The sequence below is a fragment of the Nuphar pumila genome, chromosome 15 (genome assembly GCF_984573655.1).
Source record: "Nuphar pumila chromosome 15, dmNupPumi1.hap1.1, whole genome shotgun sequence".
Taxonomy (NCBI): Eukaryota; Viridiplantae; Streptophyta; class Magnoliopsida; order Nymphaeales; family Nymphaeaceae; genus Nuphar; species Nuphar pumila.
In genome coordinates, this window is record NC_143263.1 from 32,835,015 (window position 1) to 33,077,678 (window position 242,664).

At 38.0% G+C, this 242,664-nt stretch overlaps 4 protein-coding genes across 4 annotated transcripts; 3 read left to right on the forward strand and 1 right to left on the reverse strand.

Annotated features, from left to right (window-relative positions):
- Positions 1 to 17,391: 17,391 nt before the first annotated feature.
- LOC149815053 (calcineurin B-like protein 10) lies at positions 17,392 to 27,795 on the forward strand. Its single transcript, XM_089989677.1, has 9 exons — positions 17,392 to 17,685; positions 17,831 to 18,002; positions 18,138 to 18,220; positions 20,682 to 20,741; positions 22,763 to 22,871; positions 22,969 to 23,021; positions 26,382 to 26,462; positions 26,545 to 26,657; positions 27,295 to 27,795. The coding sequence occupies exons 1-9, from the start codon at positions 17,662 to 17,664 to the stop codon at positions 27,347 to 27,349; spliced, it is 750 nt and encodes a 249-aa protein (XP_089845803.1). The 5' UTR covers positions 17,392 to 17,661; the 3' UTR covers positions 27,350 to 27,795.
- A 38,190-nt stretch (positions 27,796 to 65,985) lies between these two features.
- LOC149815054 (serine/threonine-protein kinase EDR1-like) lies at positions 65,986 to 199,636 on the forward strand. The gene is made up of 14 exons (XM_089988684.1): positions 65,986 to 66,509; positions 68,223 to 68,663; positions 101,290 to 101,393; positions 106,103 to 106,674; positions 106,747 to 107,118; positions 145,116 to 145,156; positions 189,405 to 189,473; positions 189,694 to 189,794; positions 189,902 to 189,980; positions 190,069 to 190,167; positions 198,087 to 198,155; positions 198,517 to 198,566; positions 198,664 to 198,840; positions 198,995 to 199,636. The coding sequence occupies exons 1-14, from the start codon at positions 66,078 to 66,080 to the stop codon at positions 199,068 to 199,070; spliced, it is 2,682 nt and encodes an 893-aa protein (XP_089844810.1). The 5' UTR covers positions 65,986 to 66,077; the 3' UTR covers positions 199,071 to 199,636.
- Positions 94,484 to 95,642, reverse strand: LOC149815055 (uncharacterized). Its single transcript, XM_089988685.1, has 2 exons — positions 94,795 to 95,642; positions 94,484 to 94,704 (listed from the first exon to the last, which is right to left on the reverse strand). The coding sequence occupies exons 1-2, from the start codon at positions 95,628 to 95,630 to the stop codon at positions 94,569 to 94,571; spliced, it is 972 nt and encodes a 323-aa protein (XP_089844811.1). The 5' UTR covers positions 95,631 to 95,642; the 3' UTR covers positions 94,484 to 94,568.
- A 15,561-nt stretch (positions 199,637 to 215,197) lies between the features above and the next one.
- On the forward strand, positions 215,198 to 225,277 carry LOC149815056 (cytochrome P450 90D2-like). Its single transcript, XM_089990472.1, has 8 exons — positions 215,198 to 215,430; positions 216,046 to 216,370; positions 219,172 to 219,321; positions 221,907 to 222,152; positions 222,694 to 222,783; positions 223,280 to 223,465; positions 223,844 to 223,965; positions 225,160 to 225,277. The coding sequence occupies exons 1-8, from the start codon at positions 215,198 to 215,200 to the stop codon at positions 225,275 to 225,277; spliced, it is 1,470 nt and encodes a 489-aa protein (XP_089846598.1).
- The last annotated feature ends 17,387 nt before the right edge of the window (positions 225,278 to 242,664 follow it).

The window sequence follows — 242,664 nt, forward strand, 5'->3', positions numbered from 1 at the left end:
GTTGAGAAGCACCTCAGTAAGATCCTTCATCACAAAGTCAACTACTTGGGCGAAGTAAAGAAATATCTAGTGCTGTGAGAGGAAACAACAGAACCAACGTGGGAGCCTGCATTCTGAATGAACAGTCGCTACCCAACTGAAGTCAGGGCTTACCATGAAACATATGGCACCGAGGACGACGCATGATTTGAAAGGGGGAGCATGTTCCCTTGCGACTTACATTGTAAAGTTGTGCTTATAGTCTGTTTTGCTTTTGTTGAGTCTGATGTAAGCTGCTCAGTTCGGATGAATCAATACCTTGAAGGGGTAGCTCGTATACTTGAACTATAATAGCCCTCGGGCAAAATTGTGAATGAATTAAATGCATTAAGCTTTCTTTAATTTGTTCACCCTTGTTGTGATTGCAATTCTTCTCCCTCTATTCTCTATTGCTCTCTTGCACTCTGATTACAAGCTTTCGCAACTGGCAAACGAGTTAACAAGTAGGCTTGCGACGGTAAGGAATGACCATCGCGTCGTGCTGGCCCATTGAAGGAAATAGGCCTGTGACAGTCTGTGTGCATGGCATAAATAAAAAAAAGTTAACATAGAAACGAATTTAAATATCATAAAAAAAATTGTAAACAAATATGAAACTTAACCTATAACAATGGATGAGCAATCATCGGACATACATACACTGAGCGATCAGCCGTGGGTGCACATTTAACAAAAAAACAGACTTAGCGGCAGTTGCAACAGCTGCTAAATCCACTTTTTCTGTCCAGATCTTTAGTGGTGGTCAAGGACTGCCGCTAAAGACCCAAAATTCAAAAAGATCACCAAATGAGTGTGACGTCTACTGTTATGGGCAATCGTATGTGTGTATATATATATATATATATATATATATATATATATATATATATATATATGTATATAATGAGATTTTGTAATATATTAAAAAATAATTTTACATAATATTTTTAAAATAATTAAAACATATCATAATTGTCTTTGAAACTAATTTCATCTTGCATAATGGGTTTTTTAAAGGTAGATGTTAACTTTGTTCTCAAAAAAATTTTAATTACTGAATTTTGATATAAAATATAATTATTTGATTAACTACTATTTATTATATAGTCTTTTAATCATAGTTGAAAATTGATCTATTAAGGTTCGACAGATTATTTACAAATAATCACGATCTTTTATTTTGCCGATTAATCACAGTCTGTCAAGGTGTTCAAAGGGCAAGGTTGATCGATTATTTTTTTTTTTGCCGATTAATCATAATTTGTCGTTGAGATCACTTCTCAAGGAATTGCCGTGAGAGAGAGAGAGAATATGGTTTGCCCTACAGCCACTATCATCTTCACTGGGCAACTGACTCTCTCACTCCAAAAAAAGGCGCAGTGGCATAAATGGCATTAATGGGTGGTGACGGAGGTAATGGTAGGGCCTCCCATCTCTCTCTCTCTCTCTCTCTCTCTCTCTCTCTCTCTCTCTCTTATCAATTCACTGAATTCAGGACCAGGCGTGTATTTAAATATATTTGTTAAAAGAAAGTCATCAAATGTAATAATTGAAACATTAGATTGTTATTTGTAAATAACTGATTAATTAGGCACCTTTTTATAAATTGTTCCAATCAAAATTAAATTAGATTAGGATCTAAGATGGATTTTGTAGGTACGGTCATGGGGCGTTTGTTTGTCACTAACACATGTGTGCGTTTTAGCGGGACCTAAAATGTTGAAACAAACGTGGGACCACCGATTTCCATTTATGGGCATGTCAAAATGCACGCTGGACCATTCTTTTCTGCGGAAAGCTTTCCGTTGAAGGAGAGTTAGATTCTGTTTCCGTGGCAAAAGAATCCACGAAAGAAGTGCCACGTGGTTGGACCTTAGTTTTAGGATTCATTTTCGGAAGGCAAGAACCTGCTCAAGGCCTCTATAATCTCTTTGCGCAGAAGTTTAGAGTTGTTGAGCTATTTTTTTTAGCTCCTCTCTCTTTTTTGACCTTATATTCGGCATCACTTGTGAGTATGTGCTTGTGTAGTTGTTTCATGTTAGGAAAGTGAGTAATATTTTGAAGGAGCTGCCTTATCTTTATACTTTCCTTTTTTGTAATTTTCTGTTGGGTTTAGCCATATTCTTGGAAAGATATCCTTCTATATTTGTTGGAATATCGATCATATATTTTCCACCCATCCTATATCATTTGAGGTATTGTAACAGTAATGAAAAAATCTCCTACTCTCTCTCGTGGATGTAGGCACATTGCCGAACTACGTAACTGCTTGTGTGCTTTGCTTGATTTACAGTGAGTTTTTCTTACTTTCATGGTATCAGAGCCCGGTTATTCGATCCACTACAAGCATATGATGGATTGGTGCAATATCAGATTCTCATGGTAGCTGATTTCTCTACAACCATCTTGACGTTCTTTTGCAACATAAGACACTTCATCACGATTTGCAAGCAATATCGTGTAACGATTTACACGGTGTTGGGCAATATTGTATAGCAATTTTCAAGCAATATTGTGTAACGATTTACACGGTGTTGGGCAATATCGTATAACAATTTTCAAGCGATATTGTGTAACGATTTACACAGTGTTGGGCAATATCGTATAGCTTTTTAAGCAATATCGTGTAGCGATTTACACGGTGTTGTTGCTAGAATTGTTATGATTTGCCTTGGCTTGCTCTTGGCGTTCACTCATGGCGGACAGATTTCAAGCGCAAGGAGGCGGTTCAGCTGATTTCAATCAGCAACACGCCAACATGGTGGAGAGCGTGAATCCAGCCCTGAAAACCACTATAGAGCCTTTGAATGGCTACAACTATCTTATGTGGGCCAAGTCTGCAAAATTGTTCTTGAGCGGAAAGATCAAGCTCGGTCACGTGACCGACAGCAAGATCAGACCTCCTGATGGAGACCCGAAACTTGAAGAATGGGAGTCTAATGATCACATTGTGATGTCATTTTTACTAAACTCCGTGGACAAGAAAATCGTTCGAACGTTCTACTCTCTAGAAACTGCAAAAGAAGTTTGAGATGCGGCGAAGGAGATATTCGACCATCAATATAACGTGACAAGACGTTATCAAGTTATGTAGGAGATTAACAATCTCAAACAAGGTGAGAAACCGTTCACTGAATATATTGGGGAGTTGCAGGCTTTGTGGAACGATTGGGAGTCTTACACTCCGACGACCATGGATGTTGTGACTCACCAAAAGAACTGTGAGCATGACAAAATCTTTCAACTGTTGGTTGGGCTGAGACCTGAGTACGAGAATCTTCGCAGCCAGATTATCATGTCTTTAAATCTACTCAAGATAAATGAGGTTTGCACTATCATTATGCGTGAAGAATGCGAAAGACAAGTTATGAATCCTATATTAAAAATTAATGATTCAAATGAATCTCAAGATGCTCTCTTCTCCAAGCACAAAGAAGTTGTAACTTCGATCAATCCCCGCAAAAAATGGAAATTGTTTTGCATTTATTGCAAGAAGGAGAATCATACAAGAGATAGATGCTGGAAATTGAATAAAAGACCCAATAACAGTGGTGGCAGGAGACTTAAGGTTACTCAAGCATATCAAGAAGATCAAAAGGAGACTTCGGTTACTATGGAAAAGCTGGCTCAGATGTGCAAAAATTTCACTAAACAACATCTTGCTACTGTGGCATCGCGCGATAAGGACGATAACATAGGTAACTTTAGTTTTCTTTCTCAATTTGATGATAAATGTTGGATAGTCGACTGAGGAGCTTCGGACAACATGACTAGTGATAAATGCATAATATCTAACATCGAAACTAGTCCTAAAACCAGACTGTCACTATTGCTAATGGTGAAAAAATTCATGTTGAAGGGAAAGAGAAAAGTCGTTTACTTGAGAACTTAAAGCCTCTTGATGTTTTATACATGCCTAGTCTAACGTCTAATCTCATGTTTGTTAGTTGTGTGACTAGAGATTATAATTGCGATGTTATATTTTTTCCATCTAAGGTTGTTTTTCAGGATCGGAGCATGGGGGCGACGATTGGTGAAGGATCGAAGTTTAGAGGTCTTTATTACTTGAATAACAAGAATAAGGTGTTAGTCACCAACTTGAATAAGGATGAAGACGACTTGTGGCACTCAAGACTTGGTCATCCATCGAGTTATGTTTTGAGAATTTTAAAACCCAGAATGAATTTTGAATGTAATTCTTGTGAGATTTTTCGCTATACGAAATTTACTAGACCTTCATTCCCTTTATCTGAAAATATCTTTGAAAAACTGTTTGACCTGATTTATTCTAATGTCTAGGGGCCAGCACCTATTGATGCTTATAATGGATTTAAATATTATGTGACATTTATTGATGATTATTCTAAAGTCAGATGAATATATTTTCTGAGTAGAAAGGATGAAGTGTTTTCAAAGTTTGAAAATTTTCATAACATGGTCGTTACTCAATTTGAAAAATATGTGAAAGTGCTTTGCACTGATAATGGTACTGAATATTTAAATCAATAGTTCATCAACTTCACTAATAATATGGGAATTGATCACTAGACTACATGCAGAGAAACATCTCAACAAAATGGTGTCTCTGAACGAAGGAATCAATATTTGTTGGAAGTTGCTAGAGATCTACTTTTTCAAAATCATGTTCCTAGTCGATTCTGGAATGAGGATGTCTCTACTGCTAATTACATTACTAATCGTCTTTCAAAAAGAGTGTTTGATGAAAGGTCTCTGATAGAAGTCCTCAAAGGCAAGAAACACTCAATCAATCATCTCAAAAAATTTGGGTGTGTTGCCTATGTGTAGAAGTCTCCTAGGCATCGAAATAAACTTGAGACACGTGCAGTTAAAAGTATATTCTTTGGTTATTATCCTACCAAGAAAGGCTATCGGTGTTATGACCCGGTTTCTAGGAAAATGTTTGTTTCTCGGGATGTGCGATTTGATGAGTCACAGGCATATTATAAAAATCAACTTCAGGGGGAGTATCCTAGAGACGATTCAGGTGCTTTTCCTTTTCCAAACATTTCTCCCAGTGATGATGTAACGACTCAAAAGGAAAACATAAAGATCGAAGACGTCAATAGAGCTACTACTGGCGCTCATGACAATGTTGAAGGTGCTTCCTTGAGACGATCAGAAAGAACTCGACAATGCCCAGTAAGATACATGGATTATTGTATGATGAGCAATGCTAAATATCCCATTGAATCCTTTGTTACATATGATCATTTCTCTCATGATCATGCAACCTTTCTTATGAAACCTTCATATTACTCTAAGCCAAATACGTTTGAAGAAGCATATAAGGATCCTCATTGGCAAAAAGCTATTAATGAAGAGTTAAACGCTTTAGTGAGAAATAATATTTGGGAACTCAATCAACTTCCTGCTGATAAAAATCCCATCTCTTGCAAATGGGTGTTTAAACTGAAATTCAAAGGTGATGGTACCTTAGACAGATATAAAGCTCAGCTTGTAGCCCGAGGGTTCTCTCAGACAGAAGGAGTTGATTACATGAAGACCTTCGCTCCTGTAGCCAAGATGTCAACTCTCCAAGTGGTTTTATCCATAGTCTGCAATTTTAATTGGAAACTATGCCAACTAGATGTAAAGAATGTCTTTCTTCAAGGAGATCTACAAGAAGAAGTGTACATGAAAATTCCTCAAGGTCTCACTCATACCAATCGGGAAAATATGGTGTGTCGTCTAAAGAAGGCTATATATGGCCTTAAGCAGTCTCCTAGAGCGTGGTACTCAAAACTGAGTAGCGCCCTAATGGAGTTCAGATATAAGAGGTGTATCTCTGATAACTCTCTATTCGTTCACCAATCGAAAATGGGAACATGTCTAACATTGGTGTATGTTGATGACATTGTTGTGATAGGAGATAATAAAACTATGATTGAGAAGACGAAACAATATTTAATTGAGAAGTTTGACATCAAAGATCTAGGCAAACTAAAATATTTTTTGGGGATTGAAATTAACCACTCAAGGAAAGACCTATACTTATCATAGAGAAAGTATATCCTTGACCTTTTAAAGAGTATAGGAAAAATTGGAGCCAAACCGGTGGCTAATCCTATTGAAACCAATCTCAAGCTGGACACCGTTGAAGGAGACAGAATACAAGATATTCAACAATATCAAAGACTAGTTGGGAAGTTTATTTATCTCACTGTCATTCGTTCAGATATCACATATGCAGTTAGTGAGGTTACTAAGTACATGCATGCTCCTCAATAGGAGCATCTCAATGCAGTTAATCGAATTTTGAAGTACTTAAAATGAACTCTAGGGTATGGATTATTAATAAAAAGGAATGGCCACACAAGTGTAAAAGGATTTTCCGATGCAGATTGGGCAGGCAGTTCTTCTGACAGAAGGTCGACTACTGGATTTTGCGTTACCATTGGTGAAAATCTTGTTTCTTGGAAGAGTAAGAAACAAAAGGTTATATCGAGGTCTAGTGCTGAGGTCGAATACAGGGCGATGGCTAATGCAGTGGCTGAATTGACTTGGCTAAAAATGTTATTGAAGGAGATCGAGTTTGATCAGACTAATCCCATGAAGCTTCATTGCGATAATCAAGCTGCTATCCATATAGCAGCAAATTCAGTCTTTCATGAATGTACTAAACACATATAAATAGCCTGTCACTTTGCTCGTGACAAGGTTCAGAATAAAGAAATCGAGATTCCTTATGTGAAGAGTGAAGACCAATGTGCCGATATGTTCATCAAAGCAGTTACTGGCAAAAAATTATCTAAATTTATGAACAAGTTGGGAGTAGTGAACTTTCACTCCTCTCAGCTTGAAGGGGAGTGTTAGGAAAGTCGGTAATATTTTGGAGGAGCTGCCTTATCTTTAATCTTATCTTTATACTTTCCTCCTTTGTAATTTCCTCTTGGGTTTAGCCATATTCTTAGAAAGATAATCTTCCATATTTGTTGGGATATCGATCCTATATTTTTCGCCCATCCTGTATCATTTGGGGTATTATAACAGTAATGAAAGAAGCTCCTTTTCTCTCTCATGGATGTAGGTACATTGCCGAACCACGTAACTGCTTGTGTGCTTTGCTTGATTTATAGTGAGTTTTTCTTACTTTCATTCCACTAGCACTCTACACTATTACAAGGCGAATAGGGAGCTTCGTCTAGCTCAATGCTAGGTTACAAGGCTAGCAAAAGTAACACTAAGTTACACTTAAGAGTTGTCACACCTCTAGCTCAAGATTTTGGCCACAATCGGTCGGGCTGCATTCAGCCTACTCAATCACACTGTCATGCAAGACAGTTTCACAATTCTGCACACTAGAGTGCAAGGAGGTTCACAACCCCGAGATGATGTGCTGCAGATAGTTACTCAGATGTGCACTGGTGTAGGTAGTGTGCCAGAGAGTTGAGCGTTGTGCATGGGAGAAGATCATGTGGCAATGTTGATGTGCATGTGCGGTGGCGTGCACCGTAGATGTTGGTGTGTGCACGATGAAGGTATGCACGACAGTGCGGCGTGCACGTGGCGAAGACGTGCACGACAGTGCGACATGCGTGTGGTGAAGATGTGTGCGGCAGTGCGGCGGGCGCACGATAGAGACATGCACGGCAGGAGCGATGCGCACAGAAAGGTGTGCACGACAGAGAGACGAGTGTGTGGGGAGGTTTGCGCGGCAATAACAAGTGCACACAAGGAGATGTTCACTGCACGTGTTGCGATGCGTGTAGGAGGTAGAAGTTGCAGTGTGTGCAGGAGACAAGAGTTGCGGTGTATGCAGGTGATAGGAGCTGTGACGCATGCAGGCAATAGAGGATGTGGCACATGCAGGAAGCAAGGCCTCAGAATGTCCCAATCCTGGGACCTGTGAGTCTTCACTGCAGCGATGCCAACTCAAGACGATCAGTTATCTCTGTTTTCGGCAATAGATGCTCGCTAGCCAGAAAACCTCCCTCAGTCGATTAGAGATTATGAAAGATCTCTTAGGCCTCTGAAGTGTTCCTCGCGCGGCGCAGTTGAAGACAGCGATCCAGTAGGTGCGACACAAGTAAATGAACCAGTAGTAAATGCTTTGGCCAGATCAAACTGAAAATAAATGAGAGATGATCAACACTCACTGATTGCTCGAAGTGATGCAGACGATCTTGACATCTTCTCAACAACAGGAAACTCCAAAAGAATCTGCTATCTCATCGGACGTGTGATCATCGGATCTACGCTCGAAGCACTAGATCTAGAGTAATTCCAACTCAGTCACCCTTACACTAACTTGCATTGGCCCAAGGAATGATGCAGGCATCAATTCCCGAATTTCCTCAAAGCTGGAGAACCGAATGCACAAAGGCACCAAGAGAGGAAATATGTCCAAAGATCGAAGTCTGTTTTGTATTCCAAATTCAATATTTCAAAAGATACAGAATATGTTTACAAATGCCTTATTTATAGGCTGCCAAAAACCGAAAACCATGGCAGTATTCTAACTGCTGAAGTGGTCCCGTTTTCATCAAGTCAAGTGCATTGAACCTGTTCATCTGAGGTGGCGTGCATACACTGGTTCCGCCCAAGTGAAGAAGGTGCCCGAGGCTCCTGTTCACTGCGTCTGGACAAGTTGAGGTGGCTTACTCTCCATCATTCAAGTGACTAGCTGAGTCACTACTGAAGTGGCAGCTCAACCAATAATTGTACAAGCAACCAAATTCCATGTTGGCAAGTGCGGCCTTCCGTTGTTGCTGCGCTGGCATGGCAACGCCACTGAGACACCTGGATTACTCATATGTTCATGAGTTCTTTGTGGGTCACATCAGTCCACCATGCTCCGCCTACTCTTTGTCCTCAAAGCCATATTTATCTTCACCATGATTGTCATCCTCCATGCGCGATAGTGCATCGACTACCTTATTGCATGATCATTTTTTATATTCAATCTCAAAATCATAACTTTGTAGTTTTACAATCCATCTCTGTTGACTGACTGTAGTTATTTTTTGTTCTATCAGGTATTTAAGGTTGCGGTGGTCAGTTCTCACTTTGAATCTTCTTCCAAGAATGTATAGCCTCCATTTCTCAATTGCCAATACGATAGCAAGCATTTCCCTGTCATAGGCACTTATGGTGTTCACTTTTTTTTATATAGCTTTACTCATAAATGCAATAGGGCGTTCACTTTGTAGGAGGACTATCCCAATTTCATAGTCACTTGCATCAGTTTTGATTATAAACTCATTTGAAAAATCTAGCAACAATAAGACTGGAGCACTAGACATGGCTTCCTTCAGTAATTTGAATGCTTGGTTGACTTCTTCAATCCATTCGAATGCATTCTTCTTCAATAATTGTGTAAGAGGTGCGGCAATAGTTCCATAACCCTTGATGAATCTTCTATAATACCCCCATTAACTCGAGAAAGCCTCTCAACATTTTAACTGTCTTTGGTGCAGACCATTTTATCATGTTCTTTATTTTATTGGGATCCGGCATCACCCCATCCTTTGAAACAATATGTCCAAGATACAAAACTTGAGGTAACCCAAACTCGCATTTAGACATCTTAGCATATAGAGTGTTCTCCTTGAGGACCCTTAATGCCTCTTTAACGTGAATTAGATGTTCCTCTCAAGTTTTGTTGTAGATGAGAATATCATCAAAAAATGCCAAAATGAACTTCCTCAAGAATGATCTGAAGATATCATTCATTGTTCTTTGAAATGTTGCAGGAGCATTTGTAAGACCAAAAGGCATAACAAGGAACTCATACTGTTCATCATGAGTTCGAAAAGCGGTTTTGTAGATGTCATTTTCGGCCATTCTTATCTGATGATACCCAGCCCTTAAATCTAACTTGGATAAATGTTTTGTTCCATGCAATTCATCAAGCAATTCTTTAATAACCGGTATTGGATGTTTATCCTTAACTGTAATATTGTTGAGTGCTCGGTAATCAATGCAAAATCTCCATGTACTATCTTTTTTTTTTATTAATAACACTGGAGAATAAAATGGACTGGAGCTTGGACTAATAATTCTACTCTCAAGCATTTCTTTTACCATCTCTTCCATTGCCTCTTTTTGAGTAATCACATAACGATATGGTCGAACATTCACCGATTTGGAATTCTCATCTAGCACAATATGATGATCTTGGGACCTTGGTTGTGGCAATTCTTTAGGTTCCTTGAATACCATATGGAACTCTTCTAACACTTCAGTCAACTCACTCAGAATGTTTGTTTGGTTTCCTTTTGTTTCAATTTTTTTAACCAAACACAAAACGGCCCTCTTGGTTGACCTCAATGTTTGTAGTATTTCCTTACTTTCAATATCTTTTGAGTTACTTGCTTTTAGAATGCCACATTCATTACCCTTTTTATAACTCATTTTCATGTTACTGAAATCCTATGAGACCTTTCCCAACTGTTTAAGCCATGTGATCCCTAAGACCACATCCATCCCTTGTATTGGAAGTAGATAGAGATCTACTAAGAACTTGGATTGATCGAACATGAGTGGAGCATCTTGGCAAACATGAGTGCATTGTAGACTTCCACCATCACCAATGAAAACTTAGAACATTGGGTGTTCCTTGATTTGGCAACCCGTTTTCAAAGCCATTTTTTTCTCAATAAAACTGTGTGTTACCCTCGTGTTTACCAACACTTGAACTTTGTGCCCATTAAACTTTCCTTCAAGCTTCATTAAATTAGGACTAGCATTTCTTGATAGTGCATGATACCCCTCATTTTCTAGTGTTTCCTCTTCAGATTCTTTGCTCGCATCTTCCTCCTCTTGGATTTGGAGAATTTTTAAACTTTTACATGTGTGGCTTAGGTTTCACAATTCTCCGCATCGAAAACACTCTCCTTTTTTTCCCTTTTTTCTTCGAGTTGTGATTGAGTCACATACTCGATTTTAGGCTTAACCAAGCCTCCTCATTTGTCATCTTCTCTTGGATTTATTTTGACAAACTTGGGATTATCTTTACCTTTTCATTTGTGGATGGAAGCACTCAACTTGATTTTCTCTTCAAAGAGTTTGGCGACTTTGTAAGCTTCACGTGTAGTGTGCATATTAGCCGCGAGCACTTTTATTCTCAACTCATCTTTTTGACCCCTTACATAAGAACTAAACAAGGTTCCTTGGTCCATAGGTGGAAGCATTGAACATATATACTTCTTTAAATTCATTTTGATATTCATCTAGTGTTCCCTTTTGCTTGAGTTGTTTTAGGGATACACTATGATTGACCATAAGTGTAGGGCCCGATCTTTCTACTATTGCTTGTTGGAAAGTTGACCAATCTGGCTTTCCGTAAATAATTTCATATCAAGAATACCAAAACCGAAAACCATGGCAGTATTGTAATTGCTGAAGTGGTCCCGTTCAGATCAAGTCAAGTGCGCTGAACCTGTTCAGCTGAGGTAGCGCGCATACACTGGTTCCGCCCAAGTGAAGAAGGTGCCCGAGGCTCCTGTTCACTGCGTCTGGACAAGTTGAGGTGGCTTACTCTCCACCGTTCAAGTGACTAGTTGAGTCACTACTGAAGTGGTAGCTCAATTGGCAGCTCAACCAACAACTGTACAAGCAACCGAATTCTACGCTGGCAAGTATGGCCTTTCGATGTTGCTGCGTTGACGCCACTGAGACACCTGGCTTACTCATATGTGCATGAGTTCTTTGCGGGTCGCATCACACGGCACCCCGTTTCGTGACAAGCAAACGCACTCTTATTGTTAATTTTAGATCAATAAACATTTTACAAATACCTCGTATTGTGTGCTTAATATGTTTTTTTAGTACAATAATATTTAATTTTCTGGAAATAAATCATGCAATTATCAGAAATATGTTGCACAATTCAAATTTAACTTTATTTTATTAAAATAAAAATATTATAAGGTAAACAACATACAATAAATACTTTTTTACAATTTCAAAAAAATTTAAAAATGGTTCTGGGTAAAACAGTAAACTTGAACCTTAAAACAGTAAATACAAAACCTTCTGAGTTAAACTGAAAAGTTCAGGTGGTTTTCCAAAAAATTCAGAATAAGTGAACCTTTCTCAGGTATTTTCTAGAACATTCGGATGCGTTAAACAGACAGTGGGCCCACCCCCACCTCTCTCCTTAAGGCATGAGATCATGCATGGCCATACGGGTCATGTATACCCATATTTCCTACGTCTTTCCCACTTCCAAACGTGTTGTAAATCCAACTTTGATTTAGAAATGTCTTATATGATTGGTGATTCAAGTTGGATCTGGTTTGAATCTAGGGATGGCAGTGGGGCGGGGGACAAGGTTTCCACCCCCGCCTCAAAATTTTATCCTCCACCCCCGCCTCCATCCCCGGTCCAAACGGGGATGAGGCGGGGCGGGGCGGGGATATTGCGGGGAAAAGTGGTCGGGGCGGGGATTAGGCGGGGATCGTGGCGGGGACGGGGCGGGGAAAAGAGCACGTTCACCCCCGCCCCGCCTCCGCGGCGGGGATGGATTTTATCCTCCACCCCCACCTCCATCCCCGTTTCATACCCTTCATCCCCGGTCCAAACGGGGCAAGGCGGGGCGGGGCCCCGCTTTCCCCCGGTCCACTGCCATCCCTATTTGAATCCCCAACAATTGGACAAGCACAACCTGTTACTGAGGGATATTGGTATTAGCTGGCACGCATAAAGTCAACAGAACCAAACAAATTAACTAGCGTGAAAGTGTGATGTTCACTTGTTCACGAAGGAACCAGCCGAGAAAAAGCAAGGTCGGCCTTATTCCATGCTTTCAATTTGGGTTGGATATGGGTCCACATCAATTCTCATCCCGCTGGCACCAGGGTTACTAAAGTCAGCCATAGTCCATATCCTTGGATCTCTCTCTCTCTCTCTCTCTCTCTCTCTCTCTCTCTCGGATCTAAAATTCTTGAAATAAAGGAATTTGAGATCCTGCATTTGAATGTGTTTGGAACTTGGTATCGGCCCACATCACATCAGCACGCCCCACTCCAGCTCATGTCCTCGAATGTGAGATCCAAGGCATTCAAACATGCCCTTAGTTTCTTGAAAAGAAATCAGATTTAGTTAAAAACAACCGGGCCAGGGTCTACATGTGGCTGGCTTTGAGTCGCCAATAAGTGGTTGTTGAATAGACATGTTGGATCTTTCTCACTAGATCCAAATTTAACATTGATTTGTTTGGATGCAAAATATTGTTTTTTTTATGACGAGGACTGAAGCTAAGAAAACCCCGGGTGAGGCTCCACTACCGCCCTGCGTTACGTGTTTGGATCTGTGTCATCTATGTCCAACCGATTGGTGACGTATGCCGACTTCGTCGTCCTCAATGTTCAAACAGAGTCACATTATTGAGCTGGAACTTGTGGAGGAAAAAAAAGGGGCGTGTTACTCTAAGTCTTTTTTTTTTAAATCAAGCTGGGATTACTATGATCCCTACCAGTTTTACAAAGATATCATTGGGATTCGAACTTGCAAGGGCACAACACAATGTGACGTGCACTAGCTGCTCCTACCAGACAAGCGGAGCCCCCATTGGTGTGTTACTCTATATAGGGAAAAAACTCGTTATCGAGATTTCCTTTTCCAAAGAAAATCTGTGATAATTTTTAAAAAAGTGTTTCTAAAAAACAAAGTTGGTATATTTAAATTTTAAGAATACAGAAAAAAAAATATATATATATATATATAATATACCCAATCAACCCAAAACTAAATCCACATGAAAATGAAATCAATCTCACCGATAGAGAGTCGATTCCTCTTCAATCCATGATTTGATGCCAATTTCTTCAAATCTATCAATTTCTTCACAAACTTGAACGATCTACATGATTTTCAATGTTTAAGTTGTTGATCTGAATGTTATTGAGCAGATTTTCACTTTGAACTTGAAAATCACTCAATCAGCTACAAACAAATTTTTTTGGATTTTTAATATAAGATGGAGAGAACCATGTTCTGATACCAGAAATGATAGCTGATCATGAAGAATATGCAAGTAAGAAAATTATAAAGAAATTAAGAAAATAGAGAGGTCAACTATAGAAGAAATAATCTATGGAGGTGGCTTGGGAATGAAGAAAAAGAAATCTCACTAAAGAAAACCCTAATGAGCCAATTCTAAGCCTTAAGGGGCAAGAACCAATCCATTTTAAAACAAAGATGTTAAAATAAATAAAAAAATCATTAAAAATGGATAAGATACCTACATGGCATATATATATATATATATATATATATATATATATATATATATATATATAGAGAGAGAGAGAGAGAGAGAGAGAGAGAGAGAGAGCCCATGTAACTCAAAAAACTATAACACCTCTCACTAGAACCCCTGTAACCCCTACACCATTCATGGGTCTTTGGACCCAAATTACATATGTGAGAGGATCCAAACACATAAAGGACTTGACCCAAGCACACCCATAGCCTATTGTTATCCTATTTAAGTCTTGGATCCAAAACATGACACATGAGGGGACCCAAAATAGCACCCAATTACATGTCTTTCACAAGTAGATCCGATCCCAAAAAAATGGTATGCTATCAAAAACACTAAAAAGTAGTGGTGTTTGGGTTGAGTGTCCGTTATCTCATGAATGAACATCAACGTCTGGCAATATAAGTGATGGTGGTGTTTGTGCTACCGTAGGGTGTCATATATATAATGTGCATGTTATATATAATACATTTATATGCATATTTTATATAAAATATAAAATTGACATGGTTCGGCCGAGTCACGGGTCAACCTTATATAAAAATATACTTTTGTGAAAATATTATTAAAATATTAAAATAATATCCATTCTTGTGTATGTCCATATCATGGTATGATCGCATCTCAGTTCATGTGACATTTATGATCTGACCTTAGAGTTTACTGCAGTTCCATTTGGTCCAGACCCGACACAAGACTTGGGTAGAATGTACTCTAAATTGATGAGATTGACTCATATGGGTGTCTTGTCAAATTCGGTATTAGCTCGGAATCGATTTTCAAAATGATTCAGAGAATCAGCTGATTTAGACTCTGAACTCCATCGGACAATTTTTAACCAGTAGATGTGGATAGTGTAGTTAGAGATGACTCAGATTGTCAGACGGGCAGTTGGGGTTCGACTCCTGCTGGCACCCTTTGCTCAATACCGAGCCGAAACAAGCATAGACCCTAGGGTTGGGGGTCCCATCCCTGGCGTTTTACACCGTCAGGAAGGTGACAATGTCTCCTACCCCCAGCTAGGGATGGCAGTGGACCTGGGAAAGCGAAAGCCGGGCCTCACCCCGTTCGGAACCGGGATGAAGGGCATGAAACGGGGATGGAGGCGGGGACGAAGGTTGAAATTCATCCCCGTCCGGGGGTGGAGGCGGGGATGGACGTGCACTTTTCCCCACCCCGCACCGTCTCCGCCTCATCCCCACCCCGACCACTTTTCCCCGCAATATTCCCACCCCGCCCCGTCTCATCCCCGTTTGAACCGGGGATGGAGGACATGAAACGGGGATGAAGGCGGGGATGGAGGATAAAATCCATTCCCCATCGGGGATGGAGGCGGGGGTGGAGGATAAAATCTTGAGGCGGGGAGGGGGTGGAGACCTTGTCCCCCGCCCCACTGCCACCCTACCCCCAAACGTGGTTTCGCCGGGAGAAAGTTGTAAAAATTGGGCTCTAAAAATCATCTCAATATCACCAATGGGGTTCCGCGTGTCTGGTAAGAGCAGCTAGTGCATGTCACATTGTCTTGGGACGTAGTTCAAATCTCAATAGTATCGTTGTATAACTGGTAGGGATCTGCCTAACCCGAGCTTGCCTATCAAAAAAAAAATCATCTCAATATATCAGCCATTCAAGTACATCATCAAATGGTTAAGAATATTCTAAAAATGAGTCAAATATGTAAATTCTAATATGGAATCCATGTCACACTGGTAAAGGTATGACCCGATACTTGATGCGGGCACAACTTGAAGTTCAAAACCTTTTGGAATGTAAGTCACAAGGACATAGATTTTTTTTTTTAATCAATAAAAAGCTATTTAGATAGTTTAATATTACAAATACATTTTATTAACAATATTAAAATTGTTAAAAGTAATATTTATAATTGTCAATCTGTGGTAGCCCATCCGGTCGTGTCACTAAAGATGCACAACCAAAATGGTACTGTGTCCTTGTGATTGGAATAAGTCGAAAGATCGGAATATAGAGTCCGGATCAGGTGTCATATGATGGCACAATTTTTTGTGCCTTAGGCACATGATCGCCCTCCATCAGGTCTTGGGCCACACAACTGACAGGCCCTATTCCCAAAATGGAAGGCGATCAGACAAAAAGTTGTGCCATCATATGGCACCTGATCCTCACTCGTCCAACTAGACCCAACCATATTTGTTTGGAACTTTACCTTGATCTAGGCTTGTTTTATTTGTATTTGACAATACACATCTAGGTGGGGCGGGGCGGGGCACAAGGTCTCCACCCCTGCCCCGCCTTAAGATTTTATCCTCCACCCCCGCCTCCATCCCCGGCGGGGAATGGATTTTATCCTCCATCCCCGTTTCATGTCCTCCATCCCCGGTTCAAACGGGGATGAGGCAAGGCGGGGAATAGTGCATGTCCATCCCCGCCTCCACCCCTGGACGGGGATGGATTTTAACCTTCGTCCCCGCCTCCATCCCCGTTTCATACCCTTCATCCCCTGTCCAAACGGGGCGAGGCGGGGCAGGGCTCCGCACGTAAGAAAAAGCAGCTGAACCTTGGTAGACCCTCGTCATATAGAAACATAGAGGTGCTTTTTGCTCTTTTGTCTCTCTTGGTGCGTAGGGGTGGGCATGATTTTAAGCCCAATCCCGTTAGGTATGAAGCCTAAACCTGGCCCGTTATATATGTGGGCCTGGCTCCCAATTGGCTTGAGTTCTTTATTAATTTTTTTAATAATATAAAAATTTTAAAAATTAACCTGGCCAAACAGCCAACATGAGAATATTTTTCTTGTGTTACAGAAACATATCCATATCCACTAATGTCTTTGTGATGTATATTGAACCGAATGATTGGCTGTCATGTATGTATGTGTACGTCTGAACATGGGACGCTCGTTTATGTCAATTAATTCTGTTTGAATTCTAGTCACAAAATTTTACTTAAACAAAATTTTTGCGGGCTATAACAAAGACCTTGCAAGAGGTCCGCTGCTGACCATCCATCTCAACATTTCTTAAGATAAACACGACGCCCCACCTCCACGGACAGCCAAAATATGTGGCTGCCAAGCAGGTCACTGTATGCCCACCATGCAGCGGCACTGCATACACTGTGTTGTGTTCGCTTTTAAGATAAATAACAAACGAATCCCAATTCAAATTGGACAAAAAATCAACTCTGATACGGATCCTCTCGCGCGCCGTGCGATGCTTCACAGACGCATTCCTAGCCGTCATATTGCATTTCTCCTCTGTCATCCCTATTTAGACGCATACAAATATAAAAAGAACCGACTGCCGAGGCTTCATCCTCCTCTCCTCTCTCTCTCTCTCCTTATTCTTCTTCCGTCAGGGTTGCAGAAGAGAGTTAGAGGTAAGGGGGGGGGGGGGGGGGCGGTTTGGACGTTACTTCCTTCCTTCGTTCTCTGATCGATGGCTCCTCCGATGGCCTACTTGGTACGTGCGATTCGTTTTCCTTTCGTTCTTAGCATTCTTCTCTCCTTTTGGTGGGTTTTTCTTTCGGAATTTGATGGGTGTTGATCGAATTTAGGGTTTTGCGTGGTCTTCTTCCTCCCCTTCTTCTTCCTCTTGTTTCTTGCAGAGATCGAGCTCATTAACGTTCGGCGAGAAGCTCTGCGGGGCGCTGATTCCGATCGTCGCTATCCTCGACGTGATCATCTGCGCAATCTCCGCGTGCATCGAGCACCATTTCGTTCGGAGGGAGCCCCCCCGCGCTCTCAATGACGCCGCGCGGCTTGCTGAGAACACACCGTGTAATTCCCACTCTCGTTCCTTCTTCTTCTACGGAATTCGCCTTCGTTTTATGATCTTTCTGGCCCACCTTCCTTTCTGAGTCGATAGTCAAGATTTTTTTCATCCTTCGTTCCTGATCTCCGTAAAATTTTCAGTTAATGTGAACGAGATCGAGGCCCTGTATGAACTGTTTAAGAAGTTGAGCAACTCGTTGATTGCGGATGGATTGATACACAAGGTGCGGCTCTGGGCGAAACCTTCGTTCGGATTGTTGTTTTCTTTGATTGAATTGGTTTTTTAAGCTGCATAATAGAGATCCTGTAGACAATGCATTGCCCTGCAGTCCGTTTCTGTATTCCTGAATAAAGCAGGGATTTTGAAGTATGTGCGGGCAAGACGCCAAAAAGTATAAAGTCAATACTCAACCTCTTCAGTTGCCACAAATTTTTTGTTCAAAAAATTACATCGAAAATTTTCTTTTCCTTTTCTAATTCAGGCTTTAATGATCCAAAAAATGATAAGCGAAATGAAATTATAGGAAAAGGAGGGCACAGGGTCAATTGATGACTGAAAGAAAATTCTTTTGCTCAATATGTATGGAAATGAGAATTAAGAAGAGGGAGTGAACAGGCAGGGAAGAAGCGTCTGTAAAAAGTGGAAAGTTTTAGTGATGCCCAAATTAGATCAAGAAGACGCAAATGATTCAGGAAACCCATGGGTAATCTTGATAATGATGTGAGAGACAGACTTAGCAGTTGAATTTTCAGATTCAGAAACAAAGAAGATGCAGATTAAGATGGCTTTAAACTATCACATTCAAGAGAGAACCAACCCTTATACTTCTATGATATATACATATTGAAACTTTATTTTGTATACAAAGGCAAGATGCAAACTCTACAAATGTGCCGCCACATGTGTCTCCAATCAAAAGCACTTGTTTCATTTACGCCACCTTTCTTTTGTTAATTCTATATTCAAGCTACTATTACAAGTACTGTCTTTTATTTTTATTTTCTATTATTGCATCAAATTCTTATTCTTCTTACTCTTTTTTTCATCCTTTGCATTTATTCCATAGTGCAGAGTCTGCACACCACCTTTTGTAGCTGAAATTCACTACCACTAGGGATAGAATGAGCGAGGCTTCTCATGAGAAGCTTTGGCTCAGCTTGACGAAAGCTCATTCATTTAATAAACAAGCCAACCTCAAGCTTCAGTAAACATTTGTCTAGTTCAGTGTGCTGAACTTGAGCATAAGCTCATTTGAGTTTGTTAAAAATATAATACATATGTGCATATTTTCTTTCCTTGTTTGAACTGTAGAAACAAAAAAAGCAAAAAGAAAATCATTTTGTGTAGTGTTAGAGAACATTCCTTTCCAAAGAAAGATGATGAGTTTAAATTCTATCTCGTCCTTCATCATGAAGGCTTAAAAGTTAGCTTTATTGATTCAGCTCAGCTTGAGTCTAGACATGTTCAAGGCTACGGATCATGCACTAAGCAAACAATTGGCATAGCTTATGTGTAGCCTTAGCTTCCACTAAAATTTGGAAACTTCAAATACTAGAACTTTGAGTTTGACATCTTATATAATGCCACCATAATGCTACTGGAATCAGGGATTAATATAACTCATAAAAACAGTCTAAATTCCTTAATCCAAAATGTTTATATAGAAATTGTGGTTTGCGTTCAGATTGTTAGGTTTCTCAGGAAAGGCTCGTTACAGAAGAAAAAATGGCCAAGAAATAAAAAATGGTGAGAAAGGTTATATAGTTTTTTAATATATTGTTGCTGATGTCAGCATAAGAGGAACTTGAACATAAAGGAGCAATGGTTACATGATGCAGTAGAAGAATCTGGGTGTAGAGGTCCAGTGGCAGATGGTCACAAGATCTGCTCATTTGCAAGCTTTTAGAGGGGAACACCTTAGAACTTGGTTCCCCTTTGAATCATAAACAACGGAACGAGGAAAATACATGGTAAGGAATATCTTGTGTGTTCACATACCTAAAAGTTCTATACATGCTTAAATAAACAACTTGTGTGTGTGTGCAGATCAAATAGTTAGAAGGATTCCCATAGGTCCATGATGTCCCTAAAGTTATACCATGGAAGGCATTAAACAACTTACATGTAACAAATTCTTCTTTCATATATATTTCCCATTGCCTGTCATCTTTCCCTTGGGAGTAGATAAATTTGTCGACAAACAGAAAGGAAAATAATACTCTAGAATAATGTATTTGGAATGTTTTTTTATTGGGAATTGGATTATTATATTGTCTTAATGTAGTTCACTTTCCTTTTTCCCATATAATTTTGTGTTTGATGAGCTAACTTTTAGGGTATGTTTGGTTGCATTCAAATATGATTTGGAATCTCATGAAAATGAGAAACGGAATACGATTTGAAATCACATTTGAAGTGAATCTCATGTGATTCCAAATCATATGGTGGAATATGTGATTTGAAATCAATATAACTTCAAATCACATTTGATTCCATCTCATGTGATTCCAAATCACATGATATGCAACCAAACATACCCTAATTCTAACCCTAGATGGCTTAATACAAATGTGATTTTTGCTTGCATTTTATGATATACCATGGAGTATGAACTATGAAATCATTTTTTATGATATCAATGATATGCTTAGCGATTTGAAATAGTCCTTTTCCTTTTCCCCCAGGAAGAGCTTCTGTTGGCATTATTCAAAACTCCATCAGGCGAAAACCTTTTTGTTGACAGGGTAAGTAAATCTTTTGCTCTTTGTTAACATTCTTGGATTTTCTCTACAGAAATATTTGTTGATGGGATGCTGTATAGTTGAATACTATTGTAGATTTGATTGAGTAGGAAGACCCATAGGCTTTCAGCTTATGATTCAAATGGCTGGAAGATAGGGAAAGTTTGTAACTAGTTTAATTGCAAATAAAGAAACATTCTATGCAAAACATGAGAAAATTTTAGCTGATGTTGTTTGTGCCTGTAGTCTACGTTAGTGTAGTGAATTTATTTCTGGTTCTTTGGGCTTTTGATCCCTCTTTTTCTCTCTTTCTTATGTTACTGTAAATGTCCAAGGGTTTTTGGTTCTCTGGGCCACTATATATAAGGGCTTCAATTATCCCTGGTCCACAATTTATGTAAATTTTATGACTCAAAATTTTGTGATTTTATGTGTGGAAAGCATGATCCAAGGCACAACACCTTACAAACAAACCATGTTGCATCAATATTATAAAAATCATATCATATGGCATGGTGTATCATGGTATTGCTAGTTCATGTGATACTTTATAACCTTCCGAATAGGAAAACATGGCATATCACAATGTATCATACCGTATAGTATGATACATGCTGTATCATAAGATGCAACCATTTTTTTGTATTTTTTTATTGAAAACTTTTACGTAATTTCTTTTAGATCCTTTTTCATTTTCAATGGCACCTTTCTAAATCAAGAAGACTTTAATAGCTCTATTGACCTATTTCATATGATAAGAAAATAAAAAAAGAAAATTTCTTCTTAATTTATTGTGATTAGTGAACACTCGAAAGAGGAAAACTATTATGGAAAAAAATACTGATTATTTAATTTTTTATGTTTATTATGATTAATGCAAGTGATCAATGGAAGTCATTGTGAAACACTTTTCTAATACTTAATGTGTATCAATCCTTTGTTTTTCAAATAGTCTAATACTTTTAAAACTTTTAGTAAATATTTGATAGTCGATGATTTATTTAATTTTATGTATTGTAACATATTATTTTCTTTTATGTTTTTACTTTTTAATGTTTAACCTCAAACCTTTTTGGTCTATGTAATAGATATGCTTTTATGACATTGTGATTACTTTTATTTGGTAACTGTTACATATTTATTCATGTTCTATCCATTTCATGATTAAGTTTACTTAATATTGTAGGTTGGCTGCTCAAATGTGTTTTATTTCTCTTTGTAGTCGTCTTTTTCTTTTTCTTTTCTTTTTCTTTTTCTTTTTCTTTTTTTTTTGGGGGGGGGGGATTGTGGAGGGATGGTTATTTGATTTATTAATTGGACTCATGGATTGTTTAATGTTATGTTGATGTATTTAGGATTTAGACTTGTTAATGACTGGATGTGACTGTTGTTTCAATTGTCTTTCTTTTGTTAATTTTTAATTGTTACTTAACATGTTTTAGTAGTTTACATCTAGGTCTAATTGATGTTCTAGTAGTTTTCATGCATATTTTTTAAAATTTTATGAGTTTTTTATATTTTTCTTTATTGCAAAAATGTTTTCTTGTCGTATCGAATGATACAGTCTGATTTACCCATATCTTAGATCTTTTGGATAAGCTTTTCAATATGCTTTGTACAACATTCTACTAAATACATCTGTGGTCAAATTGGATTTGATATAACTTGCACCTATGATTTCCAGCTCAATTGTACAGTGCCTTAAATAATAGCAAATGTTTACCCTATATGTACAATTAACTTTACAAGGTATGCAAGCATAACAGAATAAAAAACATAACAAGGTACCCTCTAATAGACTAGTTATATGGAACATAAAAATGGTTTTGCGCTTATGATCCTTCATGAAAGATCTAGCTCGAAACTTCATATTAAACAACTTTTGGTTTTGGTATCTAGTTTACTCATTTTCTGAAAATTTTTTTGCTGTTTTTTCATATGTTAATAGGGGATAATATTTATTAAGCGCTAATGCATCAGGATTGGTCTAAATGAATTTAGTTCTTGTTCCTCTTATTTTATAGGTCTTTGATCTCTTTGATGAAAAAAGAAATGGTGTAATTGAATTTGAGGAGTTTGTTCACTCACTAAGTGTTTTCCACCCACATGCTCCAATCGAGGACAAAATTGATTGTAAGAAACCATGGACCTTATGGAACTCTTTTTTCTTTTTCTGTATTTTGTCTTAGATACTCATTGTGGAAACGTTTTCCTTTGAGATACTTTGCAGTTGCATTTAGGCTTTATGATCTCAGACAAACTGGGTATATAGAGCGTGAAGAAGTAAGTTTCTTCCATATTAATTTTCTTTTTCCCCTCTTTGACTTTAAAGTTTTAAACTCAATGTGATATTCTTCCATATTAATTTTCTTTTTCTCCTCTTTGACTTTAAAGTTTTAAACTCAATGTGATACTGCTAGAAGGATGTTCATTTGTAATGTAAACACTTCAATTAGCAGTAGTGTTCCTCCCTACTAAGAAAATGTGTTGCTTACCTTAATGCTTGTAATTATTGGATGTTCCTTATTTTTCTGTTGCATGTTTTGTCACAAATCATAATCTTTGAACAGTACAAGTTGCATATTAGATGTTTTATATAGATAATTGTTGAGATGCATTCTAATGGTTAACATGTGTGTTAATATTGTTTAGCTGTTCTTCTGTATCAATTTATGCTTAAATTGATAAGTGCAAAAGAGTGATGAATGGAAGGCAAAAGAAGTAGAGAGGATACTGAATCATTCTGGGCCAAGAAAGAAAGAACAATTCTAGCCCTTTGTATTTTACATATTTTCTAAAATGGAAACTTCCATAGTTTTTGTGCAAACTCTCATTATCATGTACAATGAATGTCAACCTCTTACACAAGAAACATATAAAAAGGACCATCAAAACCTTAATCTTCTAATACTCTCAAGTTTCTGAACATGTCAACCATCCCCAAGGTTTCATTAACTTCCTGTCTCTGCTTTGAACAAAAAAAAAATTGCATACTGATTCTGCGATCTTGTATATATGTTGAACAAGTTTTTATGCCCAACATGGCAATCTACCCTGATGTGGTTTTTCTTTTTCATGGTGATTGGGATTAAATTCCTGGCATTGTTGGTAAAAAATTAAAAAGCAGCTTAGAGCAATCTTCACATCAATTCTCTTCACTTTAGTTCCTATTTCTTCAAGAATGGCTATTTGTTTCCATGCTCAATCAAGTCAGTGCTAGACTTTCTCTGTTTTACTTTTTTTTTTTACCATGTCCTCTTGCTCCATAAATTCAGTTTGACTTGCACATTCTTGTTAACATTATATATATATATATATATATATATATATATATATATATATATATATATATTGTTAACGAGTAATGCATTTCTTAGGCCCCCTTTTTCGTTAGGTCTCATTAGGCCCGTTCAAACATAGTAGTTTTAAGTTTTTTTCTCACGTCTAACACCGTAGATGTGATCTATAGGTTTTGTTTAGTGGGAAACAGCTTTTGGATCTCCGGAATCTGACCTGTATACAGGTTTTTCTGGTGATCCAAAATCAATGGCTATGAAGGTACCAGTTTTTTTGGGCTCATAAAAACATGTTTTTTTGTCGAAAAAACATGATCCAAGAGTCGATTCCCACTAAATTAATCATGCTAAACACATCTAACGGTTCAGTTCGGGTCCGGTACGGGTAAACCCGACCCGTTGACACCCCTACTTCTAGCACTTCTCCCTCACCCCTCTGGCAACGCACCTTCGGTGAGCTGCTGTCCGGCGAGCCACCTTCTGGTATGTATATTCTCCTCTTCTTATTTTTCTCTTTCTCCATCTTCTCTTCTTTGTTGTCTTCTTCTTCTTCCCCTCTTTCTCATCTTCTTCTTCTCTTTCTTGCTCTTCTTCTTCTTGTCATCATCTTCTTCTCTTTCTTGTTCTTGTTTTTTTTTCTTCTTTTATTTTCTTTTTCTTCCCATCTTCTTCTTCTCTCCCGGTTTGACAAACAGCCAAAATATTTATTTTAATAGTTCAATTTTATTTATTTCTCTTAGTCTTTCTATGCCTTTTGGTTAATTTAATAAAATTTCCATTTCTGTCCCAAAAAATATGAGAGGATTGTTTTGTCATTTACTGATTTATGACTGTGTATGTGCGATAATGAGTGTGTGTGAGTTTGTATATAAAGACAGCCTTTATATATATATATATATATATATATATATATATATATATAGAGAGAGAGAGAGAGAGAGAGAGAGAGATGCATGTGTGTATGTTAAGTTTGATATAATATATGTATTACTATTTTGTATGCTACCCCTCTAGCTATGTATATGTACGTTTCATTCTTTTCAGGGCCATTCTTGTATTTTTTCATATTACTGGTATAGAGACAACTGTTTTAGTCTGCTAGTGTGGTAGAGGGGCCGTCTCCCTTTTATTGTTGTATCTCTCATTTTTAGAGCTAATGAAGTTTCTCTTCTCATCTTCTTCTTTGCTTTCTCTCTCTCATGGTCCGTCGTAGTCATATAGTGTATGAAATTGTTGTTATTTTTGTTAGCTTGTTTATGTCTTCAATAAAGCATTTCTTTTAAGTATGTGTTTTTTACAGAAATTTTTAAAATTTTTTAAATTTCTTTAAATGTGTGTTGTGTGGCTTATGCTTTATGCCTCGTTTCACATTTGGGTGGAGTGTCTCGCTACACTTCAATACTTTTAACAACAATGGCTTGAATATTTCAGATCTACTTGGATCTAACGATTTTGCCTTGAAAATATCTGCATGATCTAAGGTATTCTGTTTTAACATTTAAAATAATAAAATTGATCTGGCACTACTCATAGCCATTGTGATCTGATTTATCATTATACTCCATATAACGCTAAAAAGTTTGTGTTTCAATGTTATAAAACTTTCTTTACAATGTAATGTTAAATCTTATATGTAGATAGTAGATGCTAATATGATCTATGTGTTTCTTTTCGTGATATATATATATATATATATATATATATATATATATATATATATATATAGAAAAGGAAAATTGGCAGTTGCCTACCATTTTTCTGGCCTACTGACAACCTCCTACCTTGAGCGAACGGTTGTTTTCTGGTTTTTCGCAAATCTGACCCCAAAGATGCTTTCGGCTTGATCAATTTGCTAGGAAATAACACTTGGATCATGTTTTTTTTATAAAAAAAAAAAATATATCTTTTAGCCTTGAATATTTATGAAAATCTTGACCATCAATTTTTAAACCTTATAAAAACCTACCAGCCTGTTGGAATCAGACGATCCAAGAGTTGATTCCTATAAAATCAAGCATGTAGAACACATCTGTATAGTCAGATTTGAGGAAAGCATGGAAAAAACCTTTAAAAGCCTGGTAGGCTGGCGGTAGGCAGCTACCACCTATTCTCTCTCTCTCTCTCTCTCTCTCTCTCTCTCTCTCTCTCTCTCTCTCTCTATATATATATATATATATATATATATATATATATATATAGAGAGAGAGAGAGAGAGAGCTTCCTGGATTTGAACTTACATAATGCATCATAATTTATTGTTGACTGACATTTTGGTGGTGTACTGCCCCCTCACGCTATGTTTGATTGTCAACTGATTGATAAATGACACACTGAGCTCTTTTGGCAGGTAAAACAAATGATAGTCGCCATTCTGAATGAGTCAGATACGTTACTGTCAGATGAACTTCTTGAAACTATTATTAATAAGGTAGATACATAAATATGAGGCATATGGTCCATCGTTAAATATATAGAAGATGATGTATATCACCTGATCAATTTGTTTTCAGACATTTTTGGATGCTGATGCGGACATGGATGGAAAAATTAACAGAGAAGATTGGAAGAGTTTTGTTATGCAACGCCCTTCTCTTTTGAAGAACATGACTCTACCTCACTTAAAGTATGCTAATTTTCCTTCTTACTCTTCATTATTCCATGTGACAACAAATATCATCATATAAAGGATCCTTTATTCTGTTTTCTCATCAAATCTAAAGTGCCAATCTTTGCAGTTACTGTTAACTTCTGAATCAGGTTTTGTCTAGATTAAGCAGCCATTTGATAAAATTGAGCAACACCAAAGAGCGGTTTATTTCTTGGTTAAACTCATCCCTTATAGAAATTGAGATCATCCTAAATGCTTTGCAGATGATTGTAAATGGACTGCATAGTGTGAAATCTTGGTCAGGATGTGTTCCGCAGACATGGGCTAGGAATTGACATATACTTTTCTCCTTGTTGCTGAAATTGAACATAACTTATTGCCCATTGCTATCCCTGTTCTGATGAAAGGAGTCATCAAGTGATCTCTTCTTTCTTTCCTTCAGTAGTTATGTTCTTAAGAAAATGTTTGTTATTTATTATGTGGGGACTATGTGCTGTTTCTTAGTTCTGTAGTATCATAGGATGTGCTGTTGACCATCATTTGATTTTTATGCTAGCCATAAGAAACAAAAGTTTGCTATTATTTGCAATCAGATAAATTGATCAAGGCATTTGTATTAGCTGCTTGCTTATGTATGTGAGCATGCATGTAGGGACATCACTACCTCCTTCCCGAGTTTTATCTTCCACACTGAAGTTGATGACTAGAAGGACATCCACAGGTTCTGGAGGCTTCTAAGTGCTTGAAGGCAATGGATCATGATAACTTGAAACCAAATAGGCAGTAACACCCTGAGTGATGAAGGATGGCCATGCATTTTTCCCTGACACTGCTGTCGTTTGAATTGTGAAACTCAACTCCATATTGAATGGTGCTGCTGACAGGTGGCTGTTTTGCTTTTCAAGGTATCCCCGTTAATTTATTGGGGAGCATGTGCAATTTTGAGCCGTGTAATTCTGGTCAGCATGCCTTATTAAAATATGTACATTGTGAATATGGCTGCATTCTTTTTCCCAAGTATTCATTTTTTGGATCTCATTAGTTCTGCAGGAAGTACAGTCCTGGCCAATTTGTATCATGGTTTTGGATTCTTCAATTGTGCATTGCTTTCACCAAGGTAAATAAATAGTAGATCAGCATGACCTTTTGTCAATGTGGGATTTCTCAATTTATCATTTATTTGACAATTATGTGATTGTGCAATGTGAAAGCAGTCTTATCCATGTAAACAGACAATTAAGAATGACTGTTGTGATAAGCTATTTTAAGCATGTCAGCCCTCATACCTCATCGAGAGACTTATGGAAAATATGCATTTATAGATGAGCCGTGCTGCACATTTGTTGTATTTCGCACCCACAAACATGGCTGATATCCAAGTTTAGTTGCTCTGGTATGTTTTATGACCATTTTAATTGCAAAGTGCTTTCAAACTAGTGTTTGCTGCCCTCGATTAGCAATGACTGTTCTGTGTTTTGCAGATTATTTTGGAAATAGTAGCATTCAATGACGTGTTAAGAGCCTGTTAAGAACCTAGTCAAAATACTTCTCTTTTGTCTTCATAATCATTTATCTTCTGTTATTCTTATGTATTATTTTTCGATTTGCCTTTTTTAGTCTGTTGTTAGCGTTTTGCATTTGAGCCCATCAGATTTGTGTAATATTCTCTGATCTCTATGTTTGTAACTTTCGTTTATCATGATAGTGGTCCTTCCACATCTGGCAGTTTTATTCTGTTGTTTCACTTGGTCATGCCTATATTCAGATGGTAATTTTCACTAATTTTCCCCTTTGATGCTCGTCTCACTTAGGGGCCATTTGATTACATGCAGAAACTTGTCAAATGTAGAAGGTTTCCTTGAAAATAGGTAGGATCCTGCTAGTTCTCAGAACTCCGCAAAGAGGAAACGACTTTTCAAGAAAAAATTTGTATAAAAAACTAGCCTTGTTAGAGAAGACGGTCGGACTTTTTTCTCCAGAAAGCTCTCTTTGCACTCTTTGGAAGCATTATTTTTCTTTTACATCAGAACATAAGAAAGCTTGGATGAGAAAAAAAATTACTGGATAAACTTGTATCATGGACAAAATTCTGTGTTTATGATTGGACATCTTAATATTGATTTCGAGAAGAGACTAAGTTAAAATAAACAAAAGTATTCAATATTATGGAGAACAAGCTATAAGCTGATATTAGCTGATGCATGATAAGCATAATTATTACTCGAACTGTTACTACGATTTCGTATGATGGTATCGGAATGGGTTGACTTTTTCACCATGGCAAGGGAATTTCTGAAGAGGCCCAACTCAAAGGCTGCACATATCGAATAGAAGGCTTCCTCTCTTTATTGTGGCGGCTGCTATTCCTAGAAGTCTATCAACACCTGATGAATTTTGAACTCATTTGGATTGATAAGCCTCAAAGTTGGTGCCCCCTCTGCTAAACTGGTAATTTATTGGTAAATGTGAATAAATTTTTAAGGTACCTAAACATGAATAGAGGGTAGTGGAAAGCTACCCGACTGCATCCCTACCAGATATTACCCAATTGCTTGGGACCGTCAGTTTTCGGTGTTTTTTCCTTACAGGTGTGTGCAGCATGATTGATTTACTAGAAATTGAACACATCTCTAAGGACAGATTGGCTGCTGACCTTAAGCCATGTTGATGCAGAACCAAAGTAAGTGCTTGGCCGATTCTGAATCAGATTCACATGGGGCACCGGTTTACAATTTGATGCTCATCTTTTGAATGCGGTCTTGGGTGTTGATTCTGCCAGTTAATAGATTCCAAGCAAAAAAACTGAGCACGCGGATATGGACCAATGCTTCAAATAGCATCTTTGGGGTACATGACCATGCCATCATGAAGAGTAGCCGAGTAACATGAAGCAACCAATAAAGATCCGTTGCTGGAAAGGACCCATATGATAGTAGACAGTGGCTGAGCTTGCTTCACAAATTAAATGAAAAAATCAAAAACCCTGATCAAACCTTCCATATAACAGAAGGCTTCTCCATTTTTGTTGTGTGGGTCCAGCGAAGCGGCGATCCAAGCAATTGGTATTTACCTCTAATAAAGGAGGTCCAAGGTGCACCATCCGCAGCTAGGCACTACCACCATTTACAAAGAAGTGCCTTGTTGAGGGAAGAGAGTTTTTTAAGGTTCAATGGGGGAGTTGGGTAACATCCCAATTGACAAGAACTTTTTAAGGTCCCGATCCATTCCAAAGGAAGTGCTTGAGGATCTTGTTAATACTTGCTTCCACTTTCTTAGGCAAAGCGAAGACAACTTAAAACATGGCGAATGAGAATGGCCCTAGCCAGCTTTGATAGATTGGGAGCTGACCAAGAATTGATCTGATTTTGAAGCTGGTCTTCCACTTTTGACCAAATGAAATTGATGAGAAGGTGTATTCAAACAAACAAGCTTACATTTATTCTCACTTATAGTGAGGCCAGAGACTAATTGAAAGGCTTGAAGAAGCAAAGAGATACGGGCCATGTTAGATCTAGAAGCTGAACTGAAGACCAAAATATCATCTGCATATTGCAACATCGTGAAATCGGGTAAATTTGATATAGTCAATTACTCAATGAAACCGGACGATATTAAAAAGCAAGAATGAAAAAGGGTGTCCAGGGCCGATCTTTTGGAATAGGACATGCGCAGTGCGGAGCTCTACTAAGTGGAAAATGCATCGAGTGTAAGAACGCATGGTATGTGTTCGCTTGATCGGTGACGTGCGGTGGTAGCACGGCATGTGATAGGCATCGGTATAGTCATTAGTGTATCATTGTGTAGAGGCACATACGTGGAGCGTTGTTTGGTTAAGCAAATGCCAGCGGATCAGAGGATGTTGCCTTTGGAGATTTGGTTAAGGATCTCTCAGCTTGTAAAAGTTTCACACGTAACGGTTGAACGCACGGAGGTACGTGTGGGTTAGGTCTAATTTCTTCAAGGATCACCTTAGGTGATTCCAACAGAGTATGGTGGCTCGGGGCTAAGCGAGTGAATGCCTAGGCGCCAACGAATGAGTTTGGGTGGTGTTCTTTGTTATGATGTTCAATCATCAATTAGTCTTCGAACTGAGGGCCGCAAGGTCTTGTTTCTTCGGTGATGAGGTTTTGCTATGTCGTGCGCATGGAGCTGCAATACGCTTCATGGCATGCAGAGCTAAGGCAAGTGTGTGCCCCTTTCAGAAGTAATAGCTAGTATGGGACGGCTATGCACTAAGCGGCATTGAATGCACATTTAGAAATGTGCTTGATCAACTTTCGCTAGGTAGTTGTGCACGAGGTGGTGCGTGTGGCCAATGAAAATGGTTCAGCACATAGAAATGTGTTGTGTTGGTACGCAGCCTTTGGCCGCTCGGCTGGCTAGCTTGGGTAGCTTGGCACGTCACAGGTTTGCGAAACATTCTATGCTCGTGACAGAACGATAGAAAGGCTTACGGCAGTAAGGAAGGACTGTCGCACCGCATTGGCTTATTGAAAAAAACAAACCCGTGACAAAGAAAAACCTTGTCTTAAACCTCGTTCCATTCTATATGATTCACCTCTTTCACTATTGACCGATAGAGATATTTGCAAAGTCAAAAGCAATTCCATTATCCAATTGACAAAGACAGCGGAAAAAGCCATATATTGTCTTAGGAAAGACCGTCTTACTGAATCAAAAGTCTTAAAAAGATCCAGTTTAATGAGGAAGAAAGGTTTACCGCAACTGTTTAAAGAAACCACCCTTGGCATTTAAAAATAAATTATTGAAATAGGAGGTGAATTTACATCTTGCTGCCTCAGTTTTAAAATATTGAAGATAAATGTCTACCGACAAGTGATTTGGTTAGTAAGTGTCACTTGCCATGTTCAAGCTAACAACGATGGATTTTGGTTTGCTGGAGCATGCTCAATTCCTCCTCCTCGGTGCAAAATCTGTTTGGAATGCTTTAGCCTCTTCTTGAAATTGCTTAGACGACCATCTGAGTTACTTTTTTATATCACCCAACCTTAGTGAACTCTTCTTCTTTCTTTTTTTTTTTTGAGAGAGAGAGAGACATCCTTAGTGAACTCTTTTTTTTTGAGAGAGAGAGAGAGAGGGACATCCTTAGTGAACTCTTTAAAATGATACTTTTAACCTTTCTCTTTCTTTTTCATAACTTTAGTTATGGGTAAATAAACAATTTAAGGGTATTCCCAATTTTCCCTTTTTGGCCTAAGCAAAGAGAAAAACCTGGTTCTCATTGGCCGTGATTGGGATGAGTGTTAACACAGCCAGCTCTGGTGCAGGCCTCCATCGATCAAATCCTTGAGGTCCACCATGCCCCCTCATAGTACTCTTACCTTTAGCCTTACAGCAAAGGACGCATACCCTCCTTCAGATGCTTTTAAGCCAACCCACATAGTGAGATGCACGGACCCTTGGGCCTATAATCTTATGCATTAAAGGGTCATGGGTTTTTTTTCAATATTTCCTTCAAAAATATGTGTTGTTTTTATATTGCAAGCTGTATCACAAGACAGCCTTGTGGAATTGAACTACAAAAATGGAATCCAAGCCTAAACCAATGTTTTTATTAAAATGAGGTATCTGAAGTTTCAACCCTGAACTCAGAGGTAGATTTTTCAACTGGCTTCAAAAGTTTCTTGATTTTATTCAAATGGTAGAACACTTTATTCCAAGCAACAGATGATACGCCCCTACGAAGCCCAACATTTTGCAAAGTTAAATTTTTTTTACCACCAAGTGGGGTCCACACAAATTAATGCTAACAACAACCCTAATCCATTTGATAATTTGCCTGGTCAAAGTCCTCTCATGCAATCATATCCCTAGGGGCGTAAACTCTTTGGGTTCCAATCAGATATCTGACGGAATCCGAGTCCATTTAGGCTCTGTTTGGGAGCCAGCTCTCCATGGGCCCGCCTGGGCCAGTATATTCGGCCCTGGCTCGGCTAGGCCCTGCCTGGCCGGACACAAGCGGGGCCGCGAGCCAACATGGGTCGGCCCTGTCCAGCCCGTTATTATATATTATATATATAATAGGCCTGGCCCATGGGTCTAACGGGCGGGCCGTGGGCCAGGGTTTTCACGATAAGCCAGCCCAAACTGGGCCCCCATCATTGATGTGCTGAGTCGTTGACTGAGCTGACCCAATCAACAGCCCGATCCATTAGCGGACCGGGCCAGGCCGGCCCAATGCCCACTCCTATTAATTTTAATATTAATCTAAGATAAATCCAATACCTAATTATAAGCCAAAATCCAATCCCATATCTCATATCCAATTGTTTTTATGGGCAAGGCCCATTGAGGGCATGTCAATTGAACTTTGAACCTTAGACCTTGAATTTAACTTTAACTTTAAACTTGAACTTGGATTAATCTTTGGCTTTAGGTTTAGGTTTTAGTTCAGTTCAACTCAGTTTAGTTCACTCTTGGTCTTGATTAATCTTTGACCAATCTTTTTGGATCTTGGGACAATTTTACCCCCAAGACCTTTGAGCATCCACCTTATGAGTTTTGATTGATCGGTTTTGTCTTAGTCAACCCAACTGTTGGAGTCATCCTTGACCTGGTCTAACGTCGATGTATCTGACCATTTATGGTCAAATAATTTTCCAACCACCCTATTTAATCCTTGATTGTTTAACCACCTTTAACTTTGATTGGCACTTTAATTCTTGGACCTTTTTGGACATGCAAGGTTATTCATGACCATTGATTGCCCTTCTTGTCCGATGACTATGCTCAGTTGTAACCCCTCCTCTCTTAGTTGTTGGATCCTCTTGAAGGCCATTTATTTCTAACCATTGGGTCTTTTATGGGCTAATCGTTAGGTTTGAGGACTATATATACCCCAGCCCTCTCCCATTCTCTTTATGGCTCTCACAAGCTCTTCTCTCTCCTCTCCTCTCGCTTCCATGAGTCTACCTAGTAGAGTCTCGGGTGTGCCCAGTCCTAGTCAAGTCAAGAAGCTATTCAAGGTGGTATGTATTGAATTGCTTGGCCTCACCTAGTGCAGGGCACGAACCGGCCTTCAAGATTAGGCAAAAGTTCAGTTTATCTTGAGAGCGAGGTTGCACAAATATCCATTGCACCAAGGACATAATCCTAAGTGGGCAATTATCACTTTAAATATAGTGTGTCCAATGCAAGCCTCTGAGTTACCTAATTTAAGTTTAATTGCTATATTCACTTATTTTTCAACAATTTTAAAGCAATAGTTTGCAACGTAGCAACTACATCAAAGGTTGAAACAAATGGTGTGAGTTACACTTTTAATTTTATTCTAGTGTTGATCTTCAAATTTTGAAAACCAAAAAAAGGGTGTTATTCAAAAAAGACCTGGATTAAAAAAATTGGATCCGAAAATTAGAAATAAAAGATGTGGGTCCCACTCTTAAAGTTATGTGTCTTTCCTCATATATAGAGCAAGGATCAACCGAATCAGGAGCTCGAAATCTTCAATGCCAGACTTTTATCTTGCGATTGGCCATACCTCGTACATGGATCCTAAAAAAAGGTGAGGTTGATAGTATGGAACATTACCAATACTTGAAAAAACACAAAAACATGACAAATATGATGCTCATTAGAAAAATCCACACTTTTATAATAAAATAAATACAATAAAAAATGTAGAAAAACTGAATCTCACCTTTGGCTTAAGTAGCATTTTTTTATGACGATGTCAAATAGGGTGAAACTCATATAACACTTTGGCTACTTGCAAGCTCAAGGAGGTTAGGTAAGACAAGGAATCTAAATCTAAAATAGGCTTGGGTTAGCTCAGTTGGCCTGAACTCACGTTGGCAGAGCCTGGGTGATAGGCTCTAAGAAGCTCGGTAGGATGGTAGGTGAAACATAGTTTTTTTTACTTAGGTTCTAGATTTGAAATGGGGAGAGGGAGTCTTTATTTATAGATTTTGAGACAAGTATGAATCATACTCCTATGAATCTAAGATCTAAATATCCATACCCAACTTGCAAAAGCCTATTGGTTGGAGGTTTCTTTTTTGTTGGTTTTTGCTGCTAGGTTGAATCCTATTTGTTGGAGTTACCTAGATTAGGAGCTAAGCAACCTAAAAATAACCAAGTTCAATGAATCTAAGGTAAAAAAAATACCTAAGAGATTAGGAAGGCTTATTTCTAAGAGAAGGAAGAAGCTTCTAGGTGACTTCTAGGGTTTTATAATAAGATAAGATTTTATGGGTATAGATGAGACTTTCAGAAGTTTTATATGGATTAGATATAGGAGTTTTGGATCTTCACATTTTAAACTAGGTCATATTTTGGATCGATTATGATATGCTAACTTGTTTTAACCATAACTTCATATCTGAATGTCAGATCGAGGCACCGTTTGCAAGCCAACAATTTAATTGAACTTTTAGACAAAAATCTTGAGGGTGTAATTTTGGAAGCGAAAAATAAAGTTAAAATTAGAATAACTCTAAAATAAGCTAAAAATATTGAATTTATGTATGTAACTTCTTATGCGAAATCACTATCAAAATTAGGGCATCTACAAATGCCTATCTTTTTTTGTCAAGTGTACGAAGCTCAGTTGATAATGAAAAAAATAGACACACTGATTTTAAGAGACAAAATATTTACTTTGACACTAGTCTTTTCGAAAAAGGTCTTATGAAAAAGACAATTACACTGACAGCATGACATTGTAAGCTATAACTAAAGGCATGTATATAACTCAACATGAGGGTCATAATGATTGTCTATATAGGCAAAGAGGTCTTACCGAGAGAGGTCAGACCAAAGACTAAGTCAATACCTTGTTTCGCATAAGGGTTTCCCTTAAACTCAATATGATGAGTGAAAAGTCTTTGTTGAGTAAGGTTCGACGAAAGATGAAAAAGTGTCTTATCACATAATGTTGCACAAAAGATATCTGACAAGTTTTTTAAAAGACATAGACTTCTTAGAAAGACAAAGACAAAAAGAAACTTTTATGACAAAGACATCAAGATATGACATAAACACATTTTGTCTAAACATGCTTGGAGATAAAGACAGTTAAGGCACTTGCCAAATGGGTATCAGATTACTCTATTAATTTGTGGGGCAACTTATGGATCTAATGCCCATCTATCCACAGGATAATCTTAAGATAGGACTGTATAGGCTTTTTTTAATTGAACAATTGAGTTCTTAAGAATTATGTTAGTTAAAAGAAAACTTGTTCATAGCATGTAGAAAAATGCATATGCATGATAAATGCTCTGATTTGACCCATTTTGATCAAGGTGGTCACAAAGCAAGTTTTTGAGATGATTTTTCTAACTCATGAATGATTAACTTTTGAAAAAACAATGTAAAAATACTTGACCTTAGCTTGTTTGAGGTCATCTTTGATAAAAAAAAAATGATTGCTGACAAAATGCATTGGAAAAATGTTCCTCACTCCCAGTCGTTTAAAGTGGAAGGACCTTACCAATGACCAATTATCGATCTCAAGACAAAGTAGGAACTTTATTTTACTTGAGTGACTCTTCAGTGTAATGAGTAGTCATTTAAGGTGGGAGGTCTTGTCGACGTCTAACCATTGTTCTCAAGAAGAAACAACCAAGACAAAATACAGTAAAAGACATATTTTTAAAAATTAGCTCAAAATGACATTTTTTGCAAAAACTTTGACAATGATATATACATTATGAAAAACCCAATTTAGATAAAATCAACAAAAAATTACAAAAAAAAATTGTCAAAACAAATCTTGTTGTAGGATCAATTTTTAAACCTTTGTGGGTCAAATGAGGCAACCAAAAAATTGACAGCAATATGAATGTTATTGATGAAACAAACAAATCATGATGCTAAAGAACTTCGTAACAAACAAAAGACAAGACAAATATGACATTTATGGCTGATAAAGGTGCATGACACAATGTTGAGTGCCATAGTGAGTCTTATAAAATGCAATGAAAATGATAACCTAAGTCTAAGAATGACTACAATTTTTTTTCAAAGAAAAAGAAACTACCCCTTGATAAATTTCTTGAAAGTGAATGATATGAATAAAAAAATTTATCGCATGACTAGATGCTTGCCTTGAAAAGTGTTACAAACATGAGAAGAGTGAGTGCAAAATGAATGTATGCAACTTGCATTATTAAGCAAAAATTTGATTCTTTGCTAATGTTGATTTGACTTTACTTTCTAGTTTTTTGCCCCTAATTGAAGTCGTCATAAAATATAAAAATTGTTCTTCTTCACTAGAATAAATCTTCAGTTTGTCTATCAAATTTTGAAGCAACTAGTCATATAAGCTCATGTTTCAATAGTTGTCAATCTAATCTCACAAAGATTGAGACTCTAAAAACTTTTAAATGAGCAAGACTCCTTGGACATCTAGACCTGAAAATAAGAGCTTCAAAGTGCATGAAAGCTTGAGACTTTTCACTCTAATCCATTTTAACCTCTCCACTCTAAAGTTTGCATCAACTTTATCCATATTAAATATTTTCAAGTGACCAACCATTTTTCAAAGACTTTGAGAGAACAATAGGACATTGGTTATTGAATTATTAATAATAAAGATAAATGGTAACAATGGTAAGAGATGAAATGGTAATTTTTTTGAGGTAAATATACTTTTTTTTGAACTTTGGGTATCACAAAGCTCAAAGGTGTGAGTAACAAAGAAGGTTGGATATGACATGGCATTGTTGAATAGACATATCTTGTATTCTTATGACATTGCTTTCACTAGCTTCTACGTTAAACTTGTACTTCAAATATTTAATTCTTGTTCTACTAATTCTTAAGTTATTTTTATATGCTCTTCCAAAATTCTAGTTTTGTAGGTGCATCATCTATCTTAATTAATAACTACTATATCACCCTCTTTATAGACTAATATATGACCATATAAATGCACTCAACACGGTTTGTTTTCTAAGGATCAAACATGTAATATCTGATGATTTTTCTTGACTTTTGTAGTTTTTTGGAAAATGGCAATATATATAGATTTTTTTATAAAATTATCATATCTAGTTACGTTCTTACAAATTTTTTGAGAAGAATGGTCTTTATTTCATAATAAACGGAGTTATAATGAGTTTGCAGTGTGCCTGACAAGTTTTAGGGGTATTTCGATCATTTTCATATAGTTTTGAGGGTATTTTCATCCTCAAGGACATAGTTGTCCAACTCTAAGTTGACCAAGTCAGTCAACTATATGAGAGAAATATTTGGTATTATTTAAATTGGTTGAGTGGCATTCTTGTGATTTGTTTTGAGAAAATGGTTAGATTTGGGTTAAATGAGCACTTTTTTCTTTTTGAGGGCATTTTGATCTTTTTTTGCTAAGGCAACAGCTGCAGCTGCCATCCAGCTCAACCAACCCCAGCATGTCAGACTTGTCAGGCTAGTGGGCTAACTAGGAGCTCACGCCTTTTTATGGTTGGACCCTTTTAGATCCATCTTGCTCAAGTCCATACCCATGATGTGTGAAACCCTATAAGAACCCCTCTTAGGTACATATTCCTCTTTTCCTTGTCTTGTCTAGCCCTCTACCTCTCCCTTTATGACATATTCTCTCCTTCCAACACTCTCACCTTCTCCCTCTCTCGGTGGATGAACCACCAGCTTCACACCACCCTATGGTTGAGCTGCACCATTACTAGAGTTGCTGCAGTTTGAGCAGTCGTGTGGTAGCGCCCAATCCATGTTGGGGCATTGCTTTGGTGTAGGTGTTTTCCAAGCTCAAGTGTTGTGGTTGGGACAACACGAGCTTGAGTTTGTGTGTGAACCAAGGATAGTGCATTGGAGTGTTTGTGTTGCATTTTCTGTGGATTTATACATGTTGGAAATCGCATTGCAATGTAGGTACTTGATTTTCTATTTCGTAGGTAGTGAGCATGCTAGGACCGCAAGTAGATTTGTGGTGAATTTCGTAAAAAAACATGCTTGAATGTTTGGATGTGTTTTTATGGAGTAACATGCTTAGGATCCTGCTTAGAATGCTTTTAAATTGTTGAAAATTTTGTTGCCGATGTGTTTAGCATTTTGAAACACCCCTAGATGTGTTGGGGTTGAGTTTCAAGAGAGTTGGATGCTTCAAACCTCAAGTTTTCAGAGTTGCAGAAGTGTGAAACCGAACTAAAATGCTTTAGGGGTCAACTCTTGTATATTTTCATGTTTTGGTTAGCCCAAGAGTTGACTCCTTTGCGAAAGAGTTGACTCCTTCTGTAAAAGAGTTGACTCATTTTTGTAGTGAGTTGACTCCTTAAGTGGAGAGTCGACTCTTGAAATAGGTGAGTCAACTTATTTATGTCATTTATAGTGCAATTAGCCCAAGGGTCGACTCCTGAGTCAGAAGAGTTGACTCATGGTCATTGTTTATACTCAGTTTAGCCCAGAGTCGACTCTTGAGTAAATTTTGTTGTAAATATATGAATTATGTGCAATTTTTTTATTGTTATGCTTGGGTTTTGGTGAAACCAAGTACAAAGCATCTGTACATTAGTTAGTTGGACCAATGTTATTATATCTTTGATTTGCACTCATGTTTTTTATGGATTTTCATCTTAATTATGTGTTTTGATAAATCTCTCTTCGAGTTATCTTTTAAGAACAAAGAGATATGTTTTTGTAGCTATTGAGAAAAGTGTATATGCAAATCTGTATTAGTTGTTATTGTATAAAGTATTCACAAACTGACTTTTTGTAACAGCTTTATGAATTGAAATTTTTGTAGCTCTCTCTTGTTTCCAAAGTGTTTGTAAATATGATTATGTACATGTTAGATAAACAGAAATTTTTGTAGCTCGTTTCCTATTGCAACGTATGTTTGAAAATATGATTTTGTACCCAATATGTGAATTAAAACTTTGTTTTAACTTGATGCTTGTTTTCAAGAGTGTTTTATTTGAAATCAAGACTATTATTTTTAAGAAAAACTCATGTTTTAAAGATAAAGTAAATATGCAGCAGATTTCAGATTTCATGTGAGAATGAATGTTTGAGCATGTTTTTTGGTTTTACATGCTTCTAGCAGTGTTGATGTTGAGGCTTTTGGGTAAAAGTTATGCTGAATATGAATATTGGTTTGAAATATATATGCTTTAGCTTATGCAGCCCAAGTTCGTATTCATGTTTTGAATGTTTAAGAATTTGTTTTATGCTTGATATTTTATGAACGATACGTGTTTGATCATTTATTTTAACCCCTTAAATGTTGGGTTAGAGTTGTTGGGGTAGAACCACCTTTTTCTCTAGCATTTCTTAGCTCATAAATGAATTCTTAGGAGCTACCTGATTCAGAAAAGGGTAGGAGTGGACCCCCTGCTGAACAGAAAGTTGACCCATGTTCAGAGGAGTTGACTCTTATTTTGGAAGAGTAGAATCTCTCTTAGAGAGTTGACTCTCTTCAAAAGAAGAGCCAACCCATGTTTCTGTTTTAGCTGACTCTTTTCAGAAGAGCTAACTTTTGCTCCCTACAGATTTGACCCTTGTATATCAAAAGTCAACCCCTGCAATGGGAGAGTTGACTCTTTTCTAAAGAGAGTTGACCCATGCACCCTATCAATTGACTCTTAGACTAGGAGAGTCGACTACTAGGAGTTGTATTTGAGCCATTTGGCCTATGAGTCGACTCTTATACTCAAGTGAGTCAACTCATCTGCCCCATAATCTGATATATTGATATTTTAAGCTTAGGTAAATGTTGTTAAGCATGTGATTCAAGTGAATCATTTTGAGAACAGGTTGGTAAATCTATGTTTGTTGTATTTTTTTGAGCTTATTACACTGATATGTGTTGGGTGGTCCAAGGAGAGACATGATTTATGTTGAAATGCATGTGTGTTAGCATGCATGCATGAAAAAGTTGTACATGTATAAGCTCATGTTTTTTTCCTTTCAGTTTAACAGATAAGATTGGTTATAAGTACATGACAACATAACATTGTCTGGTTTGAGCATGCATGGTTTTGTTTGTCTCATATTTGCAAATGTTGCGATACGAAATTGTGGTGTTAATGTGGGCACTACATAGTTGTATGCATGACATGATGTTCATTGAGGTACAAAAGTAACCTCATACGTCCAAGGGTATTTGCATAAAAAGAATGCATATTGCATAATAAAATTATGTGTAGTTGGTTGGGCAAAGACTCAAGGTAATGGTATGGGTACCTAAATAACTTGCATTAATGCGCATGAACTAAATTTTAAACAAGTTATAAAAAGATTAACGGTTATGCCCTGAAAGATAGGGTGCCCTATAAATTGACTCGCTCTTTGAGCGAGTTAGCACCAACCCTGTCGGGTGTTGAGTTGTTGATGGAGTGCTCGCAGTGACTGCAGGTTTGTACCTCGTCTTGGTCACTGAGGGTGGACCAGTCAAGGAGGCCGAGCTATGTATGCTAGTGGTAGTGCACTACATCTTTTCCAAGGAAAGGAATCTTTGACAAAGGGTTCTGAACTTTTGGTGTCGGTGTAACAGTGTGCTCTTCTGGTTAATAAAATACTGAAATTACCTATGATTGAACATACACCCCCATATAGACCAGTGAGCTTATAGCGTCCAAGAGAGTGGTCCTCCTTTGACACAAGTAATTAATATCGAAACAAGTAATTGCATTTGCATTGTATATAAAGCAAAAAAAGAAAACTAAATAGAGGAAGTAATTAAAATATATGCATGCATTTAAGATTGTGCATGTCTTGGTTTGTGTGATCTATTGTTGGTGTTTTTCTCTAGACTTAGAGGATGTGTTTATGTGTTAAGTTTTTACACAAAAAAAAAGTGTTTGTATCACTTATAGTTGTACCTTGGCCCTTTGATAGGTTTTGTGTATTTTTAGACCTTGTCAAGTTCGCTATCATGAGACGAGAGGTCGAGTTACTTATTGAGACAGTGGTTGGACTCACCCTTGCTTACTTTTCTTTTTTTTTCAGGTGTCAATGGGTAGGTGTGCTTAGTGATGATAAATGTGAGGATCGAGTATCTCTAGAGTTGCATCATGGACCCTTCTAGTCTTGGGACCGTTGTGTGTTTTGAGACTTTCACGTGTTTTGAATTTTGACATTTTGTATATGCATATTTGTAGTTTATCGGATTTTGTAAATGAATTGTATATAGATGAACTTTCTTTTAAATGATAAAGAAAAGATAGTGGGTTTTCAATCTTGAGTTCAGTTCAATATTAAGAATATTTTTTTATTCGGTTTTCACAAACCAAGTTTTCTTTCGTTGTTTTTTATATTATTTAAAATATCATTTCAAAAAAAAAATGGTCAAATTTTTTGCAGATTTTAGAGTGTCACACATTGGATTATGTTTTTCTTAAATAAAAACATGTTTTTAATTCTTGATGTTGCCAATTAGATGATTCAAAAACAATTTCCTACTAAAAAATCGCATAGATCACTTCTTTTGCTTCTAATCTTTAATATATATATATATATATATATATATATATATATATATATATATATATATATATATATATATATATATATATATATATATAATTTCTACACTTTAGTTCCATACCTTCATTGGTATGAAATATTTACCCTCCTTAAATTTCCACAATTCTCGGTTAAAGAGGAAAAGTAGGATCATATAAGAAAGGGTTTGTTTGCAAATTAGTCCTTGCCTTATATCTAATTTGCAACAGTCCTTGCCTTATTTCATTTTGTAAATCAGTCCCTGCCTTTTCATTAACCCTAGCAATTCAGTACTTGAGGTTACCAGCTGTTAGTTTTCCTGATGGTAACTGTTAAGGGCAAATAAATTGACAGTTCTGCTCTTATTGGAGGAGCAACTAACTATCTGATGAAGTGCATCTTGGTGACCAGTTAACCATGGTCAAACTAACAGCTGTTGACAAAATGACCAGCTTGGAACAACGGTGAGAATGGAGAGGACTGATTTGCAAAATGGCATAAGGCAGGAACTATTTTGCAATTTGGTCACAAATTGGCTATAAGGCAGGGAACAATTTGCAAAAAACCCTAAAAGAAATTACTGTCTAAATTTGCCTGGTCTATACATATATATGGAGACTGCGTAACACTTGACCACAACTCCCAAGGGGAAAACCTTTCGCATATGTAGTGCAACTTTTTGTTTCCTGTTAATTAAACATAATTTTTTTTTAATCATTATAGTACATGGAAAGGGTTTACAATAATTTTTTTACATATGGAGACGGAGTAAGACTTGACCCCAACTCCCAAGGGGAAAACCTTTAGCATATGTAGTGCAACTTTTTTTTTCATGTTAATTAGTCATAGAATTTATTTATTTTCCAAATTATAGTACACGGAAAGTGTTAACAATAAATTTTTACATATGGAGAGTATTACTTGACCCCAACTCCCAAGTGCATACAAGATATAACTTAGCAACTCCATGAGAGAAGTGAGCAACACCAACTAAACATGGAGAATGTGTTCTCTCATGGCAATTTTTATGAAATAGGCTATGTGCCTCTACCAGTAGGGTTTTGTAAATGATTTTGTTTTCTTCTCAAATGAAAGAATACTGTAGTGCAAGCTGATCAAAATATACATTATTAGACTGAAAATATTCACATCTTCGTTCATTGGTAATTGATTTTACAGAAAGTGATTTTTTTTTAAAGCAAGCTGATGGATAACCACTGTAAGACTGGAACAGGAGACCACTTAGTTATGATAGTGCGACTAGGTATGTAAACAGGTCTGAATTGGTTCATATTCAAGCATTACTGAATCCAACCTAATCAGATTTTGTGTACCCGATTTGGACTCAGATTTGGATGGAAAAAGCAAAGCTCAACTTTGGATCCATATCTAGCCTAAATAGCTAATCTGATAAAATATTTTACATGTATTTGTGTTTAGATCTATGTTGGGTTCAGATTCTGATTCAGTTGTAATACTCTATAATGAATTTGGATCTGACTAATAAGAATCCAGCTTCTGCTACCGAATCTGACCAAATGAATTTGGATTCAATCAGATATCCCACCTGAATCCAAACCATTAACATCCCCAAGTGCAACCTAACCATCAACCATCTCATTTGACTCCAAAAGCCAGCGAACTTATCATAATCATAAAACGCCACCAACTATTTGGCTATTACATTTAACTATCTGTCCTTTTTATCTTTGTTTTAAAGACATTTTTTTGTTTTAAAATTATTTTTTTATCATTATTGTCAAACAATATTTATTTCTGTAATTAAAAAGATAGTTGATTTTATCAATAAAAGACAAACAAATAATTCTATATCTTGGATGGGTATTTGAAAAGCATTAAAAAAAACAAACGACTGAATGACATAACAAAAGATTAGGTGGTTCTTCACAAATATTGATAATTTGGTTTCTGTTTTTTAATCTTTCATAATTATTTCATTCTTAGCATTTTTAAAACTTCCGGCATAGGCAACCAGATGAGAGCTAATAGAAATCAAAATCGATCATGTATCAGCTGTAAGGTGATTGCACAAAAAAAATGTGTAAAAAAATGTGTTGCCCCATTTTTTTTAACGACACCTGTCCTGTTTACCCAAGAATCAAATGAATTTTTGTGAAGCACACAGCCTGAACTTGACAGGTGTAGCTTAAGGACATGGGGCAGCACATTTTTTTTTGTGCAATCACATTGCACCTGATCTCTGGGAATCAAAATCAGATATGTTTATGTGACAAAGCATACTCAAATAGCACAAGAGAAGCATTCATAACACCGTGATCCATATAATGAATGTAAATGAAAGCAATATTAATTGTATTAAATGAGCACCAACAACCCAATGTTACAGGAAGCTGCAAACGCAAATGTTCATGGACGCATTCAACAAGAAGATGTGGTTCAGATATTGGTACTCAGGATGAGGGGCCCCATCTCAACTAGGAAATTGTACAACACTTGATAGACATCAATTATAATCTGTGACAACATATAATATCCATGGCCCACAAGGGCTCCACTCATCTGGTAAAGTCGACTTGTGAAGGTCACCAAAATTTGATGAAATGTCACAAGTTCAAAACCCACAAGTCGCATCCAGGGTGTACTCCCCAGTCGATAGGGGGGACCGCAAGTGTTTTTACTAACCGAAGGCCAGCCAATCTGCATTCGGTGGTGGTTGTTTTTTTTGGAGGGGGCTTATTAAATGAAAAATGATTGTACTATACGATAAAAATGACGTGTTTCTCAAAATGCTCTATAATTTTTGAAATTTGCCCAATATCCAAAATTTCAAATGTATGGTTTTAAAAGCACCTTTTTACCTTTCTCAGCACCAAATTTCCTTCATATATGCAAACCTCCTCTCAAATATGAGAATATGTGAATTTTCTCTTAAATATGTGATTTTTTTTAAATATAAGAATTTTCTTTTAAAATATATAAATTTTCTCCTAAATATGTGATCTTTCTCTAAATATGTGAATTTATTCTTAAATACATGAATTTCTTTCTAAATATGTGATATTCATCCTAAAATCACAACAAAACAAGACATACAAACACATACTTTCGAATATCTTTTTGCATGTGTCTCTTATGTGATTTTATTAAAAGAATGCTCGCACATTTTAGGAACATTCATAACCATGAGTTGCAAAGGTCCCTAAAATGTATACACATTTTTTAATAAATACTCGAATTTGCAAATATCCTAACCTTCGCACGCGAATGTCTTCACACATTTGCATTGTGTGTGCTTCTTATGCGATTTTAGTAAAAAAAAAAGTTTGCACATTTTGAGGACCTTTGCAACTCATCGTTGTGAATGTCATAATATATTTATGAACGTCAGGACATGTCAAGCAAAGGGTATTCTGCTTGGTATTTGTAAAAGTGCCACTAAAGATAAAAAACTTTAGTGGTGCTTTAAAAGCACCGCTAAAGCCTCTAGTGATACCTTTCATCATGCACCAGTCTACCAGGTGAGTAGTAGGCAGCTCTCTCTCTCTCTCTCTCTCTCTCTCTCTCTCTCTCTCTCTCTCTCTCTCTCTCTCTCTCTCTCTATATATATATATATATATATATATATATATATGTGAAAAATATGTTAACCTCCTTTTACTAAATACTTTCACATTTGTAAATGTCCTCACATATGTGTGAACCCCCAAAAAAAATATTTATATATTCGCATATTTGATAGGAAATTCGTATATTTGAGAGAAAAATCGCACATTTAAGAACTTCATATATTTCAGAGAAAAATCACATATTCTCATATTTAGGAAGAAGTTTGCATATATAAAAGAAATTTGTTTGTGCAAAAGGTAAAAAAGTATTTTTAAAGCTAGAAATTTGTGAATTTTGACATCAGGCGGATTTCAAAAATTGTAAGGTATTTCAAAAAAATGGCATTTTTGGCTTACATATCATTTTTCATTATTCAATATATATATATATATATATATATATATATATAGTGAGTGGTAGTTGTGCAACCCTTAGGTGCATAGCTACAGACGAAATGCCTATGGCCGTCCATCAAAAAAAAACATAATAGACAACCATCAAAAAAATACAAAAAAGGTGCAAAATGCGCTATTTGCGTGTTTTTGCCCCTTTAGTGGCAGTTTTTTATTAAAGTGCCCAAATACCGTGTTTTTTGTGCTGGCCATCCATCAAGCCCTGCGATGGACGGTCAGTGCAATTGCGCAGTTAACTGCGCACCTAAGGATTGCACAGCTACCACTTATATATATATATATATATATATATATATATATATATATATATATATATGTGTGTGTGTGTGTGTGTGTGTGTGTGTGTGTGTGTGGCATATAGTTGAGATGTGAATGATGCAAAATTAGAAAAAGAAGAAAAATCTGAACTTTTATTTTCAAGTTCTATATCATGTAGCTTGCGAGGGCTCCCCACACGTGGTTAGGTGGATTGGCTCAAGGGGATCAAGTTGAAGGGCATTAGGAGTTTGATATTTGGAGTGTGTATCTTTTGACATAAGGTTGAAGCCGCAGGCTACCCGGTGGCAAGAGACACAACCTAGAGGCATTAACTGCTTGGAGAGAGTGTCAATCTTTCCCGAGCCTCACCTCTTGAACTGGGCTTTCTCTAGATAAATACAAAAAATTTAGTCATGTCATTGAGCTGAAGGCTTAATGAACTGTTGGGTACTTACGACTTGACTAACCCACATTGAGTAATTGTTAATTGGGTTTTATACCATCTTAAATAAACAGTTATACATTAGTATGTATGTGAAGATCCTTTACTTTGACCTATCAAAGAAAAAAAATAGATCCATTGCTTCCCAACCATTTTTGTTTTCGTACACAAACTAAGTTAGGTGTCTAAAAGACTATAAATCAATTGAGATTGTAGACATCCACATTTTGACCAAGGACGTTTAAAGGTGTTTGTTCTAATAGACTTTCATGTTATTAGGCAAACGCCCAAGTGGTTCAACCTCAAAATACCTACCTCTAAAAATTAAATATATTTTGCAGCTAAAAGATAAATATAGTCAAAATCAGTGAAATAGTCTTAATAAATAGATGGAAATGGAACACATATAGTCGACCAGCCCAATAACATTGCATTAAATGCACTGGTTCTAAAATCTTTCACACCTTTTGTCTTTAAGACAGGCGTTTAACAAGTTAAAGGCATTTAGAACTTCCCAATCAGCCGGTCTAATCTCCCTTCCCTATCTTAAAACGGATGAAACAATAGGAGGCCTGTATAAAGGTTAACCGTGGCTGAACCTATCTGAATATTTACATAAGGAAATCTCAAATCATCAATCCTCCTTCCTTTCACTACACTTCTCAGCCAAACCATCCAAGAATTGTTAGAAGCAAAAATCAAAATGATGGTATTATGAAAATCACAAATTTCCAACTCACTAAGAACTTCAGTTTCAGCATAAATAACCTCACTTCTGACAAAAAAGACACTAGCCTTTTAGTATAATCCATTGAGGTCTCACAAAGTATAAGCTAGCTTCGGACGACCACCCTGAGTCCAGGATGCAATTTGAATGTGTCTCAGCTCTCCACTTGGAGGCGGCCATGGCATCGGAATTATACCAGTGTGAGACCACAGCTTCAGAATCTGCCTTTCATCCCTGTCCCATTTAAATTTCCAAAAAATGTCAACACAATAGGACCAAATTTCCTTTTTAGTTCTGCACACATTATAACCTGTCACACCATGACAAACAGAATATCCAATGAACAAAATTCTCCAAATGACAGTGTGAAACACTTGTTTCCAACACTTAAAGGATCATGAAAACCACCATTTCAACTCTGCAGCAACATTGGAACGGGGGCTGCGTCTCTTATGGAACTTAGCAACAATAAATCTCTAAACAGCAGTTGTGAAAGGACAAGAAATAAAGAGATTGTTATGTGCAGCTGCCAGCAGTAAATAGAAAATTCACTCTAGTGAAGGCTTAAATTTCAATACAATAACGAGGATTACAACTAAAACAAGAATTAATAAGAAAAAACTAACAGAATTTTAACAATGTTAAACTCTCACACACAACTCATAAGGCTCTCAAAACCAATGTTGTAAGTATCAGTATCGGCCCTCAATAGTTGGGCCACTGATTCAGCTGTATCGGCTCCAGATACTCAACTGAATCGTTCTGTATCGGCCCAAAAATAATAATAAATTATTATGTGTCAATCATAAAGTGTCATGGTCGATGCCTGCTTGTTGAGGAAAGAAGGATATACAAGAAAATGATGCCATATGTCTTTTAAAACCGATTCTATTTTGAAATCAATTTTCAAAATCTCCTCTTAATTCTCTTAAAATTTTCGAATCCACTATCTACGTAGTTTAGAAACAAAAAAATGTTTCAACTCGTATGATTGTAATATGCATGCAAGTTTTTCAAGAGTTTCATAAAACAAGAGCCTTAATGCACCAAAAAATTTACGATATAAAAAGGTACATTTTCATATTGAAACAACATGATCAAAAGCGTGAACCCTAACATATAAACTATAATTAAAAATACATGTATGCAGTTAAATTTAGTAGATAAAGCTTGCACATGTAACTTTCAATTTCCAACAATTTAGGATGGATAGCTGTGTGTGTACACGGCTTGCGGACATGTTATGTATATGTTTGCCTTTTACTGTGAACTTTTATTATAGACAGCATAGTGGCTTCGCAAGTTGCTTAGATGTCCATAGTGAAGGCTTTGTACCTAGTTTCACTTCTTTCATTTATTCAAAAATCAAAATATCTTTCTTGTTGAACTTAAAGTTTTGGTTGGATAGAAGTTCATGGTTGCATGTCTCTTGTGCCTCAATGATATAGCCTTTCATGAATCGAAGCAGGTTATATGTCCCCCCCCCCCCCCCCGCGCGAACACGCAGGTGCATCTTCGGGGGTCCGAATGAGCACCATGTATGTAAGCACATAAGGCTTGTATTCCCGTGTGTGTTGGCATCAGTTAGCATCGGAGTTCGGTGCACTTGCAAAGACTTAAGTACCCTTTCTCGCCATTCCCGCCATGAAACGATGATTGTAAAAAAAGATAAAAATGTCCTTCATCCAGAAATAGGAGGATGATCTTAACTCTTTAAAGTTCAAATGTTATGTTTTCGCCCTAAGCAATAAACTCTTCTGTTGTAACAGAATTTCTTTATAATATTTCACCCTAAACGTTCCAGATCACCCTTTGACAATGCACCATCTGTTGGAACAAGAGCTCCCTTTGACGACGCACCATTTGTCATCGTCTGCTGCCATCGGAGCACCCTTTGTCGTCGTCTATTTTTGTCAGAGCACCCTTTTTCATCATCTACTCGTGAGAAATAATCGAACTACTATAAGAATCGACATTCTATCTATTGTTTATCATGATACCAGGGTGCAAGCGTCGAACTGAGTAGACAAAGAATAACGATTTATAGCAGAGATAATGGTGTCAGTGTCATACTAAGTAGACAGAGAGCAACGATTTACAACAAAGATCAGATCAGAGAGTAGCGATTTACAGTATAAATCAGATATGATAGCAGCGATTTACAGTAAAAATTATATCAGAGAGTATCGATTTACAGTAGAAATTAGATAAGTGAGTAGCAATTTATAGTAGAAATTAGATCAAAAAATAACAATTTACAGTAAAAATCATATCAGAGAGTAGCAATTCACAGTAGAAATCAGATTAGAGAGTAGCGATTTTCAGTAGAAATTAGATCAGAGAGTAGCAATTTATAGTAGAAATCATATTAGAGTAGCGATTTACAACAGAAATTAGATCAAAAAGTAGCAATTTACAATAGAAATTAGATAAAAGAGTAGCGATTTACAATAGAAATTAGATAAAAGAGTAGCGATTTACAGTAGAAATCAGATTAAAGAGTAGCGATTTATAGTAGAAATCATATCAGAGTGTATCCATTTATAGTAGAAATCAGATTAGAGAGTAGTGATTTATAGAAGAGATCAAAGAGTAGTGATTTACAGTAGAAATCAGATCGACGTTGTCACCATTATCTATGTTGTAAATCACTATTCTCTGTCTACTCAGTTTGACGTTTGCACCTTGGGATCATGATGAACAATAGAAAAAATGTTGATTCCTCTGGTAGTTCAACTATTTCTCATGAGCAAACGACGACAAAGGGTGCTCTGGCAGCAATAAACCACGACAAAGGGTGTTTCGGCTGCAGCAGACGACGACAAAGTGTGATCCGGTGGCAGCAGACGACGACAAAAGGTACATCATCAAAAGGATCTCCTGTTACAGCAGATAGTGCATTCTCAAAGGGTGATCCAGAATGTAGACTCGTGGGAATATGGACTCGCGAAAATGTGGAAAGCTATTTATAGGAGGACATTTCCGTCAAACGCATATCTAACTTTTAGAGACTCTCGTTTTTACAGAAGAGATCACCAAAACATTCATATCATTCATCATCGAGTTTATTTCCTGCTGCAAAGCGATTTTATGTGCAGTTGAGGATACATCCTCTCAAAGCAAACAAGCTCATTAGTAATGGTAGCCCACTGCACTATTTTCCTCGGACTGAGGTTGATTCTTAAAGACTCTAGCAATGGTGCACTCTTGAGAATATGCTTCACAAACTTTAGCTCAGGCACTGCCCCCTTGAAGGAGCCGATGAGCTACATGATAAATCACTTTTACGATATAGGAACAAACCCGAAAAATGTTTTGTAACACAAGGCAAGAACGAGAAGGCAGCAATGTATTATAACACAAGCTAAAAACCAAGGCAATGATAAGAGTTGCAGGAATGTGCAAAGCTATTTACAGGTGGACATTTCTGTCAAACGGATATCTATTTTATGAAAGGACATTTTCATCAAACACATGTCTACCTTTTTTATATGTTATTTTATTATAAAATTGCCATGGGTAACATTGGCATATGAATTATCGTGGGTCCCAAGATATTCCTCCATACACACCAGAACACGCAAATTTGTCTTCGAGGGAGAACACACAACACCCTCTCTTCATGAATACGATGCAGGAGAATGCTCTAGTATGCAAAGTGCACCTACTAGTTAAGCTACCAGTATGAAACCATGGTGTTAATCATTCTCAGGTAAGACAAGGTTCCACGTCCATACCAAGTAGTCATCTATTGTCCATCTACTGTGCAACCTACCAAGCTTAGGTCAAAGTGGTTATTGATATGTAAGGATGGCAATGTTTTTTACTAATCCAAGAGAAGGTGTTGACCCCTTCATCCTATGTTTCATTCTCAATGGGTATGCAGGTGCCTTGAGTGTCAGTGAGCCCACCCAGGGTTTACCTTGCAGGTGTTTAGACCCATTAAGTGACCTAGTTCTCAGCGAGAGTTCCTCGTCATAAAAAAAAAGAAGAAGAAGGAAAGGTCAGCATAACTCAATAGCTTTAGCATCATAGGAACACAGAAGTGGCACCCGCTAGCTACTTGTGTCACCTATCGTGTTGATGTTTTACAATAACCATGTAAAATGTCATTTTACCTTATATGTTCTCCTCTAGAAACCCTTGGGTGAGTTTTATTCAATCCAATGTTGTAAGTATCATACAATACATATTGTTATTGTGAGTGTTATGACACTACAACAAAGCAGCAGATTAGTGACAACCACAATCCGTCGCTAACGGGCGTAGCGACGGATTAGCGACAACGAGGCGACGGTATGCTTACGTCGTGAATATTTCGATGCTAACTGGCGACGGATTTATTCCGTCGCTAATTGCGATGGACTAACGAGCGTTGTATTCCGTCGCCAATCCGCCGGTACTAAACGGCGACCACGGCTTGGCGACGGATTTACTTCCGTCGCTATGCTGTCGCTAGATTTATATGAATAGCGACAGATGCTTCCGTCGCTAATCCGTCGCAAACACGAAAAAAAATTAAAAAATTTTATTTGAAAATTCAATACCGAGAACGGTACAATTTATATTTCTTGTACAATTTATATTTCCTGTAAATAAAAAACAAACCACACAAAAAATTCAATATAACAAGAATCTACAACAATTAATCGTTCCACCTTAAAATTAACAAGTTTAATTATTTACAATTCAACAATTACAATTAGGAAACATAAAAAAATAGAACTTCTTCAACACAGTTCTCTAATCATCGCCAAGATTTTGTGCGTCTTCTTGTTCATTGTCTTTATCTGTCCCTTCAGCTCCACTCGTTGATTATCGCTAGCAGCCTACACAAGAAAATAACAGTCAGTATTGATAAACAAAATATAATGAAATAAATTACATACTATATGTGATTTTATCATGTGCTCATGTGTGATCTAAGGCAATAAAAAAACTCTATATGTGATTCTATCATGCTCAAATGTGCTCTAAGGTAGGCAAAAAGTTATATATGTGATTCTATCATGCTCATATGTGTGCTAAGGCAGTCAAAAAATTGAATAATGATTATAGCATGTTCATATGTGTTCTAAGGCAGCTAGAAAAACTCTATATGTGATTCTATCATGCTCAGATGTGCTTTAAGGCAGGCAAAAAACTATATATGTGATTTGATCATGCTCGTATGTGTGCTAAGGCAGTCAAAAAATTGAATATGTGATTATAGCATGCTCATATGTGCTCTAAGGCAGGCAAAGCAAAAAAATTTATATGTGATTCTATCATAAATGATATATGTTCTAAGGCAGTAAAAAAACTCTATATGTGATTTGTGCATGCTCATATGTGTTTTAAGGTAGTCAAAAAACTGAATATGTGATTATAACATGCTCATATGTGTTCTTAGGCAGTCAAAAAACTGAATATGTGATTATAGCATGCTCATATGTGTTCTAAGGCAGTCAAAAAAACTTTATATGTGATTCTATCATGCTTATATTGTTCTAAGACAGTCAAAAAAACTTTATATATGATTCTATCATGCTCATATGTGTTCTTACGCAGTCAAAAAACTGAATATGTGATTATAGCATGCTCATATGTGCTCTAAGGCAGGCAAAAAATTTTATATGTGATTATAGCATGCTCATATGTGCTCTAAGGCAATAAAAAAACTCTATATGTTATTATAGCATGCTCATATGTGCTCTAAGGCAGGCAAAAAACTCTATATCTGATTCTATCATGCTCATATGTGCTCTAAGGCAGACAAAAAGTTATATATGTGATTTGATTATGCTCATATGTGTTCTAAGGCAGACAAAAAACTGAATATGTGATTATACCTGAGAGGGACCTGGAATCGAAGATCCCCTGTTCAGAACAAGATTGTTGATCTCATTTCGAAGAAAGGGGGCGACGGTGTCATGAAAGTAGTTATTCAGTGATTCCGTAACGATCTGGCGTACATCATCACCGGAAATAATAGTCTGCTTCTTGGAGCTTATGTCGGCGCAAGAAGTAGGTGAGCCGTAACTGGAAGAAGCAATAACTGGTGAAGTGTTCATATTACTCCCAAACCCGAACACGCGACCTTTTTTGGGTTCAACTGCTGCAGTCACCCATGCTGTAGGATCAAATGATGGATGCTGAGTAGCGTCATCGTCATATCACTCTACCATCTGTTGCTCATATGCCTCCTACAAAATAATGTTTAAAGTATTCATTAATAATTAATGATAACATTATGATAACTTGCATATATATTGCAATGATTATTAATAGAATTAATACATACCGTTGTCGTTCTCGTCTTCTCTAATACGAAGACTCCCGTGGTCTTCTGTTTATGTGTTTCAACAAACACATCCTTATATGGTACACTGCCTCCTTTTTCTGCTTCCTGTAAAGTTAAATGACAAAAGATTTAGTACACAAGTTTGCAACAATACTTATAAAATTAATATTATATATTAATGAGTTACCATTTTCTTCAGGTGGCTCCCAAATGTCTTAGATCCACCTGTGTGTAGATGGGCTTCAGGCATCTTCAATCGATTTTGTGCAGCCTTCGCAGAGCGATTTCTAAATGCATCTCCCGCCCACTTATCGCACATTTCATCCCAGTAATCTCTCCTGATAGTAATAGGACCATGGCCCTTCCACAGTAATGGATCATCTACTACGCCAGATGTTTTTTTTGCTGCAGTCTTCATAGTGTGCATCATGTCTGCAAATCGATTGGCAGCCACCTTCTGTCACACCTTCCTTGCATCATTTTCTTCCACCGTAGTTGCGAAGCGATTCGAAGACTACAAATATTTTCAGAAAGTTAGTAGACATTACTTAAATAAATTAAATATGAAACACATTAACTATGAGGAACAACTGTATACCATGAATGAGGACCACAATCTGTCTAACACCTTCATTTGAAACATGCTTTCAGTATACAATTTCACATGAAAGACATAATCAAATTGAAAGTAACTACATGCAAGCATTGATACAATCACATCAAACATTGCAATACATCGAAATAATTCATATCAAACAAATGTCAAACATGTACCTGCAACAAACACACTTCAATATCCCACTAACTACTACCATATCTAGCATGAACTCTGTACTCAAAAAATAAGAACACTTCCATATTCATACATTAAAATCATGCTCAGCATGATCTCCGAACTCCAACAAAGCAGTCCTAGATATCAACAACTAAGTGAGTGTGTGAACAATAAAGTGTTACATTCAATAAATTAAATAACATGTGATGCGCTTGCATCACTTACTCACCACGGGTATTTACCCGATTTGCATTGTTTTTGTCACTTACTTACCACGGGTGGCGGGGCACAAGCGAGTTCCGTTGAGAAATCTGCAAAAAATACTATGTTAAAATGAAGTCACCACCTGCCGAAAAAAAACAAGAGGCAGATGCAGTTTCACAGAACGCAGGGGGCGACCCCTTTGCCGAAAACGCAGGGGGGCGACCCCCTGCCGGAAATGCAGGGGGGGGGGGCAACCCCCTGCCTGCCAGAAATGCAGGGGGGGCGACCCCCTGCGACGTGCTGCCGGAAACGCAGGGGGGCGATGCGACCCCCTATTGCCGGAAACGCAGGGGGAGCGACCCCCTGCCAGAAACGCAAGGGGTCGGCCCCCTATCGAAAATGCAAGGGGGGCGACCCCCTGCTGCCGGAAATGCAGGGGGGTCGACCCCCTGCTGCCGTAAATGCAGGGAGGTCGACCCCCTGCCGAAAACACAAGGGGGTCGACCCCCTGCTGTCGGAAATGCAGGGGTCGACCCCCAGCCGAAAACACAAGGGGGGCGACCCCCTGCTGCCGGAAACGCAGGGGGGTCGACCCCCTTCTGCCAGAAATGCAGGGGGGTCGACCCCCTGCCGAAAACGCAGGGGGGTCGACCCCCTGCCGAAAATGCAGGGGGGTCGTCCCCCTGCTGCCGGAAATGATTACTTGCGCGGCGCCTGGCGGTGGCGGGAGGCTGACGGGGAGCGGCGGCTGGCGAGCGGTGGACAGTGGGGACCGGATAGAGGCCGACGGGCGGCGGGAGGGAGAGGGCGGCGGGCGGGAGCAAGACAGCGAAACAAGAAAAAGAGAAAGAGGGATGGGATTAAGGATTTACGCGACATTTAGCGACGGCTTAGCGACGAAATAATTCTGTCGCTAAGCCGTCGTAAATCAAAATACCAAAATAACGACGAAATATATTCTGTCGCTAATCCGTCGCTAATTAGCGACGGATTAGCGACAACACAATTCCCTCTTTAAATCCTTCGATAAAATGGTTTTCTTGTTTTAAGAATTAGCGACAAAAAATTAATGTCGCTAATTAGCGACGGATTAGCGATAAAAGTTGTTTCCTTGCTAATCCGTCGTGAATTAGCGACAGATTCATGAAGAAAGGTTTCTCTAGCTAATCTGTCGCTAATTAGCGACGGAAAAAATCCGTCGCAAATTTCCATCGCTAATTAACAATTTTCTTGTAGTGTGATATGATACACTTGTATCTCGATACAGATGTTTATCGTATTATACACTCTTGTATCTTACAATATGCCCTTGTATCTTACGATACACTTCGATACGGGGTGTGTCTTACAATATGCTATAAATGCATTTTAAATCTACATATTTCAATTTTTTTTCGAAAACATATAAGGCTCGTTGGGGCTAGTTCGTATTCATCCTTAAAAAGCTTAAGAGTGATTTAGAGAGATTTTTTTCAAAAAAAAAAGTTGATGTTGATGACACTCAATAATTGACGTTATCTAATTCATTTTTGTTTGAAATTTTTAAAAAATTAGTTTTGTAAAATTTGTAAGCATTAAAAAAATAATGTAAATCTTTTTGTTTATGTAAGCACATTATTATTAATCTTGTGACTTATTAACTTAGATTCATTATTTAATATGCATATTATTTCATAGTTTGCATTTTTTTGTGAGTTTGCCATTTATATCATATTATCTTTATTTAATGTTCAATGTCTTATGCATATCATTCATAGTACAAAATTGTTTTGATATGTAATATTATAGTTTTATCTTATATAATTTATTATTTTTTATGATGTCTTATGCAGCTCATAGAGACATAAATGCTTCATATGTGTTTTTATTATTGTATTTTATAAAATTTAGCATAATTTCATGTGTTATAATTTTTTAAAAAATTAAGTTTTATTTTTTATTTTTAAATTTTTAAAACAATTTTTATTAAGAATTTTTTACGATAAGATATGAATACATATCTAACTTTGGGTCCGACCAATACGGGTTGAAATACAATACTTACAACCTTTGTTCAATTTTTAATAAAACAAAGTAACTTTATGCCATTGACACAATACCACCCACTAAAGCCAAGTCATCAATAAACCAAGTTACACTAATAAAGTACAACCACTATTAAAGTAATTGGTTGATAGCCTTTCATGCTTCCTTTTCCACAAACCACGCGGATATGAGGACCCATATTCTCCAGTTTTAGGGCTCTCTTTCCCAAAACATCCCATGTGTCCCGTAATCTTTTCTCACTGCAGATTCTTGTACACCATGAAGACATGCCAACTACTATTTGTACGTTTAACAATGCAAGTGTATCACCTACTACCATTAAGAGGGCTGCCACAGGCCCACACGGACGGTTCGATCAGTGGGGATCGTACAACCTTAGCCAGGGGTCTTAATTCCCAATGCTGCCAACGACCTGTCACAGAGACACGCCACCAATGTTGAATGTACGTTGGTGACACGGAAGGATATGTTAAGGCATTCATGGCCATTATTTTCATAAATTTTAATGGTCTTTATTATTTTAATAAAAATTAATTTTATATATGAAAATATTTAAAAAGTTCTCGATTCAAAATTAAAAAAACTTGCGTCCCTGTATCCTGATTTTGAAAAAAATTATGAACTTGTGTCACATGTCTAGTCATGCCCATATCTTCGTAAGACAGCCAAGAACTATCCATTTATGGAGCGTGTCACCAGTCGTTATCGCACATTGACATGATTCTGATACGCATCAACATTATTTTAACGTTCTAAAATATTTTAATATTTTTAATGATATTTGAATAAAATAATTACTTATCAAATAATTAAAAAAATCCGTATCATCGTTCCTTTTGTTCAAAAAGTTTGTGAACTTGCATGTTGAGCTCGAGACTCTTGTATGAGTCGTACCCGTATTTTTGTAACATAGACCACTGCTGGTCTGCGAACCCTCTACAAAATGACCTCAAACCACGAGACTAGTAAATAAAGAATGGACATGCCTCTAATTCACAAGATTTGGGACTAAAACAAAATGGTAGAAAATGTTCGATGAGCTTAAGGGAACAATATCATTCAATCCTTACCTAAACTAAAAAGATTAAGTGTTTTCTTGGTTGTTTGGTTGTTGTGTGACAATGATGAGGAGTGGAGCAGGAGACCTAGGCCCATAAGGATTTATTTGGATCTAATTTATATTTTAAATTTTCATGAATATTTTTTATTAGTATTATTTTAGAATTTGGTTCATTTGTTAAGAATATTAGATTTACATATTAGATCCAAAATCCATACGGTAGAATAAGTTTTAGCCTTTTAGATGGTTATTGTAAGACCCGTAATTTTTTTAGTAAATTTTTTAATAAAAATAAGAAGTATTTTTACGTAATTTTATCACATTTGACCTGAAATGCAAAACAAAGAAATTTCGTAGAACCAATTATACTTAAGACGTATATATCCTCAGGGATATATGCTCAAACAATAAGGGAGTCATATCTCACTCACTATGAAAAATTAGAGAATTTCGCAAAGCCAATCCGCTTTGTCTTATCAAGACGAAGAGAATGACATACTCATTTTTTTTCATGAAAAATATCGACGAAACCCCAAAAATACGCGAGTTTTACAAAAATATCAAGCAAGCCTCACAAAAAGATCTTGTGGACCCAACATAAATATCTCATAAAAAAATCTAGCGGGGCCCACAAAGATATGGATGTCATTATGTTACTTTAGTCTTAAGTTTGGATCTGGATCAGATGGTCTGAATGGATTAGATCCAGTTTATACCCATATTCAAGATCCAAACTCAAGGCTATAAATAAGAGGAGACCTCCCTTTAGAAAAATCATCCCCCTCCCCTTTTCTCTTTACTTTCTCTCTCTAGCCTCTCTCTCTCCTCTTTCCTCTTTTTCTCTCATGGTTCAAGCCGGGACCAAGCCCACTAGAGGTGGACTTGCCTGACCTAGCCTGAGCCCACCTGGGCAAGTTCAGTTGACCTACCTGGTTAGCTTTTCTTTCTCTTCCTTTGTTTTTGGTTTTAGCTTGGGTCAAGCCCACATGACATAAACTGAACCCACTTGAGGTGAGCTTGGACCCACCTAACCTAGATTGAACACAATTGAGTCAAGACCCCTTGGCCCTGACAGCTTGACCTCCTCTATCTTTTCCTTGACCAGGTTCAACCCATCTGACCTAGTATAGTCCACTTGAGGTAGATTTGAACCCAGTTAGACCTAAACTAGGTTCAATCCATTTTTGGCATATACCTCTTTTTTTTGCCACACCGACAAGTTTTGCATGAGACACACTTGGCTGTGACCATACCAGATGTAAGGACGTGTCGGCTATGACTTAGGAGCGCTATGTTGTCGAGCCACTGTTGCCGAATTTTGATAGGTTTGCACATTGTTCTTTCTCTTTCAAGTTATTTGTTGAATTAACTGTCGTGTACGATAGATTTTTCCTTATTGTACACATTTCTAAAACAATACCTGGTCCTAGTCTTTGGTTCACATCCTCTAGAGTAGCGCAAGCTTGCTTCGATGTTCATGCGTTTATCCTTACAACTATCTCTCAATATTTATGGTGAAATATATGTTATAGGGTCTTAGTCCTTGGTTTACATGCTCTAGGCCACTACAAGCTTGCTTCGGTATCCACGAGTGTACCCATTGAGCCAAGGCCCCATGGCCCTGTCTGCTTGACCTCCTCTATCTTTTCCTTGACCAGGTTCAACCCATCTGACCTAGTATAGCCCACTTGAGGTAGATTTGAACCCAATTAGACCTAAACTAGGTTCAATCCATTTTTGGCATATACCTCTTTCTTTTGCCACACCGACAAGTTCTGCATGAGACACACTTGGTTATGATCGTACCAGACGTAAGGACGTAACGACTATGACTTAAGAGCGCTATGTTGTCGAGTCATTGTTGCCAAATTTTGATAGGTTTGCACGTTGTTCTTTCTCTTTAAGTTATTTGTTGAATTAACTGTCATGTACGATAGATTTTTCCTTATCGTACACATTTCTAAAACAATACCTGGTCCTAGTCTTTGGTTCACATCCTCTAGAGCATCACATGCTTGCTTCGATGTTCATGCATTTATCCTTGCAACTATCTCTCGATATTTATGGTGAAATATATGCTATAGGGTCTTAGTCCTTGGTTTACATGCTCTAGGCCACTACAAGCTTGCCTCGGTATCCACGAGTGTATCTATGCGACTATTTCTTTATTTGCTATATATATGTAAAAATATATATACATTGCTTTAGGCATTTTACTTAGCCTGATATATGATTTTATTCATCGGGTCCTACATTACGCACTTTACTTTATCGTTGCGTTGTTATGTGCACAAGCTCCACTTTACGTAATTTACTTAGCCCGATCCATTGTTTTATTCACTGAGCCCTGCTTACACACTTTACTTGGTCTGACATGTGATTTTATTCACTGGGTCTTGTTTTATTCACTTTACTTTCCCGTCACACTATTATGTGCACAGACTCCTGCTTTTACTAAATATAGTTGTGCTATAATAAGCATATAAATGATGACTAATCTCTATCGCCCAAAGCAATTCCAAATGCCTTGCCTCATTCAAAACATTGTTTGGTGAGGAAATACCTATTGGAAAGGTTTTGAATTTGTGTAAAATCATATTTACTTAAACATCTAAGTAACCAACGTAAAGCCTAACTGAGGCCTATGTTTCTAATAAACCATGGAAGATGCAACATACACACAATGGTTCACATCTATCCAAAAATGAATGTAATGATTTTTCTGTTAAACAAGGGGGACACTGCATAATTTTTTGACAAGGTGCTCTCTGAACTAATAAGGAATGTCATGTATTCCCCATTAAACAGGAGAGATGCTGCCAAATTTTTTGGCAAAATACTAACCTAAGCTAGTATGGATGACACGATGAAGCCCTCGTTGTTGAAACCCTATCTCGATGGCTCGTTCCATTTTTGCTTTCAAGAGCACCGTACTCGTAAGGGCCGATGCGTCAAAGTAGTCATTGCGCCTTATTAGATCAGTGTCATTGCGGCTAAATACGTCAAGTAGTCGATCCAAAGTGATCCTTGATTATGCATGTCTTTGTAAAATACTATAAAAGAATAATACTCGTAAGGGTCATCGTGCCAGAGTTAATTATCCACCCACAAGGGGTAAAATGCTCGTCAAGGCCGTAGATGCCAAGAGCGATGTTTGCATGCATATAAACAAAAAATATTAGTTAATGTCTGCACGAGAACCAACCCATGCTTCAAAAAACTAATTGAAGTTGGGTTTATACTTCCTTCGTGCAGAAAGCACTAGATTGCCAATGTTGCACTCGACTTTCTAATAAGAAAGATTATAATGTTGAACCCTTTCAGGACTTTATGCTCATCGAGGTAGATGATGATGGTACCACCTCGAGTGACATACATTATCTTATGAACCAAAGAGTTCAGGCAGTCTCCTTGTCACTCGGAGGTTTGGAGGCTAGATTATCCTTAAGATCTATGGATTCAAACCCACTACTACAGTAGAAGGATGCATTCGAAATGGCCTAGTGGGGTTTATCCTGACATGAAAATTGTTGCTCGACTACGAGCAGGGTCACTCAGGCCTCTTGGTATACAAAAATACATAACATAATAAACACATAGATGACTCTCTCATTCAAGTTGGATTGTATTTCAAAAAAAAATTTATTGTAATTTTTTACTTATTTTAAGTTAAAATTTCTGGGGTGTTACAGCTTTGATATTAGAGCAATGTTAAAAAATGGTTTATGGCCCGTCCAACATCGACATCGCACTGTAAGTATTATTAACTTTAAGTTTTTTACTTTATATCATGTGTTTAATAATGGTATAATACACATCCATAACTTAAAAAAATTGCTTATAAATAGATGTTGTGGAAACATAGATGCAATGAAATGCTAAGGGTACTTTAGGACTTAGATAGAGGCATAAATCACTTGAAGCTTGTAGTCCAGATAGTAGAGCATAGCCTCCATATACTTGAAACAAGTATGCTCGTTGAAGCTAAGGGATTGTCTCTTTTGTGGCGAAAGAGGACATGGTATAAAGACAAAAAGATGTAGGTTTACCTCATAAGTGACCTCGAAATGGAGTTTTTCGCTCATCCCACAATGTTTCCCAACATTCCTCGAAGGCAGAATCCCTGGCCTTCTGAGTCTCCCCCAGTACAGACCTCAACTACTCCACAAGGACGCTTAGATCTTCAATTTCCTCTATCAGCTCGGTCAAGGGACTCACCTGGAAGCATGCCATATGTTTGCCTCTCCTCCTCTTAAGGATTGCAGAAGGTCAATGTTAGCAAAAGCCAGATAGGTAGAAAAGTTAAGGTAAAAGAAAGGGATAGAATAAAAAAGAAAAAAGAAAAGAAGGATACCTCAATGCCCCGAGGTGGATGCTGAGTTAGGGCATCCTCAGTGTGGAGGTGTTGCCACCATCCTCCTTCGCATCGGTATGATGAGCACTTGCATCTTAGCGATCCTCCTCATATTCCTCCACTGAAAACATGGTCATATCCAAAAAGTCCTCTAATTGCACTCTCATGTCCCCAGAGCAGGGGCCTCACCATGTGCCTCTCTGGCTTACTGACCCTCTTGTGGCATCTCTATCCTTCAATTGTCTGTTCTCAAGACCTCAGTTGCTTCCCTAGAACCAACATTGACCACCCCTAGTCGAGATTGAAGTGGACCCATGTATAAAGTAGAGTACATCTCAGGTACTATGAAAATACCGAAGTTAAGTTCTTTTATGTACCAGGGGGTGAACTCGTAATTATCAAAACAATGCATTAGTTATAGGTATATCAATGAATGAATGAATATGCATAAGTGTTACTCAGGCATCACCTTGTGTAATGTACTGATCTCGATACATTGTTGGATCGATCAAGCAAAGGACTCAAATTGTATCTGTATAGCTAAGCTAGGCTCGACGAGCTCATGCTTCGATTCATGGAATACCGATATGCTAAGTCGTGAAGACTTGAGCTACGATAAATTCAACGGCAGCCATGAGCTGGCTTTTATGTCATCAACATATTACTTGTTAGAATTTGAATGCTTTTCTATCAGACCAAAAATGGTTTTGACATTGTTTTATGGAAGATAGAGGTACTAAACATGCAATGTGATATGTGAAGCAGTGCGGCATCAAGATCCAGAGTTTCTCCATATTGTGTTGGATATTTCGTTTACAAACTCAGTTTTATCTAGTATTGCTTTACCAAGCAATATTGTTTGTAATAAATAATTCGTTTTGGTTTGTTTAAATGAAATATTTTGGTGAATAATGAGTGATTGAAGATATACCTGTGACTAGGCTGACATTTTCTAAAATAAATGACTAACTATCATCTATTTTCGTTGTTAAAGCCTTTTCTAAATTTCACTGCAAATAAAAAAAAAAATCAATGAAATTTAGACAAAGTTTTGTTTTGAAAATTCATGGTGCTACAGTAATAAGGTAGTTTACTTATCTCAACTATTTATAAATAAAGAGATCTGTGTAAATGGACAGTAAAAAAGTAAAATTGAAATATAAAATTTAGTTATTTTTCTATTTTTTAATTATTTATTAATTTTTATAATTGATTAGCATAGTTTGGTATCTAATCCTTCAGAGTTCGGGAGCTATCCTCGTGTTCACTGCATCAGGCAATAACAAGATTAGATGGACAAGAGTGGAAGCCAAATATGAAATGTGAAATGAAGTCAACTCTCTCTCATGTATGCCATAATACGTTTGCATGTTTGTGCCGTAGGGCATATAAATAAAAAATTATGACCAAGTTAATAAAAGATGTCCCCACGAGCAATATAATACTTTTTTTCACAATGAGTAGGACAAAATTTAATCCTACTAAGAGTTTACTTATTTTGAGTCTAGATCAACATGAGATAATGCTTAATAAGAATTTTGCAAGTTGACGTGAACAGAATCATCCTCCATTCTCTCTCCGATTCGATCCCATCTGGTGAAAGTATACATCCAATTTACTAATCAATCACATCTCTTTAGGCCATGTCAAAGCAATTGGATAAAACCAAACCAATGCCTATAAGCCACAGCCCACAGTAAGGCCCACTAGGGGTGCATTTGCGTTGCGCAGAAAGTTGGTCGTTTTCTCGAAAATGCATGGAAAATGAGCCATTTCCTTGGGTTCCACTAAAGCAACCCAAACACGGTTGTTTTTGCGAAAAAAAACAAAATCAACACTTTGTACCCCTTTTCCATGGTAAGTATTTTCTTTACTCGGACCCACTTCTGCGGTCAAAGCATGAATGGTAGCCATGTTTGTACTTATGGACATGCATTAAAAATAAGAACAAGCTAGTTTATGACAGTTTAAGAGGTAATGGGAATAACTCGGATTCTTTATGGATCTAGTCAATACCAACCTATGGATGCAGTCAATACCAACCTCAGCTGGAGTTAGTGACCTCAATAGAGCCAAGTGTTCGCCGACATGGATATAGGAGCAATTTCAAACCTAATAAGGGTAATGATAGGGTTCAACACAACAAGAGATAACTGGATCCTTCTAGTGGTCCAATATATGCTTGGCTATTTTAACCGCCAAATATGGTTAAAATCAAATTGAGATTCACATGATATTTACGTGGGTCGGCCAATCTTTGCATAAATATCTTGCAAATCTATAAAAGATTAAAATCAATCAAAGGAGTTTCTTATGATATTTTCGTTGAGCTATCGACATTCACACAAAATATCGTGCAAACTTTTAAAAGATTAAAATTAAACTAAGGACATTCATATGATATTTACATGGACCTTTCAACATTCACACAAAATATTTTGTCACTTTACAGTCGCATGATTTCATACTCACGTAAATACTTGTACTTTTTTATAATTATGTTGTGATGTTTTTCGGTGATTTTAACTATATTCAGAGAGTCACAACATATTTGCATGAATGTGAGGATATCCGTGCAAATATGTTGTCAACCTCGGTGATTTTTTGGAGGTTCACAACATATTTGTCCGAAGATGAAGTTCATACAAATATATCATGAATTAACAATAGTTAGATGTTCACAATATATTTTAACATCTTATAGTTGCATGATTTCATACTCATAAATATTTGTGTTTTTTTACAATTATGTTGTGAATTTTTTTTGACGATTTTAATTATATTTAGAGTTTCACAACATATTTGTACGAACGTGAAGAGGTACACGCAAATATGTTATCAACCTCGATGATTTTAACCATATTTGGAGGTTCACAATATATTTGTCCGAACGTGAGGTTCGTATAAATATGTTGTGAGTTAACAATAGTCGGAGGTTCACAACATAACTTTGCGAACGTGAGGAAGTCACACAAATATGTTGCAAATCTCTTTAGTTTGATTTTAATTATATTTGGAGGTTCACAACATATTTGTGCGAATGTGAGAAAGTTGAATAAATATATTACAAATATCTTTAATTTGATTTTAAGCATATTTGGAGGTTCACAATATATTTGTGTGAACGTGAGGAAGTTTACACAAATATGTTGGGAATCTTCTTGATGATTTTAACCATAGTCGAAAGTTCGTAATATATTTGTGCAATCGTGAAGAAGAGATTCATACAAATATGTTGTGAATAACTTCGGTTACACAAATATATTATGAATATCCTTGGTGATTTTAATCCTATTTGAATTTTCACAGTATATTTGTAACAACGTGAAAAGGATCGTGCAAATATATTATGATTTTTTTGTAATTTTAACTATATTTATAGATTGGCAATATATTTGTGCTAATGCCAAGAAGTCTGTACCAATATAATATAAAAGGTAAAATAGTCTTAAAAACGTAAAAAATCAGTCATTTTGAACGTAAAAAATTTGACATATTCGTAGGTTTTTGGGAGAACCCACAAATTTTATAAGATAGTGCGGTCATTTTCCAAAAGGAAAAAGAAACAAATTTTACAAATAGGAGTTTTGAGGGAGGGAGATGGATAAAAAACACGGATCATTTAGAGCCAATTTCGTGAACGTTGATTGTTATCGTTGATTGTGATTGGTGAGTTGAAAATGGTAGGCTTCACCACAAATCTAACAATCTTTCTAGCGAGAGAAAATCCTAGAGAGAGAGGAATTCCTTGGAGTGGGGTCACACAGAGAACGGAAGCATATGTATAAACAATGGGTGGTGGTGGCCTCTGAGAACCTCTGAGGAGGAATTCTGGATCACCACCGTCACCTCCACCATCACCATGTCTAAGATGAAGCATCTCCTGAGGAAACTCCATATTGGGGGCAATTGTGAGGCCAACAATGACCGGCACGCCTCCTCTTCCTCTGCTTCTTCTTCTTCTTCTTCTGCTTCTGTTTCTGCCGATCATGGGAGATCACAGGAGCCGCCACCCAGACTGGGGGAGCACCGGAACTCGGATACCTCCCCGTCTTCGTCTTTGGGGCCGGCCAGATCCGGGGTTGATGGGGCTGACCTAAGGGATGATGCCCTAAATTTCAATCTTTTGGAGGAGGAGTACCAGGTACAGCTCGCGTTGGCGATCAGTGCGTCTGATCCCAACACTAATGAGGACCCTGAATCGATTCAGATTAAGGCAGTCAAGCGAATCAGTTTGGGGTGTTCACCGTCCCCAGGGAAGACGCTCGTCGAATTCCTGTCGCTTCGTTACTGGGTAGGTCATGAATTCACTTTAACTGTTCCGTTTTGGGGATGCTTCATACTTATGATATTGTCACAAATTTTAGGGTTTTGGTAAATTTCTTGTTTGGATGTCATGGCAACAAAAGATGGTCTTTTTCTGCTTCACTGCTTTTCTTAATATCATTTTTGTAGAATTGTCAGTTAATTAGATGTGTTGCTTTTATTTTTTTGCGTGAAACTTTTAATGTTTATGTTCTATTTTTTTTTCTTGAATTGAGAATGTCTCAAGCGAAGTTTGATCGTAAATGGCAGTATTCATGCGGATGAATGAAATTTCTACTGAATTTTCACATTTGCAAACCCTTCAATGGTTTTATTCATGGATGTTGAGCAGCTGGACTGTGATAACTGTCTCGGTTATAAGGATTTTGGACTTGAATAAAAACATAAGATTCTTATGATTAGTTTACTTTCTTTTTTCTTATCTGCTTTTATACTATGTTCTTTCTTGGAAGTAATAATGGTTGACCATTTTATTCACTCTTTAGGGAATTGTGTAATTAAAAAAAATTGGATGCTTCTAACTGGAATGGTATGGCTGTCTAGTATGCTCTTTCTCATTTGTTTTCATTACCTTTAGAAAAGTTGAAATCTGTTCCAGATATTAGCACGTAAAGTTGCTGCAAGGCGAAAAAAACTGCTGAGCCTTGCTTGATGAGAGTGCAGATCCAAGATTGTAAATGAGTCCTGAATCTATCATTTTGAGAGTTGGAAATAACACAAAGAGATCCCATCCTTAAATTTAGAAAAAGGCAGGCAATAAAAGTGAAAGAAACACCAAGACAGTGAATCTCAAGCTAAAAATTGGTAGAAATAACAAAACGATCTCTTAATATTAGAAAACTGTAACCTTGCTTTTTTCTGTAGGATAATTTTAATGCACATGCATTCCTATCACAACTAATAAAGTGATAGATTGTAGATTAAGACTGGACTACATTAAAATGCATGTTGGTTCATTTTTATCTTCTCATTTCTTCTCTAAACCCTTTTATGATATCAAAGCCTGTTGTGTCGACAAACAACCTTAAAAGATATAAACTAAGTCTTATCAAGCCTGACACATCAGAATATCCCTTATCAACAAGTCAATTCCAAGCCATCTTGTGCATCAGAATATCCCTTATCAAGAAGTCAACTCCAAACCATCTTGTACTTACTAGTTTGCTGGTTTTCTGCTGTCCTACACCATTACTTCTTCTGATGACAAATAGTTACCATCTTGATTTATCAACTGATAAAGGATCAATTAAGTCATCCTTTGTTGGACTAACACCATCTTGTCAATGTTACTTTGGCTTAAATGGTCATCCCATATACACTAGATTGATTCCTGTTCAATTCTGTTTTGGAATACTTGCATCTCTTCTTTGTACTCTTTTATATAGTTTGTTCATAGAATACCATTCTGAAGTGTGATAACATGCACCCATGATGAATTATAAGAATGTTACACCATTGTACCTATTTGGTTTTTTAAATTCCATATTGCATCCTTGTGAAAGTCCACATGCCTAATAATGGTATTATGAAATTGAGGTTGGCACATCATTGCAACTTGTTTTTCTTGATAAACATTGATGCTGGTGATTTGTGTGCCTCACATTTTCAACCTTAGGCCTGTCTGTTTTTGAATTGTCATTCTTGTCCCTAATTAAACAAATCTGTTTCCCTTTTTTGGCAGAAGTATAATGTTGTTAATTATGACGAGAAGGTGTCAGGTGGATTCTATGATGTCTTTGGTGTCATCCACGATCCAACCTTGCAAGGGAAGATTCCATCACTTACGGAACTTCAAGCAAAACCATTTGTAGATGGTATGAACTATGAAGTAGTTTTAGTAAATCGGATGATTGATCCTGACTTGGCAAGGCTCGAAGAAAGAGCAGCTTGTATTGCAGTCGAGTGCCAAGCATTGGAGCTTGGTCCCATGCTTAGTGGTCTAGTTCAAAAGATTGCTGACCTTGTCGTTGATAACATGGGTGGGCCAGTTAATGATGCAGATGTTATGGCAAAAAGGTGGACTGATAGAAGTTATCAGCTAAAAACCTCCTTGAATTCTATTGTTCTCCCCCTTGGCTGCTTGGGAGTTGGACTTTCACGCCACCGGGCATTACTTTTTAAGGTAAGAATCTTTTTATTTGCAACATTGTGGTTGTTCGTACTTCATATTTCATATGCAGCACATATAACAGTACATAAGAAAATGAACCACAGATCAAATATTTCTTGTGAGTTATGAATGTGTGATTTCATTTGCATTGGAAATATCTATCCATACTTTCACCTGTATTCAGTGAGCTGATCACATAGTCAAAGATTAAGTTAAAAGTAAGTGAATGATCTCTCTAACTCTCACTTTAATGTGTTTACATTCCTAGAAAGCACCAAAATACCCTTTATACATAAAGGTAATAAATGACATTATGAAAATAAGGTTTATGTACATCTTTTAAACTTTTTACAAAGCAACTCAAATTTGCACTAGTCTATCCTTACCTAAACATTAACGTGTTAAATGCTATGTCACAGGGATTCGGCTAACCAGGTGCCGCAAAAAAAAAATGAAAAAAGAAGAAGACCCAGGAAAGAGAGAGGCGACAGGGAGCTCACCTGAAAGGGGAGCGGAGACTGGTGTCGGGTGGCTCGTCGGACGTGGGGCTTGCCTACGTCAGGTGACCGGAAAACGAATGGGAGCCTGCGGCGGGGGGAGAAGGTGAGCGAGGAGAGAGAGTGAGCAGCGTGGGGAGGGGGAAGCAGATTAGGTTATGCTGCGTGGCCATCCGATTTGCATTTTAAAAAGCTAAAAAGTCAACAAACTACGTGGCATTCATCCAAAATGCAAACAGACGGCCGCCTATGTCACATGGGTGCGGGTGCGGGTGCGGATGCGGGGATTCAGCACTTCCAAAAAACCCAGGTGCGGGGGTGCGGCAGGGGAAAAAATGTAAATATATATATATATATATATATATATATATATATATATATATATATATATATATATATATATATATATAAAAGGGGGTCCGGGGGTTCCCCCGACGCGGGTTTTTTCAAATTTCATTTTATATACAGCTGCATGATAGCGCACGCATCTCGTCAGGAGAACAATGAATACTAATAGCCAGCAAGGCTACCACCATCATTATCATTTATTATGGAGAGAGAAAATCCTTTACGAAAAAGAAGGATCAGCAAGGCTACCACCATCATTATCATTTATTATGGAGAGAGAAAATCCTTTACGAAAAAGAAGGATCAGCAAGGCTACCACCATCATTATCATTTATTATGGAGAGAGAAAATCCTTTACGAAAAAGAATGATAGGATTGAAAAGGCAGGAGCAGCATCAACTGTCAGCAGATTTTTTTTTAAAAAAAAATCCGCAGCCCATTTCATAGGGCAAATTTAAAAAAAAAAAATCCAAAAAAAAATAGACCTAAATGATCCTGGGTGCGGTCAACGCACCCAGGATCGGGTTGACCGCACCTGATGCCGCACCTGCACCCGCGTCGAGTCGCGTCGACGCGGGTGCAGCACCCTGCTAGCCGAATCCCTGTGACATAGACGACCACGATGTGTGCATGAGCCAAAACACTCATGTTCAGCATGACCTGGTATGCTTCCATGTGGGAGAGGACCCTACCTGCGTGCTTTAAATAAGCACGGGTTTGGATCCGGGTCGGATCCGACCCAGGTCCGATTTTTTTTTGCCGCACCCCGCACCCATGTTTTTTTTAAGTGCCACATCCCGCACCCGCACCCGCACCCGCACCCGCACCCGCACCCGCACCTATGTGACATAGGTTAAATGGGAAGGGGTTTCCTTATTGTAAAACCTGTAATTTTTAAGGATTATTAATAAATAAAGAACTCATTTTTTTTATCGCCAAATTAGAAATGTGTTTCTAGCTTTTGAATTTTATTTATTTATTTATTATATATTCATTTGTTTATTCAAGTCAATCAAGGTATAATTTGCATTTATAGAACTATTTTAGGCTATAAATCACTATTTATATATATATATATTATATTTAAATATATTTTTGATGGAGTTTGTAAATTATTGAAGTGTATTTGTGTGTTATTTGACTCTTGGTAATGATTTATAGGGTAATTTGCTATTTTTGGCTAATGTTGTTATAATTGACATTTTTTGAGTTTTTGGCATTTGCGATCGCACACGAAGGGTTCGTTGTATTGCTTGGATAACGGTCTTTGCGGACTTCGAAACTCCTGAGTTTCGATTCATTGTTTTTCACATTATTAAGGTAATATTACCTTAACTGAACTTATAGAGAGCATGTTTAGGCACTAATTGTGTAAGCATGATGTTACACTGAATATCTAAATGAATTGCAAATACAAGTTATGCTCACACACTTCACTTAGTTGTGGATATCTAGGACTCTTGTGATTGTAGTTCGGAGATCATGCTTGTCATGATTGTAGTTAGCGAAATATGGAGTGTGTTTGCTGCAGGTACACCTGTGTGTGAGTTTGAATGCCTGTGCACTTATGAATGTATAATATGTACGCAATGTGTGCCATCATACTTTGGTTTGCGCATACTATGTTGCTTTGTGTGTTTGTATAAATTTGATACATGGTGCATATATAACTACTATGAATATGTATAAGTCGTGTTCGATGCATACTGTGGATGTTATATATATTGTCTTGTCATATGATGGACTTATTTATTCTTGTATAGAAGAATGCATGCAAATGTTATAAATTGTTTTGAACTTGTATGCCTTGTTTGCTTGAGAAATATATGCGTATGATGTACGGTAGGATGGTCAATGATATTTTGACCAACCCTTACACAATTATATCTAAGGTGATATATCGATTCATGTGGTGAAAAATGCATATGACTTTTATCGTGTGTGTAAATCTCGAACTACGTATGAGTTATGTATGGTGAGGTTTACTTGCTTCGTATTATAAAATGTGCATGTTCATGTATGCATGCATAGAACTCATGTTTTGTTTATGCATGCTTCGAGGTTCAATTTACAAAGTGTAATGTTCTTTGTGGCGATGATATGATGCGTAAGATAATATGCTTATGTATGATATGATTTAAATGACACGTGAAATGAAATTATGAATGCATGCGATAAATGTTTAAGTTCAATAGTGAAATTTGGTTCATGAAGCCTTATTGGTTAAATGCGTGATTTTATAATTTTAATGCCATATGAAGTGATACATGATGTGATGCTTTGATTGTATACATGCTTATGCCCTTGTTGATGACTATCGACTCTGAGAGTGGTCAATTGTATTGATGCATGTATCACAATAGTTTTCATTGGATATGATACCCATTGAAGAACTGTTTCCAGAGGATTCTCTGTGAGGGTGTGCATGACCATATCAGGTAATCCGGCTAGAGCGGTAAGTCTCTGTAAGGGAGTGCATTGTCGAAGAGCGGGTAGCTCGCGAAGACGGTATATTCATGTGAGTAAGTGCATTGTCTAAGACCAGGCAGACCATCCGTCTAGGGCGATAACTCCTTGTGAGGTTGTACATTTCCTAGACCAGGTGATCCGACGTGAATTTTGTAAATCTTTATTATGAATAAATGAAATGTTATGATGAATTGTGATGATCTTTTGAGTTGATTGAGATAACCAGTTATGAATCTCTAGATTTGACTTTTCTATTATAGCATGATTATATATTGAACTCAGATATGATAATCAGATCCTTATTGATTTTAGATTTTGATATAAGGTTATGATTGTGACGCTTATGTTAGCGTATAGGTGAATGACACATCATGCCTACAAATGACTAGTTTTGACTTATTAGGTGAATAATACATCACGCCTACATAGTTTCATTGCAAATGATTGCATTATGATTGTCTGAGTAAATATATCACACCTATGTATCATGATTGATATGTATTATGAATATCTAACTAAATTACTTATAAGGGATGTGCGTGTGTTTCACGTTGGAATAGTCAAATGTGATTTGACTTATTATTTATAAGAATTATGAATGCATATGAAAATGATGCAATGATCTGAATGTCTTATATATATATGTGATGACTTGTATGACTTGAATATATATAGATTATGCTTTATTACGTGAGTCAATGTTGAATAAAATATTAAGTGATGAAATACTTTTAAATGCTTTATGTTCGAATGCTTGAAATGAATGACTCATAGGACGTTGTTCCCTTGTTTATCACTTGACGATGAATGAATAATATATCTTTACCTTTAAATGCTTGATATGTTTTCTTTAAGTTTGAGTTTGTGTTGCTTTACCGAACTTTAGCGAGTCTGACCCCATTTTATGGGGGACAAGTAATGCAGGTAAAGTATGATGAGTAGTTGGAGTGAATGGCTGGTCGAGCTGCATCCTCGAGGGTCCACTCTTACCTTGTGATCTTGGTATTCATGATCTTTTCGTTTTAAGTATTTGATCATGTAGAGATTAAAGTATTATTTTCATACTCTGATTTGAAATGAAATTAAAACTCTTCATATTTCAGTCTTATATTGTACGTGGTTTGAAATGTGTATATTTCGTGTATTTTGATTTGATTGTTATCTTTAGTGTAACCACGCCCAAAGTCTTAATCGTTTTTAAAAATTGTTTCTGCATTATAAGATCTGATTTACTTATACTTATAAAAAAAAATTGGTCTCGAAATTTCAATATTTGAACTATAATTAAGGTTAAAATTTTTGGGGCGTTAGACTTATGTTAAATTATATGTTGATGTACATATATATATATGTTTATTTATTTCTATTCCATGTAAATTGAAATACCCATTAGGGGTATTTCAGTCATTTCACCCATGTAATAAGTGTCGGCCTATTAGAGGCTTGCTTTTTTTGTTTATTTTTTTTTTATTCTGTTTATAAATATGGCTATTGGGGCAGCCCAACTAGTCGTTGGGCTGTCCCCTTTCCCTCACTCTTGTATTAAAAATAAGGGTTCAACCCCTTTATCTTCAATGCTTTTCTAAGCATATTCAATTTAACTTATATTTATTTTAATTGTTCTTGTGTTTTTCTTTCTTTGTGAGGTGTTCTTGCCCATAAGTGGCTTATTGTATTTGGTCCATAAGTGACCTTTATGTGTGCACCTTTGTAGTCGTAACGCCCTCAAAATTTTAACCTTAATTATTGTTCAAATATTGAAATTTCGAGACCAAAATTGTTGTTTGATAAGTATAAGTAAATTAGATGTTATAATGTGGAAGCGATTTTAAAAAATGGTTGACTTTGGGCGGGGTTACACTAAAGATAACAATCAAATCAAAATGTACGGGATATACACATTTCAAACTACGTATAATATAAGACTGAAATATGAAGACTTTTAATTTCATTTTAAATCAGAGTATAAAACCAATAGTTTACTCCCAACATGATCGAGTACTTAAAACAAAAATATATGTCTACCAAGATCGCAAGGTAAAAGTTGCCCCTCGAGGATGCAGTTCGACCAATTTTTCGCTCCAACTACTTATCATACTTTACCTGCATTACCTGTCCCCCATAAAACGGGGTAAGACTCGCTAAAGTCTAGTAGAGCAACCCAAACTCAAACTTAAAAAAACATATCAAGCATCTAAAGGTAAAAACATGATATATTATTCATCAATCATCAAATGACAGACAACGAGACAACATCTCATAAGTCATCCATTCAAGCATTTAAACATAAGGCATTTAAAAACATTCTATCACTTAATATTTCATTCAACATGAACTCATATCATAAAGTATAATTCATATACATTCAAGAGATACAAGTCATTGCTTGAATATATACATGTATCTAAAACATTCAGGTCATTGCATCATTTTCATTTGCATTCATAATTCTTATAAATAATAGGTCAAATCATATTTGACCATCTAGCGTGAAACACACACATATTTTCTAAGTAAATTCGTTAGATATTTATAATACACATCAATCATGATAGATAAGTGTGATATATTCACTCAGACAATTATAATGCAATCATTTGTAATGAAACTATGTAGGCGTTAAGTGCCATTCACCTAATAAGTCAACCTAGTTGTTTGTAGGCGTGACGTGTCATTTACCTATACACTAACATAAGCGTCACAATCATAACCTCATGTCAAGATTTAAAATCAATAATGATCTGATTCTCATATTTGAGTTCAACATATAATTATGATACAACAGAAAAGCCAAATCTATAGAATCATAATTGACGATCTTAACCAACTCATAAGATCATCACAATTCATCATAACATTTTATTTAATCGTATAAATATTCACAAGATCCACGTCGGATCGCATGATCTGAGAAATGTACAACCTCACAAGGAGTTATCTCCCTAGACGGATGGTTTCCCTGGTCTTGGACAATGCACTTCCTCATAGGAATATACCGTCTTCGCGAGCTTCCTGTTCTTGGACAATGCACTTCCTCATAGAGACTTACCGCTTTAGCCGGATTACCTGATCTGGTCATGCATATCCTCACAGAGAATCCTTTGGGAACATTTCCTCAACAAGTACCATATCCAGTGAAAACTATTGTCATACATGCATCAATACAATTGACCACTTTCAGGATCTATAGCCACCAACACGGGCACAACCATGTATACAATCAAAATGCATCGCATCACATATCACTTCATATGATATCTAAATCATAAAATCACACATTTAATCAATAAGGTTTCATGAACCATAGTTTACTATTGAACTTAAACATTTATCTCATGTATTTATAATTTCACATCACGTGACATTTAAATCATATTATACAGAAGAATATTATCCTACGCATCATATCATTGCCACAAGGAACATTGTATTTTATAAATTAAATCTCGAAGCATGCGTAAACAAACATGAGTTCTATGCATGCATACGTGAATATGCATATTTCATAATATGAAGCAACTAAATCTCAACATATGTAGCTCTTGCGTAGTTCGAGTTATGCACACAGGATTCAAGTCATATATATATATTTTTTATCACACGAATCAATATATCACCTTAGATATAATTGCGTAAGAAAAGTAGGTTAAAATCTCATTGACCATCCCATTGCACATCATACACACATGTTTATCAAGCAAACAAGACATACAAGTTCAAAACAATTTATAACATTCGCATACATCCTTCCATACAAGAATAAATGAGTCCATCATATGACAAAACGATATATATAACATTCACAGTATGCATCGAACACGACTTATACATATCTATAATAGTTATATATGCACAATGTATCAAATTCATATTAACACACAAAACAACATATTATGCGCAAACCAAAGTATGATGACACACACTGCGTACTTATTATAAATTCATAAGTGCACGTGCATTCAAACTAACAGACAGATGTACCTGCAGCAAACACACCATATTCCGCTAACTACAATCATGACAAACATGATCTCCGAATTACAATCACAAGTCCTAGATATTCACAACTAAGTGAGGTGTATGATCATTAAGGTGTTGCATACTATAAAATAAATTTATTGGGTGATGCATTTGCACCACGTACTTACCATGGGCATTTACTCGATTTGCATTTCGCATTGCATTCAATGCACACTGGCTTATAACCGTTTTGATACTTAGCATAAGTATCACATTTATGGTATATCCTGCACTCAACTCAGTTAAACATATAGGGTAACTTATGCATACATAACAACTCTAGATATCTACAACTAAGTATGGTGTGTGCACGTAACTTGTATTTGCAATTTATTTAAAAATATAGCGCAACAATATCATGCTTACATAATTAGTGCCTAAAAATGTTCTCAGTTAAGGTATCTTACCTTAATAATGTAAAGAACAATGAATCAAAACCCAAAAGATCGAGGGGTTTCGAAGTCCGTAAAGACCGCTACCAAAGCAATACAATGAACTCTTCGTGTGCGATCGCAAATGCCAAAAACTCCAAAAATGCCAATTATACAAATATTAGCCAAAAATGACAAATTACCCTATAAACCACTACCAAAAGCCACATAACACACAAATACATTCTAATAATTTACAAACTCCATCAAAAATATATTTAAATATAATATATATATATATATATAAATAGTGATTTATAGCCCGAAATAGTTCTATAAATGCAAATTATGCTCTGATTGGCCAAAAATGAACAAATAAACATGTAATATATCAATAGATGAAATTCAAAAGCTAGAAACACATTTCTAATTTGGAGATAAAAAATGAGTTCTTTATTTATTAATAATCTTAAAAATTATGGGTTTTACGACAACCCTTTGTGGCATTGTATTTGTGCACGTGTTGCTTCATTACATTTCTATAGTTCTCTGTTGAGATTGTAATATACCTTGGTGTATTAGTGCTTGTGCACTTCTTTTATATTCTTGTTGACCCATATTGGGTCCTCTATTGTATTTTTGCGTGTTTGATTACATGGTATCAGAGCCTAAGGCTCTTGGGATTGTGTAAAGCTTCTCTAAAGTTCGTGATTGCAAAGGAAGGATCCTCCACAAGCAAAGTCTCTCTCTATCCAAATGGGCGAAAAAGAATCCATGAGAGTAATTGCCTTCAAGCTAAATGACTCCAACTATTTGATGTGGGCCGCCGCTATGGCACATCATATTAAGGAAAAGAAATTATGAGGGTATGTGAATGGTAGTACATGTGAACTACAACTCATAGTCACCAAAAAAGATGTTGACCAAGTTAAAGTTCTTAATGACGAAGAAAGAGAGATTGCACTAAAAGAACATTACATCAAGGTGGAAGATTGGGAAGCCAAAAATGCCCAAATTCTTTCTTGGTTCCTTAATAATATGAAACTCAAGGTTGCGGCAAGCATAATCAAATTTAAAAAGGTGAGTGATGCTTTGGATTTTTCTCAAGCATATGTTCGTGCAAAAGTATTTGGCACGAAAATATTTTCTACAAGAGAAAATTCAAAGTATTAAACAAGGAGATAGGAGTGTGAGAGATTACTATGGTACTCTCTCACCTTTTTAGGATGAATTAGCATTGCTTGAGCCTATTTGGGAAGGTCCCGCTATTGAAATGAGACAAAAGAAACTTGTGGAAGAATATTTGTTTTCTTTCCTATTCGGGTTAAGACCCGAGTTTGAGCAAGTTAGTTTCAATATCTTGCATATGACCGAAACCATCTCTCTTAATGATGCTCTTGGAGAGGTATACCATGCTAAGACCCGACTTGGCATTACTAAGGAAAGTGAGGAGATTCTTGCCGTATCAAGACCCAACAACAATGTCAAAGCGTATAAGCCTCCTCAAATTTGAAAAAATAACAATGGAGGAGGAACATATAACCATGGGGGATAAAGATTTATTTGTCACTTTTGCCAAGAAGTGGGACAAACTGGAGTGTCCCAAGCTCAAAAAAAGGTAGCAACTGTTGAAGAAACACCACCGTCTTTAATAAATATCGCGAGATTTATAAAAATCTCGCGATAATATCGCGAGAAATTGCCTGAAAGTTTTAAACGACAATTTCTCGTGAGATTTTCAATCCGTAATAAATATCGTGATATTTACCATTTTAGTAGAAATTTATTGCGAGATTTTCATTTTTAAATGCATTTTATTTATATTTTCCTATAAAAAATATTTTTTTATTTATTTTTTATTGCCAAGATTTTGCTGAAAAAATGTGAGATTTATGAAAAATTTCAAAATCTCCTGAGTTTTTGATTCTCGAGATTTTTCCATTTTTAACTTTTGTCACTATGATACCACCCCAAAAAGGTGGTGAAGGTATCATGAAAGGAGACTTTAAGGATTCTATTAAACATCTATCAGAGGCATTTCAATTACTCCATATATACTTTTGGTGCTGCCGTGTCTACTTCTTCACCTGCAAGTATGCTTTCTTGGATTTTTGACTCCGGTGCCTCTTTTCACATGTCTCCTTTAAAGTCCATCTTTTCCGAATGCACAAAATCTTTTTATAACTCATGTTTTTACGACCGATGGAATTAATCTAGAAATTAAAAGTATTGAAACATTTTCAAACATTTCAAAAATTTTTCAAGTACCTAAAGTTGAGTTGTTCCAAAGCTTAACTTAAATTTATTATCCGTCTCTCAAATTTTGGATTATGGGTATGAGGTCTCATTCTCATCAAAAAAATGTTGGGTGCAAGATCGCCAGTCAAGGAAGCTGCTTGCGGAAGACAATAGGAGGGAAAACCTCTACTACATGGATTTTCTTTATGTTCCCAAATAATCATTTTATAATTTTGTCAAAGAAAAAGATATTTCTTTATGGCATCAAAGATTAGGTCTAAGGTAACTCTTTTTCCATTTTTGAAAGACTTGTAATAAAGAGTTTATATGTAACAAATATATCATTGAAAAAATCAAGAAAATTTCTTTTGGTCCTAAAACTTTTATCTCTTCGAAACCCTTTAAATTTGTGCATCCAGATGTATGGGGACCTGCGCCAGTCATGTCAAAAGGAGGGCTCTCTTATTATGTTATATTTATTGATGATTACACTAGGTATACTTGGATCTATTTCCTTAAGCAAACATTTGAGATATTCTCATGTTTCAAAAAATTTCACAAAATTGTGCAAAACCAATTTCAAACCAATATTGTCATTTTTCGATCAGGTTCAGTGGGGAATACTTGTCTAATGATTTAAAAAATTATTTAAAACAAAATGAGATTTCAAATCAAAGATCTTATCCAAATACCCTTCAACAAAATGACTTGGTTGAGAGAAAGCATCATCATATCATTGAAACTACGAGAACTTTGCTTATCTCAAAATATGTTTCAAATTTTTTTTGGGCTAAAGGTGCTTTAACTGCGGTATACCTTATCAACCGAATACCTTCATCATCTTTACAAAACGTATCCCCAATTGAAAAATTATATCAAACTTCTCCAAATTCAAGAATCTTAAGAATCTTTGGATGTAAATGTTATGGACCTATTAATAAAAAAGACATTATCTCTCAAGGCCATTGAATTTGTTTTTCTTGATTATGCTAATAACCAAAAAGAGTATAGATGCTATGATAAAAAAATGACAAATTATATGCTTCAAGAAATGTTAACTTTCTCGAAAATGAAAATGGTTTTGACTTTGATAAGCCTAAGGATAATTTTAAGTATTCCTTTTTATTTGATTTATTGCCAAAAACCTCTGATGAAATTATGATGATAATGATCATGATGATATGCATATTGATGATTATGGTGTTCTCATAAAGGATACCCAGAATCGTAATATTCAAATTTATTCTAGAAGAACTCTTGAACATCCTCCATGTGCACTTGATAGGTATTCACGTAACCAAAATCTAGGAGAATCTAGTGTTAGTAAATCTAGTAGATCCTCTAGACATCCTGAAAGGTTTGTCATATAGGACATTTTAAGCTAGATATAGAGCTTGTCTTTTGTCTATTCACTCATTTTATGAACTCTCAACCGATAATGAGGTTAAAGAAATCCCGAATGGATTGATGCCATGAGCCTAGAACTAAGCACCCTCGAGAAAACCATGACTTGGGAAATCCAACCATTACCTATAGGGAAAAAGACCATAGAATGTAGATGTGTGTATAAGGTCAAAACCAGAGTTACCGGGAGCGCCTAGGGTAAAGGGGAAGCGCGAGGGGAAGCGTCCCCCTTTTTTGGAAGCGCGTTTCCCTTTTATGGGAAACACACTTCCCATTTATGGGAAGCACGCTTCCCCCATGCTTCCCCATTTTTTTCATTTTTTTCGCTTCCCCCTTGCTTCCGGTTCGCTTCCTAGGTCGCTTCCGAGACAGTTCATAATTTTCTTCTAAGTGGTCCCACGCTTCCTCGCTTCCTACATTTTTGAAAGTGCCTCGCTTCCCGCTCCCGCTTCCTCAACTGACAACTCTGGTCAAAACAAAAGGGGATGGATCTTTAGAAAGATATAAGGTTAAGTTAGTATCTTATTCTCGAGAGTATGAAATAGACTATGAAGAGACCTTTGCTCCTGTAGCCCATATGACTAGTGTAGCCCATATGACTAGTGTTAGAACACTCATTGCCTTAGCATCTATTAGAAAATGACCTATTTACCAACTTGATATTAAGAACACTATTTTGAATGGTGACCTAAATGAGAGTGTATATGGATCCTCCTCTCGGTCTTGAGATTGAGAGAAAAAAAGTTTGTCGGTTAAGGAAAGCTTTGTATGAGCTTAAGCAAGCTCCCAAAGCTTGATATGATAGGTTTAGCAATGTTATGTTAAACTTGGGTTATAAATTATGTTATAATGACATTGCTCTTTTTGTTAAAGGTATAAGTACTAATGTTGTCATACTTTTGTTATATGTTGATGATTAAAAATATTCTTAAAAAACATTTTGATATGTCCGACCTTGGCTTTCTAAGATATTTTCTAGTTATTGAAGTGGATTATTCACCTATAGGATATATATTCTCAAATGAAGCTTGCTGCATATATTATTGCCAAATATGGAATCTCTGATGATAAGAAGGTTGATACACTAGAAGTTGTAAATGCAAAATTAAGATTGGAAGATGAAATTCCACTTGAAGATCCATGAAACCTTGATCTACTTATCCATCACTAGACCAAACATCTCGCATGTGGTTCACTCAGTCAATTTCTGCATGTACCAACTACGGTGCATATGAGTGCTGTTCTAAGAATTATCAGATATATCAAGAATTTTACAAGTAAGGGGCTATTTCTATTCTTCTCTTCTTTAGAGTTAATTGCTTATACTGATGTAGATTGAGGAGGATACAAGTGCCAAAAAAAATGTCACAAAGTGACTACAAGTCCCAATCAGATAAAAGCACAATGTCTCTAAAGGACAAGATACAATATGCCACAAAGGTCCAAAACCACACACAAGAGAGAAAATAGAACTTCAAATAATAGTTGAACAATTATTGAAATGCTTGAAAAAGCATTAAGGAGAATAGGGGAGAAGTCCCCTTTGTATACACCCAAGAGGGGGCAAGGGAAGCTCCCAAATGAGTCGTTGGGAGCTTCCTAATGACTCTTAAGGGATCCCCCTTTTACCCCTTTAATTAACCAAAAATAAAAATATAAAAATACAAAAAATGTCCCTAATGGACATGTCTATTTACAAAATGATGAAAAGACCAAATTGCCCCTAGTGGGCATTACAAAAGATATATATATATATATATATATATATATATATATATATATATATATATATATATATATATATATATATAACATCCATATATTTTAAGACTCTCTCTCAAACCGACGATGAGATCACCGAGAGTTTGCTTAGGATAAAGTAGAAACGGGGTGATGGCAAAGTTTTGATAAAGAAATCCGCGAGCTGATACTCTGAAGTGATATATGGTAGTTGAATGGTACCCCGTAAAAATTCATCTCGAACATAATGGCAGTACATTTCGATGTGCTTTGTTCAATCATTAAAAGTATGATTGCTAGCAATGTAGATGACACTCTTATTGTCGCCACACAACTTTGAAGGAATAGAGATAATGACTCCCATATCTTTGTGTAACGATCTCAACTTATTCTCGTGAAAAGTGATTTTTTTTTTCTTTTAAAACAAATGCGGAAACCAAAACCCAATGATCTGGAGCCTCACAGACTTAACAACTACCAAAGCACAACTGATCTTACATTCAAATAACCAACGAATGACCAACTTTATTAATCAATAAATGAATGCCATAGACTAGGAATAAAATAAAGAATGTATTCCAGAGCCACACTGTCAAGAAATATCAGAAACTAGTCACGCGATCTCGCAGGCTCCATGTGACAACCACCCCATCATTGAGCTCCAAGTCCTGAGAAAAAACATTTCAAATTTCAGGTAAAAACCAGAGATTCTTTGTACGAATTCCTCTAATAATCCAAGCAGAAAAGAAAAGTATAAACCAAAATTTATACAAAGATTAAGAAAAAAGTAACAACAACAATTTCATAATCCATTTACCATTTAAGCATTTAAAAGCAAGTATCATGCAATAACAAATTTTCACATGAGATAGAACACGTATAAATGTATGAACTGATGCAGAAAAGTAAAGATGCATGATCTAATGCACATGCATGAATAAATTATTAAGTTATTATCAGAGTTCTCTTTTGCATTCATGCCCCTATTAAATGCATACAAGTTTAGTTTCACTTTTCATTAAATCTGCAAATACTCAAAACGAGCACAACAGTTCTCGAAGTCTAAGTTATATTCCCAATTGTAGCATAACATACAATTTGTATTTTATTACTGAGTTCCACACTTGTTCTTCGACCGATATCAAGAATCAACACCATTCATTGGAACATTAGAATCAACATCTAATGTCGAGACATAAGAAAAATTAGCATTCACTGATGCCACTTTTTTGGTATATCAATAACTGTGTCACAACACTACCCTCAGGCAAAGTGGCTGAAAACTCTCTAAAATCATGACCGAGAGGTGAACCACCATATTGGGTTTAGGGGCACAAACGCACACAGAGTTTTAGTATCCTCATAATCTTTTCAAAACTACCATCCAGGATTCCTACACTATGGAAGTGACATATGGGAAGAAAATTAATTACACTGTTTATCTCTTTTATCTTTTTAACAAAAGTCAAGTTCTTTACACAAGAACCGTTCTTCAAATCAACATGCAAAACCCAACACGGGACTTGGCCCGTCATATTTCAACAGTGCAACTAGAAAGCCAATTATTTCAGAATGAATTTTGTAATGCATAAAAACAAATCTTGGAACAACATATGCTCCTGACCCACATGGCCTACAGTGATTCATATCTGACCACCAATGCATTTTAAGCAAAATCCTTAGTGAATATGCACACACAGTTCAAAACATGTCCACAATACACATGCAATCATACACAGTAAGAATATACATATAAAACAATTTGCATATGCATATGAACAAATGCTTGTAACATACATTTTTTATGATCCATTTTATACATAAGCTCTCAAATATGCACTTGATCATATTCATGCATACAATGATTTTCATAATTTCATGCATATGACATACGCATTGCAATACGATAAATCAATGAATAACATATGCAACAAGTACTCTGAAATTCATACGGATTAGATCTGAACATGACTACATAGTTAATGAAGCATATCATAACCGCTGGTCATACCTATGCCACAACACATGCACAGGATAACATGCTGTCCCTGGCATTGGTATGCTATTGGCAGTATGTTTCTGCTGCAGAAACATGCAACCATTGCACAAAAATGTGCAGTATTGTTCTGCCCTACAACAACCCACATATATCACACATAGAACACATTTAACAATAACAGGATAACTCATTTGGCAGCATTTAGAACAAATAAAAATTCAGCCCGTTATGACAGCATGCAGGAAATATTTCAACAGCGTGCTATCAAGGATCAAAAATCATGATTTCAAGGCTGGTTCAATCCTAGCTCATGTGGCAGCATCCAACCAACATAATGACAGCTACATCATAGCCAAAAACAAATATAGACAACCTAATCAATTCCGCACATGGATCAGTTTAGGTAAAGTATGAAATGAATATCAAATAGTGAAGATCAACACTATTGGGTATAACATATTTCATTTTCTGCATAACAGCCAACCCATAGCTAGATTAAACTTCTGGACAGGCCTTACACATGTCAGCATAATGGCCAAGACAAAAACATGATTTTGCGAACTCGGTTTTGGAGAACCGACACACAAGGATAGTAGGCCAGCACAAAAAACAACAGCCCGGACAGATCTGGACCAGAGCTGTTCAAGCAAAATAAAATGACAGATCTGTCCACTAGCGAAGGCCTGCAAGTTTGTTCAGATTTACCTATGCAAACACAGTAAATCTGGACCAGATTTACCATATGTAGTTAACAATTTCTAGAATAAAACAAAAACTGCACTACAACAGATTTTAAGCCAAAATAAAAACTAGTTTTGAATCAACCTAACAGCATCCAAATACAGTTTTAAACACAAAAACAACTATGGCAGCCTACAAGCATCTTTAAATAATACATTGATGGTGCTGGAAAAATAATTCCGCTGTACATCTTAACAGAAAAATCGGCTCTAAACATTTTGTACATCCAATAGATTTTTAGTATAAGCAGATATGTTTGACAGTCGATCAAACACAGTCATATCAACAGTCAAGTGAAAGAAAAACAACATGCTGGAAAAATAAATCTGCTGCACAGTCATACCAGAAATTCAGTTCTATTATTTTTAACAGCCAACAGATTTTAGTGTACATACATATGCCTTAGTGGCAGTTTTAAAAAGATACATTCAATACGGCAGTAATAAAGACATGCTAGCAATCTGCAACAGGTCTAATCCAAACCAGACCACGATAGGTCAGCCAAATGCACGGACAATCCCGCCCACCCCCCATATATATATAGGTCCCTGCGGCAGGCCTGGTTTGGGGTCTAATCTGATTCCAAACCAGCACCTTTGATGAGTCATCCAAGCCTATGCTCGACCCCTGTATATATATAGATATAAACACATATGTATATACATATATATACGTATCCAACATGCTTTTGCTATATCAATAATTTAGACATGGATTTATAGAAACAAAACACGCTTTCATAAAAAAAATGAGTTACATACAACCGTGCATCGAGGCATGTGTTTGTATAAGCTTTAAAAATCAAATTTCTTATTTTCTAACTAAAATCTCACATAAACTTGATTTAGCCTATTTCTTCCCGTTCGAACCAAGAGAGGAACCCGTACCTTAGTTGGAACTGAAAAACAAACTGGAGAATCGTCGGATAATGGGTGGAAAATGTTAAAATATGTAATCTCATAGACCGCTCATATCTCATATGTAATCTCATAGAAAGCTCATGTAATCCCTTGTAATGTTTTTCTTTTTTTTAGTTAGTTTAGTTCTAGTTTAAACCCAACTAGAACTCACTTAAAATCTATTTTTAGGACACCTTTAGGCTTCACCTTTTTGACTAGTCAAAAAGGCCTTTTTGACCAAGTAAAAAAGGTGAAGCTCCAAGGGTCGTTGGGCTCCCAACAGCTCTAATAGAGCCGTTGGGAGTCCAATGACTCCCTTGTGGCTCCTCTCCCCTTCTTCTATAAATATGGGGCTGTTTCCCCTTGTAAAGCATTCGTTGTTCTTTATTTTTTTGTGGGAGTTCTCTCCCAAGTTTATGAAATCTTGTTCTTCATTTTATGTATACCCTCTTTTGGGTATTGTGTATGAGTGTGAGCTCTTTTGTGTAAATGCCTTTGTTTCATAAATCCTCTTTGTGAGTGTTGAAGAAACAATCCTTGTTAGGGATTGCTACATTCTTTCAGAAAAGACAGATCTTTCTCCTTTCTTCTTCCTCTTCCACTCTTTCTCTCTCTCTCCTTTTTTTTTCTCTTTCTTTTCCCTTCTTCCTTCTCTCTCTCCCTCTCTCTCTCTCTAGAAAATGAAATCTAGAGAGAGAGACGAGTTAGACCCTTTTATAAATTTTTTTTTGGTCTTTTAGAGAGAGGGTGACGTCCCCTCTAGAGTCCTTCTATAGAGGTATCTCTCTCTAACAAATCCTATTTATCCTCTTATTATCAGTTATTTTATTTTTTTCTATTAACTAATTTGGGATCTATCTAGAACACCTATCTAGGTAGAGTTCTACTCCACGTAGAACTCCACCTTATCTAGTTAAATAAAAATTCAAAATTTAATTAATTATTTAATATTAAATTATTAAACACTTATTTTTTAAAATATTCTAGAGGGTGTCTTTCCCCTCTGGGAGTCATCACAACATGAATTTATTACTCAATTTAACCTTTAGATTGAATTTTAAATTTTAAATTGGTTGAACTTAGATTTTAGATCTGGATCTAGATCCAAGATCCAAAATCCAAAATCCGTATGGATCCCAAATTGGACCAGATCTTAGTTAATATGGGTCTTGGATCGGGTCCAGATCCATATCAACTTGGATCAAACTGATCAGATCCGATCCGATCCGATCTGATCCAATCTAGAAAATGGTAAGATAGAGGCGAGTCATTTTTTGAAAAAATGTGATTTTTGCGTCAACCGTAGCCGGAATTCAGAAAAACAAAATATCAATGTTCTCAGAATTTCGAGACACATGTAATGATATACTACCTGATTTTCGCCTTCGAATTTCGCCTGAATTTAACTTGAATTTCGCTCATTTTTTATTGATTTTAAAGGTCAAAACCCAAAAAGGTTTGCAATTCTTATTTGCCTGGTTTTGGTCTTGTCAATGGGTCCTGGGCCACACCTAGACTCAGCTGGTGTCATCTAAAAAGGAAGATTTCTATCAACTTACAAAATACTTAGCCAAAATTTCAGAAATTTTAAAGTTTAAAATTATAGAAAAACACACGATATTACACTTTGAGCAGATTTCTTAACCAAACAAGTTCAGTTATAGCTGTGGCCATCGTCCTATACTCAGCTTTCGTGGAAGATAAAGATACATTTTGTTGTTTCTTACATCTCCAAGAGATTAATGATTCTTCAAGAAAAACACAATAACCTATGGTAGAAATACGATCATTGGGGTTACTACCCCAATCAGTGTCAGTATAAGCAATTAAATTAGGATATAAAGAAGAATATAAGAATAATCCTTTAGTTATGGATTCCTTCAAATTTCTGATAATTCGCATGACAACAACCATGTGAATAGTAGTAGGAGCATTTTAGAATTGACTTGCACTATGAACGACATGAGCAATATCTGGCTTGGTAATAGACAAATATGTTAGTGATCCAATTAATTAACAATAATGAGTGAGATCTTCTAAAGGAGTTCCATCATTGGCTCTCATCTTGGCGTTGATTATTTCTAGAGTCAACTTTCTTTTCGCCAGTTCAACCATATCTCTGAAGAGAATATGCAACTTCAATCCCTAAAAAATACCTTAGAAATCCAAGGTGAATCAAAATTGCTTTTAAGAATATTTTTAATAAACTGAATGCTCTTTTTATCATTACTAATGATGATCATGTCATCAACATATAACAATAAAATAGTTATGTGATCACCTGCATTCTTAACAAAAAGAACAATATCAATATAACAAGTGGTAAATCTATTATTAAGAACAACTTTATTAAAGTGATCATTCCAAGCTTTTGGAGCTTGTTTAAGACCAAAAAGAGCTTTATTGAGTTTAAGAATTTTTCCTTTCTCAATAACAAAGGTTCCCATTTTAAAAAGTATGTTTGATGTCTAATTGATAGATATGCCATTGTTTAATAGATGCTAAGGCTATTAAGGTTCTTACACTAGTCATCTTAGTAACCAGAGCAAAGGTTTTTTCATAATAAATTCCATATTCTTGTGCATACCCTTTAGCAATTAACCTAACTTTGTATTTTTCTAATGACCCATCACTCTTAGTTTTGACTTTATAAACCTATCTACATCCAATAGCCTTTTTTCTTAAAGGGAGACCTACAATTGTCCAAGTGTTGGCTTTGTTGAGTGTTTCTTATTCAAGTCTCGTACCATCAATCCAATGTGGATGTTGCATGACTTCCTTAAAGTTGGAAGGCTCGTAATAAAAATTGATCATCATTAGACAAGTTCTATAATTTGAGAAAAAAAAATCATATGACACAAATTTTTGAGGTCTACTATTCTTAAAAGATCACCTGGGTAGGGATTCTTCAACTTGGTCTTCTAAGGAAATGTTTTATGAATATATGTCGAAAGCATTTTGATGTTCATTTTCCTCTCACCATGTATACACATGTATATCATTGGGATTTTCATTTTGAGAATTATGATTTTGATAAAACAAATCATTACTTTGATGATAATTGTCATCACAAACATTATCACAAATAGTATCATTAAAATTTTTAGACTTATTTCTATGTAATAAGTCAAAGAGAAAAGAATAATCAACTTCTTCTATAGGTTTTTGAGATTCAAATCTATTTTTTTCTTCAAGAAAAGTCATATTTCTTGAAATATAAAGTTTGTTATTTTTAATATCATAACACCTATATTTCAATTGATTTTCACCATAGCCAATAAAAGCGCATTCAAGAGCTTTTGGTGAAAGTTTATCTTGTCCTTGAAAAAGAACAAAGCATTTACAACAAAAAATTCTTAATCTTTTAAAATTCAAAGACATTTTGAACAAATTTTCAATGGGAAAAACATTTTTTAAAAATGAGGATGGTATCCGATTTATAAGATAAATTGTGGAAAGAGCGGCTTCGACTCAAAAGTTCTTTGGAACATATTTAGAAACAAGAAGAGTTCTTGTTGTTTCAATAAGATACCTATGTTTTCTTTCAGCAAGTCCATTTTGTTGAGGAGTTTTAGGATCAGATCTTTGATGAATAATGCTGTTTTGTTTAAAGTAGTTTTGAAATTCATTTGACATGTATTTGTCTAAATGTATTCTTCAATCATTGTAATTATATATATTTTATATATACAAAGGATGATACATATACATATATGGTATATATGTATATGTATCTTCATAATTATATATATAAAATATATATTTCTCTATTATTAGCCGTAGGGGTAGGTTAGTCATTTCACTTATTTTTACGCATATTTCATTTGGAATATGATTGTAATTTTCTTTTTATTTTTCCTTTTTTATTTTTATGGTTTGCGCCGCCTAGGGAGGCTCCCCAAAAGAGTCGTTGGGGAGCCCCCAACAGTCACAAATGTGACCGTTGGGGGCTCCCAACGACTCCTTTGGGAGCCCCCTATGTGTCTCCTCTCTTGTTTATAAATAGGGGTCTCCCCTTTGTAATTCGACATTCTTGAGGGAGCTTTAGCTCCATTGTAAAATGGTTTTTACCCTATTTTTCATAATAAAGAGATATTCTTTTAACCTTTTGGCTTAACCCCTTTGTGTGTTTATGGGTTTAGCACTTTATGTGCTTTTGGTTGCCCCTTAGTGGGTTTGTGTATTTGCACCTTTAGTGTTCATTTATGGGTTCATTATCGAACCCGTTGTTTTCTAACATAGTATCAGAGCAAGGTTACGATCGGGTTGTCTTTTGGTGCATCGGAAAACGTGTCACTCAAGAAATGGTGAAGTATTCATTATTTTTCTCTTTTTTGAAGTTATTCGGTATGTATTCCTTTTCTTAAAGTATTATGCATTATGAAACTATTTTTCTTGCATATATTTTGTATATTTAGTGTTTATGATAGTTGAATCATTTCTTTTCACATTTCACGTTTCACGTGTTCGCATGTTTTAAAACATCTCCTTTTAAATTTGGCAAACTTGTTTGTTTTTCAAATATATGATTGCTTAAAAATGGGTCGTATATTATATTTTTAAATTTGATGTCAATCCTACTTGAACTCGTATGGCTTTAGGTGTTTTCTATTATGTTGACTTCAAGTATTAAAAGCTTGAAGTTCATATTTTCCATGTCTTTGTGCATGCGTATCCGTGCCTTTGTGCACTTGTGAGAGTTCTCCTTGTACCCTTGTGCACACTTCTTAGTATTGTGTTTATACACGAATATTTTCTAGAGATTTTTATATAAATGAGCGTACATGGTTGTGATAAAAATCTTTTGTATGTGTAATAAGTTCTTAAAGAAAGTTTGGATGAGATTGATTTTTTTTTTTGTATATGAACGATTGTGATAATTCACATACTTCTCTACACATTCATCGATTACCCATCACATATAATAGTAATTTATGTTTTTTAAAATTGTCTTCAATTATGTGAGATTTATGATTTTTTACATAATTGTTTCATGCTTGATCTATAAGTTAACTTCTAAAATTATATATGTTTTCTTGCTAAATTAATGATCTTTGCTTAAAAGGCTCTTGACACTCATATGAAGCCTAATTTGTTTGAAGGTCCTTTCTTGTTTATGGATTTTAGTGCATTTTTTGTGAAAAATTGATATAATTCTTGTATGAGAATTTCTCACATCTAAATCTTTGTTGTTCACTTTTTTATAAATCCTAAGTAGTTCTTGTTAATGATAACTATTTGTGAGAACTCCTAAAGGTCTTTCAATGTTTTTGGTTTATTTAAAGAATTTTGAATTTTTTTTGTGTTAAATATGTTGTATGAACCATTGTGTTCATTAAGAAAGATCTTTTAAAAGAACTTCCCACACTATATAGAATCTTAATATGCATAGTGTGTCTCTTTTGGTATAAAAAATTTCATTAGTTTTGTTTTTCTTCTAATGATGCAACTTTATAAACTTGTTTGTTTGTATTTTTTACATAAGATTTCAAAACCTCTTGATTGTATCTCTTCTTTTAAAGGATGCCTATGTTGGCCGTAATATGGTCTCCTTTGTCTTAAATTGCATTTGTTAAGATATAATTGCATAATTAAAACTTGAGAGTCTCAAGCATTGTTTTTTTATGAAGTGCATGCTTGCTCACGTTTGTGTATTTTACGTATTTTGTGCACATTTGTTTCTCAAGTATTTGCGCTTGTATGCATTCCTTCTTTTCTATGAAATACATGCCTTAGTGCATGTTTGCTATGTTTACGCCTTTGTGCGTATTTGTTCAAAGTGTTGTGTGAGTGCCTTCGTGCACATTTTTTGTAAAGCTTTTTGTGCTTGTATGTGTATTGTCTCTTCGTAGACATTTTTACATTGTGAAGCTTTTGTGCACATTTCTTTTTATGAAAGTGTAATGGACTTGGATATTGACTCTTTTGTTTAATCATTATAAGACATTGTAAGTACTTATAGCACTTTGTATGTTTCCGCATATCTCATCATAATCAAAGAATATTAAAACTTGTATGGGATTTAATCCCAATTTTATAAATTCTCAAGTATTTTTGAATATTCTTTCTTTGGGTATTGTGTTAAAGCTCTCTTTGTGAACCGTTATGGTTCTTGTGATTTCTTTGTTAAAAGTTTGGTTTTCTTCTCTTGATTATCCCAAGAATTTCTTTATATGTCATTATGTTTTTGAAAGAGTATTTTTGCCTTTTATGACACTTATTTTGTCCATCATAAGTTGTTATATGATGCATCAATCCTTTTTTGCTTTGTTATTATTATATTAAAGATGTTTATCGAGGTGAATTATAGACACCTCGTGTTATGTCATTTTAAATTGTTAACTTGTAGTTTGACTCTAAAATGACTTGTTTTGAGATCTCTAATTATGAGTGTGTCACTCATTTGTTTTTTGGCCGTTGTTTTTATGGACGTTTTTAATTATGTATACTTGTGATGAATGTCTAAAGTTTGAAACCTTAGTGTTTCAAGGTATATTGAGAAATTGATGTTCTTTAATTGTATTTCCATTACAAACTTTATTGCCTCAAGTGTCTTCTCCTTTTATGCCCCTTATCTAAGTGTCATCATATGTAGACAAGACATATTGTTCACACCTTTGTGTGTATTTTTAGCCCTTTGTTGGCTTTGTTCTCTTGGTCTAGTAGTTGAACACACTTGTCTTGAGTGTCATTATATGTAGACAAGGCACATTGACTCACACTATTGTGTGTGATTTTAGTCCATGTTGGCATTTGTGTCCTTGTTTTAGTCGCTAAAATGTGTGCCCATAGTTGACTTCTTTCACTCATGGTTGGCTTGGTACTCTTGTTCTAGTAGCTAAATATGCTTATTTTTTAGTGTTATTTTATGTAGACAAGAGATGTTTTTTTAGTCCATGTTGGCATTTATTCTCTTGTTCTAGTCGCTGATACACTCATTTCAAGTATTATTACATGTAGACAAGAGGTGTTTTGTACACACCTTTGTGTGTATCTTTGACCTTTAATGACATTATGATTATGTTCTTGTTCTTGTAGCTTATACACTTGATTTATGGGTTTTGGAGGACTAATGAGGTGGTTGCTTGTAGCGGATAAGCTATTGTTGAGATTTATAAAATTCTATATTTATGGGAATTTGAAATTTGGTTTTAATATGAGTTTTTCTACTCATATTCTTTTTATAGCACAGTTGTTATGTGCACATGTTCAAATCAAAGAATATATTTTGATTGTTTTGTCTCATAAGTAGACTTAAAACTTTTGAACTCTTGTGTTTTATACACTCTCTTTTATCACATGCTCTTGAGCATTTCTTTTGTGAAATCGCCTTCAAGAAAACTGCTCAAATCAATAACACTTGTTTTCCTATCTTGTAAGCTCAAGTAATATTACTTGATTAAAGTATGATTGAAGCATGTTCATTAATAACTCTCTTTTAAGTGTTGATTCAATATGCATATGCTCATAGTGTCTTTTTAAGCTCTCACTTGATTAAGATTCATATATTTTCTTATGAGTTGGCTCTTTGAAGGCTCTTTATGTTGTCCCTTCATGAACTATTTCAATATTCTTCATTGTGGCTTCTTGGTTGTTCGTTATTGAATTGTATGAATGCATTAAGTATTCTTATTATACATTTTCGCGTACACTTTAAAATTTTCTCATTACTTTTTAAGTATATAATTTTGAAAGTTGGTCTTCTAAAATCATGTTGCATGCATAAGTAATTATCTTGTCCCGACGAATCCTGTGTTTTAAATAAAATAGTTATGCTTTCATTATGATATAATATCTTTTTGCACTATTGTTTCTTGGATGATTTATCTTGTTTGGAATATTTCACTTGATTAAAGTGCAAAAATATCTTTTACTTCGACCTTTTCTTAGTTTGTTCCACAAGATTGTCAAGATGAGATGAAAAATAATGCCTTGCATAGATAATGAAAGATGCTCACCATTAAAGACAATTGGAGGAAAACATTTGCAAATTTCAATGACATCCTTACTGAAGACTCTTGGAGCCTTGAGTTTCTTCCTCTTATATTCTTCAATCTTTTCGTTCCCCCACGCAAAGTTTGAGGGGGGGTGTTAAAATGTATTCTTCAATCATTGTAATTATATATATATTTTATATATATAAAGGATGATACATGTACATATATGGTATATATGTATATGTATCTTTCTAATTATATATAAAATATATATTTTTCTATTATTAGCCGTAGGGGTAGTTTAGTCATTTCACTTATTTGGTCCATAAGTGAACCTTGTGCTTGTGCACCTTTGTAGCTCTTTGTGGCATTGTATTTGTGCAAGTGTTGCTTCATTACATTTCTATTGTTGTTCTCTCTTGAGATTGTAATATCCCTTGGTGGATTAGTGCTTGTGCACTTTTATATTCTTGTTGACCAATATTGGGTCCTGTGTTTCATTACAGGATGTGATCTATAAATTCTGACATTGAATCATGCACGTTTGTGACAAACAGTGCTACTGTTTTTTCTCCTCCTCTTGTTCATGTCATGTACATGTTGAAGTTTAAATTACACAACCATATTTACATAGATTATTCTTTGAATTTCTGTTTCCAAGTACATTATGATCCTTGATTTATGAGTGTTGGACTTCAGCTAATCTAGTTTTGAGAGAACTACCATATCAAGAAGGATTTAGAATTTCTGTTGCCCATTGCAAGTTGAGATTCGCGGCTCATGATTGTTACCTGAAGTTCTAGTTGTTGAAATGTATATGATTGTAAACTAGCCAACAGTTATATGTGGGGCAGGGAGTTGGAGAAGGACTAAAATGGATTGCCAGATGTTTCTGCTGCAAACTCCAAAGTCCAACTACAAATACTTTTCTTGGAATTAAATAGAAAAAGGGATGCTGGAAACGAAAAAGTTCCAAAAGATGAATTGAGTGAAAAGCTATGTCACATGGGTGCGGGTGCGGGTGCGGCGCAATTCCAAAAAATTTGGACACGTGGACTCGGCTATATATATATATTAAAAAATATATATTATAAATATATATATTTTAAATATATATAATTATATATAACAATAAATTAACACATAAAGATTGTAAATTTTAAAGCAAAAATAAAAAAACAATTCTTAACAACACAAACTTACCAAAATATAACACATAAAGAAGCTTGTGAGTGTGATAAACAACAAAACTTATCATAAATCTGCCTCATCGTCTGAATTAGAGGGAAGAACAAGATCGAGGTAGTCCATGTTGAGAGTATGTAAATTATGTTCTCCCTCCAAGTCAAAATCTTCTGGATTTACATCCCAATTCTTGGATGGTCCACAACTGCATCAAAAAATGACTATATTAGTATCTAACTTAAAACTTTGAATGCAAATATTTAAATACAAACTTTGAATACAAAAAAAAAAGTACCTATACTCTTCTTTGGTGCGGCGAGAAATTAATCGTAGATTTGAGTGAACATAAACCAAATCCTCTGCTCTTTTACTAGTGAGTTTGTTTCTTTTAATGTTGTGAATTTGAGCATATGTACTCCAATTTCTTTCACAACAAGATGATGTAGCAGGTTGGGATAACAACTTCATTGCAAGACGTTGCAAATTTGGTGTCTCTGATCCATATGTTGCCCACCAATTAAGGGAATCTTCCTCGTCCCTTGCCACAAGTGCTGCTAAAGAATCAAATCTCCCAGTAGAAAACTTGCCAAACTCACTATTTATAACCTTAAACATGTGAGGATCATTAAAAAGTCTTCCCAAATATATCATTCTATTTCTTGATATCTCAGGATCTTCAATTGGAGAAACACGACCAACACATGCTGTCAACCATTTTTTTGCGTAGTATTTTGGATTGAGAGAGTGTGCCATGCAATGCAAAGGTGTATTGCTTTTATCCCATCTTCTCACTAAAACTGAATGTACATGATTGTAAAATTCTGAATCATCAAGTGCAATATCTTTCTTCTCATGTTTAAAAATGATACTTTGAACTTTTTCAATCATATTGTCCCATATTTCATAAATTCTATGAAGCATGGGTACATCTCTGTCAACTTCTCTCAACATTTCCCAAATAGGCTCTGTAAATTCAACAAAATATGTAATTTTATCCCACCAAAAATCATCACAGATGCATTTTTTGATAGCTTGAGCCTTGACATCATCTTCAGTACGATAAAAATCCCAATCTTGATCAGCCACCATCATCATCAATGCATTCTTGAGTTGCTTAATTCTTTTTATCATAACAATGAGAGAAGCAAAACGAGTTTCAACAACTTTAAGTAACTTAAGATCAGAATGCCTATTAAATATAGAAAGGGCATGATGATGGTTTACTACAAAATTTCTAATATTTCGAACATCATGTTCTATTTCCTCAATCCATAAGCACATTTCATGTGCATGTGCATCATCTTTTGATGGATTGCATATACTCTTAAGTGCCAAATTTAAACTGTGTGCTGCACAAGGAGTGCAAAAAATATGTGAATATGTATCTTCACTTGCCAAATTCATTCCTGCACGACTGCAAACTGGAGCATTGTCAGTAATGATTTGCACCACACTTTCTTCACCCACTTCTTTTATCACTTCGACAAATAATCTCTTTAAATATTCAACATCTTTATACTCTCCAGATGCATCAACAATCTTCAAAAAGATTGGCCCATTAAGTGAGTAAGCAATGAAGTTTATCAGTGGTCGCCTTTGTATATCAGTCCACCCATCAGAAACAATCGACACTCCATGTCGTTTCTATGCAAATTTTTAAGTCTCTAACAAGTCTTCAATTCTATTTTTTTCCTCTGCAAGAATGACTGTTCTTAGTTTTTCTGAACTAGGAGGCACATAACCACTCAAATTGCAATTAGCCAAAGATGTAATCATATCTTTCCAGTATGGACTTCTAGCTACATTAAAAGGAATTGAGCTTGAGTAAAATAATCGACCAATCTTTTTATCAATTTCTGCTCTTGCCATGTTTTTGAATGACGCTTGTATTGTTTTATTGCTTTCCATCTTTCTTTTCTTTAAAAGCTCTTCTTGTATATCACTAGCAGTAGGAAAAGACAAATTAATCGAATCACTTCTCATCTCTGCAATTTTCTTCTTTTCAGCTTTCTCTTGTTTTTTTTTAATTGCTTTAACATGTCTTTGTCAACCCCAGAACATGCTCTAATTCCTTGACCACGAATATGCAAAAGATGTGCTTTCACACGCGTATAAGAACCTGTAAAAACAGTCTTACATAGATTACAATGAAACTGCACATTCCCACCACCACCACTACTAGCTTTTACCCCTTTTGTCACAAGCCTCCAAAGTGGTTGAGAAACTTCTAATTCAGGGTTAGAACTTGAACCAAATGTATTGACACTACTGCTAGAACTCGCCATTATATCTGAAAAGTGAAAACTGAAAAGAAAATAAGTAAATAAAATAAAGTTAATAAACACTTCAAAATGATAGTAATAAGAGCTACCCCTATCTAACGCAAAAAAGGAGGGGCAGGGCAAGCCCCTACTGAACCTTATCCGTGCCGGGGGCTTCGCCCTTGCCAAAAAGCCAAAGGCAGCAGGGGAAACGAGGAGGGGCCGAGCCCCTCCTCTGTGAATAGGAGGCAGAGAATTTTTAGAAAATCAACATAGTAGAGGTCTCTTCTCCTAGAGCCTTCCCCAATCAACTTCCCGGACTGACGATCCTGTATCCAACATTTATTAGAAGAGAATTTTATATCGCAACCATAGTCCGAGAGTTGAGAAACCGAGAGTAAATTTAAGTTTAGTTTTGGTATAAGACGAATTTTTGGAATAAAGAAGTCTTGCTTTTCAAAACTGCCCATTCCTTTAATTTCAAGAGGTGTTCCATCCGCCGTTGAGACAAAAGATGGAAGAGAATTTTTAGAAAAATCAGAAAGAAAACAAGAACTTGGAGTCATGTGAAATGATGCACCGGAATCTAGGAGCCAAGATGTCTTACCGAGAGAAGAGGAGGATGACATAGCGGCTCCGAAAATGCCTCCTTTGAGAAGAGGTTGAACAACATCCACAATTTGTTGAAGGGAAAGAAGCTCATTTGATGAAGAAGGTCGTTTCTGTGGTTGGGATGTCATAGCCGCGGCAAGAATTTTCTTCCATTTGGGGCAAATGGGTTTGATATGCCCGGGTTCTTTACAAAAATGGCAAGTTAATTTGCTATAGTCTCTTTTGCCATATCTATCATTTCCTCCTTGACCTTGATTTTTGAAATGAGGAGGTTTATAGGCCTTCATATTATTCCCGGGTCTTGACACAACATTAACCGCTTCATAATCATTTTGAGAAGGTGCAACAAGGATGCTAGGATTATTTTTACTAATCCCCATACGTGTTTCCTCACCACTTAGCTTAGTGATAACATCTTCAATAGAGGGAGATGTGAAGGCGGATAGAAGAGATGACTGAATTTGCTCAAATTCGGGTCTAAGTCCATTTAAAAAATTGAAGAATCGATCTTCCTCTAGTTGTTTGTGTCTTAACTCGATTGCTTCTCCGCTCCATTTTGGTTCGAGCATAGCAAGCTCGTCCCAAATAGATGATAGTTCGGCAAAATATTCTCGAATAGACAAATCGTTTTGTTGAAGGGTCAATGCTTTCTTTTGGAGGTAATATTTGTGAGATAAGTCCCTTGAAGTATATATTTTTTCAAGGTACAACCAAGTTTCAGAGGCCTTTTTGAACTTAATGATGTTGGCGTTGATCTTGGTTTCTACGGATGAAAAAATCCAAGACAAGATTTTGAAGTTCTTCATCTCTCACTCATCATGCCTTTTTGAATAATCTTCTAGGGATTTTTGTCTATCTTCACCTTCAAGAATCTTAATATCCCCTTTTTCTATGATTGTAAGTTTGGGTTCGGGTTCCGATATTGAACCTTGAACGTACCCCCAAAGACCTTTCCCTTTGATATGGGCTTCCATATTGCCGGCCCAAACATGATAGTTCGAACCACTAAGTTTAAAACCAAGGGAGAAGTGAGAGTCTTTTTCACCCATTAGAGAGGGAAGAAGATAGAAAATAACACGTACCTCAAATGATTTTCAAATCTTTCTTGACAAAAGATGCTTCTAAAATATTGCCCGAAGGAGATGATCCACTTCAAAACTTTAATAACTTGAAGGCACGTTTTTTGAGGCACTTCACAAATGAAGAGATGCACGATCCTCCTTCTTCAACGAAGCTCTGATACCATGTAAAAGTATCTCCAAACAAGATACTAGGATCAAGACCTTAATATTCTTGATAATAAACCCGGCTCACATGCACAATAAGAACACTTTAGAATACTTGTGCATAAGAGCACAACTCACAAAAACTCACAAATGCACAAAGGCATAAAAAATATTGGAATCACTTTATTGAGCACATGGGCTTTGACTCAAAGCCATAGAAAATACAAGAGGGGGAAGCCCCTATTTATAAGAAGCAAGGGAGCAACATAGGGGGCTTCCAAGAGAGTCGTTGGGAGCCCCCAATGGTCACATATGTGACCGTTGGAGGCTCCCCAACGACTCTTTGGGGAGCCTCCCTATGTGGCACAAAAAACAAAAGAGCAAAAAAAGAAAAAAGAAAAAAAAGGAAAAAGTAAAAAAGAAAAGGAAAAAGAAAAAGCAAAGTTACAAGCATATTCCAAAATGGAATATGCGTAAAACAGGAATTTACAGAAATACCCTTTTGGGTGGATAAGAAAATATATATATATATATATATATTTATATATATATATATATACATATAGATATATATACATATATACATAGTATATATGTATATGTATCTATATATATATATATATATATATATGAATATAAATATATATGAGATTACAAATATCAATACATAATTTAACATGGACATCTTACAAATTAAATGAAAAATATATCTTTGATGGACTCACCCTTGGACATCATTTACAATCAGCCTCCCTCAACCCATGTATGAAATGGGCAGCTTGTTCTTCAGGAACCAATATCTCGCCCTTGGTAACTCTTTTCATGAATATATGAATCATTTAATTCTCAAAACCAATAAATCTTTCATTTACTTTATCCTTTATCATTTTTCTTATGAAATGTTGATCAAGTTGAATATGTTTCATTTTTTTATGATATAATAGGTTAAGTGCTATTTTCATTGCACTTTGATTGTTGTAGAAACAATAGATATTTCCATAGTCTGGCTCATGGAGCTGAGTAAATGGCATATTTTACATGATTTTAGCTGCTAAAGATGCCATAGACTCGTCTGGACACTTGTACCTCAAAAACCAGTGTTGATAACACGTTCAGCAATGTCCGTGTCAATGTCGATGTCCAGCCTGTCCAACAGTGATACATTAGACATCTAGAAGTCTCTAGGTCATATACAATGGATATATTTAGAATTAATAAGCATGCTTTTCCTATTGATAAAAAATTAAAGAATATAGAAGGAGATAAATGTATAAATCTTAAGAGTTATAGTACTGTTGGGGCACTATAGCACTTGACATTTACATGACTGAATATTCCCCTCAGGTACTTTTTAATGGATAAGTGCAAACCGCTATGTGGTGAACCAAGTATCAGAAGTCATGCATGATCCTTGTGTCATATAGAAGCAGTGAAACATATTTTGTGTTGTATCAAGAGGACTATATATTGATAACAAGAAAAAAACAAAAAATTTCTGGCCATAGCAAGTTTCTATTATGTAGATTGGGTTGGAGATCCAGACTTGAAGAAGGCCTATATCAAGGTTACACATTCAAAAGAAGAAATATCATATCCCAGACTAGCAAAAAACAGAGGATTGTAGCTTAGATCTAGCATGTGTCCAACATAGGTCTTTTGGATACAAAGTGTCCAATTTAGAACACTTTTAGGTGTCTTGGACATGAAGTGTGCAGTTTAGGACATGAAGGTCTAGTTTGTATTGCTACGTCTTCATATTTCATGTAAATTACCAGTTGTCAAAATTTAGTGAAAAATGTGTGTATTTCATAATTGATTTAACACTCTTTTTTTCTATAGTTCTTTGCTTCTCTCTTTTTCTCACATATATATATATATATATATATATATATATAATGGTATCTTCGTTATTGAAAGGGATACCATCACTGATGCTTCCCTTGGACAAGGAAATATGTTGTGAGAGCTTGTTGATTTCTAGGGAAAGTTCCAATTCTTACAAATAAAGCAATACTGTCTTGATGTTGTTCTGATAAATGCATTTGAATTGGGAGATATCTTGAAAATATTGTGCTGTTCCTGCAAAGTCTTGATAAATATCTCGATAGTTTTGAAATTTTTGAGATGTTTATGGTGGGACGAAGATCAATGTGTACCCTTATTCTTTATCATGAAGTTCAATCCTTATGATTGATACTAATTATGCTACTATAACATATTCAATAGTATGCCGCCTATGTCACATGGGTGCGGGTGCGGGGGTGCGGCACTTTCAAACAAACTTGGGTGCGGGGGTGCGGCAAAAATATAAAATTATATATATATAAAATTATATATATATATATATATATATATATAAAGTCCAAAAGTTGGACATAAATGACCCTGTGTGCGTTGACTGCACCCAGGGTCAGGTTGACTGCATCGGGTGCGGGTGCGACGCGGGCGCGACACCTAGTTGAAGAGTCCCTGTGACATAGTATGCCGCTATAAAATCTTCTTAAACTGGCATGGTGGTCCTCAAGGATGCAGTAGCCATTCATTCTGCTATTTGTTCCTGATGCTTTCTGAATTCACTGTGCTTGTTGAGCTCATTTTCTATTTCTATATAAGAGGCTATTGCTATTTCAAATAGCGAAGTTCTTTGAGATGCATAAGTGCTGAAAGTGCTCTCTCAAATTTCGGTTATAGGTGTTTGCAGACAGGATCAACCTTCCTTGTAGGTTGGTAAAAGGGAGCTATTACACTGGTACTGATGAAGGGGCTGTGAATATGATCAAAATAGATCACCAAAGGTGATTGGATTTGGTTATTGCTATGCATGCATTTGTACTTTTACCTTTGTTGTGGCTGGCTCTCTGCAATTTTTTTGAATGTATATTCTTGACAACTAATGATGGAATTCCGGTGAATTAACTTGTTTGTGGTATTCATTCTTTCTCTCTTTATATACATGGTATGGTCAAGCAATCTCTTTATATGCATTCCTGCTTATGCCTTCATGAAATCTTATTTGATTCTCGTGATACAGGCATTTCTTTTTGAAACCATATGTTGATGGATGGCTCTAGAGACTTGCCCTTTCCTTGATAGTTCACTCCTTTCCCTTGTGCATGACAGTGAGGTGCAATGGCGTTTGAGACGTACCTCATGGGCCTTGAGGTGCATGCCCAGTCAAGGCTCTCATTTGATGAAAATAAATCTTTTTTTGTGTGCGTGCACACGTGTCGTGTGTGTGCATGCGTGCGTGCATGCACACACACGACACGTGTAAATTATAGAACTTCCCTTATATTGGTAATGTTTAGCATGACCTCGAAGTTGTACATCATGTTCAAACATGTATCTCTTATTTGTGTGTGTGTGTGTGTGTGTGTGTGTGTGTGTGTGTGTGTGTGTGTGTGTGTGTGAAATTATAGAACTTTCCTTCTATTGATAATGTTTAGCACAACCTTGAAGTTGTACATGTTCGAACATGTATAACTTGTCATTTAGAAATCAATATCTTATTGTTAGTGTGTATATGTGCACACATGCGTATGCGTGCCTGCATGTGTTTGGGTGAAATTATAGAAGTGTTTCTGTATTGATAATGTTTAGCATGCCTCTGAAGTCATACATATTCAAACATGTATAACCTGTCATTGAGAAATCGATATCTTATTGTATAATTGCTGTGTGTGTGTGTTTTTGTGTGTGTGTGTGTGTGCTTGCTTACATGCTGTAGGTGAAATTGTAGAACTGCTTCCTTTCAATAAAATATTAAATATCATAAATAAAGTATTTAAATGCAACATAGGTTTAGATAGAATCAAGAAATAAGACAAAAATTAAATTTTGAAATTCTCAATTTCATCCAATACATCACATTCTTTTAATATTAAAAATATATACAAAATTTAATTTTTTAAATAAGTAATTAAAATTTTGAATATCTCAGCTTTTTATTGAAAAAGAAATTTCTTATTTAAGAGAAACTAGCAAGAAATGCATGGAAAACAAGTTTCCTAAATGAGGGAAATGAGTTTCCTATACAAAGTAAGTTTCCCATGTGATGTGAAACATGTTTCCCATTCATTTTTAAAAGTTTCCCATAAGCTATGTCACTTGGGTACAGGTGTGGGTACGGGTGCAGAGGGTACAACACGACAATTCCAAAAAATGTGGGTACAGAGACACGGATATATATATTAAATATCACATAAATACAAAATAACTTCAAAATAAACTGAATATAATCTAAATATATATGCTATATCTAAAATATACTAAAAATATAATTATAAATTATAAATTATAAATTGAATAGAAACTTGTATGTATGGAGGGTAAAATGCCGTGTCTAGGTGTCAACGTGTGTCGACACGGGTATAGAGGAAAAAATGGAGTGCCCGTGTGACATAGCCCACAAGTTTCGGAAATACTAGGTTTCTGGTTTCGGAAACAGTTTCCCAGGAAACTGAGTTTCCCACATGTAAGTGGAGTTTCCGGTAACCCTGCCATAAACATCTTGATTCTCTCCCTAAAAATTTGGGTTCAATTTTTTTAAATATTATTTTTTGACAAACTAAAAATGTTTTGGTATATCATGAACGGCTGGATGCAAATCTAGCACCAAAGTTCACACTTATTTTCATAGTAAGCTATTGACCTTCGCTCCAATGGATTTTTAATTATTGGGAAGAGGAAGAAACAGATAGAGCACAAGCCTCCTCTTTCCGTCCGCTCTTGCCGAAGTGAGCAAATTGCATGTAGAGAGAATTGTAGGGGCTTATAGTTTAATTGGTTGAAACATACCGCTCATAACGGTTATATTGAATGTTCGAGCCCTACTAAGCCTATTCCTTTTTTCCCTTACATTACGGTCAAATCCCCCACCCAAACAATTCATCTCTTTGTCCACTTACGAAGCCTGGTAATCCTTTTCGTCAATTCATTCATGAGCTTTAAGGGCTTACGAATACATCCGGAAGTCCTCGATTTGGAATTATATTCCTATTCATTCTTTTCCTTATGTGAAGTGAAAAAAAACCTTCCTGGTTGTCAGGGCCCCTAATAAGCTAGTCGTACGACGTACCTTTTGCATGATGGGCCAACGAGGAAATGGGAACAATGGCTTAATCCATTAGGTGTAGGCGCTTTTCAGAGGTTGCAGGTGATAGTTGTTCCTATTTGACCCAGGGCACAAGCACTCGCAAAGCTTTGCGTCAGGGCTTTTCTAGTTGGTTCACAAACGACAGTGATTCGAAAGGCGTCTAGAAGAAATGAAACTTCTTTTTGTCTTTGTTCTCCTCTAATAAAGCCACCATGAGTGAAATTCTGTAGATAATCCATATGTTGCCTAACAACCTTTCTCCTTTGGTCAATTGGAGTCAACGTTTCGAAGGCCTTGACTTTTTACAGAAAGAAGGGGAAAACTAGTCATCAGATTTTTCATATAGAATCGGCCTCCCCGTACCACGACAAAAAAAGTTGGAATAATATGCAGAGCTTGAAAAAGAAGCAGGGTAGAGATCAAGGCACTCACAAAGCGAAGCGTTAGGGCTTTGCTCGTTGAGGAAAGAAAAAAAATCCTTTAGGATTTTGGTTTAGTTGTGGAATGCGATCTGACACCTCATCTCTAACAGAGGCTTGACTAGGCTAGAGGATTCTGTTTGCTCTTGCTCGGGCTTCTTATCCTGCATACAAGATGGTTTTATAGTGAACCTGAGAAAAAACCAGTGAAATCAGGAACAAAGGCAAGAGATAGATATTTCATCACTTTCGGAGATGGGATGGAAACAAATTCATGAGAAGAGATGGTAGGCTTGATACAGATACTGCAGCTTATAAGCCACCTTAGAATCAACCAGTTCAGTTCGACTATACCCGCCTTAAAGACCTCACGGTAAAGTACTTCCTAAGGATCTACCTTCTCTTCTTTTTCCAGTCCCAAATCACTGCCGTCTCATTCTGCATTAGTGTGCATGGCCTTATAGCTACAGTCTTTCCCTACAGGCACCTATATCACATAGGTGTGAGTGTGGGTGCCGATGCCGCTAAAAATACTTGGGTGCAGGGGTGCAGGGAGGGTGTATTTATATAATTTTTAACAGTTTTAAGTTGACACTAATGAAATAAATTTTTTTTCATATCATCAATTCATCATGCATAAATTCATGCAATAAATCAAATTAACAATCTACAATTGCTATTCCTCATCAATAAAAAATAACATCACACTAGTGGAGAGGTGCGTATATATATATATATATATATATATATATATATATATATATATATATATATATATATATATGTGTGTGTGTGTGTGTGTGTGTGTGTGTGCATTTATGTATTTATATATATAATATAGATAAAATTGAACTTGGTTAGGGTTAACTGAATCTACTTTTGGACAGAAATGGACCTCAGTGTGGTTGACTTTACCTGACACAAAGGAATCCAAGTCCAAGTGTCGCACCCGCATGGGTGCGGGTGCGACACGGGTGCGGTGCCCTGTTAGAAGAGTCCGTGTTACATAGACAGGCACCTTCATAATTTCCACTGTCCAAGTGATCAAGACTCTTCTTAAAGAGATGAACATGTTGTTTACTTACTTTCTAAGAAAAGAAAGGTACCGGGAGAAAAGACAATAGCCTTAAAACAACAAAAACTTTCCAGATCTGGGCCAAGATGAATTATTATAGGCGATTTATTAAAACCATTGAATTCAGAATATGGTAAAGTAGCTCCTGGATGGGGAACTACACCGACTGACCGACAGATGGACCACTAGTCAAATCGGATGTGAAGCCGCCCGTCGTAGTCGGAGGGAAGACACCCTACTTGATGGTGGAAAGTCGCCTTCCAGACTTCACAGAGAGTCATTTTACTCTATTTATTTGTTCACAATCAGCCGAAGCCAGTCCTTTATATCCAATCAAGTAGCGTACCCCTATGTGTAAGTTGTGGAATTAATGGGGAGATAATCTGCTTTCATTAAGTGATTTATTAGACAATCGAAAGCATCATTCCTACGATATTTCATTAAACCATGTATGTGCTATTGTTTTAATATGATTCCTGCAAGATCCTTGTAGTTTTGGTACTCAGTTTTGCTACACGTTATTTTTCTTTGTTTTCTGTTTTTTGAGGAAATTTATTTTTCTCAAAAATACACAATAGACAAAAATGCACTTTCTTCTTTCAGGATCTCCATCCCAAGCAACATCTAATAAGAAATTCATCATAGAAAGCCTTTTTGTCGAAGTCATTCAAGCTCTAGTCATTTCCACTTGTGTGCCTTATTTCTGCCTGTGTCCTATATGCATCTAGTATCCATGAATCATATCTTTGTCTACATAGCTATGTTTCATATGCTAATTCTTTGATTATGCCTGCTTGTTTTAGGTGATTTATAATAATCAAAGCAGCTGCGTTGTTGTCACTGTCCTTATCATTGTGCATTTTCAGTCTTTTTCCATGTTTGCATAAAAGCTGATACAGAGTTTCATTTTGTCAGTGAGTTTATTATTGATCTAATGGGAGCCCCAGGAACATTAATTCCAGCGGAAATTCCCAGTAACCATTCTCAAATATTTCAATCAGATATGATGTGCTCAGATACAGTTTCACAAACCATTAGGGATTTATGTTTGGCTCTTGACACCAATGGTTATCATTCAGGAAAGAAAAATGAAATACTCAAGACAAGCTCAATTGATTCAAATTTCTGCCCACCAGCAACAAATTCAGGTCCCTCTGAAAGTGTAGATGTTTCTGTTGAATCTGTGAGTAGAGCTGCGGATCTTGCTGAAACCAATCAAACTGAGAGATTTGAACGTGAATTTGGAAAGCTTCTTCCTTCCTTAAATGATTCTTGTAAAAGCTTAGCCAGAACAGAGGCTGAAACTCCTGCTCAACAGATGAAAGTTAAAGATGTTTCGAAGTATGTGATTAGTGCTGCTCAAAATCCTCAATTTGCACAAAAATTGCATGCTGTATTATTGGAGAGTGGGGCATCTCCTCCTCCAGATCTATTTTCTGATGTAAATCTATCTCAACTAGTGGGGCAAGAAGTACATCTTGAACACAGTAGGTCAACAGAAAGAATACAAAATTCACATCTTTTTGTGGGATTGGATCACAATATGCTTGTTGTTCCAGCTGTAGGCATAAAATCAGAAACAGATGGCCATGGAAATGATCAAAATCAATATTTGGATGGGATGAACCCGATGATACCTCAGATGGCTGATTCAAGAGCTGTTGTTCCTGCTTCCAACTTATGCCAAAGAAATCCTGACAATAACGTTACAACTGAGGACAGTGCACAAATGGGTAAAGATGATGAAACCGAAAAACATCCTTGCCTGCAAGGTAGTCATGAAAACATAAAAGACCATGTCATGAATGGCAGAGAAATAATCAAAGACAATCAGCGTGATGCTACCAGTTGTAATCGCAAAATAAGCCCAGTATTTGCAGAATGTGAGATCCCATGGGAAGATCTTCAAATTGGTGAAAGAATTGGACTTGGTAAGTAATTGATAAAACCTCAATGTTCATGATATAGTTTGCAAAGCACAGGACTTTTATCTTTGGTTTGTGTAACTGTTGGTTAGTTACAAAGCTGTTAAAACAATCTTCACCTATTTCTTTCTTGTACTTGAATTGTATATTATATTTACTGACACATTGTTTGGCCCTTGCCTTTATTTTGAACTTTGATTTTCTTCAATTATCAACTTATTCATACTTGCACAGAATCCTTGTTGGAGTTTCTTGAATAATTGTTTCAAAAATGCTTTTCATTGAAGGCTTGGTTTCTTTATCTGCTTCTGTTCTCTGTCTTGAATGACGACTCTATTACAGCATGATCTCTCATCATGTGGGAAACTTCTCATAACATGGTTATGCTACATCTTTCACTTTTACAAACTGATAAATTTCGGGGTAGATTAACTTTTGCGCATGAGGATATTTGACGGTGCAGAAATCCCTTTGATGGCTAATGCCACCAGGGAAGGAACTGCTGTGGAATGCGAGTCCAACGTTCCCTATCCTTTCTCCACTTAAATAGAGTGGAAGTGGTGATTGGAGCCATTTACTCTCATTTTTATGTTGGAGCCCACCATTGACATGTACTCCATCTCATCTTCTATTGTAATTCTCGTTACTGTATTAGAGCAGCCATGGTCCATTCAGGCAAGCCATTATCTGTCACTCCATTGTTTTCCATCCTTTTCCTTTTCTGTTCCTTGTCTGACCCTAATCTCTCCTTTTCCTTTGTTGTTTGCTTTCCTATTCTTTTTCATTTCTTATTGTATAATCCTTTTCAACAGGAAAAAAAATATAATGGTAAGGAAAAGATATTCATCAACATTTCTCTCATGCCTCATTCATCTGCATGTGTTCCACCGTACAAGTTCTTTTTCTGTGTTTGTGTGTCAAGCCACATTTTGTCATCTTTCTAATTGATTGTTTCACATAGAGTCTGTGTTAATCTAAGCATGTTGTTTCATTTTCTCATATAATACACCTATTTTATTTTACATGGCACTCCTCACCCTTTTTCCTTTTTGCTGCTACGCTTAAGCTTCCTTCATTTATGATCCTATCATTTTTGTAACCCCAGATATATGCCTTGGCATATTTTCTCTTTCACTGTATTTCTGTTGTCCAATATTTGACATTATATAACTGGGCTTGTCTTCTTTCAGCTTTATAAGATTGTCCCTTCAATTGGATGAGGACCTATTCGTCACAGAATACGCCTCTACTTCACAAAAATCCTTCTTGTTATATATCAATCTCACACTTGTATTTTATATCCAACATATGATATATAAGGCTTAATTGTATTCGGGGGTTATAAGATTTTATATTAACTGTAACATTGTTTTTCACTAACTTTTCCATCCATTTATTCTGGTTTAATTCTACTAACAATTAAACCTTTATTCTTCAAAGTTTTCTTTATAAATTATAGTTCTCATTTGGATCTTCTCTAGAATGGCCAATAAGTATTACAGAACTACAAACAGCATGCGCCATGGGACCTCTTTTCGTGTACGTGTCACTTCATTTATAATATGTGCGAACAGATTTGAGCTTGAATAGAAACACATTAATAGCCTATGGTCAGTTATTAAACTAGATTCGACCCCATTATATATCTTCACTGAGTTTTGATACAACAATCAAAATCATTTAAAAGATTTTCTTTCTCTTGTTGCCTTAATTAAAAAATAATTCTACTATTGACCTTCTTGGTGTGAAGCATTTGATTATCTTTTAGGATGTTACTCCATGATTCTCTTCCAAATTTTTACAGAATGACTATTGAGTTTAATGCTTAGTATGTTATACATGGATAAAGGTATTCTGGTAATCTTGTTCAAGTCTTAATGTGATTTTGTATTGATTACTAAGTGCGAGGTGTTACATCGTATTGGAAATCTCCTTGGATGCAAGGAATTATTTCTTGATTTATTGGTGAGATTTTTGTATCATAGGCATTTTGTGTGAAAGGATTTGATTTATTGGAGAAGACTTACATTTCAGAAGACGTATTGCCAGCTGGTTTAAGGCAGGAACAGTTGCACTGCATTTCATTCTAATGTACCCTAAGTCAAGAAACAGTAGCAGATGTTGCTACTGAATTTTGCCCCAGAAAACTCATGAATTGTAGAAAGCACAAAACAGAGGAAAGATGATGAATTAAAATAGCTTTCCGACGGTCTATGGCACACAAGAAATTGACAGACCGGTGCCGAGATGTGGCCCCAGAAGCGTTCCTAAAAACAAGTACTGAACAGGTGCTGCTGCCCATGTTCCATCTGTTTTAGCCTATTTTCCGGCCACCTACGCTGGAAATTCAGAAAAACAGCAGAAAGAATAGAGAAAGAGGAGTTTGTTATCTTTCCCATGCCACCAAAATCACAACGATTCGATAAACGGTTGGGGAGATAAGCCTCTGGGAACACAGACTAGTTGACTGTTTCATACTGCAGGGAAAATACTTGCGCCATATTTTGAATTGGGAAAATAAGCTGTCCAGATGAGTTTTCGTGTAATATCGCGTATTTTCATACTGAGTTAAATTTGATTTTTTGTCGAAAATTTGTCTAAGTCTGAAATAAAAATCGTTTGAGCCTCGATCTTAGACCGATGTTTTTGAGTTTGGGCTTGGCCCAGGTCTCATCGATTAGGTCGAGGTGAGCCAATCGAAGCGTAAGAAAGAGTTTCATTTTCGACCTTTAAATTCAGGCGAAATTTGAGCGAAATTTGAAATTTGATATTTGTGTAATATGTCGTTGGAAGCGTCTCGGAATTCTGAGCACAATGATATTTTATTTTTCTGAATTTGAGTTCCGGTTGGCCCGAAAATCGCATTTTTTCAAAAAATTGGCGGTTTGTCGAGCCGGATCCGAAGGGGATCGGATTGTATCCAATGCATATGATCCGAATTATTATGGATTTGGATCTTATTTAAGACCCATTTTAATATGGATTTAATCTAGATCTTGATCAAATTTCGTTTTGGGTATGGGTTTGGATTTTGGATTCGGATCTGGACCCAAATCCATGTTCAATAAAAATGTAGTTATAAATTCAATTTAAGGCTTTAATTTATAGCTAACTGGAGTTAAAAAGACTCCTAAGGTAATTAAACCAACTTTGGAAATTCATAATTATTTAATTAATTATTAAATAATTATTAAATAATTAAATAATTATTAATTAATTAATTAAATTATATTAATTCCGAAAATTTGATTTAGGGCTGAATAGGATTTCTTAAAAGAGTTCTCATACTTACCTAAGAAGACTCAAGAAGGATTAAGAAAGGATTTTAAAAATTTGGAAAGTTTTGAAAAGTCAACTTTAGAGTCCAAAATTTTTAAATTCTAAGAGAGAGTCCTAAATGGGACCTCTCTAGAGGTGCTGGAAATATAAGGGAGGTGTCCTCGCTATTTCTCTATAAATAGATCAAAGAAAAGAGAGATGAAAGAGAAAGAGAAAGTAAAAAAGAAAGATGAGAGAGAAGGAGAGGAAAAGAAAGGAAGGAGGAAGAAGAGGAAGAGTTTGGACTTCTCCAACCATCTACCCACATTTTTCAACTTTCACCATCATTTTTCTTCAAGTTTTTATTCATGGTATGAGTTTTCTCTCTTGAATCAAGTGAGAAATTGATATAGATTGGATTTCCATGTAATAATTTAATGGAAATCCATGGAAAATGTGTTTAAAACTATGTTTTTGTAAATACACATGAAGGAGGATGCATGGATCTTCTTCCATGATGGTATTCTTGAATTTTTCTATTCTTTCCATGATTTTCTTTTGTACATGATAAAACAAATTTTTTATTGGTAGTAGATGTGTTTATTTAGAGGTTTCTTTTGATGAGTATCGTCTTCCATGGATTTGTTTTTATGCACCTCTTCAAAAAGGAATTTCTGTGTATGTTTCTTTTTATGAAAAACAGAATTTTATTTCATGTTAAAATAGCCCAATGATTGCTTGTTCTATGTTAAACTTGATTCTCCATTGAACGAACTGTTGGATGTGATCTTGATCCTTTTTATCCTTTCAAAAAATAAAATAAAATTCTGTACATAATTATTTTTATGCTAAAACAAAATTTATTTAATGATAAAAGAATGGTTCGTTAAGTGGTCCCAGTAGGATATTATCTATTTTCATGGATGACCCATTTTAGGGACTGTGTAGGGGCATGTAAATATGTGAGGAAACAATATTGAATACATGCATTAGCATGCTTAATTGACCATGGATCTGTGCATACGTGAGTATGTTTACCTAACCATGCCTTTTGAAACATGAATTCATAAATCCTTGTATTTCTAATCTAAGAGCCTTATAACCATGCCCACTTATGTAAAGGACTGCATATGTTTTGGAGGTGGATTTAGGTATATGTACATCTGTGCGAAATTTAATTTTTTAACAGGCATGCAGTCTTGGATGTGGCCTCTTTTAATACATACATATTTGGTGAAATCAAGATTCTGGTCAGGCGCCTTATTGAAAAAAAAATTGGGATTTTATTGGGTTGCAGCCTGGTTGGTTGGGCAAACCTGGCAGTGCCTTGACAGGCCTACCAGGCCCAGCTGGCCTGGCCTGGCTTGCCAGGCCTGCCTAGCCAGATCTTTTAAATGCAAAAAATGGTCTGTTTGGGTTTTTAGCCAACTCAGTTGGCTGGACTGAACTAAGATAGTTCAGTCCCAGCCAACCAGGTTTGGCTGGGCTGGCCCCTGTTCAGTAGGACACAGACCCAGCTAGGTCGGTTGGGCCATGTTCAAAAAAAAAAAAAAAAATATATATATATATATATATATATATATATATATATATATATATATATATATATATAATATTCAGTCGCATGTGCAAACTTCCAGGTTGGGTTCAATGTAGGTAATTTGGTTTCATTACATGCTAATATGTCATTCCAAATTTGTTTCTAGTGCAGGTACATAAAAAAAATGAAAATGTGCAACTATATAATTAAATTTCTAGAATTTTGTTATTTTCACTGGACTTGGAAGATTCTTATATTGGCACTTAAGTAAAAATTCTGAAAAAAATCAATAAGGGTTCGATATGGCTGGCAGCCAGCCGAGTGGGTCTCGGTTGACTGCCTGGCCTTGGCAGCCTGTGACAGGCGATGCCCAGGCCCAATCTGGGCCATGTGGCACCCTGTCAGGCCCAGCCGACTGGGTCGGCTGGGTGCTGGCCTATTCATGTCACAAAAATATATATATTTTATTTTCAGGGTGCTGGCCTGTTTTATAAAAAAAAATGATGTACGAAATATAATTTCGAAAACAAAGTTTTTATAAATAAAAAGGACTTTGTTTTGGACAGGTGGGTGGCCTGTTTAAGTTCAGCCGGGTCGGGGTTGAACCCTAGTCAACGGTCTCGGCTAGGCTTGATAAGCCAACTTCAAGAAAAAATAATTATATTTAACACTTGATGTATTTAAATCTGAAATTAAACATTTAATATGCATGATAAATTTCAAGCTTTTGGTTATGTACATTTATGTGGGTTTAAATACACGTGAATGAAAACTTTCACATGCTTTGAATTGATGTGACATGATTAAGTATTATGCTACTTGAAGTTTGCTTCAAGTGCACGTGCATACATGAATTGATGTGTGTCTCTCATGTACATAAATGCATGAATTGTTCACTTGTCCAAATTGAAATGATTCATGAGTGTGCATGTGTGTGGAATGATTATGCACATGAATAGTGATCACATGCATATTAATGTGGTAGCTCATGCATATTGTTTAATTGACACATATGAATGTGCATTGGAAAATATGTTGACATCATTGTATATTTGACATGTTATGAGTTTTGCATATGATGCATCGATGATCAAAATGAATCATGGTGGGCCTGATGAGCCTCGAGCTTGGGTTGCTCCTTATTTACTTGCTTTTCATGCATCGCAAAAATCACATTAATATTGTTTTCTATATTGCACTGTTCTATATTTTCCACAGGGGGTGGTTCCGTGATGAGCCTCACATTTGGAAATGCGAATTTGTGATATTAATTTGGTATGCCGAATTGCAAATTAATGAAATGACTATTAATAATAACTTAAAGAAAAAGAATAGTGTAATGTACCTTCTGAGATGTCTCGTCGGGAGTATGAGACTCTTGGAGTTACGGTTTTGAGGAAACAAAAAAGATACAAAAACTTTGTGTGCATTGTTATTGCTCGTGAACCCGATATTTAGGTTCTTTCTCCTGACCATGGTTTTAGAGAGAGTCCACCACTTTGCCTGGGGGTGGTGTGTAGACATAACTGTTATTTTGGTATACCAAGAAAAGTGACACTTGTGGATGGGTGGTCCCTGGTGTCCCCGATATTAGATGGGTGGTCTAATGTTTCGAACGCTGTTTCGGCCTAGTGCTAAGTTTGGAACCCAGTAATAAAATACAAATTGTGTACTAAGCTACCCTGAGAACCTAACTTGACCTCAGAGATTTTACCCGTTTGGTGTATCCGTGAGAAATTAAAAAGCGAAACTTAAATTGTATGCATTTAATAGGGACATGCATATGAAAAAAAAAACTTGACTAAAGATAATAATGTGTTCATACATGTGTATTGAAATCATGTATATTTCTGCTATGCATTAGATTATGCATATTTACTTATTCCCTTAATTGTGATATATTGATGAATGCATGATGTTTCTTCCCTACTGCATGCTAAATGTCTATATTGCTTAACTTGTGGTTCCTGTTGATTATTAAGTTGTCCCTCATGCTTAACAATTGTTCCCTATTGCATAAATGATTAATTGAATTATGAATTTGTCACAAATGCATTCCTCTAAATTATTGCATGAATTGTATCTGGATTCTTTATGCTTATTTGTTTCATTAGAGGGATTCATACGCAGGATTCTTTGAATTCTGACACCCTACTTTTTGTGTTTTTCGCAGCTTCAGATGCCTAGTGAGGAGTGTTAAAATATGATATATATATATATATATCTATATATATAGATTACGACACATACACATATATATGATATATATATGTCTATGTGTCTATCTATATATATAAATATATATATTTATTTTGTAATACCCGATAGGGATAATTCTGTCATTTCACATGTACATGCATATCCTTGATATGCTTTCTTTTTCTTTTTCCTTTTATTTTCTTTTTTTACTTTTTTAGTTTTCCTTTTTTTATTGTTTGAGAGGGGTCCACATAGAGTCATTGGATCCCTCCAACGGTCATAAATATGACCGTTGGAGGGGCTCCAATGACTCTATGGGAGCCCCTCCTTGGGTCCCTTGCATTGTATAAATAAGGGGCATGACTCCATGTATTCTTCAAGCTTCTAGTGAAACATTCTATGAGTGAAATATATTTTTTTACCTCTTTGTGTGTTTGACCACTTTTGGTGGTTTATTTTGCCCATTAGTGGCCTCTTGTGTATGTGCGTGCTTTCTCTTGGAGACTTCGTCTCTCTCATTTGGCACTTCATTACATGGTATCAAAGCCTTGGTTGAGAAGGCTTCATCGGATCCTCTCTTGACAAGTAATACCTCTCCTCTCTCTTGTCTTCAAAATTCTTTTTCTATAAATGGCCAACAAAGATGCAAAAATCGATCTCTCATTCAAATTGGATGGGACCAATTGTAACGCCCCAAAATTTCGACTTGTGATTTCGAAAACATTATCGAAAAACCTTTCAAAGATTTAAAGTTTTTACTTAAAAAAAAAACAACAGAAGGCATTTGGAAAGGAGCACAAGTCAACAATCCTGGGTACGTTAGCTGAAAAACCATCACTCACATGAACAACCACTTAAATGAATTGAGGAAATAAGGTAATAGATTAAAAATCTGCAGTTTATTACATAATGAGCATTTTTCCAAAGTTTCATAATCTAAAGAAAAACTCTAAAACTCAGAGTCAAGCTGCCAGCAGAAAGAAAATAAATCTTGAGCCATATTGTACCACGCCATCGGCCGTCTGTGAAGTCCTACTCCTCACCTGCCCATGAAATGGGTCAGTTTCATAACAAACCAGTAGGTGCACGAATAGATAAGTAGAATGAAAATAAAGCAGGATATTCATGAGATAAGCAGTTGTTATATTAAAACAATCAATACAGTTGTAATCTATTCTAACAAATGTAATATGTGCAAAGAGCTATTGTTTGAAGCATTTCAAGCAGTGTAAGTCTCAACTATTCAAAAAGATAATCTTTAAGTTCTGATATTAACTGGCCTGTGGGTACGCAAAGACGCGAAACGTAGAAACAACCGAGACCGATCCGGGGGTTTATTATGTCAGGTGTTTTCATTAACCCGGATGACTGACTGAGTCCTCTCCTAAGGGGACGGTCAGTGACCAAGAGAGTAAATCCCCAAAGGCATTCGTGGCCCATGGATGCATCCAACTTCTGCAAAAGTACTTGGGAGTTACCACCTAGGATAATTTATGGTAATCCCATTTCCCCTAACTCTGATGACTGGGAAGCCGAGTCTTTTGCCTGTGGGGTGGTTGTTAACAACCTGTCCATCGGAGTTTTTGTACCATCCATCCTCTCCCTTGATGAACCGTGAAGGTCGAATGGGTACGACGGGGGTTTCTTAACCGCCGCCCCATCCTACTTGCTCTGGTCTATTAGACTCACTCGAGCATCTTGCCTGTGAAGACGAGTTATCACCATTTATGTGATCTCAGCATTATGCTAAATGCACGCATCGAGGTTGCTACAACCTCATCCTCCAACCATCGTAACCCACATGGGACGTACTTGTTCAAAAAGTACGATTGTACCTCCCTAGAGGTACGACTATGATGAGCTGGTAACAATTAATGTTTTATGATTCTTTTGTTTCATACATGACAAGTATTGCTCTTTGAGCAATTGACCTGTGGAGGCCGACATTATCTCATTAATATCTATAGGGTGTTGATTGCTCACTTCAGGGTACTTCATTACCTCTTGTAAACTTATACCGTTCCTGCCTTAAGGTCCGGTTACAATAGCAATTGCGGTGGGTTTCTATCTAGAAATGAGTCTATTTACAAAGTTTACATTAAGTATGCAATTTCAAAAGAATAAGCATGCAGAACAGACAATCACAAGTTAAGAAATCCTACAGGTAAGCAGGTATGCCAATTAAATTACTCGATTCTCTCTAGAATGAGTCTACCCATAGAGTTTACATTAAGCATGTAATTTCAAAAGAATCAGAACAAGTAAAACACTGACCAGCCAATCATAAATTAATTACTTCTTCAGATAAGCATGTATGTAAAATAATTATTCTATCTCAGAAGTTTGATTTTTATTTTATTCATCCAAAATCCTCGTCTGACTTTCCCCTACCTCGGGATGTCGTGCAACTGCGTGCGTTTACGGGTGTAGATGACACGAGGCTTAGGCCGCGGAGCCAGAGTGGGGTTCGATGCGAAGTCTGCAAAAGTGTGAGTATTATTATTATGACATAGCTGTCAAAAGAACAAAAGGGCAATGGTAAGACCCGCCCTGTCGGCGGAAACTGATGAGTGGCAGGGTCAAGGTTCCTACGTAACAGAAAAAGAAATTGAACGGTAGTGACCGACGATCTTGACCAAACGACGAACAACAGGGGCATCGACCCTTGCCACGAATGACAAGACAACGGATGGCAGGGGCATCTGCCCCTGCCAGCCTGACAAGCGGTGAATGGCAGGGGCCTCGGCCTCTGTTAGACACAACAGGCAACGGCAGGGGCCTCGGCCCCTCCCTCACAAGAGTAACAAAATGGCAGGGACCTCGGTCCCTGCCTGACAAAGCTGGATGACAGGGCCTCGACCCCTGCAACCCAATGAATGGCAGGGGCCTCAGTCCCTGCCAGTCAAAGCGGCAATCGGCAGGGACTGCAGCCCCTGCCTGACCCAACAAGGAACTGGCAGGGGCGAGGCCCCTGCCAGAAGAACGAATAATGGTAGGGGCCCTTTCCCCTGCCTGACAAAATAGGAAAATGGCAGGGCCTCGGCCCCTGCCTAGCGAAAATATAAACGGCAGGGCCTTGGCCCTTGCTCGTCTGAAAAGGAAATGGCAGGGGCCTCGGCCCCTGCCTGAAGAATCGACTAATGGCAGGGGTCTCAGCCCCTGCCTGACAGAGTCACGGCGACCCCAAAAAGGGGGAAAAAGGGTGCTGCAGGGGTGACTGGACCCCTGCCGGCTCTCTGACAGCCCCAAGAGGGAGGGAGAGACGAAGAGGGGGGGGGGAGAAGAGGGTGGAGACGACGTACCTGGGAGGCGGTGGTCGGCGTCGGCGTGGGTCGCAGCGACGGCGGCGCTGGTGGCATGCGCAGGGAAGGAGGAGAGGGCCGGCGCAAATGGGAGCAAAGAGCTTCGAGAGGGAGGAGAGGGTGGTGTGCCTCCCCCTCGCCCTCCTACGCTGGTCTTAAAGGGCTCAGGGGGGGGGGGGGGGGGCGATGAAAGGGGAAACCCCGATGGGTTTCCCATATCCTCCCGAAATCGCAGGTGGAGGGGGGGGGGGTGTTGCGGCGCTCGGGAAGTCCTGAGTCGGGTTATAAAACCCTATCGATGACGGGCCCGGGTCGGGTCCGGACTCGACCCGGCCTGGGTTTGATACAATTAAATTTTTTTTAAACTGTGGGTTTTACACCAATTACCGCATGTGGGCGGCCGCTATGGAAAATAATCTCAAAGGTAAAAAACTTTGGGGTTACGTATGTGAAACCATTCTGGAACCACAATTGAAGTTAACTAAGTTTGAAGGAGATGAGGAAAAAACATTGAACGAAGAAGAAAAAGAAAAGACTATTCTTGATTACTCTTCTAAAATGGAAGATTGGGAAAGTGAGCATGCTAAAATCTTAGCATGGTTCATGAATAATGTCGAATTGAAGATTTGTGCAAATCTTGCTAAATTCAAGAAGGCTAATGAAGTTTGGTTTTTTATGAAAGGCATGTACACCCAAAGAGACCTTGCTAGGCATTTTTTTCTACAAGAAAAGGTAAGAGCTACCAAGCAAGGTGTTATGAGTATTAGGGACTACTATAGTGCCCTATCCTCTTTATGGGATGAGCTTATTCTTCTCGAACCACAATGGGAAGGAAGTGCTATTGCCATGAGACAAGAGCAAATGAAAAAATAGAGGTTCTTTCAATTTATTCATGGGCTTCGTCCCGAATTTGAGCAACTTAGAGGATCTCTTCTTCATAGGGCCTCTACTCCTCTAAGTGATATTTTGGCTGACTTATGTCAAGAAGAAACCCGTTTGGCCTTGAAAAGAGATGTTGATGGAGTACATGCCGTGTCTAGACCCGGCAACAATGCAAGATCATATAAACCACCACATTTTTGGAAGAACAATGGTGGTGGAGGAAGAAGAATCATTTGTCATAATTGTAATGAACAGGGCCATATTCGTCCCGATTGCCCTAAATTCAAAAAGAAGGTGGCTTCCGTGGGTGAAACTCCTCCAATCATCAATGAAGATTCAAAGAAGGATGGTGACATAAAGGAGTCCATCGCTCATCTAACCGAAACTCTTCAACAATTTATAAAAATGAACTCCTCTACATCATCCTCTTCACCTTCTACTTCCAGTGCCGCCATCTCCTCCTTTCCAGGTATGACTTCTTGGATTCTTGACTCGGGTGCCTCTTTCCATATGACTCCAAATGCATCACTTTTGTCAAAACCAAGTCTCAATAAATTTAAATCATATGTATCCACCGCCGATGGAACATCCTTGAATGTTGAAGGCATTGGAAATCTTGAGAAAACTTATGACCAAAACAAAGGATTTTTTGTTCCCAATATCCGAATTATTCTAAAACTTAATCTAAACCTTTTTTCCGTTTCTCAAATTACCGATTTTGAGTGTAATGTCTCTTTTTCACCAACCCATTGCTATGTGCAGGATCTCCGGTCCGGGAAGCGGATTGGGCAAGGCCATAGAAGAGGGGACCTTTATTATATGGATTTTTTGTCTTTGCCATCCAAATCATTTTGTAATCATGTTCAATCTAAAGATATTGAGACTTGACATAAGAGACTTGGACACCCTAGTATTTCCAAGTTGTACCTCTTTTCGTTTTTGGAAAAATTTTGTAATACAAATATATTTACATGCAATGATTGTATTCTTGAGAAAATTCACTCTCTTCCATATTCACATAGTAATTTCGTGTCAAAAAGACCTTTTGAACTTGTGCATTCCGATGTATGGGGACCGACACCCGTTATGTCCAAAGGGGGCTATTCTTACTATGTTTCTTTTATTGATGACTTTACTAGATACATATGGGTTTACATTATTAAGAATAAATCCGATGTCTTCACTAATTTTAAAGAATTTCACGTTCTTGTTCAAAATCAATTTCAACACAATATAGCCATATTTAGATCTGACTCGGGAGGTGAGTACATGTCTAAAGATTTTCAAAATTATTTTAAAACAAATGGAATTTTGCACCAACGATCTTGTCCTAAAACTCCGCAACAAAATGGTCTTGCGGAAAGGAAACATAGACATTTAATCGAAACCACAAGAACTCTTCTTGTGTCTAAAAATGTTCCTAAAAAATTTTGGGCCGAAGCTCTTCTTACCGCAACATATATAGTAAATCGTATGCCCTCTTCTTCTTTAAAAAATGTTTCACCCTTTGAAAAATTATTTAAAATTACTCCAGATTTTAATAGACTAAAAATTTTTGGGTGCAAATGTTTTGTACTTAGTCAAGGACAAGATAAATTGTCACCTAAAGCTCTTGAATGTGTGTTTATTGGCTATGGTGAGAATAAAAAAAGCTATAGATGCTATGATGTTCGAAACAAAATGGTTTTGATATCCACACATCTAGGGAAGACATCGATTATTCTTTTCTATTTGACTTAGCTCCTAGAATTGAGTCCCCTGAGGCAATTATTTGTGATACTACTTGTGATGACATCTTACATTATAATGATATACCACAACATGATAATGTTTCCCAAAATGAAAACCTTAATGATATGAATGTATATACCCGGCGGTTAGGAAATGAACATCAACCTACTATTGACAGATACTCTCAAGACTTCTCCTTAGAAGAATCTATTGACAACGATCCACCTAGGAGATCTTCTCGTACTAGTAGGCCACCACAAAAATTTGTGTCTTGTGAATCCTTTTCTCTGAATTATAGGACTTGTCTCATGTTAATACATTCGTATCATGAGCCTACCTCATTCAAGGAAGCTAAAGATCATCCACATTGGATTGAAGCTATGAAAATCGAATTAGAGGCTCTTAACAAAGCCCAAACCTGGAGCATTATTCCTCAACCTTTAGGAAAAAAGGCAATTGGGTGTAGATGGGTATATAAAGTGAAAACCAAATGTGATGGGTCTCTAGAAAGATACAAAGCTCGATTGGTTGCAAAAGGCTATGCCCAAGAATATGAGATTGATTATGAAGAAACTTTTGCTCCTGTAGCCAGAATGACTAGCGTACGAACCTTAATTGCTTTAGCCTCCATCAAACAATGGCCGATATATCAACTTGATGTTAAAAATGCGTTCCTAAATGGAACTCTGTGTGGAGAAGTTCTTATGGACCCTCCGCCGGGTCTTGAAAAAGAAAATATTCTAAAATTGAACAAAGCTCTCTATGGTCTTAAACAAGCACCAAAAGCTTGGTATGATCTTTTCAGCAAAGTAGTTCTTGATAATGGTTTTTCCTCATGTTACATAGATACTGCTTTGTTTGTTAAATCTTCTAATGAATACATAACAATTTTGTTGTTATATGTTGATGACATGATTATCACAGGTAATGATAAGAAAGGTATTGATCTTATTAAAAATATTCTTAAGAAAAATTTTGATATGTCTGACCTGGGTTTTCTAAGGTATTTCTTAGGAATTGAAGTTGCATACTCCCCCAAGGGGTATGTCCTATATCAGATGAAGCTTGCCTCTGACATTATTGCTAGGTCTGGGCTGACAGATGACAAAAGGGTGGAGACTCCAAAAGTGATCAATGCCAAGATGAGAGCCAGTGATGGCACTCCTTTAGCAGACCCCACGCCTTACCGTCAATTGATTGGATCTCTAACATTTTTATCTATCACCAGACCCGACATTTCACATGCAGTTCATAGTGCAAGCCAATTTCAGACTGCTCCTACTATTCACATGGCAGCAGTAATGAGGATTATTAGATACTTAAAAAATTCCATAACTAAGGGAGTATTCTTATCCTCTTCTTCACCTCTTACTTTACTTGCGTATACTGACTCCTATTGGGGGGGGTAACCCCGATGATCGTATTTCTACCACAAGTTATTGTGTGTTTCTTGGTGAGTCACTTATCTCCTGGAGGTGTAAGAAGCAGCATAAAGTCTCTCTCTCGTCTACCGAAGCAGAATATCGTGCGATGGCCACTACCACAACTGAGATTATATGGTTAAAAAGCTTACTTAAAGATATGGGTGTCTCATTCTCAACTCCTTCAAAGCTGTGTTAAGACAAACAAGAGCTCTATCTATATTGCTAGCAATCACACCTTTCATGAACGAACAAAGCACATTGAGATGGACTGCCATTATGTTCGTGATGAGTTCTTACGGGGCACTATTCAACTCCCATATGTTCCTACCGAATATCAGTTGGTGGACTTCTTCACCAAAGCTTTGCCATCGTCTCACTTCTACTTCCTCCTTAGCAAACTCTCGGTGATTTCACCGTGTGTTTGAAGGGGGGTGTTAAAATATGATGTATATATATATCTATATATATAGATTACAACACATACACATATGTATGATATATATATGTCTATGTGTCTATCTACATATATAAATATATATTTATTTTGTAATACCCGATAGGGGTAATTCTGTCATTTCACCTGTACACGCATATCCTTGATATGCTTTCATTTTCTTTTTCCTTTTATTTTCTTTTTTTACTTTTTTAGTTTTCCTTTTTTTATTGTTTGAGAGGGGTCCACATAGAGTCGTTGGACCCCTCCAACGGTCATAAATATGACCGTTGGAGGGGCTCCAACGACTCTATGGGAGCCCCTCCTTGGGTCCCTTGCTGTGTATAAATAAAGGGCATGACCCCATGTATTCTTCAAGCTTCTAGTGAAGCATTCTATGAGTGAAATATATTTTTTTACCTCTTTGTGTGTTTGACCACTTTTGGTGGTTTATTTTGCCCATTAGTGGCCTCTTGTGTATGTGCGTGCTTCCGTGCTTTCTCTTGGAGACTTCGCCTCTCTCATTTGGCACTTCATTACAAGGAGGACTTGCTTTTGAGAGGATCTACGAAGGGACTACACGACTGTGTGACAAATTCTTTGGACGACGTGGCTCTTTCTTTTTGCTTTATTTACTTATGTCTCAAACTATATGCATTTTAATAAATAAAGTTTGTGTTGCTTTGGTCTGAAAGATGAGTATAAGATGCCTTGTGGTGGTGGTTGTTTTTAACTGTAAGGCTCCAGGTCTCTGGGATTGTTTTCACACTTGTTAAAAAAAACACACTTTTTAAGGGGTATGAGTTGGGGTCGTTACATTTCGGCTCTAGCTCAAAATGAAACAGACTTATATATGAGTCTCAACTTTCCAACGAGCCTGAAAACACGAGTTTTCGTTACTGGATCGCTGATATACGAATAAAATAATGTATTTTCTGTGAAAAAAGTCATCGAGATGACTGTTTTTTACTGTTTACGACTATTTTCAATTGCCGTGGAAACAGAATCTGAAAACGGGCCGAACATGTCAAACATAGTCATGTTTGTCTGCTTTCCAACGAATCTAAGAATGTGAAAAAGCGAGCTACGAGCGGAAAGATATGCCTCTGCCAAGGTGACAGTGCCAGAAAACAGAAAACAAAAAATATAGCAGGATTTGGATCTGAGATAGATCCAGATCATGTGCTTGTTTGAGAGCTTTGATAGCGCTGTTACGATATGCATATGGTTATATCGTATATATGTATATATATAATACATTGTAATAGGTAAATACCCATTAGGGGTAATTTTTTCTTTTCAGTCTTGTAATAAGTTGTGTCCATTAGGGGCACAACAATTTTTTATTTGTTTTTTGTATAAACTAGGAATTTAGTTTAATGTTGAGGGCATTATGGTAAAATCCATATAGAGTAGTTGGGACATCCCTAACGACTTTATTTCTAACCGTTGGGTTGGGGAATGTCCCAAGGGCTCTATGGCTCCTCTGATGTGTATAAATAGGGGCATTTTTCTTCTTGTAAAGTTAATGTTTTCTCAAGCATTTTGTTATACAAAATCCTATATTTTTAAGTGTGATCTTGGCCCTTGAGTGGCCTATGTATATGCACTTTTGTGTTGACCCATAAGTGATCTTGGTGTTATTTGATATTGTGTTCTTGTAAGCCCATAAGAGACATTCTCTTGCATTCTCTTTCTCATTTCATTACATAGTATCAGAGTCATTGATTAAGGAATTTGTTCATGTGGACGTGAGAGCATGAATCATGTGATCGTGGGATCTTGCTGTCCAAAGAATACTTCTCTTCCATTCTATCTTCTCTTTTTCTATTTGTTGAAGGATGGATGAGATGCACTGAACCCTAGGTAGTGAGAGAGAGGAGAAAGGAGAGAGGAGAAAGGAGAGAGGAGAGAGGAGAGAGGAGAGAGGAGAGAGGAGAGAGAGAGAGACGGCTGCACAGAAAACAAACTCATCAATCTTGATTAGGGCTAATCTCTATGTTAAATAGAGAGAGGCCAAAAATAGAAATTACACATAAGTCCCTCAATAAAATAAAATTCAAATAATCTTTAGATTAGAAAAACTTAACCATAAAACCTCTTAATCTCAACACTCCCCCTCAAGCTGGAGCATAGATATCGATCATGCTCAGCTTGTCACAACAATGGGAGAAACTAGGCCTCGCAAGGGCCTTGGTAAAGACATCAGCAACTTGATCTTCGGAAGATACATGATCTGTGCAAATATAACCAGCCTGAATCAAGTCACGTACGTAGTGACAGTCAACTTCAATATGTTTAGTCCTTTCATGAAAAACTGGGTTGTTGGCAATATATGTAGCAACCCTATTGTCACACACCATCACCATAGGTAGGGATACTTTCACCTGAAGTTCGGTCAAAACTGATTTTACCCACATGATCTCAGCTGCGGTCTGAGCCATAGCTCTGTATTCTGATTCAACACTCGACCTGGCTACAACAGTTTGTTTCTTACTCCTCCCGGTAACAAGATTTCCTCCCACAAAAACACAGAATCCAGTTGTTAATTTTCTATCTTCGATAGACCCCGCATAATCTGCGTCAGTGTAAGCAACAACGTCCAATGAAGGATTTTGTTTAAACAACAGTCCTTTACCAGGAGATGACTTTAAGTACCTGAGAACCATCATAGCTGCATCCCAGTGAGCTTTGGTAGGTTTATCCATGAATTGACTAATTTTACTCACGGCTAATGAAATGTCAGGTCTAGTAACGGTCACATATAACAACTTACCCACCAAGGATCTTGTTGATGTTCTGAAAATAAACACAGAAATCGGGGTAGAGAGAGAGAGAGAGAGAGAGAGAGAGAGAGAGAGAGAGAGAGAGAGAGAGAGAGAGAGAGAGAGCTGCTTAGAAAAAAGAAAACTCATTACTTTGGATTAGGGCTAATCTCTATATTAAATAGAGATAGTCCAAAGAACGAAATTACACCCAGGTCCCTCATTAAATATTAAGATTCAAATAACCTCTAGTTTAGAAAAACTTATTTACTAAAAACCTCTTAGTCTCAACACTCCCCCTCAAGCTGGAGCATAGATATCAATCATGCTCAGCTTGTCACAACATTTTGAAAAATTTAGTCTAGCAAGAGGCTTTGTAAACATATCTGCAACTTGATCTTCTGACTTTAGATATTTGGTAGTGATATGACCAACTTGCACCATATCTCTTACATAGTGGCAATCAGCTTCAATGTGCTTTGTTCTCTCATGAAAGACATGATTGTTCGCTATATATGTGGCAGCCTTGTTATCACACATCATGGTCATAGGAAAGGAAACCTTCACCTGAAGATCATGAAGAACAGTACGAACCCACATCAATTCAGCAGCTGTTTGGGCCATAGCCCGATATTCTGATTCTGCACTCGACCAAGACACCACATTTTGTTTTTTACTTCTCCAAGAAATCAGGTTGTTTCCCAGAAACACGCAAAATCCTGTGGTAGATTTTCTATCCACTACAGATCCTGCATAGTCAGCATCAGAATAGGCCACTATCTCCAGAGTTCCACTTTTCTTGAACAATAATCCCTTTACAGGAGAAAATTTTAGATATCTGAGAATCATTATAGCTGCATTCCAGTGTACCTCAGTTGGTTTGTCCATAAATTGGCAAACTTTGCTTACTGCTAAAGCAATATCCGGCCTGGTCACAGTTACATACAGTAGCTTCCCGACTAGGGAGCGATAGCTTTTGCTATCAACCGGTTTTGACCCTTCTTCAAACAACTGAACTTTCTGGTCCATGGGAATATTTGCTGGTTTAGCTCCTAACATTCCCGTTTCCTTTAATAAGTCAAGAACATACTTCCGTTGAGACAAAACCATCCCTTCACGGCTCCTAGCAACTTCTATACCCAGGAAATATCTTAGTGAACCAAGGTCTTTTGTAACAAAGTGTTTTTGAAGATGAGCCTTTTGTGGCTTCAATATCTTTCACATTGTCTCTTGTAAGAATGATGTCATCCACATATACTACCATAACAACTGTGCCTGAATTAGTTTTCTTGATAAACAGTGTATGATCTGCCGCTGACCTATTAAAGCCAAAGCGTGACATCACTTCAAACAACTTCTGAAACCATGCACGAGGACTTTGTTTCAAACCATAAATCACCTTTCTCAATCTACACACCTTCTGACACTCCCCCTCAACCTCGAATCCTGGAGGTTGTTGCATGTAAACAGTCTCAGATAGATCCCCATATAGAAAAACATTTTTCACATCTAATTGGCACAAGCTCCAACCATGCTGAACAACTACTGAGAGAACAAGACGAATGGTACCCATCCGAGCAACAAGAGAAAAGGTTTCAAAGAAATCAATACCATATGTCTGAGTATACCCTTTTGCTACTAATCTGGCCTTGTACCTTTCAATAGAACCATCAGATTTGTACTTTATTGTATACACCCATTTACATCCAACAATGTCAGCATTTGCTGGGGAATCAACTAGATCCCATGTATGCTGAGAGACTAAAGCATCCATTTCTTCTTGCATAGCCAGCTTCCAGCGGTTATCAAGTTCTTACTGTTGATAGTTCAGAGGAATAGTTTCAGCAGATAAGGCTGAAATAAACGTTTTCATCTGATTTCCAATTCTGGCATCAGAGACAAAATGAGATATGGGATATAAGGTACATTGTCGTGTCCCTTTGCGTAGAGCAATAGGCCTGTTATCATCATCATGAAGATCACTATTGTCAGTAGAACTTACCTCAAGGAAAGAAGAAGATGAAGGCACTTGCGGAGGTGGAGCTCTACGTACATATACCAATGGAGGATCATTAAATCTTGAAGAGGATGAAATTTGGTTTGGTAATGAGGGCACAGACTCCAAAGGAAAATGAGGTATAGGTAATGGAAAAGACTCAGTTGGATCAACCTGCAGCGGGGAACCGGTACTAGAGAAATATGGAGTGGATTCCAAGAAAGATACATCCGCACTGACATACTCTCGACGAGAAATAGGATCATAACATCTATATCTCTTTTGATTTTTGGGATAACCTATAAATATGCATTTGGTAGCTTGAGCAACTAATTTATCACGGCCAGGTCCAAGTTTGTGTACAAAACAAACACATCCAAATATTTTTGGCGAGAAAGAGAAGAGTGGGGCATTAGGTTTTAGGATATGTAATGGAATTTGATCACCCACAGATGATGAAGGCATGCGGTTGATCAAATAACAAGCAGTGGTAACTGCATCACCCCAGTATAACGCAGGAACATTGGATTGAATCATAATGGTCCGGGCAACATCAAGCAGATGCCGATGTTTTCGCTCAGCCACCCCATTTTGTTGAGATGAATAGGCACAGAAAGTTTGGGGTTGAATGCCATGATCTTGGTAAAATTGTAACAGAACTTTTGATTTAAACTCAAGAGCATTATCAGTGCGAACAATCTTGACAATATATTCAAATTGAGTTTTTATTTCAAGAATTAAGGATTTGATAATACTTGGAACTTCAGATTGTTCTTTTATTAAAAACACCCATGACAACTTAGAGAAATCATCAACAATAACAAGGTAATATCGACACTGAGTCCTAGTAGGAATCTTACTAGGACCCCATACATTTGCATGAAGAAGTTCAAAAACTTTATTACTAGACTGACTCTGACTCGAAGGGAACAAACTTCGATGATGCTTGCCCAGCTGACATGCTTCACACTGAAAGGATATAGTGGAAGGAATTTGAGGAAAGACAGACCGAAGCTTTGACAATGAAGGATGACCAAGTCGACGATGCCACTGAACAAGACTGAATGAGTGTTCTACTGCAGCATGAACATTACCCACTGGATGATGTAGGTAGTAGACTCTATTTTCTTCATAGCCTCCACCAATCTTCTTCCCCGTCAGCAAATCCTGAAAATGACAACCCATTGGATCAAATATTACTCTACAGTTTTGTTCTTTTGTAAGGCAACTAACAGAGAGTAGACTTTGAGGAAAGTTTGGAGCATGAAGAACATTTTTCAATTGTAAGGAGGAGGATATAAAAATATTTCCCTGACCAACAACCGGGGAGGAACTCCCATCAGCTAATGAGACTCCTCGATGAATAGTAATATCCTTTAGATCTGAAAAAACAAGTGAATTTCCACACAAGTGTCTGGATGCACCAGAGTCAATAATCCACTTACTGTCAGTCGGATGAAGATGATTTCCTGTTGAGTAGGCAACACCAGCTACAGGAGGAGTTGAACTCAAGGGGCAAAGAGCTATCAATTCATCATATTCAGCACGACTGAGGGTGATACTACTGTCACTTGCAGAGATATTATCCTGTACATTTGTTGCCTCGAGAGTAGTAACATTTGCTTTAGGAGCATAAGACTTTGATGAAGAAGAGGTTGGTCGACCATGCTTATCCCAGCAACGATTTTTAAATGTCCAGATTTTTCACAGAATGTACATTGAAGTTTTCCTCTGCCTCCCATACCTCGTCCACGACCTTGTCCTCTGATATTCTGAATATTTCCATGCCCATAACCAGACGAGACAACAAGAGCAGATGACTGAGTCATAGGCTGAGACTGTGGAAGAGAAATCGCAAGTCTACTCAGACGATTGTATGCATCAGCAAGAGTAGGTACATCTGATCCAGTCAACATCTGGACTTTTGCAACAAAAAATTATGAAGAGAGACCTGTAAGAAACCGAGCAACCATAGTTTGTTCTTGATGATCCTTTTGCTTCGAGCAACAAAGAGGCCTGTGAGCATTGAGTCTTTCAAATGCAGCTTTGATAGAGGCATAGTATTGGGCCAAGGTCTGATCTCCCTGATGCAAATTATATATTTCCTGTTCGACTTGCAGGATACGACTCACATTAGTCTCTTGTGAGTACGTATCTCGAAGATTATCCCACATCTGTTTGGCAGTATGATAGTAAATTAAACCATTTGCAATATGGGGTTCGACACTATTCATGATCCATGACATAACTATGTCATTATCTTCATCCCAAGTAACGTATTTTCCAACCTTTTCATTAGGTTCATCTTCCAACAAGATATGTTTTCTACGATGTCCAGATACAAACATCATAAAAGTTCTGGACCACCTGGCATAGTTAGTTTCATTCAACCTAACAGAGGAACCATACGAGAAGGGATTTGCAAAAGCCTTATATTCCCCAATATGTTCAATTTTGGAGTCACATTTCGAGGATTCACCCATACTGAATATTGAATCCTATTTCAGCTTAAAGAAAAATCAGACTTACTCACGTGAACAGTGTGTGTTATAACCCCACGTCAGGCAAGTCCACGACTACACAAGCTGTCACACCAGAAATGAAGTCTTGACAACAGTACTAATTGAAATGAATGTTTCCACACAGCAACAGTACTAATTGAAACAAAAAACTTTCCACAAGCCAATACTACGACTAGCAGCAGTACCAACAAAATTTCACAAGCAACATATGTTTCCACACATCAGGAATCACGCCTGCGGCTTTAAAAAAAAACTGCTGTTAACAATTTGTTTTTCACAGCACTCCTGCTACAACTGAAAAAAAAAAATATTTCACGACACAGCCTGCTGCTCACGCCTGCTGCTTCCACGAACAGAAATTGTTGTTAACATTCTCTTTTCACAGCACTCATGTTACGACTGGAAAAATAATCCATAACACAGTCCACGAACATAGAATTGATATTAACATTCAGTTCTGATCACGTCTGAAATCAAACAACTCGGTTCCACGAACATAGCCTGCTGTTTCCACGAACAGAAAACAAAAAAAAATTCCACGACACAGCAGAAATCACGACTGCTGATATTTATGTTCTAAGAAATGAACAACCAAATAAGATCTGAGAGGAACTCGACACTCAGATTCACTACCAACGACAACATGTTACGGCAAAAAAAATTATTTCACGATATAGTAGGGAATCACGTCTGAAATCAAACACCCAAATAGATTTTAAGGAGAACTCGGCACCTAGATTCACGACCCACGATAACATGCGCACGCAGATGCATAGAGATCACGACCGCTGCTCCCATATAGATCACGACATCCAGAACTTTTATTTTTTTTTTCGTTGGAAGAAGATTGATCACACTCCCAAGATCAACTACTCTGATACCATGTTGATGTTCTGAAAATAAACACAGAAATCGGGGTAGAGAGAGAGAGAGAGAGAGAGAGAGAGAGAGACGACTGCTTAGAAAAAAGAAAACTCGTTACTTTGGATTAGGGCTAATCTCTATATTAAATAGAGATAGTCCAAAGAACGAAATTACACCCAAGTCCCTCATTAAATATTAAGATTCAAATAACCTCTAGTTTAGAAAAACTTATTTACTAAAAACCTCTTAGTCTCAACAAATCTAAAACTGGTACTATCCACATATTCAGATTTCTCATCGAACATATGAGTTTTGGGATCCATAGGAATGTTAGCTGGCTTCGCTCCTAGCATTCCAGTCTCTTTTCATAGGTCCATCACATACTTTCTTTGTGACAACACTAAGCCCTCTTTGTTTCTTGCAGCCTCAATACCCAAAAAATATCGAAGGGAACCAAGATCTTTAGTAACAAAGTGTTTCTGAAGATGATCCTTTGTTGCGGAAATATCTTGGGTACTGCTTCCTGTTAATATGATGTCATCGACATATACCACCATAACCACAATTCCAGAACTAGTTTTCTTGATAAACAAGGAGTGGTCTGAGGCTGACCTGACAAATCCAAAATCCGACATTACCTTAAATAATTTTTGAAACCATGCCTGAGGACTCTGCTTCAGGCCATAAATAGCCTTCTTCAATTTGCACACTTTCTGACACTCCCCCTGAACCTCAAAGCCTGGGGGTTGTTGCATATAGATTGTTTCATGTAAATCTTCATACAAAAAGGCATTCTTGATATCCAACTGAGACAGGGGCCATCCATAGTGCACTGCAACAGAAGGAACAAGACGAATAGTGCCAAGACGAGCGATTGGGGAAAAAGTTTCAAAAAAGTCAACACCATAAGTCTGAGTATAGCCTTTTGCAACCAACCGGGCTTTGTACCGTTCAATTGACCCATTCGAGTTATATTTAATGGTATATACCCATTTGCAGCCAACAATATCTGCAACAGTTGGAGGATCAACCAAATCCCAAGTGCCCCTAGAACATAGGGCATCAATCTCATCCTGCATAGCCTGCATCCATTTGGGGTCGAATAGAGCCTGACTGTGATGAAGCGGAATAGAGGAGGTAGACAAAGCCGAGATAAAATTCTTCATAGAAGCTCCAAGATTAACTTCAGAAACAAACTGAGAAATGAGATGAAGGGTGCACTGTCTTTTCCCTTTTCGCAAAGCAATAGGAAGATCCTGATCAAGAGCAGAAACTTCAATATGCTCAGAGATATTTGCCTCAGGAGAAGGAGATAATGGGGGCATGGGGTTAGGTGGTAACCTGTGAGTATACACTATAGGAGGGTTTCTGTATTGAGACTCCCCAGAGGATGGAGCCACAGGCTTTGGACTGAACGACTCTAAAGGAAAAGGGGGAATTGGCAGAGGAAAGACATCACTCTGACTCTCATGTAACCTTGGAGTAGTATTCGTGAAATATGGAGTAGACTCAAGAAGGTAACATCCGCACTGACATACTCTTTATAGGATATAGGGTCATAGCAACGATATCCTTTTTGATTCTTATGATACCCAAGGAAAACACATTTAATAGATTGTGAAGCAAGTTTATCTCGTTCAGGACCCAGCTTATGTACAAAGCACACACATCCAAAAACTTTAAGGGGGATGAGAAAAAGAGGAACCTCAGGATGGAGAATTTAGATTGGGATCTGTTCTTCTACAGAACTTGAAGGCATGCGGTTTATAAGAAAACCAGCAGTCAAAACTGCATCTCCCCAGTATGACGCAGGCATATTGGATTGAATCATTAGGCACCGAGCGACATTGACAATTTGTCTATGTTTCCTCTCAGCCACACCATTTTGTTGGGATGTATGAGGACATGTAAATTGAGGTTGAATCCCTTTATCAGAATAGAATTGAAGCAAGTCTTTGGATTTGAATTCAAGAGCATTATTAGTGCGAACAATTCCAACACACACGTCAAATTGAGTTTTTATTTCAACAATCAAAGATTTAAGAATGACAGGGCCTTGAGACCGATCTTTTAACAAGAACACCCACGATAACCTTGAGAAGTCATCAACAATGACCAAATAATAACGACACTGAGATCTACTAGGAATCCTACTCGGACTCCATACATCGACATGAAGAAGTTCAAACAATCTTTGACTCGATGGACTTTGACTCGAGGGAAAAGAGCTTCGACAATGTTTTCCCAATTGACATGTTTCTCATTGAAAAGAAACTGAGGGAGGTATATGAGGAATGACTCGACGAAGTTTTGGCACTGGAAGATGACCCAGACGATGATGCCATAACAAAGGACTCGAGGAAGACATAACAACAGAATAGACAGAACCCTCTGGTTGATGTAGATAATACACACCACCTTCCTCATAGCCGCCACCTATCCTCTTCTCCGTAAGCAAGTCCTGAAAAATGCAACCCATAGGATAAAAAATTACCCTACAATTCAGCTCTTTTGTCATTCTACTGACAGATAATAAATTTTGTGGAAAAGAAGGAGCATGAAGAATATTTGATAGTTGAAGGGTAGGGGAAATAGACATGTTTCCCTGCCCTACAATTGGGGAAGAACTGCCATCAGCAAGGACTACCTCTTTTTGATCGGATACAGGATTTAAACTTAAAAAAGTTACTCGAATTTTCGCACAAGTGTCTGGATGCTCCAGAATCAATGATCCACTTACCACCTTGGCCAGATAGGCCATCACCTGCCAAGCACGCACCTTTAGCAACAAAAGACTTCGAAGAGGATGAGCATAAAGTAAGAAGCTTGTTATATTCAGCCTGGCTAAGGGTTATATAATCATTGGAGCAATCAGCATCAGATTTAACTACTTGAGCCATAAGGAAAAGAATGGGCTAAAAACGAACAGGTACTCAGATTGATGACACTAATTTGTCTCCACCACTAAAAAAAAACCCCACACTATGCAGGTCCACACAAAAAAAAAACTGTTACTCTGCTTCACGACGTCTGCGCAACATCCATACTGAATATTTAATTCTATTTCAGCCAAAAAAAAAAACTTTACCCACTTGAATAGCAGGTTTTATACTCCCAGCAGCCACACCAGGGATAACATCTTGACAGGCTTCAAGCAACACAGGGGATAGCGTGTGACACTCACACATCAACTGATACGACAACCAGCAGTTGTTCACACACAAAGAAAAGACCACGACAGTCATGAACAACAACCCTCAACAAGAATAAATTTTTTTCAGCACAGCAGGGCATCAAGCCTGCAGTTTTCACGACAGTAATGAACAACAACCACCAAACATGAATGATAATTTAAAAATTTTCAGCACAGCAGGGAATCACTCTTGCTGTTTCCATATTCTGAAATAAACTACCAACTGAAATGAAACAACCAACAAAGATCCAGTGAATCACGACCAACAATAATATGCAGACGCAAAAAATAAATCATGACAGTTGCTGCTCCCAGACAAATATAGCTCGACTGCCAACAAGAATACCAGTTCATCAAGGCACGGTTAAAACAAATCAGTCATTTTTTTTTCAATCACAAGCAACAACACAACAGGTGAGATTGCTGTTTCTCCCAAACAGGAGGAAATCACGAAGAAAAGAGTATCACGACAAATGGGATTGTTGTTGTGCCCAAACAGCAGGACATCACGGCAGGAGATCACGAGTGTTTGCGGCTTCCAAACAGCAGGAAATCACGACAGGAAAACTCGGCAACAGAAAAGCACGGCAGGAAATCCAGGAAATCACGGCAAGGCTTCTCCCAAACAACAGAAAATCACGGCAGGAACAAAACATCTGCTCCCTTAGATCTGATGACAGATCTGGGTCATCAAATCCCAGATCTCTTATCAGATCTTACCCAAAATAAGAACAGCTGACCTGATTTGAAGATATATTTTTTTTTTGTTGGTGTAGATCGTTCGAAGATTGATCACGATCGACGATCACGCTCCCACGATCGGCTGCTCTAATACCATGTTAAAGGATGGATGAGATGCACCAAACCCTAGGTAGTGAGAGAGAGAGAGAGGAGAGAGGAGAGAGGAGAGAGGAGAGAGAGAGAGAGACGGCTGCACAGAAAACAAACTCATCAATCTTGATTAGGGCTAATCTCTATGTTAAATAGAGAGAGGCCAAAAATAGAAATTACACATAAGTCCCTCAATAAAATAAAATTCAAATAACCTCTAGATTAGAAAAACTTAACCATAAAACCTCTTAATCTCAACACTATTTTATCCCTTCTTTGTAAAAATAGAGGAGGATAGAGAAGTTGCCATCTCCATTTCCATGAGACTCAATGATACAAACTATGTGATGTAGGCATCCATAGTAAAACATAAAATATTGGTTGATGGCACCGAAAGAGAACCAAAGCTCATGCTCACCAAGATCGAAAATGGCAAGGAAGTAGTGCTTCAAGGAGAAAAAATGTCTAAAGCTATTGCCGAATACGAAAAAAGATGGATGGAATAGAGGATGGGTCATTCCAAGATCATTGGATGACTCATCAATAGTGTTGATATCAAGAACTACTCGAGTTTGGCAAAATTCAATTTTACCAGTGATGCATTGAAGTATCTTAGAGATATATATTGTCTAAAAGACATAGCTCGTGTATGTAATGTGCAAAATAAAGTTTGAACTATAACCCAAGGAAAAATGAACATTAAGAAATATTATAATGTTCTTTCTCCTCTTTGGGATGAATTAACTCTTTTAGAGCCCAAGTGACATTGCTCTCAAGACGTAGAACTTCGTGAAAATCAAATTAAAATAGAGCATTTCTACTAATTTGTTAATGGGCTTAAAACCAAATTTGAAGGGACTAAATCAACCCTTCTTCATAGAGGTGTTCCTTCTATAGTTAAAACATTAGAAGAATTAACTATGGAAGAGAATAGATTAAAGAAACCCTTCTCTACTAAAGACGAAGAATCGGTGCTTGCTATGTCAAGGCCCGAAAATCGCACGAGGGTTTACAAGCCCCCTCATTTTGGTAAAAGCTCAAATGGCTATGGGAGAATGACTATGAATACAAGAAGAGTGGTAAATTAATGTCACTTTTGCAATGAGCCGGGTCACATCAAGCCATGTTGCGCAAAAAAAGACAAGAGAAGATCGAAAAGATGAAAAGAAAGCGACTTCCGTAGGGCCATCTTTTGAAAAGAACGGTGTAGATGAAAGCTCTAAAAGTGTTGGCTCAATGTTTCTAGCACAACTCATGGAGGCGCTACAACCAATGTTAAAAAATCATGCCTCTTTCTTCTCCAGTGCGACTGTATCCACATGTATTGATCACGGTAAGACTTCTTAAATTCTTGATTTAGGAGCTTCTTTCCATGACTCCAAATGAGTCTATCCTATCCGAATGCCATATTAACCCAATTGATTCTTATGTTTCAACCGCCGATGAAACTTTTTTGAAAATCAAAAGTTTTGAAACTTTGCAAAAACATCAAACTTTTCATATACCAAATGTTAGAATAGTACCAAAATTAAATTTAAATTTCCTATCGATTTCCCAAATTGCGGACCATGGGTGTAAGAATTCTTTCTTATCTAATGGTTGTGTGGTACAGGATCTCTAGTTCGGGAAGCCGATTGGGCGAGGCCATAAAAGAGATCTCTATTTTATGGATAAGCTTGAATTATCAAAACATATTTTTTGTAATTTTGTGAAAAAGAAAGATATAGAAAATTGTCATAAAAGGACTAGGACATCCTAGTATGTCAAAATTACATTTGTTTCTATTTTTTTGCAAATTATAAAGAAAATGATTTAGTTTGTGAAGATTGTTTTCTTGGTAAAATGAAATCCTTGCCATTTGAACCTAGTCATTTTATATCTAAAAAATCATTTGAGTTAGTGCGTTCGGATGTATAGGGACCGACTCCGATTGTGTCCAAAGGAGGAGTATCATACTATGTCATTTTTGTGGATGATTATAGTAGACATACTTGGATATATTTCTTTAAACACAAATCTGAAGTATTTGATTGTTTTAAAAAATTTCATCATTATGCAAAAACTCAATTTAAACATCACATTAAAATTTTCATATCCGATTATAGAGGAGATTTTTTATCAAATGACTTAAAAAATTATTCTTATTTACAATGAATTATCCATAAAAAATCTTATCCTTATACTCCTCAACAAAATGGACTAGCCGAAAGGAAACATAAACATATTGTTGACACTACTAAGACGCTTCTTATATCAAATTTTTTTTGGGCCAAAGTCGCTTTTACGGTGGTTTATTTGATTAATATAATGCTTTCAAATACTATTGAAAATTTTTCTCCTATTAAAAAATTATTTAAAACTCCTATCGACTATAAAAGGTTAAGAGTTTCTTGTTGTAAATGCTTTGTTTTTATTAACAAGAATAACAAACTTTCTGCTAAAGCTATTTCTTGTGTTTTCCTAGGATATGTTGAAAATAAAAAAGGGTATAAATTTTATGAAATTGGGAAAAAATAAACTATATGTTTCAAGAAATGTCACGTTCCTTGAAAACGAAAATGGATTTGATAAGGATAATTCCAAAGAGCATTATGAATATTCTTTTCTTTTTTATCTTGCTAATGAGCATGATAAAGTTGTTGATTATGATAGCATTTGTGAGAACAATAATGATGACATTCATGATGTGCATGAGAGTGACAATGAGGACACTCATGATTCACATGATAATTTGAGTGAAAGTCTTAATGCCATAAACCAATCACATAATGAAGTTCAAACTTATACTCGTCCTACCGAAGACCATCCTCCATATGCCTTAGAAAGATATTCCCAAAATAAAGACATAAATTTATTTGTGTCCTATGATTCCTTTGAACCCAAGTATAGAGCATGCCCTATGGGAACCATCCTCTTATATTGATGGTAAGAATCACCAAGAATGGATTAGAGCCATGAATGCTAAATTAGAAAAGGTAAAAACTTGAGAAATTCAAGCATTACCCAAAGGAAAGAAAATAATAAGGTGTAGATGTGTTTACATGATTAAAACCAAAAGTGATGGGACATTAGAGAGATATAAAGCTAGACTTGTAGGCAAATGATATAGTCAAGAGTACGAAATAGACTATGAGGAAACATTTACTCTAGTTGCTCGAATGACCACTATTAGAACTATTGTTTCTATAGTCTCGATTAAAAAATGACCCATCTTTCAAATGGACGTTAAAAATACTTTTTTGAATGTTAATCTTAATGAAGAAGTTTACATAGAACCTCCCCTAGGATTAGGGTTGGTGTTAAATTATGTAATCAAATCATGTAATGTTATATATATAAGGTAATACATATACATATATTAATATATATGTATATGTATCTACTTATTATATATATAAAATATATATTTCTATTATTTAGCCGTAGAGGTAGTTTAGTCTTTTTCTCATTTTTGAGCATATTCATTTCTTGAATATGTATTGCATTTTTCCCTTTTTTATTTTCCTCTTTTTTCTCCTTTTCTTTTTTGTACCCTTTGTACTTTGTACCTTGGGGGGCCCACCACTAGTCGTTGGGCCACTCCAACGGTCACATTTGTGACCGTTGGAGGGGCTCCAACGACTATGTGGGAGCCCCTCCAAGGGTCTCTCCAAGCCCTATATAAAGGGCTCTCCTCCATTGTATTTTTCAAGGCTTTGGGATTATAGCCCAAGCTTGTGTTAGTGGAACTTATGACTTTTGGGTTCGTATTTGTGCATTTGTGAGTTTGTGTTGTGCATTATGTGCACAAGTGTTTCAAGTGTTCTTGTTGGGCGTTTGTATACGCATTTATTTCCAAGAATATTGTAATATTGTTCGTAGTATCTTGTTGGAGATACTTTCAGATGGTATCAGAGCCTTGTTTGAAGGATGATCGTGCGTTTCTTCTCTTTTGAAGTGCCTCAAAAAAAGTGCCTTCAAGCTATTGGAGTTTGGAGTGGATCATCTCCTTCGAGCAATATTTTAGAAGCCTCTTTTGTCAAGAAAGAGTTGAAAAGCCTTTGAGGTATGTATTGTTTTTCATAATCTCTCCTCTCTAATGGGTGAAAAAGACTCCTATTTCTCTCTTGGGTTCAAACTTAATGGGTCCAACTATCATGTTTGGGCCGGTAACATGGAAGCTCACATCAAAGGAAAAGGGCTTTGGGTCTATGTCCAAGGCTCGATTCTCGAACCGGAACCCAAGATAACTTTAATAGAAGGAGGAAAGATAAAGATTCTTGAAGGAGATGAAAGAACCAAGGCCCTTGAAGAATATACGACAAAGCATGAAGAATGGGAAATGAGGAATTTTAAAATCCTCTATTGGATATTTTCATTCGTAGAAAAGAGAATCAATGCAAATATCGTAAAGTTCAAGAAGGCTTCTCAAGCATAGGAATATCTTGAGAAGATGTATACCTCTAGGGATTTATCCCATAAATACTATCTCCAAAAGAGGGCGCTGACGCTTCAACAAGGAGAAATGTCTATTAGAGAGTACTTTGTCGTGCTCTCTTGTATTTGGGATGAACTTGTTATGCTCGAACTCAAATGGAGTGGTAAAGCTATATAGCTTCGTCACAAACAATTGGAAGAATATAGATTTTTTAATTTTTTGAATGGGCTTAGGCCCGAATTCGAACAAATACGATCTTCTCTTTTATCCGCATTTTCTGTTTCCCCTCTTGAAGATGTATTAACTAAGTTAACTGGGGAAAAAACTCAGATGAGTATAAGCAAGAATACCCCAAGTGTATTAGCCACACCTTCAAATAATGAAGGTGTAAATGCCGTTTTAAGACCGGGAAACAACTTAAAGACATACAAGCCTCCTCATTTCAAAAACCAAAATCCAAGTGCACAAAGAGGAAGGAGGGACTATAGTAAGTTTACTTGCTACTTTTGTAAGGAACCGGGGCACATCAAACCCATGTGTCCAAAGTTAAAAAAGCTTCTTGCCATGGCCACTACATCTCAAGAAGGCCCATCATCTTCAAATGAAGCCCTCTCTCTTCAACAAATCGTAGATGCTCTTCAACCCCTTCTAAAAGGGGCCACTTCCGGTGCTGCCATGTCAACCTCCTCTCCCCCCGGTAAGACTTCTTGGCTTTTGGATTCGGGTGCTTCCTTTCATATGACTCCAAGTTTTAATTATTTTTCCAAGTATACAAAAAATTTCCTTCCATCCTTTGTTTCAACCGCGGATGGAACGTTTCTTGAAGTAAAAGGAATGGGTAACTTTGACAAACAAGGATTCTTTATTCCAAAAATTATATTTATACCCAAATTAAACTTAAATTTACTTTCCGTTTCTCAACTCTCGGATTATGGGTGTGATATAAAATTCTCATCTAACAAATGTTGGATACAGGATCGCCAGTCCGGGAGATTGATTGGGGAAGGCTCTAGGAAGGGTGATCTTTACTATGTCGATTCCCTTCAAGTTCCAAAGAATCCTTTTTGTAATGTTATCCAAAAAGATATTAATGCATGACACAAAAGACTTGGACATCTAAATATTGTAAAAATTTCCCATTTGCCTTTTGTCAAAAGTTTATACAAAAGTGATTTCACTTGTAATGATTGTATACTTGGGAAAATGAAAAAAATACCTTTCTTTCAAAGATCTATGTTTACAACTAGACCGCTTGAAATTGTCTATTCTGATGTATGGGGTCCGACACCAGTTTTATCAAAAGGTGGATTTGCTTATTATGTTATTTTTATTGACGATTATACGAGATATTGTTGGATTTATTTTCTTAAACACAAATATAAAGTTTTTTCAACTTTTAAAACCTATCATATGATGATTAAGAATCAGTTTAATGGGAATCTCAAAATTTTTAGAACTGACTCAGGTGGAGAACAACTTTCAAATGATTTCAAAAACTACATTGAAAATTATGGTATTCTCCACCAAAGATCTTGTCCAAAAACCCCTCAACAAAACAGGTTAGCCGAAAGAAAGCATAGACATATAATAAAGACAACCCGAACTTTGTTGGTCTCTCAAAACATCCCAAAAGGTTTTTGGGCTGAAGCTGCTCTTACATCTGTTTATCTGATAAATCGGCTACCCTCTAAAAACTTGAACAATATCTCGCATATTGAAAAACTCTATATTAAAGAACCTGACTATAGTCGATTAAGAATATTTGGTTGTAAATGCTTTGTTCTTACTGATAAGAACGATAAGCTCTCACCTAAAGCGATTCTCTGTGCTTTTCTTGGATATTCCGAAACCCCTCTTGTTATGATATCAAGAATGATAAGTTATATGTCTCCAGAAATGTGAGTTTTCTGAAAAATGTTAATGATTTTGAAAAAGGTGAATCTTGTGAAGATAACATGGATTATTCTTTCCTATTTGAAATGTTAGCTCATGATGATGACAATGAGGATAGTGATGATGGTTTTACTCCTAATGACATCAATGAAAATGAAGATAGTTTCCCTCCTCTTCCCTTGGTATCTCAACATAGTAATGAAGAAGATTTAAGAGAACCTATAACATATATCCATAGAGATAGAAGTAATTTCAGGAGTGCTATTGAAAAATACAGTGAACCTAGTAGTTCTAGTTCAACAAATGATGATCTACGAAGAACTGACAGAAGTAGAAGAGTACCCTCTAGGTTTGTCTTATTTGATTCTTTTTCACCCAGATATAGGGCTTGTCTTAGCGCTATTCACTCTTACTTTGAACCAAGGAATTTTGAGGAAGCTAAAAAATATATAGAATGGCAAGAAGCTATGCAAAATGAACTCACTGCTCTTAGGAAAGCAGAGACATGGGAATTTCAAACTCTACCTATTGAAAAGAAAACCATAGGCTGTCGTTGGGTATTTAAAGTTAAGACTAAGAGCATTGGATCTCTGGAGAGATACAAAGCTCGTTTAGTTGTTAAAGAGTATAGTCAAGAGTATGGGATTGATTATGAAGAAACTTTTGCGCTCGTTGCTCGAATGGTAATTGTCCGATGTTTCATCTCTGCTACTTCTATCAACAAATGAAACATCTATCAAATGAATGTTAAGAATGCTTTTCTGAATGGTGATTTGAATAAAGAGGTTTACATGGATGCTCCATCTGGAACGGAGACTCCCAAAGGGAAGGTGCTTCGCCTTAGGAAAGCCCTTTATGGCTTAAAACAAACCCCTAAGGCTTGGCATGATAGGTTTAACTCTGTAATGATAGAAAATGGGTTTTCATCTTGCTTTACTGATACTGCTTTATTTGTTAAGAAATCTAATGCCGGGATTGTTATTTTACTTCTATATGTGGATGATATGCTTATAACCGAAAGTGATTTTAAAAGGGTTAAAAGCATAAAATCAATTTTAAAGGATAAGTTTGAAATGTCTGACTTGAGTTTTCTAACTTATTTTTTTGGTATTGAAGTAGCTTACTCTCATAGAGGGTATTTTTTGTCTCAAACTAAGCTTGCGTCTGAGATTATTGATAGGTCAGGTATTACTGATAAGGTTTGTGAAACTCCTACTATAGTAGGAGCTAAAATGAAGATTAATGATGGTATTCTTCTCTCCGATCCTACTCCCTACAGACAACTTGTAGGATCCTTGATGTATCTGAGTATTACAAGACTAGATATAATTCATACGACAAGCCAGTTTCAGCATGCACCAACCTCCGCTCACATGAGTGCTATCTTACGAGTCGTAAGATACATAAAAGGCACTCTAAATAAGGGAGTTTTCTTGTCCTCTTCCTGTGATTTAAAATTAATTGCATATACTGACTCTGATTGGGGAGGTGATCCAAATAACCGTCACTCCACTACTGGTCTTTGTGTGTTTTTAGGAGATTCGCTGATTTCATGGAGATGTAAGAAGCAGCAAAATGTGTCTCTATCATCAACTGAAGCCGAATATCGTGCCATGACAACTATTACTATGAAAATTGTATGGATCCATCAGTTGCTGGAAGATATGGGGATCACAATATAAGGGCCCACCAAGTTATGATGTGACAACAAAAGTGCGATTTATATTGCTAAGAATCACACTTTCCATAAGCGAACTAAACACATAGAAATAGATTGTGATTATGTTCGTGAGGTGTATCTCAAAGGAGTCATTGACCTTCCATATGTCACATCAGAATATCAGTTGGCAGATTTCTTCACTAAAGCTTTGTGTGCTCTGCGCTTCAACTTCCTTCTTAGCAAACTTTCGGTCATCCTGCCCTAAGTTTGAGGGGGGGGGGGGTGTTAAATTATGTAATAAAATCATGTAATGTTATATATATATTATATATATATAAGGTAATACATATACATATATTAATATATATGTATATATATCTATATATATATAATATTTCTATTATTTAGCTGTAAGGGTAGTTTAATCTTTTTCTCATTTTTACGCATATTCATTTTTTGAATATGTATTGTATTTTTTCTCTTTTTTCTCCTTTTTCTTTTTTGTACCCTTTGTACTTTGTACCTTGGGAGGCCCTCCACTAGTCGTTGGGCCCCTCCAACGGTCACATTTGTGACCAATTATGTGGGAGCCCCTCCAAGCCCTATATAAAGGGCTCTCCTCCATTGTATTTTCCAAGGCTTTGGGATTATAGCCCAAGCTTGTGTTAGTGGAACTTATGACTTTTGGGTTCGTATTTGTGAGTTTGTGTTGTGCATTGTGTGCACAAGTGTTTCAAGTGTTCTTGTTGGGCGTTTGTATACACATTTATTTCCAAGAATATTGTAATATTGTTCGTAGTATCTTGTTGGAGATACTTTCACAGTTGACACATGAAAAAATACTTTGTCTGCGAAAGGCTTTGTATGGTCCTCAAACAAGCTTCTAAGGCTTAGTATGATCGATTCAGTAGTGTGATAACAACTTGATTTTAAATCTTGTTATAATGACACTGCATTGTTTGTTAAGTTTTCTAATTCAGGTATGGTGATATTACTTCTCTACGTAGATGACATGATTATCATAGGAGGTGATAAGCAGAGAGTTAGTCATATCAAAGATGTTCTCAAAGCTAACTTTGATATGATAGATCTTGGTTTTTTACATTATTTTCTTAGAATTGAAGTGACATACTTACCTCGTGGATATTATTTATCGCAAATTAAGTATGCAACAAAGATCATAGAATGATCAGGGCTTTCTGATAAAAAATGAGTTGATACTCTAGAGGTCATCAATGCCAAGATGAAAAAGGATGATGGAGAACCTCTAAAGGATCCAACTCCATACAGACATATGACTAGAGGTTTAACTCATCTCTCTATTACTCACCATTGCTCATGCTATTCACTCTCTTAGTCAATTCTAGCACTACGGTACGCGAGTGTTGTAATAAGGATTATTAGATACATAAAAAATACTATTAGTTATTGTTTGTTTTGTCATCCTCCTCCCTGTTAGAAGTTATTGCATATTTATACTTTGATTGGGGAGGAGATGTGAATGATCGTCGTTCAACTGCGGGTTTTTGTGTTTTTTTAGGTGATTCATTGATATCGTGAAAATGCAGTGTCATTGTCTTCTACATAAGCATAATATTGAGTAATAACAACCACTGCTTCTGAGTTGATATGGTTGAAACAATTATTAGAAGACTTTGGAGTTCACGTAGCAGAACCCTCATGGTTATGTCGTGACAACAAAAGTGTAGTTTACATCACAGGCAATCACACGTTTCATGAGTGTACTAAACACATCGAAATGGATTGCCATTATGTCAGAAAAATTCTTGAAGAAGACCATTACACTGCCATATGTACCATCCGAGTATCAATTGACAGACTTCTTCCCCAAAGCACTTCTGTCACCATGATTTCAATTCCTCTTTGGCAAACTCTCGGTTGTGGCACCGTGAGTTTGAGGGAGGGTGTTAAGATATGCATATATATTTATATATATATAATACATTGTAATAGGTAAATATCCATTAGGGGTAATTTTGTCTTTTCATAGTCTTTTAATAGGTTGTGTCCATTAGGGGCACAACAATCTTTTATTTATTTTTTTGTACAAACTAGGAATTTAGTTTAATGTCGAGGACATTGTGGTAAAAGCCACAGAGTCGCCTCCCCAATGATTCTATTTTTAGCTATTGGGGAGTGTCCCAAGGGCTCTATGGATCCTTTGATGTGTATAAATAGGGGTATTCACCTTCTTGTAAAGTTAAAAGTTATTGCTTTATCAAGCATTTTGTTATACAAAATCCTATATTTTTAAGTGTGCTCTTGGCCCTTTGAGTGGCCTACGTGTATGTGCTTTTGTGTTGACCCAGTCTTGGTGTTATTTGATATTGTGTTCATGTAACCTCTGCTCTCAAAACCTTTAGTCTTGTATGTCTTTAGATTGTTGGGACCTAAAACTTTTTATGAATGCTCTTTAAATTGGTTTATTTCCTTTCATTGGAGTTATGGTTATGGTTGGAGTTTTAAGGTTGCTTCATCTTAGCTGATGGTCTAGTGTCTGAATCCCATATGGCTATAACTCTACTGTTATGTATATAGGGGAACAGACATATTGACAATGAGGGTCTGTTTATCCCCATGGTTGGCAAAAGTTTCCTTTTGTAGCAAGGATTTTTTTCTAAATTATGATAAGCATGTGATGCCACAAGTTTCCCCCCTCGAGTTTCCAAATTATTTTTACTATGATAATCTTGTAGTGCCATTGCCCATGTAGTTTCCAAACCATCTTTACTATGATTCTCTTAGGTCTTTTTTGATCTCTTTGATTTCTAAAGCTTTTCTAGTTTTAGATGCACCTGATGTGGCATAGATTTACATAAGAGCCAAGCCTTTGAGTACCCAATGCATTACCCATCTTTGCCCACGTTTTGGAAATGTAACCTAGGGGAAGACTGTGTCTGTGCAACTGTCTTCTGTTGCTTTTACTTTATATTTGCCATCTCTTCATAAGTGTCACTGCATTCTACAAATTGATTTCACTGGCTTTACAAAATTGCGTTGCTTCCTCTTGATTCTGCTTATAGCGTGACTTGTTTATTTGACTACAGTTAATGCGATTTCCTGTGCATTCAGGTTCTTATGGAGAGGTTTATCATGCAGAGTGGAATGGCACTGTGAGTGATTTTCTTTATGTATTTAAAATTTATCATTCCCACCCAAGTGTTTGTTCTTTTATCATGTGCATACGTCTTTTTACTTCCTCTTGTTGATTCTGATTTTGTTTTCATGAATTGCACTGTTTGTATTCATGTAATTTTTGAAGTCCCTTTGCTTTGACATATTAACAAGCTGGTGAAGTATATTTTTTCACTACATCAATTGGTCCAATTTCTGGTATGTCTGAGGACAGAGCTTTAATTTATTATAATTGATGGGACTTCCAGCTCCAATTAATTGACTCTATTTATGTGTGAACAATATCACATCTATATGCAGTAGATATGGGGATATAACCATTTTGGCGAAGTTTCCCAATACAAGTAGCATTAAAGAGGACAATATGGGTGTAGAAATGGTGCATCCATGCAACATTGCAAACAAAAATTACATATCATTAGTACTTTGATCTTAAATTCAAAAATCACATCTGAATAAATTTAAATTAAATTGTCGAATGCATGCAAGATATGGAGAAATACTTTTCATTGATCATGTATTCCTCATGCTTATTAAGCTGCACATCTTGTATGAGTAAATTTCCCATTTCACACTGTTGTGCTTTCTTTTCTCAAAGTTTCTCACCTACTTCATTTGTTAGTCTTATTTACTATTTGAGTTATCATGTCCTAGTGAAGTTTGTTCATTAATAAATATATTTGCTGATAATATGCAAAAGATATGCCTGGTTAGATGTGTAGTACCTGAGTTGATATGGATGTGGATTTGGTCTGTAAATGGTTGCCAAATGTATATCGTATTTTAATCTAGCTATAACCTGGTCAGCTTTTATGTATTAATTTAATAAATAAATTAAACTCTATCAAACATTGATGTGTGGTATAAAGAATACATATGACGATACAAGTTTCTTTTGTTTGGAACATAGAATTTCCTAAGAGTTAACTGTGTTATTCTGATGTACTGTATATCAACAAACCATTTGAAATAGCGAATTCATTCATTTTTTAGCTGGGGATTTTATTCTTGTTATCAAAAAATGCCTGGATCATGTGTCTCTTTCTTTGAAGGTCATGATCCCATTTTTAATAGAATTTATGATGAGATCTCAGGACAGAATAAGGGATCTCATTGCCCATCAGGTTGGTACTTGCTAAGACCAAAGGAGAAAAGACTTATAAACCTTGTCAAGAAAGTTCAGTCTTCTTGTATCCTCCAAGAGACTGATGGTGTGGATTGTTTCTTCGCTAATTTCGAGAAGAGACTCTTGTGTCTCAGATGTAGCAGAAAGGTTGAAGCCTATAATCCCCATCTTGTGGCTTGCAATTGATGGGAGAATCTCAAAATATGTAAGTGTAAGGGGTCGAAGTTAAAACTTACTCTGTGTTTCCAAGGTTGCCAGTTCACCTGGATCAAGCAAGGATCCCCTGATGGAGCAGTCAAGAGGATGCAGTTGGGAACAAGACTTTTTGTAAAGCCCGTTAAAAAAAAAAAAATCGTGTCGGACTCGTGTCAGACACGTGCCCTGCACGTGTCAGACACGTGTCGGGGTCTGGGTCGCTTTGTCGGACCCGGATCCGAGCTGGACCCGGACCCGAGCTTAACCCGGACCCGGGTTCTCGAACTCTCAAGAACCTGCGTCTTTTAAAAAGACGCAGGCGTCTCGGGCGAGGGTTCAAAACCCTCGCCCCCCCCTCTCTCTCTCATCTGCTCCGATCTCCCCCCCCCCACGCCGTGGCCGCCGGTGACTGGAGACGCCGGTGCGCATCTCCGTCCGGCAGCCTCCCTGACGACCGACGATGCTCCCTGCGGCCTCCCGACGGTGCGAGCACTCCCCTCTTCGCCTCCCCTTTGAGTTCCGGCGACCCAGTGGCCTTCGAGCGCCGGCGACCTTCGACAGTCGGCAGCCTCAGCATCCCCCTTGTTCTGCTCCCTGCGCCGGCCACCGACGACCTTTTAGCTCCGGCAGAACCCCCCTTTTCGTTCCCTGTGTCGTGGGAGCCGCCGACGACCCCCCGAGCGCCGGTATCCTGCAAGCACGACCACCACCTCTTCGCCTCTCACCCTTCGAGCGAGGGTTCGTCGCCATCGGTCACCCCTCTGCTGTTCCTCCCTGCAGTCGCCGAGTGCGGGCGACTCGCCGTCGGTCGCCGCCCGTCCCCTTCTTGTCTGGCCATCGGTGGTGCCAGGGACCCCGTGTGCCGACGACAGCCTTCCAACTTTGGCAACACCACCACCCTCCGTTCGGTGACCTCAGTCGACGCCAGCCTCCGACGGCCCCGTTTGCTGCGATTTTTCGGAGGTATAACCCTCCCCTTTTTTTCTCCTTTGTGCAGGGTGGATCGACAGGGGGGCTGAGCCCCCTGTCGTCACCACTTGTTGGCAGGGGGTTAAAACCCCCTGCCTCCCTGTTTGCTGATGGTCGACAGGGGGTTGAGCCCCCTGTCGTTGACCCTTCTTGGCAGGGGGTTCCGCCCCCTGTCACTCTTTCTTTGTTCTCGGTAGGGGGCGCCCCCCCCTACCTTTGTGTTTGTTTCCCGGTAGGGGGCGAGCCCCCCCTGCACTCCTATCGTTTTCTGGTAGGGGGGGGGAGCTCCCCCTGCCCTTCGTTGCTTCTCGGTAGGGGGATCGCCACCCTGCCTCTTTTGCTTTGTCGGCAGGGGGCTCCGCTTCCCCCTGCCATCCTTGTTGTGCTGGTAGGGGGTTCCGTCCCCCCTGCCATTTGTTTTGTTGACAGGGGGTCCCTCCCCCCCTGTTCCTTTTTGTGTTTGCCTGCAGGGGGCGAGGCCCCCTGCATTTGTTTTCTGGCAGGGGGCGAGCCCCCCTGCTCCCTTGTTGTTTCTGGTGGGGGGAGAGGCTCCTCCCCTGCCTTCTGTTTTTCCTCAGCAGGGGTTGAAGCCCCCTGCTCTCCTGTTGTTTCCCCTGCAGGGGGCGGAGTCCCCCTGCACCCTCTGTTGCTCTTCGGCAAGGGGTTCTGTCCCCCTGCCTCCTGCATCATGCCAGCAGGGGGCGAAGCCCCCCCTGCTTCCCTGTGTGCATCTTTGTTCTCTGGCAAGGGGCTTTGCCCCCTTGCCTTGTTCTTGCTGCCGGCAGGGGGGCTGCGCCCCTGTCTCGTGTTCTGACAGGGGGTGTCCCCCTCCTGCCTTGTTGTGGCAGGTGTGGCAGGGAGCTTCTGCTCCCTCCCCTGCCTTTCTTTGTGTCCCCCTCCTGCCTTTCTTTGTGCTTGTTAGCTCGGTAGTTAGGTATTCTACTCGTTGAGCTAGGTACGCCTGTCGAGGCGTTACCCTTGTTGGTTATACTGCTTACGCAGTTCTTTGCTTGGTGATAACTAGCTTCTCATACTAGTTGATTGCTTATCCTGTGTAGCTTACAAATTGCTTGTGATGCAATAGCTTGTGCCTCACAATTAATGTAGCTGCTGGCCGATAGGCTGAACCATATAATGGTACTTGTATTTATTACGAATGTTGTTATGAATACCTTTCTTATGCAAATGCTTTTGCTTGGCTGGTGGATAGAGTTAGTTACTCTTCACCTATTATATTTATGAGATTGCTATAGTTATCTGTTCAGCACTCTGATCCTTCCTGCTCTTTTACGTAGCTGTTTGCTTTACTAGAGCTTTGCTTACTCCACAACACATTTGGTTAGATCTGCTAGTCTTGCTTGTTTCTGCTTGAGCTAGCGTTTATCTTACTTATTACAGCTTCTGCTCTTTCTTGTCCTTTGCACCCCTACTAGTCTGTTGTGTGACTGACCCATTTTAATGGGCAGGAGGTGAACAGGTTGAGACAGCTTGCGATGGCATGATGACGCGATGCATTCAAGGCAATGCCCTTTCCTGACGTTGCGCTCCTGGGGATACTTTTGATAGATGCGGTATAAGGTTTCTTTGAAAGCATCTCTTTTGATTATAACTCTGCATTTCTAAAACTGTATTACCAAAATGTGGTTCTTCTTTTCATTTCAATAAAATATATTTTTGAACTGCAAATCGGTTTGTAAGGGGGAATCTGCTTTTTGATTGTAATGTGCCCAAGGTCTAGGGACTTGTTGTTTCGAACCTGATCTTCCGCTGAACTCCTGTTTTAAACTCTGAAAAATGATTGATTTCAAAGCTTTCAACCTTTTCATAAAAGGTTTCAAGTCCACGATTTTGGGGCGTTACAACTTTTGGTATTAGAGCAACTGGGAAAGTGGTAATCCTTGATCATCCGCCATCTACATCACACTGTGAGTATCTATTTCTGTTAAATTGTTTTGTAGTTATTTTAATTAAAGAATGTGTTTTTGCTTAGATGTCATTCAATAAACTGATCAAATCTATATACGCATTGACCGGAGCTGTAACGCCCCAAAATTTCGACTTGTGATTTCGAAAACTTTATCGAAAAACCTTTCAAAGATTTAAAGTTTTAACTTTTAAAAATGACAGCGGAAGACATTTAGAAAGGAACACAAGTCAACAATTCTGGGTACGTTAGCTGAAAAACCATCATTTACATGTACAACAACTTAAAGGAATTTAAGAAATAAGGCAATCAATTAAAATATGCAGTTTATTACAAAATGAGCATTTTATTCCAAAGTTCAATAAATGTAAGAAAACTCCAAAAAGTCCCAGAGCCAAGCCGCCAGCAGAAAGAAGATGAATCTTGATCCACGTTGCACCACGCCATCGGCCGCCATTGAAGTCCTACTCCTCACCTGCCCATGAAATGGGTCAGTTTCATAACAAACCAGTAGGTGCACGAACATATAAGTAGAATGAAAATAAAACAGGACATTCATGAGATAAGCAGTTATGATATTTAAGCAATTAAAGCAACTGTAGTCTATTCTAACAGATGTAATAAGTGCAAAGAGTTGTTAGTTGACGCAGTGTAAGTCTTAGTCATCTACAACTATTCACGAATATATTCTTTAAGTTCTGATATTAACTGGCTTGTGGGTACGCAGAGACGCGAAACGTAGAAACAGCCGAGACCGATCTGGGGGTTTATTATGCCAGGTGTTTTCATTAACCCGGATGGCTGACTGAGTCCGCTCCTAAGGGGACGGTCAGTGACCAAGAGAGTAAATCCCCAAAGGCATTCGTGGCCCATGGATGCATCCAACTTCTGCAGAAGTGCCTGGGAATTACCACCTAGGATAATTTATGGTAATCCCAATTCTCCTAACTCCGATAACTGGGGAGAACCGAGTCTTTTGTCCGTGGGGTGGTTGTTAACAACCTGTCCATCGGAGTCTTTGTACCATCCATCCTCTTCCTTGATGAACCGTGAAGATCGGATGGGTACGACGGGGGTTTCTTAACCGCCGCCCCATCCTACATGCTCTGGTCCATTAGACCCACTCGAGCATCTTGCCTGTGAAGGCGAATGGTCACCCTTTTTATGTAATCTCAGCATTTTGCTAATTGCACTCATCGAGGTTGCCACAACCTCATTATCCCACCATCGTAACACACATGGGACGTACTTGTCCAAAAGTACGATCGTACCTTCCTAGAGGTACAACTACGATGAGAGGGCAACATAATGGTTTATGATTCTTTTGGTTCCTACATGACATGTTTTGCTTTTCTGAGCAATTGGCCTGTGGAGGCCGATATTACCACATCAAAATCAGTAAAGTATAAATTTCACACTCCAATACCCTTCATGATCTTACATAAAATTCATACCGTACCTGCCTTAAGGTTCGGTTATAATAGCAATTGCAGTGGTTTTGAGTCTCTTCACAAAGTCTATCTTAAGTATGCAATTTCAAAGGAATAAACATGCATAATAGACAATTATGAGTTAAGTAATCGTACACGTATACAAGCATGCCAAGTAAACTACTTGATTCTTTCTAGAATGAGTCTACCCAAAGAATTTACATTATGCAATTTCAAAAGAATCACAAAGAGTAAAACATTGATCAACCAGTACTTCTTCAGATACGCAAATATGCAAAAATAATTATTCTATCTCAGAAGTCTTATTTTATTTTGTTCATACACACTATTCGTGCGACTTTCCCCTACCTCGGGATGTCGTGCAACTGCGTGCTTCTACGCGTGTAGATGATACGAGGCTCGGGCCGCGGAGCCAGAACGGGGGTCCGATTCGAGGTCTGCAACAGTGCTACGATTATTATAATGCGGAGAAGTAGAAAAACAAGCCTGCCTATAGGAGAAAAAGAGAGGCACCAGGGGTGTGCCCCTGCTGGCCGAAAACCGAAACACGACAAGGGCGAGCCCTTGCCTGCAGACAGCTGCGGGGAGACAGGGCTGAGCCCTCTGTCAAAAACAAATAGCGTGGCGGCAGGGGAACAACCCCTGCCGACAGCCACCAAGTGGCAGGGGCTGAGCCCCTGCCGACAGCAAGAAGTGGCAGGGGCTCAGCCCCTGCCAACAGCACACAGTGGCAGGGGCTGAGCCCCTGCCGACAGCAATGGATAGCAGGGGGCCAGCCCCTGCCGGAAGCATAAGGATGGCAGGGGGCAACCCCTGCCGGAAGCACATGGATGGCAGGGGGCCAGCCCCTGCCGGAAGCACCAGACGGCAGGGGCCAACCCCTGCCGACAGCGAGAAGTGGCAGGGGCTGAGCCCCTGCCGACAGCACTGGACGGCAGGTGGGGGCCAGCCCCTGCCGAAACCACAGGTCGGCAGGGGCCAACCCCTGCCGACAGCACGAAGTGGCAGGGGCTGAGCCCCTGCTGACAACACAGGTCGGCAAGGGGCCACCCCTGCCGACAGCACTAGACGGCAGGTGGCCCCAGCCCCTGCCGAAAGCACAGGTCGGCAGGGGCCAACCCCTGCCGACAGCACGAAGTGGCAGGTGCTGAGCCCCTGCCGACAACACAGGTCGGCAAGGGGCCACCCCTGCCGACAGCACGAAATGGCAGGGGCTGAGCCCCTGCCGACAACACAGGTCGGCAAGGGGCCAAGCTTTGCCGAGAGCACTGGACGGCAGGGGGGCCAGCCCCTGCCGAAAGCCACAAGGTGGCAGCAAAAAGGGGTGTCGCAGGGGCCACCAGTCCCCTGCCGGCACTCCGGAGAATCGCAGAGGGAGAAGGGGACGACAGGGGCCGCGTAGGCCACCTATCGGGGCCCTGGTGACACAGGGAGGCGGTGGGAGGCCGCGGCAGTGGCTGTGAGCCGCCTGCCGGCCTCCCGGCGAGGTGACAGGGAGGGGGTGAGGAAGAAGAAGAGGGAGGAGAAGAGAAGAGGGAGGCTGATCGTACCTGGGAGCGGGGGCCGGCGTCGGCGATGTGCGCAACAAGGAGGAGGCCGGCGCGGAGGGGGGGGGGGGGGGCGAGGGCTGCGAGAGGGAGGCGAGACTCCCCTCGCCCTCCAACCTCTCTCTTAAAGGCGCAGGGGGGCACCCGAATGGGGAAACCCTCGATGGGTTTCCCTATCCAGCCCGGAAGCAAAAGGGGGAGAAGGGGGGGTTGCGGCGCCCGACTGCTCGGGTTTTTTTGAAAACCCTAAAATAAAAGGGGGCCCGGGTCGGGTCCGGACCCGACCCGGCCCGGGTCCAAACCGATTTTATTTTATTTTTTTTATTTTTTATGGGGTTTTTACATCCTACCCCTCTTAAAAGAATGTCGTCCGCGAAATATTTATTACCTTGAAGAATCAAAATACAGGTGAGGATATTTTTCCCTAATATCGCTCTCAGGTTCCCAAGTACATTCGTCAATTCCATGATGTTGCCACCGTACCTTTACAAAGGAAATAGTTTTTGATCTTAGCACTTGGTCACGACGGTCGACGATCTCCACTGGTCTTTTTTCGAACGTCAAGTCCCCTCTAATGTCCACATCATTATAATGAATTATATGCGATGGATCGTGAGCATACTTCCTCAACATGGATACGTGAAAAAAATTATGGATCTGAGCATACTGCGGAGGTAACGCCACGCGATAAGCTGCTTCTCCAATCCGCTCCAGGATTTCGAACGGTTCGACGTATCTAGGACTCAGCTTTCCCTTTTTCCCGAACCGAAATACGCTCTTCGTCGGAGATACCTTAACAAAAACCATCTCGCCAATATCGAAGGTAAGCTCTCGTCGGCGTCTATCTGCATAGTTTTTCTACCGACTCTGAGCGGTACGGAGTCGTTCTCGAATCATCTGCACTTGTTGAGTATAGTGTTGCAAAACTATAGGTGCCTCCAAACTTCGTTCGCCAACCTCGTCCCAGTAAACAAGTGAACGACATGGCCTCCCATACAAAGCTTCGTATGGGGCCATCCCGATGCTCGCATGATAGCTGTTGTTATACGCGAACTCCGCCAAACTGATGTGGGAATCCCACTCTCCCTTCCAGTCCATCATACAGGCTCGAAGCATGTCTTCCAAGGTTTGAATCGTACGCTCCGACTGCCTGTCCGTCTGAGGGTGAAACGCAGTACTAAACTTTAACTTTGTGCCCAACGCCAACTGAAGTTGTCCCCAAAACCTTGAAGTGAATCTAGGATCACGATCGGAGATAATCGAGACTGGAACACCGTGCAATCTCACAATCTCTCTAACATAGAGATCGGCGAGACTATCCAATGATTGGTTGAGACAGATAGGTAGGAAGTGGGCTGACTTGGTGAGTCTATCGACGATCACCCAAATCGCGTCATGCTTCCTCCGCGTCCTCGGAAGACCGACTATGAAGTCCATGGTAACATCTTCCCACTTCCATAGAGGAATCTCTATCTGCTGCATGACCCCACCGGGTCTCTGGTGCTCGATCTTGATTTGCTGACACGTTAAACACTTCGAGACATACTCAGCCACGTCTAGCTTCATACCGTTCCACCAATAACTGCGTTGTAGGTCCTTGAACATCTTCGTGCTACCTGGGTGAATTGTGTACCTAGACTTGTGGGCTTCCGCAAGAATTTCATCTCGAAGAACCGGGTCGTCGGGAACCCAGAGGCGCTCCTTCAACCATATACTTCCATCCTCCTTCAGACGTAAAGGTGTCTCTGCCAATATCGCTTGAGCCTTCAACTTTTCGTAGCGTGCATCAGCTTTCTGCCCATTGATGATCCTCGCAAGCAGCTCAGGTTGAGCAACAAGGTGAGATAAGCCGATTGAACCTTGAGTGATCGCGAAAGGTTCCCATGAGGCTAGGTCTTCGACCAACCTCCATCCAGCAAATAAAGCATTTATCGAAATTTCCGGTGCTTTGCGGCTGAGAGCGTCAGCCACGACGTTCGCCTTTCCTGGGTGGTAGGAGAGGGTGAAGTCGTAATCCTTGAGGAATTCAAGCCAACGCCGTTGTCTCATGTTCAATTCTTTCTGCGAAAATAGATACTTAAGGCTCTTATGATCGGTGAATGCCTCAAATTGCTCCCCATACAAGTAATGTCTCCATATCTTCAGTGCGAACACCACTGCAGCTAACTTTAAATCGTGAGTTGGGTAGTTCTTCTCGTGAATTTTAAGTTGTCGAGAAGCGTACGCGATCACTTTCCCATTCTGCATCCGCACAGCCCCTAGGCCTGACCCAGAGGCATCGGTATAAATCACGAATCCGCCTTTACCAGAAGGTAAGGTCAAAATAGGAGCACTGGTAAGTCGCTCCTTCAATAATTGAAAACTCGCCTCGCACTTCTCGTCCCATAAGAATTTAGCCTCTTTCTTCAGTAACTTTGTCAGGGGTAACGCAATTTTAGAAAAATCCTGAATGAATCTTCTGTAGTAACCCGCTAGTCCAAGGAAACTTCTGATATCACGCGCGTTCTTTGGTTGATGCCAACTAAGCACAGCCTCAACCTTCGCAGGGTCCACGGACACTCCTTCCTTAGAAATAACGTGTCCCAAAAACATAACTTCTTCGAGCCAGAATTCACATTTAGAGAACTTGGCATACAAACGTTCTTTTCGCAAGGTTTCCAACACAATTTTTAGGTGCTCCCGATGTTGCTCTCGATTTTCTGAGTACACCAAGATGTCGTCGATCAACACGATCACGAAGGTGTCCAAAAATGGCTTGAACACCCTATTCATTAAGTCCATAAAAGCTGCGGGGGCATTGGTTAGTCCGAACGGCATGACTGTGAACTCGTAATGTCTGTATCTCGTCCGAAAGGCCGTCTTAGGAATATCCTCATTCCTAATTCTGAGCTGATGGTATCCAGACCTAAGATCGATTTTTGAGAAAACCTTGGCCTTCTGCAACTGATCGAACAAGTCTTCGATACGCGGCAAAGGGTACTTGTTTTTTATTGTGGCCTGGTTGAGCATTCGATAGTCGATGCACAACCGCAAGGTCCCGTCCTTCTTCACGAAGAGCACAGGAGCTCCCCAAGGAGAAACGCTGGGGCGAATGAATCCCTGATCCAACAACTCCTGCAACTGCTTCTTCAGCTCCTCAAGCTCAGCTGGCGCCATTCTGTAGGGTGCTTTGGAGATTGGTGTCGTACCTGGTAGCAATTCAATATTTAATTCCACCTCACGAGACGGGGGAAGTCTCGACAGCTCTTTAGGAAAAACGTCGGGATAATCGCGAACAACATCCAGCTCACCGATGGGAATAGGCATTGGATCTGACTGGATAACACTAACCAAAAAGGCAGTGCATCCCTTCCGCAAAAAGTTCTGCGCCTTAAGCGCCGAGATCATCCGGCTTGCTCGAACGGGTCTGGGAATTCTGAATTCTACTCTCGAAGAGCCTGGAGGTGACAAAACGATCTTGCCCTCACGGCAAAAGATCTTGGCATGATACTTGTGCAGCCAATCCATGCCTAGGATGACGTCAAATTCGGTCATCTTCAGCAGGATAGCACAAGCAGGCAAGTGCCGCTCTGCCACAACTACGTCCAATTCAGGTATGAAAGTGGTGCAAATAGTGTTCTTCCCAACGGGGTTATACACGTCTAAAGCATTATCAAGCGTTTTTACCGTTATATGCAATTGTTTTACGAATTTTTCTGACACAAACGAGTGTGTAGCACCACAATCAAAGAGTGCAAAAGCTGCTTGATCAGCAACAAGAATGGTACCTTGAACGAGATCCCCTTTGGTCAATTGATCGACCGTGGCTGCATAAACTCGACCCGGCTCTCTGCCACTGCTTGGTTGTGCTCGCTGTTGCTGCTGATGAGGTGGTCGAGGAGGCTGAGATACGTTGCCGGTTCGCTTGAGGTCATCTGCTGCTTTCTTCCGGCAGTTGCGTATGAAATGGCCCATCTTGCCACAGTACAGGCATCCGCCGGTGTCCCGCGGACAAGATTATCCCACATGAGGCCTCTTGCACCTGGGGCAGTTATCACTAGACGGCTGCCTGGACGGTGGGTTGCCCTGCTGTCGTTAGCGCTTTGCTGGAGGAAACTGTTTCTTCCCTCCTTCAGTCTTCACTGGAAAAGGTGGTCGTTGCCCTGTGCCGCCGGAAAAGGTCTTCTTCTGCTCACCACCTGACGCGGTTGACTTCTTGGCTTGCACACTTTTTGAACGCTCCCAATCCTCGTTCAGTAGGGTGGCTGCTGCTACTGCTGCAGAAAAAGTCGCGGGCATACTGGTGAGAACCCTATGCCTGAGTCCTTCCTTCAGTCCGCGAATAAACTTCCCGGCCCGCTCATGATCATCCTCGAATAGGTGAGAACAATAGCGCTCCAACCGTTGAAATTTGGCGATATATTCGTTCAAACTTAAGCTTCCTTGGCACAGTTCCAGAAATTCCACCTTCTTCTTTTCCCTCGCATGAGGAGGGAAATAGTTTCTGAGAAAAACCCTTCGGAAGGCCTCCCACAGAATCACTTCAGCACCCAGAAACTGCACCTCCCGCGTAGTGTCCCACCATTCGCGAGCGTCGTCCTTCAAACGAAAGGACCCGAACATTGTCTTCTTATCATCAGGAACGGACAACACTTTGAACACCCGTTCCACCTCTTTAACCCAACTCTCCGCCAAGTCAGGATCAACCTTGCCAGAGAAAGTAGGAGGGTCCAACTTCAGAAATTTTTCATAGGTGGCGGTTGGTGCATTCCCAACAAGGGAACCTGGCTCTGATACCAAGTTGTAACGCCCCAAAATTTCGACTTGTGATTTCGAAAACTTTATCGAAAAACCTTTCAAAGATTTAAAGTTTTAACTTTTAAAAATGACAGCGGAAGACATTTAGAAAGGAACACAAGTCAACAATTCTGGGTACGTTAGCTGAAAAACCATCATTTACATGTACAACAACTTAAAGGAATTTAAGAAATAAGGCAATCAATTAAAATATGCAGTTTATTACAAAATGAGCATTTTATTCCAAAGTTCAATAAATGTAAGAAAACTCCAAAAAGTCCCAGAGACAAGCCGCCAGCAGAAAGAAGATGAATCTTGATCCACGTTGCACCACGCCATCGGCCGCCAGTGAAGTCCTACTCCTCACCTGCCCATGAAATGGGTCAGTTTCATAACAAACCAGTAGGTGCACGAACAGATAAGTAGAATGAAAATAAAACAGGACATTCATGAGATAAGCAGTTATGATATTTAAGCAATTAAAGCAACTGTAGTCTATTCTAACAGATGTAATAAGTGCAAAGAGTTGTTAGTTGACGCAGTGTAAGTCTTAGTCATCTACAACTATTCACGAATATATTCTTTAAGTTCTGATATTAACTGGCTTGTGGGTACGCACAGACGCGAAACGTAGAAACAGCCGAGACCGATCCGGGGGTTTATTATGCCAGGTGTTTTCATTAACCCGGATGGCTGACTGAGTCCGCTCCTAAGGGGACGGTCAGTGACCAAGAGAGTAAATCCCCAAAGGCATTCGTGGCCCATGGATGCATCCAACTTCTGCAGAAGTGCCTGGGAATTACCACCTAGGATAATTTATGGTAATCCCAATTCTCCTAACTCTGATGACTGGGGAGAACCGAGTCTTTTGTCCGTGGGGTGGTTGTTAACAACCTGTCCATCGGAGTCTTTGTACCATCCATCCTCTTCCTTGATGAACCGTGAAGATCGGATGGGTACGACGGGGGTTTCTTAACCGCCGCTCCATCCTACATGCTCTGGTCCATTAGACCCACTCGAGCATCTTGCCTGTGAAGGCGAATGGTCACCCTTTTTATGTAATCTCAGCATTTTGCTAATTGCACTCATCGAGGTTGCCACAACCTCATTATCCCACCATCGTAACCCACATGGGACGTACTTGTCCAAAAGTACGATCGTACCTTCCTAGAGGTACAACTACGATGAGAGGGCAACATAATGGTTTATGATTCTTTTGGTTCCTACATGACATGTTTTGCTTTTCTGAGCAATTGGCCTGTGGAGGCCGATATTACCACATCAAAATCAGTAAAGTATAGATTTCACACTCCAATACCCTTCATGATCTTACATAAAATTCATACCGTACCTGCCTTAAGGTTCGGTTATAATAGCAATTGCAGTGGTTTTGAGTCTCTTCACAAAGTCTATCTTAAGTATGCAGTTTCAAAGGAATAAGCATGCATAATAGACAATTATGAGTTAAGTAATCGTACACGTATACAAGCATGCCAAGTAAACTACTTGATTCTTTCTAGAATGAGTCTACCCAAAGAATTTACATTATGCAATTTCAAAAGAATCACAAAGAGTAAAACATTGATCAACCAATACTTCTTCAGATACGCAAATATGCAAAAATAATTATTCTATCTCCGAAGTCTTATTTTATTTTGTTCATACACACTATTCGTGCGACTTTCCCCTACCTCGGGATGTCGTGCAGCTGCGTGCGTCTACGTGTGTAGATGATACGAGGCTCGGGCCGCGGAGCCAGAGCGGGGGTCCGATGCGAGGTCTGCAACAGTGCTACGTTAATTATAATGCCGAGAAGTAGAAAAACAAGCCTTCCTATAGGAGAAAAAGAGAGGCAGCAGGGGTGTGCCCCTGCTGGCCGAAAACCGAAACACGACAAGGGCGAGCCCTTGCCTGTAGACAGCCGCGGGGAGACAGGGCTGAGCCCTCTGTAAAAAACAAATAGCGTGGCGGCAGGGGAACAACCCCTGCCGACAGCCACCAAGTGGCAGGGGCTGAGCCCCTGCCGACAACAAGAAGTGGCAGGGGCTGAGCCCCTGCCGACAGCAAGAAGTGGCAGGGGCTGAGCCCCTGCCGACAGCAATGGATGGCAGGGGGCTAGCCCCTGCCGGAAGCATAAGGATGGCAGGGGGGCCAACCCCTGCTGGAAGCACGTGGATGGCAGGGGGCCAGCCCCTGCCGGAAGCACCAGACGGCAGGGGCCAACCCCTGCCGACAGCAAGAAGTGGCAGGGGCTGAGCCCCTGCCGACATCACTGGACGGCAGGGGGGGCCCAGCCCCTACCGAAAGCACAGGTCGGCATGCGCCAACCCCTGCCGACAGCACGAAGTGGCAGGGGCTGAGCCCCTGCCGACAGCACTAGACGGCAGGGGGGCCCAGCCCCTGCCGAAAGCACAGGTCGGCAGGGGCCAACCCCTGCCGACAACACAGGTCGGCAAGGGGCCAACCCTTGCCGACAGCACTGGACGGCAGGGGGGCCAGCCCCTGTCGAAAGCCACAAGGTGGCAGCAAAAAGGGGTGCCGCAGGGGCCACCGGTCCCCTGCCGGCACTCCGGAGAATCGCAGAGGGAGAAGGGGACGACAGGGGCCGCGTAGGCCACCTGTCGGGGCCCTGGTGACACAGGGAGGCGGTGGGAGGCCGCGGCAGTGGCTGTGAGCCACCTGCGGGCCTCCCGGCGAGGTGACAGGGAGGGGGTGAGGAAGAAGAAGAGGGAGGAGAAGAGAAGAGGGAGGCTGAGCGTACCTGGGAGCGGGGGCCGGCGTCGGCGATGTGCGCAGCAAGGAGGAGGCCGGCGCGGAGGGGGGGGGGGGGGCGAGGGCTGCGAGAGGGAGGCGAGACTCCCCTCGCCCTCCAACCTCTCTCTTAAAGGCGCAGGGGGGCACCCGAATGGGGAAACCCTCGATGGGTTTCCCTATCCAGCCCGGAAGCAAAAGGGGGAGAAGGGGGGGTTGCGGCGCCCGACTGCTCGGGTTTTTTTGAAAACCCTAAAATAAAAGGGGGCCCGGGTCGGGTCCGGACCCGACCCGGCCCGGGTCCAAGCCGATTTTTTTTTTATGGGGTTTTTACAGGAGCAGTTGAGCAGCTCCAAGCGATGGTCCAGAACCTGGATCATAAGGTTGATAAGTTGGTTTGCAAGAACACCAATCTAGAGCGATGTGTCAGCCCTCATGTTTTGTCCGATCCTATGTGCCTTCGGAACCCCGACGATTGTCACTTTTGCAGAAAGATGGGGCATTCTGCTGAAGAATGCCACTTTAACCAACGGCGCGATCGAAAGTCTGCCGAAGATAGTGCTGACAACAAGCGTCGACCTGCTAAAAGACAGAAACTAAGTGAAGAAAACGAGCCTCAACGATCGTTAAACCCAAAGTGTCTGAGATGCGATCGTGTTCACCGGGGACAGGCATGTCCCCGAGCCTCTAGTTGCTGTTTTTATTGTGGCAAAGTGGGCCACTTTATCCGTGATTGTCGCATAAAGAAGGTCGATGACCTTCGGCGAGTGGGCAGTACGCCCCAACCTTCTCAGTAGTAGCAACAGAACACATAGGAATCGTCGAGTAGACACTTTTGTTAGTCTTAGTTTTAGACTTTTTGTGTATTTTGTTGCGTATTTTTGTTAAGTCAAAGATTTCAATGGGAATTTCGTGTGACTTTGGTGTCTTTGTGATCTTAATGATTGTGATGCTTATTAGGTGAATGATGTGATACGCCTACAACTGATTAACTTTTAGGTGGTTGACTTGTACGCCTACAAATCATTAGTTTAGATCACTTAGATATATGACACCTCACGACTACAAATGATTAGTAGTTTGATGATACATCACGCCTACCTAACTGTGTTGCAGGGTTTCACATTATGATTGATTGTGTGATTATATCATCCTTGAATAGCATGATTTATGAATATCATGGGTATTGGACTAGGGATGTCTTGCAGATATGTGCGTGTGTTTCACGTTGAAGTGATCGAATGCGAGGTGCTTCGAGGTAAGAATTGTGGATGCATATGATGGTGCAAAGATTTGAATTGTCTTATTTGCACATACAACTTGAATCTTGTGAATTTATTGGATTACATAGGAATTACGTAAGTTGAAGTTTAGTTGATTCATAATATATTATTTGCGTATTTTCTGTGTATAGAATTTATGCTTTGATTGCGCATGCTTTGAGGTCCTATTTGAGGATATAATGTTTCTTGTGGCATTGATGAGTTGCGTAGTTTAAATCTTCTATGTGATGTGATTGATATGCCACGTGATAAGAATTGTTGAGAGCATGCAATGAATAATTATATTCGATATTTGGTTATGGTTCGTGGAACCTTGTTGGAAGAATGTGTGATTTTGTGATTTGTTCTGCCATGAGAAGTGATACGATGCATATTGCTGGTATTTATGCTTATGCCCATCTTGGTGGCTTCTGACCCTGTGTGCGGTCAATTATTTTGATCAGTCGATTGTTTTGATGCATGTATCACTGTGTATGGCGCCTGTTGAGGATCTGATCTCCAATGGATTATCTGCGAGGGGGTGTATGACCAAGATCAGGTGACCCACTAGAGTGGTAGATTTCTGTGAGGACGTGCACTGTCCAAGACCGGGTAGCCGCGACGACGGTGAACTGTGAGGAAGTGTATGGTCCAAGACCAAGTATACCATCTAGGGCGGTAATTCCTTGTGAGGTCGTACATTTTCCATACCAGGTGATTCGGCGTAGATCTTGTCGATTATTAGTGGCTGTCGACCCAGTGAGCGGTCATTTGTGCTGATTCGTGTATCGCAGTGATTTTCTTTGTTTATGGCATTTGTTGAGGATTGGGTTCCCAAGGGTTTTCTGTGAGGGTTCGTATGACCAAGATCTGGTAACCCGACTAGAGTGGTAGAATCTCTGTGAGGATATACACTGTCCAGGAGCGGGTAGCCGCGGAGACGGTGAACTGTGAGGAAGTGTACTGTCCAAGACCAGGTATACCATGTAGAGCGGTAATCCCTTGTGAGGTCTTACGTTTCTCAGGCGGGGAACTTGTGTGACTTTGATTTCCATGAAAGGCTATGGTGAGTTGTATTGATCTTCTGATATTGATGAGTATGGCCAGTTGTGAATCTATAGATTTGGCTTTCTGTTTTAGCATGATTATATGCTCAGCTCAGATGTGAGAATTAGATCTGTATTGATTTTTAGATTTTAATCATGTTTTTGACCCTCTATTGGAAGGGTGAGCTTTTATGTCGCCTTAAGTGAGTCTTGATAGGTGGCAGTTGGCCGCACAAGGCCTTGAGAGAGTATAGATTGTGGTTATTCTTGACACAGAGTTTGTTAGAGTTTGCGAGTGTGACACACGACGTCTTGACGATGATTTAGAGACCCTGTTCAAGGAACGCAAGCTAGAGCAATGTCTCGTTTTGTCTCTTCATCCCTTATCGCGTCTAGTAGAAGTTAATGTTTAACCTTCCTTTTGGTCTTCTACTAGACTCGTTTTCTTTGATGACTCGTCGTGTCTCTTCACCCTTGAAGATAACGAATAAGCATTCTTATAGCCTTCTGCTAAACTCCTCCTTTTATGACTCTCTATGAACTCTTGCGAAGACAAGTTTATAATGAATTCACACATATGTTTTGTTCGATCAAGTTTTTGATTTCGAACCTTTCTTTGGGACTCATTATGTGTTGTCCTGATCCCTTCAGAAAGCTTGTGTGTTTGGGAGCTCGTGTGCGCTCGTGCATCCTAATCTACCTAGTTCCCTTAGGCTGCGGTCTAGGCAGATCACCTTCCTACGAAATTTCGAGGACGAAATTCTTTTAAGGGAGGTAGGATGTAAAGCCCGTTAAAAAAAAAAAAATCGTGTCGGACTCGTGTCAGACACGTACCCTGCACGTGTCAGACACGTGTCGGGGTCTGGGTCGCTTTGTCGGACCCGGATCCGAGCTGGACCCGGACCCGAGCTTAACCCGGACCCGGGTTCTCGAACTCTCGAGAACCTGCGTCTTTTAAAAAGGCGCAGGCGTCTCGGGCGAGGGTTCAAAACCCTCGCCCCCCTCTCTCTCTCATCTGCTCCGATCTCCCCCCCTCGCGCCGCGGCCGCCGGTGACTGGAGACGCCGGTGCGCATCTCCGTCCGGCAGCCTCCCTGACGACCGACGATCCTCCCTGCGGCCTCCCGACGGTGCGAGCACTCCCCTCTTCGCCTCCCCTTTGAGTTCCGGCGACCCAGTGGCCTTCGAGCGCCGGCGACCTTCGACACTCGGCAACCTCAGCATCCCCCTTGTTCTGCTCCCTGCGTCGGCCACCGACGGTCTTTTAGCTCCGGCAGAACCCCCCTTTTCGTTCCCTGTGTCGTGGGAGCCGCCGACGACCCCCCGAGCGCCGGTATCCTGCAAGCACGGCCACCACCTCTTCGCCTCTCACCCTTCGAGCGAGGGTTCGTCGCCATCGGTCACCCCTCTGTTGTTCCTCCCTGCAGTCGCCGAGTGCCGGCGACTCGTCGGTGGTCGCCGCCCGTCCCCTCCTTGTCTGGCCATCGGTGGTGCCAGGGACCCCGTGTGCCGGCGACAGCCTTCCGACTTCGGCAACACCACCACCCTCCGTTCGGTGACCTCAGTCGACGCCAGCCTCTGACGGCCCCGTTTGCTGCGATTTTTCGGAGGTATAACCCTCCCCTTTTTTTCTCCTTTGTGCAGGGTGGATCGACAGGGGGGCTGAGCCCCCTGTCGTCACCACTTGTTGGCAGGGGGTTAAAACCCCCCTGCCTCCCTGTTTGCTGATGGTCGACAGGGGGTTGAGCCCCCTGTCGTTGACCCTTCTTGGCAGGGGGTTCCGCCCCCTGTCACTCTTTCTTTGTTCTCGGTAGGGGGCGCCCCCCCCCTACCTTTGTGTTTGTTTCCCGGTAGGGGGCGAGCCCCCCCTGCACTCCTATCGTTTTCTGGTAGGGGGGGGGGAGCTCCCCCTGCCCTCCGTTGCTTCTCGGTAGGGGGATCGGCCCCCTGCCTCTTTTGCTTTGTCGGCAGGGGGCTTCGCTTCCCCCTACCATCCTTGTTGTGCTGGTAGGGGGTTTCGTCCCCCCTGCCATTTGTTTTGTTGACAGGGGGTCCCTCCCCCCCTGTTCCTTTTTGTGTTTGCCTGCAGGGGGCGAGGCCCCCTGCATTTGTTTTCTGGCAGGGGGCGAGCCCCCCTGCTCCCTTGTTGTTTCTGGTGGGGGGAGAGGCTCCTCCTCTGCCTTCTGTTTTTCCTCAGCAGGGGTTGAAGCCCCCTGCTCTCCTGTTGTTTCCCCTGCAGGGGGCGGAGTCCCCCTGCACCCTCTGTTGCTCTTCGGCAGGGGGTTCTATCCCCCTGCCTCCTGCATCATGCCAGCAGGGGGCGAAGCCCCCCCTGCTTCCCTGTGTGCATCTTTGTTCTCTGGCAAGGGGCTTTGCCCCCTTGCCTTGTTCTTGCTGCCGGCAGGGGGGCTGCGCCCCTGTCTCGTGTTCTGACAGGGGATGTCCCCCCCTGCCTTGTTGTGGCAGGTGTGGCAGGGAGCTTCTGCTCCCTCCCCTGCCTTTCTTTGTGCTGGCAGACAGGGAGCTCCTGCTCCCTGCCTCTGCAGCTTTTGCCAAGCAGGGCTGAGGCCCCTGCCTCTGGCACCCTTGTCTGCAGGATGCAGAGTTTCTGCATCTGCCTCCTGCCGGCAAGGAGGCCTTGCTGCCTTGTGTTGCTTGTTTATTTCGGCATATGCTAACTATCTAAGCTCTCCAGGTTGAACGGAGGATCTAGCTCGCCCTCTGTGGCTCGAGCTCTTGTTTGCCTACGCTGCATGCGTACGAGGACCCGCAGCCCCTTAAGGTAGGGGATTTTTGCGTGAAAGGACAATGAACTGATAAATGCTAAAATAAGAAAGATAACTAAAAGAGGATGATATATGTATACGTATAATATATATATACGTATGTCTTTACCTTCAAGGACGCGGTTTCGCGATCCTTGTCCTCTTTACTTTCTTGCACTTTCCTTTCTGTCGCTGTCGCGCTATATGTGCCTAGGCTTTTCATTTCTGTCTTTACATTTCATGTCTCTTAACTCAAGGACGCGGTTTCGCGATCCTTGTCGTTCCTACTTTCTCGCACTTTACTTTCCTGCTGCCCCGCGCTTTGCGCCTTGGCATTTACTTGCTTATGTTTGCCTTGTTCTCCAGGATGCCTGGTCCTCCTTTACGTTCTTGCACTTTACTTCTTGTATTTACTTGTTGCCCCGCACTTTATGCGCCATGGCTTTGCTTCTGCTTTACTCTTCGTATTTTATTTTCCTGTGCTGCCGTGCTTGCTCTTGCACTTACCTTTTGTATGTATTCGTCCTTACTTTGTTGCTACGCTTCGTGCATATGCCTTGTTCGTGCATGTATCATATCTTTGTCGCATGCTCCTTTTCCTACTTGCGCTTATTGATCTATCGAGGTGCAACCCCATGCCTCGTGAGTCGTCCTTTACACTCGCGTGGTCAGTATAGGATCCCTTACCTCACGAGTTGTTTACGTGTTTGCCTGCTTGTGCGTTACGATGATCGAGGTATGATCTCATACCTCGTGTGGAGCTTTAGCGTTCTACCCTCGCGGTACGGTTTCGCCCACTGCGTCTTGTCCCTCGTTTTGTCTTTGTATTAGTATGTGCATGCGTTTGCCTCTTGTCAGCTTGCACTCCCTACGTGCAACTTCGAATGTATAGTGTATATCGTTTCACTTGGCTTACAAGCCATGACACGCGCTTATGCACTTCAGTTCTCAAAAGACATCGTCTTAGGTGCGATCCTATTTTCAGGAATGTATAGCTTGTAAAGTGATAGCGGCCAGATCTCCCAAACCGATGCATTCGGGATAGGTGTGTTACAACCTTAGTTCACCTATTCGATATGACTCAGATAGCCTGGTTTAGAAGCCTGTGCACGAGTAGGGTCGGGAATCCTAGCAAGGTACTTGCGCCATCACTAGATCGGCGTTACCTCACCTCTGATACAAGACCTAGTTTCTAGGCCTTTCTGGTTCAACCGAGATTGTAGTGCCTTCCTTTGTGAAGGTATTGTTGGATCTCTTACGAAGGATCCATGTTCCTCCTCTTGTAGTTGTACCCTTAGTCACATACGATATGTTTGGGCTACGAGAACAGAACGAGAGGTCTACAGTAACCTCTAAGCGTGTATTGACACATTAAGCTAATCCTGTTATGTTGCTTTCGCCTAATAGGCGGGTTGCTCGCAATTGTCTAAAGGACCCGAGCACGATCAGTTGGAACTGGAATGAGTTCACTGCGGGTTTCTATAAAGTAGGAGCTTTGGGATTTCCTGCGAGAGATCCATACCCCTCTTATCGTGGTTGTACTTTTGAACAGGTACGTTGCGTACTACGATGAGTAGGATGAGAGGCCTATGTCTGCCTCGAACATGCAATGGCATGTGTTTGAGATCACAAGAGTGATGTTTCTACCCTCACTGAGGATTGACCCCCTTTTCATCGTGATTGTATATGTGAATAGTTACGATGCGTACTGCTGTGAGTAAGATGTGAATTGTGTGCTTGTCTCGAACGCGCAATGGCTTGTATAACTCACCTAAATAATAATCATGCGCCTTCACAGGCAAGATGCTCGATTGGGTTGAAAGACCAGAGCATGAGAATGGGACGACGGTTAAGAAACCCTCCGTCGTGCTCATTCGGAACGGTTCATCAAGAGAGAGGATGGATGGTACAAAACTCTGATGGACAGTCATATATGGCAATCTCGGGCAAAGATCCGACCTTCCCCAGTCATCGGAGGTTAGGGGAAATCCTTTGGGCCACTTCTGCAGAAGTACGGATGTGCATCCATTGGGCCTTTGTTTGCCTTTGGAGATTTACTCTCTTGGTCACAGACCGTCCCCTTAGGAAGCGGACTCAGTCAGTCATTCGGGGTATAATAAAATACATAGCATAATGGACCCCCGAATCGATCTCGGCTGTTTCTACGTGTTGCCTTGTGCGTACCCACAACGGCCTGCTCAGTAATGAGACAAGATATAACTTATACACATGATCATGAGATATGCATGTTGTGACGTGCATTGCTTGCTTGCTTGTTAGCTCGGTAGTTAGGTATTCTACTCGTTGAGCTAGGTACGCCTGTCGAGGCGTTACCCTTGTTGGTTATACTGCTTACGCAGTTCTTTGCTTGGTGATAACTAGCTTCTCATACTAGTTGATTGCTTATCCTGTGTAGCTTACAAATTGCTTGTGATGCAATAGCTTGTGCCTCACAATTAATGTAGCTGCTGGCCGATAGGCTGAACCATATAATGGTACTTGTATTTATTACGAATGTTGTTATGAATACCTTTCTTATGCAAATGCTTTTGCTTGGCTGGTGGATAGAGTTAGTTACTCTTCACCTATTATATTTATGAGATTGCTATAGTTATCTGTTCAGCACTCTGATCCTTCCTGCTCTTTTACGTAGCTGTTTGCTTTACTAGAGCTTTGCTTACTCCACAACACATTTGGTTAGATCTGCTAGTCTTGCTTGTTTCTGCTTGAGCTAGCGTTTATCTTACTTATTACAGCTTCTGCTCTTTCTTGTCCTTTGCACCCCTACTAGTCTGTTGTGTGACTGACCCATTTTAATGGGCAGGAGGTGAACAGGTTGAGACAGCTTGCGATGGCATGATGACGCGATGCATTCAAGGCAATGCCCTTTCCTGACGTTGCGCTCCTGGGGATACTTTTGATAGATGCGGTATAAGGTTTCTTTGAAAGCATCTCTTTTGATTATAACTCTGCATTTCTAAAACTGTATTACCAAAATGTGGTTCTTCTTTTCATTTCAATAAAATATATTTTTGAACTGCAAATCGGTTTGTAAGGGGGAATCTGCTTTTTGATTGTAATGTGCCCAAGGTCTAGGGACTTGTTGTTTCGAACCTGATCTTCCGCTGAACTCCTGTTTTAAACTCTGAAAAATGATTGATTTCAAAGCTTTCAACCTTTTCATAAAAGGTTTCAAGTCCACGATTTTGGGGCGTTACACTTTTAATCCCCTGAGATGTATCCCAAATATCCATGTGACGCCCCAAAAATTTAGAATTTCTTTTATATCCTTTTTCTAACTCTTTTCAAACACAACAAACGTCTTTTTAAATTCGAACCTACCCTAACCTTGGGCATGCTACAAATTTCAAGTAAAAACCATAAGAACCATTTACAATTCAAACAAAAATAACTTCATTCATTTCATTAAATGAAATATCAGAGCTTCACAACAAAAAATAACAGTAGATTTTCAGATGTGGTTCAGTCCATTCCAAATATATCCCTGAATCCCGTGTACTGCGATATTCGTCTGCCTACTCCTGTGAGCCTGTAAAACAATAAGGTAAAGAAGCGTGAGACAACTTAATGTCTCAGTATAATCCGGCAGACCTTTACCAGGTCTCTAATACTGTAATATTGTCTATAATATTAAATTCTGAAACTTCATAAAATTTGGCTAAGTGTTTCGTAAAGTCGATAGAAATCTTCGATTTTAGGTGGAGTCAGCTGAGTCTGGGCTTGGCCCAGGACCCATTGACAAGACCTAAAGGAGCCAATTAAGATTTGGTAAAACTTTTTATTTTTTACCTTTAAAATCGAGTGAAATTCGGGTTAAATTTAGCCGAAATTTGGAGGCGAAATTCAGGTAATATATTGTTAGATGTGTCTCAAAATTCTGAAAACATTGATATTTTGTTTTCCTGAATTCGGGCTACGGTTGGCCCAAAAATCACATTTTTAAAAAAATGACCTGTCTCGATGTGACCGGTTCTGGATTGGATTGGATCGGATTCGATTCGTTTGACCCAAGTTAATATGGATCTGGACCTAGTCCAAGTTGGTGTTACACACACCCACAAATTGGTATTGTTGAGAAAGTTTTAAGTATATCCGAATGTAAAGATGGTTTATTATGGTTCTTTTACTGTAGATTATGCTTTGGATTAGAAATTTTAAATTATATTTTGAAGGAAAAAAATTGCTCTCCCAAAAAGAGGAGGAAAAAATGGATGGTCTAAATTGCTTAAAAGATCACTATAAAAAAATGACTTTTCACACACAAATTGTTGGAAGATTCAGTGCATTCAAGATGAATTATGATAAACCCATGCATATGGTCTGAATCTACTTAATAATGCACAAGTAGGCAAGGATCTACTTATTAATACAGGATGTGTTAAAATACATGTATTTTATATATATATATATATATTTATATATATATATATATGTAATTGTCTAAAATACCCGATAGGGGTATTTTAGTCATTTCACAAGTACCCGATAGGGGTACTTGTTTTTCTTCTTTTATTTTCCTGTTTATTTTTTGTAAATTATATTTTTAATTTTTATGTTTTTTGCTCACACAAAAGGGGCCCCACCATGTAGTCGATGGGGCCCCCAACGGTCACATTTGTGACCGTTGGGGGCTCCCAACGACTAAATGGGGAGCCCCTAGGTGGCTCTCCTTTTAAGGCCTCTTGGCCATCCCCCCTCTCCTTCTCTTGTGTATAAATAGGGGTGAACCCCTCTTGTATTTTTCACTCAAGAGAGCTCTCTCTCTTTTCAATAAGAGACTTTTATATTTTTATGTTGTGTTGTCTCTTGTGGGTTTGGGTGTTAGCCCTTTTGTTTATTCCTTAGTGGATGTTGTAAGTGCTTAATGCACTCTTTGCTTTTCCGCATATTTCATTACATGGTATCAGAGCCTTGTTTATGCTCTTCTTCTTAATATAGCTAGTCGTATTGCTATTTTTTTTTCTCTTGTTGTTTCTCTCTCCATTTACCCTCTTGTGAGTGTTTGAAATGGAAGGAGAACAAAAGATTGATCTCTCTTTCAAGCTCAATGGCTCCAACTACATGATGTGGGCCGCCGCTATGGAGAACAACCTCAAAGGTAAGAAACTTTGGGGATACGTTATGGGCACCATTCCGGAACCACAACTCCAACTAACTAAGATGGATGGTGATCAAGAAAAACTCTTGAAGGCATTGCCCGCATGAAGGCCATTGAAGATCACCAATCTAAAGTGGAAGATTGGGAAAGCAAGCATGCCAAGATTCTTGCTTGGTTCATGAACAATGTGGAGCTCAAAATTTGCGCCAACATGGCCAAGTTTCGGATGGCGAATGAAGCATGGTTCTTTATGAGGTACTTTTATGAAAGGATGCGAATTCCTTATGTATTTATAGTTTAATTCCTAATTTCGTGATATGAATTAAGAAATTTTGATGTGTTTGTATAATTATATTTATTGCAAATGTTCAAGATCAATTCTAAGGGGGTAGGATTGATCAATGTATGACGCTCTAAAAATTTTCATGTTTTAGATGTATACCTACATTTATTCAGTATGTTCTAATTTCGTGGACAAAATTCTTTTAAGGTTGTAGAGATGTAATATCACGTATTTTCACACTTAGTTAAATTTGAGATTTTGCGAAAATTTTGCTAAGTATAAAAAGAAAATCGTTTGATTCTCGATTTTAGGCCGATACTTTGGAATTTGGGCTTGGCCTAAGTCTCATTGTCAAGGCCTAAGCGACCCAATCGAAACGTGAGATTTTTTTTTTATTTTGACCTTTAAATTCAAGCGAAATTCGAGCGAAATTCGAGCGAAATTCAGGTTATTTTTAGGCGAATTTTGAAAGCGAAATTTAAGTTATATGTTGTTGGATGCATCTTGAAATTCTGAGCGTAACAATATTTTATTTTTCTTGATTCGGGCTACGGTTGACCCGAAAATCATATTTTTTTCAAAAATTATGCTGTTTGTTGGTTCAGATCCGGATTTGGATCGGACCGGATCTGATGGATTTGATCCAAATTGATATAGATTTGGACTCTATCCAAGACCTATATTAATCTGGATTTGATCTAGCTCATGACCCATTTTGATTCTTTAGATGGATTTGGGTCGCAGATTCGGATCCAGCTTCAAATCCATGCCTAACGATTTTTTCAACTTTAAATGCATTACAAACCTTTAAATTAGAGTTAAGTAATGTTAAGAAGCCTCCCAAGTTAATTTGATAATTTTTGGAAGCTTCTAGAAATTTATTTATTATTTAATATTAAATAAATAATTAATTAATGTAATTTCGAAAATTTAATTTGACAATTGTTTAGGACTCTAATTGGAGCCCTTAAACCCATATAAAATCACTTTCGAAGTGTTCTAGTTCAATAATATAATTTTTGGAAGCTTCTAGGTATTTATTTATTAATAATTAATTAATTAATTTCAAATTTTATTTTTTTAGAGTATTTAGTACTCTTAATAGAGCCCTTAAAAACACCTAGAAGCATCTACAAAGGTTTAAGAAACATGGAGTTCAAAATGAAATAAAACTTTGAAAAAGTCAACTTGGAGAGTTTTGAAATTTTCGAAACTCCAAGAGAGAAGAGAGTTTCAGCTGAGGCTGCGCTCTTTTATCCAGCCCATCTAGAGCTCTATAAATAGATCAAAAGAGAGAGAGAGAGAGAGAGAGAAGGAAAAAAGGAGAGGAAAAGAGAGGAAGAGGAATAAGAAGAGGGCTATCTTCTTCGATCGTCCGGCATTTTCCACCATTAATCTTGTTTCTTTTTCGATTTACGGTCAAGGTACGGGTTTCTTCCTTGTTTCGAATGAGAAAAAGAACATGGATTTGTATTCCATGCAATGTTTTGGTAAAAATACATGGGAAATGAGTAAAATCTAGATATTTACTCCAATAAGAGTTTGATTTCTCTCTTTTTTGAAGTTTATATTGGAAAATATATACATAAGGATGCTTGTATTTGTGGATCCCTAAATTGGGACAAATTTTCCATGTTTATGACATGCGCAAATCTGGTCCAGGTTCAGTGCATGTATAATCTTGGTAACGGGGAGCAATAATAAGTAGTTATATGTATTCATGTAATTTGATTTGTTGAAAGATGCATGTCTAATCGGAAAATCTGTAAAACTGGACTTGCTTGTTGTGAATCATGCATAATTGAATAGATATATGCATGCTCATGCATACTTGATATATGAATCTGTGCAAGCATGCAAAACCGAGTGGAATCATGTATTTATATGCATACTTGAGCGATGGAACTCCATATGCATGCAGCCTAAGTTGAAAGTGCATATGCATGCATCATTGAATCTAAAGATGTGTGATTTTGCATGTTATATACATATATTTTGTATATTTTCCTTTTTAAAATAATTTTTTTGAAATGCCTGCCCAGCCGAGCCTACAAGGATGGGCTTGATGTCTTGGTAGGCCTGGCAGTTCTGTCAATGCCTGGCAGATCTGCCAGTACTGCTCAGCATGACGCCAACTAAAAAAAATATACCCTCTTCATGACTGGACATTCACATCGAGGTTTTAGCAGGCATAGGAAGACAGATTCATATTCAAACCAATGAAATTAATTCTCATATAAGCATGAATAACTACGGTTTCAAGCCAAAAACCAACTATACATGTATAATCTGAGAACATATCACCGACTATATATGTGGAATCAAATATATATATATATTTGATAGGCATAGGTTTGGGTTTAAATAAGTATGCATATGCATCTTATCATTTTGGTAAACATGTATAACATAACTACAAAAAAAATACACACTTAGGCGTAATTTCTTCCATTAAATACACAGAACCATTACGTTCTGGTTTGCCATGAACCGTGCATCTAAGCATCGTGCCTTTATTATATTTTATTTGTCAAAACAAAATCCTATTTGAAGGCTTTGAGTGCACCAAATCTGGACCAGATTTGCACATGCTTTATATATATATATATATATATATATATATATATATATATATATATATATATATATATATATATATATTTTAAAAAGGAAAATATACAAAGTATATGTATATAACATGCAAAATCACACATCTTTAGATTCAATGGTGCATGGATATGCACGTTCAACGTAGGCTGCATGCATATGGAGTTCCATCGCTCAAGTATGCATATAAATACATGATTCCACTCGGTTTTGCATGCTTCCACAGATTCATATATCAAGTATGCATGAGCATGCATATATCTATTCAATTATGCATGATTCACAACAAGCAAGTCCGGTTTTACAGATTTTCCGATTAGGCATGCATCTTTCAACAAATCAAATTACATGAATACATATAACTATTTATTATTGCTCCCCGTTACCAAGATTATACATGCACTGAACCTGAACCAGATTTGCGCATGTCATAGACATGGCAAATCTGTCCCGATTTAGGGATCCACAAATACAAGCGTCATTATGTATATATTTTCCAATATAAACTTCGAAAAAGAGAGAAATCAAACTCTTATTGGAATAAATATCTAGATTTACTCCTTTCCTATGTATTTTTACCAAAAATTGCATGGAATATAAATCCATGTTCTTTTTCTCATTCGAAACAAGAGAGAAACCCGTACCTTGACCGTAGATTGAAAAAGAAACAAGATTAATGGTGGAAAATGTCGGACGATCGAAGAAGATAGCCCTCTTCTTCTTCTTCTCTTTTCCTCTCATTTTTTCCTTCTCTTTCTCTGTCTTTTTTTTTATCTATTTATAGAGATCTAGATGGGCTGGAGAAGAGAGTGCAGCTCCAGCTGGAACTCTCTTCCCTCTTAGAGTTCCGAAAATTTCGAAACTCTCCAAGTTGACTTTCAAAGTTTTATTTCATTTGAAACTCCATGTTTCTTAAACCTTAGATGCTTCTAGGTGTGTTTAAGGGCTCTACTAAGAGTCCTAAACACTCTAAAAAATAAACCTTGGAATTAATTAAAACTATTTATTTATTTCTTTATTTAATTATTATGTATTAATAAATAAATACCTAGAAGCTTCCAAAAATTATATTATTGAACTAGAACACTTCTAAAATGATTTTATATGGGTTGAAGGGTTCTACTTAGAGTCCTAAACAATTGTCAAATTAAATTTTCTGAATTATATTAATTAATTAATTATTTATTTAATATTAAATAATAAATAAATTTTCAGAAGCTTCCAAAAATTATCAAATTAACTTGGGAGGCTTATGAACATTAATTAATTCCAATTTAAAGGTTTCTAATTCATTTAAAGTTAGAAAAATCGTTGGGCATGGATTTGGATCCATATTCAAGATCCAAATCCATCTAAAAAATCCAAATGGGTCTTGAGCTGGATCAAATCCAGATTAATATGGGTCTTGGATAGAGTCCAAATCCATATTAATTTGGTCCATCAGATTTGGTCCAATCCAAATCCGGATCTGAACCGATAAACTGCTCAATTTTTAAAAAAATACGATTTTCGGGCCAACCGTAGCCCGAATCGAGGAAAATAAAATATTGTTACGCTCATAATTTTGAGACGCATCCAACAATATATAACTCGAATTTCGCTCGAAAATAACCCGAATTTCGCTTGAATTTAAATGTAAAAAATAAAACTCTTCTTCACTTTTCGATTGGCTCGTCGCAACCTCGTCGATGAGACCTAGGCCAAGCCCAGACTCAAAAGCATCGACCTAAAATCTAGAATCTACCAATTTTTCTTCTATACTTAGCCAAATTTTCGAAAATCTCAAATTTAACTAAGTGTGAAAATACGCGATATTACACTTACGTATTTCGTAAACAAGCCAAAACTATAATTATTTACTTTTAATCACATATGCAATTTGCTCAAATGACTTATGGTATTGTATCTTCGATTATTTCAGGTTAGAAAATGGAGGGTATTACAATCCATGTGTTTATGATGGAGATACTCAATGATATTCACTCCTACATTAGCTTTTGGGAACTTTGTGCCGGAAAATGTCAAAATAAGAGGAAACATTGCCTTCTAGTCCTCTTTTTGAGTTGGAGAAAAGGGAGTTTTGTCTCATTGATTCATATTTCTTGGTTGTCGGAGTTTCTGTTGGCTCCATTGATGCTAAGAAGTAAAGCTTCGTAATGACGGGCCTTGATCAAGTTTAGTAGGAGCTTCCTTGGAAATAAATGAAGTTGGCCTTGGTAGAGGCAACATGATCATGGTTTTGCTTTATTTCAATGCTAATTGGGCAGTGACTCCTGTTTAGTTGGGTAGACCATCTAATATATTGACATGGAAAAGATTGGATCATTGGTAATGTTTGTATTTAAGTTCTCTAAATCTTGATCTACCAATTGGACCTAGATCTAAAACCCAACCTGAACCAATTGGGTGAGATGGATCTTTTGACGTTTTATCTTTGTGAAGGGTTTGACTATATCCCTATCATGTCCAATCCCTTAGACATTCCTTTTAACATTAAAAAGGATGACTTGGTACTTTTTATTGGGCAAGAAAGTTCTAGACCAGGGATGCTAGAGGCTGTGAAATGGGGAGTCTTTGTGGAATGATGCATTGAGGCCGAAAGCAAAGGAGTTGTCTACCTAGGTATGTAATAGATGACCAACCAATTTATGATCTTTTTGTGGACTAGGGCCAGGCACGCTACAAGAATGGTCGATCTTGCTATTTAGCCCTCAATGAGATGCCCTCCCTCAATGTCATCAACTCTCCCATTTAAAGATCAAGTGAAGGCCTTGAAGGTTGTGCCTAAGAATGGACATATTGGGGGCCCTTGAGACTAGAGAAATTTGGTTGCCAATATTTCTAACTAATCAAATCATCAAGAAGGAAGGGGTACTCTCTCTCATGGGAAATGCCTTTGAATAAAGAGTTGAAACCTTCGCTTAGACACAATTATCCTTCAGTGGGTATGCTATGACCAAACTGTGAAAATCTCTATAAAAAGAGATTTTGTGTATAAACACAATTCTAGACGCACGAAGTGCACAAAGACACAAAGGAGAACTCTCACAAGTGCACAAAGGCACATATACAAATGCACAAAGCATAAAATAATATCAACTTCAATATATTGGGTCCCAAGAGGGCTTTACAAAAAGCATAAAAAAACTAGAAGGGAAGCACCCCTTTATATACATGTTGGAGGAAGGGGTGTAACGACCCCAACTCATACCCTTTGAAAATGCATTTTTTTTTTTTAAAACAATGCGGAAAACTTTCCAGAGACCCGGGGTCCTCACAGTTCCAATTCCAACTGGATAGCCAAACACCACAAACAAACTTACAATCATCATCCACAAGAACCAAAACTAATTCTTTATTAATGAATCAAGAATCAATCTCAAAGACAGTGTTCTACTCAACGGAAAGTAACGTAACAACTGACTGAGACAAGTAAATGAAAGGAACACTAGAACTGAAAGACCAAAAAGAAAGAGTCACTCTGTCCACCAATGAAGCTGTCAAAACCCAGTGTGACTCTCGCGCCTTCGCAGTAGCCGTCGACTTCACTGATCACCTGTTCTTACGAAAAACCAATAAAGTAGGGTGTCAGAATCGAAATCCTGAGCACGATTACTTCTTGGTGAAACAAGTGAGACAAAGAGTTAAGACAAGATATCATACAACATTTGAAGGAAATACATATATGATAGTTTATAGCATTTAAGAAATTTCCATGCAACAATTATAATGCTAATCATGTAGAAACATTAAAGCAGTACCAAATGATAAAACTTCAGTATGCAATAAGAAGTAAACATTTCATATTCACCGTGTATTGATTGATGGAATAATTAAAATATGCATGAGCTAATGCACAACAGGAAAATGCATGACTTCTGTGCAATACATGATTCATTTTGTTATCTTTCATTTAAATTTTTTTTCCATATGCATGCCCTATTAAATACATACAACTTTAAGTTTCTCTTTTTTATTACCGTTGTCCGCAGATACGCCAAACGGGTAAAATCCCCGAGGTCAAGTTAGGTTCCCAGGGTAGCTTAGCACACAATTTGTAATTTATTAATGGGTTCCAAACATAGCCCTCGACCGAATCACCTTCGGAATATTAGACCTCCACATCTAATGTCGGAGACACAAGGGACACCCCACGCCCACATGTGCCACTTTCTTGGTACCAAAAACAACAATTGTGTCAAAACACATCACCCTCAGGTAAAGTGGCGGACTCTCTCTAAAACCGTGGCTAGGAGAAGGAACCTCAATATCGGGTTCAGGGGACAAAATAAAGCACACAGAGTTTTTGTATCCTCACAGTCTCCCCAAGACCATTCTCAAGATGAGTGATTCTAGAATGTATATTACACTGTTCTTTATTATTATCTTTTATTAAAAATCAATTCCTTAAGTTTTGTAACACCATATGCAAAAATAAAGGTAAAAACTCACATCTACCTCGCGAGAGCCATCACAGGACTCCGGCCCGTGGAAACAAATAGAACAATGCAATAAAATGAAATATTAATTAAACATGATTTTTGTGATGCATTGAAATGAATAAAGAAAAACAATCCCACAGCTCGGGCTTACCAAACCCTCGATGATTCATTTTGATCACCGAAGCACCAAATGCAAGAATCATAACCACATGTAATGTATGCAATGATATCAACATGCTTCCAAAGTACAGTCATATATGTACCAAATTAATCCATTAACAATGAGCATGAAATATGACATTCCCATATGCAAATTGAACCGCGCATGTTATACCCTTTTCATGTGCATATGCTTGGTATGCACATGCATGCATCTTTATGCGACCATTGCCAAACATGCTCCTAACCATGAATCACATTGGGATGGACAAGAGAGCATTCATGTATTTATGTATATGCAACAACACACGTCAAGTCCATCTATGTGCAAGCACTTGAAACAAACTTTATCATGGAATAATGTTTAAGCATGTTCCAACAAACATATAAACAACTTCAAATCCTAACATATAGGGAAATCAAAGTGCAAGTACATAACTCATTCTCGAAATTTATCATGCATCGAGAGATTAGAATTCCAGATTTCACTAATCACATGACCAGACCTGTTTACATGAGCTAACAACATTATGTCATTAACATAATATGATTCCAATATAAGATGATTCTTTTAATTGGACTAATATAAAGGTGGGTGTGTTGTCAATGTGTTTATCAATACTAAATAAAAAATTGCAGGGTATTGGACCTAGTAATAAAACCCTCCTTTTTTTTTTCTATTTAACAGCCCAGCCCAACCGACAGGGTCGGCTGGGTCTGACAGCATATACACAGGCCCCAATCTGGGCCTGTGTATGCTGTCCGGAAACATACAACATAGAGAGGAACCATAGAGACTTTAGTATTTTATTTTTTTTTGTATTACATCACCTACAACACATGCCAGTACCCAGCCGACTGGATCAGTTGGGCCTGTCTCGACCCTGTCATAGGCTCGCCTAGCACTGGGTGCTGGGCCTGGCTCACCCTGCCAGCATGCTGGCAGTCAGCCGAGTGCTACTCGGCTGGGTGCCAGTCAGCCAACAGTAACCCAGAAGAAAAAAAACTTTTTGTTAATATATATTTTTTTTGAAAAGAACAGGCCTGTTGGCTGGGTCCAAAAGCATTTACACAGACCCAGTTTGGGCCTGTGTATGCTGTCAGGGAACAACAACAATAAGGATAAAAAAGCTATTTACTCATTATGCTATATACCCATTTTTTTTTTTTTTGAAAAGAATACACCCAGCCTAGCCGACCCTGTCGGCTGGGTCCAACAACATATACACAGGCCCAGTTTGGGCCTGTGTATGCTGTCAGAAACGACAACATAAGTGTCAACGCAATCACTTTGTCATATTTATTATTATTTACCTTTTTTTTTTTTGAAAAACAATGAAAATACTGAATATACAAATGGGTAACGGTGGAAATCGTGGATCCACTGCTCCTCCATGGATTTCCATCAAAAGATGCATGGAAATTCAATCTCCACCCGATTTCTCATTCGTTTCAAGAAGAGGTACCCGTACCTTTAGGAGAAAATACGAAAAGAGGGCTCTGGAAGGTGCTTGGCTGAGCAACAATGCCTCCACCCTTCTTCTTCTACCTCTTTCTCTCCTTCTTTCTCCCTTTTCCCTTTCCTCTCTCTCTCTCTCTCTCTCCTTTCCTGTTTCTTTTTTTTTCTAATGCAAATGAGGGAGAAGGGCTGCCGCCCCCCCTCCCCTCTCTTTTAATAGCTTTTCTAGAATTAGGTCTCTCTCAAGGGAGTTTCCAGATTCTATGAAACTCCCTTCCCTTTTTGTTTGACTTTTGACTTTTTAAGGAATTGGAAACCTCTAGTCTCCTAATTAACTAAGGAAGAGGGTTAACCCTAAACCCCTTAAACCAAATCCCGAAATTTGCAAAAATTAATAAATCAATTAATTTATTTTTTTTGAATTTATTTATTCTTAAATGTTTAAAAGCTTCCAAAATTGGTCATATTGACCATGGAGACTTTTTATATGAGATTAACCTCAATTTAAAGCTCCTAGCTGAATTTAAAGTCATAAAACCATTGGGCTTGGATTTGGATCTTGGATCCAGATCCAAGATCCAAACCCATACCCATACAAAAATTTGGAGCAAGACTCGGATCTAGTCCAGATTTCTATAGGACCTAAGTAGGACCCAAATCCATAAAAATTTGGATCCTAGGCCTTGGATCCAATCCGATCCAATTCCGGATCCGTTTCGACAAACTGCTAAAATTTTAGAAAAACGCGATTTTTGGGCCAACCAGAACTCAAATTTAGAAAAGTAAAATACCATCGCACTCAGAATTTCGAGACGCATCCAACAATATATTACACGAATACCAAACTCTGAATTTCGCTCGAATTTCGCTTGAATTTAAAAGTCAAAATTAAAATTGTTTACTACGTTTCGATTAGCTGGTCTCGACCTTGTCGATGAGACTTGGGTCAAACCCAAACTCTAAGACGTTGGTCTAAAACTCGATCCTCAAACGATTTTCCTACCGGACTTAGCCAAATTTCGAAAATTTCATGAATTGAGTGAGAACCAAAACACGTGATCTTACAAAGAGGGGGGGGGTCCAACATATACGTTGGAGCCCCTCCAACGGTTATAAATATAACCGTTGGAGGGGGCTCCAACATATGTGTTGTGCCCCCACCCCCATTATAAAAGATAAAAAACAAAAAAATAAAAAAGGAAAAACTAAAAGAAATAAAATTATGAAGAAATACAGTCATATTCTCAAATGAGAATATGTGCAAAATGAGAAATGATCAAAATACCCTTTACCGGGTTTGAAAAATATATTTTTATATATATACTTAGATAGATACATATACACATATATATTATATATGTATATGTATCTCTCCATATATATATAATAATATATATAACAAGAACGTTACATTTTAACACCCCCCCTCAAACTTAAGGTGACATAACCAAAAGTTTGATAAGAAGGAAGTGAAATCTTGGAGAGCACAACGCTTTGGTGAAGAAGTCTACCTGCTGGTATTCTGATGTAACATATGGAAGGTCTATGATTCTTCTTAAGTATTCTTCACGAACATAGTGGCAGTCCATCTCAATATGCTCCGTGCGCTCATGAAACGTGTGTTTTTTGGCAATATAAATTGCACTTTTATTATCAAAACATAGTTTTGTGGGCACTTGAACTTGAATATTCATATCTTCCAACAAGCTGCGAATCCAAACAATCTCCATGGTAGTAGATGCCATGGCTCTGTATTCGGCTTCTGTCGATGAAAGTGAGACCTGTTGTTTCTTGCATCTTCAAGAAATTAAAGATTTCCCCCCAAAAAATGCAGAAACCAGTGGTGGAGTGACGGTTATTCGGGTCACCTCCTCAATCAGAGTCAGTATAAGCAATTAAATTTAATTAAGAAGAAGATACAAATACCCCCTTGTTTATTGTACCCTTTATGTATCTGATGATGTGTAAAATGACGCTCATATGAACTGTAGTAGGTGCATGTTGAAATTGACAAGCAACATGTACTGCATGAGAAATAGCATGCCTCGTAATGCTGCGATACGTTAAAGATCCAACTAGTTGCCGGTAAGGTGTGAGATCTTTTAGGAGAATCCCATCATCAGTTTTCATCTTCGAACCTACTATTTTAGGAGTTTCAGAGACCTTGTCATCTGTGGTTCCTGATCTGTCAAGAATCTCACAAGAAAGTTTAGTTTGAGACAAAAAATAGCCTCTGTGAGAATAGGCAACCTCAATTCCTCAAAAATATGTCAGAAATTCTAAGTCCGACATTTCAAATTTTGAAGTCAAGATAGATTTAATACTCTTGATTCCTTTGATATCATCACCCGTTATTAACATATCATCAACATATAACAGTAATATAACAATCCCTGCATCAGATTTCTTAACAAACAATGCAATGTCAGTATAGCATGAAGAGAAACCATTTTCAGTCATTACATTGTTAAACCTATCGTGCCAAGCTTTGGGAGCTTGTTTCAAGCCATAAAGAGCTTTACGAAGACGAAAAACTTTATTTTTAAGAATTTTCATACCAGGTGGAGCATCCATGTAGACTTCTTCATTAAGATCACCATTTAAAAAGGCATTTTTGACATCCATTTGGTAAATATTTCATTTTCTAATAGAAGCAATGGTGATGAGACATCTGATAGTAACCATACGAGCTACTGGAGCAAATGTCTCTTTATAGTCAATCCCGTATTCTTGACTATACTCTTAAGCTACTAGACGAGCTTTATACCTTTCAAGAGATCCATCACTTTTGGTTTTGACTTTAAACACCTATCGACATCCTATAGTTTTCTTTCCACTGGGAAGCGTTTGAAATTCCCAAGTGTTGGCTTTCCTAAGCGCTTTGAGTTCACTCTCCATGGCTTCTTTCCATTCAATACACCGTTTGGCTTCTTCAAAAATTTTTGGTTCAAAATATAAGTGAATGTCACTTAAGCAAGCCCGATATTTAGGAGAGAGAATCAAATGATACGAATATAGAGGAAGTTCTTCTAGTTCTTTCGGTTCTTCTAGGGTTTGAATCATGTGTGAAAATAGATTCACTAGGTTCACTATATTGCTCAATAGTACTTTTAAAGGTGCGTCTATCTCTATGAGTATAGGTGATAGGGTCTCTAGTTATATGTTCTTCTTGAGAGGTAATAGGGTTAGAGTTATTGTTGATTTCAACCACTTCATTGTCACTGTTATATATTGATTTATCATCACTAGAGATATAATCATTTTTAGATAATAGATCAAAAAGAAAGGAATAGTTGGCATTTTCTAAATGAGATTCATTTTTTTCAAAACCACTATCATTTTCCAAAAATGTTACATTCCTTGAGACATAACTTATCATTTTTAGTATCATAATATCGAAACCCTTTTTGGGTTTCGGAATAGCCAAGAAAAGCACACAGAATGGCTTTTGGTGAGAGTTTATCATTTTATCTGTAAGGACAAAACACTTACAACAAAAAACTCTCAATCTATTCTAATCGGGTTCTTTTTTATATAGAGTTTCAAAAGGAGAGATTTTATCTAAATTTTTGGATGGAAGACGATTAATAAGATAAACGGAGGCAAGAGCCGCCTCGACCCAATTTTTTTTTGGAATATTTTGGGAAATAAGAAGAGTTCTAGTGGTTTCAATGATATGCCTATGCTTCCTTTCGGCCAAACCATTTTGTTGTGGGGTCTTAGGTCACGATCTTTGATGGACAATACCATAGTCTTCAAGGTATTTATTAAATTCATTAGATAAATATTCACCTCCGGAATCGGTCCTAAATATCTTTAAATTACTATTAAATTGATTTTTGATTATCATATGATATGATTTAAAACATGTAAAGACTTCATGCTTATGTTTGAAAAAATATATTAAACAAAATCATGAAAAGTCATCCACAAAAGTCACATAATAGGCAAAACCTTCCTTGGATATAACGGGTGTCGGTCCCCAAACATCCGAATGAACAATTTCAAAGGGTTTAGTGGTAAACATAGATCTTTGTTCAAAAGGCATACTTCTCATTTTTTCAAGAATACAATCATTACACGAGAAAATCATTACAAGAGAAAGTACTTTTACAAAGATTTTTAGCAAAGTCCAAATAGGATAACTTGGTGATATTGGGATGACCAAGTCTTTTGTGCCAAACATTTATGTCTTTATGTTGGGCCACATTACAAAAGGGGGTATTAGGAATTTGAAGAGAGTCCACATAGTATAAGTCTCCCTTTCTAGAGCCTTCCCCAATCAACCTCCCGGACCTGTGATCCTGTATTAAACATTTATTAGATGAGAATTGAATGTCACACCCAAGGTCCGAGAGTTGAGAGACGAAAAGTAAGTTCAAATTCAATTTTGGTATAAATCTAATTTTAGGAATAAAGAAGTTTTGGGTTTTAAAATTTTCAATTCCCTTAATTTCAAGAGAAGTGCCATCCGCGGTTGAAACAAAAGATGGAGACGAACTTTCAAAATATTCGAAAAGAGAGGAAATATTTGGAGACATATGAAATGAAGCACCAGAATCCAAAAGCCAAGAAGTTTTACCTAGAGGAGAAGTAGACACAGCGGCACCGAAGATAGCTCTCTTAAGAAGGGGTTGAAGAGCTTTCACAATTTGATTTAGAGATAGAGCTTCATTTATAGATTCCTCTTTTTGTGGTTAAGATGTGGTGGCCATTGTGAGTAATTTCTTCCTCTTAGGACAAACCGGTTTGATATGACCCGGCTCTTTGCAAAAGTGATACACAATTTTGCTATAGTCCTTCCTTCCCCCTTGACCACCTTGATTTTGACTTTTGAAATGAGGAGGTTTATATGTCCTCAAGTTGTTTTCGGTCCTAGAAACGACATTTGCTCCATTACACTCATCTTGATTTATGGGCATTGCAAGAACACTTGGATTTTGCTTATCAATGTCTATATGTGTTTCCTCTCCACTTAATTTGGTAATGACGTCTTCAAGAGGGGAGAGGTGAAGGGGGATAGGAGATAAGATCTAATTTGCTCAAACTCGGGCCTTATCCTATTCAAAAAGTTGAAAAATCGATCTTCTTCAAGTTGTTTATGACAAAGCTCTATGGTTCTTCCACTCCACTTAGGTTCGAGCATAGCAAGCTCATCCCAAATGGAAGAGACAACAACAACAACAACAACTACGCCTTCATCCCAAAACAATTGGGGTCGGCGATATGAACCAAAAAAAAAATCATTCTTGGTCTTTCACATGAATCCTTCTCCTCCAATCATTTCTATCCAATGCCATGTCCTCGGTGAGGTTCAAAGCATTCATATCCTTTCCTATCACCTCCATCCATGTCTTCCTAGGCCTACCCCGACCTACAACAAACAACAACAACAACTACGCCTTCATCCCAAAACAATTGGGGTCAGCGATATGAACCAAAAAAGAAATTCATTTCGGGTCTTCCACATGAATCCTTTTCCTCCAATCATTTCTATCCAATGCCATGTCCTCGGTGAGGTTCAAAGCATTCATATCCTTTCCTATCATCTCCATCCAAGTCTTCCTAGGCCTACCTCGACCTCTTTTAACTAATATATTTTCCCATTTCTCCAACCTTCTTACTGGAGCATCATTAGGCCTTCGCCGAATATGTCCAAACCACCGTAAACGATTCTCTCGCATCTTATTTTCAATGGGTGCAACACCTACCTTCTTACGTATCTCCTCGTTCCGAATCTTATCTTTTATTGTATTTCCACACATCCATCAAAGCATCCGCATCTCAGCTACACTCATTTTTTGAATATGATGACTTTTGGCAGCCCAACATTCCGTACCATATAGTAAAGCGGGTCTAATAGTCGTCCTATAAAACTTTCCCTTCAACCGTAATGGCATTCTACGATCGCACAACACTCCAGTTGCACTTTTCCATTTCATCCACCCAACCTTTATCCTATGATTTACATCTCCATCAATTTCTCCATACTTTTGAATGATGGATCCCAAATATTTGAAATAATCATTCACCGGTATTTCTTGCTCACCAAGCTTCACTACACTCCCATCACTACTTCGTTGCTTACTAAACCGACATTCCATATATTCAGTCTTACTCTTACTCAACTTAAAACCTCTAGCTTCCAATGTCTGTCTCCATAATTCTAACTTAGCATTAACCCCAGCTCTAGACTCATCAATCAAAACAATATCATCAGCAAACAACATACACCACGGTACATTTTCTTGAATTGATCTCGTAAGCTCATCCATCACTATCGCAAATAGGAAAGGGCTTAAAGCAGATCCTTGATGTAACCCAACCGTTATCGGAAAATTGGTTGTCACCCCTCCACAAGTGCGGACATTGGTTACTACTCCTTCATACATATCTTTTAACTAATATATTTTCCCATTTCTCCATCCTTCTAACTGGAGCATCATTAGGTCTTCGCCGAATATGTCCAAACCACCGTAAACGATTCTCTCTCATCTTATTTTCAATGGGTGCAACGCCTACTTTCTTACGTATCTCCTCGTTCTGAATCTTATCTTTTATTGTATTTCCACACATCCATCTCAGCATACGCATCTCAGCTACACTCATTTTTTGAATATGATGTCTCTTGGCAGCCCAACATTCCGTACCATATAGTAAAGCGGGCCTAATAGTCGTCCTATAAAACTTTCCCTTCAACCGCAATGGCATTCTACGATTGCACAACACTCCAATTGCACTTTTTCATTTCATCCACCCAACCTTTATCCTATGATTTACATCTCCATCAATTTCTCCATACTTTTGAATGATAGATCCCAAATATTTGAAACAATCATCCACTGGTATTTCTTGCTCACCAAGCTTCACTACACTCCCATCACTACTTCGTTGCTTACTAAACCGACATTCCATGTATTCTGTCTTACTCTTACTCAACTTAAAACCTCTTGCTTCCAATGTCTGTCTCCATAATTCTAACTTAGCATTAACCCCAGCTCTAGACTCATCAATCAAAACAATATCATCAGCAAACAACATACACCATGGCACATTTTCTTGAATTGATCTCGTAAGCTCATCCATCACTATAGCAAATAGGAAAGGGCTTAAAGCAGATCATTGATGTAACCCAACCGTTATAGGAAAATTGGTTGTCACCCCTCCACAAGTGCGCACATTGGTTACTACTCCTTCATACATATCCTTAATTATACTAATGTACTTGAGAAAAACACCTTTCTTCATCATTGTCCACCAGAGAACGTCTCTAGGTAACTCTATCGTATGCCTTCTCCAAATCAATAAAAACCATATGCAAATCTTTGTTCCTCTCTCTATTTCTCTCAATAAGTTGTCTAAGAAGATGTATAGCTTCCATAGTTGATCTTCCAGGCATAAAACCAAATTGATTCTTCGATATCATGACAACCTTCCTCAACCTAGACTCAATCACCCTCTCCCAAAGTTTCATAGTATGACTCATGAGTTTTATACCACGATAGTTTGTGCAATCTATAGTTATCTCCCCTTGAAGAAGTGTTAGCGCTCTCTTTTGGAGGTAATACTTATGGGATAAGTTTCTAGAAGTGTAGATCTTCTCAAGCTACTCCCACGCTTGAGAAGCCTTTTTAAACTTTATAATATTGGTGTTGATTCTAGTTTCAACGGAGGAGAAGATCCACGACAAGATCTTGAAGTTCTTCATTTCCCACTGCTCATGTTTTTTGCTATATTTTTCAAGAGCCTTGGTTCTTTCATCTCCTTCAAGAATTTTGATTTCTCCTCTTTCAACCAAAATAATTTTAGGCTCCGGTTCCGGAATTGAGCCTTGAGCATAACCCCAAGGCCCTTTTCCTTTAATATAGGCTTTCATATTTTCGTCCCACACGTGATAATTGGAGCCATTGAGCTTAAAGCTAAGATAGAAATGAGAGTCATTTTCAGCCATTAGAGAGATAAGATGAGAGAAAAGAATACGTACCATAATGAGATTTTAAATCTTGTTGTAATCTTCTAAAATATTGGACGAAGAGAAGTCTTCATGCCAATCACAAGAAAGTTGAAGGCATGCTTTTCAAGGCACTCAATATTGTGAATAACCGCAAGATTTTCTTTCCCAAGCAACCTTTCTCTGATACCATGTGAAAATCTCTATAAAAAGAGATTTTGTGTATTAACACAATGCTAGAAGCACGAAGTGCACAAAGGCATGGATACAAATGCACAAGAGCATAAAAAAATATCAACTTCAATATATTGGGTCCCAAGAGGGGCTTTATAAAAAGCATCAGAAAACTAGAAGGGGAGCACCCCTTTATATACATGTTGGAGGAATTGGGTTGGGGGGGGGGGGTGCGCTCCAACATATATGTTGGAGGGGGCTCCAACGTATGTGTTGTGGGCCCCCCAAAATTATAAAAGATAGAAAACAAAAAACTAAAAAAGGAAAAACTAAAAGAAATAAAATTATGAAAAAATACAGTCATATTCTCAAATGAGAATATGCGCAAAATGAGAAATGACCAAAATACCCTTTACCGGGTTTGAAAAATATATATATATATAAGAATATATATATAACAAGAATGTTACATTTTAACACAAACCTCATTCTCTAAATTAGAGCTTGAAAATATTAGGTCTGAGTAGAGATGACGGAAGTCTCATGATGGCAGGAGCTCATGCTAGAAGCAGCAAGGAGGCGGATTCCAAAGGTTCTTTGAGAAGGGCATGTTTCACTCTAGGACCATTTCCTGCAGTAGCCGAGTGGTGTGGAACTTTATGGACCCATGCACATGGAGGGGTCTGTGGTGACAAACAAAGCAAAAGGAGTGGATACAGTAAATAATGAAGAGGAGCAACCTTGCTGAAGGAAGCTTCAGCATATTGGGTATTCACTAGGGCCAATCAAGCGCCCTATTCCTTGACGACCTAAAGCAACATGTTTCTTTGTTGGAGATTGAAGTTGAACAGGAGGCAGTAGTTAAGAGGTGCCACTTTCAGTATTGGCTTTTTCTTAAGGCGATCATCATTTGTGGAATGCTATTGCTGCCTCTCCATGGAATTGCTTTCCATATTAGATATCAGTTTTTTTTGGCAGTATGAGAAAATTTCATAAAGCTCTGTCTATTGGTATCATTCAGTCTATCTGGGTAAACATAAACAATGCTTTGGTGGTGACTTAATCTTTGAAGATAAATGGCGTTCCACAGTGAAGGAAAGATATGCTATTGATGTCTCTCTTTTCAACTGGTATTGGAGAGCTCAATGAAAAAACAGCTCGGCTCAATGAAAAAACAGCTCGGATATTTGGAATTGGTGGATTAAAACTCTAGAAGAATTTAAGGACAGAAGTGTTGTCAAATTAGGCAATGGTGATAAAGGTGCAAACTGTTGGTTTGATAGCAGTGTTTTATCCAAAATGAGAGTTTGATCAATGGAGAGTTTCATCTTTTTAGGCATATACTTCTGGTTCCTTGGGTAAAGAGGAAGGGTAAGAGGTGGAATCAGGTCTGGAAATGGTGGCTTTTTATTGCATGGTGGAAAGGATCAGAAGATCTGAAGACAAGATAAATGGTTCATTTTTCACAGAATTATGCTGTATCGTCTTGTTTGCTTGGGACAAGTGGGATTAGCTGGATTGTTAGTATTTAAATTAGGGCAGCAAGACATCCTTTTTTGATCTTTTTTGTGCCCTTTCTGCTATATTTGCTTTGATGACCTCTCAACATTCTTTCAATGAAAGTTTAACATTCCTTTCTGAAAAAAAAAGGAATGACCTAGTTAGTTGTGGATTCACATATGAGTTGCATCAGTTTTGTCATTAGTAAGTTGCCTGTATTTTAACCAACCTCATCTTAGGATCAACCTAAGACCAAACTTATAACCATGTTCGACCATTGATGCATGTGGAAGAAACCTTGAAAATATTGGAGGCATAAAGATTTGGAGGGAGGCACTAAGTGGATATATAAAAGATTATGGTGTGATTTAGTGTCTAGTGCAATTAAATGCATGTGTGTGTGCATGCACATGCACATTTGGAGACATTGCGTTCGCAAACATTGCCATATGATTGGTTCTCTTTACTGATTTCAGCTTCGTTCTGTAAAATTTTAAACAGATTATAATTCTTTTTTTCACTTCCTGTTGTGCATAATTTAAAATCATGCTCTCCTACTTACCGAGTTTACTTTCCCTTTTTATCCAGTCTGGACCCTTGCACTGTTCTTTATCATAGTTATCCCAAGAATTAGTTCTTACTCCTTCGTGTTGCATATTATGTACTTTTGATCACTTGGAAATTGGAACTTTTTAAGTTTGATGTAATATGACTGTCGCAGGAGGTTGCTGTTAAGAAATTCCTGGACCAAGATTTGTCAGGAGATGCAATTCAGCAATTTAAATGCGAAGTAAGGTTCCAATGAAACATTGACTCATATGCTTTATCTGACATTATGCTTATGCAACACATCATTTTGGTGTTCTTGTTTTATGGCTAATTATAAAAAAAAGAGGCAAGATAATTAGTGCTGCAACATGGTCTATTGGTGCTATGTCTTACCTTGTGATACAGCAAAAGATGCATGTGCTTCCATCTTGAGCCCTATAAGTGCAACTGGTATTTTGCAGGTGGAAATCATGCTAAGGATGAGGCATCCAAATGTTGTACTTTTTATGGGGGCAGTAACTCATCCTCCAAATTTATCAATATTAACTGAATTTCTACCAAGGTATTTACCGTCTTTTGATTTGCATCATTTTTTTTGCCTTATTTTGAAATAGAAAAGTTTGAATTAATATATTGCTTAACCATGAAAATTATGCCATTTTTATGCAGGGGGAGCTTGTTCAGGTTTTTACACCGTCCAAATGTTCAAATTGATAAAAAATGCCGTTTGAAAATGGCTCTTGATGTGGTATAATAGAGTTGTAGGATTTACTACTTCTGATTGATTCATAGGATTATTTAAGTTCATGCCTGACTTTTAGGTATTCTTTTTGCAGGCCAAGGGAATGAATTACTTGCACACAAGCCATCCTACAATTGTGCATCGGGATCTGAAGTCACCAAATCTTCTTGTTGATAAGAATTGGGTGGTTAAGGTGGGTCCCTACCTAGGCATTGGAAGCTAAAAATTAACCTCATGTTGTACAATGATCAATGTCCTATTTTATCCTTTACAATTCACAGAATGTCTTGTCTAACAATGTTATATATACTTTCTTAGTGTGAAATCTACAGTTTAAGTCCCAAACTTTTACTCCTAATGAATGTCTTCCAAACTTTTCTGACTTTTCAAATACCTCACAAACTTTAGCCTGGGTTAAACATGTTAAAATATGTGTACTCATACACATATATGTATGTTGAAATATAATCCTTAAATGTACATATATATATTTATATATATATATAAAGATACGTATACATACATATATATATATATATATATGTATACGTATCTCTATTTATATATATATATATATATAAATATATATATTTTCTCTTCCTAAAATACCCTCAAGGGTATTTCTGTAATTTGTTATTTTACGCATATTCCAATTGGAATATGCATTGTAATTTCTTTTATTTTTGTTTTTTTTTTTCGGTTTTTGTACCATATTGGGGGCCTCCCAATAGAGACGTTGGGATCCCCCAACGGTCACAAATGTGACCGTTGGGGGCTCTCCAACGTCTCCTTTGGGAGCCCCCAAGGTGGTCCCTTTGAGAGTGTATATTAGGGGCTCTCCCCTTTGTATTTGGTACTCCTTGTAGGAGCTTATGCTCCATTGTATAGGGTTATTACCCTCTTCTTCCTTTTTCCTCAATAATATTCAACTTATGACTTTAAGTCATATTTACCCCTTTTATGGGTTTATGTATTAGCACATGATGTGCTTGTGTTGTTCCATTGAGTGGGTATATTCGCACTTCGTGTGCATGTGTATGGGTTCATTATTGAACCTAATGTATTCAAAGTCACTTTCTAATATGGTATCAGAGCTCGGTTGAGATCGAGTTGCTCTTTGGTGCATCGGGAAGCGTGGTATTCAAGAAATTTTTAAAGAAAAATGGTGAAGTATTCATTTCTTTCTCTTTTCTTTCTTAAAGTTATTCGGTATGCATTCTATTTCTTTAAGTATTGTATGAAGAATTTAATATGTTCTTTTTTTATGTGTACTCTTTGTCATTATGTCTTTTTATAAAAATTTGAGTTACTTGATACTCTATTGAATCTTTTTCGTATACATACTTTTTCGTATGTTTTTCTTTGAAAAATTTTAAATGATAACTTGTTTGGCGAAAAATTAGATATATGATTGCTCAAAACTTGCTTTAATGAGTCGGTAAAAATTTATGACCATTGGAGCTTTGAATTTATATTTTAAACCTAACTTTGTTTATAAGAATACCTTTTATATGAATGGTAAGTCTTTAAAGAAAGGTATGTTAAGATTAAAATGTTTGTGAGGTGTAGTTTTTTTGAAAATTGCTTGACATATATGAAAAATTCCTTAATAAGTTTTGATTCACTTTCCTAATGTGTCCTTTTTATATGAGCAACATTTAATTAAGAAGGTTTTTTTTCCAGTTGAATTAAGTTTTAAAATGGTCTTATGGAATATGGTGATTTTCTTTGCATCTTTATACTCTTAAAAGATTTTTCAATTTGATTTAAAGAGCTTGTCTCATTTTAAAATTTATGGTCTTCACTAATGTTTGTTGCGTACTTATTGCATTAGGAGTTGGTAATAATCTATTAAGTCATGTTTTTTGATAAAACTTAAGAGTTTTGAATTTTTCCTCGATAAATGTTTAATTTTATAGATTTATGCCATAATACAATCTTACTTTATCATAAGGTTTTTTAATAAATCTATTATTCTTCTTTGTTGGGATTTCTCCCACTTTAGTGGAGTTTCCCCCTTCTTTGGGAATTTTGTGTGTTTTTTGAGCTCTCTTTAAGGAGCCTTTCGGTCCTTATAATCTTCTTGTGAGTATATACTTTTTTATGAAGATTTTATGGTTGTTGTGAGAAGATTGGTTGTGAGCATCATTTTTAAGTTACATTAGTGGATTTCATAAGATTTTCAAACTTCACCATCTTTATGAATGCCTATATTGGCCTAAGTTTGTTATTTGCTTATTCAAGATTATTGTCATTTAAAAATCTTGCATTGCATAAAAGTGTATCTATTATCATTTGGTGTGCATTTAATTGCACTTTATATCTATCATAGTTGAGGCTTGTTTTTGACTTTTTGATTATTCCAAATCGGTTCTTACGCATGATGTTGCTTAATATTTCATAAATTGTGTTAGTTGCATAATAAGTCTTTTTTGTATAAATGACTTCTTTTGAAGATTAAGCATAATTCGGATTTATGCAAAATTGTTGTTATAAAGCATATTATTGTGATTGATTATATTGGACCTTTGATTCAATTTTTAATCGGTCCTCTTTTCTTTGAAAAATGATTCCTAAAGTGTTTATTGCCTTTTTGTGGCATTTATATTTGTCCATCACATGTTATTTAATGCATCATTTGTTTGGCCTTATTATTGTTTTATTAGAGATGTTTGTTGAGGTGAGTTATGGGCACCTCGTGTTATATCATTCTAGATTGTCCACTTGTCATATTATAGATGGTTGTTGAGGTGAGTTATGGGCACCTTGGGACTCTAAAATGATTTGTTATATGATCTCTAATTATGAGTGTGTCACTCATTTTTTCTTTTTTGGCCATTGATCTAATGGATGCTCTCATTTATATGTAAATGTGATGGATATATGGTGTTTAAAACCTTAAATGTTTTAAGGTATATTAAAATCAAGGTTTTGGGGATTATTGCCCAACCTTTTATTGTTTATGAATCATATGAGTACATTTGCACATTTATGTTTTGTGCTTTTGTGCACAAGTGTTCTTGGTGTGTGTATATTTACACATTTATTCCAAAATGATATTGTTATGGGTATTCTTTTTGAAGAATATTGTTTCAAGGTTTTATTTATATGTTTGTCATTACAAGTTTTATTGCCTCAAAAGTCTTCTCTTTTTATGCCCCTTATCTAAGTGTCATCATATATAGACAAGAATTTTATTACACCTTCGTGTGTTGGTAGCCCTTTGTTGGCTTTTGCTCTCTTGGTCTAGTAGCTGAACACACTTGTCTTGAGTGTTATTTTATGTAGACAAGGCACGTTGATTCACACCATGGTGTGTAATTTTAGTCCATGTTGGCGTTTGTGTCCTTGTTCTAGTCGCTGAGATGTATGCCCATGGTTGACTTATTTCACTCATTTCAAGTGTCATCTTATGTAGACAAGAGATGTATTGTGTTTTAGCCCATGGTTGGCTTGTTACTCTTGTTCTAGTAGCTGAACATACTTGGTTTTGAGTGTATTTTTACGTAGACAAGAGATGCTTTTGGTCCATGTTGGCGTGTATTCTCTTGTTCTTGTCGTAGATGCACTCATTTCAAGTATTATTATATGTAGACAAGAGGTTCTTTTGCACACCTTTGTGTGTGTTTTTGGCCTTTAATGGCATTTTTTTTATTCTTGATCTAGTAGCTTATACACTTGATTTATGGGTTTTGGAGGACTAATGAGGTAGTTGTTTGTAATGGATGAACTATTATTGAAATTTGCAAAATTTCATTCATGACTTGTGTTTTAAGATATTCAAGTGAATCATATTTTTGATATGCATATTTTTAAAATCAAGTTGATTTTTTGGCATTTAATCTATATATTAAGTGCTTATGGTTTTTTGGCCACTTTTGTATGCAAAATGTGTTTTTTGTCAATTGAGTGAGATTTTCCTAAATGGGTAAGATTCTCTACTCAAATAACACTCTTCGTTTTGCCTCGTAAATGGATTTAAAACCTTGTGAACTCTTTGTGTTTATTTTGTCTAAAGTTTGCTTGGAGACTTCGTTTCTCTTGTTTGGCACTTCATTACATGTTTGAAGCATGTTCATTAATGATTTCTTTAAGTATTAATTCATTTCATGATAATATATGCATATGCTCTTTATAGCCTTTTAGGATCTCATTCAATAAAGCATATGTAGCTTATGCCTCTTCGTAGGCTTACTGTGGTGTCCCTTACGGGACCATTATGTTATTCCCCATTATGGGGTTATGTTTGTCTAATGTTGGACCTTATGAATGCATTATGCATTCTTGCAATTCATTTCCGTATAATTTGCTTTCGCTCACTCTTTAACATGATGTATGATTTTGAAACTTTGGTTTTCTAAATTTACTTTTCATGCTAAAATAATTATCCTATCATGTGCTTCAAATTTCTATGCATAAGTTATATTTTTGCACCATTGTTTTGCGGATGTGTCATCCGATATGGTTTCAATTAAGCTTGTTAGAAATGTTCCATTTGAGTAAAGTGCAAAGATATGTTTTACTTGTTTCTTTGATGTTATTCCATAGGACCTTGGAGATAGGATAAAAGGAAGTACCCTAGATGGATCAGGAAATGAGTTCACCATTAGAAGGCAATTGGAGGAAGGCATTTACAAGATTCAATAGCATCCTTACCGAAGCCTCTTGGAGTCTTAACTCTTTTTTCAATCTTTTCGTTTCTCCACGCAAAGCTTGAGGGGGGGTGTTAAAATATGTGTACTCATACACATATATGTATGTTGAAATATAATCCTTAAATGTACATATATATATTTATATATATATATATATAAAGATACGTATACATACATATATATATATATGTATACGTATCTCTATTTATATATATATATATATATATAAATATATATATTTTATCTTCCTAAAATACCCTCAAGGGTATTTCTGTAATTTGTTATTTTACGCATATTCCAATTGGAATATGCATTGTAATTTCTTTTATTTTTGTTTTTTTTTTATTTTCGGTTTTTGTACCATATTGGGGGCCTCCCAATAGAGACGTTGGGAGCCCCCAACGGTCACAAATGTGACCGTTGGGGGCTCTCCAACGTCTCCTTTGGGAGCCCCCAAGGTGGTCCCTTTGAGAGTGTATATTAGGGGCTCTCCCCTTTGTATTTGGTACTCCTTGTAGGAGCTTATGCTCCATTGTATAGGGTTTTTACCCTCTTCTTCCTTTTTCCTCAATAATATTCAACTTATGACTTTAAGTCATATTTATCCCTTTTATGGGTTTATGTATTAGCACATGATGTGCTTGTGTTGTTCCATTGAGTGGGTATATTCGCACTTCGTGTGCATGTGTATGGGTTCATTATTGAACCTAATGTATTCAAAGTCACTTTCTAACAAAACACATATCCCCATAGAGCAGCTTCCTTAAATCTTTATATCGAAAGATAAAAATAAATAATATACCTATTTCAAATTCTATCCTTTTATATGACCCTATTTTTACTTCCTGATTGTGAAGAGTAAACCATCAGCAAGTAAATACCTTCCCCTATATGATGCCCTTTGGCACTCAGAAACAATGAAATACCAGTATGAAAAACAATTTCCTGTTGATATATGCACCTCTGTTGCAAAGTTATTTTTTGTATGCTTCACATGTTAATTTTTTCACACATTCAATCCTGAGCTTCATAATTGCCTATTATGGAACATATATATGACAAGGGACAATTCAGCACTGGTTCTTGGATCTCTTTAGTAGTTCACATTAATTTTATGAAAATCCTTTTCTAGGGACACCTCATCTTGGATCCATCTGACTCATACCCAATCTCTGGAGGATTGTAGGCTCGTAGAAATAAACAACAAACATCAGGATGTTGTGTGCTATATCTGGTAGTCTTATTCCATGGATAAACAAGAAACTAAATTACCATAGATATGTCCAAACACTAGCAGAAGCTGTGGATGTGTAGATTATGTGGACTGACTTATTTTCAAGTCCACGCCAGTAGCTATGTCACATGGGTGCGGATGCGGCTGCGGCTGCGGCTGCGGCTGCGGCTGCGGCTGCGGGGATGCGGCACTTCCAAAAAACCCGGGTGCGGGGGTGCGGCAAAATTAAAAAAATAAAAAATAATATATATATATATATAACCAGTTTTTTTTTTGCTGGTGTGTTTGTTTGAAGACTTGTTACCCACAGTTCTGCTTGTTGTTTACTTTGGCGCAACGGGACAAAATTGATGAACCGAAAGGATTGGCAATCTGATCCACCCAGCCTGCTGCGTTCTGCTGACTGTCATGATTCAATCATGTCTGAAACTCCCTGGTCTTCACGAAAAAAAATATAAGCGAAAGGTTTGATGTGGTTTGTTGGAGAGAGAGTCTGGCCTACGACTCCACCGCCACTGCCACGCCACTGCCTAGGGTTCTTCAAATTTCATTTTATATACAGTTGCACACAGATCTCCGGTCTGGACTTTGGATGACAGCTAAAAGAAATTTATTGGATTTGACATGGAAAAGAGACGTCTACACCAGGCTACGGCTAGAGCACCCATCTCGTCAGGAGAAAAGTGAATACTTATAGCCAAGGCTACCACCACCATTATCATTTATTATGGAGATAGAAAATCCTTGACGAAGAAAGATCTAGATGGTTGAAGGATAAAGACTTCAAAAGGCTCTTGAATTTTGGTTTTAATTTTTGAGGAAGATGGATCATCATTTCCAAGTTAACAATATGTTTTCCAACGCTGCGAATTCATTGTTTGGAGGCAGGAATAGCATGGGATGCCAACAAATCTCGTCAGATGTTGTGGACACGAGTGCCCCTTTATAAAACAAGAGCAGCAGCAACAAGCAGGCATCCACGCTTCGGCTGTTCCGTCCTTTCATTCTCTCGTCACTACCTGCAGGGATCCAGCAAGGGGTGGGGAGAGGTGAAGAATTTGAAAGTCCTCGTCAGGGAATAGGCAACTCTAAAGAGACCGAAGCTATCAAGGCCAAAATCAAAATCAAAATCCAGCAAGGGGTGGGTCCCGCTGCACGGTCAGCTGTCAGCAGATTTTTTTTTAAATTCCGCAGCCCATTTCATAGGACAAAATTAAAAAACAAAAATCAAGAAATTGGACCAAAATGACCCTGGGTGCGGTCAATGCACCCAGGCTCGGGTTGACCGCACCCGCATCGCGTCGCGTCGCGTCGACGCGGGTGCAGCACCTATCTGGCCAAATCCCTCTGACATAGGCCAGTAGGGATTTCATAGAGATATCTTCTACTTGAATGCTCTCTTGAAACAATCAGTTATCTAATTCTTGATTTTCACCTATGTCACATGGGTGCGGCGTAATTTCAAAATTTTTAGACACGGGGACTCGGCTATATATATATATATATATATTAAATATATATATATATAATTATATATATAACAATAAATTAATAAGATAGCACTGGCCATATGACTGTGCAGACAGTCTGGCTATATATATATATATATATATATATATATATATATATATTAAAAAAATATAAAAATTTGTTTTTTTTAGTTTTTTGCCCTAAAAATGGACGAATATAGACTCGGTCAAAGTTGACTGAGTCTATAAAGTGGATGGACTCGGCCCAGGTGCGTTGACCGAGTCCGACACCTGTTGATCGAGTCCGCCCCGTGTCCGAAGCTGCACCCGTGTCTGCACCCGTGTCAGGGCGTGTCGACGCGGGTGCATCGACACGCTAGCCGAGTCCGTGTGACAGATTTTCACCTTTTTTTTTGAAAAAAAATTAATACACCTTTAAATTTACACATTGAATCAGCTTCAAGAAATCACAATTTCCCTTCTATTATCAAAACAGAATGTCTGCTAGGTTTTTACCTGAAGTCATTTTATGTCCATGTTATTTCTGGTTCATCAGTTGGTATAGATCAAACTGATACTTTTCTAATCCATCTAGCAATTGTTCCTTGCTTTCTGCTGCATATGAATCCTAATTAGAACCAAGATACACATGATACCAATCAAATTGATTTGTGGAATCTAAAAGTTCGATTTTGGTGGCTGATACATGCTATGAATAACTTTATTTTCTGTTCAAATTTTTTAACATGTGCAGGTCTGTGACTTTGGCTTATCACGTCTAAAGCACCATACATTTCTATCCTCAAAATCTACAGCTGGAACAGTACGTGTTTCTTCAAACATTAGCATCATTTTTACTTTGATCTTCAGTATGCGCTTTGTTGGGCATCATACTAAAATTCTGAGGCTCTATGAATTAAATTTGTACCTATTGGAGAATGAGCATGGTCTGTCACCACGGTTAATTTGTTTGAATCTGTCATGGTACATAATTTTGGTTTATTGAGCATTTTCTCACTGCAACTGTTGGAATATGAACATGAGGAACTGCACTGAGCTTTCCTTTTGCACATCTGCTTTTCTGCTCCTGCAAGTGTGCTTTATAGATTTTTAATATGTTAGGATTTCACTTTTCCATAAACTTAACAATACTGGAAGTTGAAATCTTCACTGTTAAACTGCAGCCTGAGTGGATGGCACCAGAGGTGTTACGGAATGAACCATCCAATGAAAAGTGAGTGAAACAACCAGGATATTAATAAATTCATTTATTTGAGTTTGAGATTATATTTTTCTTTTTAAGAGCCATGATTGAGCCTTTGTCTTCTCAGATGTGATGTCTATAGCTTTGGTGTGATATTATGGGAGTTGGCTACGTTGCGTATTCCATGGAGTGGGATGAACCCAATGCAGGTTGTTGGTGCTGTTGGATTTCAAAACAGACGCCTCAATATTCCAGAAGATGTCCACCCAATGGTTGCAAACATAATACGTGATTGTTGGCAAAGGTATGTTAGGTTTGTGTAGATGGAATATATCACTGCCTGAATATATATAGTAGAGTGAGAGATAGAGTTGTGGCAATTTTTGTAAATTATTTTCAATGCTTGATCCTTTAATGGAGTGCGTGATCTGTTAAATAATTTAGTTCTGTTTTTGTAGTGATCCAAGTTTGCGCCCTTCCTTTGCCCAGCTTCTGGCTCCTCTTAAGCATCTTCAACAGCTAGTTGTAGAATAGTTAGCTGTGCACTGTGCAGTTGGCTTAGAGAAGGGGCGTGTTGTCACTTGACTCTGCGTGGATTTCGATGCAGTAAGGAATCCAAATAATCTCAAGAGGTTTTAGCAGATCACATAGGAGCTGATGCTTGAAAAGCATGTCTGCATCACCATCAAGATTCAACTGTTGCAGATGGTTCTGTTTTTTTTACCACTGTGCGAAGCATGGTGGAACAGTGAAACATGATTGCTAGAGTGATGTAAAAAGTGGTGGACGCAACACTAACAAAAAATAATAATAATAAATAAAATGTAGTGGTGGGAGGAAAAGAGACATGGATCAGAGAAATTGAGAGGAAAAAAAAAACGAGGAAAAAAATGATGGAGCCAGAGAGCTTCAAAGTGTATACAGGTCAATCATGGGTATTTATTTTCTTGAAAATTAGCAGAGGAATGCATAAGTAGCATCCCTATGCTTCAAATATTTATTCAAGGTATCAGATCACAGTATGTACAGTTCAAATGTGATTATTGTTTTCATGAAAAATAGCATAGGAATGCATAAGTAGCAGTCCTATGTTATAGATATTTATTGTGTAAATCTCTCTCTCTCTCCCTTTGTGACAGGAATTGCATCCAGAAAATTTTGCATTATAATTGATGGTTGCTGGATACTTATCACATCTCAGAAGCTCACTTCTTAGAAAAGTTTGTTTCGGTAGCATGAAACTGCATTTCGAAGGTTTATGAGAGGTTCTTTATCAAAAGAACACCTTGCTTTTTTCTGAATGAAAAGTAACTTCCTTTATATTAAAAGTGTTTTCTCACGTTAAGGACTTGTATTTTTATTTTTGTTTGAATTTATATTTTTCTAATGTTATTTTTTGAAAAAAGCTTAAAATTCATTGAAGTTTCTAATGTTATTTAAAAAAAACTTAATATCCATATTAGTAACCAAAAAGCAAAACTTCCAAGAAAGAAGAGCCTAGTGATGTTGATTTGATAAGTAATTAAGTTGTCAAATAAGGGCATTTCATATTGAACAGCACACTTTCAAAAACTGCATACTTGGGCAACAAAAAAGTTGAAAAAGTTGTGTTCTTAAGACTGGGTATCATGATTAAAAAACAAAAACTATTGGATCTTCTAAATGCTAGTGAGTTTTAAAAACAAGTCCCAAAGTCTGCCGCAATGCATAATGAAATAACCTAGCTGTTAGTGAGTTTAAAACAAATACCAAAGTACCATGCATAAAGAAATAATAAGGGAAATTTTCAAAAAAACACTATCTTTGAGCAATAATAAAAACACACTGAGTTTTCAATATTGTTACAAACACACCTAAACTTTACATGGTTAATTAAAAAAACCTAGGGTTTACTTCCATCAAAGTTGCCATTAAATGGTAAGGTATGTTTTTATATTATCCCAAAACCTAAGGTATGTTTTTAATTTTTTTTTGGAAAAAAATGTTGTTTTAAGGTAAACCAGTAACTTTATCCGATTAACTCAACATAAGTTAATGATAACCTAAGTTAAATTGATGGAAATGTCTTATCAATTAATGGAGCAAAAGTTTAGGTGTTTAACAATATAAAAAATTAGGTTTGATTTTTTATTAACGATAAAATTTTAAGTGTTTTTTTTAAGTTTCCATACAAATAATTTTGGATCCAAAATCCTTATCCATCCTGTTGATCTCAGAAAAAGGAAAGGGCCTTTATTTGGTGCAAAGACAACATGACATAATTTTCCATTCTTGGTCATTATACTAAAAAAACTGAGATTTCTTAACGTGAATATATTCCAGATTTTGTCTTGTTGAAAATCCATGCAAATGAAGCAGAGGTGGATGACAGAGGAATGAAACTAAGCTACTGGATAATAGCAAATCTCCTGTTTGAAGCCATCTGTCTAGACTGTTGTGTGCATCAAGGCACAGTACAGCATGTGCACTACATGGCATGTAGCAGAGATCATTGCTTGGAAACCGTCGTTACCTATAGTATCTAATGTCTATCTTTTCTTATTCTGTTCTGTAATTTTGATAATTAATTGTGGTTGCAGCTTTTCATACATAGATCAATATCATGCTGACATTTTCGTGTGAAAATAGCTTCCTTCCCGTGAATCAAAGGGGCCTTGGATTAAATTTTTTCTGGGAGCCACTTTTAGTAGCCATAGAAGAGAACAGATATTTCATTGCAAACTCTTGAAACAAAATCTTTTAACTTCTATAGCGATCATGACCCTTCTTTGGAACAGAGAGAGAGAGAGAGAGGCACAAAGAATGCTTTTATTATTTTGTACTGGGTAAATTGTTTTTTTCCAACAGTAGGATTTGAAAAACCACTTGCCTATAAAATTGTCATCTAACAATATCTGCAATATGACAGATTCCACACTTTTCGTATCAAAAGGTCTAAAAGGATGTCCTTGCTGAACTTACAAACAGTAGGCCAGCTGCTGCAAAAGTCCCTTTCATTCTTTCATCAAAGAGAGTTAGATTTGAGCGAAGGACGGAGAACACGAGAAGTCAAGCATCAATCCATTCCCATCCATGCCAAACAGCCAAATTCACTAACCTTGGGAAAATACAAATGAAGCCTCCGAATGATGACACCCCTCCTCATCCAAACCGATACTGCGCGCGCGCGTGCGCGCGAGAGAGAGAGAGAGAGAGAGAGAGAGAGAGAGAGAGAGAGTGAGAGAGACGAACGAAACATCAACATTACTAAGACAAAGGGTCAACAAACGTTGAGCCCACGAGCAAACAAACAGCATACCCAAACCAAGAGCCAAAAACACGAAAGCAAAAACAGAAAAACATAAGGACAAAAGGCCAAAAAAGAACTAAATTCTGACAAATTCAGCCAGGGTCAGGAGGAAGAGAGGGCGACTGAAGGTGGTGGAGACCAGGGCAACAAAAGCGCAAAATTGCATACACATCAGCCAAGATGCAATGCACGAGCTTATTGAAAACAACCAGAGTTTGACATAATATCACATTGTTGCGGGTCATCCAAACAGCCCACTAGGTAGTGAGGAGCCAAGTTCTCCAGATCAACCGCCATCTCTTGCACCTGCGCACCTGTGGCGAGCCCCACAAAAGATCGAGCACAAAGGAATCCTGTCGCACGTTGACATCAGGTTTGTTCCACGTACTCTTGAAGAGATCCACAAAGATGGGGCAGGCCCAAAACAAATTATAAGTGGATTCTTCCGCCGCATTGCACAGGATTCACCGACTTGGAAGCTGAAAACTCACTCTTTTGAGGAAGTTGTCTGTCTGGACCTGATCATGCAGAATCAACCAAGCTAAGAACCGAGAATGCGGAGTTGGGCCTTTAGCCCATAACAAATGCTCAGGTAGCCAGTCAGCTCCAGAAGGAAGACGAGACCGATAAAGAGATTTGGTGTAGAAAGCGTCGCTTGGCGCAATTGCCCGATGCACAAGCTGGGCGGCAGGGTCAGGATTACCCTCATTCATGAGGACGAAAGACATGGCTTTAAGCCACATGCGATGCAGGTGTGAAGTAGGAAGCCTGTGATGATGACGATAAAAAAAGAATGACTCAGGAGAGCCATATTTAGCATGCAGTAAGGGAGTGCACAGATTGCCAGGACGGTGCGCCATCCAACATTTCTTCACGACGAGAGCAATACTTCTAAGTCTCGGAGCAAGAATCCTCAGGCCTGCCATACACCTAGGGAGCAACAGAGAATTTCAACCCACCAGATGATGCTTAGTCAGAGGATGGCAGCCAGACCAGAGGAAATCTGCCATCAAATGAGAGAATTTCTTCTCCACGCCCATGGGCATCAAGAACATGGACATAAAGAATTTCAGGATAAAGGATAAGACGCACTTGATGAGGGTAAGCCTATCTGCGATGGAAAGGTATGAAGTCTACCAGAAAAATTTTTTGGTCTGAACTTTTTGAAGAGTGGCATTCCAAGCGGTTGAGGGGATGCACATAAGTTGCAAAGGGAGACCCAGAGAGGAAATAGGAGGGTCCGAAGTAGCGCAACCAAAAATTTGTTGTCCAATGGCCAACAAGGAAGGGGGGGGGCATTAAACATAGACATACAATATTTACTGTCGTTTAGAGATAAACCCGATAAAGAGAGGAAAAACTAAAGGATGAGCTTGAATCTCAATATTTGTTGCATGGAGGCTCGACTGAAGAGGATCATATCGTCAGCGTAGGTGAGAATATGATGGGGGAATTCCTGGATGCCGAGGAGATCAAGAAAGCCAGAATCCATAGCCCTCTTGAACAAAACCACGAGGCCCTCAGCAACGGTGTTAAATAACAAAGGAGAAAGAGGGCAACCTTGTCGAATACCTCACCCAAGATTGAACTGCGAGCCTCTAGCTCCGTTGATCTTAATCATAGTTAGAGCATTTGTAACCAACTCGCGCACCCATCGAGAGAAACGACGGCCGATATCGAAGTTGTCAAGCATATGGAATAAGAAAGGCCAATGAACCGAGTCGAAGGCTTTATGGAAGTTGAGCTTGAGAGAGAAAAAAGGTTGATTGTTGATATTCAAAGAGTGCACGACTTTTGAGGCTAGGCTGAAGAAGTGATGAATCCGCCTAAGGGGGATAAAAGTGAACTGAGAATCCAAGAAAATTTGAGAAGCGACGACTCTGTGCCTGTTAGTCAAAACCTTAGCAATAATATGGTAGAGCCCCCCCCAAAAAAAAATTAAAAAAATTAAAAAATTAAAAAATTAAAAATTAAAAAATTAAAAATTAAAAAAGGACAGAATCTTGAGATATCAGAAGATGTCACACCCTTAGAGATGAGAGAGACAATGGCTAAGTGTGTGTGGACCAGCAACCAACAATTGCGATGGAACTCAGCGAAGACTTTGATAACGTCATTCTTAGTACAAGACCAAAAGATACAAAAGAAGACCATAGGAAAGTCGTCAAAGCCAAGAGCTTTCCAACTTGACAGGTCCTTAATAGCCGAAAAGATCTCATCATTAGCGAACAAAGATTGCATGGATCTGGATTGGGCTAGGTCAATAGTCCGAATGAGGAGAGGACCGATAGAGCCGCCGACGAAGGGTTGGGCAACATAAAGGGCCTTGAAGTAGAGAGAAACTGCAAGGATGATATTGTCAGCAGAATAGGTTACTCTCTCAATGGAGATAGATGAGATAACATGCCTCCTACGTCGGTGCAAAATGAAGGAGTGAAAAAATCTGGTGTTGTCGTCACCAGCGGCAAGCCAATGCACTTTGATCGCTGCTTCCATTAAATTTCATCCTTGATCCGCCAGGATTGCAAAAGTAGTAAAAACTCAACAGATTTGGCTTTTAAGCTTTGAATAGAGGATTCAAAAAGAGAGTCCGAGAATGACAAAGTTTGATGAACGACATACAACTCTTGTTCCCAGGCATCCAGTTGTTGGAATTTGCTGATACTATTAGACCGGAGCCAAGCTTTTATGTCGCGGGACAGGCGGAAGAGCTTCACAAGGCAACGAGCGGCAACTCTAACCGCATTGGAAGGTCTGTTCTACGAACGAAAGACCACAAATTCAAAATTCGGCTCTTTCAGCCACCACTGTTAAAAGATGAAAGATCTAGTAGAGGAAAACCCTTCTCCTCAATGAGTAATGACCTGACTATGGTCAAAGACAAAAGGAGGAAGAAGAAAGCAGGTGATGTCGAGAAGGATCACCAGAAGATCTGGGGAGACGAGCTCACGGTCTAGCAGTCTGCAGCATAGACGAGATCGTCTCACTGGTGGGACGAACAGGGTAGAGCTCGTGCAGTTGGACAAAATCCTGGAAACCCTGCATAGATGCCGATGAAGAAACAAGAAGGTTGGAATCATAGATGGACAACAAGCAGTTAAAGTCCCCCATAAGAAGGTGCAACTCTCCAAAAGAACCAAGAACTCTGCTCAAATCAGTTCAAAAAATGGAGCGAAGGTGGGGACGGTTGGGATCGTAGACAAAAGTGACCACAGCATGGGAAACCCCCGCTTTCATGGGGAGAGCAAACGATAGAGAGAACAAGCCTTCGTCAACTTGGGAGATACTCAGAGAAGGCTTACCGAGGATAAGAAGACCACAAATGTAGTGGACTGCGGGCTTAAAAAAGAAATCGGCCCCTCTTCAAATTTTAACAACAGATCGAGAAACCACGACCATTTTGGTTTCGCATAGGGCAATGAGATCTGTTTTTTCTTGGCAAATCTAGCTTGCCAAGAACAGACGCCTGTCAGGACAGTTCAATCCCCTGATATTCAAGCACAACACCTTCATAGCTAGAAGCCAACAAAACTCTGAGGGGTGCGAGCTCTCTCAAAACGTCTAGACTAATAATCAGCAAGGGAGGTCGAGCATTGCGAGAAGCGACGGTCCCCACGGCGGGCAGAACAGCAGCGCCTCGGGGAGGAAACAACTCGAGCACCTGGTGAAGGAGACGAGGAGGCAGTCGGGCGACCAAGAACGGTCTCCGCTTCGAGAGTCACATAGGAAGGCAGAAAGTCAGAGATTGCAGCAACAAAAGCTAGCATGGCATCAGAAATATGAATGGGTTGCAGCTGAGGAAGAGAGACTTTGAGCAGCCGGGCAATGTCATCCACGTCGATGCCTAGAGGTGAGGAGGGAAGACTGAGCCCTATAGGTGGGTGAGCACCTGCAGAAGAAGAAATGCCAGAGGAAGCAATGTCGGGCTTGCAAGGCGAACCTTGGTCAACCGACATAAACAAAAAAGAACAACGAAAAATGAAAAGCGCAAGGGGGGGGGGAACCTGCATGGGGATCACCATGCTAATGGTGGCGTGACAAGAAATAGTATTGAAAATCATCACATGAACTGAAGGGCCGTCAAAATGTCTGCATGGGGGAAAGGATCAGGAGCGAATCCCCACATTGAGACTTATGAAGGTTGCATACGACTCTAGAAGTAATCGAAAAACCTTGCAAAATGGTGGCCTGGGGGAGAACATGGGCTAATGATGGTTCAGCGACTCTGAGAGGGGTGAATAAGGAGACTTGAGCCTGGGGGAGCGAGCAGGTGGCAGACGGCTAAGCAAAAGAGCTATCATCAAAGGACAGGAACCCAGAAGCCTAAAAAATACCAGTCGCGGAGGCTCTTGGCAGCTGAAAGGAGTGATAACCAAGAAACCTTTAGAGCAAGAAAAGGAGCGATGGTGGATACCAAAGCAAATGAAAATCGATAATACCACCAACCACACCATGAGCCACCAAAGCACCTCGGGAAGGGGCTCCAGAAGATAAATGCGAAGAGGATTGAGGATGCCAAGAAATTCCTTGCAAACCACGAGCATTGGGAGATGAAAGGAGAGAGGACGACTTCACAGAAAAGCAATCATAGATGGGAGGAATTCCAATACACTTGGGAGCATCAATTCGAGATAGAGATGGTGGCTGAGAAGAGCAGGAACCGAGGAGACCACCAAGCAAGCGAGAGCTGCTGACGAAGAAGGACTCGCCAAAGACCGCACAAAGGATTTTTCAATGAACGACATTGTCAATGCAAGCGACTAACATGTCGAAACCCAGAAAGAACCGATTTTGATAGCCAAAAAGGATGACATGGGTTCAAGCAGCTTGCCAACCTGCACCCAAGGCGAAAAAGAGGCGCAACGTCAGGGCTTCTAAGAATGCCCAGGACTCTGGCTGGATATCGACTTCTATCGCAAGGAGAGAGAGGGAGGACTATTGGCACAATGACGCTTCCAAACATGATGCCATCAGGAGCGGAAAGAGGAGGCACAACAGTGACAGGCGGTGCACTTTTGAAAGTTAAGGGAGAAACACTCAGCACACCACCAGTCGCCAGGCTTCGCGCGGTGCAACTTAGCCCGAGAGAGAACACCTGAGAAAGAGCGTTGTCAGGAGGGCTTAACAACATGCCAACCCTGGACAGTGCCCTAACAAGGGGAAACCCAAAATAAAAATGGCTCACGCAGCAAAGCTCCCGCCGAGCAACTCTGAAGAGGCTCCCTCCTGATGGCACAAATGAAGTACCAGATGTCCAGGGGGAGAAGTGAGCCGGAGGCCAGACAAGAAGAGAACATGATCGAAAGGGATGAGAATAGCTTGAATGATAGATAGAACGAAAGGGCAACATAAAAACCCCACCGACGTAGGGCAAAAGCAGCACCCCAGTCATTCAAAGCATCTTGAATGGATAAAAGGGCTTGCTAGTTGACGTGCAGAGGATGGTTGGAGCCGATACCCTAGAAGAAACATGGTGAGGAAGACATGGAGAGAGAGAGAGAGAGAGCTCCCCACTTTGGAGGACCAGTGCAACTTCCAAGCAGAGTGAGTGAACTCCGGCCAATGAATTACTAATCCAAGTGACTAGGTTGATTGAAGTAAGACTTAATTAGGCTTATTGAGGCAACACTTGGGCTCAAATGAAAACCAGATTGTTGTTGCTTCTGCACAAGATATGCACATATGAGAAACCCAAAAGTCATCTCTTAAGCATGTAAAGACTAGTATTGTTGACATTAATTAACCATTGTTAGAAAGATAATTACAATATGAACCTTCGGATATAGTTGCTTTAATTGCTGAAAGCAAGTCTTGCTGAAGTATCTAGCAAAAAAATTAGCAAGCATAAATGAAAATCTTTCTTTGGCATGTTTGTCTTGAATAGCAATAGATACCGCAGTATTTGAGCAGTGTAGTTAATAGAATCCCCAATTCTTCAAGCAACACTATACTGGATGCCAATCAACTCAAGCAACAAAGAATTGGACCATACAAAAAGTGAATAATGTACATGACAAATTTCAGTAGATCAGGCGTGTTCATCTATCTTAAAGCCAAATATAACGATGATATAGTTGTCATCTAAATCTCAGATCAAATGGAAAAGATAAAAGCAAAATTAAGAAGCAAGAGTAGAATTGAGAAAATTTTCTATACATCATACAAAATACAGTGGCAACTAGATCCTTCTCATTAAATAGTTTCGACTTAAATCTTCAAAGTATCTTGGAGAAAAAAGCCAAGAGTAGCAGAGGCAAATAAGTCAACATTAACAGAAGCCACTTCTTCTGCAAAGGAAGTTCTTGTGTCTGATCTCCAACAGTTGAAGGCAACATGATGAGCTTCATAGTAGACCTGTTCAATCTTGCACACCAAACAGTGTTTAATAAGGAATGTTGAAGTCTTCTATCAGGAATGAAGGCGAACTGAGCATCTGAAAAAATCGTAGGAGCAATTGATCGCATCCTGTTAGCTAAGACCTTGGCGATAATGCGATATAAACTCCCTAACACTGATATAGGTCTAAACCGCGAGATATCCGATGTGGCTTCCTCCTTAGGAATAAGCGACACAATTGCTAGGTGAGAATGAACCAGCAATCGGCCATTTCGATGAAACTCGGCGAAGACACTAAGAATGTCACTTTTAACGCATTGTCAGAATATGCGAAAGAAATCCATAGGATACCCATCAAATTCTGGAGCTTTCCACCCAGACGACTCCCGCACCGCCGAGATGATTTCTTCTTCGGTGAACAACCCCTGAATCGAGTTGGCTAGCGCTCGATCCATGGACAAAAATAAAGTTGAACCCATATTGCCACCTACAGCTTGGTTGCAGGAATACATGTTAGAAAAATAGTTGGAGACAGCATTGATTACCTGGTCGCCCGAAAAGGAGACACCATTGATATACAGAGTGTGAATCGCATGTCTTCGATGCATGTGAGATGCTAAAGAATGAAAGAACCTTGTATTCCCGTCACCCGCTTTAAGCCAATTCACCCTTGACCGCTGCTTCCAACGAATTTCATCCTTTAGACGCCACGATTGCACTAGAAGAGTCAGCTCGGCCGATCTAGCATTGAGACATTCAATATGTGATGCATTCATATAGGACGTATCCAAGAGAGACTGATTGATAGAAGCCAGCTCTCGCTCCCAATCCCCCAGATTTTGGAATTTACTTATTCTATTGGAGATAAGCCAAGATTTGATATCGCGGGATAGACGAAAAAGCTTAACCATGCATCTTGTAGCCGCCCGGACTGCAAAGCAAGGTCTACTCCAAGATTGATGGACTAACGACTCGAAGCCCGCCTCCTTAAGCCACCATTGCTCAAATCTAAAGGATCTATCGCCGGTGAAGCCTTGACCCCATCGGATAACAATCTGACTATGGTCTGAGACAGATGGTGGCAGAAGACAACAAGAGATGTCATTAATAGAACTCAGCAGCTCTGACGAAACGAGCACCCTGTCTAGCAGACGGAAGCACGGTGTAGATCGTCGATTTGACCACGAGAAAGCTTCACCAACATGGGGAACGTGGTACAACCGGTTCATCTGAATAAAGTTTTGGAAGCCCCTCATTGAAGTCGAGAAATTAACCGGAAAGCTAGAATCGATAGGAGACATAAGGCAGTTGAAATCTCCCATGATAATATGCTGGTCCCCGAATGAAGCAATTACCCTATTTAAGTCCAACCAAAACTCCTCCCGACGGCTTTGACGGTGGGGACCATACACCATAGTGACCACAGCTGGAATAGTCTGAGTAGGTAAGGGAAGAGTGATGGATATGAAAAACGTACCTTCGTCCACCTGTTGTAAGGCTAGAGAATGCTTCCCGATGATGAGGATGCCTCCCGCATATTGAGTTGCAGGCTTGAAGAAGGAATCTGCACCACGCCAAAATTCGGAGACGACGGAGCTCGAGATATCTGCCATCTTCGTTTCACAAAGAGTAATAAGATCGGGCTTTTCTTGACGGATCCAACTCGCCAGGAAAAGACGTTTGGTGGGGCAATTCAGTGCCCGAATATTCCAACACAAGATCTTCATAACTGAAAGTCCGGAAATACCCGAGTGCGGATCCTCACAGACCGCCTAGGAGAGACCCCAGACTCGCCGGATGGAGATAGCGAAGGTCGACGACGTCTCCTAATAGAGAGACCACCCCACCCAGGAGAGAGAGAGAGAGAGAGAGAGGAATCCACCGAAGCAGTCTCCTGGATCTCGATGACAGAGAGTTCTGGTTGTCGTGAAAGTTCTTGATAGACAAGATGGGGTTATTGGAGAACAAGCTCCCCTACGAGTTCCCTTACGCCAAATCGTCGCTTATTGGCAACATGGCTTGTGAGAAGATCCACCTATTGGCAAAAACCATAAAGGTTCAGGCATACTTTACTGTTCCATCTTAAATTTCTAACAAACTAGATTGCTAGACATGTATAGAATCGGTATGGCATTTCTAGGGTATGCAAAAAAAACAAGGGAAACCCATCTAGAATTTCTGTCATTCACAGAGTTAATCTAGGAAAAGAGAGATTTCTTGGTGTTGCTCTGTTTTTTCTTTTCAAGGAAGGGAGCATGGGGACCTGAACCAACTGCCCTAGTTCCTTCTAAGGAATGGAAGAGCAAAATCACCTAAACCATCATCTCAAATTTGATCATGTTTATTTTTTTTTTTATGACGAGGAACCCTTACCCACGCGAGGGAAAATTGATCATGCCTGTATTGTTGAGAGAATAAGAAGAGACCAAAAAGGCTTTCAGAGATTAACTTGTCCAAATCTTATTTTGCATTTATTTAATATCCAGTCTTTTTGTAGACCAGAGATTTTTTTTTTTTTTTTGGAATCTATCTTGGTACTTTCACCGTTAGCTTTTTTCTCTACTATGGGGCATCTTTCATCAATGATTGATCAAAAACATCATTGATGATGACTCATAGTTGTCGTATCCATTGAATACTAGTGAAGCATCTCTTTCACTATGTTGCTTGTACTATAAAATATTGCATGCCATAAGGAAATCTATGCTAAAATATGATCTGCCCCGTTATTGTCTATCAGATAAAGATTGGTCAAATCCTCATTGATAGAGAAACAAGATTTCCAACTAATACCAACGGGGTGCTCCGCTTGTTCGGTAGGAGCAGGTAGTGCAGGTCACCTTTGTGTTGGGACGTTGCAGGTTCAAAACCGGATGTCGTTCAACATGAAAATGAGCTGAATACAGCACTTACCAAACGCACCCCTGCTTTGGACTATTTTCAGCCGTCTATTTCTGTGTCCTTGATGCAGGTTCATTTACAAAGTTAATGGCATCAGGGGCCCCATCTAGGAAAAGACTGTCCATGATGGGTGGTGTTCATTTCCATGATGTACGGCATCTAAAGAGCCTTCGACAGTTTTCCGTCCAAGGCTCTTGGACCTGACCCCTTGAGAGAGGTACTCAGTCCAATCACTGACAGCCACACCGAATCCTGCTTAATAAGGTCTGTCTTAATCAGATTTGGATGACAAAAGGTAGAACCGAATCTGGATCCTACTAGTCCCAAACCTGATATTTATACTTAATCGGATTCAGATCTTAGTCAGATTCGGATTTGGATTTCAATTAAAAATTAATACCAAATCCAACTTATAATCGGATTCGAATTCGAGTAAGATATCGGGTTACAACCGACCTGTTGACATCCCTAGTGGCTGTCAATGGTTGGACCAAGGTACTCAGATCCGATCACTATAACATCCCACGCGCACATTCATCGTAAAAAGAAAAGAGATGTTGGTCATTTATAGTTATCGATCAAACAGCAGAAAGAAAGAAAACGTATCACCCTTTTTAAATTGTCTTTTGGGATAAGTTCAGTAAAATATCAGCTAATTAAAAATTCAAAAACTTAACAGAATATATGAAAAATTGAAAAAAAATACAGTAAAAAAAAAGGAACTAGTGTCGTGAAATATTATGTTCTCTTAAAAATAAGAAATTATTTGAAAATATTGTAATTTAATGAGGATTTTCATCCTTTTTTTTACAGATACCGTGATATTTTCAAATAAATATATACTCGTGACTCTGTTGCATGTCCTCTTATCCAAATTGCTAGAACACTTAAGATGTAATTTCTGGTTATTGTATATGCAAGTACATTAAGAAGCAGGGGATGTCTGCATATTCGATGCAAACAAAACTGAAGGGAAAATAACAAAAATAAATTCAGTGACTACCTTTGACTATACGTTCTCTCTCTCTCTCTCTCTGCTTTATGATGCTTGCAGTTATAATTATATATATATATGCAATACGTTTTCAAGATGGTGTTCATCATGAGAGAGAGAGAGAGAGAGTTTCAGGTATCGACCTGTAAAGCAAGCGTCTTTTGACCAAACCTTTTAGAAAATAACCAAGTTGGGCCAAACTAAGTTTGCACAAGGCGCAAAAGAGAAGTAAAAAGAAGGTAGCATTAAAAAAAAGAGGCACACATATAAAACTACAACTACAGGAATGAAAAGCAAACGCTAAATGCAATCTCTCTCTCTCTCTCTCTCTCTCTCTCTCTCTCTCTTTCTCTCTATGTATATAGTATTTATATTTGGTACAATCCTTTATACCTAAAATCTAGTTTGAATCTCACGACGCAAGTTGTTCCGAGACATTCTAACTTCATAGATGTGTTCAGCATGCTCAATTTAGTAAGAATCAAATCTCGGATCATGTTTTTTTTACAAGAAAGCATGTTTTTATGAGCTGAAAAAATTGATGCCATCAAAGCTATTGATTTTTGGATCACCCAAAAAAACTTTATATAAGTCAGATTCCGGAGATTTAAAAGTTCGTTCCTACTAAACAAAACATATAGATCATGGTGTTAGATGTGAGAAAAAAAATCTAAACAAGAGTGTTTCACCCCATTTGCTAAGTAGTTTGTATGTACAGACGATGGTAGCAAACCTTAATCCATATATATATATAGGAAAATGAAAACCTACCCAATAGAAAATGTTTTTCCAAAATTCTGACCTTACAAATGTGATCCATGTGCTTGTTTTTATAGGAATCAGTTCTTGGAGCATTTGATTTCGATGCATTGGTATGTTTTTATAAGGTTTCAAAAATCAACGGTCTACAATTTTATAAATTTTTGAGGCTCTAAATACCATTTTTTCATCCAAAATGCATGATTAAAGTGTTAATTTTTAGCGAATCAATCATGCTGAACACATCTGTAAGGTCAGAATTTCGAAAAAAAAAATACTGAAAATCTGATAAATGTTTCTTATTGGGTAGGTTTGAGAGGTTTTTTATTAGGTAAGTCTCTCTCTCTCTCTCTCTCTCTCTCTATATATATATATATATATATATATATATATATATATGTGTGTGTGTGTGTGTGTGTGTGTGTGTGTGTGTGTGTGTGGAATAGGGTATTAGTGGACTCCCAAAACGTCAGACGTGGGATTGAACGCACTGGGTGAATACCGTTGCTATATTTTTCCCCTTTAATGTGCGTCTGCTGCTGATCGCGTTTAGGATGAACAAAAACCTTATCTACTGTTACTCACATATATATATATATATATATGAGAGAGAGAGAGAGAGAGGGGGAGAGGTCCAACTTTGATTTTTGTTTCAATTAATAAGCATCTAAAATCTTGGGAACTGTCCCATTGACAGTTGAATGCCTTGATGCGGCGTGCACGCTATGTGCACTTTGTGCCATCGGTTAGCAACTCACGCAAATTATGCAGATTTGGATGTGCCAAAGTATTTTTCTTTTAAAGAAGAATCTTTAGAAAAGTTATATAGACTATTTTACATCTCTTCTATTATAATATTGAACACGAAAGTTCTTACCCATAACAGCTAGTCCACTCATGTTTAAAATAGATTAGCTATTGCAAAAGCAGATTAAAGATCATCTAATATATATATATATATATATATATATATATATATATATATATATATATATATATATGTGTGTGTGTGTGTGTGTGTGAGAGAGAGAGAGAGAGAGAGTTTTTATGCACCTCCCTATGTGATATAAATGTTAAGTTTAGTAGAAACTGACCTTACAATCATCTTTTTCTAAGCTATATGTCTGATTTTAGGAGGGTTGGAAAATCAACAGCCTACAATATAATAAATTTTCAAACCTCAAAAAAAAAAAATATTTTTATGTTAAAAAACTATGATTCAAGAGTTGATTTCTACCTGTTGAAAACATCCATGATGTCAGATTTGGTGGAAAAAACCTCCTCCATTAAGTTCTAACTAAGGAGTTCCTTTAGCCCCCCTTTTTAGTTAGAAATGGGGCCTAATGTTAAGTTCTCATATATATATATATATATATATATATATATATATATATATATATATATATATATATATATATATATATATATATAGAGAGAGAGAGAGAGAGAGAGGTGTGCTTGTTAGGAATTGATTCCTCCTAACTGTTTATATAATATGGAAAGTACTGACAAATCTGATGATACAGATGTGTTCAGCATGATATTTGCCATGAATTTATTACGGAAACAAGTTTTTTTTAACGAAAAACTATGGTTTTATGAGTTTTAAAATTTATAAGTTCTAAACCATTGATTTAAAAACCTTATTTTTACCCGTTCGCATGTGATAATCAGTTTATTCAAAAGCTGATTCCTACTAAACAAGCTACTTGTTGAGATATGTGAGGTTAGACTCCAAAAAAACAATAGAAATTTGAAAAGTTTAGACAATCCACACCCTTCTACTCTTAGGAGGAACCAATCTCTCTCTCTCTCTCTCTCTCTCTCTCTCTCTCTCTCTATATATATATATATATATATATATATATATATATATATATATATATATATATATATATATATATATAGCTGTTTGTGAAACACCATGCAGGATGTGACATGTGTCATTGTCGCATCCAAAGTAGCTAGTAGGCCCCAGTACATAGGATGTGTCTATTCGGTCTTGATCGTTTTACCACAAACATTTTTACCTGATCGGTTCTCCGGGGTATGTGGGTAAGGGTGAGTGGACTACATAGATGAGGGGAGCAGTTTGTACTGGACGAGCAGACTGTGCCATAAGGCAATCATGGGCGTGGAGGCGCACTGGAACAATAAAAAAGTATGTAATCGATACTTTTTTTCTGAAACCGTGCTTGTCTTCTTTCCCATCTTCTCCCTCCTCACCCCCTGTATACAACAATTCACCAGAACGTTTTCCATTGTCTAATGTCCAATATTCCATCAAGACAGCCACCAGTTCATTCTTCACCACTTTAACCCAATAAAGGAGGCTTTCAAGATCGATCAAGAAGAGAAGAGGAAGATTGGAATACAAGGGAGATGCAAGGCTTTGATTGCTTAGGAAACCATATGGCCGGAGCAGGCTTCCTCTGTTCCATCTTCCTGGCTATTACAATTCTTTGCTTTCGATGGGTAAGATTAAGGAGCAGTAGAACTAAAGGAAAGGTTCCTCAGGGGACAATGGGATGGCCATTCATCGGTGAGACTCCAGAATTCATTCTTTGTGCATACTCACCTCGCCCTGAGAGCTTCATGGACAAGCGAAGAAAAAGGTAATAAAGCGATTTCTCTCCCACCAACCTCTTCGCTTTGTGCATTATATCACTGTCCATGCATAATGATATTGCTAGAAATGCACATGCGTAATGTTTGTTGATAACCCATGGGCAAGAGCTCCGCGCACCTGGTTAGGTGGGTGGAAAACCAGTGATCCTATAGAAAATTATTCCTATTGGGCAAGGGGAGTACTCATGGAGTTTTCCACTGCGGACACCTAAACAGGGCCTTGGTAAACAAGGAACCCCCTGGCCCTATAACAAGATGTCTAAACCATGACAGTGGTTTCTCCTCGTTTTATATATATATATATATATATATATATATATATATATATATATATATATATATATATATATATATATATATATATATATATATATATATATATATATATGTGTGTGTGTAATAGCTCTCTTCTTTCTCCTCTTCGGTTCTCTCCAAGGGATTCACTTAATTCTACGCTCAATGACATAAGGGTGTGAATGACCCATATGTTGTTTCTCATACCAACACCATGTGAATGTCACATGGGAAAAGAAGCAATATTGGAAATTTCAATATGAAGAATCTCTCTCTCTCTATCTCTCTATGATTGTTCGAGTGTGTAGGTACGGGAAGGTGTTCAAGACTCATATTTTTGGGAGCCCAACAATTGTGTCGACGGATGCAGAGTTGAGCAAGGCAGTCCTGCAGAATGATGGCAGTGCATTTGTTCCCTTCTATCCGGAGTCGATCACTCAGCTTATGGGCAACTCCTCCATACTTCTCATCAATGGAAGCCTGCACAAAAGGATTCACGGCCTCGTGGGTGGTTTCCTGAAATTACCACATCTCAAGGCTCAAATAACTCAAGACATTGAGAATTATGTCAGTGTCACCATGAAAAGCTGGGAAGATGCCCAGTTAGTTTACATCCAAGATGAAGCAAAACATGTGAGCCTCTCTCTCTGTCTCTCTCTCATTTGATATATATAACAGTTATATATCCCAAATGTTCTTAACACATCAAAAAAAGTCATAGGTATTTTTTGCTTAATCTTAACCTTAGATGCATTTAGTGCTATTTATTTATTAGAAATCACGACTTTGTACTAATCTAATAAAAAAAATTCAACTTCTTGATCATCAAGTTTTAGTGTTACATGAGCTGTTCATTTTATAGCTCTAAACATATTTAATCTTTAAAAGTACCTCTTCTAAAGTATGTTTTTTAGCAAGTTAATTGCATGAAACACCTGTAAACACAAATGCATATCCTTTCTGCATTTTAGTACATTAAAGGATATAAAACTCTTTGGTTAGAGAGAGAGAGAGGAAGGAATTGTTTATTTTATGAAGGACGGGGAAATCACTCTCAGGAGTAGAGCTCTAGTTGAACTGGCTAAGCCTGTCATACTTACAGTCGCTTTCCTGACTGTGTAAACCCGTGGTGCACTACTTGCCCCAAGGGAGTAGCCCGGCTTCGGCTGATCAATGGCTATTCCTTGCTCTCATTAATGCAAGGGGTTTGACACTCACGGGAATATAATATTTATTCTTACCATCTATGTAGTGTGGACAGTACTAATTTTCAAAGTTCTAAGCCATGTTTTAAAAATCTAACAATACAGATGTATTCAGCTTGAATCATTTGCTAGGAATTTGCTGTTGGGTCATATTTTTTCATTGGAAACATATGGTTTTATGAGCCGTGAAATTTATAAAAAGTCTAGGCCATTGATTTTTGAAGCCTTGTAAAAACCTCCTCAAAGGTCATAATCAGATGATCTGAAAGCTGGTTCCTACTAAAAAAGCCATGTTGATCGGATCTGTTATGTCAGATTCCGAAAACAGAACCAAAAAGTTGAAAATTTTGAAAAATTAAAACAGTCCACATCATATGAATAGGTAAGATGAACTATATATATATATATATATATATATATAGTGAGAGAGAGAGGAAAATATTAGCTACTCTAGAAACCGGCTGTTTAATATCTCACAATTTCTTTTATTTTTTCCACGGAATGAAGCCCCAGAAATATAATCTACACGGTTAATTTATTCACTCAAAAACAAGTTTTAGATCATCCAATTGTGTTGCAAAATTATTTTTTTTTAAATCTTCAAAAATTTAAAGCATATAATGCATCAAAACTTTATAATTGAAAAAAATCATGCTTTTATATCTAAAGCACTCCATACAGCAGTTCTTAATAAATAGTCTATAATGAACACATACATGAGGTCAGATTGATCATAGGAAGATTTCACCTGTGAGTTTCAGCTAGAGAATATGGTACTTCTATGTGACCTCTCTCTCTCCACACACACACACAAAAAAATAATAATAATAGAAACCCTAGTCTTACAGCGGGATCTTGTATAAGATCCTAAATGCCAAAGATCCAAAAAGTCCAAACCAAAACCAAAACCACCTTACGAACTACAGATCCAAATGGATCTTGGATACCTAAACTGCCTCATCCTTTATTTTCTCTTCTTCTTTGAACCCTCGTTAGGTGCCACGATTAGGCTCAGTTTTGCCAGCTCTGCAAAATATATATATATATATATATATATATATATATATATATATATATATATATATATATATATATATATATATATATATATATATAAAGGAATGAAAACCTACCAATTGGGACAGTCAATTTTCATGTTTTTTTGAAATTCTGACCTTACAGATGTGTTCAGCATAATTGATTTACTATAAATTGACACTTGGATAATTTGATTCAAATGCATGGATAGGTTTATATAAGGTTCAAAAATGGTACTTGAAACCTAAAAAATCTATTAAAATTATAGGCCGTTAATTTTTAAACCTTATAAATGGTCAAAAGCCTAAGAACCAGCACTTGGACAAAGTTATTTTTATTGCATAAATAGGATTTTTATAGTCTCAAAAAAATTAAAAAAAAAATTAATTGTTGATTTTTAGCACATTATAAAACCCCATTTACAGGTCAAAAAAAGCTTGATCGTCCTTGGGCTTTTTTATCATGTGGATCACAACTGTGTACTTAATCTGCAAAAAAAAAAAAAACATGTAAAATTAATTTTTGAAAGTGGTTTGTACCTTCCTTGGCTTCGACGGTCTTCCTTTATATATATATATATATATATATATATATATATATATATATATATATATATATATATATATATATATATATATATATATATATATATATATATATATATATATATATATATATATCTTTTATTACTTTGGATTGGAGCATCACACCTGGGATTGATTGCGAGGATCCAAGAATCCAATATACCATAACTACTTGTGACTTGTGAGATGTCAACCGACAATAGGATAAGGGCTAGGGATGGCAGTGGGGTGGGGCAGGGCGGGGGACAAGGTCTCCACCCCCGCCCCGCCTCAAGATTAGAACCTCCCTCCACGGCCGGGATGGATTTTAACCTCCATCCCCGTTTCATGTCCTCCATCCCTGGTTCAAACAGGGATGAGGCGGGGCGGGGCGGGGATATTGCGGGGACTTTCGTGGCGGGGATGAGGCGGGGATGGATTTTAAACTTCGTCCCCGCCTCCATCCCCGTTTCATACCCTTCATCCCCGGTCCAAACGGGGCGAGGCAGGGCGGGGCACCGCTTTCCCCCAGTCCACTGTCATCCCTAATAAGGGCATACATTGTCGTTATCGTTTATTCAGATTCCATTTAGTTTCTGACTTTGTGATTTGTCTATTACCTTATCAGGTATCATTCCAGGTATTGGTGAAGGCACTGATCAGCCTTAGCCCTGGGGAAGATATGGATTTCCTAAAGCAACAGTATAGAGAATTCATAGCTGGGTTGATCTCCCTACCATTGAATCTACCAGGGACCACACTCTACAGATCATTGCAGGCAAGTCTCACACAATTTTTTCCAAAGAAACCAATTTTCTTTTCTTTTTTTAATGAGAAAAAATTTATTAAACTGATCACATAATGGGAGGGGCCACAAATCCTTCGTAAACCATTAGGCCAATTAATCCCTTTATGACACATGATCTCATCACCATAGTGACAAAATTACGCTTCAAGTGTCTTGGCAGCCAAAAACTTGTGAGAAACTGAAAATATTTATAAATCTAACGTTTTTTGGCAACATATCGACATCAATAAACAAATTTAAAACTAAAAGATAGTTTTATGAATAAATAAAAAATACATAGAAAATAAAATCACGTGTTTTTTTTAAGAAAAACAGCCATTAAAAACACTATATTAGAATTTTATGAAAAACTCTTGATATTTTTATTATCTAGCAAAAAATTGGCCATTTAAAACATTTTGTCAATTTCTCACATTTTTCATGATTTTTTTTTTCAAAAGATCAGTGATATTTGTCACGTTACTCATCACAACAACTTGCCTAAAGGTTAGTAGGTCTAATGACCCACCAGAAAGTGACCTTAATTGTGGGCATTCCCCCCACCCCACCATGTATAAGTGTAGTCGGACCTTGTTTTTTCATAGATGTGAACCCGGTCCCACTAATAAAAGTGTGGGTGCCGATGTCCATTTAGACCGTTGTTTGGGGTCAGGGCATGAACAACGGATGCCACTCAATATTTCAGTTGCCTAATTCTTTTTTTTTTTATGACGAGTTACCCGAAGCGAGGAAAACCCTGGGTGGGGCCCACAACCACCCCCACCTTACGTGGCCCCACCTCTGAATCGGTTGCCTAATTCTTTTCGAATCTAATGAAAAATAAGCAATAATTAAAGAAATTCATAAATTAACCACAATCTCCAATAGTTCAAATGTTCAATCATCCAATCATCTACAAAGCTCACATGACAAATAAGAAAATAATAGAAACCTTAATCTTGCAGCGGGATCTTGTCTAAATGTTAAAGATCCAAAAAGTCCAAAACAAAACCAAAACCAACTTACGAACTACAGGTCCAAATGGATCTTGGATACCTAAACTGCCTCATCCTTTATTTTTCTCTTCTTCTTTGAACCCTCGTTAGGTGCCACGATTAGGCTAGTTTTGCCAACTCCGCAATATCAATATCAATATATATATATATATATATATATATGGGAATGAAAACCTACCAATTGGGACAGTCAATTTTCGTGTTTTTTTTAAATTCTGACCTTACAGAGATTGATTTACTAGAAATTGACACTTGGATAATTTGATTCCGATATGCATGGATAGGTCTATATAAGGTTCAAAAATCAACGGGCTAAAATTTTCATAAATTCTTTAAGCTTCAAAAACCATTTTTTTCATCCAAAATGCATGATACAAGTGTCAATTTTCTAGTAAATCAATCATGCTAAACACATCTGAAAGGTCAGAATTTTGAAAAAATACTAAAAAAATTCTTAGTGGGTAGGGTTGGTATAATTTAGTTTCTATATGGTAGGTCTCTCTCTCTCTCTCTCTCTCTCTCTCTCTCTCTCTCTCTCTCTCTCTCTCTCTATATATATATATATATATATATATATATATGTGTGAGAATCTTCGTGACTACATCTATGCCCGACCATACGAGATGGGTTTTTTTTTAAATGGTGTTTTTTTTAAAAAAAAAATCTAACATTACAGATGTGTTCTATAAATTCTGATAAGCGGCATTAATCAAATTCACCTTTTCTTGTTCTATCTCAAAGTATCCATTCACTCAAAACTCCTCCGCTTCCCTTTCCACTTTCCGTAAGCGCGTTTGTGCTTTTTCAACAGATAGTTTTTCTGAATTGTGAATAGTACTTAAGATCCTCTGCTTTTGATTATCTAATAAATCACTTAATGCAAGTAGATTATCTCTCCATTAATTCTACAACTTTAGCAATCTCTTCCCGAATCGAACATGAATCTTTCGATTCATTTGGCTCTCACGCTCAATTAAATTACTTTACTTTTACTTATGGGTATTCCCATATCTCTTTCTTAATGAGTGCTTGTTTTCATATGAATTGGGTCTTGGATCATTTGATTTTGATGCTTGGATAGGTTTTTATAAGATTCAACGTTCTACAATTTTTTAAAACTCTTGAGGCTCCAAAATCCATTTTTTCATCCAAAATGCATGATCCAATAGTCGATTTCTAGTGAATGGATCATGCAGAACACATTTGTAAGGTCAGATTTTCAAAAAAAAAAATCCATCGGGTACGGGTGGGGGCAGAGATGGGGGGTATATATATAGGCCCTCACATTCATGGATATCCGTAACCAACATATAGGTGTTGTCATTATGTGTGTATTTTAGTGAGATAGTTGCTTAACCCTGGTAGGCTGGAGTGGTGGACCATAAAGCAAGATGTCATTTTCTCCTTGGACCCACCACCTGAACCAGGGTTTCCCCTCATGAAGTATCCAAAGAGCCTCTAAAATATACGACCACCCCACACTAAAATCAGGCTCTTTTCAGGTGTAGCTCAAGGTATACATATGCTTATGTCTGGCTTTTGTTTGATGCTTTGTGCAGGCAAAGAAAAGGATGGCAAATTTGATGCATAGAATAATTGAAGACAAGAGAAAAAGCAGCAACAGATCTAACCAAAGAGATGTGCTTGATGTACTTTTGGGTGACACAAGTCTGCAATTATCTAACCAAATGATATCTGATAATTTGATAGACATGATGATACCAGGAGAGGACTCGGTGCCCATTCTTATCACTCTGGCCATTAAGTACATCAGTGCGGACCCACTTGTTTATCAAGCCGTGCTAGTAAGTTCACCCCCAAGATGCCTGTAACAAAATAGGCTTCTTTATTGCACTAAAAACATGAAATGAAAAGAAAAAAAAAAAAGGTCTGTTATAATGGGGACATTGACCATGGCTTCTTGCAATGATAGGTACAACTTGCTAGGGGTTTCAACATTTCTGTTTTAGACTTTGGACTGGACCTGGTTCGGAGCCGTGTAGCCGATAGACGGGCGATCTAAACCCAAGTCCTATAACCTTCAAGCTTTAAGCATGGGAGTCAGACTTGGGTTGGATCCAATTTCAGGTTAGGGTCTGGTTGGGTTCTGGTTTGGATATGCACAAGCTAGTCCTTTGTTCCACTAGGATTCAGGTCCTACCAATTTGACCTGATATGCCAAAAGACTCACTTGGGCCAGGCCCAGCTTGGTGTCAGCCTTATTAGCTTGCCCAGTAATCAAGAGCACTTTATCAAAATGTCCAAGCATGTTGGGTGCCCTAGAAAGTGACTCTTAACACAAATTTCAGTCTATGCGTGTCTTCATTGAGCTCATTGTTCTTGTAGGAGGAGAATTTGAAGCTAAAGAAATCAAAAGAGAAGCTGGGGGGACAGTTCCATTGGAGTGACTACTTGTCTTTGCCATTTACACAGAATGTGAGTTAAGAAATCATTCATGTACTAGATAGTCAACAATCTTGTTATCAGGATTTTCTCGTAGGAAAAATCTCATGATAAAAAAAAATTTATTTTTCAAGGGAAAATATAGGTGTATTTAAAAGGTTTTTGAAAATCTCACGATATTTTCAAAAGAATGGCCGATATTCATGAATATGGTTAGGAACAAACCTTGAGTCAGGTTGGACCCTAATGGTTTCATGACTGGGTCAGCTGAGCTAGCCATTTGTCCTGAACTTACACGGGCCCATATGGTTGGATCTAGCTAGAAACAAAACTTCATTGTAACATAGATAAGTTATCTCTTTTGCAAGTACAATGTCAAAATCTTTAGATTCTAGTTGACCAGACTAGGAAGTTGACCAACTCAAAGGAGCTTTGTGTAGGACATAAGCAGGGCATACTTTTTTTCCTTGACACTAATTTATTAACCTAATTAGTGGCGGTTGTTGTTTATTATGGTTTTGATTATCAGGTAATTACTGAGACCCTTAGGATGGGGAACATCATCATTGGAGTCATGCGCAGAGCTATTAAAGATGTTGACATTAAGGGATATTTTATACCAAAAGGTTGGTGCGTTTTTCCATATTTTAGATCAGTTCACCTTGATGGACAGAACTACCAGGATGCCTACAAATTCAATCCCTGGAGATGGAAGGTAAAACATAAAAAATCACAATTGTTTTCTCTTCTTTTTGTTTTTTTAATGACAAGAAACTAGGGATGCAAACGGGTCAGACCCGGAACCGTTAAATACATGGAGAGTCGGATATGGATTGGACCCAAAACAGCCAAAAAATTTAAAACCTTCATATTTGACGGATCCATTTGCACCCCTACGAAACCCACTAAAATTGAGCCTTAATTGGCCTCAACCTATAATGGTAAATCCTGGGAGATTGGACCAGCCCCATAATTTTTTGCTTTGTTTCATTCTTAGGTAAAATAAATTTTATAAAACTGATGGTGTTTTCTTATTTCATGTCTTAAAATAATCTCTCTCTCTCTCTCTCTCTCTCTCTCTCTCTCTCAACAGGACAAGCACACGACAAGTAATAAGTTCACCCCTTTTGGAGGCGGCCATAGATTGTGCCCTGGTGTGGACCTAGCCAGACTAGAAGCATCAATTTTCCTACACCATTTGGTGACAAATTATAGGTAAAACAATTAAACATAGTGGATATATTTAATACAATCGATTGTAGGTATAAAGGGTGTCAAAGGGTCGGGTTTGGTTCGGACCCCGGGTGGAACCAGACTTGGACCAGATTTTTGGGTATGGCATTGGGTCCAGACCCGAGTCTAATCGGGTCCACTATAAAAAAAAACAATATCTGGATCCAATAAGAACTACATGAACCAAACCCGGACCATACCTGGTAAAACTATATTTTTATCATTTTTACAATGAAAAATTGCGGGTCTTAATTGGAACTCGGGTTGGGTCCAAGTCTGGTATAAATTTTCACAAACTAAACCCCGGTCCATGTATTAATCGGATCTTCAGATCCGGATCCGGATCTTGATCGGGTCTTCTTATTTATCACAATATATCCGGACCCTATAGGGTTTTGGTTCGGGTCAGGTCCAGGTAAACCAGGCCCGTTGACACCCCTAATTGTAGGTACAATCTAGTTGGATCTCACGATGCAAAAGTTGTTTTTACTCAATCTAACCTTGTATATGTGTTCAGCATGCTCGGTTTGATGGGAAATGACGCTTGGATCATGTTTTGAAAAAAAAACGTTTTTTAGAGTAGAAAATAGATGCATTTTACAACGGTCAATTTTTGCATAGCTAAAAAAACCTCAGGTTAGATTTTGACGATTCAAAAGTCGATTCCCACTAAAAATAATATGTAGGTTTGGACCAAAGAAAGAACTAAATAAATGAAAGTTGCTAGGTCGTTTGTACATAGCAATATCAGATATATATACCTCTTTTTTTTTTTTGGTTGTTTTTATGAAACTAATGTTACATATGTGATTTACACGTTTTTCTTAGTGGGGATCGGCTCATAGATAGATAGTCCCAATTACAACATGTAGGTAGGTTTTCATAAGACTTCGAAAGTCAACCGCGCCTACGATGTGTAATACTTTTTCAGGTCATAAAATCATGTTTTTTTAATTCAAAAAACGCGATGAATATTAGGTCCGATTGAATCAAAACAAGATGTGGCATGGAGATTCAGAGGCATTTTTTATGTACAAGTGTTTGTAATAATATATTACGTACCCCATATATGTATATATGAAGAAAAGTGAAAACAGTCACCAAATTTAAATCTTACACCCAGTTATTTCCTTTTCATGACTACATATTTTCACTTGCCCTGCATTTTTACTGTAGATGGGTGGCTGAAGAAGATTCTGTAATCAACTTTCCGACTGTAAGGATGAAAAGAAAAATGCCAATAAGGGTTGAAAAGATTAACCTGCCTCGATTATATATGGAGGGTGAGAATTGATTCATTGAGATAAGCCAGCATGCATCATTAACAAAGCAACAAGAAAGCTCCCTAATGTTCATGGTAATCATTCATTCAGTGTACAAAGAGTATGAAAATGAGTATATATATATATATATATATATATATATATATAGAGAGAGAGAGAGAGAGAGTTACTGGAATATAAGAATTAATGTGTGAACTGCGGTTTTCATGGTTTGTTTATTCTTTTCTCTTGAATCTAACCGTAAGGATGTGATTTACATGCTTGGTTTTATAAGAACCCTCTCTTGAATCATCCGATTTTGGTGCATAAACGATCTTTTTTAAGGCTTTAAAACCAATGGCTCATAGTCTTAGTAAATATTCAATCATTCAAAATTTGTATTTTTTCATAAAAAATCCAATGCACATCCACATGATTGGATTTGCAAAAAAGGTATTGAAAATGCCCATATTTCTGGTTCTCATATTTCAGTTCATATTTTAGTGAATCTCTCTCTCTCTTTATATATATTCTCCATGCCTACGTATTGGAAGAGCATGAATTACGTGCTAAGCAACATCCTAGGTGCAAGATTCTAATGACTAAATCATCTGCTACAGATTAGACATTGTATCCGGTTCTAACATAAATATATAATTTTTTCGGGTGAAGTTTTAGTATAATGCCAGCTGTTGATTTTTAAGCCCTTGAAAAGCTTGCTCACATGCTACAATCACATAATTCAAGACTCATTTCCGGGAGGGTGGTGTATGTTCGCCCCCGATGATTCACTGAATCCCACGTCTGTGTTCGGGGGTCTGAATGAGCACCACGTATACAAGCACATGGGGCTCGTATTTCTGTGTATGTTGACATCATTTAGCATGGGAGTCTGGTGTGGTTGCAAAGACTTAAGTACCCTTTCTTGCTATTCTTTTCATAAAGTGATGGTTTGAGAAAATGACAAAAATGCCCTTCATTAAAAAAAGAAAAAACAAATCGTTTAAAAAAAAGGACAAACATGTCCTTCATCCAGAAAGTCAAGGATGATGTTGACTCTTCAAAGTCTACCCAGCGAAACGAACCTTAATCGTTTCGCCGATGGTGATCCGGCGAAACGATGGTGATCCGGCGAAACGATGGTGATCCGGCGAAACGATGGTGAGCCGACGATCTGATGGTCATCCGACGAAACAAACCTGAGCCATCAAAAATGTTCGTTTGAACTTTTCATCATCATCTTCTTCTTCTTCCTTCTCCGTAAAACACTGTAAAACCCTCTCTCTCTCTCTAGAGAAGAAATCAATGGAGGCAAAGAGTTCCCCCTGGAGAAGGCCATGAACATCAATCCTCTCACTTTCTCTCCCTTCTCTCTCTACTTTTGTGCACATCCAACAAACGATCCTACATTGCTCCATCAAACATCGACTGACCTGCACACTGACTGTAACATCGTTCAATTTGATGAGTTGTGGAGCCTGATTCATAGTTTTTGCTCTTACAGGAGGGGGTTTGGGGGCTCCTCCCAGCGTGGGTAACATCATTCAACTTGATGTATTGTGGAGTCTGATTTAGAGTTTTTGCCCTTACAGGAGGGGGGTCCGGGGGCTCCCCCCGGCGCGGATCCCCAACGAGCCCCACAACGATTTATAGTGTTGTTGGATCTCACAATAGCGATTTGTAGTGTCTTCCGCAAATTGCTATAGTGATTTGTAGTGTCTTACGCAAATCGCTATAGCGATTTGTAGTGTTATTCAGTAAGCAAATCGTTGTAAATCGCTACCCGAATTAGGACCATCTTGTCAGGGCCATATCTCTCTAACTGGAGGTCATATTACAAATCTGTAAAAAGTGGTGTCTTCGTTATTGAGTCTAGTTTATTCCTGTAAATTTTCAGCGATTTCTATTGTCATTTAGTTCCCCATTTTAACTAAAAATCAGACCCCTATTATTCTGTGTAATTTGAGTTGCACAATATCATTCTCGCTTGACATCCACATCTTGATTCTGGCATGCTTCTTGTTGGATTTTCTATTGATTTCTTCCAACCTTGCTTGAAACAAACATATGTCTTTCTCACCACGACACCCTGTGCATTTTTTGACCACAACACCCCAGACCAGTGTCGGGGGGGAGCCCCTGGACCCCTCTTCTGTAAGGGTAAAAACTCTGAATCAGGCTCCACAACGAATCAAGTTGAACGATGCTACCCATGCTGGGATGAGCCCCCAAACCTCCCTCTTGTAAGGGCAAAAACTCTGAATCAAGCTCCACAATGAATCAAGTTGAACGATGCTATCCACGCTTGGAGGAGCCCCCAAACCCTCCTCCTATAAGGGCAAAAACTCTAAATCAAGCTCCACAACTCATCAAGTTGAATGATATTACCCACGCTGGGAGGAGCCCTCAGACCCCCCGTCTGTAAGGGTAAAAACTTTGAATCAGACTCCACAACTCTTCAAGTTGAATGATGCTACCCATGCTGGAAGGAGCCCCCAGACCCCTCTCCTGTAAGGGTAAAAACTCTGAATCAGGATCTACAACTCATTTAGTTGAATGATGCCCACGCTGGGAGGAGCCCCCAAACTCTCCTCCTGTAAGGGTAAAAACTCTGAATCAGGCTCCACAATAGTCAATGTGTAGGTCAGTCGGTGCTTGATGGAGCAATGTAGGATCTTCTGCTGGATGTGCACAGAAGCAGAAATAGAAGGGAGAGAGAGAGTAAGAGGGTTGATGTTCATGGCCTCCTCCAGGGGAGATTTTTTTTTCGGATAATCCTGCAGTGCAGAGACTGGGTCTTAAATAATCATCTTCGGGGCACTTAAGTCTTTACAACCACTCCTTTTCAAGAATCGTCATTTTTTTTTGCACCAATGAAGGAGAGGGTACTTAAGTCTTTCATTCGCATCAAACTCCAACGCTAATTAATGCTGATAAACATGGGGATACGAGACACACATGCTTACATACGTGGTGCTCTTTGGGACCCCCGAACATGAGATGTAGCTAACTCCCCTGTTCGGGGGGGGGGGGACATATAACCTGCTTCGCTCATTTCCTACTAAAAATCAGGTTGATCACATCTGTCAAGTTTGATTTATGAAAAAAATAATAATATATGAAATGAAATGTGATTTTTATTGAAGAATTGCATACATTTGTAGCCAATATTTACCTCATATATATAAGGTAAATATTGGTTACTGATAAAGGTAAGAAGCTAATGAGTAGAAAAATTCAATTTTGTGTAGATAAAATGTTACTGATGTAAACTAGATGGTTTGTCTAGTAGGAAACTTGTTTTTAATCATGTGATTATGACAAGTAATTAGATTTTTAAAGGGGTCTGAAAATCAACGGCCCCACAATGTGCCAACATTTTATAATTCAAAAAATGATATTTTGTTGATTAGAAAAACATGATCCAAAGCTTGATCCTTAGCAAACAAAACCATGTTGACCACATGTATTTGGTTAGATTGAATAGAAACAACTTGCACCTATGATTTCTAGTGCATTAGTTCCTTACCTTCATTAGTAGCAAATATTTTTTAATATATATATATATATATATATATATATATCTTAATAAAAAATAGGTTTAGTGACTCTGTTCTTAAGAAGGTTCCTCATCATTTAACAAAAAAAGGTTTAGTAGGTTGGGAGTGTCGAAGCCTTCTGCTGAAATCCTCATTCACATGACACTTGTATTAAATCATTCTCACTGTGTATTTCTCTTCCTCTTTTGGCAGATAAAGCGGGGGAACAAGGTGGGACTTGAAGTTTTGTGTAAATATTGACGTAAATGAGAAACGTTGTATGGTTAAAGGCTTGATTGAATAAATTTTGTGGTTGAAAATTCAGATCTCCTGATTTATTAAAGGCAAAAAAAACACTTCTCTAATAAAAAAAGAAAAAAACACTATCTTTTATTTTTTGAGAGTAAAGTTAAAGAATTCATTAAACTTAGCAGTAACATCAAACAATCCACAAAGCAGAGAATGAGAGGAAAAAAAAAACACTACTGTCGATAAAATAGGGGAACGAAACATCAAAGGGGCCCAGTGTACTGCGCAACACACAACTCCCCTTCCCCCATTAAAAGGGCCGAACACTTTAAGTGTTCGGGCCCGAACACAGAACCACTCATCTGCAAATCCTTGAAGTTGTCCGATCCTTGTATTTATGACATTAATTAATCTCTTTCTATCAGAAGAGACATTGAGTAATCTCGTGCCGCTAACGAAAAGGAAAGCTGAAAATTTTGAGTGTGGTCGCTGGCGTGCAATGGAAAATCATAAACATAGTCACAGGTCTCGTTCTCATAGTTTTCACAGCAAAGGAAAATCTTGCGACAAATTAAAGTTTTTTTGGGAAATTATCGATGTTTTAAAATTTTAAATGTATATAAGAAAATAAGAAAACATAAAAAATATAACAATATAAATATTGCAGCACAATAATATCACACTGTAATATGATATTTTCAAAATAGGTGATATTTTCAAAACATCCCACTTTTTTGGGATTATATCATGGGATTTTCAAAAAAATGGGAAATATGTTTTGCTATATCTTAAATCATATAATTTTTGCATTTTCACACACACACACACACACACACACACACACACACACACACACACACACACATATATATATATATATATATATATATATAAGAGTGAGAGAGAGAGAGAGAGAAAAGATATGGCTACATCTCAATTTTATTTTATTTTTATAACGAGGAACCCTCGCCCAAGTGACAAAAAACCCAGGTGAGGCCCACGACCACCCTACCTTAATTGTAGTCGATGATCTATTGAGATCCAATGCCTGCGATAAGGGCTAATTTGCACACATGTCTATTTATTAATGAAACAAAAAAAGACAAATGAGTTGTTAGGATCCGAACTCCCACATAGATTGATCCTGCGGATTCCGGTTTGCAGAATGGACGTGGCTCCAGGGGGAGGAGCACATGTTGAATATAACAAATCTGGATCCAACCCATTGGGTGACCCGGTTTGACACCATTAGTGGGCCACGTAATGGGGTGTTAGTGGGTGGGAGTTACGTGAATGTGAAGAAACCACATTAACGTAACTGCCTCTTTCCCCCATTATATAAGGGGGGTAGGCTACCATGAAAATGATGAGAGATTCATAGCAATTGCTTAACCCATATACCACATAAGGTTTATGTGGTACGGGGTTTTGTTCATCGTCAACCTAAGGCCTAAGCTCATCGTGGGCATTGCGAACTGGAAGACAGCGAAGAAAGTCATGCACTATTTACAAAGAACGAAAGACTAAATGTTGACCTACAAGAAAGCTAACCACCTAGAGGTCGTTGGATGCTCTGATGCAAACTTAGGAGAGTATATTGACAGTAGAAAATCCACTATTGCATACATTATTTTCTTACTAATAAGTAGTGTTGTCTCATGGAGAAGTAGAAAACAGTCTACCACTGTTGTTCATACCATGGAGGCAGAATTTATTGCTCTATACGAGACTTTGTCACATGCCATTTGGATAAGAAACTTTATTATAGATATTGATATTGTGGACTCTACTGAGAGACCACTAAAGATCTTTTGTGATAATGAAACAGTTGTGTCCTTTTCAAATAACAACAAGAGCTCAACCTCGTGTCGACACATGAAGTTAAAATACTTTATTGTTAAAGAAAAAACTGAGAATCATCTGTTATATATTGATACAATTAGGACAAAGGAAATGATTGCAGTTACTAAAGGGCTAGCATCGAGATTGTACTCCCAACATGTAAAGGGGATGGGTCTTTTTTATTCCTTCTGATATATGATAATACATTATGTAATCACATTTATGTATATGAATTTGATTATCTATGGCTTTGTATATTATTGATTTTGCATAAAGATCTCTCATATAGGTTAGAGAGAATAGCAGAATAACAATATTAAAGGACCAATAGAATAGGTAAGAGACCAACCTATTCATAAATGTAATTTCAATATGCTTAAGCACTGAAGGTAAATTATAATGTAGTACATGGGAATATGACATTTCATAAAGCAGTGTTCATCTTCATGACTCATATGATTCATCTTTATGATAAAAGATAGCCTGTAAACCCACATGAAGAATTAAATCGAGATAATGGTATAAACCTCAATTTAGTACACTTTTGGTGTCAATGGATCAAGTGAGAGAATGTTGAACATAATGGGTTTGGGTCCAACCCACAGGGTGACTCGATTTGACACCATTAGTGGACCACATAATGGGGTTAGTAGGTGAGAGTTACGTGAATCTAGAGAGACCATATTCACGTAACTGCTTATTTCTCCCATTATATAAGGGGTAAGCTGCCATCAAAATGATGAGAGATTCATAGCAATTAGCATACCTCATATACCACATAAGGTTTACGTGATATAGGGTCTTGCTTACCGTCAACCTTAGGCTTGGGATCATCGTGGGTGTCGACCAACTGAGGAGAACGCCAAACTCGTCAAGCATCCGCACTCGCACACCATGGCGTCATCAGGTATAGCTTTTGTGTTTATTTTTTACAGGAAGCGCCAACATTGACCGATTCATGTAATCACCAAAGTGATTTGAGTCTTGTTAATTAAGGATTCTTTGGACCATATTAAGATTTGTTATTATGATTGTGTGTGAGTTTATGAAACATCTATTCTACCTAAAGGTAGGTCATTGTGTTTCAAATTTACACAGGGTATAATAGTAGATGTGTATTCCAGACCATGAAGCATGTTCATACCCAAATGTACAGTGTTGAATTGCCTTTGGTTACATGATCTGTTAGTTTCACCAACTGAAGTCAATTCCTTGAGAATTGAAGAGACAAAGCAACTGTGAGTATTGTCGTTTCCACCAAAGTGAAACGATAATAGCTCAACTATGTTTGTCTCAGAAAAAATGAATAATAAAGGGTCTCATATTTACCTTTTCAATATAAATCTCGTATAAAACAATTTATATTTCACTCATACGGAGAATAGAACAACCATTCTAAAACTTATTTATGAGAAGTGGGAGCACTCAAAATGATATTCATAAGAAGTAAGAGTGTTCGAATATCTTAGCATGTTGCTTATGCAATCACGAGTGACTAAGAATATTTGAGGTGTCATCTCTCATTGCAAGACAGTGAGAGAATTTTTTAAATTCATTGGGACAAAAATTATTGATTTTATACGAGATTTTATTTGAGGCCATTTGGATAAGAAACTTCATTATAGGTCTTGGTATTGTGGACTCTATTGAGAGACCACTAAAGATCTTTTGTAATAATGAAACAGTCGTATCCTTTTCAAATAACAACAAAAGCTCAATCTCGTTTTGACACATGGAATTAAAATAAATTGTTGTTAAAGAAAGAACTGAGAATCATCTGGTATGTATTGACACAATTGGGATGAAGGAAATGCCTGTGGATCCTTTTACTAAAGGGCTAGCACTGGGATTATACTCCCAACATGTAAAGGAGATGGGTCTTTTTTATTCCTTCTTATGTATGACAATATATTATGTGATCACATTTGTCTATATGAATTTGATTATCTGACTTTGTATATTTATGTTTTTGCATAAAAGATCTCTCATATGGGTTAGAGAGAATAGCAGAATAACAATATTAAAGGACCAATAAAATAGGTAAGAGACCAATCTATTCATAAAAGTAATTTCAACATGCTTGAACACTGAAGGTGAATTATAATGTAGTACATAAGAATATGATATTTCATAAAAGAGTGTTCATCTCCATGACTCATATGATTTATCCTTGTGATAAAGGGTAACATATGAACCCACATAAAGAATTAAATTGAGATAGTGGTATAAACCTCAATTTAGTGAACTTTTGGTGTCAGTGGGTCAAGTGGGAGAATGTTGAACATAACGGATCTAGATCCAACCCACAAGGTGACTGAGTTTGACACCATTAGTGGGCCACATAATGGGGTTAGTGGGTGGGAGTTACGTGAATGTGGAAAGACCACATTCACGTAACTGCCTATTTCTCCCATTATATAAGGCGTAGGCTGTCATGAAAATGATGAGAGATTCATAGCAATTAGTCTACCTCATATATCACATAAGGTTTACGTGATACAGGGTCTTGCTCATCGTCGACCTTAGGCTTGGGCTCATCGTGGGTGTCGACCGGTTGAGGAGAACATCGAACACCTGCACTCGCACATCATGGTGTCTTCAGGTACACTTCTTGTGTTTGATTCTACAGGAAACACCAACAACGCGCGCATGGCTAAGGGGTCGGGCGTGGTCTTGGCAACTTGCTGATTCGCTGCAATAGCAGCTACGGGCAAGAAGGCATCATATTCAAGTAGCAGACAGACTCGCTGCAGACATGGATCGGGGAGAGAGAGATATCTCGCTAGGCCGGTTCACTCGAACATGGCGGGATGGCGAGGTCGAGAGTAGGTAGGAGGAAAAAGAGTGTTCCCTTCGGCAGACGATGAAAGAAAGACGATGAGCAGGTGAGGGAAAAGAATTGTTCCCTTGGAAGGCAAGCACTCACATGAACAAGAACAAAGAGTAGAGAAAATTCTTAATACTCTTCATTAAAAAATAATCTATCAGAGTACATCTATATATAGACTTTACAAGAATAAAAGAGTAATATACATAGGGACGTCCCAGTATAGATGAGACTCTAGGCTGGTCGACCACCAAAAAACTAAGCTGGGCAGGTTTTCTTGTAGAGTTACAGCCTGCATGAGACTCTAGGCTGAGCGGTTTCTCTGAAACGAATCCTAAGCTCATGAGACCCTCTGGATCGGTAATGTCTGGAGTAGTCCATAACATGGGTTGGATTGAAAACAGTTCGGATTCGATTGATATATGGCCAATACCATATTCAACTAATTGGATGTTGGCTAAACAGATTCAGATTGGGATTCACATTCGGATGGTCAAAAGCTCATATCAGATCCACTTTTTTTACATGTAAATAGATTTGGTTATCCTTCAAATTAAGATATTTGTCCCGGTAAAAGAAATCAAAACCATATCTACATCCCATTATAATCGATTGTGGTTTTTGGCTAAACAAATGAGACTAACCAGAATGGAATTCGGTCAAATATCTGATAGAATCTGATTCATAGACATCCCTACATGTCCTTGGTGGCACGATCAAACACATGATGTCATGATGACCCAGACCACGACATGGAAAACCATTGTTTTGATAATTTTGGTAGCATTTTAATATTATTTTAATAAAAATACATTTTTAGTATTAGAATATTGATAATTATTTTTTATTGATTAAAGATTTGTGACCGCGTTATAATTGTTTCAAAAAGTAAAAGCCAACTTGCAAGCCAAAACCCGCATTGCGTGTCCTCCTATCTGCATCTTTGTGACATAGGACATAAGCACTACCCTACCGGGCCTACCCAACCCACTCAATATATCATTCATACTTTCTGTGGTTGCTATTGCTGGATCAAATATTATGCCGTATCCATAAACAGATATAGCTTTGATCCGGACTTGGTATTACTTTTTCTCATCTGAGTTTAAATTGGGCTTCAAATCCAATTTATGAAAACATACAATAAAACTAAACTCAGCAATGCCTACGTTCGAACTGAATCTCACCCAATTGCATTATTTATTTAATCTCTCTCTCTCTCTCTCTCATAGTCCAAGGTCGGGGTTCTCAATTTGAAGTGTCCTCTAAGGCTATCAATGAATTGTTTTCATCTCAGAGTACTTCACCCAATCCAAACAAAAATTCGAGTATTGAATGAAAATGCCAATCTGAATGTTATTCATGTTGACCCAAACCCAATTAAAGTAAAGCTTTAGAAGCGGGAGATAGTGCATCAAGTTGTTCAGGGATCTCAAATGAGGTAACCCTAGGAGAGCCACCGACTCTAATTATCATCCATATATGATCCATACTACCAACTGCCAACTGCTCATCCTACCTCCTCTACCTTCTTGACAACTCATCTTTGTCTTAATAGTCTTTCAGTGACATGTTTCAGTCATCTTTTTCATTACTTTGAAAAACTAAAACGCTGGTTCAGTTTCAAGATACTATCATTACTGCCTAGACAATTAGACATCCAACTTGCAATCACAACGAACCCACAAGTCAAGTGGATCATACATGAAAAAGTGAGATGCTTCTTCTATTCTTTTCCCTAATACAGCTGGGTTATCCTAAACTTGAACCAAAGACCTCTCACGTGAAGTAAATCATTGCACTTACGATCCAACCAATTGGGAGAGAATCAATAGATTTTTTAAGAAATGTTTCATCATTCCTGAACACAACATACAACCCTCCCTTGTATTATGCTCTCCAAGTGTACTTGTTCTCCTTTCTTTCTTATCAATGAATGATAGGTCTTTGCGAAATAACTACGGTGAGAAGAAAAAGGAAGGTGTTAAGAGACCCTCCTGGCACAACCTTAGACACTCTAAGATTTTTTTTCAAACATGCTCCCAACTAGGGTCAATAGATAGATAAATAAGCACATCCCATTGTAATGATCGAAGGGCGCTCATAGTGACTGAGGGGTTGGAGACCAAGAAGTGAGTTATTTATACCAAGCATTCTTCTTATGGCGAGATCCAATATCTTGATACCCGCAAAAAGGAGAAAGAATTTCACGTTCTTTCTTTCATTTTCGGAAAGGAAAAATTAGGGAACTCCTGAAAAAGTATGCAAAAAAAAAAGCTTGAATGGTATGATCTCTCTATTGCTATAACAGCCTCACAGATTTAAAAAAACAAATACTAAGATTTTTTTTTAAGTTAACACATTGTTGGGTTTTTTTTTCTAATATGTAATAATGCAACGGTCTCACCAATAGACATGTTCCAACCATACCAAGTACTAGACGGACTGCCTGAATGCAAGTCATGTGTGTCTTCGCCTTATAGTATCAAATCCAATACGAAACCATCATTAACAAATTCGATTGGACTACTACATAAAAAAATTTATTAATTTAAGTATTTCATAATTGGCATTGTTTTAACTGAAATAAGCTTTAAAGAGTTAGTCTGCACATACACCAGTGTTTAATAGCTCCTTAGAACAAAGTTTGAGAATAAAGCATCCAAATGATAAAATTCTTATATTATTATTTATGTGAGCAAATACAGCAAAAAAAATATTGATTTGAAATCAATTTAACATGCTAGATTTTTTGTTAAACCTCCCAAACATATTACATTTAAAAACAATGTCATTCAATCACCCATAAGAGAAATTAATTGAAATATGTAATAAAACTAATTAATATTAAACCATTCAAGTATTTGTTCAAAAATAGACAATCAAACAATCAAAAGAGTGTCAAAGTAAAATCAGACAAGCATCCTCTGAGATCTCCAAAATATCAGTCACTCACATCCCCCCTCCAGCATCTTGTATTCGCTCCATAGATCACATATTACCTGAAAAATATTTTATTTTGAAAGCATGAAACTTTGAAGAGTCTGAGTAAGATTCACATGACTAATGAAAGATATAAGACATAAAGCTTGCATAGTATGCATCATCACCAAAGTACGACATTCAATATTTAAAAGGCAGATACACAATTTTACAGGAAGTTCATGCATTCATGATTCTAAGAATATACAAAAGCATTGTATAACAATTTTAAGAATGTATAACTGCATTCTAATTAAAATCAAGACATTCAATCATATGCATGAATTCACACAATCATATGAGCATAAATAAAAGTACAAAAAAGTAAAGTGAGCAAGTATTTTATATTTCACTTGATTACCAAAAGCCTATTGGGTATACGTAAGACAAATACAAAACAGACTAGACTACTCGAGTATTTATTATATTATATATTTTAATTTTCTGAGTAGCTGACTGAGTTGTTTCCCTAGGAGCGGAGTCAGGCTGTGAGGAGTAGCGGTGTGCTCAGAGAGAATCCACCTGTGGGTGTGGCTTCATGCCACACGATGATCATGATCACTCACTTCTGCAGAAGTCCCAAGGACATGCCCACCTAAGATATAGGAGACAGTCCTGGTCTTTCTAAATTCTCTAAGTTGGGGGACCACCAAGGCATTACTCCTCGCAACATAATAAGAAAGAAAAAGCCAAAGAGTTTTATACTGCCTACTCTCTCTAAGGTAGACCACCATCCATTTCGGTACAACATACATCGGTAAAGGCATACCTGAAAATCCAGCGCAAGGTTATCTTATTAATTAGGCCATGCATCTACCATTTAGGCTAGTGCATTACCATCTCACTATTCTCTCTTTTGAATCATACATTATTATTTTATCGAGCACCCAAGTGCCCTTGCAATCCTGTGAGATTTCTATCATCCTGCATGCATTTCATAATTACTATATCTCAAAACATAACATGCATTCTTATAAGAAATGAATCATGTCAACATGCTATTCAACAATTTATTCATCCAGTATCACATAATTTTAATATTTAAAAATAAGCATGCATCATTATCACAAATATGAATCAAATTATGAACCACAGTTCTAAATCATTTTCAAATTATTTAGGTCTCGTGTCTAGAGTAGCCCAAAACCGTATAACTAAAACATATTTTGGCAAATTACAATGCAATCAACATGTCCATATACATTATTTTACATGCTTTGCAAATACAATCATGATAATGTTCAATTTACTATGAAAATAAATGCATTTAACCTCTCATAAATGAATTTACTAAAAAATCTCAAATATAATTTGTGTAGGAGCTTATTTCTCAAAAACATGACATTCTTACACCACAACCATAACTTACAAATTGTGATCGAACTCACCTTTTTCTCTATCATATATATTTATATCAGATCTGATATAATTCAAAATTGAATTTATGAAAATTTTAAAGAAAACATCAAAACATAATTAAAGTCACAAACCTCGACTTTTCCGATAAGAGTTCCTATAAACCCTTATTGAGCAAATCGACATGACTCCGATTAATGTTTTGATTTTATAGTAACTCAAATCATAACAGACCTGATTAAAATATTCATGATAACAGATTAATCCATGAATATACTATAACTAACCCGTAACCAAAAAACACGTAAGTCGATTTTCCTCATCTAGGCCCCCATAACCCCAAATCAAAAAGACATATATTTTTAATTATGTTTAGTTGTATCCATGCTTAATCAATATAAATACACATAACCTAATTCAGTTCATGCTGTAAATAACTTGGAAAAATCATATCTCAATAACATATGCAATTTGAAGAATTGAATTCTAAAAAAGAGCCTAAAACCCTAAATCGATTTCTGAGAAATTTAGGGGTTTGATTCTCTCAAACACAAACCATTAAATCTTCATTAAGTCAAGCATGAATTCAAATATTTAACAAGCTAAACATGTTGAACATAATCATATAATTACAAGTACTCTCTTTTGGAATCAACCAAAATACTTAATTTGCATAATAATCAAGCTTTGGCAATATCTTTCAATTATAACTTGCATAAATTCAAACTCAGATCTTTCTAAATGTTTAGCCATTTGTTTATGATTTAATAAGGTTTCTAAACACTTATAATATCCAGAATATAATAGAAAATTAGTAAAATCACAAGATACAAACATGTTACTAACTAATCACAAGCACAAGTCGTCAAAAAAATCAGATCCTTGATGATCCATTTTTAGAAAATCTGGTAGAAATAACAATTCATATATAAAATCACCATAGTTTTGTTGTGACTGCTTCTTCCTTCAAGAATATAACCTAACAAACCGATCTCAAAAATAATGAGTATAAAAATAATTAAAAATTTTTTATGAAACCTTGTTTTGATAGAGTTTTAATTCAGAATCAGTAAACTTTAATATTTTTATCAGATTAAAGATTTTTTTAGAATTTATAAAAATTGTTCTTGGCAAAACCATTTTTACACAGTCTTTTATTATATGTTAGACTTTACCAAAAATGTTTATAAAATATTCGGAGTAGGTTTGCTTGGGCGTTTTTACCTTTCATTAGAAATAGGTCGAAATAGTCTTGTATCCAGAGCCTGAAACTGGAGCTTTATTTAAATAGATGTTTCTTTCTTAATACGAATCCAAATAAGGTAAAACAAGATTCTAAAATCAAGCATACTATTATAAATATATATACATATATATTTGATTGTTTAATTTGCATTTTTAGTATTTTAACTTAGTTTAGTTCATCCAAAGTCCATTGCGCAACTTTCCCCTACAGGGTTGCACTTGCCTTCGTGTGTATGTAACGAAGGGCGCAAACCATGTTGCGCAAGCGAGATCCATCGTGCAAGCTGTAAAATAGCAAAGCATGAATATGTATAACAAGCTCAAAAGGTAAAACAAGAGAGGCAGGTGGGCTCGGCAGTCGAATTGGGTTCAGCTCTGCCTGGAGTGGTCAAAGGTGAAAGGTGGGCTCGACTGATGTGTCAAACCTGACCCCAAGACCAAACAAGAGTAGGGAGGGGCTCAACCCCTCCCTTTACATAAAAAGGAAAGCAGGGAGACAGGGAGAGGGCTCAGCCCCTCCCTTGTGAAAAGGAGAAACAGGGAGGGGGCTCGGCCCCTCCTTAGCAAAAAAAAGAAACAGGGAGGGGGTTGAGCCCCTTCCCTGTATCTTATATAACAAGGAGACAGGGAGGGGGCTCAACCCCTCCCTAGAAAAATAGGGAACAGGGAGGGGGCTCAAGCCCCTCCCTCGTATCTCGTAAAACTGGGAGACAGGGAGGGGGCTCAGCCCCTCCCTGGCAAAAAAGGGAAAGGGAAGGGGGTTGAGCCCCTCCCTTGCATTTCTGATTAATAGGGAGACAGAGAGGGGGATCGACCCCTCCCTGGCAAAAAAGGAAAACAGGTAGGGGGCTTAACCCCTCCCTCGCATTCAAAGAAGGCAGGGAGAGGGCTCAACCCCTCCACAGCTAAAGGAGAAAGGACCATGGTAGGGGCTTTGCCCCTGCCGACCAACCCAAAGCAGACGACAAGGGGGCACCCCCCCTGCCGTCCTACCAAAGAAGAGAAAAGGGGGGATAAAAAAGAAGACAGAGGAAAGAGGGGGGGTTAGGGGCATACCCAGTGGTCACTAGCATCAACGTCAGCGTCAACAGAAGAACGAGAGAGAGAGAGAGAGAGTTGGGTGAGGGTGAGAGGGGTTTGTCAGGCAGGAACTCACCGGAGGTCTGTTGGCCGGAAAGAGGGTGAGATCACGGGGAGAGAGAAGAGGCAGGGGGGATGAGAGAGAAATAATGAGAGAGTGAGGGAGCTACGTGAGAGAGGGAAGGGTTTTCGAATGAAAACCCCTTCCCTCTTCATGCTTTAAATAAGCACGGGTGGGGTTCAGATCTGGTTTGAATCCGAACCTGACCCGAGTCTGACCTAAAAGATTTTTTTTAATGGTTATTACACACATCCTCATATTGGATCACGTGTGAGGGATCTAGAACATACTTCTTCAGCATAGACACATGAAAGACATCATGTATCTGTGAGTACTAAGGAGGTAACACTACACGATATGTGGCCTCACCTATCCGTTCTAGAATCTCAAATGGTCTGACGTATCTGGCACTCAACTTCCCTTTCTTCCTGAACCGAAACACGCTTTTGGTAGGAGACACCCTGATAAACATAAAATCTCCCATTGCAAAAGTGAGCTCCCTACGATGTCTGTCTGCGTAACTCTTATATCGACTCTCGGTTGCATGAAGTTTGTCACAAATCCTCTGGACCTGCTCAGTGTAATGCTGCAAAATGATAGGTGACTTCACTGCACACTCACCAACCTCATCCCAATAAAGTGGGGATCGACAAGGTGACCCATAAAGAGCCTCATATGAAGTCATCTTAATACTAGCATGATAACTATTGTTACAGTCAAACTAGTCTAGTGCTAAATGTATGTCTCAATTGCCCTTCCAATCGAGAACGCAAGCTCGCAACATATCTTCAAGGGTTTGTATCGTGTGCTTCAATTATCTGTCTATCTGGGGATGAAAAGTTATACTGAACTTTAGCTTCATACACAGAGCTTTCTATAATTGTTTCTAAAAGCGAGAAGTGAAATAAGTATCTCGGTCGGACATAATCGCTAAGGAAATAACATGTAAATGAACTATCTTCCAAATATACAACTCCACTATATTGTCTAATGTTTGACTGTTCCGGATTGGTAAAAAGTATGCTGATTTAGTGAGTCTGTCGACAATCACCCAAATCACATCGTACTGGTGTTGAGTCATGGATAAACCTACAAGAAAATCCATCATGATCTCCTCCCATTTTCACTGCAAAATCTCCATCAACTGCATTGTACCACCTGGTCTTTGATGTTCGATCTTGACCAGCTAGCAAGTCAAATATCTTGAGACAAACCTTGCAAAAAAAACAATAATAAGGTCATATAAATCTATAAAATATATTATAAAGTTATTCAAAAACTATTAAAATTACCTACCTCACGATCTCTTGCTTCATTCCATTCCATTCCACCAATACCTCCTCTCCAAGTCCTTAAACATCTTAGTACTACCCAAATGTATGGTGTACTTGGCTCTATGAGGCTCCTCTAACAACTCTTCTTTCAATTTGGGATCATTGAAAACATAAATATGTTCTTCCATCCAAATACTCTCATCTTATTTATGCTTAAAGGATGAATGTTTCAACCGAGCAGAAGCTTGCAATCTCTCACACTGAGGGTCTTCCTTATGGTCTTCGATGATTTGAGCGATGAGATCAGACTGAACAGTTGCACTAGATAACTAAATCACTCCTGCATCAACCGCAAAGGATTGTCATGCCACAAAATCTTTTAATAATTTTTACCCTGCTCCCAACAAATTGGCTGAAATGTCTCCTGTCTTCCTATTAAGCACGTCAGCTACCACGTTGGCCTTCTCTGGATGGTAAGAGATAGCAAAATCATAGTATTTGATGAACTCTAACCATCTTCGTTGCCTCATGTTGATCTCTTTTTGTGAGAACAAGTATTTCAGACTCTTATGATATGAGAATACCTTGAACTTCTCTCTGTATAAATAGTGGTGGCATATCTTCAATGCGAAGACAATTGCCGCCAACTCTAGACCATGGATGAGGTAATTTCTCTCGTGAATCTTAAGCTGACGAGACGCGTACACAATAACATTCTCATACTGCATAAGAACACATCCTAAGCTAATGCGTGAGGTATCGATGTAGACCACAAAACCTCAACTGCTAGATGGCAGAGCCAAAACTAGGATTGATGTGATCTTCCTCTTCAGAGTCTAAAAGTTCTCCTTATACTTGGCATCCCACACAAACTTTCTCCCCTTCCTCAGAAACTTTATCATCGGCATAGCTATCCATGAGAAGTCTTGGATAAAACGTCTGTAACAGCCCACTAATCCAAGAA

Bases quoted from the DNA above. Each gene is read 5' to 3' on its own strand.
- LOC149815054 (XM_089988684.1), top strand. From the start codon at position 66,078: ATGTCTAAGATGAAGCATCTCCTGAGGAAACTCCATATTGGGGGCAAT. The intron at 189,795-189,901 runs GTATTTACCGTC...ATTTTTATGCAG, and splicing joins TTAACTGAATTTCTACCAAG to GGGGAGCTTGTTCAGGTTTT. The intron at 198,156-198,516 runs GTACGTGTTTCT...GTTAAACTGCAG, and splicing joins CAAAATCTACAGCTGGAACA to CCTGAGTGGATGGCACCAGA.
- LOC149815055 (XM_089988685.1), bottom strand. From the start codon at position 95,630: ATGATAAAAAGAATTAAGCAACTCAAGAATGCATTGATGATGATGGTG. The intron at 94,705-94,794 runs GTACTTTTTTTT...TTTTTGATGCAG, and splicing joins CGCACCAAAGAAGAGTATAG to TTGTGGACCATCCAAGAATT.
- LOC149815053 (XM_089989677.1), top strand. From the start codon at position 17,662: ATGGCTCCTCCGATGGCCTACTTG. The intron at 18,003-18,137 runs GTAATTCCCACT...TAAAATTTTCAG, and splicing joins GCTTGCTGAGAACACACCGT to TTAATGTGAACGAGATCGAG. The intron at 23,022-26,381 runs GTAAGTTTCTTC...CTCTTTTGGCAG, and splicing joins GGTATATAGAGCGTGAAGAA to GTAAAACAAATGATAGTCGC.
- LOC149815056 (XM_089990472.1), top strand. From the start codon at position 215,198: ATGCAAGGCTTTGATTGCTTAGGAAACCATATGGCCGGAGCAGGCTTC. The intron at 216,371-219,171 runs GTGAGCCTCTCT...TTACCTTATCAG, and splicing joins TCCAAGATGAAGCAAAACAT to GTATCATTCCAGGTATTGGT. The intron at 222,153-222,693 runs GTAAGTTCACCC...TTGTTCTTGTAG, and splicing joins TTGTTTATCAAGCCGTGCTA to GAGGAGAATTTGAAGCTAAA.